Source organism: Tiliqua scincoides, chromosome 1, assembly GCF_035046505.1.
Source record: "Tiliqua scincoides isolate rTilSci1 chromosome 1, rTilSci1.hap2, whole genome shotgun sequence".
Classification (NCBI taxonomy): Eukaryota; Metazoa; Chordata; class Lepidosauria; order Squamata; family Scincidae; genus Tiliqua; species Tiliqua scincoides.
Window position 1 is genome coordinate 116,413,193 of NC_089821.1, and position 205,536 is coordinate 116,618,728.

Below are 205,536 nucleotides of genomic sequence, written 5' to 3' on the forward strand. Positions count from 1 at the left end.
ATCTGCATTTCTTTCAAAATTCCAGTAGTTCCACTCACTCTAGTGAGGTTATTTTCCACCAAGAGATTTAGCCCAGTGGAGAAAGGGAATGATGCATGCGTTTTGCTTTTATCTTCCCTGAAGGTTAGTGCATGTACAAACAGCTCAGTTAGGCTGCAATCCTATCCACACTTTCATAGGAGTAAGCGCCATTGACTATAATGGGACTTACTTCTGAGTAGACAGGGATAGGATTGGGCTCTAAGTTAACTATGTGCAGTGATGAAATGAACCTCAGGAGAATTTAAGAATTTAGAAAACTTACAGTCCAAACCTATCTAAACTCCCCCCACCAATGCAGCCTTACTACTGGAACATGTGCTGCATCCCGGGGAAGGGCAGTCCCAGAGGTTTCCTCCATGGAAAAAGTCTTTAAAGCTCTTTTTCCATTGATTTGGTATCCACTGATTTATTTTTTTTTTAATAATTCATTGGGAGTTCCGGAATGGAACCTCAGTGGATAACTACACACAAGTGGTATTCTACATTCTTATACTTAGAATGAAGCCCCAAGTAGATGCAGTTAATGTAATATACCACTGAGCACTAACAAGAAAAAGAAAACATTGAAGAACACAGAAGAGGAAGAAGACAGAAACCAGCTATGTGGTTTTTTCCACTGGAAGAAAACAGCAATAAGTTTACAGAATTATATGGGGGAAAAAGACAGTAGAACTCAGGAAACTGAAAAGAATATGCAAAAGGCAGTAGCAAAGGAATCTGAGAAAAGGAGAAACATGAGACTCTTACATAATACAAAATGTTGAATGTACGGTGGAAGAATTTCAGCCTATAATTGAAGGGTGCAAGACTCAAGTTAACTCTTTGAAAAATGACTGTGAAAATTAAAAGCTACAGGAAGTCATGCTGGTTCAGCAATAGAAGAAATGGATTTTGGACCAAGGAGACATAATCTTAAATTTATATCTTTGCCTGGAGAAATGGAAGGGCAGGAGCTAAGGAACGTTTTTGAAAAATATGTTAAATAATGTCCTTACTTTAGACCAGGAATGTCCAAATGTTTTGGCAGGAGGGCCACATTATCTCTCTGACACTGTGTCAGGAGCTGAGAAAAAAAGAATTAATTTACATTTAAAATTTGAATAAATTTACATAAAGAAATATATTGGAGATGGAACTCATATGAATGAATGAAGGTCCTGCAATAGCTCAAGGTCTTGTGCAAAGCAAGGCCGGCCTTTCCTTTGCTGCTGCTACTGCTTCACAGACTTGAAACGGCAAGGGGAGGCCTTGCCCCGCAGCTTGTGCGAGAGGTCGAACAGTCGGCCCTCGTGCTGACAGCATGGGCTCCAGCAAGTGTCTGGTGGGCTAGAGGCTTATTGGAGACTGGGAGTTCCTTGATGGCTTGATTGGGGTCCCTGAGGGCCGCCAACAGCTCCTGGGCTGGGATTTGGGCACCCTTGGTTTAGACCAAGAGGCTGATGTTGGCAACAAAGTTGCCTACAGAATCAACTTGGCATATTCTGGAAGAAAATAATGACTACCTAGACAAGTTGCAGTACAATATAATAGCATAACAGTCTAATTCTATCACTGAGATATGCCAACATCTTCCCATATATGCTGCTGAGCAACAACTCCACAAGCAGAGATGTCCGCCCACCAACAGATGTGCAACAGAAGCCAGCATAATATCAGAAAAACATCACACCATCATAACCGGGACATAGCTCTGGTTCAACTTTGCTGGCAGAGAGGCCAAAATGGGGAGGAGACTGGGGCATGATGTGGGAAATAGGAGGGACCTTTCCATCTTTTGTTCTGGCTTCCCTCACTTTGCTGATCCACTATTGGTCCTTGGCTATCTCTCCCCACTCCTTCAATTGCTCTGCCTCCATTTTCTTTTCTTCCCCTGTTGTCTTGCTCTCAAGAGGTGGTAATCTAGTTTAAGACCTTATAAATGGGGTTTTTTGGGGGGGGATCATGAATCAAATTAAATCATAATGGACTTAAATGAAGAAACTGAAGGAATCTATGGGATATAAGTTTCCATTTGACTCCTTAACACTCCTTTTTAAAACACAAGCTTCACTGTACTCCTAGATAATACAGAACTGATTATACATCTGTTAGCTGCATAATTGGAATCTTTAGAAACTGGAAATCTACAGTACAATGGGCAGCAGGTTTGGTCTAGAGGGTAGAGCCTCCATTTGCCTGAAGATAACAGCCACAAGGTCGCCAGTTCGAGGCCACCGGCACCGTGTGACCTTGAAGCAGCTGACAAGCTGAAGCCGAGCCATTCCATCTGCTCTGAGCATGGGAGGATGGAGGTCAGAATGTGAAACCAGGTCAGAAAGAAACATCTGAAATGTTGTGGTTCTTGAAAGATAGAACCTTCTTTCAGTTGTAAAAATCCCTATGGGGATTTAAATAGCCTGCCTATGTAAACCGCCTTGAATAAAGTCTTGAATAAAGACCAAGAAAGGCGGTATTTAAATACCTATATTATTATTATTATTATTATTATTATTACAATAATGAATAGAAAATTTCGGACATCGCCACATGAGTAACAATCACCAACTATGTGAGAACAAGAGAAAGAATACCAAAGATTATAATGTTGTACTTAGGTAGAGTTCATTAATGAATTTCTGAAATAATAAAGTCTAGGACAATGCAACTCTATTTGTTGTTTTGGAGCAATTTAAATCTTATCAGAAAGGAAAAAGGAAAACAGCATGGAACAGTTAAAGGTACTATGTATGATATAGAGGAAAAGAGCAGGTGGTAAAATTCGTATAAAACACCAATTAATGAAGGAGTAATAGACACTGGTGGAGGGTCTGAAAAAGGAAACACAACTTGAAAAGTATATTTTTTAGAAATCTAAGGTTTAAATAAACGCTAATCCCCCTTTTGTATCATCATGGCAGACTGTACTATCAAATGGATGAAAAACCTAATCTTCAATGAGCTATCTAAAAGAGTAGGTATACAATAATTTTGTATTAGACAAATCTTTTAACAGCCCAATCTAACTGGGCTGCTGCGCCAAAAGGAACTAATGTGCTGGTTGCCTTAAGACATCCTTAAAGTGTTTTCTGGCAGTGCATGCTACCAAAGTGCTGGTGGGAAGGCTAAAGCCTTTCCACATGTATCATTGACATGCTGGCCACTTGCCAGAGCAGCATGGGATGCAGGAGGTGGTGGGGAGGGCAGAATGGGGGTAGGGAGGTGTGAAACTGTGCAGAGAGGGGGAGGACCGGATTGGGGAGTTACAAGAGGGGGTGGATCTGGCAGTGATGGCACACTCTGGATCCTATCCTCCATCTTCAGTGCCTCCCTACCCCATTTCGCTCCTCAGACTTGCACCAGCGAATTGTTGGCACAGGTCTGAAGAGACCCATTGTGGGGTGGAAGGTTTCAGGCCTTCTGAAGCCTACTGCTCCCTCCTCCAATGGATACAGTGCATGCCTTGTTTGGCCCAGCTGTTCCAGCAGGGGGTGGGAAGGATAAGATTGTGCCGTAAGTATTAGATTTCAATAGAGGATAATTAAAGAGCAAATAATTATTGGCAGCTGACTGAAATTTAGTTTTTGAATGTTAAACCACATCTCTATAATTTAAGTCTAAATTAGCACGCTAATATGATTAATATTGGTGATTGTTTATGGCATGCGTTTAGCTTGTATTTTTTTTAATTTGCTTGTTTGTATGTATATTTTCTTAGTTCTCGTAAACTTTCATTTTAATAATTGAAATAACTTCTGGTGTGCGTGGGTGTGTTTAGTACAGGCTTAATCTAACCAGTTACTTTACAACAGCATCTCAACAAATAGTGCTAACATATGGTTCACATATATCTTTCTCTCCTGCTGTGAAGTGGGGAGAGAGAATGCATTCGGGGGAAGCAAGAAACCGTTTCACCTTGCCTTCCTCCTTTCCTAATTCTCACTCACATACAGAGTCAGCTCTGAGACATTGCGGGCTGGGAGAAATTCCCCAGGACCAGCAGTTTCCAGTTTCTCAGCTTATCAAAACATCTCCCAACAATTGTATTTCTCCGTTTAGGATACTAGAGGTTTCTAAACAGTGACCTGCCAGTTGCTTTTGTTTTCTAGGTACAGTCAGTTCTCATTATCCACTAGGACTAGGTTCCTGGAGACCCTAGCAGATAGCAAATTTGCAGATAATGAACCATTGATCCTATGGGATCAATGGAGTTAGGTGCAAGGGGTCCCCTGGGGGGAAGAGGTACTTTATCAGCCATCAGAATAATCCAGCAGACCCCCCGCCCCCCAGGAAGCCAGCAGAGTGCAGCAGGAAGTGTCAAAAAATCTCGGAATGCTGCAGAGACCGCCCAGAGTCTGCAGGGACCATCAGAATGACACCCACGACCACACAAACCCTTTTAAAATGGTTGGTGGAAGCTTCTGTCAGCCATTTTAAAGGGGCTAATGCTGTTCACAGGCACCATTCCGAAGGTCCCTACAGCATCCGGAAGGTCTCTGCATTGCAGATAATGAGAATAGAGGGCGGATAAGGAGAGGCAGGTAGCAATCCCGCCCCTCGCAGATAAGCAAATTTGCAGATAGTGAATTTGCATATAAAGAGAACTGACTGTATACTATATAAGATACTTTATTTTGTTTTTGATATGGTGTAAATGACAACATACAGTGTGCGAAATGGGAGAAACGGAAACACAATCTAATATGCAAACACTTTTGCAATTTGAAGTCAAATGACACACATTTAAGTAGCTACTTTGGGGTAATTTTGGTGGGGGTGGTGGTGGTGGAGAGAAGGAAAATGTTAACCCAGCACTATCACCGCCTGCTCCATATGCCACAATCTCATGCCTTATTGGTCTCTCTGTGGCTGTTTGGGAGCTTTCAAGCACCACCTCTAGACCATTTCCTGCTTTAATCCAGAAGGTAACAAGTTGTTTGGTCCTCAGTGGGAACTGGATCACTGAGGAAAGGCAAACTCAGGTTAGTTGTTAAATGTCGCAAGGCCTCCTGTTGCAAGTCTTAAATCAGGTGATCAACAATATCGTGGAAGTTTCATCATCCATAACCCGCCATAAAACGGGATAAATCAGTTCTCCATATTCATGAAAACAGTGCTCAGAGTCTGGTGGGATGCCAACATTTGTTTCAGGTGGATTTTTAAACATTGTAGTTTCATGGTTTCTACAGACGTAATTGAGTCTGGCTTGATTTGAAACAAAATCATCCCCCTTCCTTTGCAAGATGCTTTAAGGAGATTGTGAGATCTTATTATTAGGAGACCATCTAGAGAGGCACCTATCAGGGACCCTGTAGGAGAGAAAATCCTGCCTTAAGGGGGAGTGTTAGACTGGATTACTCTTTTACCTACCTAGTGCAATGAGTATACAATTAAATTCATGACCTATATTCATACTGCCGACGGAGCAATAAATGGCAAAGAACAAAAAATTGTGCAAGAGCCTGAGAAGGCCCTGGATTTTAATGTGCTTTTATGAGACATTCTCACTGCAAACCTCTGCTCCCACATGCCTGTTGGCACAGTTGCAAACACTCCCACACATCCACCCACCCATGCTCACAGCCATACGGCCACCCACACACGTATGTCATGTTTGTTTCATCTCCTGTGGAAAGCGACTCCGGCAATGGGAAACGGTTAATCTTAAGTACACACAGATGTATGGCATGCTGCAACTTGCAGGTCCCATGCTGACTGTTTTTATCTGTGTACTTCTTGCTATCTGGTTTTTATAGCTGGGAGTGGTCTTGAGAGCTAGCAACAATCATTTAACCACTATGTGGAACACCATCCAGAAAGAAGAAAAAGGAAGATGATGTGGTTGCTTCCCCCCCCCTCAAAGTATCTTTCATAAAAGCTTTGAAACCTGTGCAGAGCAAATACCCTCTCAAATTCCAAACTGGTTCCCAAACTGTGAGCCATGGCTCCCCAGGGAGCTTTGGAAACCAGCCAGGGAAGCCATGGAATTCTCACAAAAAACCCGCCACCTTATTCATTGTATAGGATTGTAGCCCTGATGGGGAGCCGCAGCCTGAGGCTCAGTAGGTCAAGGGAGCCACCAGTTGGGAACCACTGGACTATGCTAAATATGTAGATTGACATTGGAGAGAGAGACTGCTATTTTTTGATAGCAGATGCCCAAGATGCCCAAGAATGTGGTCTCACTTGCAACCCTCTTCAAGCAATCACCTGTTTCCAGCATCAGAGCATCATAGGTGTAAAGTCTGAAGTGTCAATTGGTTTGAACCCTAACTTGGTGCTCCATGAACAGAAATGCTTTCCATTCAGGGAATGAGAGTTATGCGCATGGAAGGGGTCATTCTCTGATGGAAGCAGTTACTGTGTGAACACAACATTCCTATGAATAGAAGAGAGTGAATTGTGTTTACAGTGTAGTCTGATATGATCCAACTCAAATGTACCCAAACATATGCAGATTGCCTGTTTGTAGTACCATTGATTCACTGGTCTGGTCTGATTCTTCTCAGGGCATATACTCACAAATAACCTTTGTAAGTGAGACGGTGCTCGTGCCAATTTCTAACCCCCAGGAACACTCACAACTAATGTGCAGGTTGATAGCTCATTCAGAACTCTGTATCCACTAATTTTTAGCACATTAGTGTGTCTGGCCAAGTGCTCACAGGGGCAAATTAGAAGTTATACCAGATTTCTATGTCTTACTGGGTGTGAGTTGCTCCGTACACAGGCTAGCCCTACCTTCATTTATTCTACTCTTTAATCCTGCTTTTCAGCCAGAAGTTCCCAATACAGCTATCAATCAAAAATATGATACAATAAGGCACAGCAGAATATTAGGGAGTTAATGCCTTTGATTTCAATGGATTTACGTATGCTTAATGCTCAGTTGGCCTAAAAACATGCTAAAGTCTAACAATATTAAAATCCTAAAAACATATATAGAGAGGCAAGAAATAAAAGGGATAACGCTTCCAGCCACACTGCTCACAATGTTACGTTCTAGATAAGGAAAGTCTTATTTAAATGGAAGGTCATGTTCAAAATTGAACTGAGCTGTCAGGATACAAGTACCTTAGAAGGATGTTCCAGAGATGGATGGATCCATTTTGTGCTCTACTTCAGGCAGTATAATGTCTCATCAGAAACAGCACACAGTGCACAGGAACCTGTTTGCATGCAAGGTTCCTCTTTCAGCTAGGCATACATGCATGAAAAGTATTTTTCTGCACAGTACACATACATCTGGATCAGGGCATGTTTATTAAAAAGGAAACTGAATTCTCAGTGCTCCAGAAGCATATGCAAGACTCAAGGAAAAATATGCAATATGTTGGAAAGTAGGTACAATCTTCCTGCAGGACTCCAGGGGATGGTGTATTGTCCAGGAGGCTGAGAATCCCAACTGTTACTTTGTCCTTGTTGACCTGTGGGGGTGTGTCCCCACCTGGCTTCTTTCCTCCCCCTTCTGATCTCTCAACAAGCAAGACCTCTTTCCATTACCTCTGACCAACCACGTGGAGTTGACCATACCACAAGGATTCCCTGTTCCAAGTCTAGGCCCTGTACAGCCAATGAAGATATATATATGCTTGTGAACTGTAAGGAAAGTATCTTTCTTTGAAATCTTTTTTACTGCCTCTGCTTCTCTTTTATTGTTGACAACAAGTTGTTGGGGGTTTATGAGAAGTATTTGGAAAAGGTTCTTCCACTTCATGACTCCTTTTTCCAATTTTCAGTCACAATTCTAAGAAGCTTCCTCCCATTTTCACAGCGTTAGCTGTCCACATGGTACTCAACTTCTACCAACCCCCCCCCCTCTCTCTTCCTGCCCTTTCCCCAGGCTAAGAGCCTGGTGCTATACTATTATAGATGCCTGCCCTTGAATTTAAAGTCTTAAGGTGATCTGCAATAGGACTGCCAAATTTCAGAAATAAACAGCCTGGCCTGCTCATGTGTCTTCAGTCACCACTTGATGTGCAGAAATAAAGGGGTGAAATGTTTCATGGCACTGAGATAAATAGTGTTAACTGCTAATATCTGCACACACTGTTCAAAGCTCGTAACGGGGCACAACTGAAAAGTTGGGAATACATTTGTATTTCATACACTTGAGTGTCTGGCACACTGTTCACCCTTCATCAACATGAAATAATAAAATACTAGCTGCTAGAGAATGCAAGATGTGGTGCTTCGATTATTTATGTGTGGCTCATCTCTCATTTACTTTGGGGGGAGGTACTCATGAGACCCACAATCTGTCAAACAAATCCATTTAAAATAAACGCGTCCGTGTATGTCTTCTCCACATTTTCTCTCGGTGTATCCAAAGAAGAATAACACAAGAGGGTCACTGCCTCTACACTTTCTCACTGTATGAATTCATCATTTTAATCAGCAGCAGTAGCCTGGCTAATTATACCTTGCCCAATTTATGTATATGATAGAAATTCAAGCTTCATTGACTACAATGAGATTTTAAAATAATAACCAGCCCACTCCACCCCGACAGAACCTTTCCTGTGACGCATCCTGCAGAATCCTGCTTAAGCAGAAACAGCTTGTGTTTGTATTGGCAAGCATCTCTGCAACAATGCTTCCTCTTTCTTCTTCTTCTTTGACTGTCAATAGCACTATTTTAAATTATTAAATAGCAATGGAAGCTGTGGACACAGCTGGATCAAGAGGTATGAGGGCTTTACCCTGGATTGTAAAGTACAGTCCCACAAACTGCGAACTTATTAACTCATGATTTCTCCTCTGGCAATGTACTCACACATAGCATGCGCCCATATGAATGCACTTTGCTTCCATCTACTACCTATCCCATCCTACACAGCTATGGGAGCTTTCTCCAGGAGAATATTCCATTCTGCATACTTGTAAAGAAAACAGTATTTTAGATTTCCCTGAGAACATACACTGGGCACATGCCTGTGACTTCTGCAGATTATGGTAAGAAAATTACGTTCCAAGTTGCAGGGAGTTTAAAGAAAACTAGTACCTGAAGAATGATGGCTATACTCTACATACTGGGAAACTTCCCACACAGGCAATGAGTCTGGACTTTATTTTGCAGCCTATTCAATCCAGTCATCTGAAACTAGTGTTAACATTGTTCAAAGATAATTTTAAAGTCTACCTGGTTTCTCTCACACAGCTCATGTGAGCTGTGGGCCTGATTAAATACATCAGCTTCTGATTATTATTATTATTATTATTAACAGTATTTATATACCGCTTTTCAACAAAAAGTTCACAAAGTGGTTTACAGAGAAAAATTAAATAACTAAATGGCTCCCTGTCCCAAAAGGGCTCACAATCTAAAAAGATGCAAATGAATACCAGCAGACAGCCACTAGAACAGACAGTGCTGGGGTGAGGTGGGCCAGTTACTCTCCCCCTGCTAAAAAAAGGAGCACCCACTTGAAAAAGTGCCTCTTACCCAATTAGCAGGGGTTTGCTACTAACTGAGTCTTCAATAGATTGTTTCAAAACGTATATGCTCATTGGCTTCCAGAGACCCATGTACTTAAGTTTAATAAACTTCTGATGTACTTAAGTTTAATAAACAACATTCCTTGCAAACAATTAAAATCACAACAATTCAACAGGCATAAAATTGTTTTGGATCACATCATGTGATACAAACAGCTGGCACATATTTATTCAGCTGGGGGGGAGGGAGCGACATGCCTTGCTGAGGAATGACCTAACCACAGCAGCTCATGCTTTCATCATATCTAAATTCAATTACTATAATGTGTCCTGCAGGGAGCTGCCTCTGAAAAGTGTCCAGAAATTGCAACTGGTTCAAAATAGGGGACAGGTCAGTGGTAGAGTACATAATGGTAAGTGCAAGGTCTCAGGTTCAATTCCTGGCATCTCCAGGTAGGGCAGAGAATAATCCCCCCCCCCAAAAAAAAACCTTAGAAAGCTGCTGGCTATCAGTGCTGACAATGCTGAACTAAATGGACCATTGATGTGAATCCGTGTAAGGCAGCTTCTTATGTAATGCAGCTGCTAGGTTGTTGATTTGAAACAATTTCATTAACGTCCAGTAGGTTTGGAAACCCAGTGTAAAGTGCAGGTTTTGATCTTTAATCTCCCAAACAGTATTAAGGAGTGCTTGCTCCCATATGAGCCTCCCTGTATTTGGAGATGTTCCTTGGAGGCCTTGCTTCTTGGGCCCTCACTTTCAGAGTACAGCAGATGATGATATGGGACAGTGTAGTGGCACAAAAACAGGGGAATTCCCTGTCTAGAGAAGTTTGCCTTGCTTCTTCCTTATTGGTTTTCAGATGCAAGGGCAGGGTAAGTAGCCCTTTTTCAGAAGGATTTTGGGTTGCCACTTCTTGTTTCTGATATTCTGAGAAATGCTGCTGCTAATTAGTCTTTACAGAGCAGTTTTATGTGCATATAAATATTATATAAATAATATGCTCTTTCTATTTGACATGTTTTTTAATATTTTGTATTGCATTAATGTCTTCTTAGCTGCCTTGAAGACATGTAGTCAAAAAAGCTGCTTAAACATCTTAAAATGACCAAACAAAATTATTAAATTAATAATTTAATAGGCAGGAGGTCTGGTCTGGGCAGGAGGTCTGGTCTAGAGGGTAGAGCCTCCGTTTGCCTGAAGATAACATCCGAAGGTCGCCAGTTCAAGGCCACCAGCACCGTGAATGGCGAGACCTTGAAGCAGCTGACAAGCCTAGCCAAGTTATTCCACTTGCTCTTTGGCTGCCCTTCAAGTGAGATATGAAGGAGCTGCTTGTCAGCCTGCGTGGGAGGAAACTGGAGGCCAGAATGTGATACCAGATCGTAAAAGATCCATCTGAAATGTTGTGGTTCTTGAAAGACAGAACCTTCTTCAATTGTAAAAATCCCTACAGGGATTTAAAACAGCCTGCCTATGTAAACCGCCTTGAATTAAAGTCTGAGGAGAAATCTGATGACCAAGAAAGGCGGTATATGAATACCTGTATTATTATTATTATTATTATTATTATTATTATTATTATTATTATTATTATTATTATTATTATTATTATTAATAATAATAATAATAATAATAATAATAATAATAATAATAATAATAATAATAAACTAAAACAAAACTATTAACTGCATGCAAGTACAAATTAATGCAAATTTATTGGATATGCAAAAACAGCTGCACATGCCATGCAGCATCTGAAAAGCACCACTAGAGGCAGCCTGGGGATATGTGATTTCTGCAGGCAATCAAGTTAAGTAGAAGAATATGCACTTCCTGCGGCTGGACTCAAGAGAGGCCACGGACTGAGGAAGCTTATAAATGTTGACTTAACTAAAACTTGACATGTGTTGGGAAGGCCAGAGTCTGTCTGACGTTGTCACAACAATTTTGGAAAACACCTCATCTCAGAATAATACGATTACAGTATACTTATTGCTTACAACTCACTGACAAAGGTTCCTAAAATTTTGGCGAGTTGAAAAATAAAGCACAACTTATCTGACGAGCATCTCTAGTTTCTAGTCCATCTTGGTGGAGGACTGGTCAGACCTCGGAGGAGATCTGCCACCCACACAGGCTTCTGATGCAAAACTGAAACTGGTTCCCCACCTCCAGTTCTCTCACGTGGCTATTTCTCAGCCAAGGCCTTCTGTGCTACCCTCCTAAAGAAGGAGTGCACAGTGATAATGACCCCATGCTGAACCAGGTTCTGTTTTATTTTTGTATTAATGCTTGCATCCCACACACCTAAAAAGCTACGTTCTCACTTTTGTGGATTCCACCTACCAGCACCTGATGCTCGGCCAATATATTTTCAAATGCCAACACTACTCTCCGTGGTTGCATTTTTATGGTGAGGGAAACGCCTCAGAGGGTGTTCAAGGTATTCAGCACAATAAGCACAATTGCCATGCCAGGGCACTCCCAGATAATAACTGCATCTGGCTGCGGGCTTCAGCATGACTGTTCTTTCTGTGTAGCATAGGGTACCTCTTCAGGGATATTGTAGTTCCCAGGTTCAGCATTTCATTGCAAAACTGGAAGGGCCAGGGAAATCCTTTGAAAAATCAAGTGCAATGCAGCATGGGAAATCCCCTCATGTTGGGCCAAACACCTTGGGCCAAATAGATTCTTCAGCCTGTGATGGTTTTATTATTGTTCTATCTGACATGCCTCAAGGGAACTAGTTAGGATGAGTTGAGGATATCAGGTGGCTTGTAAGGTCTATGCTGGAAGCACATCTTATCTGTTTGGGGAAAAATTGCTTCAGTACTAAGTGCGCAATCCTAACCCATTTTCCCAAACTGACATAAGGGCGATGCAACTTCGAAGTAAGGGAACAAACTTTGCCATACCTTGAGGAGGCCTCCATGACTGCCCCCCAACTACAGGATGCAGCACATGCCCCACTGGCACAGCTATGCCAGTGCTGGAAAGTTGGTTAGGATTGCGCCCTAAACCTAGCAGTTAATCCATCCCTGTTTAATCTCTTAAATCACGAGTGGAACTTCTAAGGAATGCATCCAACCAGAGCTGCCAAGCCTATTTTGAGACCAGTGGGAGATTTGCCATTTTTGTCTGTTGGAGCAAAAGGAGGCCTTACCCTCAAGTGTTTATTTTGGGTTGTTTTTATTGATTCTCCTCACACTTATTGTTTTGAAAATGATTCAGTGAGAGTGTTGATAACTCCAGCTGGTGCCTCTTGTTTTTTAATTCATAAGTGATGTCATAAATGACATCTATGAAATGTAATGTTAGCAACACAACAAACCTGGATGAAAAAGGTATATTTGGGCACATGCGACCCACCAAGTTGGACTCCTGGTAAAAACCTCACAAGTAGGCTTGCCAACCCTCCAAGACTGGCCTGGAGTCTCCAAGAATCCGCACTGATCTCCAGGTGATTACGGAAATCAATCCTAGAGATTTTAACAGGGCTTCTGGGAATTTGCAATGTTGCACCATGCTGGGGGGAAAAACAGGTCTCCAGGAATAGCTTCAGTTAGCGTTGGCAGCCCAAAGCTGAAGTGCCCTGCTAGATCAGCCCAAAGGACCATCTAGTTCCATGCCTATTTCCTACCAGAAGGCCTGCCAGAGGCCTCTGTGGATTAAAACACACATGCACACACGTTACAAGGCCTTGGCTCCCTTTTGTACCAGCAAGTACAGGAGACATGATGAGCATGCTTACAGTGTGTCTAACAACTCGGAGTGGGAAGCAGTGGATCAAGTACTGTCTGAACTACCCCATAAATTTGTCTAATCTATGACAACCTAAATCTTGACAATCCTGTTGGTGAAAGCAAGCTATGTGTTGCTGAATCTTTTTCTAATCGTTTTCTGCTATTCTCTACCTGGTCGAGGCGTAGAGGACTTTGAATCCAAAATGGTTTTGATGGTAACATATTACGTCTCGCCTTTGGCTGCCACCTTCACCCCTGCTTCTGCCCTCATAGTCCTCTTTTTGCAAAAGATTGCGGAACGGATAGTCACTCAGTCTGAACATCAGGGCACATTAGGATGCTCTCAGTTTCAGAGGGCTGCTGGACCCATTACATTTTAACAGGCCCTTGTGGGAGATCCTTTGCAGAGCCTACTAAACGTTCCATTGATTTCACTGGAAAAACACAATGCAAGGAACAGCAGCCAGTTGAGCTTCCCGTGGTCTAGTTTCAAAGTGAATGGATGGTGAAATAAATGCCCGTGGGGACCCACTAAACTCTCTAAACTCATTCTGGAAAGGATATAAGCGTTTGAGCTAGCATTAATTGGCAAGCATATTACACAGATTTTAGAGAAAGATGTGTGTTGAATGTGTTTAAATATTATCACTTTCAAGTTCCCTTGTACATATTTGGGTTTTTTTTTATTGTAGTTACCTGCTCCAATGCTTTTGGAAAGGGTGGGGTAATCTTCCAGATAAGGGCTCCCTCACTATCTCCCCAGCAGTCAGAAAGGGTATATTCTACCAAAGCTACTCGCAGTGCAATCCTATGCAACCCTCTTGAGTTAAAACCTACTTACTCTCAGATAAGCGAGTATAGAATTGCAGACTAAATTCTAGCGCAGGGGTGTCAAACTCGTCTCATACAGAGGGCCGAAGTTAGCATTCAGGGTGCCTGCTGAGGGCTGGAAGTGACATCATTAAGCTGACGATGGCCAGAAATAAGCACTTGGTTCTCGCATAGAAACTCATTAGCAGCAAATGAAAGAAAATATGCAAATCTTGATCATATTTCAAGAAATGAGAAAGCCCAATTTTCATGTGGGCAGCCATCAGGCTCTCAGTTGCTGAACAGTGCTGAGGTGTTACTGCTGAACACTTGTTCAGCAACGGAGAACCTGAGGGCCAGATAAAAAGCTGGGGGGGGGGGCACATCCAGCCCCTGGGCCTTATGCTTGACACTCCTGTTCTACTGCCAGTTGTTGGAAGGGAGGGGGGAAGCAGAGTAATCAGTGAAAGCACCCCCTTCCTATGGTAAGATGTCCCACCACCTGGCTACGCTGTCAATAAAGCATATACTGGAGCGGAAGCTTGGTTAAGGTTTCATAAGTACTTTTCTTATGAATCCCTGTGCAGACCAGCTCACCCGTGACCATGCAGTATCAGTCTCTTGACAACACACTGCTGTTCTCAGATCCCATTTGTTGACAGGCACAAGAGAGCATGAGGATGGTTAATGGCTGAGATTTTAAATATGATTACTCGCAATTAATCCCCAGTACTGAAGTTTACTTACAGGTAGTTCCATTCAGGACTGGAATGTTAGGACTGGAATGTTAGGCACCTTTTTGCAAGGGCCCCTCCCTTTCAGAGGCATTCCAGGGGGGGAGCAAAACAGACACATTCGTTGGTGGGTGCTGGGGCGTGCAGGGTGGGCGGGCGCCTGGCCCCTGCCTGACCGCACAATGACCCCCTCCTGCCCCCACCCCCAAGATCTAGCCTGAGCCCAGCCCACCTCCCCTCCCCCCGCGCTCTGCTTCCCCGCGCAGCTTCCAAGCCAGTGGAGGGCGCGGGGGACACATGCCGAGGAGGAGGACGGACGGACGGACGGACAGCCAGCCAGCCAGGGAGACGGGCTGCAGCACCCACGGTCCAGGTACTGGCTTGGCGGCGGCGGAGGAGGAGGGGAAGGAAGCTGGCTGGTGCAGCCCCCGTGCCAATCTGCAGCACGAGCCTAGGCGTGTCTACTCAGAAGTAAGTCTCATTGTGCTCAATGGGGCTTGCTCCTGGGAAAGGGTGCATAGCCTTGCAGCCTGAGAACCCAAGCCTATGCATGTCTACTCAGAAGTAAGTTCCATTGTGTTCAATGGGGCTTACTCCTGGGAAAGTGTCATAGCCTTGCAGCCTGAGTAGACAGGCAGAGGAAGGGCTCTGAGGCTGCAGTCCTCTCCACACTTTCCTGGGAGGAAGCCCCACTGCCTCTAATGGGACTGACGTCTTAGGAGACAGGCACAGGATTGGGCTCTGAGGCTGCAGTCCTCTCCACACTTTCCTGGGAGGAAGCCCCATTGACTCTAATGGGACTGACTTCTGAGTAGACAGGCACAGGATTGGGCCCTCAGGCTGCCATCCTATCCATACTAAGCCCCATTCACTAAAGTGGACTTTTGAGTAGACATGCATAGGATTGGGCTCTTAGGCTGCAATCCTAGGCACTTTCCTGGGAATAAGCTCCATTGACTAGAACTAGACTTACTTCAGCGTAGACATACCTAGGATTGGGCTCTTAATTCTGGCAGAGATATATATCTGCACCCGTTTTCACATGCTAAGGGCAGGTGAAAAGGGATTCTACGTGTGTACAACGTGCTGCCCAGCCTTGCCAGAGATCCTCCTCATCCTTCCCTCCCTCCGCCAGCCAGCGTTTGCAGCTCCTCTCCAGCAATGCACAGCAGCTGCTCAGGGCAGCAGAGAACATACAATTGCATGCCAAGCGCCTTCCCAAAGACACAGAGTATTCTGATACCTGAATTAAACCATATTTAATTGCTTGTTTGCAAATGTAGCTGTTTCTGTGTGCACCTAAGGACCCCTCTCGTGTAAGAATTCCTTTTTTGTTCTTACTCCCACAGTTGCTTAGAGTAATTTTACTACATGGAACTCATGTAAGCCATTTTTCGGAATCCATTCACTGCTTCCTCCTCGAAGTAGTGCCACACTACACACTACAAGTACACCTGTACAGTATTTTTCCCCATGTGTAGAAAAAGTAGCTAGGGGGAAGGGGGTGTGGCGATTGACAGCCCAATCCTATGCATATCTACTCAGAAGTAAGTTCATCTTTAGGGGGGAAGCACATAAAAAATCTTTTATTTCTCCAATAAAAAATGGTTTAAAAATAAATAAATAAATAAATAAATAAATAAATAAATAAATAAATAAAAGATTAACAAGTTGTGAGTTCCTGCACCTTTCTTTTTACAAAAAAAGTACTGGTTAGGACCAAACTACACATTATAACAGTGATGTGTAAATGTATCTCTGTCTCTTTAAGTTTTGGCAAAGAGCAGCAGTTGAGGGGAACAATCCTGATCAAGGCAGTGGGGCAGGGAGAGGAAAGGTCCTTTTCTTTCCTGCTGCTTTCCTGATAAAATTGCACTTTGAGGTATTTGCCCTGTTACTAAAATTGTATGGGCACAGCCTCATGTATGAGTCACCTCACATTTAAAACAGGAATAAGACCTGAGGTGGTAAACCAAGGTGATAGAATTGCGGGCTGTTCCACTTCAGACTGCAGATGTTTAGGGAATAGATGTCGTATTTTGGAAGGATTCCCCATGAAAAACACACTGCATGTAGTAAGTGAGCACATTGGAGGAAAGGTTGAGCGCATCCCTCTGATTTGTTGGTTTACTGCAGTGTTTCTCAAACTGTGGGTTGTTACCCACTAGGTGGGTCATGAGTCAATTTTCCACCCAATGGGTGGGTTCCCATTCTGGTGGGTCCCCATTCAATATTTTGCTTTTATATATTGGACTTGATGCTCCCATGGTATGTGACTGCAATTGGGAAATATTACAGATCTGTACTTTTAACAGGCTATTGTGTATATGCTTTTTAACAATGATAGTCAATTGGACTTACTTCTGACTATGTGTGGGTAGGATTGCAGCCTAGGATTGTTAAAAATTTCCTGCTTGATGATATCACTTCTGGTCATGACATCACTTCTGGTGGATCCTGACAGATTCTTATTATAAAAAGTAGGTCCCAGTGCTAAAGGTTTGAGAACCACTGGTTTACTGTAAGTAGAATATTTTTTGCATGGGGGAGAACACTAAAATATGTCTCTTCACCTGCAATCTGGTGTTAGAATGATCCAGAATTCTACCACCTCAGTTTACATGTCACTTGGCATAATGTGGGGTCTAGATACAAAACATTAGGAGTTCTTTGTGTGTGTGTGTGTGGCTTAATAATCCTATTTTCTTTGCGATGTATAGAATGTTGCTTCCAGTGCTTTTTTTGTAAAAAAAAAAAAAGGGTGCAGGAACTCACAACTTGTTAATCTTTTATTCATTTATTTATTTTTAAACCATTTTTTATTGGAGAAATAAAATATTTTTAATGTGCTTCCCCCCAAAGATGAACTTACTTCTGAGTAGACATGCATAGGATTGGGCTGTCAATCTCCATATCCCCTTCCCCCTAGCTACTTTTTCTACATAAGTGTCTACACAAGTGTCTACACAAGTGTACACTTTTCTGTACAAGTGTACAGGTGCACTTGTAGTGTGTATTATGCACCTGTACAGTATTTTTCCCCATGTGTAGAAAAAGTAGCTAGGGGAAAGGGGATATGGAGATTCGAGGAGAGGAAGCAGTGAATGGATTCCGAAAAATGGCTTACATGAGTTCCATGTAGTAAAATTACTCTAAGCAACTGTGGGAGTAAGAACAAAAAAGGAATTCTTACACGAGAGGGGTCCTTAGGTGCACACAGAAACAGCTACATTTGCAAACAAGCAATTAAATATGGTTTAATTCAGGTATCAGAATACTCTGTGTCTTTGGGACGTTGTACACACGTAGAATCCCTTTTCACCTGCCCTTAGCATGTGAAAACGGGTGCAGATATATATCTCTGCCAGGATTAAGGGCCCAATCCTAGGTATGTCTACTCTGAAGTAAGTCTCATTCTAGTCAGTGGAGCTTACTCCCAGGAAAGTGCCTAGGATTGCAGCCTAAGAGCCCAATCCTATGCATGTCTACTCAGAAGTCCACTTTAGTGAATGGGGCTTAGTATGGATAGGATGGCAGCCTGAGGGCCCAATCCTGTGCCTGTCTACTCAGAAGTCAGTCCCATTAGAGTCAATAGTGCTTCCTCCCAGGAAAGTGTGGAGAGGACTGCAACCTCAGAGCCAAAGCCTATGACTATCTACTCAGAAGTCAGTCCCATTAGAGGCAGTGGGGCTTCCTCCCAGGAAAGTGTGGAGAGGACTGCAGCCTCAGAGCCCTTCCTCTGCCTGTCTACTCAGGCTGCAAGGCTATGACACTTTCCCGGGAGTAAGCCCCATTGAACACAATGGAACTTACTTCTGAGTAGACATGCATAGGCTTGGGCTCTCAGGCTGCAAGGCTATGCACCCTTTCCCAGGAGCAAGCCCCATTGTGCACAATGAGACTTACTTCTGAGTAGACACGCCTAGGTTCATGCTGCAGATTGGCACGGGGGCTGCACCAGCCAGCTTCCTTCCCCTCCTCCTCCACCAAGCCAGTACCTGGGTGTTCCGTGGGTGCCGCAGCCCGTCTCCCTGGCTGGCTGGCTGACTGGCTATCTGTCTGTCTTCCTCCTCGGCGTCAGCGCATGTCCCCCGCGCTCTCCACCAGCTTGGAAGCTGCGTGGGGAAGCAGCGCACGGGGGGAGGGGAGGCGGGCTGGGCTCAGGCGAGAGCTTGGAGATGGGGGCAGGAGGGGGTTGTTGTGCGGTCAGGCAAAGGGCCAGGTGCCCGCCCATCCTGCACTCCCCAGCACCCACCCAGTGAATGCCTCTGTTTTGCTCCCCCCCTCCTGGAATGCCTCCGAAGGGGAGGGGCCCCTGCAAAAAGGTGCCGGAACTCTGTCCCCCCGCGTTCCATTAGAAAAAAAGCCCTGGTTGCTTCTAATTGGAATTAAATTGCTCTGCTTCAGATGCGGCTTACTGGAAGAATTTGACTCTTAATGCAGCCAACTCAACCACTGGCAAAGGATGCCAAATTCATGCAAAATATCATACATGTAGGTTCTAGTCTACTGGGTTTAGATCAGAGACAGATCAGATGACTCACAGAAATACATGGAAATAGATGAAAAGAAATAGCACACATTTGAAGAGAGTGTTTGCGTTAAGCAGGGAGTGGGGGATTTTTTGACAACCATTTGGCACATGAGTCAGAGAGGAGGTTTGTGTGGGTGGATATGTGGGCGGATGCATCTGTGGGTGTCAGAGTGAGACAGACGTAGATAGATGGCTGTAATTAAGTAGTTAGTGAAATGACTATAATAGTCAAATGAATTTAAAGGCATGGATTTCAAATGGAGCACTTTTAAAAAGCTCATTTTTAGAAAGAGGTGAAGTCTCCAAGCATGGATTTGAAGTACTGTTTTGAAGTCTGACAGGAGTGGCAATTCCATTTGTTCAAAAATTCTCTCTGCAGCTCCTCAGATCAGTCTGATCTCCATTTGTGTTCCAGAAGGGTCACTGTTGAACAGACAGCCATGTATTTTGGAAGCTATAGATTGGGAATGCCTTCCAGTTAGGTAAACTTATTTCGCTATGAGAGTTGAAAAATAAGAAGCATTCAAGAAAAAGGAGGTATGTATGTGTGGTGATTTTTTTGTTTTTGTTTGGGACAATGGGACAACATTAATCTCCCACTGATGTCAAGGGGAGTGTGGAGTATCCACTGCCATTTCTCCCATTGAAATCAGCAAATCTAAAAATTACTTAACTTTAGCTGAATTATGCCCTTATTTATTTGTTCATTTATATCTTACCTTCTATTATGTCCAAGGGGATAACAATTTGAAAGAAAGAAAGAAGAGAAAGAGAGAAAGAGAGAAAATATATATAACAACTCTTCAAATAATAAAGTAATAAAGATAGGATCAATAAAGTAATAAAGATAGGGTCCAATCTGAGTATGGGGGTTTTTTTTAAGCACATAAATCTTTAAATCTTACATGAATAGAACTTTTAAGAGCCGAACGATTCCCAAGAGACAAAGAGCAATGTTAGCAGCAGGCTGTTCAGAGTCAAGCTGGGAAAGAATGCATGCCTTCAGCAGTTAACTTTCCATTTGTAGTGATAGCTTAGTTAGTGCATGTAAACATTTTATTGTATCGATATCTGATCCTGCCCTGGCTACACTCTGAAGTAAAAATTCTTACTTCAGCATGATCCAAAAGCAGAGGAACAAATTTCATTTCTGCCAGAACCCAGTACTAAGATCTTCAGAGAGAGCAAGATCCAGAAAGCAGAAATTGTGGGCATGATTTTAAGTGCCCAGTTGGTATGTATATCCCTTTTGTGTTCTGTTATCGATCTCTTCTCCATTCTCCCCAGGAACATAATTCATGAGCTTCCGGAGGGGACAGCCTACAATTCTCTTGCTTGAATAGACTTCTCTGTTTAAAGGAACTGAAAAGAACACCTGAGATTAGTCACTACAAAAGGATGTGGTATCCAGCCAGTTTCCTCTGCCCTGCCCCAATGACACATAAAGGTACATATTGTATGCCTTAGGACTACTGCAGCTCACCACTAATGATGTAAGACTTGTGGAAATGTTGGAGAGTGCTTCTTTTCCAGGTGGGTTACTCTGGGGATGGAAAAGAAAAGACAATTATTTCTAGAGAAAATGCAGTATGTCCAGTTACTTGACAGTTGGCGTCAAGCATGGCTATAGCCTTTTGTTTCAGTAACATTATCATAAATCTAATATTATCATACACATAGGACAGAATGTCCCATTGAAAAGAAACAGTAGAGAAATTAACATATTCATGGACTAAAATATTTTAATTTTAAAATAAAAAAAATTTAGATACGCCCCTGAATATATTCATTTCTGCTCTGTTTCTTTTCCAATATGGCATTCTGTCATACCTGCATGGTCATCTTTATAGTTGCCTAGACCAGTGGTTCTCACACATTTAGCATCAGGACCCACTTTTTAGAATGAGAATCTGTCAGGACCCACTGGAAGTGATGTCATGACCAGAAGTGACATCATCAAGCAGGAACATTTTAAACAATCCTAGGCTGCAATCCTACCCACACTTACCCAGGAGTAAGTCCCATTGACTAATGTTGTCAAAAGAATTTACATAGTAGCTTGTTAAAATTACAGGTCTGTAACATTTCCCCAAATGCAGTCACACACCATGGTAGCATCAAGTCTAATATATTTAAAATAAAATATTGAAATAAATGGGGACCCACCTGAAATTGGTTTGCAACCCACCTATTGGGTCCTGACCCACAGTTTGAGAAACACTGGTCTAGACATTAAAAGAAACAAAGGGCCCAATCCTATCTCAACTTCCCAGTACTGATGCAGCTGTGTCAATAGGGCATGCAGTGCATCCTGCAGCAGGGGGCAGTCATGGAGGCCTCCTCAACATGACAGAACACATTGTGGCTGCATCGGAGCTGGAAAATTGGATGGGCCACACGGGCACACCGGATCATTATATGGGGATTTAGGTAGGACTGGGCTGAAGGTTAAGCATCTGTAAGGCACATTGATTCCAACAGGAGAATTACCTGTAGGCAAACTAGCCTCAAGTGATGGGAGCCGCACAGGGACTTTTTGAGTGGCTCCACAATTCAGAAAATGGTATTTCTGCTTCTATAGCAACAGGGATGATAAATAACGGTGAAGGGACTGTTCAACTATGCAGCAATGTGGTACTATTGTATCTGTACCAGCAAGAGTCAGTAAGGACAGGTACAAGATAGTGGTAAGGAGACAAGATGTTTTCTATTCTGAGGTAATGCATGCTGTTTGGTTACCCCGAGTACTATTCTCAGGTCTTCCTTCCTGGTTCTCTCTCTCTCCCCCTGAAGAGAAGACTTTTAGACAGACTAGCTGGAAGACCTACTTCCGTCCTCTCTAACAAAGACATATTTTCCTTCCATAAACTTATCTTTGACTTTTGAACACAAGCCTAATGCTTAGCTTCCTATCTGGACTTCCCTGTACAATGTGCCTTTCGGTGCTTTGTCTCTGCCAACAGGGGAGAGGCTGGGAAAGCGAGCATGTATGAATGCAGCCAGGATTTTAAAACCTTAGACATAACCTGGGGAGGCTGGCACGGTCTGAAGCAGAGGGCTGGATAAAGACCCCTTTCTGACAAAAGGATGAAGTCGGGAAAGGCCCAGGGAAGCAATTCTACACCAGGGCTTCAGCTCTCACTCATCCTGAAGTAAATTTGTATCATTCAAAATTGTGAATTGTTTTAAATTAAACAAAAATTGATGTGACTTTTGATATGCTGACATATTTTCTTCACTGATATCTAATTTGAAATTTAGTGTGAGAATGGCACAGCAGGGTAGTTTTTTGAATATGCAGGTTTTTTCCCCTTCAACTTCTGAAGCCTCTTAAAAAACCTGATGTGAGTCATGACGCAAAAACTTTGGAGACTCCTGGTTTGGACCATGAACTACAACAATGGACAGCAGCATACTGTTCCATCCTGTATTGCTTTGCCTTGCCTTGCGCCCATATAAATCCAAATGAGTTCTGCACAATTTTGAACCTTTGTTCAGAATTCAGGGCCCGAACCTATCCAGTGTTCCTGCACAGATGCTGCTGTACCAATGGAGATCTTGTGACAGGGGAGGCAGTCACAGAGACCTCTTCAAGGTAAGGGAATGTTTGTTCCCTTATCTTGGGGCTTCATTGTGTCTGCATTGGCACTGGAAAGTTGGCTAGGATTGGGCCCTTGGTTACCTTTCCTACAGTTTATAAGAAGATATGCAGTTTGTCAGTGTAATCATTTTTGTGAAAAGTGTATGTGTGTGCATGCACACATATGCTAAAAATATGAAATATGGGACTGAAATAACAGGTAAAATATTTGGCTTTCAATACAGGTTTATGGGTGTTTAAAACAGAAATGAATGCAAAATAATAGCCACAATTTTCAGCAATCAGTGCAATTTAATTTGCTTGGTAATTACTCTCTAATTTTAATTTTATTTGCTTGCTTTGATTAAATAAAAATGTAGAATATTGCACAGCTTTGGGATCAAAACTGACCATGCTGTAGCCCTGGGCGCTGAGCAGCTCCGAATTGGGTTGCCCTTTACTCACAGAGAGAGAGAGAGAGAGAGAGAGAGAGAGAGAATATGTGTAGGTCAGAGGCAAAATTTGCTGCTGCCACCCTACTCCTTGCTCCTGTGTGCATTCACTGTGTATAGGTATGCATGTGAAGACAGTTTTAGTTATTTTGATAAGGTTGCCAAACTGCCTTCTCACTTTGTAGTTTGTTGTTGGAAGTCCTGCTGTATTAACAGCAGGTCACTGCATAGGCCTCTGAGTAATACCTAGGCTCAAAGATGGATGTGGAATTACTGTACTGAAGAGAAGCAATAAACCTTCAAGACAACATATACATTTTGAAATATTTGCAGTAGTATTGTAATACAGGGTACTTATAAACATACATTGAAATCAAGGCATTTTTCCTGGAAAAAATAAAACTACCCTGGAATTAAATTTTTGAAATGCTACCGAATACTGCAGTTACCTTTATTTAATGTTATTGAAATTGATTTCCCATGAGAAGCAAAATTATTAGTAAGGAACTTAACTGTGGCTAAAGTGGTACAAGTCTTGAGAAGATGCTCAGAGGGACAAATTAATGAATCTCTAGGCTGCGATCCAATACACGCTAGTTGATAGGCCACATGCACTCACACACACACACACACACACACACACACACACACACATGTGCTCATTCACTCACTCATTCAGGGCCCAATCCTATGCAGTGCGCTCCGGCTCACCGCCAGTGCACACTGTCACAAATGTGCCGTAAGGCACGTTTATGGCCCTCAGTTGGGTTCATTCAGTGGAGCTCAATGGGAGTAGGTCCCATTGAACTCAGTGGGGCTCACTTCTGAGTAGACATGAATAGGACTGGGCTGTTTGTGATGCAAAGAAAAGGCAAAGTCTCACAAGTTGCACTGATTAACAAACTGGCACTCTTTGCTGAATACTGGAGTACACATCGTCATATGACATTATACCAAATGGGAAAGGAATTTATTTTGTAATTTTCTTTTTGTGTATGAATAAAGATGTTGCACAATTGCTCAGAGAGTGAGACAGTAAGGGCAGCATCAGAGCTCAGCCAGGTCAAGCACTAGTAAAGGGCCCACCTGGTCAAGCTAACACCTGACCCCTCAGTCCTGGCTGCAGTGGTAGTGTCCATTGCACCATTAGGGGACGGGTGGATGGGTGGGTGCCAGAAAGCAGCTAGTGCAAGACTTTGCTCTAGGGTCCCCAGAAATCTGGTACTAACCCTGGGCATGTGTGATATTACAGCCACTAGCCACCTTGTACTGTGCACAGACAGTTTAGCAGTCTAGCAGAACTGGTCACAGTTTCAGCCTGTATTGTATTGGCAACCTTCAGTCTCGAAAGACTATGGTATCGCGCTCTGAAAGGTGGTTCTGGCACAGCGTCTAGTGTGGCTGAAAAGGCCAATCCGGGAGTGACAATCCCTTCCACACCGGGAGCAAGTGCAGTCTGTCCCTGGTCTGTCTCCCTGGCTATGGGCCTTCCTTCTTTGCCTCTTAGCCTCAGACTGTTGGCAAAGTGTCTCTTCAAACTGGGAAAGGCCATGCTGCACAGCCTGCCTCCAAGCGGGCCGCTCAGAGGCCAGGGTTTCCCACTTGTTGAGGTCCATCCCTAAGGCCTTCAGATCCCTCTTGCAGATGTCCTTGTATCGCAGCTGTGGTCTACCTGTAGGGCGCTTTCCTTGCACGAGTTCTCCATAGAGGAGATCCTTTGGGATCCGGCCATCATCCATTCTCACGACATGACCAAGCCAACGCAGGCGTCTCTGTTTCAGCAGTGAATACATGCTAGGGATTCCAGCACGTTCCAGGACTGTGTTGTTTGGAACTTTGTCCTGCCAGGTGATGCCGAGGATGCGTCGGAAGCAGCGCATGTGGAAAGCGCTCAGTTTCCTCTCCTGTTGTGAGCGAAGAGTCCATGACTCGCTGCAGTACAGAAGTGTACTCAGGACGCAAGCTCTGTAGACCTGGATCTTGGTTTGTTCCGTCAGCTTCTTGTTGGACCAGACTCTCTTTGTGAGTCTGGAAAACGTGGTAGCTGCTTTACCGATGCGCTTGTTTAGCTCGGTATCGAGAGAATGAGTGTCGAAGATCGTTGAGCCAAGGTACACAAAGTCATGGACAACCTCCAGTTCATGCTCAGAAATTGTAATGCAGAGAGGTGAGTCCACATCCTGAACCATGACCTGTGTTTTCTTCAGGCTGATTGTCAGTCCAAAATCTTGGCAGGCCTTGCTAAAACGATCCATGAGCTGCTGGAGATCTTTGGCAGAGTGGGTAGTGACAGCTGCATCGTCGGCAAAGAGGAAGTCACGCAGACATTTCAGCTGGACTTTGGATTTTGCTCTCAGTCTGGAGAGGTTGAAGAGCTTTCCGTCTGATCTGGTCCGGAGATAGATGCCTTCTGTTGCAGTTCCAAAGGCCTGCTTCAGCAGGACAGCGAAGAAAATCCCAAACAAGGTTGGTGCAAGAACACAGCCCTGCTTCACTCCGCTTCGGATGTCAAAAGGGTCTGATGTGGAGCCATCAAAGACAACAGTGCCCTTCATGTCCTTGTGGAAAGATCTGATGATGCTGAGGAGCCTGGGTGGACATCCAATCTTGGGGAGAATCTTGAAGAGGCCGTCTCTGCTGACCAGGTCGAAAGCCTTTGTGAGATCTATGAAGGCTATAAAGAGTGGCTGTCGTTGTTCCCTGCATTTCTCCTGCAGTTGTCTAAGGGAGAATACCATATCAGTGGTGGACCTGTTGGCTCGGAATCCACACTGCGATTCTGGATAGACGCTCTCTGCAAGTACCTGGAGCCTCTTTAGTACAACTCGGGCAAACAGCTTTCCTACAACGCTAAGGAGAGAGATGCCGCGGTAGTTGTTGCAGTCACCCCTGTCGCCTTTGTTCTTGTACAGCGTGATGATGTTTGCATCCCTCATGTCTTGAGGTACTCCACCTTCTCTCCAGCAGAGACAGAGGATTTCATGCAGCTCAGTGACGATGATCTCTTTGCAGCATTTTAGGACTTCAGCAGGGATGCTGTCTTTTCCAGGTGCCTTGCCAAAGGCAAGGGAGTCCAGGGCCACGTGAAGTTCTTCTAGGGTTGGTTCACTGTCAAGCTCTTCCAGCACAGGCAGGCACTCAATGTTGTTCAGTGCTTCTTCGGTGACTACATTTTCTCTGGAATATAGCTCAGAGTAGTGCTGCACCCAGCGTTCCATCTGCTGCGCCCGATCCTGGATGACCTCGCCTGTGGCAGACTTCAGAGGGGCAATTTTCTTCTGTGTCGGACCTAGGGCCTGCTTGATACCATCATACATCCCCTTGATGTTGCCCGTGTCAGCTGCTATCTGTATCTCGGAACAGAGCTGGAGCCAGTAGTCGTTAGCACATCTCCTGGCAGTCTGTTGGACTTTGCTGCGAGCAGTTCGGAGGACCTGCAGGTTGCGCTCACTGGGACAGGCCTTGTATGCTGCTTGAGCTCTCCTCTTTTCCTCAATGACTGGTGTCAACTCCTCAGAGTGGGCTTCAAACCAGTCTGCCGCCTTGTTGGTCTTCTTGCCGAATATGGACAAGGCAGTGTTGTAAACGGTATTCTTGAAATGTTCCCATCTGTTGGATGCGTTTGCGTCGGCCGGGCCTGGAAGAGATTCCTCAAGCGCTTGTGCAAATTCCTCCACTTTTCTCTGATCCCGGGTCTTGCTGGTATCAATGCGAGGTCTTCCTTCCTTTTTCGTGTGATACAGTCGCTTTGTCTGCAGTTTCACTCTGCTGCACACCAGGGAGTGGTCAGTGTCGCAGGCAGCACCATGATAACTGCGTGTGATCTTGATGCTGGGAAGGCTGGAGCGTCTGGTGAGGATCAGGTCGAGCTGGTGCCAGTGCTTTGATCTTGGATGTCTCCAAGAGACTCTATGTTGGGGCTTTGTGTTGAAGAACGTGTTGCTGACACAGAGACCGTGATGACAGCAAAACTCTAGCAGGCGTTGGCCATTTTCGTTCATCCTCCCAGTGCCAAACTGGGAGTTTCAGCCTAGACAACAGTTTCAGCCTAGACAAGATGAAATATGTCTAAGTGTGCTTCCACAGCACAGCCATTGTTTTCATGTTTGTTTGAGCACACGAAAAAAAGCAGTATATATGTGTGACGCCACCTTCTATTGGACAAAATGAGATGGACCCCTGCTAATTGGGTAAGAGGCACTTTTTCAAGTGGGTGCTCCTTTTTTTTTAGCAGGGGGAGAGTAACTGGCCCACCTCACCCCAGCACTGTCTGTTCTAGTGGCTGTCTGCTGGTATTCTTTTGCATCTTTTTAGATTGTGAGCCCTTTTGGGACAGGGAGCCATTAGCTGTTTGTTTGATTTTTACTGTAAACTGCTTTGTGAACTTTTAGTTGAAAAGCGGTATATAAATACTGTTAATAATGGACAGGAATACTGAGAGGTTCAGTACTATTGAAAAAAGGATTAATTTTATATGCACTCTCCCCATTGACATGAAAAGGTTGCAGTGTATATAATATGAGCAAAAAGCTTTAGATGGCTTGCAATGGTGACATTACAATGCATACATCATCACATGCATGTTCACTTGGGAATTAATTGCCCAACAGAAATCTATTTCAAATGCCTTCCTAAGCAAAAAGCAGTTTTCATCCAGCAGTGACTCTCAAATTTCAATTAACACTGACTTCTGTGAATGGCATGTCCCCCACATCTATGACTGATCATAAGGTTAGCCTAGGAGGAAACGCTAACAAACGAGAGTTTCAGTAACAGTGAGGGTGGATTTCTATATGTAAATTGGTAAACCAATCATTGGGGTGATTTCAGATGACCATTTACCATACATCTGCAGCAGGCCGTGTTACTTGGCAGGATGATACAGCTGACCAAGGTACCTTTGGAGATGGACCATTCCCTGGGTATTGCCATCATCTCTGTGGGCTCAGAGAACTGTGCTGAGAAACAGGGAGGTGAATGTGTACAATTCCCTGCTCTTTGGGGTTTCTGGTTGGGAATAGCACCAAAGTGTCTTAAGGGTTGACTCATGACTTAATAAAGCGATTGTCCAAATCAATCCATGAGCTGATAGATGTTTCTTTTATTCCTGTTGATATTTCTTTGCTTTCTTAAACTATCTATCTTCCTAATGTAAGCATAAGCAACTTTAAGAATAAAGTTTTCATTAATGAATTCTTCTGTTGATTAGTTATTTTGCAGATTATGAAGGGGAAAGGTTCACTGGAGACCAGATGTGCAGATGTACCAGGAGCATCTCTCCCTTGCTGGGTGATGCACCTTAAACATGTCTACGAGCTTATTCTGTGTGCAAACTCAAAAATTCCATTCACTCATTTGAACTGCCAGGAAGTCAGATACCTGCTTCTCCATCACCTCTCAGATCTGGAATTCAGTAGCTTCTCTTTGGTTGCAACTTGGTTCCCTTTAATTACAATGATCACTCAATCTGAAACAAAGCTATTTAAAATGTGGCAGAGGCTGTGCGTTTCCAGCCTCCGTTCATTCCAAGTTGAGATGCGTCCTGTGAGTAAGCAGCAGGACTGTTGCCAAATGGATGCCTGATTGTCACCTCTGAGTGGTTTAGCCCTTTTCAAAAAGCAGGATCTCCCGATGGAAACCTTTACATTGTTTTGTTCACTGATGCCTCACACTACAGCATCTTCACTCCACTCTCAAAAACCTCCACAGGCCAATGCAGGTTGGGGTGTTTTCCCCCTGAATTCTTACTCACACTGCCATTTTAAATGCTGATTTTTTCAAAAAACAGCCCACAGGTTTTGTAGCATTGCGGCGAGCAAAAAAAAAAAAAATAACCACCAACACGTCGCACATGAAAATTGGGACACATTCTCATCTGCATTGTCATTATCAAGCTCTCCCCACTGCCTCTGATACACCTTGCAGAAGGCTTTACTCTTCCTGTGCTGAGCTGCTGTAGTAGCCTGTTCTTCATGGATTTAAAAGTCAAGAGGATGTATGTTCCTTGGGTTGAAGGCTTTCTGAGAAATGGTAATAGTCTTAGGACCCAATTCTATCCAACTTTCCAGTGCTGATGCAGCCACAATGCAGCCCTGAGAAGAGATCTCTGTGACTGTCCCCCCCCCCCCCCACAATGCAGGATGCAGTGCACACCCTGCCTGGGAGTAAGTATCACTGAACTCAATGGGGCTTTCTTCTGAGTAGACATGCATGGGATTGCACTATGTTGACTTAAAACTGCATATCTCAACAGCTACAGTGTGTGAAGTCATGAGCTCTGCCCTGTGTGATGCCTTAGTGTTCATATAGGGATGGTGCCAATGGTGGATTGAGGCCCTATGCACACATGCCTGGATCCAGATCCATGCTTGACCAACCCCTGAGGCAGTAAACGGTGCTGCTACTCCTCACCACTGCCAGGTAAGCTAGCCAGGTCTTGGTGGAGAGGCTCCCAGGGGTAAGTGGTGAGCAGGTCACAGGCACTGCCATCCACAACAATGGTAGCAGTGGTGAAGGATGACTCTTGTCTGTCTGCTGTCCAGTTAGCTTTCCTAACCAGGCATCACTGATGATGCCAAACCAAGAAAGCAAAATAGACAGATGAGACTCCTCCTTCACTGTCACTATTTTACCTGCAGGTGGCAGCACAAAGAAGGGCTTGCATCCACCTGCTGCCTGGTTCCTGGGCATCATGTGGGTGCAACTGGCACATGCACATAGTTGCCAAAGCACAAGCAGAGCCAGAGCCAAAACATTTGCCCCAAGCCCAAAGCTGGAACTACCACTGTGTTCATATATACGCTTATACATTTGGATGCACTTGAGACAAGACATGCCTCCCTCTGCACCTTTAAAACAGTAAGAAACTGAGGGAAGGGGGCTGAACCTTGAAGAATGTTAATGCAAACCACTCTAACAAAATTTGAATAAGGCATCTGCTCAAAAGCAAAAATAGAGACATAATAGGAATTTACCAGAAACAGGGACCAGGAAACAGGGACGGTCCCCAACAGTTACAGAGCAGTTGGAGCATATGTTAAAACAATAATCATAGCAAACTGGATGGCATTTTAACTATAAAAGTCTTCTGTGATTTCTATTGACAAATGCAAGAAACTGACTTTGCGGAGGAATCAACTGCTCCTGAATAACATTTAGTTTCTTCCCCATCTTTGAAACAGTCACTGACACATAATTCTAATTTGCTCCTCAATGGTGATACTCAGTCATAACCACCCACGGCCACTTGCGTGCAGCCAGTCCTACTCACAGCTCTCGTCCCTGCCTGGTCACGCTGAATCATCCTTCCTGAGTCCCCTTCCATGCAGCTGTTTACCACTTTACTACTACTCACTTTAAAAAAAAATGACCCTGCCCCACGGAATAGAATTAAACCAATAAACATGCCCACTCCCATCGCTACTGAGGTGAATTGCGCAGTGCAGCTAAAACTGCAATTTGCCAACTGCTATTTTAGCAGTTTTTTCCTTTTCCTATGTCTTTAATGGAGCCAGAGATGCAAAAATTGAGAAAGGGATTTTTTTTTTCCTGCCATGGAGGTAATATAACATTTCTATAGCACTTGTGAGATTCAGATGTAGGTTGAATCATGAGAGCACGTGAGATTCAATGAGAGGTAAGTTTCAAAGTAGAGAAGTCCTGAATCAGAACTCTCTCTTAGCTGCTGTGCTACGCCAACTCTGCTATATAGTCTAAATTCACTTTCTGGGCGAATATGCGTCTCCCAACTCACTGTGGCACTTGTGAGTCACAAATACTTGCTCTTGAAAGAAGTGACTGGAAGGTCCTGTGGGGCTCCATCCAATCCATCAGATCTAATACTAGAAGTTCATCAGACCCTCCCTGAGCAACTCTGGAATGCTATCTCCATCGGATTTGTGAAAGAGCAAAGCTGGACTATATCTAGACCTCTCTTCTAGATTCTATTGCTTCAGAGCAGTGTTTCCAAACTCTAAAGCTCTGTGCAGATGTTACCAAAGGACTGAAGAAGAATTTGTGGAGGTCCCCCAAGCTCAGGCCATGTTAGCATCACAGATGCACCAATAAGGAGGGGGGGAGGATGGGATTGCACTGTAAGTTACAGTACAAGGATAGGTATTGTCACTGACTATTAAGATGGACATTTTAAAGTCACCAAGTTAATTTATCCCTCTTGCAGTACAATCCTATGCATGTTGATGTCAATGAGATTTACTCCCAAGTAAGTGTGTATAAGAGAGCAGCTTACTGTTCATGCAAGGGGCCATTTTAAAGTTGAACACATTTACATGAATTCATATTTATAAATAAGCAATGAGTAAAGTTCTTTACTTCTCCTCAGAGAGAGGCAGTGCCTCTTAAAGGCATCCAAGTTTCTTTTGGGGCTTTCCCCCAGTTTTCCTAGTCATTTTTTCTCACTGCAACCTCCAGCAGAGAGTAATATGCATCCCAATGAAAAGCTAAAATTTAATAATTTATCTGGTGTTACAGCTCTCAATAAGAGAATATATTGTAAAGTGCAGTCACTGTAAAAACATGTCAAAATAAAGCGTTAATGATGGATCAGAGCAGCATCTCTTTTAAATTTAAGATTAGCTTTAGATGAGTGCCCAGTAAGATACACTTGACTAAGAACCAATGGTGAAATCTGTCTTGTATTTACCTATTTTTCAATCACTTTTAAGTGGGGTAACCCAAAGGGGCATAATTACAATATTTGAGCCAATGGGAAGACTGGAGTCTTTCTTCAGCACCAGTGTTCAGCATTGGAACCTGTGAAGTTAGCATAACTTCTGTTCCTGTTCCTGGAAAGATATATTCAGACATAATGCTTAACTATAATTTAGTATTATGAGAATGGACTTTGGGAATCCTTGGGCTTTCAGATTTTCTCTTCTCCTCCTTTGAACACAAGGGGAAAAGACTGAAATGTCCACTTTTGGAAACATCTTCTTTCAGACCATCCTGCTCATGCCACTTTCAGTTTTGAATAAACCACAGTTTCCCATTTAACTAAGGAAACTGTGGTTAGATAACAAACCAGTATATGAAATTATGACTTAATCCCAGTCTGAATGAACTAACCAAAGTTAAAATATACTAAAGTTTCCACATTCAGGCATATGAGAAACTGCAGTATTTTCAGAATGGACAGTGTGGGTGTGTGCAAGTCAGAGGATTGCCCTAGTTTGTTTTAACCATACTAAACCATGGTTTAGTTTTACACTGAACTGGGCCACTGACTTTCTCATAACTACACAGTACACTCCCACAAATTTGCAATCTAGCAGATGAGTGCCCAAGTCATGAAATTAGGCTTCTAGAAGATTAAAAAGTGAGCAAACCTCAAAGTTAAAACTGACCCCATAGTATTTTCACACAAAAATCCATTCCTGATTCCTCTCCAACACATACTTTCTCCATTTCTACATTCTATATTTTTTTTTTTTTTTGGGGGGGGGGGGGGGACCTTTTTGTTGTTGCCATGGTTCATGGTAATGGTCTTCTCTGATAAGGAAGGGTTCTCTGACTCCAGACCTGTCAGGACCTCTGGGAGCAGAGAGGTCCTGACACCGTGAGCAGAACAACTGTAGTAATCCTCCTGCTGGATGGGGGCTCCATTTTAGAAGATGGCATGGCTGTGGAGAGAGTGGCATCTCTTCCTTTTTACTCAAGGCTTATTTTTCCCTGCCTGTCTTCTCATCTGCTCTATCCTTTCATTACTTTATTTTTCCCAGCAATGTCTTAGTGGTTCTCAAATCTTTTAGCACCCACTTATAGTTTATTTATTTATTTATTTATTTATTTACAAGTAATAATATACTAAATATACAAAAGTTATAACATATACTTTATAAGGTATATAAAATATACTACAGAAAAAGACCCTCAAACATTTATCTCACAATATTGACACAAGCTTGGAAACAGCAGGAGCTCATCTCCTTGCAGAGTAAGTAGTAGTTATCTTGCAAGTTGTAGGAGCTTGAGATCTTTGCAGAGTAATTAGCAGCTATTTGATTTGCAGAGTAATTGCAGAGTAATTAGCAGCTATTTGATTTTTGAATAGCTTCAGGGCTTGAGGAAAATAGTCATCTGACCTTTCCACCATCCTTACACAACCCACCAAAAATCAGGTCACAACCCACCAGTGGGTCCTGACTCACAGTTTGGGAACCTCTGTCTTCTCAATGAATTCCTGCAGAAGGTAAGTGCTATGAAAGATATGATTTATTTGAATTGATAATTATATATCACTCATCTGATGTGCTTGCTGGTATGCCTTGACTGGCACCTTTGCACTCTGTTTCAGAAACCATTTGAAAGTTTAATGTTAAATACTGTACTGTATAGCTGGGCTTTGCAAGTAGAGAGCTGGCTAACGTCTATGAAGATTCCTCAAGACTTTAAATCTGCATGACCTCTGGTGGCAAAAAGATGATATGACTCTATTTAAGAAATGCACGATTGTTTGGGTGGTATTGGCAATGGACTGTGGAGTGATGGTGGGGGAAGCTAAGACTAAAATTATGTTTTGACAGTACTTTGTGTACGCTAAGGATTTCAAAAGATCTAATTTTGCAGACTACAATGCATGCTTGGTCGGTTGCTCTTGCTTTAGTGGGTCACAACTCCTGGGTTGTTATTTTTGTAGTAGTAGAGGAAGAAATTATTTTTATACCCCAAGTTCTCTCCAAGGAGTATCCAAACACTGTGTGCATTGTTCCCCCCTTTAATCCTCAGAACAACATTGTGAGGTAAATTAAGCTAAGAGATAGTAACTGACCCAAGGTCATCCAATGAACATCATGGTTGACAAGGGTTGGAACCTAGTCCAATGCTCTCAGGTCCTAATCTGGTTATTGAATCAGCAGGTCCTTTCTCAATCTTGGGGCCTTCAGAGTGTGGTGGTGGTGGGGACTGTGTGGTAGTTCAAAGATGTTTATGTTCTCTGATCATTAGACTACTGTACTCACAAATCTCAAGAGATGGCAATATCAGTGTGTGAGAGAAAGCAAGTCAAATGTACCTGTAGCAACTTGAGCTGGGATGGTCTTCAGCATGCAAGGAGGCGGGTCTAAAGGGCCTCTCTGGCATTTGGCTGCTCCTTCAAATACAACAGACACTTCTGAGATCAGTACCTGGCAAGTCTGAATTTGCTTCCTCACTTTCAGCTGCTGGCAAAACAGGTGCTTACAAAGGGAGATGTAAAATACTTTTCCAGATGAGCAATGACTTATTTTTCTCGTATCATCCGGAAGAAAAGAGGTTGCTGCGTAGAAAGCTAAGAGGGAAAGAGGTGTTAGTCATTTTTCAGTGAGCCATTGCTAATCATTTTTGTGCCCAGGCCAGCTCCAGTTATGCCTTCCAGCTTGCTGGGCTGCTTCTCTTCCAGCTCAGAGGTCTACAACTTTCTCCTCATTAATTTTCAGTAGCTGAAGGTGTTATATACTGTATTGGGCTAGAAGCGTAGGACTGAGGAGAGACTGCAGTGGTTTGACTGCCCTCAAGAAACTTGCAAGTACACTGAGGGGTGACTTTTCACCTGCCATCTTGATCACACCGCTAAGGCTGCAATCCTATACACTCTTCCCTGGGAGTAAGGGCCACTGAATTCAGTAGGACTTACTTCTGAGTAAACATGCATAAGCTTGCAGTACAAATGTCTGACGCTGGAAAAAAGGAACATGTCATAATTTCACATTATGAAGATTCTTTTAATAACTACCAACGTATTACATGGTCTTTAATGTTCTCTTGTCCAGGTTGCTCCCAAGGCAGGGGGGCCTTTATCATTCCACCATAAAAAAGTCTTTTAGCACATTTATATCCCGTGACAGAAGGCAGCATAAACAGAATTCAGGCAATAACCTTAGCTATATTAGGTACCTTCAGGCCATGTTCTGTCTAAAAACTATTGTTTTTAGATCAGAAATGTGTCACTGTTGCTTTGGGTAGAAATTCATAAGCTTTTCCAATGGTGGAGGTAGTTTGACTCATTTGCCTGAGTTGTTTCGGCCCCATGAGGAGGAACTGACTCCTGTGAAAATCATTGATCCCCAGTGAAGATCATTGATCCCCAGCTCATGAATGTGCAGGAGTCCTGCTGAATTGAACTGGTCTATTTTGTGCCCTTTCGTTTCAAGCTATGAATTGCGGCTGCAGCACAGCAGTTTATTTCTATTCCAATACTGTGTAGAGCAGTGGTTCTCAAATTTTTAGCACCAGGACCCACTTTTTCGAATGAGAATCTGTTAGGATCCACCGGAAGTGATGTCATGACCAGAAGAGACATCATCAAGCAGGAAAATTTTTAACAATCCTAGGCCTGGGTGACCAGATGCAATGGAGGACAGAGTGCCTATACCTTTAACCATAGTATAGAAGAGGGAATTTTGGCGGGTGCAGCTCATCGTGGAAGGGTTTTAAAAGCTGTACCAACCAAAACTCCCTCTTCTATACAGCACTTAGGCACTCTGACCTCCATTGTTTCTGGTCACCCTATCCTAGGCTGCAATCCTATCCACATTTGCCCAGGAGTAAGGCCCGTTGACTATCACTGTTAAAAGCTTATACATAGTAGCCTGTTCAAGGTACAGATCTGTAACATTTTTCCCAAATGCAGCCACATGCCATGGTAGCATCAAGTCTGATATATTAAAAATAAAATATTGAAATGAATGGGGAGCTGTCTGAAATTGGCTTGTGAACCACCTAGCCGATCCTGACCCACAGTTTGAGAAACAGTGGTGTAGAGAATGAAATGTATTGCATTTCCTTCATATGTTCTGAGAGGTTATTCTTGGAGAGATAACACCCCGTCTGAAGTGCCCAGTAGTTGTGTACAGACATGTTGGATGTTTTCATTGAAACACAGCATTACACCACCTGGTGGGAATTGGTAAAACACACACTGCTCACTTGCCATGTTTGCCTTTTAAGGATGCTCCCATGTGTTTACCTTAAAAAAAAATGCATGTATATTTAGGTATTATCACTTGTAAATTTATTAGAGGAGCCTGCCAACAATATTTTTGTTACGTCTCAGAATTAAGAGAAATTGTCAACAAAATTATATAGTTTGGAGACTGTACAATTTCTAGTCCTTTAGTAGCTAACAAATTGGCTGCTTGCAAATATAGGCTAACATCTGGTGTAGCTGAGCATTCCAAGATGTGTCTGAGCATACATGATTTATTTAAGTAACATAACATTACAAGTCTCTCAGTCCAGTCCTACCTAACTCCTGCGTGGCCATGCAGCAGAACCAGTGTGGCCTCTGCTGCATCCTGTGGGGGAGTTTTGGCTCCTCAGGGTAAGGTGACATTTGTTCCCTTACCCCAAGATTTGGCCTTGAAAGGAGCCCGGAATTTGGTGTATACTACCAATGCTGATCCCTTCCCCCTCCGGGGCCTGATCTGCTCATCCCCACCCAGTCTCCTCCCTGTTCTGCTCATCAGTAAGCATGTTAACAGTCTTTCCTCCCCTCATCTGTGTTTGTACATACCAACTGGGAAGTAATACATGTAGAAGGATTTGCAATAACACAGATCATACCCTTTGAACAAATATTATTAACTAAAATACACTCCAATCTATATTTGGGTATCCCACTGGATTGCCCTTTAACTTACAAATAACACTTGTAACAAATAACACTTGTAACACTTGTTACAAGTTATTTAACTTACAAATGACACTAGTATTGATAAAGCAAACAATACTGCAGCTTTTTCATATGAACTATTTCCACCCCTGATTAAACATTTTACACTGTTTTATTACCTTTTACTTTATATGTAAAATTGTCCTTAAAATTTCAAACAAAAAGCATCCATTGTGCATCTGTTGAAATTAGCAGAACAATTAAGGTCACAATCCTGTGTGTGTTTATCTGAGAGTAAGCCTAACTGAACACAGTGGAACTTATTTCCAAGTAAAACAGGCAGATGATAGGGGTATGCAGCTGTAGTGCTTTACGCATGTACTAGGGAGTAAATTTTATTGAAATTAGTGGAACTTGCAGCCCAGTCCTAAAGCATACAACCCAGTCCTAAAGTACTTATTTGGTAGTAAGTTTTCTTTTCCTATTTATACTATCCACGTTCTTACAGAGGAGCTAAAAAAATGGGCACAATCGAAGCAAATTTCAGCACATTTGATAATCATTGCCTTGTAGCATGGTCGTATGAATGCTTACTGAGAAATAAATCAATGGGGCTCACTCCCAGAATGTGTGCATAGAACTGCAGCCTTATTGTAGCATGCTGTTATATGGAACTCATAGCAGCTTCCATCTGGCTCCCAAGAAGCTTCCGGGTAAGACAGTAGAACTGCATCATGACATGTAACTCACCCCTCATTGTTGGACCCGTTGCTGAATCATAAACTGGAAATTAAATCAAGGCTGAGATCCTAAGCTTACTCAGAAGTTAACACCATCAAAACCAATAGGGCCTACTTCAAAGGAAATACACTGTATGGCTAGAGTGGGAGCAGTAATGTGCATCATTAGTAATGCATCATTATTTCTCCTCTAGCGATCATGGGACATCCCGGAGAAAAGATCATCCCTTCAAAATGCGTTTTGCCCCTTATGTGTCCATTTGGGGGGGTTGTTGTTGTTGTTGTTGTTGTTTGTTTGTTTTTTGGTTTGTTTTTTGTTTTTTTACTGGTGCTGCCATTGACAGCCTGATTTCACACTAGGAGTACTTTGCTTTCCTCAGCTATCAAGATCTTACAACCCACCCCCCTAAATCCTTTGGAGAGATCCAAACTAAAGGCTGCTTTCCTCCAGCATAATACCCAGAGATATGTTGCTGAATCGCAGAATCATAGAGTTGGAAGGTGTCCACAAGGCCATCTAGTCCAGCCCCCTGCCTGTAGCTTCACCAGTAGGATCCTGTCGTGCCTCTGCTTAAAGCTATTGAATTTTAAAAATGGGCACCCCCTACTTTCACGGAACTCCCCACACAACACACAGTGAGGTATCTGTAGAACAAAGAACATAAACCATGATTGCATATTCAAAATTGCTCTAAGGGCACATTTGCAATCCTGAAAAAAATCTATAGGGTTTTGAATGACAAATTTATATCTGTACTCTTGGAATCTTTCACTAATTGTTGAAGATTTTTATCTCATAAACAGTATATGAAATTCATGTGTATTAAGTCAAGTCACTCCTTTTGAATGATTTCCTTGTCAGGTACTCATTAAAGTGGGTTCTCATCAAACTGATAGTCACTAATACAGTGAAAACATCCTCAGTGGATTGCAGATCTTTAGATTTCATGACAACTGTATTGCTTTAAATCTAACAGCACAGCCCTAAGCAATTGTGGCATTGTGTGACTAGGATGCAGTTAAATAGATCTTGTTTGGCCCAAGCACAAACTTTGTAAGTCTACAGCACACTGGCAGAGCCAGTGGCGTCACTAGGGAGGTTCGGGGGGTGCGGGCCCCAGATTTTAAAGGGCCTAACCTCTGGCGGAATAAGCATTCTGCCACTAGGGATTGGCAGTAGCAAATGGAAATGTTGGCAGGGAGGCCACAGTGGCCTGCCACAAAGCAAATGTTTTGACTGCAGAAGTCCTACATTCGCTCTCTTGCATATCCAGTTAAAGGATCTCAGGTAGCAAAGTGGGTAGTACCTGTGCTTGAGGGCAACGCTTTGTGTCACATTAATTACAGGCATGTGTGTCACTCCCATTCGTGGATCTGGTATCTGTGGATTTGGTTATCCATGGGGGAGAGCAGGAATGTATCCCCCATGGATACCGAGGATGCTTGTATGTGCTTGGTCTCAGGGCACTTGATTTTTCTTCCATAAATAGCAGTCTCTGAGACCTTTTACTACAGCAGGGGCAAAAGGTTACAGCCTCCTACTGCGCATACTATCGTCTCAATCCAATCTAATCAATCAGTTTAGCCCTGAAACCAAGTCCATCGGTGCCTAGATTCATTCAAGTTTCTCAGGAGGTCATGCAGACCAGCCAGCCACACCATCTTCTGCTATAAAACCAAAACTATTTCCCCAGTTCTTTCGCATGGCCTTTGTCTTCCTGGGGCCTCCTGAGCTGACTCTTAAAGAGGCAGTGCTCAACAGTAGTATGTATTTGTGACTGGGTTGGGAAAACAGATACTTGTAAGTAAGTCCAACTCAGCTGTAATATTTTGGACCATGGTTTTATATTCATTTCCAAAATTCACTACCTTGAAAGAAAGCCCTGTGGTTTCAATACGAGTAAGAAGGAATTACAAACATTGCAGATTCCCCAATCTGAATGCCAGTGTCAGTTCCAGGTTACCAAAGGCCTTGGGGCAAAATCCTCTCTGGGTCACCTTACCTCCCCCCCTCCCAGCAGTAGTGGAGGGGAAACTTTGGTGGCAGCTGCCCCCACCTTCCCCACCAGCCAATGAAAGCATCCTTTAGAAGCCCTATGATGAGTCAGAGGCTTTTATGTGCCAGGCACAAGAGTGATGCGAGTCTCTCAGCTGGCTCATGCCACTACTAACACCAGTACTGGAGGCCCAGGGATCAGTTCAGCCAGGTGGACCCTCTAAGAAAATACGAACAGCCCCACTGGGTCAGGCCATAGGCCCATCTAGTCCAGCTTCCTGTATCTCACAGCGGCCCACCAAATGCCCCAGGGAGCACACCAGATAACAAGAGACCTGCATCCTGGTGCCCTCCCTTGCATCTGGCATTCTGATACATAGCCCATTTCTAAAATCAGGAGGTTGCACATACACATCATAGCTTATAACCCATGATGGATTTTTCCTCCAGAAACTTGTCCAATCCCTTTTAAAGGCATCAAGGCCAGATGCCATCACCATATCCTGTGGCAAGGAGTTCCACGGACCAACCACACCCTGAGTAAAGAAATATTTTCTTTTGTCTGTTCTAACTCTCCCGACACTCAATTTTAGTGGATGTCCCCTGGTTCTGTGTTATGTGAGAGTGTAAAGAGCATCTCCCTATCCGCTCTGTCCATCTCCTGTGTAATTTTGTATGTCTCAATCATGTCCCCCCTCAGGCGCCTCTTTTCTAGGCTGAAGAAGCTTTCCTCATAAGGAAGGTGCCCCAGCCCAGTAATCATCTTAGCCACTCTCTTTTGCACCTTTTCCATTTCCACTATGTCCTTTTTGAGATGCGGCGACCAGAACTGGACACAATACTCCAGGTGTGGCCTTACCATCGATTTGTACAACGGCATTATAATATTAGCAGTTTTGTTCTCAATACTCTAATGATTTGGGCCCTCTAATAGTGCCCACTGTGGCTGACCCTAGTGGCTGCCTCTGCTGGACACACATCTTTCTTTTTCCTAACTGCTCTTTTCATTTATTATCTGAGGTTCAAATCCTGCCCTTTTTTTGGCTTTCCATTTAGCACGTTGGCCCTACACCCCAGTCCAGAACCCATGCATCCCAAGCACCCCTTTACCAGTTCTTTGGCATGGGACACTGCTTCTTTCTCCTGTTCTCAATACATTTCCTTGGAAGGAAGTCCTATTCTATTCTATAGGACTTTCTTTAAGGCAAATGTGCATTATATCCTCAAACCATATAGGCATTTTAATATGTGAGGCTTTCCATGTTGCTTAACACATGCTTTTCCCTCGATCTGTTTATGACATGAGAATAAAATTTTCAGTGGTTAGAATGCATTTTCAGTTATGAGTGCCTATCTCCTGCTTGCTAGTCTGCATTAATTATGCTCATACATTCAAACAAATAACATGTGAATGTTAATTCAAGGTTTGTGTGTGTGTGTGTGTGTGTGTGTGTGTGTGGCGGGGGGAATCCTTTATCTCCAATTTTGAGGGCTCAAACAAGATCACTGCTCTGATTTATGTGTGCACATGCCCGATCTTGGAAGCTAAGCAGGGTCAGGCCTGGTTAGTACTTGGATGGGAGACCGCCTGGGAATACCGGGTGCTGTGTAGGCTTATTCCATAGTCTTGCCAACCATTATATGTGCAAATACAAAAAGCATGCTGCATTGTCACATATTGCCAGTAGGTGGCACCTGCAAACAACCTATCTAGTTCTGAAAAGAACAGTGGGAGAGCTCTGTATTTTTAACTACTGAAGGTTTTATTTACTTATTTTTTGTTCCAAAGCAGCTGCAGGCCTCCCAATTTGAATTAGGGTCACAAAATGGAGTTTAATACTTGGCCTTTACACTGGCCAATCATAATCCTGCCCCTTCCTAAATCTACTGATAGCCACCAAGAAAGAAATCTAGGGAGGAGGAAGATTGGAAATCTTTTCCAATTTAGGGAGGAGGAAGAGAAGGAGGAGGACGAGAGGAAGTGAGGGAGAGCAGTGGAGGCAAGTGGGCAGAGAAAGGTGGGTAACCCCTTCCATTCTGCTACCTGAAATGCCTCATGGATCCGCTGGCCCTGGCTTCCAAACACAATTCAAAGTGCTGGTATTGGGTCTAATGAAGGGAACATTTTCTCATATGAAGTTCCTGGAGGTCAGCTGTGGGAGCACTGCTTCCACATGTTCATATGAAACTGCCAAATACTGAGTTGATCAACATCAGTTGATGTAGCCCAGGATTATCTCTTCTGATGGGAGCAGATCTCCAGTGTCTCAAAGAGGAGTCTCCTATTGCAATTCCTTTTTCAACTGGAGATGCCCATGCTTGAAACAGAGACCTTCCACATACAAAAACAAGTACAGTCTACCTTGGAGCTCTCTCTCCTGCCACACGAGAGATGAAAAGTCTGCTCCATGGTTGTGGAATGTCCTGACAGGAGATATTTTCTTGAAGATGACCGTGGAGGAATTTATGGGGCCAACTGTTTTACAGTGTTTCATTTTTGGCAGAGTTGGCCCATCCATGAGGTCAACTGAGGAAGTTGCCTCAGGCAGCAGGGGCCAACCTCCAACTAGCCATTCACTTCTTCCTTCCGCCACTCACTGGATTGGAAAAGGAAGAAGGGGGTGGAGGAGAAGAGCCAGTGTGGAGGAGAGGAGAGTGTGGTTTAAAATGCTGTAGCCCACCACTCTCTTCTCCATACTTCCACTGCCTCTCTATTCCCCTCCTCCTTTTCCAAACTAGGGAGTGAGAGGAGTGGAGGCTGGCACATTATCAGGTAAAGAAGGCAGCATTTTGGCAAGCTGTGACGGGCGCCAGGAGGCCTTGGACCGACCCTGATTGTTGGTACAGGCTGCTGCTTCCCTTTGCAATTTTCAATTTAATGAGTTTTGTGGTTTTAATCTTAATTATAATAATGCTAGTAGCAGTCGTTTTATTTTATTTTAGCAAATGTAAGATAACTTTAATACTTGGTTAAAAATATTTTTTTTAATTCCATCTTCATAAATCAGCATGCATCTTATGAATGACACCGGAGAAGAAATCATTAAGAGTTGGCTTAATTGTGGAGAATTACTGCAGACATTGTATGCTTATTTTATCTCGAAGAGATTGGTTGAACAAATCTTTGCCAGTTTTTGGTGGTGCTCTGCTGCCCTGCAGTGGGAGAAAAATGAAATGAGTTCATCTCCTGTGTTACATGCATTCAGTAATTGGGTTGTTTCTTATTTGCAGAGAGAATGAACAAGGTGTCTTGGTTGTGTGGTGGATAACTATCATGCAACATGAGTCCTTGGGCATGGTCTGAGGGCATGTGAAACAACCACCTTGCTGAAGCTAAGCAAGTCTAGATCTGGCGAGTGCCTGGATAGCAGACTGCCTGGGAAATGTCTGCACTCCAACTTCCATGCTGGAAGAATGTCAGGAATCAATGTAAATAATAGTCACATGGAAGCGATAATGATGAATAGATATGGGGCATAAGTCACACCTCACTTGTCTGTATGTTACATTGGGTTGAATCCTATTCAACTTTCCAGCACCGATAGAGTTGCAATGTAGCCCTGAAGTCAGGGAATAAACATTCTCTAACCTTGAGGAGGCCTCTGTGAGCAGGACTGACCTTAGAGCAATTTGATCAATTTAGCCAAATTGGACCCTGTGCTTGGAGGGTCCCTGCACGGGGGTGACGTGGAGCACCTGCTGTCTCAGCTGGCACCTCACTCTATAGCTGCCACTCTGGCATGGAACCTTCCATGCTGAGGCGTTGCGAGGAGAGCGTTGCGAGCAGAGCATTGCTACTGGACATCCCTCTGTCCTGTCCACCCCTGGGTCCAATTGGCTTGAAATTCCCCCACCCCAGAAGCAGTTGGTAATGACGCTGCTGCTGGGTGCCTCACCACTACTGCTCATCCTGGTGAGTAGTGGGGGCTGTGGGGCTCATCCCGCTCCCCCTTGCAAAAAATGTTTCGCATTGGCCTCCTCAGCTCCTAAGGCTGACTCTGTCTGTGATTGCCCCTCCACTGCAGGATCATGCCAACCCCTTTGGCATGGCTGCAGCAGTGCTGGAAATTTGGATAGAATTGAACCCATTCTCTTCTCAATCTAATCCTGCCACCAGCTTGCTGGTAGGCAAAACCCTGCATTGGATCCTCCTGACACATTAGGCTTTTTTTCCCTGTTTGCCCCAGCTGTCCGGCAGAGGCAGACGAAAGGCAATGGCACTTCCTTCTACCTTCCCCACTGGGAGCATCCCTAGAACCACATAATGAAGCCATAGCCTTGTGGAGGGACCCCCATATGTAGATGAGGATGCAAAGTGCAACAGCAGTGTGAGTCTCTTGCCTCACTGGTACTAGGGAGTTCAGAGGCTGGGTAGTTGCTCTGATAGGTGTGGGCCCTCAGCCAGTGCTCAACAAGATCAATTCCTGCCTCAGCCTATGCTCCTATCTGCATGCTGCCACACTACAAAATACACCCTGTCACACTGGCCCGTTCACTGTGTTCTATATCAGCCATTTTCAACACTTTTCATCTCTCACCACACTGACAAGGTATTAAAATTGTCAAGGCACACCACCAGGTTTTTGAGAATGGATAAGGCACACCATGCTGCAAGTAGGGGGCTCACATTCCCCCCCCCCCGTGGCCCTACTAATAAATGATCCTCCCCCAAACTCCCACAGCTCGCCTGGGGACCAATTGCGGCACATCAATATGCCATGGCACGCTGGTTGATAATTACTGTTCTAACTTCTTCCCAAATGGAAAGTATGACTGTTATTCCCTTGAGATGTGGGATAATTTTTCAAGAGTGCACTGAGCTGCAGAGGAGAATTTTCCAATAACTAGATTACAAAAAGAATCCCAGTTTTGCTGGGTCATTGCTCTATAACCTGTGTTGTGTAACAGTTAATCCTGCTGAGATATTGTGTGGTGTCTAAATCCAATTATTATAGCTGCAACCTAACTGTTACTAGACTTCTACCTAATCTGGAACATGAAAACTGTTTCAAGCGACAAATACATTTTGGGACTTGGGGAGTGTGTATAGATGGTTGCAGTTGGGGTTTAATTGGCTCATGAGAGCTTAGCCCCAGTACCTCCTTTCTTTGTTAAGGCTTAGAAATGGAACATATGAGGTAAATCTTAAACAGGTACCTGTGGGATGTTTTGGTTTTTGTTTAAATTTTTCCTAGCTTTTTTGAAGGTCATTGTCATTGTAGCCTCAGAGCTGGGAAAATACTGTATCTTTCCCCCTTTTCCTCAAAAATTGAATTCTAATCCCAGATTATCTATTTACCACTGCAGAATATGAAAACATATTATGAGAAAACACTAGGCGGATTAACGAAAGGTCAAAAGAGGCCATGGACTGAAAATCTCTATGCTCTCTCTTCAGGGTAAATTCAGTGTTTCACAGCAGATACATGTAACATCTGTAACATCGCCTGATATTTTTTTAAAATGAAAAGCAGACTCTAGGTTATGTGAATGTGATCTAGAGGAACGGTAGAGGAGAAAAGGATGCTGAAGCCTTTCCACTCTAGCCAGAGGTAGGCAAGAAGTTAAGAACTGTTAGGAGCTGGAAACTAACCAGAGGAGAAAGAGTTAAGCATTTCCTGCCTGCTGTCTCTCCATTAAATTATCCACTGGGGGGGAGGGGGGAGGAGATGGAAATTCTGAAGGGTGGACAATTGAATCTGATTGGTTCTATCTTTCCTAGGACCAAAAAAAGCCCACTCCCCACAAGTTTATTGGTATGCCTATGAATGAATTTATTTTCCTTTATGCATCAGTGTCCCCCACCCAATAGCAGAAGTCTCATATCCTTCACAGAAGCAAGTGGCCCTGACAATTTCTCTGCTAACAAGTGAGAGGAGGAATGTGATGGTTTAACCATGCTTCTCAATTATTTACAAAACAAAGTTGACAGGGTGATTTGGTGGTTAATTTTAAATCTTTTGATTGCAGTCAAAACTGTTCTTGCTCTGCTTGGAAGCCTCCTGGTGTGCCAACTACCAAAGAGAGGTTACCTAAGGCCTTTGAGACAGCATGGGTGAATAAATTAATGGAGGGTATACTATAGAAAATGGGCAAATAGGACTTAATGATTATTTTCAGGAATGATTCTTGTTTGTATCTTTTTGGAGTCATAACTTCAGTGCGGAGCTATTGCGTAGTGCTGTATTCTTATGCAAACAGATATGATGGGTCTTATTAATTATTATTTTATTCTTAAAATTCAACCTATGCCAAGTTTATCCCATTATTTCAGTGATGCTATCTCATGAGTGACCTCTGAGTGCTTGGAGGACTTTCCTATTCCAGTCAGGCTGCCCAGTAAGTAATGACACACTCCAATGGGCAATTCATTGCTCAGCATGGAAATATTCTTAGTTCAAATCCCCCTTCTTTTAAATAAAATGTGATGTCAGAGCCCTCTACAGAGTCAGGGGTGCAAATGGGTGAATATGGAGTCCAGATCAGCCCAAAAACCACAGTCCAGAATAGTGAGGAAGGATCAGGGGGGCAAGCGAGGGACGTAGTCCAAGGCTGCAATCCTGTACACACTTACCTGGAAGCAGGTCCCACTGAGTCCAATGGGATGTTCTTCTGAGTAGACATCATAGGCTTGGATTGCAAATCAGACAGATGGCCAGATACCAAAAGATGGTGGTCCAGGGAGGAGGCGGTGACATGAGTTTGTACAGCTACTCTTACAGTCCAATCTTATATAGGCCTTATGCTGCCAGAACTAGTGTTCTGGTGGTGTAAGCCTTGGGTATTATAAATCTTAAAGGCAGTTTTTAAAAATACATATATTTTTTAAAAATGACATTGACCCTGTCAATAGTGTTCCTCTATAAAGGAGGTTGGCAACCCTGAAGGTCAGTGATGATAGCATCACTAAACATCTGGAGGTGGTATCATGACAAGTCGGGATGACTCACAGCTGCTGGAGGGGTTTGCGCATTGATTCAGACCCTTTACGTAGGGCTTTGCCTGTCAGTATGGTTCTTGGATTCAAACACCTGTCTGCAATGCAGCATTTCTGCCAGAGTGAAGTCTCTGGGTGTGAATCTGGCTTCTTGCAGCATGGGAAGGTCAATTAGCACACACGAGGCAGAGAAACAGATAGAATGACCTTAGTCTTTTTCTCTGAGAAACACGTGTAAGATTATTGCAGCAGCTCTAACTGGAGTTAAAGGAAGGTGGCAGAGATGGAGTTGCGGCTCAGTGGCAGAGCACATGTTTTGCCTACAGAAGGTCCCAATTTCAATTCCTGGTTCGCCAGGTAACTTAGAGAAAAGATCCTCTCTGAAACCCTCAAAAGCCACTGCTTGGGGAGCCTGCAAGTTCAGAGCACTCTGCGTGTCCTTAATAGTCCCCTCCTATCCCCCCGTTCCAGAGCCCCTTTGGATCACCCTTCCCCTCTGCAAGTTTAAAATCCATAGCAGAGGCCCTCCTCTGCTTAGCTCTATCTTGTGAGTTTTGGTGGCTGACTGCAGGACTTTTAGTGGTGAAAGCCTGTCTGTGGAATGTTCTTCCTTGAGAAGGACAGAAGACACCAACATGTTTATCATTTAGAAGGCAAGTAGGGTTGCCAACTCCAACTGAAGCTATTCCTAGAGATCTTATTTTCTGGTATGTACAGCTGGAAAATCCAGGAGACCCTTAGAAAATCACCAAGATTTCTTTCATTTGTCACCTGGAAACTGATGATGATTTCTGGAGGCTCCAGTCAATTTTGGAGGGCTGGCAACTCTAAAAACAGGTCAAGTCCTCCAAGAGTTTCAGTAGGGGTTTTTAATGGTTCTTTTGGTTTTATTGAGGGTTTTTTTCCCTCCTGCTGTATCGATTTGAAGTGGTACTGATCCCTTGCATTTTAAGTGGCAAAAATCTTATCTATTGTCTCTGCTTGCTACTTGTTCAAACTCTGTAAGTTGCTTTGGATATATAATGTTCTCAACAAGTAGTCTAGAAATGTTTTGAATAAAGAAATGACTATAAGCAAGGAAGGAACAGATCATTATGTACAATGTTAACATCTTAGCAGTGGCGTACTGTCATCATTTTGACAACAGTGAGCCACTTTTTTGTGTGATTAAAAAAAGTTGGCATCCTTCAGTCTCGGAAGACCTTTTCAAGCCTTGCTTGAAAATCACCCAAACTGCACAAGGAGCCGCTTTTCACAAAAGGCCATGTGGAGCTAGGACCGTAGGGTTGCATAATTACAGTAATAATAATTATAATTACGATGTGCCTAAAAGAAAACAAGGTGCTGTACAACAAAACAGCTTGCAACAGCAAAACTGCTCACTGGTTCTCAATCTAAGTCAAAACAGGCACATCCTTCAGTCTTGGAAGACCACGGTATCGCACTCTGAATGGTGGTTCTAGAACAGAGTGTCCTCTCCAGTGCGCGAAGCCTGGGTAAAGTAGATATGGAGGATAGGCTGTTTCCCATGCAGCAAATCCCCCCTCTCCACATCGCTGAAATGGTCCAATGGAAAGGCAGAAGCCAATACGGTTGGTTCCAGTGACTGTGTTCAGCCATGAACTGCCTCAGGGACTCCAGCTCCGGATTTTGCCTCGAGGTTGACTCCTGAAGCCTTTTCCATAACTGGATGTAGCCACAAGGCAGTGGAGATTTGGGATCAGAGTTTTCCTTCTCTCAGATGAGCTGCCTTCCCAGGCTGAGGAGTCCCATCTACCCAGTGGCTGTTTAGTTGCCTCTTACAACAAGTACAGCCAAACTGAGGGCCTATTCTTATCCCCCAGCCCCGAGGGGTTAAAAGTATGGCAGTATCTTTTAACAGGCAATGTCTATATGCATTGAGGAGTATCACCCATGTCTTCCTGTTTTCATTCTGATTTTAGGCAGTAACTCTGACTGTGAGAACTGGTAAGCCAATAGGGAGCGCTGAACGCTGCTATATATGGTAACTGCTGAAACATGCAGTTCTTCAGTGAGACTCCTTTTTTTCCAAGGGCAAGTGTGTGAAGTGAATACACAGCATACATGTCTGTGACAGCTCATGCACTCTCCCAAATCCTTCTAAGGAGCTTTCATTTTATCATCTCAGTTAACATGCCTATATCTATGATTCCTTCCATGATGTAAACAACAAAGGAATAAAACTATGAGGCTTGGAGTGCTGCAGGCTACACACACACACACACACACGCACGCACGCACGCACGGACACGCACGGACACAATCCCTTTCTCAACATCACTTAGTATCAAAGACACAGCACATCAATAAGCTTAATTGTGTATTGCCTAGGTGTAAGGCCAGCCCAAGACCTCCTAATGCCTAAGGTGGCATACAAAATGCTGCCCCTCCTTACCCAATGATGTGCCAACCCAGGGCCTCTGAGAGGAATTCAATCAGGGGGTACAAAGTTTCTTTTTAGGCCCCTTTGCAAAGGGGGAGGGGTGAAAGAGTGGGGGAGGGCGGTGATGGGCGAGCATAATGGGGCAGGGAGGGGCAAAACATGGTGGGGGAGGGTGGAGACAGCTGGAAAAGTCTTTGAGCCCACCTGCATGGCTTTGCAGCTAGATACAGTAACATGGAAAACCAAACACACTCCTAAGTCTCTCTAAAATTGTTTAAATGTAGAAAATCATGCAGATATTGTATCATTGCATCATTGTATTTAGGCTCACACTATAATGGAAAGTGTCCCATGTACACCAGAACCGACTTCTGCAGCAGCTATAGTCCTGCAGCTGTGTTCCTGAGCTCTGATACACTCCTTCATGGTAAGCAGTTCTACAAGCCAAAGAGCTACCGTAGCAGGCCAGTTTCCTCCCAGGTTTGAAACTGTATTGAGGAGTGTCGTTTATGCATTCCTCAGCCTGATACATATGGCTTGTCAGTGGCTGCAGCCACACGCTCGTGATAGTGTCCCCAGCATCCCATGTGGGCAACAAGACTGAGTAGATAGGAAAATGTAAGAGCCCCCACCTTTGGCTCCTGGGCCCCCTTTTTGACCCTGGGCCTGGGTACAAATTACCCCCTTTACACCCCTCTCCTAGACCCTGTGCCAACCTCCCACTCTCCAATGTTCTAGATCAGCATTCTCCTCTCCTCCATATTTACTGTTCCTCTCTCTCTCTCTCCCCCCCCCCTTTTCCAATCCAGGAAGTAGAAGAAGGAGAGACAGTGGAGACAAGAAGGCTGACAGGAAAGTACTCCCTCTTCAGCTCAGCCAGGACCAGCTCATCCACTAGGACTAGGTCATATGAAGTCATCCTTTCAGGCAGTGACTATGCCTGCCTGCCTTCCAACTTGCTGCCACTACTCTTCCTCCTCCTTTCACCCCCTGGATTGGGAAGGGAAGATGGGAGACAGAGAAGAAGAGAAAATATAGATGGGAGGAGAGTGGAACCATCTGGCATCAGAGGCTGGCACCATCAGTGGGTAAGATGGGGCAGCATTTGGCATGCTGCCTCAAGTGACAGGAGGACTTGGGCCAGCCCTGAGCTCTGCCAAGTAGTGACAGTAGTTTTAGCTAAAATTTAAAGACTCTTCTGTACACCTAGTGTTACTTACGTGCTTCACTTATTTGCCAACCAGCATTTTCCATTTGGCAGTTGACTTCTCTCTACAGTTTCCCCACAATGGCCTTCTCAGTCAGTGTTTTGACTGTGGCTAGATGTGGGTGTGGAGGCCAGTGTTGGCCTGGCTCTCACAGCAAACTGGATTTTGCAGGCTGTCTCTGCATAGGCAGCTGATTCATGTGCTGTGGTTTGCTTCTCAACAAAACCAGGCAGTGTTCTGCAGGCGCGCGCAGGAGACCAGGGAAAGATGTGTTGTGTGAGAGAGGAAAAGCCTTTTCTGGCTTCTGGGGAGGAGGAATCATTCTGAATTCTCTTCTCTGGCCTCTGATGACTCGTGTATTACAAAAGCTTTTTAGCAATGGGAAATGTCTTGCCCTGCTTATGTGGGAGAGAGTGCAGCAGGGACTACCCTTTATCTGTCTCTGAGGCCAGGTGAACAAATGTTCTGCAGAAGAAGGGCAAGGTCAGGTCAGAAAACAAAACATTGCCAAATATTGATAATATTGTACAAAACATTATCCAGCCAACAGCCACAACAAGTAAGGGCCAATGCTACTCTGTCTACATGCCTTCTTAGTGTCCGTCATTGGACTGGATCAGTCTCTTTCCCTGATCTGGCCCATGTGTGACGATGGAAGCAAGGCAGTGCTTGCCCTTTCCACACCAACATCCCCCAATGTCCATGCAGGGCCATAGTTTTCTAATTTCTATGTCAGGTTCTTTACTGGATCAGGCTGACTGTAGCTTACATATCATGTGGCACTAGGTGCAGAAAGCATGAAGGGAAGATGTGCATCTGCGGCCGTGCAGTAGACATGCACCAGACGTACACTGTAATAAATTGCAGCTCACTATTATGAGTTCCTTCGCTTGCATCCACCACACTGGGAATGAGAGAGAAGCACAAATAAGAAAAAGAGGGAGTGTTACATCATCAGGGAGTGAAGCCCATTGGGGGGAATTCTGTTCTTGTTCCTTTACTCATGACCCTAGGTTGGGAGTTGGACCAGGAGCAACTGGCAAACGTGGAAGACAGAATTCACTGAGGAAGCAGGTAGTTGCCAACTTCTAGAATCTACATTAAGATGATTACAGGCATGACTTTGAACTTTCTTAGTCTCCATTGCAAGGAGAGAATTTGAGAGATTTCACTTGTCTTATAGAAACTCATGTAGCTTCCCTATTATTCAGTCTTTAACCCTTTCCCATTGAACTCAGTAGAATTTAAATTATGTAGCTGTGTCTGGATTGCACACTCTGAAAGTAAGGGACCAGTTACTTATGTGCTTAATTGTGAAATATGCTGTAATTGGAGTACAGGCCTAGGGCACAAGCCTTTGCAGGCCTTCTCAGAAATAAGTCTCATTGTTTTTCAGTAGGGTTTGCTCCCTGGGAAAGTGTGCATAGGATTTCAGCCTTAATTATAAATAGCAAGTGAATGGTAACAAAACACAGTGAAATAATGGTGGGAATAGGGTAGCTTCAATACTTGGCCCTCACTATTATTTTCATTCTGATTGCCCCTTTCCTGTGTGCCATTTTTTGAATTTAAAAATCCCTGTTCAAAACCAATGGAAGGGGCTTTTCATTTAGAATTGGTATATGGGGTGGATGTGGTTGACATTAAAATTGCAGCAGGGCAAGCTACTAAAGCCACCCCATTCCCCTGCTGTGGTTTTGATTATATTTGCATCCACACCTTTGCCATTCAGAACCAAAACCCCGATTGAAGTTAGTTGTGTGATTAGTGTCTGTCTCCTTCCCTCTCGCACAGAGTCAGAGAGAGAGAATGGCTTGTCAGAGTATTAATTTTGTTATCCTTATACAACCTTTTTGGTTCTGCTATAAATAGCTGCTGACCGCACTCTTGACATGACTTCCTGTCTCTTAGCCCTATCTCCACAAAGCATATATACTTTGGGCTTTGGCCCATATTGCCTTATACAGCTATCACTATGGCACTTATCAAGTAGACTTGTTTTGACATGTGACTTTATTGATTGTTTCAAAGTGTGACCGCAAGTCTAGAAGGACACAAGGGAGAGAGCCTACTGTCCATGATTATGCCAGCCAGAGTGAGTTATGGTGAGGGCTGCCTGGGAGGCACCTCTGACTCAGTCTCGGAGCGATATGTGAGCTATATGACCTATTGAGCTGTGTCACTTGGAATCCATTTGCAGGCATCACGATGCATGACTTTGCTTGTACAAGGTAATGGGTGCCCTTTAAATATCTAACACGCTGTTCCATTTATGGGTTACACCTGATGTGATCCATGTATCATAAAGTGCCATTCACTTCATTGGCGGCAGTGTCAACTACCAAATGGATACCCGTATCAACCTTTTAAAAATACTTGAGTTCTGGGAGAAAAGAAAAATGGGGGGAGTACAAATAATGTTCAATGTAGCACACACCCCAAGCCATCCATCCAGTAGCAGTGCTTGAAATGTAAGAGATGTCATATTTCTTTCACATAGGTATACTCAGGCTTCAAATGGTCTCCTCAGGTTTAGATTCACTATTGGAGCCAAAAATTCTAGAACAGCAAAACCGGAGCAAACGCCATGTTATAGATTTGAGTGCATCTATGTATGGAGCTTGTCTGATTGTCTGGCCACCGTCCAATCAACACTCGAGACAACACACATGGGAGAAAGGGCCACATTATTAGCATTTTAATATGGAAAGGAGGCTGAGACCTGCAGTTGCAGGGGCAGCAAAACCCCTGTGTGGTGCAGAGGTGGGACCACTGGGTGGCCCCAGAACCAACTCTGACCCCCAGGCTGGATGTGCACCTGACTCCAAGCTGCGCCCCGTTCTTGGGCCACGCAGCTCATCCAGGTCTGTCCCATAAGGGGAAGGCAGGCCGGACTGCGGGATGTGCCGCCTCAAGCCGCTGAGCCTCTGAGTCAATGACCTCGTGCAGCTGAGCCCCTGAGGACTGCTATTTGGTTCTGCCCTGCCTATGCTGTCTGAAGGTGCACTCCAATGTCCCAAGCACACCTCTACCGCACCACCTGCCACAAGGAGGGGTCAGCCTAGTGCTTGACCCCCCGCTCCCAAACAGGAGGAGAAGTGCCTTAAGGCCATCCTGCGGGTCTCTCAGAAAGATGTCCGCCCCCTGCTCAGACAAATGCCCCCATCTCCTCTGTAGAGAGCAGGCATCGAGAAGGCAATGGCTGGATGCACAGTGACCTATCCACCGGTCCGTGCCACAAACTGGCCAATCTCTTTGGCAACCTTCCTCCTCATCCTCTCCACCTTAGCACAGCAGCTGGCACCACACCCACTGCTGTAGGAAGTCCAACCAGACCACCGTGCTGCCGGGCAGCCAACCCTGAAGGGTGGCGAGCTCCTTGCCTGCTCTGGGCCTGAGCGGCAGCCCAGACATCCCACAGAGATCATTTTCACGCAGGTGGATCACCAATACGTCGGGCGACAAGTTCTCCTTCAATTACTCCGCCATTGTGGGCCGCAGCTGGCCCCACCACATTCCCCGCTTGGCCAGCCAACTTGCAAGGCGGGGCTGAGCCTGAGCTGCGTTCCAAATTGCCTCGCGGCTGCCCACTTGCAAGCCCAAACTACCATGGAATGGCCGCAAACAGTTCATGAACTGGCTTCTCACTGCATCCTGCAGAAGGAGAAAGAGAAGTTATTGCCACAACCCCTGCCCTTTGCAGCGCCCCCCCCATAAAGAGGGGGTGCAATGAAGGAGCCTGACTCTAAAAGATCCGAACGTAGCACCTATAAGCTGCAGAATGCCAACATCCTAGCCGCTGAATGTCGCCCCCGGACAGGCACAACGCTGCGGCTGCAGAAGCTGCTTCGATACGCAGGGAATGAAGGCCATACTCCTTTGGCTGCATCTCCAGGGCTAAGAGGACACCTGAAAAGACCACCCTAGACTGGAATAAAGTCAACCAGGAGCCGTCCGCGTGCTGGAACAGGGCTCCTGCTCGCGCTGCTGAATGTGGCCTCAACCGGGCACAGTAGCAACCCGCCTGCCAAGCAGGTTGGAAAACATTGCCCCTCTCTTAAAGGAGTAGGGGTAGCTAAACAGGTTACCATCAGAACATCGCCCCTCCCTCACCAGAGCAGGGACCGCTCACCTGTTAAGTGAGTTGGCGCATCACCCCTCTCTACGACGGAATAAGGGCTGCGTACCTGTTAGCAGGTTGTTGACAGCATATCCCACCTCTCCTACTGGGAGAGCCCATTAAAGCGGTTGGTAACACTGCCTGTTAAGCAGGTTGGTAGCAACATTGCTGACATAATGAGCAGTGGAGGAGGGGCCGCTCATCCATTAAGCAGGTTGGTAACCTCACCTCTCTCTCAAGGAACCGGGGCAGCATACCTGCTAGTAGGTTGTTGACAGAACATCACCCCTCACCCACTGGGCAGGGGTAGCACATCCGTTAAGTGGGTTGGTAATAACATCGTCCATAAAGCAGTGGGGGCCGAGCACCCGTTAGGCGGACTGTTAACAGAAAAATCCTCCCTCTCAAGGAGAAAAGCCACAAGCCTGTCAAGCAGGCTGGTAACTGGACATCACCCCTAGGAGGAGAGACGGAGCACCCATTAAATGGTTGCTAATAGAACGCCCCCGTCTTGAAGAAGAAGGGGCCACAAATCCATAAGTGGGTTTGTAACCAAACATTGCCCCTCCCCCAAGAGCCGGGACAGTGCACCCATTAAGTGGGCTGGTAACAAAACATCTCCCCTCTCTAAGGAGAAGCGGCTATGCAGGTTGTTAACAGAAGCATAGAGACTAGAATGATCATGAATACAATTATTATTATTAATTATTATTAACAGTATTATTATTATTAAGAGCATTTATTATTATTATTATTAATTATTATTAACAGTATTATTATTATTAAGAGCATTTATTATTATTATTATTATTATTATTATTATTATTATTTATTAATTTGTACCCCTCCTTTTTGCCCAACGGGCACACAAGGCGGCTAACAAACAATTTAAAAATACATGAAAAACAGTTAAAAACAATTTACAATGATTAAAAAGCTAAAAACAAAACAAACCCCGTGGATTTTCATATAAAAAGCAAGAATGCCAGCCAGCCTGTCAACAATTAAAAGCTTTTTGAAATAAAAAGGTCTTCAGTCCACGCCGAAATGTTAGCAACGAGGGAGCAGTTCTCAGTTCTAAGGGGAGGGTATTCCACAGTTCAGGGGCCACCACCGAGAAGGCCCTCTTCCTGGCTGCCACCCCTCTCACATCTGTTAGTGGCAGCACAGTCAAAAGGGCCCCCCCCCCCAGAAGATCTAAGAGCACGGGCCAGATTGTAGGGAATGAGGCGGTACCTCAAATACCCCGGCCCCGAGCCGTAAAGGGCTTTAAAAGTCAAAACTAGCACCTTGAATTGGGCCTGGAACAGAACCAGCAACCAGTGCAGCCGCCGGAGCAACGGCTCGACAGAGTCAAACCGCCGTGCCCTGGCAACCACACGAGCAGCCGCGTTCTGTACTAGTTTTTCGGTTTTTCTGTACTAGTTTTTCGGAAATTACTAGTACTGTAATTTCCGGACCATATTCAAAGGCAGCCCCACGTAGAGCGCATTGCAATAATCTAATCTAGATGTCACTGGGGCATGGGTTACTGTGGCCAGGTCCGTGCAGCTCAGGTACGGTCACAGCTGGCGAATCAGCCGAAGCTTAGCAAAAGCTCCCCTGGCCACCGCCGCCATCTGGGACTTCAGGAGCAGCTGTGGATTCAGGAGAACCCCCAAGCTGTGGACCTGCTCCTTCAGAGGGAGTGCTACCCCATTCAGAGCAGGACGATAGTCCAGCACCCGAGCTGTGGATTTCCGAACCAAGAGCACCTCTGTCTTATCCGGATTTAATTTCAGCTTGTTCGCCCACATCCAGTCCCTAACCGCCTCCAGACAGCGATCCAGGACCCCAACCGCCTCCTCAGAATCAGGGGGGAAGGAGAGATAAAGTTGGGTGTCATCAGCGTACTGGTGGCAACCCACTCCAAACCTCCGGATAACCTCTCCCAGCGGCTTCATGTATATATACCGCTTTTCAATTGAAAGTTCACTAAGCGGTTTTCAGAGAAAATCAAACAAACAACTAATGGGTCCTTGTCCCAAAAGGGCTCACAATCTAAAAGGATGCGAAAGAAAACCGGCAGACAGCCACTAGAAAAGATAGTGCTGGGGTGAGGAGGGCTAGTTACTCTCCCCCTCTCCCGCTAAATAAAAGAGCACCCACTTAAAAAGTGCCTCCTACCCAGTTAGCAGGGGTGAGCAGTGGTTGTGTGGGATTAGAGAAATACTGTATAGGAGAGGGGTCCTATCCAGAAGGATTATTGCATGATTGTAAAGGTCTAGGGTTCAGGTATAGGAGCAGCTGTGATAATGGCAGCCACACTGGGACTTTGAAGAGGACCAAGTGCCAGTGTAAGGATACCATCCGTGCCTCAATGTAATATGGATAAGATACATCCTTATCATGTAAGGATACCAGTGCTGAGAATTACCTTTAAACCCTGTCCTACAAGCAGAGGCTCAGACAGCAGATGTCCTTGAAATCCAAATACTGTACTCTGAATTAGTATTCTGTGAATTAGGTTGACTGCATTCTGCTATCCTTTCTTTATACTGCTGCTTTAGTTTGCAGAAACAAAAACAAAAAAACCCAAAGGGCTTAACGTTCTTAGCAATGGTCATAAATTGTGTACTATAATTAACAGAAATGTTTTGATACATCCGAACATAAAAATGCTAATGAGCATGTTCCTCGAAGTGTTATTAGTAACACATAAGCCCTATGGGCACAGTCCACACTTACAGTGTCTGGGAGATTTCTGGCACATTGCACCCTTTCCCACTTTTCCCTGGGACGGCATTTGTCTGTAGAGGTGGACATACTGAAGAACCCAGCATTCTGTAGTTTCCCCTCCTGTACTGTAGAACCCAGCATTCTAAATCACAATGAGAATTTCTCCATGGGGACAGCATTTGCCTGATCAGAAAAAACCCTGTCCCTTGGGAGGAGATGACAACAGAGCAATGGAGCACAGAGGTGTCTTGATGGGGCTTGAAGGGCACACTCCCAGATGTTCTGTGAACTCTTACAGCATGTAAGAGCTGGGATGTAATCTCTACTTGAACTAGATTTAAGACAGAGAAATAATGTTGTTCGATCATCAGGTCTGCCCGAGATATAAGATTTAGGACTGAATCTTAACCCTGGCCACATTACAGCATGCAGCTGTGCCAACAGAGGCCGCACTGTATAATAGGGTGGGGAATCAGACAGCCTGCAAGAGGTAAGTAAAAATATCATCTATGTACCCACCAACAGGCTGCCCGAAAGCCTGTAAGTCTCCTTGGACCAAAGCCAACTATGGCTGGTACAAGTCTGAAAAGAGCCAGGGGGCAAGGTAGGCAGAAAAATGGGGGATAAGATCTGGCCTGTGTGACTACTGCCACATCCACCACCACCCTCCCTGACATTTCCCTGGTTTCTCCCCAACATGACCTGTTACACCCCTTTGCTGCCCACCCCACCCCCCTGTGCTGGCTTACCTGTGTCAGAGCAGGTCGTCGTGCAAGGTAGTGGGCTCCTGATGCTGCTGATTTGTGGCAGAAACTCAAAAATGGCTGCTGGTGGCATACTCTGTGCATCGTCAACAGTCAATTCATTATAGTGGGACAGTGTTCCACTACTGTGAATCCACAGATAGCCTTCGGTAGCAAGTAACGATCTCTTTGTCCAATTTATTACACTTCCTTTCAAATAAGTCTTATAGGGAGCTTGCTTTACCATTGTAATATTCCACGGTTGTAAAGTATATGAGCCATTCCACTTTAGTTGGAGAAAAGATTTGAAGGGTGAGTAGTTTCAGATACTAACTGGAATAAGCAGGCTGACCATCAGTGAAGTGTGTACACAAAGGTCATACATCTAACTGCTCAAGTAGTTACAACCTTGAAAGGTGAATAAGAGCATTAAGCAATTCAGATAGAGAGAAACTTGCTTCATCTTGTTGAATTCAAGGTTCAGGGAACCCAAACAGATTTAATTCCTACTGGGTCACCCTTTCTTTATAGACTCCAGATGATAGATTGCTATGAAAGATGAGATGTCCTTAAAATTCAGTTAATAATTGCCAAAAGAACTCTACAGTCATGTCTCCCACCAGTTTCTTTGCTTTGGTAATTTATACTTTATGCTTCTGGAATCATGTGGCAGCGGTGAAGCCTCCTGTTGAGCTGCCATTGGGTGACATGCTCTAATGTCACAAAGGAGCCGGCACAAAGGGGCCAGAGGAAGGAAGGGCAAGGATATGAGAAGCAGGTAGTCACTGAAAGATGATGGGTTAAGACAGGAGGAGGAATGTGGTAGACATAGTTACTGGATAACGGCAGAATCCCAGCGAGTGTTAAAAAACATTTATATCAGAATAATTTAGACCGGGGTGCCCAAACCCCGGCCTGGGGCCCACTTGCGGCCCTCAAGGCCTCGCTATGTGGCCCTCAGGGAGCCCCTAGCCTCCAATGAGCCTCTGGCCCTCCAGAGATTTGTTGGAGCCCACACTGGCCCGATGCAACTGCTCTCAGCGTGAGGGCAACTGTTTGGCCTCTCACGTGAGCTGTGGGATGAGGGCTTCCTCCACTGCTTGTTGTTTCACGTCTGTGATGCAGTAGCAGCAGGAAAGGCCAGCCTTGCTTTGTGCAAGGCCTTTTATAGGCCTTGAACTACTGCAAGACCTGCATTCATTCATATAAGTTCATCTTTAATATATTCATTTATGTAAATTTATTCAAATTTGAAATGTAAATTAATTCGGCCCCCGACACGGTGTCAGAGAGATGATGTGGCCCTCCTACCAAAAACTTTGGACATCCCTGATTTAGACCAAAGCACATGTTTTATTGTGGTTAATGTTAAATGGGATGAGTCACCTTTGAGTGGTGATTTTTTTTCTGTTACCCTGCACATGCCCGATCTTGGAAGCTAAGCAGGGTCAGGCCTGGTTAGTACTTGGATGGGAGACCGCCTGGGAATACTGGTTGCTGTAGGCTTATACCATAGTCTTTCGAGACTGAAGGTTGCCAACCATTTATCAGGGGGAGAACAGCTATCCCTAGTCAATTCAGCGTAACAGTCTTTCTAGTGGCATAACAGCAATTCAGTCTTTCTATTGGCTCTTTGCTATCACCTTTTTTTCATTATTGTGAGCCCCTTTGGGACAAGGACATATCATTTAATTTTTTTTTTTAATTGAAAAGCAAGATAAAAATATTTTAATAATAAAAACCCAGGCTTGGAATTTCATTACAAAATTAATGGCCCAAACCTATTGCCCTCTCCCTCCAGTGTAACTAATGTTGCACCAGTGGAGGCTACTTCATGGTCGTCAGAAAGCAGCCTCTACTGACAAGTGCATTGGGCCCACCGGCAGACACTCACTGGAGCAGATAAGCCCTCACAAAGGATTGGGTGGGAGGGGTTAAACAGTGGGGTGGGCGGAATTGGGAAAGGGGTGGGCGGAATGGGGAGAGGCTCAGCCTCTCCCTGGGCCTGATCTGCCTGCACAGAGCAATGCGGAATAGTGCCAACAATTGACCTGGCTCGGGTCTGAGTTGCCCCATAGCAGTTGCTGGAGCTTACCTCCAGCCGCTGAAAGTCCCCTGCAGGATGCCACTGCATCAGCATGCAGAGATTTAGGTAGGGATTGGACTGCCCTTCAGTTACCTTGCAGCATAATCCTATGCAGGTCTCCTCTGAAGCCAGTCCCATTGTGTTCAGTGGGGCTTACTCCTATTAAAGGTAACTGCTGATTTTGAAATGAATACATTCCTTTGTATGTAGAATCGAGGGGAGGTTATATGTAGACATTCCATTTATATGTTCTCTTTTTTAAATGGTGTGTGCTATATTATTTATTCTACTATTAAATAATATCAACATGCATTCTAGATCCCGCCATTGGCAAGTTTCGGATTTTGAAGTTCATACCATATCTCTCTTTCTGCCTGTGGTATGTTAACATTCATTTACAGTCTATGCTCTTTTACTGCACAAGCCACGTGTAGCACCTTTGCAATGAAATAATGATGTGGCATTGTCAATTATTAATCTGGACCGGCCTGCCTACTTCTCCTTCCTATAACTTGGTCAATGTCATAAACCGTCAGTCATCATAAGTTCTCATGCTTGGAAATGTTTGAAAGATCACAATCTTGTTCAAACACTAAATGACCTCAAGCTGGAAGGGAACATAGTGTGATGCTGCTGGTGGCATACCATCAAAACCCAGGAAACCTTAAGATAAAATTTCTTCTATGCAGAAGCAACAAGCATCTTTCAGTCCATTTATTAGTCATCATAATTCATTATTATTATAGCCCTCTAAACAAAAATAGATACCAAATGAAGAACCACTGAATACGCTCATGTTTCAAGAATTGTCCTGGGGAAAAGTTATATTTACTTTATAGTTGGTTTTTTTCCTTTGTAGCCAAACACAAACAATTTTGTTTGAAATCTTGAGATACTCAATACATTTCTAAAAGCTCAAGGTCCTGTTCCACAAGATCATTGTTGAATAGGTGAGGAATTCAAGAGCAGAGTCAGAATGCAATGAAAACAACAGAAGCTGCTTACAGCCCAATCCTGAGCAGCCTGGAGTGCGCGGCTGCAGTGGCACAGAGAACAGCTGCCGCCACATCCTGTGCGCCTCAGACTGTCGCAGATGGCACCTCCGGAGAAGGGAAGCAGCCCCGCAATGGGGCTACTCACTTTACTGCTGACCAAAAGGTCGGCGGTAAAGTAAAGGCGTTCGTGTAGGGCACCAAGCCCTGCACGAACGGACAGGATCTGGTGGAGCTGAGCTCCACTGGACCTGCCTCCTGCCTCCCCGCTCCCTCCTCCAGCACACCTCCTGCCTGCCCTCTCTCCACCCCCACCTCCCTGTCACGCCTCCCGCCTGCCCTCTCTCCGCCCTCAGCACACCTCCCCCCTCCCCGGAATGCCTCCTCCCTGCCCCCTCCCCTCCCCCGCTTACCGTGCCATGGCTTGGTGGTCTGTGAGACCGCCGAGCAGCAGAGGACAGGCACCTGCCTGGTGGTAAGCCTCACAGACATGACTTACAGCACATTTGCGACAGTGTGCTTTGGTGAGTGAGCCGGAGTGCCAAGCTCAGGATTTGGCTCTTAATGTCCTCTGTCTGCCAACCTTCCCATATGACTCTAATAGCTACTATATATAAGAACTTCCCTTATACTAAGATCCATTAAAATCCTTATAATCTCCTGACTGGCAGCAGTTCTCTATGATCTTAGGAATGGGTCTTTCCCAAACTTCTCTCTACCCACTAAACTAGTTGTTCCCAAACTTAATGTGCTCACTGCACTCTTCTTTCTTGGTGGCTTTCCCAGCTCTCCCAGGTGCTGCTGTCTTGGATTGCACAAGATCTCACCAACATGTATTGTACATCCCTCAGTGGAAGTGGAGCTTTGATGGCAGGACTGTAGTTGTGTTAGTGTAACTGTCATTGTGCCAGTGTCCCAGGGCTTACACCATATCCTATGCCACTCAGACTGGCATTTCAGAACCATAGGATTACACCTCTGCAAGTCACTCTGTTTATTGCCATGGTATACTACATGTCTTGAGAGCCTGTTTCATTATCATATATATGATTCTCCACTGACATTCAACATTGGGCATCTAGATGTTATGCCTGAAAAACACAGCATGAAAAATGTGAACGAGGCAATTAAACATATAGCCACAATTTTATTTTTTTCATGCCCTGATTTCTGGAGAGCTCACCTGGCATCAGGAATACTGTCTCTTATTTCAATAACGAAGAAGGCTGAACAGTTTTAAATAATCCAGCTAAGATAAAGCTGGATTATTCAGCAGTCACAACTTCCACAAGAGCAGGTGTGGACTTCTATCCCAATAATATTCATTCTGAAGATCCATAGTGAATAAGCTTTGCTCTGACTGACTGGAGTGAACGGTCAGTCTATTTCAGGCAGAGAAAGAATTCCATTTCCCTTCAAGAAAGACTGGTCAGTTGCTGGTTTTCTCTGCCTTCTGAATTACAGGTAGCTCACTTACTGATGAACTGAATCTGGAAACACTGTTGGCCCTTCATAGCACTGCATCTTGTTTCTGCTTATAGCAAACTACGTTTTGAAAATTGCATAGCTTGTCTGTGGAAAGACTGCTGGCCCAATCCCATCTGGGCCTTACACCCCTGGAACAAGTGCTCCCGCAACGTAAGGCTCTTTACGGCTGTTGCAAAATGTGACGTACCAGTCCACATGACCTAGCGGCCACCACGGCAAATGGCTGGCTCCCAACACCAGCAGCTGGAGGATGCCCACCTGCACTGGGAAGTCAGTGCAGGGAGTGTGGAGGGAGGTGGGGAGGTGGTGGAATAGGGCAAGGAGGGGGAGGAATGGAGCATTGATGGGGATGGAAAGGAGGGTGGATTGGGACTGAGGTCTTGGTACTGGTAGCAGTGGCACACAGACAGAGGATACAGACAGCATCATGTCGGCACAGCTACATCACTGCACAGGGACCTGCATAGGATTGGGCTGCCCCATATGTATAGTTCTGCGTTGGATTGAGCAGTTTAACTCAGTGGACTTTTGGCCTGTTTACAGCTCTATGGTTTTATCACATTAGTATGTTAAGGAACTTGCTTTTAGGTACTACTTTTGTCCTCTGCCTTCATCTGTGGGAGTCTTGTAGCCAATTTTTAATACAAGGGATTATTGCTTATCAGATTTGGCAGCTGCAGTGGAAGTTTGCAAATCCTGTAACTCCTTTCGTTTGGTTCTCTAGAGACAAACAACCTCAGGCTGGGAACGCTTGCAAGCTTCAACCACTGCAAACAGCTGTGAAAATGGTGGAGGACATCTGTCCCCAAATTGCCATCCACTTCCTTTGCAGAATGGAAGTACCTATAGCCCAAGTGTAGTTACATGGACTGATGCCGTAGGTGCGAAATTTCTGATAACAGAAGGCAAGAAAAGGGGCACAGTGAAAGTCTGTGCTTTTTCCCCAACCACAATGAAACAGGGCAGAAAGCTAAGCATATACATGATTTATTAAGGGAACCTTTTCAACTTTGGAGGTTGAAATTCATGAAACTTCCGTCTCACTGTCTCCTTCTCACTTGATGCCTACATTGATGTCTTGTTGCACCAGGTGAAGATATTTTATTTGCCTGTAAATTGCTTTGATGTTTTTATAACTTGAAAACTGCCATGGACTTTATTTTTAATTTCAAAAGAGATATACAAATGTTTTAAATAATTAAATTTGAAATGTGAGCATTACTCCCTCAGTAAGTTCTTGTGGGGGAGGGGCTAGGGCACGCTTGGGACCTGCAATCAAAGTGGGCACAAAGCACCTCCTGCAAAACAGAAGTGCTTTGCGCCTGCTTTGACTGCAGGTTCCAAGCATCGGGGAGTGCTGCAGAGGGCTGCGCAGGGCTCCCCACACCACCTGCAGCCTGTTGCGGCCCTACATTGTAAAAAGTAAGTGCAAAGCACCCCCTCACCCCCTCCCCTTCCCCCGCCCCTTAAAGGGACAGGTGAAGTGTTACATGAACTGGTGGGTTGTGACCCACCAGTTTGAGAACCACTGTCCTAGTGTATACACACGTAAATTAGTCTAGAGTACTGTATAAATGCAGGTCAAATGATAAGATAAATTTATCACTGTTAAACAAGAACTTCTCAGTTGAATAGACTGTGTGATGATCATGTCACAAGAGCAGTACTGTTGAAACAAAAGGTACAGGCACATCTTGACTTTGATCCACTTGACTTGCATCGCTTTGCTATTTCAACTGCTTTCAATTATAACTACATTTCAAATTTTGTCCACACACCTTCCTCTTTTGTTCAATTTCATCCAACCAGTTTCCCCTTACCCCTGGCTGAGCCACTTCGGGCCCCTATCCCGTGCTGGATACAGCACAAGCCTCTTGGCTTGCCTGTTCCAGCGCAGGATAGGATTGTGCCCTAAGTTCCATCTCTAATGTATATATTTAATTTTTTTTCCGGCCCTCAACACTGTGCCAGATATTTGATGTGGCCCTTTGGCCAAAAAGTTTAGAGACCCTGCTGTACAATATAATCTGCATTATATTTTCTTAGGGACAACTCATTAGTTGGATGTCATTGAATTATGTTTTTTACCTGCATGTTATATTTCAACACAATACCATTGAAATGAAACCCAAATCTTTCCTGCACCTTTGCAGCATAATGGTTGCTGGACTACACAACCACATGGCACTCTGTGTGATGCAATTTGACACATTCATTAGGTGATGTTCAGCATGCCAGGGAAAAGCCTTGCTTGAAAATCACCCAAACTGCACAAGGAGCCGCTTTTCACAAAAGGTCATGTGGAGCTAGGACCGTAGGGTTGCATAATTACAGTAATAATAATTATGATTACGATGTGCCTAAAAGAAAACAAGGTGCTGTACAACAAAACAGCTTGCAACAGCAAAACTCTGTTCACTGGTTCTCAATCTAAGTCGAAACAGGCACATCCTTCAGTCTTGGAAGACTATGGTATCGCGCTCTGAATGGTGGTTCTGGAACAGAGTGTCCTCTCCAGTGTGCGAAGCCTGGGTAAAGTAGATATGGAGGATAGACTGTTTCCCATGCAGCAAATCCCCCCTCTCCACGTCGCTGAAATGGTCCAATGGAAAGGCAGAGGCCAATACGGTTGGTTCCAGCAGCGTTGCAGGAGTTGCCAGAACACAACTGTGTTCAGCCATGAACTGCCTCAGGGACTCCGGCTCTGGATTTTGCCTCGAGGTTGACTCCTGAAGCCTTTTCCATAACTGGATGTAGCCACAAGGCAGTGAGGTTTGGGATCAGAGTTTTCCTTTTCTCAGATGAGCTGCCTTCCCAGGCTAACAAGTCCCATCTACCTGGTGGCTGTTTAGTCGCCTCTTAGGACAAATACAGTCAAACTGAGGGCTTATTCCCCAGTCCCCAGGGGAAACAGGCACAGGAGGAAAAGGAAAGAGGAAAGGCAAGAAAGAGTGGCAATTGAAGAAGAGACACTCAGCTGCAATGGCTCTGTTAATTAGAAGAGGTGTCTGAAAAGAGATGTGTGGGAGGGACTGAAACATGCAAATGCCTGGAGGCAATGAACACCAAAGATAAGATGCTGCCAAAGAAGGTGGGTGGAGGTGTGAGATAAAGGATATAATCTCTGACCTAAGGAAGAGATTGGTACCAGAACAACAAAGAGCTCCAGAAAGAGGATAAAGGGGGGAAAATGAAAGGAAGAAAGATAAATAGGAGCAAAAACCTGAAAGTAACATTTTAAAATTAACATCATAACAGAAAGGAAGCTAGTAGTGTAAAGAGCAAAGAAAGAGGGTGAGTGAAGATGGTGAGTGAAGAATGGATACCTATCATTTTGGATTGGTCTGGTGGAAGATGAAAGGTGCAGGGCTCAGTACCCAGCACCAGCACCACCTTGCTGCTTCTGTCTTACCAGTTAGACTGGGTTTCAATTGAGACTGTAGATGGTTAGTTAGGGGCAGCCCAATCCTGAGCTGCCTGGGGCGCATAGCTTCAGCCGCACCAAAAATGGCTGCAGCCGGCTGCATCTTGGGAGAAGGGGATTTTCGTTCCCTTCTCCTGGGTAAGGGAAGCAGCCCCGCAATGGGGCTACTCAGTTTACTGCCAGCCAAAAGGTCAGCAGTAAGGTAAAGGCATTCATGTAGGGCACTGAGCCCTACACAAACGAACAGGATCTGGTGGAGCTGAGCTCCATTGGACCTGCCTCTCTGCCTCCCAGCTCCCTCCCACTGCCCTCTCCCTGCCTCCCGCCTCTCTCCGCCCTCTGCCTGCCACCCCCTCCCTAGAATTCCTCCTCCCCACCCCCTCCCCAACCTTGCTTACCATGCCACCGAGTGGCAGAGGACAGGCGCCTGCCCGGTGCTAGCCCAGCACCAGCCAGCTCTGGACTAGCATGGGCACTGGCCCAGCGCAAAGCCTTACGGCACATTTGCGACACTGCATGCTGGCAGGAAGCCAGCATGCCGAACTCAGAATTGGGCTCTTAGTTTAGTTAGTTAGTTAGTTAGTTAGTTAGTTAGTTAGTTAGTTAGTTAGTTGAAACTTTACAGGCATAGTTTATACAATACTACATATGTTACGTACAGGCCTATGTCTTAAAGACAGTATCACTGGTGTTCACTAGGTGTTCACTAGTACCTGTGGCGTCACTAGGAGGGTGCGGGGGGGTGCGGGCCACACCGGGTGACACGCACAGGGGGGTGATGCGCACTGGGGGGTGAAACGCTAAAATCGCATTGGTTAGGAGTAATCCCATCATATTAAAAACCGTTGGATGTGGAATTTTGATCAGAATGCAATGAAAAAACCCAGAGTGAAATATCGCCTTTCTATCAAACGTTATGGCCAAAAAACTGGAGAACAAAAAATGCATGGATCCCTATGGAAAGTGAAAATGAGCCATATTGCGTGTTTACTCGCGAGTAGGCAAACTTGCCTTAGTCCCTCGGAAAGGGCAGGTTGAGAGGAATCCAATGACACCAGAATGGTCCTGATTCAATGAATGCAGCCCCCAAAAACATCTGAGATGGAAGTCCCTCCCTCCAAGCAGATGAATGTATTGAGCCTTATGGAAAGCGAAACCACGCCTCATGGTCGCATTTACTCACAAGTAAGCAAACGTGCCTTAGCTGGTGTGGAAGATCAGGTGAAGGAGAGTGCAAGGCTACCAGAATGGTCCTGATCTTATGCACCTGCAGTTAAACAAGTGCTCCAGAAGGCAGCCTCCCCCCCCCACAAAAAAAGGATCAAAACAGATTCTTCAGCTGATAAGGTGAACCTTTTTGAGACTTGCAAAACCAGTTGGATCCTGACAGTGATCTGGTTTAAACAGAAGTTCTTAAATTGAACTGGGCACTGGGTAGGGCTGGAGGGGGGGTGTTATTGCTGGCTGGCTACAGAGGAAATTCACTTGCTGGAACAGCTGGCTTGGTGGCTTCTACTTATTTAACTTACTTTAATTATTTATACTTATTTATTTTAATTTGCCTGATGATGTCACTTCCACCATGACATCACTTCTGGTGGGTCTTGGACAGATTGTCATTCTAAAAAGTGGGTCCTAGTGCTAAAAGTTTGAGAACTGCTGCAATAAGGTCTTAGTAAGTTGACACCCTGGGGGTGTGTGTGACACCACTAGTGACCAAAATCACTAAAATCACAGTTTGGAGGAATAATACCAGCATATCAATCAGTGCGTAATTTCATGCAGAATGTGTTCTATCTTTGTTCTATCAAAAGATACAGCCAAAAAACCAGTGGGGACGGAGTGATGGTACATCACCACACCCACTACCTGTGGTGGTGCCCCGCCCACTGCATGGGGGGTGACGCACTGACGAACCCTAGTGACGCCACTGACTAGTACAACTCTTAACAACAACACATAACAAAGCTGCCATTCTCTCCCCCATGTCAGCCACGTCTGTAGATAGAAGAAACCGGTCCTTGTCCTGATCTCTCCACCCTTCCAGGAGGTTGGTCAGAATCGAACCTAGGAGTTTTGATCACAGCACTTCAAGAAGTGGACAATTCAAAAGCAAATGCAAAACTGTTTCTATGTCCTGACCACACTGACAGTGCTTCTCAGTAGTTGGTGCTACCACCCAAAGCTAAAGGTTCTATAAGAAGGTTGCCTTGGGAAAATACCAAAGTTTGCAGAGAGCTCCAAAATCCAGGGGTCCTCTTAAAACTGCAGTAGCTGAAAGTGGGTCGTCTAGGACAGTGTTCTTCAACTTTGGGGTTGGGACCCCAATGGGGTTGTGAAACCTCAGTTGTGACGTCATGGCAATTTACAGGAATGAAAAAGGTTGAAGACCACTGAATTCGAGCACCATCAGATAAAAGGAGAGGCATCTGGTGTACCCCTTCAGGTACCAGGAGATTGTCTCCCAGTCCTGTTCAGATTCTTAGCAATTGTGCTAAAGTAACTTTCACTAGTACTTCATGATAATTTTTTCTGCTCTCTCTAATAAATATATCTGGTTACAGCGAACAGTACTGAGAGAGCGTAAGAGGGGTGGGATGTGGGGCAGCGATTAGGGGACAGATAAGGTCCCAGGAGGGGTGCGGAACCGATGGTGGGTCCCCAGTCTTATATTTATTTATTGGGGTCATGGCATGAAAAAGGTTGAAGACCACTTGTCTAGGAAGATAGGGAAACTAGCTCTTTCTCAAATGGACTGAGACCAGGCAGGTAAAATAGTATAATATAGGGCCTGTATTAAAAAGAGGTTGGCCATAATCAAACAATGAAAAGGGAGGACACAAGGCACTTGCAAAGCTGAGCCAAAGTACTGGGCAGCAGAGGGCTCCGAGGCAAAAAGTGGGCAGAGAGATTAAAAGGCAAGAGTTGAAACCAAATGACACTTGGGCTGCAATCCTATACACACTGACCTGGTAGCAAGGACAATTGAATTCAATGACACATGCATAGGATTGTGCTGTAATGCAATTTGCTAGGTACATTCCCTACCCCAAGCACTCCTGCTAGACCAGGATCTTGATCCACCACAACTAACTGGGCAGACAGGCAGGCATTCCTTCTTGATGCATCCAGTGCTTTGGATGAGAGACTACGGATCATATGCAAATAGGGTGCATGACTCGATATAACCTCTGGATGTGACCTTAGATTTCCCTTTTGTTTTAATAGGTTGTGAGGTAACCGGAGCCCCTTGAATTTCCTGCATTTGGGAATCACAAACCAATGAGGTTTACAAACCAATGAGCTAGCTCAAGGCCACATTCTTTTTTATTGCTCAGTTGAGGAAGAAAAAGAAAAACAAACAAAAACTAGCAAGGGCAAAATCTAGAAAAAGAAGGGTAACTTATGAACATTTTCAAAGTAGGAAAAAGTTCTTACTGCTGACTTCCTGTCTTACTGCAGTTCTTCCCTGTCAAGAGGAAGAACAAAAAGGCAATAGACTTAAAGAAAGAAGAAGGAACAGGATCTAAGGTGGAATGCCTGTATAAAAAAAACAAACTAGGATAGGATTTAAGTAAAATCAAAGAGAAGAAAAAGATGCTGGAGAAGAAAAAGATGCTGGAACAAAAGACATGAGAATTATTTTTTTTTAAAGCTGCATTTTGAGGCTGGAATACTTCCAAGTGTTTGTGCGAAGGTTGTCAGTGTGAGCTACCACCTCCTGACAAACTATAATAAACTTATGGCCCAATCCTATCCAACTTTCCAATGCTGATGCAGCCATAATGCAGCCCCAAGGTAAGGGACTGCATTGCGGCTGCAACTGGAAAGTTGGAGAACAAATATTTCCTAAACATATTTCCAGGGCATATGCCCTGTTGGCATGGCTTCGTCACTCTGGAAAGTTGGATAGGATTGGGCTCTTAATCAGCATAGGCTGCCCAACTGCTTTGTTTCGTTACAACTAGTTAATGAGCAGGCCTGTCCAAACCAAAAAAGCACTGCCTGCCCCTTTTTTATTTTGATGCATGCATCACAGTGTGTCCACTACACACCCATTTCCACTTCCTCTGCTGCCCTCTGCATCTTGAAAACTGGCTAGGTGGAGGACAGCCTGGGAACTTCATTTCTGAGTTTCTCTCTGCATGGCCAGAATTGAAGGCATAGAGGAGCAGGTAGGGAGGTGGTGACCATCTTCCCACTCACTGACCCAGGAACAGGATCACAGTGATTCTTGCCTTCTTCAGCTCTGCTGCCGTGTTCTTTGGCAGTGGCACTGGAGGAGAAAGAAGCCCGCAATACTTCTTGCTTGCTATCAAGGACAGCAAGTGAGAAGATGAGGTGAACAGAAGGGTGGTTGGGCAGGCAGCAGGCCAGGAAAGATGACAGGCTGTCATGAGGCAAAGTGTCCCCCCTGCCTCTTCCAGCTTGCTGCTTGAAGCAACCACTTGCCCTACTTCATGGAAAGGCTGGTCCTTGTAATGAGGCACCAAATTTTTATATGAAAGAATTCTGAGTCCTCTTTGTTTATTTGTGATCATGTGTACTTGATGACAAATCTATTTGAGGTTTCATTAATTTCTTTCCTTGTTTGCTCTCTCTCTCTCTCTCTGATGCATATGTACTTAACTGATGATCTCACCAAATAGCTAAACATCTTTATGTGGAATTTGAACAAACACTGAAGGCTGATTCATACATGCATATATATCCGAGTGATTTTTGTTTTCTGAAGTTCCACATGATGACTCGATGCTGAATGTGTGAGGTGGCTCCATTGCAAAGCACTGCTGTAGAGGAGATGCCAGTTATATAATTATATATTAATTATATTATAATAATAATAATAATAATAATAATAATAATAATAATAATAATAATAATAATATAGAAACTTTGTGTGTGGTGTTTGATCCATAATGGCTATTTTACATATGTAGGTGATCACCTGATACAGTGGTTATCAGGTTACTACAAAATTTACAAAGCAGATTACAAAACAAATTTGGGTACCTCAATATCAGCCTATGCAGAGCTGCATTTCCACTACAGCTTCAATCTACTTTCAGTGCACTTCTGTTACCCCAATGCATCAAGCGATGATCATACATGTATGGACTTGATCTTACCAAGTAAGGCACCTTTGTAGGAGTGGGGCTGAAGTCTGGAAAGTAATCCCTGTTGTTTGAATGTACGAGTAGTTTTGAGTTGACTGTGTCATATTGAGCATTGTATTAAAAGCCATTTCTGCCCAATGTTGCACATACGCAATAGGGATCAAATGTGTACATCTGTGGGCTGTGCAGAAATGGGTTAATCTGCCTAGTGCTGAGGAAATTATTTTGCATAAGAAAGCATAAAGCTGCAGTTTTTCTTTACTGAACATTATATTATATCTAATTTGCTTGCATTGATCACCCTGGGTCTCTTTCTCCCTACCGTCATGTATCATATTCCAGCCTGGCTATCAGATTACTCTTCTCCAAATGGTTGTCTTTTACATGTTTTCTAGGTTAAAATCACCATAGTTACTGTTTATACTTCTGTTCTTTCTCCTCTGAGGAATCTGTTTGAATGGGAACTATTCCCATAAGAGTTGGAATGAGTCTAACAATTAATTGTAATTGGTGCCAGAATAAAATGTACCATATATTTGCAGTATTCAGAACTAAAAACAACTGAGTTGAAGTTATGCCCAGTGAGTCTACCATCTAAATTCACATTGGTAAACTATATATATTATTAACGAAGTTTCTTAGATCTAAGTTGGCAGAGAAGAATATGAATTATTCCTTGAAATAAAGATTAATGTGTCAGATCCTTTGTTCCTTGTTCAGAAAGCTATTTTTCTATATCAACAGTAGCACAGCCAACCCAAATTGGTTACAACAGCCAAGTAAGAATGTCCATGTTACTTTAGAGATAAGTAGCAAAAATTCAGAATTATCTAGGCTCTGTCTTTTGGATCTGATGTGGGGATTTCTCATTTCCCTTCAACTTGCAGCATACCTGAACTAGAAAGATCTCTGCCACTTTCTTCCAGACTTATTTTTGCCAAGGAACTAACAAAGTTCCGTTTGTACTGTAGAAATGAAAATGTAACCATGAGCAAATAATAATTGGTAGGGAATCATCAAGTAGTATTTATTGTTTATAAATACAAATGTGTTTATAAATATATCACACGTAAATGTGTGATGTGATAGAAAAAATATTCTTAATGCTAATACAAAAATACAGAATCATGATATATAAAATAAAGGTGCTTGAGCCTCAGATGTCTCACAGGGAATTTCACATGTTTTTGAAATTGTAATTTGGTAGACTTGTTGTCTAAGATAGCCTGATTACTAGAAGAATCTGAAAAGGGAACATTTTTACCTCAAAAAGAAGATGTTTATTGTACCACCAATTAAGCTACTTCTGTATAAGCTATAGGTAGACAGCAGAAATATGGTATACATATCATACATGACATGATAATTACTAGAAAACTCTAAAAACAAGATGTTTTTACATCTAATGATCACATCTCAAGATATTCAACTTCTAATAGAATATGGTCCTCCAACTCAAAGCATCAGAAACCACAAATGGGGTGAGATGTTCAACAGTAGGTTTGTGTCCTTTTTATACAGCTAAATAGGTTGTTAGGACTGGGGAAAATTTTCCAGTAGCAACATGAAAATATTGTTGGCAACCTTCAGTCTCGAAAGACTATGGTATCGCGCTCTGAAAGGTGGTTCTGGAACAGTGTCTAGTGTGGCTGAAAAGGCCAATTCGGGAGTGACAATCCCTTCCACACTGGGAGCAAGTGCAGTCTGTCCCTGGTCTGTCTCCCTGGCTATGGGCCTTCCTTCTTTGCCTCTTTGCCTCAGACTGTTGGCCAAGTGTCTCTTCAAATTGGGAAAGGCCATGCTGCACAGCCTGCCTCCAAGCGGGCCGCTCAGAGGCCAGGGTTTCCCACTTGTTGAGGTCCATCCCTAAGGCCTTCAGATCCCTCTTGCAGATGTCCTTGTATCGCAGCTGTGGTCTACCTGTAGGGCACTTTCCTTGCACGAGTTCTCCATAGAGGAGATCCTTTGGGATCCGGCCATCATCCATTCTCACGACATGACCGAGCCAACGCAGGCGTCTCTGTTTCAGCAGTGCATACATGCTAGGGATTCCAGCACGTTCCAGGACTGTGTTGTTTGGAACTTTGTCCTGCCAGGTGATGCCGAGAATGCGTCGGAGGCAGCGCATGTGGAAAGCGTTCAGTTTCCTCTCCTGTTGTGAGTGAAGAGTCCATGATTCGCTGCAGTACAGAAGTGTACTCAGGACGCAAGCTCTGTAGACCTGGATCTTGGTATGTTCCGTCAGCTTCTTGTTGGACCAGACTCTCTTTGTGAGTCTGGAAAACGTGGTAGCTGCTTTACCGATGTGTTTGTTTAGTTCTGTATCGAGAGAAAGAGTGTCAGGATTGTCTCTGCTGGCACTCAGATTAGAATACTGGAAATCTCAGAGAACCCAACATTGAGGCAAGATGAGGTGGGCTGCCTTTCTTGGGAAGTAGATGGGTATAGGCAGCACTATGTGCCAACTGGCAATCTTCACATTTCCCTCACCCCAGCCTTATTTGCCCCCTTTCAACTCCCTCTTCTCTCCGCTGCTGTAGAGTGCAGTCAGAATAAGGCAGCCAGGATAAGCATCGCTTCTGTTCTGCTTTCCACCTTCCTTTTTCCAGCCCCACTTTTGTTGGCATCCTTCAGTCTCAGAAGACTATGGTGTCACGCTCTGAATGGTGGTTCTGGAACAGAGTGTCCTCTCCAGTGTGCGAAGCCTGGGTAAAGTAGGTATGGAGGATAGGCTGTTACCCATGCAGCAAATCCCCCCTCTCCACGTCGCTGAAATGGTCCAATGGAAAGGCAGAGGCCAATACAGTTGGTTCCAGCAGCGGCGCAGGAGTTACCAGAACGTGACTGTGTTCAGCCATGAACTGCCTCAGGGACTCCGGCTCTGGATTTTGCCTCGAGGTTGACTCCTGAAGCCTTTTCCATAACTGGAAAGCTTGTAGAAGGTAGCTTCACATGTCTGATCTTGTCTGATCTTGGAAGCTAAGCAGGGTCAGGCCTGGTTAGTACTTGGATGGGAGACTGCCTGAGAGTACCAGGTGCTGTAGGCTTATACCATAGTCTTTCAAGACTGAAGGTTGCCAACCAACCAGCCCCACTTTGCTGCTCTATTTTTAAACATAGGGAGGCAGAGCAAAGCAGAGGCAACATGCAAGATAGGCCAGACCACACCAGGCAGGTGTATGGGTGGGGAAAGAGAAGAAGAGAGGCAGTAGCAGTAGGGATCTTGTTCCCCAACTGGGAAGAGGCCCATCACACTGCCATTGTTGCCATTTCCTTCTCTCCTCTTCTATTGCCTCCTCTAAACTGTGACAGGGCAGGGCACATATCTGTGGGGGTGCAGAACTTCAGAGAAACTTCAAATGCCATTTCTCTTTGGGTGAGCCTGGGAACTTTTATCACATTGTAAAGGGTTTGAGCCCTGCTCCAAAATATCTGGATGTCTCCTGTAATGGCTGATGCTTTCACAGCATGCTCACTTGTGTCATAGGCTTTATTATTAACAGTATTTAGAACATATATGAGCTGGTGGGCTTTTCCAGAACCCATTCTGCTATTAAATTCTGCAGCTGGAGCATAATTTCACTCTTGGTTTAAATTTCTCATAGCAAAATCTATTGATTCTGTTCACCTTAATTAGAAAACAGCCTAAATTGGTGATGATATGAAGGCATGAGAGGATGGGAGCTTTTCGTTCAGGAAAAAAAAAAAATGACCTAGCAGGAACATGGTAGACTCTGCCAATTGACTCCCCCAAATAATATTAATTTTTATATTAATCACAATGGCTTAAAAATATTCCTAAAATTCATTATATTGCTTGAAATGAATACATACAATTAGCTGACTCACCATTTTTTTCAGGTTCCTCCAGTAGTTTTTTTCCTAAGCCTGGATGGGACAGCTTTGGGGGCAAAATTCTTTGTAGCCCTGCCTTGTTTTCTTTGTTTTGAGAAAAATCACTTGAACCTTTTTAAGCTGCACCTTCAGCTAACGATGAACATATGGCTGGGTAAATTTATTAGCAAAGAAGTTTATCATTACTTATGGTTGCATCCGTGTATCCAGATGTGTTCTACAAGCTTAGGCTCTGCTACCAACAAAAATGAGCAAGTTCAATGAGGACATAAAAGTTAATGTTAAGTTAAACATTGACTGGGCTGATAAGGTGCTTCCATCTGCATTAAATAATGTTCATAATAGGGGTTCAAAGTATACAGAAATTATGTGCATCCTACTGGGACGTGTGCCCATTTGACCATGTCTGAAAATGGTTCCGGAACACTGTGTCAATGCAGGGTGTGTATGCTAAAAGGTAGGGTGGTTACTGCAGTTGCTTCCTCTTGCATCTCAATAACATGTGACGTGAACCCAGTGGAATAAAAGTGTACACATGCTAGTTTCATCATACTTGATAACACAGAGTATAGTGTGCAATACAGCATATATAGAAATTTACTAGCATGAATATTTCTGCTAATCATAATTAATCTAGGATTGCTACCTTTTCCCCGGCAGGGCTCCTGGGCCTTTAGCAGCTTCATGGGGCAGGCAATAATTCAGCATATCAGATTACATCCTAGCATAGATCCAACTATGGCATTGCTTCACCTGGTGATTTTTTTTTTCTGTCATGCTGTTATTAAACCCAGAAAAGACTCAGAGTGGCAAAATTAAAATTGTAGTTAAAAAAAACTCAAAACCTCTAGAATGAACAAATCTAGAAAGCTACTGAAAAGAATGAAAATAAACTGGTATTTGTGTGAATCCTTCATAGCAGCAACTACAGGCATGCGTTGCTTAACAACCTTCCACTTAATGACAGGCCGCATATACAAGGGTGGTCAAAGCACAAAAAAGAGGCTCTTAATGAGGTGGTCAGGTCTCCCATAGCCTGCAGCGGAGTATCTGTTTACACAAGGGAGGCTCTTAATGCAAAGAAGAGGCAATCTATCTCCAGTAGCCTGTGCAGCCAGCTAGTTCTGGCAGGGAGTGTCTGTTTACACAACAAAGGCACTAGATTGGGCTGAATGTTTGCTTAAGCATCTAATTGAATAACAAGGATAGGAGAAGGTATCCCCTTCATTAAGTGTACTAGAGGTGTCAAGTATTTTTTAAAGACTGCAAACTGGCAGGTGTTTTTTTTTAAAAACTTCATTGCTTCATTATCCCCATCAGTCAGAAAATCCCTTCCAGCCCTTCTGGTTCCCTTGCTTATCAACCCACCCAAAGCCTCTCCTGTTAGGTAGTGTTTCCCCAAAAATAAAACCTACCCTGAAAATAAGACCTAGTTGTGATCAGGGCCAGGAGGGGGGGAGGGGTCCTCAGGCAGGGCGGGTGGACAACATGGCCAGGAACGCTGCACTCCCGTGCGCCACCTGTGCTCCACAGCCTGCTGTGCTGCCTTGGGCAGAGGATGCTGATGAGGAGCTGAGGCAGGAAGCAGCAAGTGAGGCAACCCTGCCTACCAGGCTCTGAGGCTCTCCACACTTTCCAGGGAGTAAGTCCCATTAACTATAAAGGGACTGACTTCTGAGTAGACAGGCAGGCATCCTCCTGGGTGCTGAGGGGATATTTTTATATGGTATATTTTTATACATGAATGACTGTGGATTGTTGTACATTTTAAAAAAAATAAGACCTAGTGTGTTTTTTTTGAGCCAAAAAATAAAAAATAAAAAATAAGACAGCGTCTTATTTTCGGGGAAACACAGTACTCCTCCTGGGACAACTTGGTCCTTCCAAACCTCAGAAACCGCCCTAGGGAAAGGGGTTGCAGGCCATTTCCCAGTCCTAGGCTGTCCCTGCATCTCCCACCACTCACTGGCCCGGCTGTCCTCCAACTAGAAACCGTTCTCATTGGCCAAGCATGGGTGTTTATATCCCTTGGAGGTATTAGCTAGCCCTGCATCTTCTTGCTCCACTTCCTTTCTTAACAGCCTCTGATGCTCCTGCTTCTCTACCTATGATGTGGTTGTGTGGGCTCCCACTCCTACCTGGCAAGTACCAAGTGCTGAAGTACTTTTGAATAATAAATGCTATCAATGGCTTGATGGTATGGTTTTGGCTTCATATTACAAAAGATGGCTTCTGTGATCCATCCAGTTCCTTTTTGTCTAATTAGTGAAAATATTCATCCCTTTATGCACATCTTCTGTTATAAATCTGCTGACATGTTCAAAGCCTGTGAAGTATCAGTGTCATCTGGAAGTAAATGGGTGATATGCTTGGACTTCATAGTCAGTGGAGGCTGTAGGAGAGGTCATGGACACAGCCCTCTAGCTGTCCTCAGTTGGTGTCCTGCTGTTGCAGAAAGAAGAGCTGCCTTGGGCCATGCAACTGAAAACAAAGAAGTACTTGAGAGACCTTAGTGTTTGAATTTCAAGGTCAATGAGCAACTTTTGTTAAATTAAGCCATGTTAGAACAATAGTGTCTTTACAGCATGATCTGTGGAATGATGCTGCCTTTGTACAAATCTGTTGACCAGATTCAGTGCTTTTCAACAAACTCAGACAGATGACGCCTACTGGCTGTTTATGAATGTGATCTTAATCTGGTTTTGTATAGCAGGTTTAAAAAACCCTCTATTTCAGAAGTGAATATTACTTTTCAGACAATTATAGGAACTTTAACACAAGAAAGTTACTCTTCTGGGGCACAGGATGAAAGGTTTACACACTATTATGGCCAAGTCCTATGTGTCATATATGACAGTGGATCTATCAGCTGTTGTAAATGCCCTGTGATGGTGCAAACATTGTGCTTTATTGGAAATGGCCAGCTGCTCCATTCATGTCCCCAAATCACCTGGACACTCAGTTGGCTTAGGTAAGGTGAAGGGGGGAATTCAAGGGAGGGTGGGGAGTGAGCTGGAGAGGGCTAATCTCAGTGGCAAAAGCACACATCAGATCCTATTCCCGATTTTCCAATCCATCCCACTTCCTTCCACTCCTTAAACCTATGGCAGCAAAATAGCTGGCGTGGGTTTGAAGAAGCCCATAGGTGAATAGGTGGCCTACCGAGAGGTAAGTAAAAACATTTTTACTTACCATTCACTAGCTGTCTGATATCACCCTCTCCCACCATAGCATGCAGTATGAACTCCGTTGGTGCACCTGCATGCTATGGAGTGGTGGGGATAGGATTGGTAGATGCAGCTATTGGACTATTGCAATGTGCTTTATGTGGGGCTACCCTTTGTCTGGAAACTTCAGCTTGTTCAGAATGTTGAACCAATTGATTCTAGTTGGGGTTTGGGCACAGCAGCTCATAATTCCTATCTTCTACCATCTTTATTGGTTGCCAGTGTATTCCCAGGCTCAATTTAGGTGTTGGTTAGAGCCTTTAAAGCCATTAATGACCTGGGACAAGGATATTTAAATGACTATCTCTCTTCATTTGCATCTGCCTACCCACTTCATTCAACATCTGAGATCTTATTCCATGATCCTCCTCTCTCTGAAGTTCATTGGGGGCGGGAATATGCAAGAGTGTTTTTAGCCTTAGATCCCAGGGGGCCTCCTTAGAGGCGGAAAGGTGTGGTATATACCACCAGACAAGCAAATAGCCCATCAGGTTATGATTTTGCATATTTAAAAAAAATGTGCATCATATGTCTCTAACATTTGGATTTTACCACAACTTTTTTTGTTTTGCTCTGTTAATATTTTCACCAAACTGTATTAATTGTTCATTGCTTAACTATTGTGCTATACAGTATTAATTTGTTCCTCCTTTTTCCAGAAGATGGCAACATACTCAGCATGCCCTAAAAACACTTATCACACTGTTGTTACTATGGTTACATTACAGCTGTTCCTTGCATTTATAACACATTTTAAATGAAACAGGAAGTGCTATACTGTATACGTAATACCTGCTCAGATTACCACCTACAGAAACACCATAACTGTGTCTGATATCAATTCTTGTTAAACAGTGGCACATGGTCATTTTATTGCAGCCTCATTTACTCTCTTTATTTTGTTCTGGCATTTTTTTTAAAGAGAAAGGACATCTCCATTTCCAGAACAGAAAATGAAATATACTGTACATTCTGCCTGCTAATTTTCAGCGACCACAGCACAGGGTAGAAAAAGTACAGGAATGTAAAAAGATAGTAATCAATGTTTTTAAAGCATTTTTTCTTCACTTGCCTTTCCATTTCTGCCTAACATGCCTGAACCAAATTCCCCAGGAAAAAAAGTCTTCTTTTTCATGTTCACAAATGCCCAGGCCAGAGAGGTTCAGGACTCCTTCTCTAGGCTGCAATCCTAGCCGCACTTTCCTGGGAGTAAGCCTCATGGCATACAATAGGATTTACTTCTGAGTAGATGTGCATAGGATTGTGCTGTAATCTCCTCTGCAACCTTGTGTCTCAGGTAACTCACAGCTCAACCCTATGCATGTCTATTCAGAAGTAAGTCCCATTGTGTTCAATAAGATTTACTCAAAGGAAAATGCAATTGCAGCCTCAATCAGGACCCAATAAAGCTAACTGGAACAAACTTCCAGAAACCCAGAGAAGGAGGGAAAGGAAATCTATAAATGAGAAACTGTAACCAGTGAAAACAAGAATGCAAAAATGTGTGAGCCTGTAGGTGGGAGGGAGGAGAGGGGAAAAAAGGGCAGATGACGCTAAGGGTGACGTCACTTTCCAATAAGAACATCAATCTCGTCCAGTTGTAGGGATGAATCCTACAGCTACGTGCACTCCTGCGTGTCAGCCAGCCCGCCCGCCCCATATCCTGTCCAGCTGGCCCCCTCCTGGGCAAGATGTTGGTCCTTCTCATCTCAGCTCTCTCTTCCCTGTTCAGACAGAGATGCTCATTCACATTCTGCTTGGGGTGATGATGGCTACAGTGTAGCAGCTGCTGGAAAATAAGCCAATAAAAGAGCACTTGCTATTACTCTGTCGAGTGTATGCCAAATAAGAGAATGTTACTATCCCACGCAACAAAACTTTGTGCATGGGTGTGTTTGCTGCAACACATGGCAGTGCAATCCTATACACCCATTTACACTTTAGTACCACAAGTCCCACCAAGTGTGCTTCCTTGCAACCTTAGGTTCCCTTCTGGATTGTGTCTCTTAAAGGTTTTGTGTTGTACATTGAAGAGTGATTTGCTGTTTGGGTACATTTGTAGCATGTGTGGAAATCTTTAGTGAAGTGAGTAATCCTTCGCAGCCTTTCCCAGTGAATAGCCCTGGTTAGGCTGCAATCCTATCCACACTTACCTGGAAGCCCCATTGACTATAATATGACTTACTTCTTGATTTGACTTATAATATGACTTACTTCCCAATGCATAGGATTGGGTTCTAGGGCTGCAATCCTAATTCACTTACCTGGAAATGAGCCCCATACACTATAATGGGACTTCCTTCTGAGTAGACATGCTCAGGATTGGGCTCTTAGTCTGTGGGCTTCTCTCTTTGAACTTTTTACTGTTCTTACTACCTACTGACTCATTTTCACATGAAGCGGCATTATCTCCCTCCACCATACTGCAGTAGGGAGAGCCAGAAGCTTATTTTATTGCCATTTCCCTCCCAGACTTAATACAACCATGGAGTATTGTGTCCAGTTCTGGTCACCGCATCTCAAAAAAAGACATAGTGGAAATGGAAAAGGTGCAAAAGAGAGCAACTAAGATGATTACTGGGCTGGGGCACCTTTCCTTATGAGGAAAGTCTACGGCGTTTGGGCCTCTTCAGCCTAGAAAAGAGGCGCCTGAGGGGGGACATGATTGAGACATACAAAATTACGCAGGGGAAGGATAAACTGGATAGAGAAATGCTCTTTACACTCTCACATTCCACCAGAACCAGGGGACATCCACTAAAATCGAGTGTTGAGAGGGTTAGGACAGAGAAAAGAAAATATTTCTTTACTCAGCATGTGGTTGGTCTGTGGAACTCCTTGCCACAGGATGTGGTGATGGCGTCTGGCCTGGATGCCTTTAAAAGGGGATTGGACAGGTTTCTGGAGGAAAAATCCATTAAGGGTTACAAGCCATGATGTGTAAGTACAACCTCCTGATTTTAGAAATGGGCCATGTCAGAATGCCAGATGCAATGGAGGGCACCAGGATGAGGTCTCTTGTTATCTGGTGTGCTCCCTGGGGCATTTGGTGGGCTGCTGTGAGATACAGGAAGCTGGACTAGATGGGCCTATGGCCTGATCCAGTGGGGCTGTTCTTATGTTCTTATGCATTAACTTAAGTGTTAATTCTGCATAAAGAAGAACATATGTTGGGGCTATTAAAATGCTCAGGCCTGAGAAAAAGAAAGCACCAATTGTGTGTTTCAGGGCACAGTCCTATGGATGTCTACTCAGAAGAAAGTCCCACTGCATTCAATAGGACTTACTCCCAGGTAAGCATGCATAGGATTGCAGCCTAACAGCCCAAGCCTATGCATGTCTACTCAGAAGTAAGTTCCATTATAGTCAAGGGGGCTTACTCCCAGGTAAGTGTGAACAGCAATCCTATCCATACTTACCAAGGAGTGAGCCCCCTTGACTATAATGGGACTTACCTCACAGTAGACATGCAGAGGTTTATGCCCTCAGACCACTACTCAGAAGGCCCCGCCCCCGTGAGCTCCCCAGGCCTGGCTCCAAGTGCGCCACATCTTCTCGTCTCCTGAAAGGGCGGTGGGGAAGGGAGGGCGGGGGCGGGACCTTCGGGATTGACGAGCCGGCGAGCCAATGAGCTCTGGAGGCGCTCGCCAGTTGGGGCTCCACCGCCCAATGGGGCGGGCCGGGGCGGGGCCGTCCGGGCGTGTGAGCCGAGCGCGGCCAGCGGCCGAAGCACTTTCGCTGAGTGCTTGGGCGCGGACGGGAGGCCGAGCATGATGCGGCTCCGGAGCCCCGCGCTGCTGAGGGACCTGCTGCGGCTCAGCCAGGCCGGCACCGCGGCCGGCGGGTTGCCGCCCTGCTGCCACCGCCCGGCGCCGAGGCGGCTTCAGCTCGCGCTGCCCGCCCTGGCCGGCCTCCCTCCGCCCCTGCGGCTGCTGCCCGGCGGCGCCCGCGCCCTCTGCACCCGCTCGGAGGGGGTGCTGGAGGAGCCGGGCAAGGGCCCCCCGCAGCAGCAGCAGCCGGCGGGCGGGGACACCTCGGCCGCCAGCAGCAACAGCCACAGCTCCGTCCCCGACAAGGAAGGCGGCGCCGCGGGGGAGAAGTGAGTGGCGGCGGCGGCACGAGAGGGCAGAGCAGGGGAAGGAGGCCACGCGGGAGAGGGCCGGGAAGGATGCTCTGGCCGGGGAGGCGCACGCTCGCCTCTGCCTTCCTCCCTCCCTGGGCATGTGACAGGACGCCGCCCGCCCTGTCAGGAGGGGCAGCCCGCCTCTTACTCCCCTCTTCCCCAGACGGGGTTCTCCCTTCCCTTTCCCTACTGGAGCTGTCCTGCTGTGCACACGTTCCTGGGAGCAAGTCCTGTTGAACATAATGGGTCCTACTTTGGAGTAGACCTGCTTAGGGTTGGGCAGTTCCTCCCCACTTCCCCAGGGTAGGATGTCTTCTTTCTCTCGCCCCCACTTTCCCAGGATGGGGCATTTTCCTTCTCTTCCACCCCCTTCCTACCCACTTCCCAAGGTGGGATGTCTTTTCTCTCTCTTCCCCCCCCCCACTTCCCCAGGATAGGATATCTGCCTTCTCTCCCTTCCCTACTTCCCCAGGGTGGCATATATCTTCCTTCTTCCCCCACTTCCTCCCACTTCCCCAGGTTGGGACATCTTCCTTCTCTTCCACTCCCTTCTTCCTGGCTTCCCCAGGATGGGACATCTATCTTCTCTCCCTCCCCCCACTTCAACCCCCAAACCTCACTCAGAGGTGGCACAGACTTCCTAGAATGCAAATGCTGGTGCTGAACCTGGGGTCTGTCCACCTGCTCCTCCTTCTCCCTTTCAAGTGAGGTCAGTTAAGGAGAAGGCTGTAGGCTCTCAGGGATTTTTCCCTCTCCCACGTTGACATTTTCACTTGACCTTCTTACTTGCTGTTGGAGCTACTCTGTGTGCTCTGTGGTGGTCTTAACAACCTTGGGGGTTCTTCTGGACCCGTTGTCATGCAACTTGTCAAGTAGTGGTGAATAGGAAGGCCCTCTAAACACAAGCTGGATGTGTTTTCTTATTGCTGAGTAATTGCAGTCAGCCCTGGCACATCTTAGTCTGCAAATCCTAGGCACATTTTCCTGGAAGTAGGGCTGCAATCCTATCCACACTTACTTGTGAATAAGCCCCATTGATATAATGGAACTTACTTAAACATGCATAGGATTGAGCTCTCAGTCTTATTGATTCTAATGGGGGCTTCCTAGGATTGTGCTGCATGACTTGTAAGGAGTGGGCTTTCACATCAGAGGGTGTATGTGGTTTCCTGATAGGCTTGAGCCCTAAGACCTTTCAGTTTAGAAACTAAGAGCTGCTGCCTGTATGACATGGGCTAGTTTTGACTTTAATTCCTTTCAGCTTGGCTCATACAAAGGAATAGTGAAAGAGAGACCCCCCCTTCCCCCTTTTGTGCATGTATGTGAAATAAAGAGATTTTGTATTCTGGTGGGCTGTGGGTCAGTGAACATGTATGAAGATGGTCTGTAATGTAGCATTCACAGTATACTCTTCAGATCTGGTTGGACAGGATTTGGTTATATTTTGCTACCCCCCCACTCTCTTCTTCTCCTTCTCCCCCCTCCCCACATTTTGCAAGACTTACCACTGTACAGAGAGAATGAATTCAGTTAAATTTCCCTCCTCGACATACCACCCTGGCAGCTATGTTATCCTTTACCCTCTTTGGGTGAATTTGCCTGTTCTCAGCATCAGTTATTCAGCATAAATTGAAACTTCTTTGCTTAATGAAGTGTATTGCATTCTGCATTCAATGCTGGGATGCAAAGAATCTTCTAGTTGAATTAGTCATTCTTGAACTGTTTGTCTGCACTGATGAAAGAGACATGTGGTAAGGCACCTTTAAAATTAGCTGGTTTGTTAGTCTCAGATGCTACAAACTGCTTAGTTTCTCTTCCTACAAAATACAATAACTATTGTGCTGTGTAATCAGGATATACTGGACATACATTTGAACTATTGACCCTTTTCATATTAATTGATGCCTTTTTTCTGAGAGGTGACTGAGAAATATTTGCATTAAACCTGTGACAGTTGATGGTGGATAACATTTGTGTGCTGGATGCTTTTGTTTCAAGGTTGTAGACCTTTCTTTGAAAAAACTAAAGCAACTTTCAGTACTAGTGTAGATGTTTTCTGGAAGGTAATATTTCTCATGAAAAGTGTCTGTAAATGTTTTAGATTAGAAGATGGTGACCTCAAATGTCTAATTGTGTTTACACCTATATGTTGCAGTAGTGTTAGAAGTTGACTAGCTTGTAGATTAATCTGCTTTTTAGACTTTAATAGGGTGAAGTTAATGGAAAGGTGATGTAAAGTGTTGTGGTCTTTATCTGTGTGTCCAGAGAATCTCCTGTATTGGTTTCTGGGACATGTTAGGGTTAAGTAATGACTTTCAGAGATGATATTCAAAACCCAGATAACTTGATATTTTGCTCTTAATTTCACACTACAGTTTGTGCATCTTGGGCAGCAGCGCATAGCAAGTACTGTACTTAAGTTGAACTGTTGAAAGCGGCTTACTGTTTGTATCTGACAGGCATTAAGGCTAAATGGCATTTCATACTGGCCAAAATGTTGCTTTAAAATTATGCAACTAAGAACACAATTCTTTTTTACAACCCTTCCTACTTCTAAGAAGCATGATGAATTTTTGTTAATGTGAAGGAGAGACTAGTAAAAATCTATAACTTTAAAAGATACTGCTGTTGCATTTTTGAAATGCTTCAGTTTAAACATTTTGGGATCAAATGAAAATGTTAAATCAGAATCTGGAATGAAGGCCCAAACTAGACATGATACACAATTGTTTCTCATAGTGTTCTTTTAAATAACCAAAAGCAGGTGGGAGGCAGCTAAAAATATGGTTCTGAGCCCTCTTGGGACAGACCTATTTAGTTATGTTTAGAAGTTTAGCAGCTTTGAATTTTCTTTGTTGGAAAGTGATGTATAAATATACATAATAATATGAGTGGAGGGAAGGGCTGCCTAACCCCTTTCCCTTCCAGCAGTTTTTCTGCTCAGAATTAATCCTTTCACAGAGGGGAATATACAGATGGTATTTCTTTTTCCTGTACTTCTGGCAAAGGAGCTGTGGGGCAGTTTTGGAGCAAAAAATGATTGGATGAGAAAGGTTCCCCTCTTCCCGTTTGCTCATTTGGCCTTACAAAATGGCTTTTTAAAAACAAATCTCTACTTCTGAAAAAAATGCATGTGTCTATGAGTTATGTCAAGTCTGGGTCTGTAGTGTACAGAAAGAAATTAGATGGTGATTAGTGTTCAGTGGCAAATGTAAGCAATCTTATATGTGTATTGAAATGGGTTTGCAGAACTTTTAGCCTCATGCTAGAGACTATGAAGTTCTGTAGTTGGCTAATGCTGTTGAGCTTTTTATGAACTAGGGATGAGAGACAGATATAGGTGCAAACACGTTATTTCTTGGGGGACTAAATATACAATAAGAGGGGAAAATGAAATAAATATGCAATAAATCAGACTGAAATTGATTCCACTATTTGAAATTTATATAGTGTTGATCTAGTAAGTACTGGTTTGTGGATGTGGAAGGCAGATGGAGAAAGATGGTTACAGAGCATTGTGAGAGGAGGGGAACAAGGAAAGGATTAAAGATGCAAAGTGGAAAGATGTGGAATTTGAGATCCCTGGAAAAGAACAGGAAGTGAGGGGAAAACTGAAGCTGCTCTGTGGAGAGATGTTGGTGTTCTATGGAGGTTAGAATTTGACCAAAAAGTAAATATGTTTTGAAGAGCTTAGAACAGTGGTTCGCACACATTTAGCACTGGGACCCACTTTTTAGAATGAGAATCTTTCAGGACCCACTAGAAGTGATATTATGACCAGAAGTGACATCATCAAGCAGCAAAATTTTTAACAGGCCTATGCTGCAATCCTACCCCTACTAACCCAGAAGTAAGTCCCATTTACTATCATTGTTAAAAGAACATACATAGTAACTTGTTGAAAGTATAGGTCTGTAACATTTCCCCAAATGCAGTCACATACCATGGTAACATCAAGTCCAATATATAGAAAAAAAATATTGAAATTAATGGGGACCCACCTGAAATTGGCTCGTGACTTACCTAGTGGGTCCCGACCCACAGTTTGAGAAACACTGACTTAGAACCTTTGGGTTGAGTGAGTGTGAGAGATATAGATGGAAGGACTTGGGTGCAAAGGAAATAAAACCTCTGTCTAATGTATGAGAACACATCTGGAGCTGGAGCTTGCAAAATAAGGTGGAAACATGGAATAGTTTCTCTAATGAGCATATCTCTGCAACTTGCTCAGTAGGCAACCATATGCCCTGGTGTGTAGTCCCATGTGTTCCAAAAGAGTGTTTCCTTACCATATCTGTAGCATCATTGGAAGGAGTCTTTATCTGAATGTTTACTAGCTCTATATTAAAGGAGGCCTGGAGAAAAGACTCTGGGTTCCTGCTGTAGCCAGTTGGAAAATAGATTTAAACTGAAAGTAAGGACTTTAGACAGAGTTTTACCCTTAAATTTGTGAAGAGGTTAATTGTATAGATGATGGTAGAAGATGACAGGGGATACTGCCAGTTGGCTGCTTGTAGTATATAGGAAGAGTCATTACTAAGACACTTTTCTGTATTTGCTGAGCTGCTAACTTGGCAAGAGGCACTTTTTCAATTGATGCTCCTCTTATATTTAGTAGGGGGAGAGTAACTGTCCCTTTTCATCCCAGCACAGTGTCTTTTCTAGTAGCTGTTTGCTGGTGGTGTTCTGCATTTTTTCAGATTGTGAGCCCTTTTGGGACAGGGAGCCCTTTAATTGATTTTGTCTGTAAACAGCTTTGAACTTTTTTGGTTGAAAAGTGGTATATAAATACTGTATTAATAATAGACTTCTTGAGTTACGGTGGGTTGTAGCCAAGCCTATCTCTTGCTCATGCCAGTAAGTGCTAAAACCCAAGAGGATTTTGAGACTTTTTTGTTGGTTCCCCTTCTGTCTCCAGACTTGTTCTTCTGCTCTGCTTCTGAAGAGTGGGGTGCCTTCTGGAGCAGGTTTCAGGGAGTGCAGCGGAAATCATACCCTGCCTCTCCTGAATGCTCAACAGCATAAGCAGGAAGCAGGTTTGGATGCAATCCATTGAGCAAATCCTTGTAAAGGCCACACTGTTAATATGATTATATTTAGCATTTTTTATTCTCCGTTGCCTGTATACTGAACAGGTTTCAAAATAAGATATAAATATAATTTACAGAATAATATTTAGATCAGGGTTATAAAACTGTAACAGAGTTTTGTCAGTTGCTTTTTTATAACTGTTAAGTACAGGTCTGTCCCATTATCCATGGGGATTTCATTCCAGACATGCCCTGCGCAGATGCCTCAAATCTGTGGATACTAAAATGCCCTTTAAAAAGGTTTAGAAAATGAAGGTCAAAAATAGCTGTTCCTAGCGCAGCATAGTGAAACAGCTCCGTTTTCAGGGCTGCAGGCAGTCTTCTGAGCCGACTGCAGCCATCGCCACCAGGAAGAGCATGCTGGCAGCTCGAAAGACTGCCTGCAACAGCGGTTTTGGTGTTCTGCGAGCTATTTTAAGGCTTCTCAACTTTCTAAACTTTTTAAAATGGCGTCCCCAGTAACCGTGGATAACTAAAATGTTGGATACCAGGGTACATCTGTATCTTCCCTTTGTGTATTTAATGTATGCATGCTATCACACTTCTCTCCGAACGTGCAAGGATGTAAAATGCTTCTGTAGGATTGTACATTGTCCAGGAGTTTCTCAAACAAAAGAGTTTGCTTCGTTAATTACAAATTGATCCCCATTACCATGGGGAAATGTTTTGACTAAGTCATCTGAACTTACTCAGTGGCTAGGCTATATTTGGTCATCCCCCCCCATATGTGTGTTTTCCCAATCCCTCATAGATTGAACCTCTAGAAAGGCTCTTCCATTCAGAGAAGAGCATAGCAGCAAGTTGAGATTCATCCTTACATTATTGCTGCACAATAATTAATTTAGTTCTTTTTAAAAAAGGTATTATTGGGTTCCAGCTATGTGCTTGGTAACTAATGAGAAGAGAGCTCTCACTTAGAAATCTAAGTTTTTGTTATCAAATATGCTAAAAGGTGGCTAAACTACCTGATGCTGTCTTTACCCTGGAAAGCTTTATGATGTCCTAAAACCAGTTCCATTTGTTTTTATGGAGGCTTTCTAGTTTGAATAGATTTTTTCACATAGTGCAGTGGTTCTCAAATATATCAGAGCCTCGACCCACTTCGGCCTCCAGCACTGCTGTTGTGACCTGAAATGGGCCTCTGGATGCAACTGAAAGTTTGCAAAACCAGAAGTGACACAGAAGTCACTTCCAGAGCTGTTCCAAGGCCTGTGGAGGCCCTCTTGGGCCTGGTTCAACATGGGAGCAGCTTCCAGAGTTGGTTCGCAAACAGAAAGTGGCCTCTAGTTGTGTCCGTTTGGCTCCAGTTTGGAGTCTGATGGAGGTGATACGGTAGGTGGGTGAGCCCAACTTGCAACCCACCTGGCCTCCAGCCATGACTCAGTTTGAGAACCACTGTAAGGGGATAGCAGGTTTCTCATAACAGCATTCCAGCAATTCCGTAGCTACTGACCTCTGTATAGTACAAGCGCTTCCCAAAGTGTGGATTGGTCATGAGCCCAAGCACAATCCATCCTTTTGCTGGTTTGGCTCCAAATAGGAGCCATTCCAGAAGCCCCATTATTTACTGTAGCCTCTCCTGGCCCAGTAACCCACTCTACCGGCATCAGAATTGCCCTCGCAAGCCTTTAAGCCATTTCTAGTTTTCAGAAGTTAATGCCTGTTTGCTTATAAAACCAGAAGTGGTTTACAGAGGCATCTGAAGGCCATTCTAATGCCTGTAGAGCGAGTCATTGGGCAGGGAAAGGCCTCTAGCACCACCAGAAGTGTTGCAACCCACTGCAGAGGACAAGGTGGGTTGTGATGCTGCAAAGTTTGGGAGCCCCTGGTATAGTACAAAAAGAAATTGAAAGTTGATGGATGATCTTGTAGGGCACTTGAACTGAAGGTTGTGCTTCTGACTTCAGGAAGTGAATGATAACTTGCATGAGTTTGATGCCTCTTCTGTTCCATATTACGGAGGTGATTATTTTTAAAGCATTTCTAGTACTGAAAAAGTACATTATAATCCTCATCATCCCTGTAATACCCTTACCATGTTTATTGCAAATTGAAGCTGAGAAGTAGCAGTTGTTGTTTTATGTTCAGTTTCTAACTTTGTACCAGGTATTCCAAATAAATAACTTGTTCATTGTTGCACAATGAACGTCATGTATCATGCCTTCAAATTAGCTTGTGTGTGTGTATATATATATATATATATTCTGATTTAAGCTTTGCAGAAAATGAGCACTCATTTCCACATATTTAAGATAACTATGACAATACCATGTCCACTTGTGTATTAGCTCTTTTGGCATATGCTGAATATGTGTTTTTCTAAGTGTTTAATGGTACTAAAACACTGCTCTTAAGCTGAACAAACACTTCCTAAGATTATTGACCTGAGAAATAGGGAGAGAAAAAGCTTATGCTGCAATTCAAACTGATAAGCTTTATCTAAGAATAGTCCATTTTGAGGTATTTTGCGTATGTAAATTGAATGCTTGCTATGTTTGCTTTGTCAGCTGGTTCAATTTCATAGCTCAGTATTGGGCTAGTCTATTTGATTTAACTGAAACAAATGTGAAAGACTATGGAAATGGTATAGATCAGGCGTGTCAAACTCAATTCATACAGAGGGACACACAGCATTCATGATGCCTGCTGGGGGCCAGAAGTGATGTCATTAGGCAAGAAATGATGTCATTAAACGGGTAATAGCCAAAAATGAACACTTTTTCTCAGAAACTCATTAGCTGCAAATAAAAGAGAAAATATACGAATCATATTTCAAGGTATCGGAGAGCCCAATTTTCAAGTGGGTTGCCCTTGCAGCAGTAACACCTCAGCACTACTCAGCAGCTGAGAGCCTAAGGGCTGGATGAAAAGCTTCCGCGGGCCACATCCGGCCCCCGGGCCTTATGTTTGACACCCCTGGTATAGATTGTTCAGTCATTTCACAAAAAATGAGATAAAGCTTAATTTTTAGATTATTGAACACTGGTGTCTATAATCTGTGTGTATTGCTTTGTCTTAGCAAGGGTGTTTTTTGAACCTTGCACCCTACAGAGCATGTGCAAGATTTAAAGCTTGCAGTAAATGGAGATTAATGGAGTCCATTGATAATTCTTTTTCAACCTATCAACCCTATCAATAAAATGCAACTACTATTTTTTTAACTTCTCAGAAGGTTTAGGGCCCAGTCCTATCCAATTTTCCAGCGCTGATTCAGCCATGCCAATTGGGCATGCACTGCATCCTGGGGGGAGTCAGTGACGGAGACCCCCTGAAGGTAAGGGGATGTTTGTTCTCTTGCCTTGCATTGTGGCTCCATTAATTTTGGAAAGTTGGATAAGATTGGGCCTTAAATATTGATCAGTGTGTGTCAGTTTAAGGGGAAACCATTAAAACCCATTTCTTAAAATGGGAAAGAGTAACCTTTGACATTTATTGTAAACCTTTACATTTAGCCTTTACAGAAATTTTAAGGGTTCAAGTTATCAAAGTTCTGTATTTAGCTAAAATCTCACACTTTACTAGCATTCAAGCCATTTTTATCTTGAGTCTTTCTGTTCCTGGAAATATCTGAGAAATGAAGACAGTTTCACCTAAAAGTGTACACTTTCATAGTGAAATATTCAGTCCATTATTAGTAGTATGAGGAAAATTTCTGGATAACTGAGCTCTTGTTTTTTTACATGTGTGGTGGTTTTTGGCCCACTCCCATCTTGTTGTGTTCTTGCTGACTTACCGCATCACCACTAAAGCTTCCAGGTTGCCAAACTCCACGCTTAAAATGGGTTGTGGGGCAGAAAGTTTGAAAACTGCTGTTTTAGCAGAAGAGAACGCAAATGCAAGCCTTTAAAATAGCATCTCGGCCTTGTTGCAGCATCCTGGCTGTGTTTGTATTGAAGGAAGGTTTTAGCTGGTGAATGCAAACCCAAGCTCTTGAAGTAAAGACTCCACCAGTAGGAGTGTTTTCAGCATAACAGTGTCCCATAAGAAGCACAATAAACACCTTTTAAAATAACCTTTCAGGGACAAAGAATAGCTTACCAATCATTCTGTAACAGAAGTTGAGGTCTTGGGCAAATTACCAAACAACTGTGGTATTGGATTCACATGGCAGTATTTTCATAATGGATTATCATGGTAAAGCTGGGGTCTACTGTATTCAGCTTTTATTTTGTTGTCACCTGGTAACTTGCCAGTGGCAAGGTGCTTCTGCCTTATTTTGTTGGCTCTTAGGTTGAAATTATGTCGCAAAATGGAAGGGGCTAATGTTGCAGAAGTAACTTGCATTGAAATTAAATGATAAACAGGTCCGACCTTGTTATACACAGATTTTTTTATACATGGGTTTGGCTCAACCCAAATGGCCACTGCAAATGAGAAGGAATGTGCTGATCCCTGGAGAAGGGAAAAATGCATCCCTCTCTAATCAAAGTTTAGAAAACTACTTTTCTTACTGTTGTAGAGAGATAATCATGCAAGTGATCATGCCATTCTTCAGCTGAGCCAGTCAAAAGCAAAGGTTCTAATTGCTGACTGTCTCTACAACAGTAAGAAAAGCTGTTTTAAACCACAGTTGAAAAGGGATGCACTTTTTAATTTTTTTAAACTGCTTTTATTTGACACATTTTTGGTATCAGCAGGGAGTCCCAGAATCAAACCCCTGTGGATGTCAGGGCACAACCTTATTCCATTAGGAGCAATGGGTCTTTAAATCTATTTTTCCACTGTTTTTTATCCATGGATTTTTTTAATCCACTAGGGGTTCCAGAACGGAACCCCAGTGAATAACGAGGGATGACCTGTAGTCGCAAACATTGTCATTGTGTTTGGGGAAAAATTAATTTACATTTCAAATTTGAATAAATTTACATAAATGAATATATTAGAAGTGGGACTTATATGAATGAATGAAGGTCTTGCAATAGCTCAAGGTCTATAAAAGGCCTTGCACAAAGCAAGGCTGGCCTTTCCTTTGCTTCCGCTGCTGCATCACAGACATGAAACAGCAAGCAGTGGAGGGAGCTCTCATCCCACAGTTCACGCGAGAGGTCAAACAGTCTGAGAGCAGTTGTATCAGGCCAGTGTGGGCTCCAGCAAGTCTCTGCAGGGCCAGAGGCTCATTAGAGTCTGGGCCGGTTTGGGAGACCTCAAGGGCTGCAAGTGGCCCCAGGGCTGGTGTTTAGGCACCCCTGCACTAAACTATTGTTTAGCATTGCATCTGAACCAAGCCTCTCACTAGTAGACTATTAAGATCATTAGTGACCTAGAATTTGGTTGTTGCTTTCTCATATTTTTCTTTATCTTGTTTTCCTTTTAGTAAGATAAAACAAGGGCTGTTGCCTAGCTTGGAGGATTTGCTGTTCTATACCATTGCAGAAGGGCAAGAAAAAATACCAGTTCACAAATTCATTACGGTAAGCTTTTCCAGAAAGATACAAAAAAGATTTTACTGTGTACGTTTTGAAAAGTTGTGTATGTCACAAATTTGCTAATGATTCCTAAATATAAGGATTAGGCATTCCAGTTGTGCAATGTCTTATGAAGATACTTGTACTCGATCTAAACTTTGTGTAGATATTGGAAAACTGAGGGTATATTGGTATTTTTTCTAACCATGGTTATAGGAAGGCATTGAGAAGCAGAACTGCTCTGTAAATGTATCTGACAGTTGATTACTGCAGTGTGTTAGAAAATGAGATTGGGTGGTGCTAACAAATAAGAGTTGATTTATATCTGGATTACGAACATCTCCTGTTCTGAACTGTGATTTTGTTTAATTCTACAGGCTCTGAAATCTACAGGTTTACGAACATCTGATCCAAGATTGAAAGAGTGCATGGATATGCTAAGACTGACTCTTCAGACAACTTCAGATGGTGTCATGCTAGACAAAGATCTCTTTAAAAAGTAAATACCTTTGCTGATCTGAAACTGTGACCTAAAGTTTCCCTCATCCAGTTAATTGACAAACAAGCTCTTCTAATAGCATCTCATTCTTAAGATTAGCATATGCACTCTAAAAGAGCAGACATGTTTACTGTAATTAATGAAAGCTGGATGAAGAAAAGGAAATGAAATAAACTAACAGTTCCTTCAGAAATTCTCTTAAGTCTGCTTTGTGGTAGCATAGTGGATAAGAGCATTACTGTGGTAATTAAATCTGTCGTATGAATGATGTGTTTAACATTTTTGCATGGTACTCTTTTTGTATGTGTACATTTGCGCACACAGATGATTTTAATGTAAGTGTGCATAATACTTCAAATACTTACAAAATGCTTTCAAACTAATGTCAAAGTTCCTTATTGAATATTAGGTTTCTGAGTTGTGCAAGGGATTAAAAATTATGCAGTCTTACATTTTAAGATTTACTTTCATAACCACACTGTTTGTTTCCTTATATTTTTAATTTTTTTTGCCAAAGTAGGATGAGGCTGCTGACAGCTGCATTGATAAAAATGGATGACTTTAAAAAAGTGCAACATCGTGCAAACTTACATTTGATGTTTTTATTTCATTTATGTATATTGTTCCATCTTAAACTAGTTTAAACCTGTGTCTGAATGTGATGCCAACATTTTAATGTTTACACTCGGGGCCCAATCCTATCCAACTTTCCAGCACCGGTGCAACTGAAAGGCAGCCCCAAGGTAAGGGAACAAATGTTCCTATACCTTGAGGAGGCCCCTGTGACTGCCTCCCCACCACAGGATGCAGCACATGCCCCATTGGCTTGGCTACACTGGTCCTGGAAAAGTGGAGAGGATTGGGCCCTCAATCTCTTAAAAATGGATTCATTATTTTCTGTTCTGTACATTGAATTAAAATATACTTTGCAAAAGTCTGAGGTGAGGGGAAAAATGTGATGAGACATATACTTAAAAATTCAGGCTCGTAGATATTTACATCCTGGGATTTCCTGCCCAGAGGTTTAGATTTCACTGCTGCGTGGCATTGAAAGCGATTCAGTTGCAAACAGGCAGTTGTCTATATAGTAATCAAACAGGCCTGCTTTATCAAGAATTAAAAAATAGAGGTGGGTTTAAATTAGTTCTTTTTCCTTGGAAACCTACATCATGTAAAACATTGGTTCCCAACATGTGGTCCATGAGACCCTGAGAAGTCGTCCGTGAGGTTTCAGAAAAAAGATTGCCTTCTATCACTTTCAGCTTGTCACTGAGCGCACACTCTCCCAAAGTCCACCAGAGAGGGTGGAGAACTGACTGCTTGCAGCTGACACTGAAGTGTCTGCTGTGGTTGTTGGCGGTTCATTTTCTGCCCACTCTAGTAGTCCATGGGAGAGCACTTAGTTAGATGCTTCCCCATGGATCACTAGAGAGGGCGGAGAATGGATCACTCACAGTCACCGTTGGCAATAAAAACAACCCACAAATCTTTTCTATACATAATAAATTTTCTTTAATTACTACAAATTTAAGCCATTTCTGCCCAGTATTGCATATGGACAACAGGAATCAAATGTGTACATCTGTGGGCCAGGCAAAGATTATTATTATCATTTTATTAATTTATACCCCGCCTTTTTGCCCACGGGCACACAAGGCGACTTACAAACAATTTAAAATAAAACTTTAAAAACAATCATTAAAACAATTTACAATAACTTTAGAGTATGGCCCATGGCCTCTACCGACTTCAGAATGGCCCTTATGGGCAGAAAAGCTACTTCCCATTTCACTTGGGGAAACCAGAAGTGATCTTTTTATGCCTTTTGAGGCCTGGGGAAGTTTCCTAGCCATGGGCAGATGTGCGCAACCTCTACTTGCTTTAGAAGGGTTCAGGTTCCAGGGAACTTGCATTGAGCCAGATCTGCAGATAAATAGGCTCCACCTGTATAAAACTTTTTGGTATATACATTTTAAATTTAACTGTCTAGACTCTAACATCTTCTAACTACGTGTTCTTGTCATAGTTGTAAGGGAAGCCTTTTATAGTTGATCCTACTGAGATAGATTTATATTGTAGTTTAATGAGATTGTGACTGCTAATTGTCAGTTTGTTGCTTTTGTTTATTTTCATTCCTGCTAATCTCGGTATTCATATTGGATCTCATCCCAGGGTTTGTGGTTACTTTCCCTGAAAGTTGAATATTGATGTTCTTCCGGGCACTTGAAGTGATAGGGCAAAATTAAGTGGGGTGTATGTAGCAATAGAACAAACTGGTTTAAAATCAAATCAATTTTTAGCACGTATGTATTTATAAAAAACTTTAGTGTAGGGTATGCATTCAGTGTTATACATGACATTTTAACTAATGTAGTAATTTTTCATATTTCACAGGTGTGTTCAAAGCAATATTGTCTTGCTTACTCAGGCTTTTAGGCGAAAGTTTGTTATTCCAGATTTCATGTCATTCACCTCTCATATTGATGAGCTGTTCGAAAATGCTAAAAAACAATCTGGAGGAAAGGTAATGGTTTGGAAAGAATTACCGTATTCTGTTTATTTACGTAGTAAAAGGCTATAATCCAATACACGTTTACCCAGAAGTTTGTTTCAATGAACTTCATAGGATTTGCCGATAATTATTCATGATAGCAAAGAATGACAATTTTTAATTTCTAGTTTTTATATTCAGCTCAATATAAAGTTGAAGCATAAGTCTGTGTGTTACACTTTGTGCCGCTTGTGTAATGCAGTTCCAGGTCCTGCCCAGTGGACAAGCTAGAGAACACGGAAATACCATGCAGTTTCTTGTGGCATTTTACTTTACCTCAGGGGTATCCAAACATTTTGGCAGGAGAGCCACATCTCTCTGACACTCTGTCAGGGGCTGGGGAAAAAAGGAATTAATTTACATTTCAAATTTGAATTAATTTACATAAATTAATAGAGATGGAACTTGCGTATATGAATGAATGAAGGTCTTGCAGTAGCTCAAGGCCTATAAGAGGCCTTGTACAAAGCAAGGCTGTCCTTTCTTTCGCTGCCGCTGCTGCATCACAGACATGAAACAACAAGTAGTGGAGGGAGCTCTCATCCCACAGCTCATGTGAGAGGTCGAACAGTTGTCCTCACACCGAGAGCAGTTGCGTCGGGACAGCACAGACTCCAGCAAGTCCCCGGAGGGCCAGAGGCTCATTGGAGACTGGGGACTGGATTGGGAGCCCCCAAGGGCTGTAAATGGCCCCTGGACCATGGTTTGGGCACCCCTGCTTTACCTGCTAGCCAGTGGAGAAAGATAATTGGCCAGTGGGTAGGGAGGAGGTTGATAAAGCCTTAGTAGCAGTAGCGCTTCTTTCTGCCTTTGAAGATGAGATTAGAAGGAACTATGCCTCCAAGTTTGAACCAGCAAACTTTCATTAAGACAAATTTCTCTTTAATTAGATGCAAAGTTTTATATCCTTGTGGAGGCCTTAGGTGCTGAAATCTGTTTGGACAGAAAGTGCATCTCCTCTCTGTTTGCTTCCCAGGGCCTTCATAGGGTGCTCTCTAGCATGCAGAATGAGCTAGCTCTATCATTAGTCCTTGATCAAATACTTAAAACGCTAACTTCTTTTGTGCAAGCTTTTCTAAACAAACATTGAATTGCATTGGAGAACTGCTTTCACAGAAATATATTTAACTTTTTAACCAACTGCTGCACATTCTAGTTCTAAACTAAGACTAGATGTTTAAAAATTCCTCCCTTTGCAGGTGAACGAAAGAGGGGAATTAATGAGCTTGAGTCTTGTAAACATCACATGGAACCACATTCAATTAGGGTTCCACATGTCTTGTAAATTGGACCAGTTTGTGCATATAAACAGCACTTTTTTCTGTCTGTACACAATAAAGATAGATATGCTGTTTGGGGCCCATGGTAATCTGTTTCGTGCAGCTAGTAAGCTATTTGGGACCCATGATTTGATTTTTTCCCCCCCTAATCTGTTTAGGCTTGAAAGGGGGGGGGGTACTGTACACTTGTGGTTTGGAAGAATTTGTTCTTTCTCCATTATTTTTCTGCCTTTTCCAGCTGTACTACTTCTGCAAGTCATTTGTAGTCATACAGTACAACAGTCCTAAACTGACATTGTTCTTGTTTTGGGTAGGTTGCTGACTATATTCCACAGCTGGCAAAATTCAGTCCTGATCTGTGGGCAGTATCTGTTTGTACAGTTGATGGACAAAGGTATGTCAATCTAAATAGCTAAACATTCTGTAAATTTCCAGTATAGAAGGAAATTCTGCAGAATCTGTCATATGTTCCAATTTTAGGACCCCTTGTGCAAACAGATTGTCTTTCATTTGTAGGAAAATCACCTTGGGCTACAAAACATTTTTTTCCAACTTTCCTTGCCTCAAAAACTTGGGTTATGATTGGTATTATATATGTGCAAATATGTTGTTCTATCCTGGTGAGTCATAGAAGCTGAAGTTTAGAATCCCCTTCTGGAAACATAAAGGGCATGCCTATCTGTTTCTTAAGATGAATGTGACAGTGTTGTCATGAGGAAAGGGAATGTGCAGTGACTAACATTGTATTTGTCTCATAGGCATTCTATTGGAGATACCAAAGTCCCATTTTGTCTTCAATCTTGTGTAAAGCCTTTGAAGTATGCTATTGCTGTAAATGACCTTGGCACCGAATATGTACACAGATATGTTGGCAAAGAACCGAGTGGACTAAGGTTCAATAAATTGTTCCTCAATGAAGATGGTAAGTCACTTAAGTATGTAACACATACCAATATTTTAGGGGTGTGGTGAGATGGAAGAGTAAGGAAAGAAGAAAGCACTGCATTATTTATTCCTTCAACCAGTTGTCCCAGCAACCTCCAGATCTGTATTTCGTATAGAATGTGCTGCTGGTGTTTGATATGGAAAATGGTCTTTCATGGTTCAACAGGAGTGGGTGAGAAGGCTGTGTATGTGTTCATATGTGTTTGTCAGATAGTTCAGGTGCTGTGTTAAGAAACAAAAGGCACACTTTGCAATAACCGTTTTCTTTGTCCAGATCTTGGGAAACGCTGAAATGGATTGTATTATTCCAAGTAGAGTCTTTGGGTAGTGCTCTTTGTCTGGGTGTAAGTGTAGAAATATTCCTCTTTGAAGCATATCTACTTCTCTATGCTGTTTGAAGAGGCATAGTGGAAACATCAGAACTAGTAGTATTCGGTGATCCACTAATGAGAAAGCAGCTCTGTTAGAAACAACTCTAGTTGGTTGAATGGATCCACTAATTCTGCTTCTTGCACTTGCACTGCAGCAGTCTGTTCCAGGAGAAGTGAAGAATAATATATGTTGGGGTCAGGAACCAGACTTATAGTGAAACTACTTGTAAAAGAATTTTCTGACCTCCCCATTGAGCCACATTCAGCCCAACCTGAAGCCTCCAGAGGCTCTGCGCGCAGCCTCCACAAGCCTCAGAATGGCCTCTGGAGGTCCTAGAACAGGGGTGTCAAACTTGTTTCATACCGAGGGCCAAATGGCATTCATGATGCCTGCTGAGGGCCGGAAGTGATGTTGTTAGGCAGGAAGTGATGTCATTAAACAACTCATAACCAAAAATTAGCACTTTTTTCACTTAGGAATTCATTAACTTCAAATGACAGAAGAGAGCACACAAATCTTTATCATATTTCAAGATATGGGAGAGCCCAATTTTCGTGAGGGCTGCCCTTTTAGCAGTAACACCTCAGCACTGCTCAGCAGCTGAGAGCCTGAGGGCAGGATAAAAAGCTTCTGCGGGCTACATCCATCCCCCGGGCCTTATGTTTGACACCTGTCCTAGGACACTTCCAATTTTTAGCTGAAAACTGAAAGTGCCATTCTAGGACTTTGGAGGCTGCTTGCATAGAGAAGTAGATATTATGCAGAGAACAGTATGGAGAAGTAGATATTATGCTTCAAAGAAGAACTGCATGCAGCCTCCAGAGGCAACTGGAGCAAGTCTTCAGTCGCATTCAGAGCTTAGTGGACCCCATGTGATTTGGTTTCATGCTGAATTCAGTATCCATGAGGGTTCCAGGAACGGAACCCCCACAGATAACGAGGATCCACCTGTATTATGCTCCCCAGAGGGACAGTCTGTTCATGACTATGAAGAATCCTGTCAAGTTGAGATCTTCATATCGGTTAGTGAACTGGAAAGACTGGTGAGGAATACCCCACCCCCATCTGCCACTTTCATTTCCACTACTATACCAGCTCCATGTTTTTCTCATACTGTAGTGTCTAGGAGATGGATGGGGAGGGCTTGCTTTTCTCCTTTGACATTCAGTGCAGCTGCTCCAATGGCCACAGAAGGACAGCAGTGGTGGCTCTGGATGGTGAGGGAGAAGTCCCTCAACCCCTTCCTATTTGCCCCCCCGCATCCATTGCCACTACAGCATGAATGCCTGGCTCCCAACATTCCATCCCTGTCCACTGGAGGCTGATAAGCCCTTCCTATTGTCCTGCCAGTGTCCAGCACCACCACTGCTGCTGCCTCCTCTAATGGAGGTGTTTGGTGCTCGGCATTCTCTCTGCAGCCATTATGGGTAGTGGTAGTGGCGCACAATATTGAGAGAGAATTGAAGAGGGCAGAAGCTAGGGCTGGATTACCTCTCCCTGTTTTCCAGCTAATGGTAATGATGAGAGTTGCACCAAAATTGATGGTACTGTAATAAATGGTGTCCCGTTAAGAGCTTGGAGAAAGAAGATCTGCTGAGGTGGGCTTGCAGCAGAAAAGAATGCAAGTGTGGGAGATATTCATGTCCAGTTCCTCAAAGTTGAGGACTTGTGCAGGGAGATGTATAATAGGGACCCTGATGGTTGTTTACTTAAGCCATTTCTGTCCAGTGTTGCATATACACAACAGGGATAAAATGCCTACACCTGTGGGCCAGGAAAAATGGGTTAAACATCTCTGTAGTGTAAATGTAACATAAGACTTGCCTGGGTGCCAGTGGTTTTCTTTTAATTTATCTTCTCAATTACATATTATTAACAGTATATATTTAGCCCCTCCATTGCATTTGATCATGCTCTCCCATGTGTTGTAGAAGTTACCATGGCCAATAGTTATGATGCTGCTTGGTAATTTATCCCAGGTTTGAATTTGGAAGCTCAGGTGGGTGCTGAGGTCAGATGTGCTTTTACCCACTTAGAGTAGTGTGCTAGCGAAAACCCTTCCTGTGGAAAGCAGATCTGGCTAAGGTGATCCACACCTTGGCTGCATCTCATTTGGAGTATTTTAATGCCCTCTACTTGGGATTGCCATTGAAAACTGTGTAGAAACTTTATCTAGTACAAAATGCATAGGCAAGGATGCTTTAGTTCTTGTTGGTTTAAGAACTATGCCTGTTCTCTGTGATCTGAATTGGTTTCCAGTTTGTTTCAGGGAAAAATTTGAAGTACTGGTTATGATCTATAAAGTCATATGTGACTTGGAACAGTGGTATCCACAGGTTAGCCTGCTTTCTCATGAACATTCTTGTGGGGCTCTACTCCATGTTTCACTGACTAAGAAAGTGTAGTTATAGGAAATGCTTAGCAGGGCCTTTTGGGTGTCCCTTCCCCCAATTGTGGAATTCTTTCTTGAAGCCTGACTTCACTGCCTGCAGTGATTTTCTCTCCTTCCCCCCCCTCCCAGTCTGACTTTTCCTTGATTTGTGTTCTGTTACTCTGGCTGTTTTGTTTGTTCTTGGTGATTTTGAACATCATTTTATTGTTTGTGCAAATTGTGAGCTGCCTTGATGACTCCTTAAATGGAGTGGAATTGTGGCCTTTAAATGTTTAAGTTACCAATCCATGTATGCCATTCTGCTGTATCACCAGTGTACTTGTAACTACTGTCAAAATGTGTGTGTTTGAGAGGATTAAATGATGCTGGTCTGTCTTCCCTCTTTTTTGTGTACATGCAATATAATTTCTCTATACGGACAGTGCAGACATTTGTCAGGATCACATTTACCTGACCAGATGTAATTGGTACCAAATTCTCAAAAAGCAGCTAGAAAACCATGTATCATAATAAACCTGTTAACTATTTATGCAAGTGTGTTATTGAAGAAAGTGGAATGTGGGTGGTGCTTGGAGTGGGGGGAGAGAAATCTGCTGTGTGAACTGGCCCTTGCTACCATTCCCCTCCCCCCTCTGTCTCCTTTGTGTCTGTTTTCAGATTGAACCCTTGGAGGCATGAACTGTCTTTTTAGTGTAAAGTACCATATACATTACTGGTGCTATATAAATAATGAAAAGGAATTTGCTTCTCAAGTGTTGCAAGCAGACAGCAGTGGCAAATTTTAAAGTAGAAGTGAAGTTCCTATAATAAAACTGTGAATTATTTTTCTTCATCATTTGACACAGTTCATTACTGGTTTCAAAATTTAAAGTTTTTTCTTTAAGTTGATTTACTTGTTTAGTATGATTTCTTCCCAACCCTAAGTATTCTTAAGGATGCAAATGAATTATGTTCTGGTGACTTGTTTAATTTTGCACAAAGTACTGAGTTTTGTTACTGATGCTAGATGCTTTCATAGATGCTTTCAGTAGCTCCTGCTTTGTAAGAAAAGACAGCCTCCTAGTTGCTATGATACTGAATTAATTTTTAATAGACTGAGAATTAAGAGATGGCATTTGAAGATCATGTGATTTTTTTCCACTGAGGAATATATTTGTGTGTATATATGAGAGGAAATGATGCTAGCACTTAACTTTGGAGCTACTGTTCAAAGTCTGATATTTGTGCAATAAAGTAACTTGTCTAGCAGCTACTCTTTTAGTGCCACAGATGCTGGGCAGACAGGGATCTGTATTTAAAATGTGTGTATGTCGCACTCCTTTAGCTATATTTACAGAAGGAGTGTATATAAAATACTTCATCAATATATATGGATTTGAAGTGTGTGAATTTAGTGAGCATAGTAAACACTAAATTTTTTCAAAAATATTGGACTTCCCCATAATCAACTTGAGCATCAAAAAAATACTTTTTGCTGTGTAAAAATAACCTTTTGAAGTAGAGATGGTTCCTTAGGAACTGTCTTTGTTCTTTTAAGTTCAATCAATGGGCTTGATTAGTTTTAAACTTTGTGCCACATGTAGATGCATTTAGGTTTGAATTTCAGGCCATTAATTTGATGTGATTGCTAAACTGTTAATACAGAACTAGGATAATACAGCATTTTTGGTGGTGTTCCAAGTGTGCAAGTATTGGTTGCATGTGCCAAGAGCAAGATCTAAAAATTAGACTTGCCAGCTCCATATTTCATTAAGAATAGAGTACATGTACTTTCATTGACTCTTCCTAAATATAGGAACCATGGGGCAGGTACCTAATAGTAGATGGTGGGAGTAATGTTTTTTTATCATACAATTGTGAAAAGCAACCCAATTTGAAGATGTAGGGAAGAAAAGATATGGATGTTAATATTTTGGAATCATCAACATTATCTGTTAATCAGCTGATCACTAGAGGAAGGATGCAGTTATGTGAAAAAAATGAGGTCATGTTTGTTCTAGTTCTGTAAACTTAATTCCTTAGGACCTGCAAGTATGTGATTAAATACCTTCTTATTTTGCAGACAAACCTCACAATCCTATGGTGAATGCTGGAGCAATCGTGATAACATCCTTGATCAAGGTAAAATCTTTACACTTAGTTTTACTGAGAATTGTGTTGTAAACATTTTTTGCAGAAAGCTTTGTGATACTGCATTAATTTCAGTGAGCTATTACAACTTCATGAACCAAACTGCAACTTGCTAATCCACAGAAGCCCATGGTCAAACTTTACACCTGCAGAATGGTTTGAATCCCCAGGGGCACATGTGTATCTAAAGCTCTTTTTAGTGATGTTGTTTCAGAACCTGCCCTCCCCCAAGTTCAGAGGTAGTTCTGGGTTTTAGTGAAAGACTTTCAAAGGAAAATGCTGTCACTGTGTCCCCCCCTTTACCCTTCAAAAAGCACTTGCATAAATATTCCAAATTGGTTTTTGAAGGGTCAGGTAAAGGGGTTTTGTGGGTAGTACTATCTGCAGAACTTATACAGGAAAAAATGGATATTTGCTTGCTCCTCTGCTTTGCATACTAACCAAAATTAGAGGACAATTAGATAAATTGAATGTCTTCTGCTTAGTATTTTGTGTTCTGTGAAGCATGCAATATATTTTAAAGATTTTTATATAAGAACCTTATAAAATCTTATAAGAATATAAGATTTTTATATACATCAGTTTGAACGTGCCCTTTAAAATAAAATATTTGTGAAATCTTGTGAGAATTTGACCTAAAAAATGTTTTCCTGTGGACTATTATCAAGTGATTATAACTGAATCTACAGCTGAATTTTTATGAAGGGCATGACTAAATCTCCTGGTACTGCAGTACTAAAGTTCCCACATCTAATGGTAGATTTTAAGTTCAGAGTTAAATGTGTGGTGGCTATTAGTTGGCTCACAGCACAGACCTATGAATGTCTACTCAGAAGTCTCATTTAATTCAGTGGGACTTTCTCCCAGGAAAGTGAGTATAGGATTACAGCTCTAGTAATGCATCTCATGTAGGGCCTTTTGATAATGTTTCTGAATAAATTTGTACATTTTTGAACAGCAGGATTGTTTTGAATATTTCCAAGTGTTAACATACTCTTGGATGTCTGCATTCATGTCTGAATTACTCAGTGCCATCTCTTGTGAGATCTAAAATCTGATCTTACATCTTTGGATCTCTAAAAATAAGTGATTTTGTATTTAATTCCTCATCTTCAAGTAGAATATATATCTTTGAGTGGACAGCTTATGCTGTTATAATTGCATCTTAACATTCATTCATTTGTTCCTATTCTTTTAGTTATGAAAAGGCTATTTCTTAGTCTTGGCTTATGTTTTTTTTCTTTGTACTGAAGAAAGTATAAAACATCCTGCTTAAAACATTTATCTTTAATAGCTATAGGTGAAGGAAAAAGGCCTTATGTGTGACAGGTAAACTTATTCATGTTTTAATTTTTTTCTGTAGGTTTAATGAACGTTGAAATTAACTCTGACAATGAGATTTTAAATAAGTGATTGGCAATCCATTCAATAATTTGAATATAACTCTTGCCACAGTGTAGGCTGTTAGAGAGTAGTCAAAATTATGAGCCGAAATGCACACTTATTTGGAAGTTAAATTCCATTCGAATTAAATTTACTTCTAAGTCAATGTTTATTGGGAAGAAAAATCTAAAATGTGTGGTAGAAGAGCACCAGTGTAGGTTTCTGGCTCTTAATGTTCTGAAACTTAGTCTTACTGCATGCAGTTGTGACATTATGGTTTTCTTGATGATCGCCTCTAAGTCAGTACTGGATTGCTTTGAAAATTTGCATGTAGTATTTGCATGTCCAGAAGATACAAATCACCATTTTATTTGTATATAGTTATTGTAAGACATTTCATATACTACAGTTAGGAAATTTGTTGAAAATTATGTGTAATTCTGAGAATTCTTTTGGGAGTTGGTATATTGAAAGATCTCTGGTTTGTTTGTGTTGGTACGGTTTTGCTAAGTTAAATTAACTTGGGGAATTAAGTCCACAGCTAATGCCATCTATTAGTGCCCCCTGATTCTCAGTTTACTTAGAAGTAACTTTTGCTGAATGCATTGTGGTTTACTCCTAAGTGTGTGTAGAATGTCAGCAGCTTTGCAAACTAGTTCACAGATGTTACTAGCCCACATTAGCACTTGGTATTGGGTATTTGATCTGAATAGGAGATGGGAAAGTTACTAGTTGAGTATTCCTTTCTTATAACCTGTAGAGCATGGTGTCCAAAGTTTTTGGCAGGAGGGCCACATCATCTCTGACATTGTTGGGGGGGAAAAAAGAATTTACATTTCAAATTTGAATACATTTACATAAATGAATTTATTAGAGGTAGAACTTATATGAATGAATGAAGGTCTTACAGTAGCTCAAGGCCTATAAAAGGCCTTTCCTTAGCTGCTGCTGCTACTGCATCACAGATGTGAAACAGCAAGTAGTGGAGGGAGCCCTTGTCACACAGCTCAGGTGAGAGGTTGAACAGTCATCCTCATGCTGAGAGCAGTTGCATCAGGCCAGCATGGGCTCCAGCAAGTCTCTGGAGGTCCAGAGGCTCATTGGAGACTGGGGGCTCCTCAGAGGCCTGATTGGGAGCCCCCGAGGGCTGCAAGGGTTTGGGCACCCCTGCTGTAGAGTTTAGACAGAGTATTCCTCTCTTTCTTATAACCTGTAGAGTGTAGACAGTTCATTCTTATCCATAATGACTAGGCAAGTGACAGTTTACAGGTCTTACTTGCAGACTTAATCAGATTTAAGCCATTTCTGCCCAACATTGCATATATGCAACAGGAATCAAATGTGTACACCTGTGGGCTGGGCAGAAATGGGTTAAGAGAGGTTGTGCAAGATCCTTGGAATTCAGTAGTTATCCTTAATTTCACGTTTTGTGACAAACCGATATGTATGTAGACCACCAAACAGCTCTAATTGTGCTACCGTATGTTCTTGTTATCATAAAATGAAATTGTGTAGGTTACTAAGTGACATTTGAAACCAGTGAAATTGTATCACATTTGTCCATTTCATACTGCTGTCTGACAAATATTTATTGGATTATGAACTCACTGTTCTGCATATACATCTAGCTAAATCAATTGCTTCCTGATTTCTCAAGCCAAGTTGTCCTATGACATCTGAACTGGTGAACTGTGTTTTGATAAGTGTTTCAGCAAACCAGATTTAAACTATTGCTTGAAATCCTGGTGGTTTGGAATAACTTCAGTGGTTATTGTTTGAGCATCATGCAACTTTGGTTTAAGAAACTAGGAAGTTATTGCTTCAGCTGGATCTGGGAGGGTGAGGGAGCATGTGTTGGCTTGTTCACTGTCTTAACGAACAGTAATAGACATCTTATTTAAAGCTTAACTTGTCCTGCACTGGCTGGAGCTGAGTGTATAGGGCAGGGGTGCCCAAACTCCGGCCCTGGGGCCACTTGTGGCCCTCGAGGTCTCTCAATGCAGCCTGCAGGGAACCCCCAGTCTCCAATGAGCCTCTGGCCCTCTGGAGATGTGTTGGAGACCACACTGGCCCAACGCAATTGCTCTCAGTGTGAGGGAGACTGTTTGACCTCTCTTGTGAGCTGTGGAATGAGGGCTCCCTCCACTGCGTGTTTCACGTCTGTGATGCAGTAGCGGCAGCATAGGAAAGGCCAGCCTTGCTTTGTGCAAGGCCTTTTATAGGCCTTGAGCTACTGCAAGACCTTCATTCATTCATATAAGTTCATCTTTAATATATTCATTTATGTAAACTTATGTAAACTTGTTCAAATTTCAAATGTAAATTAATTCTTCCCCCCCCCCAGCCCCTGGCACAGTGTCAGAGAGGCTATGTGGCCCTCCTGCCAAAAACTTTGGACACCCCTGGTATAGGGTAAAGACAAAGAGGGAGTATTGACTGACATCTGTTTGGCCATGGATGGAGAGAGTGCTGGACTAGATGGACATTGCTTTTACTTAAGATGGTGGTTCTCAATTTCCTAATGGACAGAGATTTGAGTTGTCCATGCTCTGTGGTAATTGCTTTTCAATTGTGGAGCTGCTTCTAGGATTGGATCTTGTGTTGTAGCATCCACATAGGAGTTGCTTGAAAGGGTTTCCATATGGTGACTGCTACACATGGTAGCCTTAATGAATGGGAGCTGATCACTGTGGGCGAAATCCTAACCCCTTATGTCAGTGCTTTCCAGCTGGTGCCAATGGGACATGTGCTGCATCCTGCAGTTGACTATCACTCACGGAGGCCTCCTCAAAGTAAGGGAATGTTTCTTCCCTTACCTCAGAGCTGCATTGCCCTTATGTCAGTGCTGGAAAGCACTGACATAAGGGGTTAGGATTGTGCCCTGTGTAGATTTTCTGAGTAAGTTTGTTGACTGACACAAGTCTTGGTGACACAAGTGCAGGTTTATTGGCATGACGAAGTTGGACTTAACCCATGAGCATTTTCCCATGTGGCAGTTAACAAAAAAGGAGGGGTTACACAGAGGGCAAACATTTTAAGAGCATTGACCCCTCAGTACAACAAATCTTAAGAACTGTTGCTCTGTGGGATTACAAGGTGTTGCTTCTGCTTTGTGCATAAACTTTTTCATTATTGGCAATAATTATGCACACTGTGTAGAGACTGCAATCTGAAGGTGTATTTTTGCTTGCATTCATCTTTTAATGTGCTCCATCATATAGTTGTATGCCATAAGCTAATCTCTTGGCTACACTCTGCACTTCTGACTACTACTGATTTTTGCACATGTAAATTCTGGTACAGAAAATAGACTAGGCATTTTTGTTTGGTGGTTATCCTTTTGTCTGATTAAAGAACATTCACGTAGCACCACCAAAGTACAGTGGTGCATTTACACAGAATGAGAGAATAGATCTCTACTCTTAGGGTCTTGCAGTCTTGATAGGCACAAGAAAAGCAGAGGGAAGGGAGGAAAATGGAGACAGTGAAGAATATGTGGTTATTTTCAGTGGTTGGTTGTAGATGTATGTAGATTAAAATGATGTCCAAAGACTTGGGGGGGGGATGAGTTTTAGGAAGCATTCTGAAGAAAGACGTGAATATGGGGACTAAAGGAGGGAAAGGGGTAAAAAGTGAGGTCTTTGAGCATTGTCAGTAGAATGGTTACACTGTCAATGGTTAAGGAGAGTGAAAAAATAAGAGGGCTTCAGAAGAATGAGTCGAAGTTCTCTGTCTTGGATATATTGAGTTTGAAGCATTCAAACAAAACTGTCAACTGGGCAATTGGAGATGCAGATTTGAATGGTACAGGGATCGCTCTGAGGAGACTGTGGAGGAATGATTGGCCAGTTAGGAAAAGAATCATATTGCAAAACTGCACAGTCCTATGCATGTCTATTTGGAATGGAGTCTCATTCAATTCAGTGGGACTTGCTCCAAGGAAAATGTATATATGATTGATGGCAGTGTAAGCCCCGTAAGGAGTCGAGCAACAGAGTGATTGAAGGCGGCAGAGGTCAAGAATGACAATAGAGACTTCTTGATCTGGCAATGAGAACTTTATAACTAATAGATTTATCTTAATGAAGCTTGTATTCCTGGTACTTTCATCGCAATCTCTGTTTAGAGCAGTGTTTCTCAAACTGTGGGTCGTGAGCCAATTTCAGGTGGGTCCCCATTCATTTCAATATTTTATTTCAATATATTAAACTTAATGCTACCATGGTATGTGACTGCATCTGGGGAAATGTTACAGCTCTGTACTTTTAACATGCTACTATGTATATCTTTTTAACAATGATAATAAATGGGACTTACTCCTGGGTGAGTGTGGGCAGGATTGCAGCCTAGGATTGTTAAAAATTTTCCTGCTTGATGATGTCACTTCTGGTCATAAGATCACTTCCGGTGGGTCCTGACAGATTCTCATTCTAAAAAAGTGGGTTCCAGTACTAAACATCTGAGAACCGCTGGTTTAGAGGTTAAAATAGCATTAGAAATTTTTAGCTTACTAGGTATCGTTAAAACAAGTTGCCAAGTATGCATCCTGTCGGCCATTTTTCCATTAAGTTCTGGGAAAATAGTGTCTTGCTGTTTAAGTATTTGCCTTGTGTTATACTGATTAATCTTTCAGTTAGGTTTTGCATTGCCCAGTACAGTCAAAGTAAGTTTCCAAAGTAGACTGGCCAGTTTTAAAGTTCGTCTTAAAGCATACTGCAGAATCCTCATTTTTCATTGAGGCCTTGCTAACTAAGTGGAATGCTGAAGTGTGTGGAGACAGAGAAAGGATTTTGTCTTGAAGTATGATGATTTCTAATCTGTTTAGATAGAAGGTCTAGCGTTCTAATAATGTACACGACTTGGTCAACATTAGTTTCAGATAATATATTAAGATGCATTTAAATATAGAGAAAGTTTCCATAATGTTCAGGGAGGATGAAAGGATAATTTTTATGTATTTTCAGCTTCTAAAATCTTCTAATGAAAGCTGTGAATAAATACCAACTAACCCTGAGTGATACAAAATATTCTATCTTGGTTTTGAATGCTATTATGTTAAGACATTTCCCAGACAGATTCAGCATCCATTTTTCTTTATTACTAATTAGTGAAATTTTAGACAGTGGGGAAAAAATAAAAGATGTTTGCATGGATATGTGCCCCTAGGGTAAGATAAGGCACAGGTCTGACTTTTCCCTGTCTTAATGTTTCTGGCTGCAGACCATTTACTTGTTTTGATGGGGAGGTAGTGGTGGGGAAGCTACTGAGAATGTAGTTAGCTTCTGAATAGAATTGTTTGGGTATAGTAGTTCCTTTTTTGCCTCTGTGCAATCACACCTGTGATATCTGTACCTGTACAGAACCTTGTTTGGAACAGAACTTAGTGATAAAACACTTTTGATGCAGGCCCTTCCCATCATAGCCATAGCTCTTGCCAATGTGAGGGTAGCCTACCACCTCTTGCTCAGCTCTTGAATTGCTGTAGCAGTAGTATCATGATGATCTTCCTCTTGGTTTGTGCCAAGAAAGTCTGAATGTCTAGTGCAGCCATTTTCAACCACTGTGCCATGGCATACTAGTGTGCCGTGAGTGGTCCACAGGTGTACCTCAGGAATTTGGGGGAAGATCATTTATTAGTAGGGCCAATGGGGATGTGAGCCCCCACTGGCAGCATGGTGTCAATTGTCAAAAACCTGCTGGTGTGCCGTGACAATTTTAGTGCCTTGTCAGTGTGCCAAGGTGAAAAAGGTTGAAAATTGCTGGTCTAGTGTGTTTTGTATCAGTATAGTTCTGGATGAGCAAACCACTTTGTTTCATACCCAACAGACAGACTTTTAATTTTATTTGAGCTATTTAGTCAGGTATTCTTTTCAATACAGGTGTGTGCCACTTAATGACTGGGGTACATTCTCCAGTCCCCATTGTTATGCAATTAGATTGTTAAGTGAACATTCTGTCCAATCTAGTGCCTTTGTTCTAGAATCTAGACACTCCCTGCCAGAAATTAGCTGGCTGCACAGGCTACTGGAGACGGAATGCTTCTTCTTTGCATTAAAAGCCACTTTGTTGAGTGAATAGATACTCTGCTGTAGGCTGAGGGAGTCCTGACTGCCTCATTAAGAGCCTCTTTGTTGTGCATTGATCACCTTGTATATGCCATCTGTTAAGCAGAAGGTTGTTAATCCTGCACGCCTGTATGTAGATTTCTTTTAGTACAAGTAGTTTGCATCTATGCTCCTTACCCAAACTTGGCAATTATCTTTTTTCTTTGGTTCTTTACATTAAGTTGTCTTGAAAACTTTCTGTTAATACAGTATTAATACAGACTTCAAAAAATCCATTTATACAACACTTTAGTAGAAAAAAGGTTGTTGATGTGGTGAGAGATCATCTTTACTCTTATACAGTTAAGATACTGAGTAATTTGACCAAGGCTTCCTTGTGTGTCTGTGGTAGGATGTAAACCAGGTCTACAATCAAACCATACATTTCAAAGTGTGTAAATACAGAAAGCATAGGAGCCATTAATGAATGTTACATTTATAGACACAACCATGCCAAAAAATTGGACAGCATAATCTATTAGTATTCAAAGGTTTTAATGTAATTTTTAAAAATTTGATCTTGGCAGTGAATGTTACAATTTTTAACAAGATAATAAATGATAGTACTGTTTTGACCTGATTCTGTAGCTTGTACAGTGGTTCCTCCTTATCCATGGGCTCAACACCCAAGGATTTCAGTATTTGTAGATGCCAAGCCCATTGGAGAGCCTTGGAGGATCTTCTCAATGTGACTAGAAGTGCCTTCTGGTTGCATCCGGGAGTTGTTCTGAGGCTCTCCAGCTGCTGACTTAATTATCCTAGAATGTCCTAGAATGGATCCCTCATGGACGCTGAGGGGCCCACTGTGGGGCTCTGAACCATTTCAACAACCAAACCTTTCTTTGGGTCCTAGTGTGCACACTAAATATTTTCTTCTATGTCTCTTTTTGTAAAATCTCCATTGTATTGTATTGGCAACCTTCAGTCTCGAAAGACTATACAGTGATGGTTTTGTGGATGAAACTTTTCCTGATGTTGAAAAGATGGGGATCTGCTCATATATAGCTCCATTGGGCTCCAGTATACACATAGAAGTTTGAGTCAGGAAATGAATTTAAAATACAGTCTCTTAGTGAATTAGTATTTGGTTATACATAATGGGATTATATAATGGGATTGTCTAGTGATAAATAGCCCTTGGCTAACTCTAGAAAAACGCAATGCTTGTAAACTAAATAACAGCACACAAGAAATATGTAAAAATTGTATTAGGTCATTAAGGGCGCAACCAAATTTCCAGCATTGAGGTAAGGGCAGTGCAACTCCAAGGTCAGGGAACAAACATTCTCTTACCTTGAGGAGGCTTCTGTGACCACCACCCAACTGCAAAATGCATCACATGCCCCATTGGTACAGCTATGTCAGTGCAGGGGAAATTGGTTAGGATTTGGGTCGAAGTACATTTTAAAAAAACTGAAACCTATAGAAATTTAAGAGTTGCTGAGATCTTGCTGCACCCTGAAGTTTTTAGGCTCATTCTATTTGTTCCAGTGTGTAACTGAGAGTTTATCTGTATATTAGAAGTTGTGCATGAATGATTGTCTTAGTTCTAAACTATTCAGTTCCTTTGTGTTCATAAATGTGCATCTGTATATACACAGTAGTGTGCATATACACATAAATATACATGCTAGCATGCACACATACGTGTTTATATGTATATATTATGTTTGTGAAATGACATTGCATGGTACATTTGTAGACAGACTAAAATTTCAAAGTTAACTTGGAAGATTCTTCAAACTGGAAAAAATTAGATGTGAAGCAAAATAAAACTGAAGAAATCAAGAACTGCTCTGTTCCACCTAAAAATTGCTAAGGAAAATATTTTCAGTATTGCCATAGGGAAAGAATAGCTCCTTAAAGATTTGGTGCCTTGTTTTGCTTGTTACTTTGCCTTTCAATTAGTTAACTTGTAGTCTGTAAAAAAAAGGGGGAATAAACTGACCATGACTGTCTGACAAAGGTGAGGGGTCAAGTTAAGAATATGTATTAAAAGTACCACTGGAAAGATATTTAATGCACTAAAAGCTAAACACAGGTTTAAGTTTTTGCTTTGGGAGGATGTTAATCAACACCATGGATTAACTTAAATTGGAATGTGAAAGGGACTTTGAAGAGGTTGTTCCTTTTTCAGAATTTTGCTGGAGATTATAAAGTCCGAAAAGTCAAACACCTCTGACTTTAATAAATGCTGAAATAAGTTTGCTTTGATATGCCCATCTTGTTTGCTATGGTTATTTTGCTAATAGTATCAAACTTGTGAAGGCTTTTTCAGTTAAGGGGGGTGGGTGGGTGGAAAGATAACTAAACTACCCTTGCATTAAGCATCTTTCTTGTTCTCCCTTAAACATAGGGGAGAAATGCAAAACTTGTTTCAGTTTAATTGTTTTAACCATACAACAATGATCAGTACAGCATCCCATGACTAATGCTGACCCACTTTCCCAAAGAGACATTCACTGTGCATTTAAAAGGTTTTTGTGGTTTAAATGTTGTTACATATTTTACAGCATTAGGATCTATGGAATATTTTGACAACTGCAACAGTTCAATGAAGTTGGTAATTTCTTCTTTTAATTATTTTTCATTGAACAAATTTGGAGTTACACTTTTTAAAAGCTTGTTTTTCTAATGCCTTTCAAAACAATGCTTAACCTTTTTAGCATACTTATAATGTAGTTATTGACTCTGTGGGTAGCAGCATTTTTACTTTATTGGTGCATAACTTTGACACAACAGTGTGGTATTCTTTCAGCTGGTGATCATACGTGTGTGTCTGCACATCACTAGATGAGCTGGTGCGTGTGGCTTCACAGGTTATCTGCAACACCCTAATCCACTTGTAGAATGGGAAATGAGGCTGGCTTGATGCATTTCATTGGGTACAATGCTGGTATATACAAGGTTCAGTCCTCCCCACCCCAGCACAGAGAAATGCTTCTTGGATTGTTTAGAAGCACTCTTTAGATAACAGAACTAAATTAAAACATTAAGCAAATGTTTCAATGGCATTAACTAAAGCCTATTCATTTGAGACAGTCTGTTTGAAAATGCAACAAAAACTTCTTTGAAAATGTCTTTGTAGGCTAGTGTTCAGATATGGAAGAAGTTACCAGTTGGTCCTTGTATTATTCCATTACAGCCCCATAAACACAGTGAAACTATTATATTTCAAAGCACCCAAACTTTATACGCTACAGCAATGATTCCCAAATGTTTTAGCATCAGGACTCACCTAAAAAAAGAGTATCACTTAACCAGCCACTCAAGCCTCTGTGGCTATAATGGTGATTGGGCAGCAGAGTTCCCCCTAGTAGCAGGTTACTCAACCCTTGATGTACGTAGCCTAATCAATTTTAGCTGTGTCAATTTTGCAGGCCATCAGAAATTGGGTCATACCCCCAGTTTGGGAACTGCTGACCTATAAAGTGCAGTTTTCATGTTGTTTGTTTCACAAATTTTGATCTGGCAATCCTAGATATTCCTGGAAAATAAGTGATTACATTGAATTAAAGAATATCTATTATCTGTTTATTAAAACCATGTCTGAAATAAATATGCAGCTCTGTAAGTATCTGTAACAAGACCCTGCTATTGTGGCTACAACCTATAAACAATGTGAGGGGGAATCTGCCCAGGCAACAGAGCTCCTCCCACCTTTTGGATAGCAACTTCTGTATGCCCCTATATAGTTAATGCAGACTAATTGTTTGGGCCAGGTTTCCTTGAGAGGCATGTGTGATCAGATTTTATATACATGCTGCAAGAAATGCTAATGTAACATGCAGCAGTTGTAATCGTATAATTGCCCTTATATATTTGCTTGAGTTTCAAAGGCTAGTTATGATACACAACAGAGCATGGGAAGAATGATGTTGCACTACATGCACTTAGAAATGCATAAAGATTGTGCCTAAGCTCCACTGGTGTCAGACTGGATGTTCCAGATGTTTCAAACATTTTGAAATTTTTCTGATCTTATTCTGGTGGTGATTTAAAATCCAGCGTTTTCAAGCCTCTATTGAACTAGCTTTGAACAATATTTTTCTTCAATTCCTGTTGAGACTGGGGAATATTTATCTTTACTGTTTTTAAATTGTGGCTGAGATGTACCTATAACTTCTGGCCAAGTACAAGATTTTGAATATGTGCAGCAGGGCTTTCCCAGTATTTTTCGGAGCTGCTGTTCATCATGCTACATTGGAGCAGTGGTGATGGTGGGGTATATAAATGGAAGCTCCCAGCAGGGCTCATTGATCCCAGCCAGATTTTTTTTTAATGCAGTTGTCTTTATAGCAGTGGTAATACAGTATTCTAAAGTATTTTCCCCAATTGTTTAAACAGTAGCCACACAAAATAATCAGCTGTATGTCACTGAATTTTCTAGAACACAGCATAGTGAAAAATATTGTCTGAAACTAAAAGGATTGAAAGTTAAAATGTATCCATTGTTTTGCATAAATGGCAAATTAATTTCCAGGCACTAATTTGTAATTAAGTAAAGAGCACTTAAAGTTGGCTTTATTCAGTGTTCAATTTTGTTACCCACATACTGGTAACTTTTTTGAAACTTTCTGTAGTATTCTTTTACCTAAACTTTGAACAATTTAGTAATCTAGGTATTAGATTAAAAATAGTTTAATATTAGTTATACTTAAGTAGTTAGACTATCACATGAGTATTTTGTTCTATAAACTAAGTTAAATTAGAACCAAAGCTGCTCTTGTATTAACAAACTTTGTAAATATGTTTTCTTTCCTTTCAGCAAGGAGCAAATAATGCAGAGAAATTTGACTATGTAAGTAAACCTTATGATCTTCAAAATTGTACCCATACTTAAGTTTTAAAATGCAGGGTAAGAGTATTGCTGTGTTCCATTTTTTCTCTTCCTATCTGATGGTGGATATGTTGATTGCCATTCAAGATCTTTTGACCTTGGCATAAAGTACCCAAGCAAGTACTTAATGCTTATGCCGCTTAAATTAGTCATGTTGAATACTGGGCTTAAGTGATGCCATATTGTGTGATGGAAAACATTGTGATGCTTCTCCAATAGGTGATGCAGTTCATGAACAAGATGGCTGGAAACGAGTATGTTGGGTTTAGTAATGCCACGTAAGTATGTTTCAAACATTTTGAAAATTTTCCTGTTTTATTCTGGTACTAGGTAGGTTAAAGCATGTGTAAGAGATTCCTTAAAAACAGAACATGTTAGCAGTGGCTCTGAGGCACTCCACTGCTTTATTACTGCAGGCCAATCTTATACTGATGCCATGCCAGCAATGCAGCAGTGAAGGTGCAACGAAGGGATGACCACCATAGCAAAATCTGTCCAACATGAGTGGAGGAAGGAGAAACACAAGAGTCCAGGCAATACCTTGCTGGCACAGCCCTCCTGGTAATGTGCCAGCATCCATGGAAATACTTATGCAGACTTGCATCCATTGAGTGATTCTATGTGATACACCAACTGCTGTGTCTTCCCAGCCCCAGTGACTGGCTGAAGAAATGCTGCCAGAGTAACCCAATTAGGGAGTGGGGGCAGTACCAGTGAGCAATTAGAATGATGCCCCCCAGCAGTCACTAGGAGTGAGTACCACAGCAAAAGATCACCACTATGGGGAAATGACCACACCCCACCACAATACCCCCGCCCCCTACAGGAGCTACTGTGGTGTAAGCAGTAATGGGACAATAGCAGAGAACTACTACAGATTCCAGGTTTCAAGTTCCCTTATGGCACTTGCACAGACTTCCAAGAACTCTTATTGATTGGAAGAGAGCAAAGGTTGAAAGAGCTGCTGTGGAAGACAACAGCTGAATAAAGTATATATGCAAGTCACTCTATGACATTGGTTCTCAAACTCTCTGGGAGTTAGAGAACCAAGGTAAGTCTTTGCAGGGGTGATGTGGAAAGTGGTGATGGGCCCCCCAGGATCATGCTGCTGTGGGGGAAGGGAGGCTGTTTTTACTTTCTTGCTATCAGGATCTGGGGAGCCCTGCTGAGCCCTCTGCAGGGCTCTCTGTGGCTTGTAGAACATTAAAAAAAGATTGTGACCCACTTCCAGGTTGCGATCACAGGCACCTACAGGCATGGCTGTGAGTATGCTGCCCTCCCTGTCAGAGCATCTTCCCACGGTTGGCACCCACTAAATCATGGAGTGGAGATGTTGCAGAGACTTTCCTCCTTCCCTACAGAGACCCCAAGGCCAAATGAGAAATTAGCCTATATCTTGGAGAACATGTAACTTTTTAACAGTCCCCTTTCATTAATGTAGCATAGGTTGAGGGTGCAGTCTTAACCTCTTATGTCAGTACTTTCCAGCACTGACAAAAGGGCAATGTAGCTCTGAGGTAAATGAACAAACATTCCCTTACTTTGAGGAGGCCACCGTGAGTGACACCCAACTGCAGGATGCAGCACATGTCCCATTGGTGCCACTATGCCAGTGCTGGAAAGGGGTTAGGATTGAGTCCTAAAGCATATAGCTATATGATATCTATTGTTCCTGTCTTGGTACTGCTATTGATCTTGTTTTCAAAAAACTTAATTTAAAACCACAAAGGTAGTGATGGGTGGCCTTGGTGAATGCTGCAAATTGAGCTTCCAACCATTTATAGTTTTGCTGAATGGGTTGGCGGCGGCGGCGGCGAGGGTGTGTGTGCGGTTAATCCAGTCTAAAGGCTTCAGGCATTGTTGTAAGCTTTCAGTCCTATTCATATGTGTCAGATTCATTGTGTGCATTTTTAGGTTCCAGTCTGAAAGAGAGAGTGGAGACAGAAACTTTGCAATAGGCTATTATCTGAAAGAGAAGAAGGTATGTATTTTTTTAATTAGCAACATCATACTGTCTCCATTAGATTTTTAAAACTTACCTCTACTAAAAAAAATTTTCATTTCTGCATTCATACCGTAAACAAGGGTGCTGTGCTTCAGTGAATGACGGTGCCTACAAACAGTAAAACAGCAATCGCTGCACTCCAGAAACATAGTTGCTGGGCTCTTGTCAGATGTAACTATTCCTCTCTACGGACAAGTTCAGGGAAACCTGTTCTGTATAGTAGCAAAAGCTGTTTCTGCACAAATCTTGTTGGCTAGTGATGCCAACATATTTACCCAATCTTCAACATAGCGCTACAGTTTAAATTGTCCTTATTTAAAATATTTAAAATAAATTGAAGTACATGTGGACTTAGAAAAGTGAGAAAAAATGGGAGAAGGCAGATAGCCCAGGTGAATCATGATGGAAGAACAAGGATGTCAACTGAATCAGTGTTGGAATTCCTGGTAGGCCTATGCTCTTTCTCTTCTACAAAGCAGGAACTGGAACTAGGCTTACCTTGCAAAAGGCTTAAAAACTGTAGCAAGAGCTAGTGTGTTACAGATTAGTATGCACTCGAGTCTACTTGCATTGGCTTCAGTGAGGTGACAATTTTTCTCTTTGTCTTGGACTCCTGTTAAAAATTATGCCACAGGTATTTCCATCAGGTTTTGGGGACCAAGGGTGACAGAAACAGTTGGCTTCTGATTGGGATTGAGGAAAGTAACCTTCCCTTCCCCAACTTGTTTGGGTGGTGGAAGGGAAGGCATGCAGCAACCCAAAATGGTTCAAGAGGCTTTGGCCTTCTCTTCACACTAATCCCCAAACCTTCATTTTACAGTCCTTTCCTAGGGTTCAGTAAAAAAAACGCTGTTCTGATTTATGTGGTTCAGTGTAAGCAGCTGCAGATGCTTTGCTTCATGCTTTCATATAGTGAAGCACTGAATGCCTGATATATGGAAGACTTGGAATCGCCTTCTAAAAAGCCAGTGTTTTTTAAATGTTGCAGTACTTCATTTGTATGCTGGCAAAAGTTCAGTGATTTGCCTTTTTTAATATTCTGTGTTTTCAAATTTTTTTGTTTCCTTTGTTTCAGTGTTTTCCAGAAGGTACAGATATGGTTGGCATACTAGACTTCTACTTCCAGGTAACTACTTAGTTTTCACTGTTTCTGTAAGTGCAAAGTCTAAACTGGGGAAAAATATATTTTCAGTTGAGCTTCAACGGTTTGAGAATATTTGAGAATATTTTTGCTCAGTTGAGAATATTGAGCTCAGTCTGAGAATATTTTTCTCTGATTTGTTGACTTGATAACTGTAAGACTATTCACAAATTGTATAGCTGATAGAAGTTAAATGATTCATACTGGAAACCTTTGAAACCTATTGGCTTTGTTATATACACGCTATAGACAAAAAATGTTCGGCTAGAAAACAAAATGTCTTTGCTTTGATAATGCTGCAGAAGTGATTAGGAGACCTTGATCACATGAGAGTTGGTGTGCTCCACAAGTAGGCATGGAAACTTAATATTGTAAATTTATTGTCCCTCACCATGAGTGTTCAAGCATTGATTTTTGACTTTATTTTTGGCAAGTGTGGTGTTAATCAAAAGTAGAATTCCCTGCTGAACACAGCAGTTTTCACTGACCTTCATGTGGTTGTCTGACATTCTAGTCATGCCAGGCAGCATTCTAGTTGATACCCTAGTCATGTCAGTCAAAACAGTGCTGTAGCTTATTGACATGCTTGCATCTGCATGCAATACTGTTAATATAATGTTTCTGTGAAACTGTGTGGATCTGTAAAATGAAATAGTTCACCATTTAGAGCAGAAATGGTTCACCGTATGCCAGCACAGATGCACTTAGGATAACACAAATTTGGGTTTGAGACATTATGCCACCCACATACTTTCAAATCACCTATCTAATTGTAAGTTAGAAATTAGAAACATTGTCCAAATATTATGTTCAGAATAAATTTGCCTTATTACCATTGCTAATACGAATTGCCATGATTCTGCTTCAGGTTGATTGACTAATTCTGTGATTGTGAATGGGCAATTTATTTTTGTTATAAAGAACACTAATGGAAGGCTGATCATTAAATTCAAACTTGTTCTGAAATTTTTGTTCTAAGTATTTTTGTTCTTGTAAGACTAGAAAATTGGTTTGATAGGAAAAATCTTATTCTTCACTTACTTAGCAAATGGAGGTTCATGTTGAATAGTGACCTATTTTTTTCATTAAAATATTTACCCTGCCATCAGTGTAGAACAGTGTTTCTGAACATTTATCCTTTTTTGTTCCACTTCATATGGTTAACCTATTTGAAGTACCATGTGAAATAATTGGTGATGACACCATTGCCAGTAACTTTGGGTTGGGAGGTCGGATACAACATAACCAACATCTGTAAGAGCCTCAGGGTGGATGGGGTGGTGCTTTTCAAGCACTGAAAACCATGCTTTGGAGCTCTGCTGAGCCTCCTACTGCTGTCTGTTGCATCATGTTCCTGGTCTAGCTGCTGGGTAGCAGGTGTCCAGGGGTACTGCACCAGACACCACCACAAATACCACTTGTGGTACCCATACCACTGGTTGAGAAATACTGGTTTAGAACCCTTCCCCCTCCCCTGTTTTCCGCTGTAATGGACTCACAACTTGTTTCAAACAAGCTGGTAGCAATTATTGTACTACCCTTATAGCAGTGTAAGCAAAGCATGTTTGAATAGTAATAGTACTGTAACTGCATCTAATTTTTGCAAGGCAGTCCTTTCATTCATTTCTTTATACATTGTGCTTGTAGAGTGTAATGGGAAAAGTGAGATTGCTTACAAACTTTCTCTTTCCTAAGCTATGCTCCATAGAAGTGACCTGTGAATCAGCAAGTGTAATGGCAGCAACACTGGCTAATGGGGGATTTTGTCCAATCACTGGTGAGAGGGTACTGAGCCCTGAAGCAGTTCGGAATACCCTAAGTTTAATGCATTCCTGTGGCATGTATGACTTCTCAGGACAGTTTGCCTTCCATGTAAGTCTGTTTTGCAATCTAGCATTTGATTGTGTGCTGTATTATGAAGTGCTTGGAACTGAATGCTGACATTCACTCTGTATAGCAGTTGATTCTAGCTTTTTATGAAGTTGAGTGGGGACAGCAATTAAACAATGTTTAGTTCATGAGGTTGAGACCAGTAAGGTCCTGGAAAGAGCTTTTGTGCTGTGTAACTTTTATGCGTATGCCTGGAAGACCTCCCAAATCTTCCTGTATCCTCAGATAGTAGAGAATGTGATAGACAGTTTCCTGCATATTAGGGGCTCACATATTTTTTGGGTGCCCCCGTTGGCCTGGTTCATGGCAGAATCAAGTAGCCCCATATTGGTATAGAATATTTTTAAAAGCAAAGGGGGACCTTGTACTTTTTGTCTTGGCACAAAGTGGAAAGGCACTTGCGCTGTGGGCAATGCAATTTCTTTGACTTGCCCTCCATCTCCAGCCCCTCTTTGCACTACATCCCATATTCCCATTGGTTCCCTGATTCTTAGAATTGATTTTTGAAAAGGTGCTAGGGGCTGGTAAACTCTGGTGTGCAAGTTGGGTATAGTGTGTGGTTCTTGTGGTCCTAATTGTTTGATCTTTGATCCTTATTGATGCTATTGCTCTGTGCATGGACTTTCTCTGCTCGTCTACTTCCAACGGGGTAACTTGCTCTGTTGCTGTAGAAAACTGAATTTATTTTTTACCCATCCTTTTCAGTTAGTCATATTTATGCAAAGATGCAGCAGCAACACACTTTCAGCATGTGTAAACAGATCCTTGTTTTGCAACTCAGTTATTGACATTTCTTGACATCGGTAAAATTACACATCAGATGTAATTAAAGATGTACTCCCTTGTGTTATTTGGGATCACAAGAGTGCGCTCACTTCAGCAATAGGACTGCTGCCTTTATAAGTCTCAGTGAATACATAATCAGAACTACAGATGAATATATTTTGGACATTTAAATTAAAACATTCTTGTACTCTCATTTTACATAGGTTGGTCTTCCTGCAAAATCTGGAGTTGCTGGTGGCATTCTTTTGGTGGTTCCTAATGTTATGGGCATGATGTGCTGGTCACCACCTTTGGATAAGATGGGCAACAGTGTAAAAGGGATACATTTTTGTCATGTAAGCAAGGTTTCTCGCTTGACTTTTGTTTTCTAACTATCACTTACTAGCCTGTATTTAGCACCTTTCTGAATTCCAGTAGTCCTTGCTTGTACACCTTTTCAAGGCCCTCCAGATTTTTTCAAAAACTTGCCTGCCTTGTGTTGGTTCACTGTTTATTGCCCTATTTGGCTGCAACGTCTTATGCTGGTGTCCAGGTCTGCAGCAGTGGTACCTATCCAACCTGACTTGGGGTGACTTTCTTTCAGCACGGCCAACAGTAAAGCAAGACTGCCAAGCAAGCAGCAGGAAGGAGAATTGGCAAGGCAGGGAATGTGGGAAGCTATGTATAACTGGGAGTTATAAGACAAACCATTAATGTGCTGAAGGAGAGAGAGGAGAGAGTCTATCAGAGAGGTCCATGGTATATTTGGCAGATGGAGGCTCAGAGAACTACGTGGCAGAGAGGATGACAAGGGTGACTCAGTCCATTCCTCTCCTGGGAAGTCTGAGGCACCACTGGGAAAGAGACTTCTCCAGAGACTGTGATTGTGGGACATAGAAAGCCCCACTTCGCTATTCTGGCTTCTGATTAAAGGGGATACCCCCTCAGCCTGGTGGAAGCCAGTTGAGGGAGTAGAGGCAGATGAAGCAGGAACTCCCATATCACTGCTATTAAATATGTTGCTTTCATAGTAACTCTGCTGCTAGGAAGCACATTGACAATGCTATGTCAAGACTATTAGGAAGAATACTGTTGCAAAGAGCTTGCTTTAGATCCATTTCCACTGCTTAATTGCTAGGTGACAGGTATGACTCATTCTCTGTGTGTGGTCATCTTGCCATATAAACTCTTGCCTCTTTCTCTTCCATTGGTCTCTGCTGCACAGCAAAGGAGGATAGAGATGCATTTAACTAAGAGAGAAAATGTTCATTCCCACTTTTGACTTGGCCTGTATTTATTGCAGCATGGTCTGTTGAGAGAAAAAGTAAATTCCTTTGCATTTGTTTACCCGATGACTGAGTGCTCCTCAACTATATTTTTCAAGCCTGTGTTATGTTCTAGCAGAGTTCAGATTAACAACTTCTTTCTTATGGTTTGTGAGGTTAGCTTTGCAACTTTTCACTATAGATTATGCCAGACTACAGATGGTAGAAGCAAAGAAAGTTATGAAATTATGTTGGTTGACATGTGCGTATATGGAACAATGTGATGTTCTGACCATTGCAGGAACTGGTTGCTTTGTGCAATTTCCATAATTATGATAACTTGAGGCATTTTGCAAAGAAGCTTGATCCTCGCAGAGAAGGTGGTGATCAGCGGGTAAGTTAAAACTCTGTGTTATCTGTGTTTTAAAAAGTTGAGTTTTTCATTTTCTGTCTGAAGATTGCTCAATGACATGTATTGCATCAATTCCTCAGTGCTGAATTCTCAAGTACAGTTTATACCAAATCTGTTGTGTATAGAACTGTGCCAGATGCTAACTATGGTGTTTCTTTTAAATCTTAGCCCAGAGGCTCTGAGTTGGTAACAATTAAAAACACAATAAAATAGAAATTAACAAACACACAAAATAAAAGCAGAGTTTTCAATGATATGCCAGTGTTACAATAGATCTACATGCACAATCTAAAAAAGAAAAACCTTTGGACAGCCTGGGACAAATAAAGGCTTCACTTAGAGCTGAAAATCAGTGGGCTCTTTAGCTTAGAATTCCTGGCCTGCTGTATTTAGGCTAACCTCAAAGAAGTCTATGAAGAGTCTGCTAATCACTTATAGGTGGGCCTAAAGTCCTACTAGGTCGGTTTCTATGAAGCAGAATCAACAGACCAGAAAAGTGTTTTCCATATTCTACAAACATTCCAATAATATGTTTGTAATTGTGTGTCATGTAAATATATAAATATAATTTAAGAAGTCCTTTAGCTGGTTTATTATAGGAAACTCTGAATAATTTAAAAATCCCTACCAAAAAATCTTAATGACATTTCTATAACAGCGGTTACCTCGAAGGATAGAAAAGGACCCAGTGGTGGTTAATGTTTTAGTGTAGTAGTGATAAACAATATGTGCAGTCTTGCTTCAAACTGCAGTCAGTTTGGTAAGTTGTAGTAAAACATCTTCCAGTTACTATCTCCCTTAATTATAGTGGCTGGGATTTAAGAAGTGTTCATATGCACACTTCAGTGAACCGCCTTCTTGTGACTGCAGCTTTGCTTTTAAGGCTTTGGAGTCTTCTATTTGGAAGTATTTGTGTGGGTTAGAGGAGAGCAGGGGTGCTCAATAGGTGGATCGCGATCTACCCTAAGGCAAAATGAGTAGATCAGGGAGTGCCGACCCCCCCCTTCAGGTGCCTCTGGGAGGAAATGCCGGGAGTAAGGCCCATTGTACTCAATGGGGCTTACTCCCAGGTAAGTGTGGCTAGGATTGCAGCCTCACAGCCTAATCCTAGGCATGTCTACGCAGGAGTAAGTCCTGTTATACTCAGTGGGGCTCAAGGTACACCAACATACATTGTACACATAAATGTTATATGTTATGATGGCGCGAACATTGTAAAAAAAACTCTGGTAGATCTCCGGGCCTTGCTGGGTTTCAAAGTAGCTCTCGAGCCAAAAAAGTGTGAGCACCCCTGGAGGAGAGTATCAGTATATCTATGTATATGGTGTGGAAACTCCTATGAGCGACTAAGATGATTACGGGGCTGGGGCACCTTCCTTATGAGGAAAGGCTACGGCGTTTGGGCCTCTTCAGCCTAGAAAAGAGACGCTTGAGGGGGGACATGATTGAGACATACAAAATTATGCAGGGGATGGACAGAGTGGATAGGGAGATGCTCTTTACACTCTCACATAATACCAGAACCAGGGGACATCCACTAAAATTGATTGTTGGGCGGGTTAGGACAGACAAAAGAAAATATTTCTTTACTCAGCGCGTGGTCGGTCTGTGGAACTCCTTGCCACAGGATGTGGTGCTGGCGTCTAGCCTAGACGCCTTTAAAAGGGGATTGGACGAGTTTCTGGAGGAAAAATCCATTATGGGGTACAAGCCATGATGTGTATGCGCAACCTCCTGATTTTAGGAATGGGTTAAGTCAGAATGCCAGATGTAGGGGAGAGCACCAGGATGAGGTCTCTTGTTATCTGGTGTGCTCCCTGGGGCATTTGGTGGGCCGCTGTGAGATACAGGAAGCTGGACTAGATGGGCCTATGGCCTGATCCAGTGGGGCTGTTCTTATGTTCTTATGTTCTTATGTGATCCACTGAATTTCATTGTAAATGTTTTGGAAATGCACCTTTCTCCTTCCAAATTGCACAAATCCCAGAACCGTCTGGAACAAAAACTATCTGCATAACAATGTAAGAAGTCTTGGAGGATGAAGGATGAGACCGTGCTAATTGCTAAATATCAGTAATGCTAGAATGTTTCTTTTCAGCAGTAAACTAATACTTATGTTGCTTGAATAACTAGCATTCCTTTGGACCATTGGATTATGAGAGTCTTCAGCATGAACTTGCATTAAAAGAGACTTTGTGGAAAAAAGTGTCACCTGAGTCAAATGAGGACATCTCCACCACTGTAGTATATAGAATGGAAGGTTGGGGAGAGCAAAGCTAAAGGAGTGGGTCCTGGTTTCTGGGTTTGTTTTCCTCCAACACACTCCAGTTTCTTTAGAGTTCACATACACGTATTTTAGTTTCTCTTCTTTGTTTTCACTGTTTGTAAATACTACTTGTGATACCAAAAATTAGTATCTAATTTTATGCAGATTGCTGTAATTGCTTTTTTCAGAAAGCAAATGGAAACCAAAATGGGGATGTATGTCTTCAGTTACGTCTAAACAATTTCAGTTACATTATGCTTAAGGAATGATTTTAAAAGGGAGATTTTAGGAATGTTGGAAAAAATACAGACACTTGAAACAAGTACAGTATGTAAGCTATCATTATAAAGAGAGAAATGGCAACAATCGGCGTAGGAAAATTAGTTTGCAAATCAAGTGGGCAAACTTGTCAGTACTTTCTGTTAAGTTTTAGCAGAAAATGGGTGGATATTAATCTTCATGGGAAGCCTCTTAGCTATAGTGGTACTCAACCATGTTGCTGAACCACTTATGGAACTGTTGAGCTTATCCAAAGGATAGTGTAGTATCTTCTATAAGCACAGGAACTTTTCAGGAATGGAGGTAACTTTCTCCACATAATAACCTTCCAGTGTTCTTTCATGCATACAGAAGCATTTCTGCTCGCAGAAGACACCTCTGGATACCACACACTGAGCCTTTTAATTTGAGAGTCTGTTTTGATAAACAGTAGCTTGATCTTAAAAACACTTAAAGGAGAGAGAGAGACATTCTCTCTCTCTCTCTCTCTCTCTCTCTCTCTCTGTCTCATTGCTTGTGGTAGCCTCTCTCTCTCATTGCTTGTGGTAGCTCTGTGGGCTTTCAGATGGGGGGGGTCTTTCAACTCTGCCTGGAGATAGAATAAAGTTCAGTTTTCAATACAACTTGCTTACAAGCAAATACAGTGAACTCTCAATTTAATGGACTTTGATTTAACAAACTTTGAAAATTGTCTGCATCTTTAAAAACTAGTCATATACATGGTTTGTAGATGAATATGCATTGTCATAAATGCGTAAGAACTTAATGGTCTTTCAGTATTATTAGACACCAATTTGCTTCATTAGTCAATTTAATCAAGTGTTTACTTGTATACATAAAGTCACTTTAATTACTGCAAAGTAGACAAGGTTAAAAATTAGTTGAGCTGTGAAGGCTGTTATACAAACATCATACACCAGTGTGTAGATGCTTAGCTTGTTTATATATCATGCTTTTAAATATTAAAACTTACCACAGTATATGCCATTGGTAAGCCCAAGTAAATTTAATAGAATGCTGTTATATAAATGTGTATTGTATTGAGCTTTTTGCTGTGAAACATAAGATTGTGACTTTAGGCATGGATCAGATTAATAGGTGCTATAAATTATACCAGAAACATACCTTAATTGTGATGAATGCACCTGGGAATGTTGTGGAAAAATGACAGAAATGACAGTGAGCATTATATCCTTTGTCTTAAATCGGAGATGAGCAGAAAGTAAAGTGTGGCCCATGACCGGTTTCTTATGCACTGTTTACTGGCTACTGGGATTCTTGCAAAGATGCTGGATTTTGTGGACATCAATTTGGTTTCGCAAGGCATTTCTTAAGCAAGAGTAGGTAGTTAGGATCACTAACACAAATAGGTTATGTCTCAATGATTGGGAGATTGCAAGTATGCAGTCTTGCTCTGTAAATTTAACTAACCACCTTGGTAGATCATGGAAAACTGAAATAAGCTCTTTCCTTCCTTAGATCAAGTCCCTGTGTGGGGAGGCAGGAAGAAAGCAGGCATGTGAACAGGCCTTTAGTTTTATGCTTTCACAGGTGTATCAGTATGCATGTGTCTGCTTGCCTACCTGCCATCTTCCTTAGTGAGAAATCTGGAGTGTGCTTTGACTTTGTCAGCTTGCACACATGGGGAGAAGTGACTTAGGGGCAGGAGTGGGCAGGCCAAAAGCCTGGTCTCCAAGAAGAATCCTAGAAAGGAAAATATTGTCTGAACAGACTCTCGGATTAACCCAGATACCTTCATTGTTGGAGCCAATTATGGATCTAAGCCAAAGGAAATATCTGAAGGCTGGTATGGTCCTACTATGCTTTTAAAACCTTGGGGGATGGGAGCAATGGAAGGGAAAACCCTATACAATACAAATGTTTGAGAAACTCATGAATCAGCACACTGGGAGGGAGAAGTATTGCCACTATATTTTAGTGATTGGGAACAGCATGTAGCTGCACTGGAAGGTGTCAGGATGCAAGCTGGCCCCTTCAGATTGATAATTCTGCCTTTAAAAAAAAATGTTTGGTGAAGTTTATTCTTCCATGGCCAAAATACGGAGTGGACATTGATCGCATCTCCACTTATACACTCACTTTTCCACTCTCCTACAATAAACATTTCTGTTCCTATGTTTCAGTAGGAATGCTTGCTTCACACCTTGAAACAGGTGAACCTATGCAAACAGGGGAGGTGGATTACTGGAAACAATGAAACTGTTCATCACTGATGCTAAGACGATGGGTTTCAGCTAGCCTGAAATATACATTGGGAAAGAGATAATGATCACCTGACTTAGCAGCACCAAATGTTTGTTTCCTGGGCACTTGGTTTCTGCAAAATGTCTTGCATCTCAGAAACGTTTAGCAGATGCTGACCCAGGTGTCCTTGGTATGGTTGCATTTAGCAGGCCTCCTATGACTCCCTTAAATATGTTTTTTTTAATTTATAACAAAACAGTTAGTAAAGTATTATGTTAGTAAAGTAATGCTTGAGCCCCAGCAATCCTAGTTGATCCAGGACAAAGAATTTTCATACCTGAGGCTTGAGAGTCTTTGAACCTACTTTGTACTATTTAAATGTTTTTCATCCATGAGGCATTTGTAATGTAAATGAGCATTTTGACCAATATGGGTTTTATATTGACCTCAAAAAACTTGCTAAACCTCATGTGTGAAAATGCCCTGTGTAACAACTTAGGAAAGGGAATGTAATCATATTTGGCCTGATACTACAGAGCAGTGGCAGCATTCCAGTGAGAACTTGTTATATGAGGATGACCACAAATACAGTGTGTTTAAATTGACAGGATATTAAATGTGTTTTGTCTCAGTATTCTTTATAAAATGTAGTGTATGTTTGTGTTGATGGCAGTACTGTTTCTTGATATTCAAGCATTTTTACTTGTTTTTGTTCCCATTTTTTTTTTCTGTTGGCACCATTAATGCTTCATTTCAAATATAAAAGCTTTTAAAACTTCGTTTTAGCCTGTTGTATGTATGTTTTTGCCTCGGTTTGTGTTCCATTTTCCACTTGTGATGTATGTTATTTATGTATCTTCAGCACACATGCTTTTGTATTACAATAAATTTTATTTTAAGCTGATCATTTTGTGTTTTTTTCCTTTTCATTTGCATCTTGAACCACAAATTGAAATTTGGAATAAAACACACATTTCACAGTGTCATATTTTTTATAACAAAATATTCTGCATATTTGAAAGATCAGATCTCATCATAAAAACAACTCTTTAAATGACTACTAAAATCTAACTCGGAAACAAATTTTTCTATTTGCTGGTTTGTTTTCTAGATATCTGTTGGTGTTTTGGAATACTTTGACTTGGATCCAGAGAATTGCACACTATATTCTTACATTAGTCAGCCCTTCCTGCTGCAGCCCTTAAGCCTCCTGAAAAAAAGTACTCTTGAAAACTTGGAGGAATCTCTGATATAGTGTGCAGTATCTCTGGTATAGTGAAATGGGAAGGAGCTACTGATGGAGTAACCAGTGAAAATTGGAAACCTGCCCCATATACATGGGTGGAAGTGCCTTCTGTTTGCACAGTGGGCATGCTGAATCTTGGCCTATATGTTGATTCCCGTACACCTTTTAAGCCTGAACAGAACACTAAGTAGGCAGGCCATGATGCTATGCACATATAGGTAAGAATTGATGACACAGGTGAGGTTTCCTTTTGCTGCTGTTTTTGTTAATTACAGCATTTGTATACTGCCTTTCTCATTGACTCACACCAAGGCAGTTCACATAGGCAGGCTATACTAAACTCATTTTTACAAATGAGTTTTTACAATAATTTTTCTACAAGCAGCTTGTAGAACCCTTCACTTCCAGATTGAATCCTTCATGACGTGGTCATCGTATCTGGGTATGCCTTCTGAGTTTCCAGCAGGAGCAGCCTCAGGTTGACCACGGTGTTATCAAAGCAGCTTCCTGAAAAAAAATACTACGACACTGTCACTGAATAGTAGCTTGTGTTTTCTGGCAATTAGAACTTATGTGCAAACATCCATTTTAAAAAGTTGTCACCCTGTGTGTTCCTCATCTGTGTGCATATACTTTGGATGGTAACTGTAGACTGCTAACCAGATAGGATTGGTTGTGCCAAGTAAGGCTTACTGAAACTGGTGGGTCAAATTGAACTCCACTGATTTCACTGCGATAGTGACTAACTCCCTGTAAAATGTATCTTGCACACCTTTGATGTTTTTAGAAGTAACAAATTATTGGCTATTTAACCTTTTCTGTTGTAGTGGGAGAAGCATGTTACAGAATGGAATCTGAGAAACAGGAAATGGTGGGAGAAAATATATAGGACAATACAGGTTGAACCTCATTACTCCGTTCCAAGCACTCATGTGGATGGCAAAAAAACAGCACTATAGCAAATCAATTTAAAAAAGTTTCTTTGCTCCAGTGATTGAAAAACAGCCTTGCTGACCATTGTGATGTAAGATAAGAGTCATTAAGAAGACAATCCATCAATCAGTCATCCTCCAAGCACTTACAAAGGTGCTTCACTCAGTCCCTCCTTTCACCAGTGCAAAACAATCACCTTTCTTTCCTGCTCAGGGGGAAGGGAGGGGGTCAGCTAGAGAGAGGACTGATGGATTGTCAGCCAGTTGCCCTCTCTCTCTCTCATTAAGGAGGCTATTGGTAAAGGACTGCTCACTTTTTAAAACTGATTTTAAAGGGATGCATTTTTCCCCTACCCCAGGGATCAGCACATTCCTTCTCATTTGCAGGGGCCATTCATGTTGAGTCAAATCAGTGTATAAAAAATCCGTGTATAAATAGGCTGAACATTTAACATGCACACTTCTGTAAATATCATTGCTTAACTTTGCCAGGTCTTGATACATACATGTCATTGAGTAACATGTGACACTGTACATGTGCTTGGTCATTGTATTTTGAAATGCTTTAACATGAACCAATACTAGGAAATTAAATGTTTACTTGGTTTTAAATGAGCAGATACTTTACAAAATTTTGACAAAATGCTTAGTTTTAGAACTGTCTTATCCCTACAGACCTCTTATATGTAAATGATTAGTCATCGAATGTGTTATGTCCAGTTTAGGATGACTAGCTTCATCCTTCTTCTGTTAGGGGTCCCAAGTTGATAGAAGAGGAATGTGTTTCCATAGTTTACTAGTCAACTTTCAACTATTTTCTCTCTGAGGAATTTGATGTATTTATAGAATTATCAACAGCAGGATCATAGTGTTCAAGTCTGTACTTCGTTTTTCATTACATGCTAGTAAGATGTGTAAAGAAGCAGTCTAGTATGATTAATTGCCCTGGAACTTAGTGTTACCAATCTGGCCTTTCACAAATGTGATGACTATAGGTCCCAGATGCTCCCAGTTGCATGGTCATGTTTTTCACATAAGTGACGGGAGTAGCTCTGGTACGTTAAAGACCTTCCTGAACCTGACTCACGAGGTGTATTTCAGACTGTGAAGATGTTTCCCCGCTCTCTTCCGCTGTGGGCTTCTTTACTTGGAGGCCTTTTAATACAAAAACTTGCTTTCTGTGCTTAAGGTTAAGTGTTGCATCTGAGTATCATCCAAGACAAACGTTAAAGGCCAAGGCAGCCTTAAATGAGCCTCAAACAAAGCACCCTGCTTTAGCTGAATGTAGATTACAACACATTAAGCTAGGTAATCCTCAGCTTGGCTATATAGCATCTCTTTTTATTTTTGGTTCAAACACCTATAGCTAGAGACAAGAGGTTGCATTCTTGCTCAGGAGCAAGACTTCCCCTAGGACAGTGGTATTCAAACTGGGGCATCACGATGCCCCACCTGAGGGTCCTGTTCCCTTTCCCCTTAAGAGGCAGAGGCAGCCAGGAGGCAGGGAGGAGGCTGGGGGGGGGGCTGCAGGGGCTTGGCTCTCTTCTCTCACTTTCCCTGACCTGAGGAGCCCTGCAGGCGCTTGTGCCTGGCTCCCCGCAGCCAGGGACGGCTGCTGCAGGGACTGGGGGGAGCCCCTGCAGCCCGGTCAAAAGGGGAAGTGGGGCGATGGCCCACTGCTTCTGGTTTAGCGAAGTGGGGCACGATTGCTCCGCTGTCACCTTCCCTGACTGGGTAGCCCTGCTGAAGGTCGCGCAGGGCTCCCTGCACTCCGGGGGGGGGCTGCAGGGGGTTTGGGCAAGTGCACCAAGCCCCTGCAGCCCCCCTGAGCGGTGTGATCCTGGTGATCGTGCTGCTGCCTCCACAAAGACTTACTGCAGGTTTCAAACTCCCTGTGAGTTTGAAAACTGCAGCCCTAGGATATAACTTATAGTCTGTGGGACACAACATTGTTTCCTAGTGTTCTTAAAAGTAGTTGGTTTCAGGGAATCAAACCATTTAAAACAAACTTTAGTTCCAGTTCAGGTTCAACTGTATTTTTTTAACTCTCTAGTTCAGGTATCTTTTTAAATAGCAGTTGGATAATTGGTTCAGACAACTGATTTAGATATACTTCATTCAGAAGAAAAAATCTTCTGCTAGCAAAATAACTTTATAAAAGAATTCAATTATAACTAATTTACATGATAAATTTTGTATTTAAAAACTATTTTTTGATGTTTAAAGCTCTTTTACAGCCAGGATGGGAAAAATAGGAAAAGTATAAGGCTGCAATCCTAACCACACTTTCCTGACAGTAAGCCCCATTGAACAAAATAGGGCTTACTTCTGAGTAGACCTGGTTAGGATTGTGCCCTGAATCACACAATTGCACACAAAGTACCATTTGTTACAACTTTTTGTGTTCAGTTCTGGTTCAAGACAACCCAAGGGACTTTAAATTCAGGTTGAATTCTTTGGGGGGGGGGAAACAAACTTCTAGCTTCAGGTTTAGTTCACATCCCTGAGTGGTCCCTCAAAGTTACTGCCCTGGTTGTGCTCGTCTGAGACTTGTTTGGCGACTAGTACAAGCAGCTCTCGATTTCCAAGAGAGATCTTGGGGTGGCGGTGGACAGGTCAATGAAAGTGTCGACCTAATGTGCGGCGGCAGTGAAGAAGGCCAATTCTATGCTTGGGATCATTAGAAAAGGTATTGAGAACAAAACGGCTAATATTATAATGCCGTTGTACAAATTGATAGTAAGGCCACACCTGGAGTATTGTGTCCAGTTCTGGTCGCTGCAGCTCAAAAAAGACATGGAAATGGAAAAGGTGCAAAAGAGAGCGACTAAAATGATTACTGGGCTGGGGCACATTCCTTATGAGGAAAGGCTACGGCGTTTGGGCCTCTTCAGCCTAGAAAAGAGGCGCCTGAGGGGGGACATGATTGAGACATACAAAATTATGCACGGAAAGGAAAGAGTGGATAGAGAGATGCTCTTTACACTCTCACATCACACGAGAACCAGGGGACATCCACTAAAATTGAGTGTTGGGAGAGTTAGAACAGACAAAAGAAAATATTTCTTTACTCAGCGTGTGGTTGGTCTGTGGAACTCCTTGCCACAGGATGTGGTGATGGCGTCTGGCCTGGATGCCTTTAAAAGGAATTGGACAATTTTCTGGAGGAAAAATCCATCATGGGTTACAAGCCATGATGTGTAAGTACAACCTCCTGATTTTAGAAATGGGCTATGTCAGAATGCCAGATGCAAGGGAGGGCACCAGAATGAGGTCTCTTGTTATCTGGTGTGCTCCCTGGGGCATTTGGTGGGCTGCTGTGAGATACAGGAAGCTGGACTAGATGGGCCTATGGCCTAATCCAGTGGGGCTGTTCTTATGTACACAGGGGTTAGGTTTCTGTAAAATCCCACATACCAAAAACATGAAAAGTGGATTTCCCATAGGGAATAATGGGATCAGCATAGGTTAAGGCAGGGGTGTCAAACTTGTTTCATACCAAGGGCCAAACAGCATTCATGGTGCCTGCTGAGGGCTGGAATTGATGTCATTAGGCAGGAAATGATGTCATTAATCAGGTCATAACCAAAAATAAGCACTTTTTCACTTAGGAACTCATCAGCTGCAAAAGACAGAAGAGAAAATGCACATCTTGATCATATTTCAAGTTATGGGAGAGCCCAATTTTCATGTGGACTGTCCTTACAGCAGTAACATCTCAGCACTGCTCAGCAGCTGAGAGCCTGAGGGCCGGATAAAAAGCTTCCGGGGGCCGCATCTGGCCCCCAGACCTTATGTTTGACACCCCTGGGTTAAGGGATCAGTCTGTGAACATTCACTTCAATGAATGGCAATCACAAAGAAAGGCTGTTAAGAGTGAAACTCAGTTGCTTACTAGCATGGGCAATCAGGTTTGGAACTGGGGGATACTTTTCATCCACATTGTACTTAAAGCCCAAGAATGTGTCCCTGGCTCAGAGTTCCTCCTCAAAGCTGTGAAACCTCCCATGATCCTGCTTGAATCCGGGGCGGGGGGGGGGGGCTTGACTCAGTTCTTAGGAATTTTGGCTGCTGGGGCTACCCTAGCTGCTGCACCAAGTTCATTCTGTGAGTTTTTTCCCCTCCAGCCTTGTCTAGCTTGGCTGGCAGGCAGGCAGGAATGAAACTTTCCTGCCTGCCTCTGATTAAAGAGAGTCTGTTTCAGGCAGGCATAATCCATGCTTGTCTGCCAGCCTAAGGAACCTGGAGGAAAATCCTTGTAGGAGGCAGAGAGATGCAGCAATGCAGCCAGAGCTTGAAGGTCTGAGTTACGTCCTCCCAGGATTCAAGTAGGACCATGGGAAGGTTCATAGCTTTGAGGAGGAGGGAGTTTCATTCTTCTTTTCTGAGCAATGTACATAGTCCCCCTCCCAAAGTATCAAACTGTGTTTTAAAAATGAGGCTGTGCAAACTGCACTTCAGGAATTTTTCAGCCATTCTATCAGAAACTGGTAAAATAAGACTGTTCAAATAGAAAGTTAACTTTGTGTCACAGTTTTAATAAAGAAAAACATTTTCAATGTAGTATTTCACAGCATCATTTTTTCACCAAATTTTCACCAGTGCCCTTGAGTATACTTTCAAGTCTCCATTTACCTGACTTTTTGATCAACCATTGACCACCAACCATTACTACTTAACCATGTTGGTTAATTTCACCACTTATTTGCTGCATTTTTAAAATAGTCATCTGTTGAAGGACATTCCTTATTCTTCCATCTTGCTGCAAGTCTATCATGAATTAAATATTGTATCATTCAGTTAGACTGTCAGACAATGCAAAAAATATACTGTGGGATCTACTAGAAGATCATGTGCTGATAGAGTTTTTTGTAAGTGAGGAAGCAATTCATGTTATCCTATTGGATTATTTAATCCTCTGACATTTCCTAGAAACATTTCAAATGTCAATGTCTCAATCCCAGTATTATGAAGCTTTTATTCTTCATTGTCAGTACCTTGAGAAGAAGGCAGGGTGGAAGAGACCAAAGGATAATACCAAAAAAGAAAACTTGTTTTTTCTTTCTTTTGGTACTTTAGGCACTACATTAAATCGTGTCCCCCTGTATAACAACTGGGCATCCTGGGTTGCTTGGACTACCACCTTATCTTTCACCATGTTTGGATGCAGAAGCATTCATGGCTTGGATGTTGAGCCAAGCCTCAGCCTTCTTGTGTGCTTTCCTCTTCTCTGTTCCGATTCTCTCCCTTATTGTTTGGACAAAGCGTAATTTGGTGTTATGCCTAAACTGAGCAAATTACAATTTTTTGTTAATAACAATCTGTTTTAGGACAAAATGGAGCCTGCAGCTTATCTAAACTAGGAAGAGGGGAGGGAATTAATATGCACAGAGGGAAAGAGAGCATGCAAGTGAGTCCCAGGCACAGCCTGACAGGCTGAGCTATGGTTTTGCTGTTCTATCCAAACAGATCCAATGCAGAGGCATTCAATTTCTTTTAAAGCAAATTCCTCACTGATTCATCTGTGTTACGTTCCCTCAAGCATCATGAAAATTGTGAAATACCTCCAAATATATGGAGAGGTTCTGAAATCTCACATTCTTCCTCAAACACCAGCTTTCTTTTCCATACTTGCCAGCTTTTTTCACCCTGAAATCTTAAACTCTTACAAAAAAATCTCTATTTTGTAATAGCTTCAAAATAGTACAAGCTAATTTAATTCTGTATTGCTCTATGTCTATTTAAGGCATTCAATATATTTTTCAAAGCTTCAGCGAAATGATTTTTACTTCTATTTTCTTGGTTCTTTAGTGAAATTGACTATTGTTCATAAATTAACGCAAGTGTCCAGAATTGGTTTTTGGGGTTTCTCCTAACTTTTCAGTTGCAGCATGAGGTTTGCTTGCCTTCTCCTGCAAATGAGTTCAGTAACCTTTGCAAACCTCCATTTGACTTCTTTGCCCGCACTTGCCTTTCCAGTGGGAAATACATGTTTTAACTTGCAGACCTTGATTGGTTTAGTTGGGAACTCTTCACCCCAGACATTGTGAGTATCTTTCTGTGAAGTGCAGCTGTGTTGTATTGACACTAATGCAAAATGCTAGTCACCGTGTGAGATTGTGAGAAGGAAAGTCAGCTCAAGACTCCATAACAGCCTCTGTTGTTGTGGGGAAAAAATGGCCCAAGCAAAGTTGTCTTGCAAAGAGGAATGGAGTACAAATATTTCCTTTTGAACTGAAGTATGTCAACAAGAGATGCCTGTTACTTGAGGTGGCAGATTCTTGTGCAAGAATTGCTGCAGTTGGACTTCCCCCTCCACATTTCCTATAGCATGTTCCTTATCTGCGGAAGTGTGTGGAATAACAAGATTGACTTGGGACTCTGTGTCCTATGTGCATAGTGGAGCAGTGCACGTGATATGACCAGGGCAGAAGGCTATCATGCTTGATATTTTCCTGTATTTTGTGGGTCTTTTCAGGTAATGCAGCAGGAAATATGTTTTTGGTGTAGTTTTTTATACTGCTTTTTCAGTTTGCTTCTCTTTAAGCTAGCTTTCTCCATATTATGGTCAGTTCAGTAGCTATATGACCTATTTGAATGATTGTACAAATTAGAATAGGAAACTAGAGTCACTTCCTTAACAGGTTTCAAATAAATTTGTTTAGACCAGCATTCTGCTGTAGTGCTGGTCAGAATTAGCCTTACAAATTCATTAGTTGCCTACGTTATATGAAACTTGCTGCTTCTAGTGTTTTCAGGATGATAAATTAGAGAACTTCTCAGGAAGTATGCATCACCAGATCGACTGTCCTTCATTAATATGAGTGTCCTAAGGACAGCTCATACAGTGAAATTAATGTATAGGTTTTACATTTAAATGCAGTTTTTATCATACCCTTTCTTGTCTCTTTCCCTACACAAAAATTCCAAACACTTCAGCCCTTCTGTATAGGAGAACTCTGATTATTTTGGTTGCCCTTCTCCAACCTAAAACCAGGACAAGTCTAGTAAAGTGCTTGAGTACCAGGTGTGGGTACAGTGGTGAACTGAAAAGCACTGCACCTTGTGTTTGCCTGATGTCACCCCTCTGGCCCTTGCCATCCAAGCTGCTTCACTGTTGCTCACAACAGGTGGGAAGAGGATTTGGATGGCAGTAACTCACCCCTGCTATTGCTGCTATCATCAGCTCTTCCACTGTTCACCTGCCTGCTTAGGAAAACAGCTGGAAGGGGAAAGAGGTGGAATGCAACCAACTGGAGCCTTCCTAGCTGCTCACCTTCAGTTCCTCCCTCCCTGTGGTCCTTTTCTGAGAGTACTGTATGTTCTATTCATCCCGAGTCCAGCTACTCCACTCATCCCATTTATTTCAAGCAGAACTCTGAAGAGAGAGGAAGTACATGGTGGCATACTCTAGATTACTGTACTCTTCCTCCCACCCCTTGAATGTGGAGGGTAAGAGCAAGGAAGTGGTGACAGCAGCAGCACTGGTGGTGGTAGAACACACAAGTGAGTTCTGTTTTTATTGAGAGGGAGGGTGCATACTAGCAGAGGTGGTGGTTCTGCCTCAATTCAGGTGGCAAATCTGTTCAGGCTCCTCCTTTGTAAAACTGTGTGATTTACAAACGCATGCTTTAATGTAGGAAATCCTGTTGGGATTCCTGCCTACCTAAATGTGGGGGTTCCTATTGGTAATGGTATTCTGTGCTATGGTGGTTCTAAGTTGTGTAGCGACCTAAATCTCAGAACTGCTACTATGAATGGGGCCTGAAGCAAACTGTGACTCAACTGCCCTGACAGTCTTACCTATCAAACACGTGGCAGCAGTTACAAGGGCTGGCAGAAAAAGGATTGCTGCATTTTTGACTCCCTGAAGGGTATCCAGCTTAAGCACCATAAAAGGTGCTTTTTGCAACATCTGTTCAACCTCTTTGCAATCAGCAAAGCTAGGATCAACATCATCTCCCACCTTGTTGACAAAGGCAAGCTTTCCCTCTGACATAGAAATGACAGCAATAGGGCTCTATTCTCAGAATTCACTGTGAACGTTTTCAGCCTTGTCTACTTAATTAAGCTATTTCTGCCCAACGTTGCATATACGCAGCAGGGACCAAATGTGTACATCTGTGGGCTGGGCAAAAATGGGTTAACCACAACACCCAGATGCTGCTTTAGGACAGCAACAGTCATTCCCTGCTGCTTAATATGCTGGAAGTTGTTAGCATACTGATAGTACCCCGAAGCGACGTATAATCTCACCTAGTGGTTTCATAGATATGAAACAGATAATACCTCTTGTTCCATGGAACCCTAGACGTTGGCCTTCAAGAGGCCCAGTAACTGCCTTGTGACATACCTGTCAGGTCTGGAGAGAAAAAGGAATAAAACAATTTCAACCCCTATTGCACCTTTCCAGTTTGTATAGGAAATCTTTGTGTAGGATATCATGGCCCATAGTATCAAAATACAGGGGGAAGAATGGAACTGTTTGCTGAAGAGGAATTGTCTGAGAGCTAGCATAGCGCAGTGTCTAAAAGACTGACCTGTGGCTGGAGACTTCACCTATTTGAATCTCACCCCTGCTATGAACTCACCAAGTCCTATAAGTCAAAATGAGTCATATGTCAAGTCACAAGAAGAGAGGTGCACTAGCTATCACAGCACAACATGTATTTGGATTCTTTCCACTAGGGATTGCTAGCAAAGACTGGCATGGATCCAAGCTATACATTGTGGGAGACTGCATGTAGTTTCCCGATTTGTTCTTGGGATACATGGGAGGGACCTTAGGTAGCCATAAAGACAGCTACTGTGTCGTGGCAACAATTTTCACAACTCTAGTGACGTGTCTTATTAGCCACAGTTGCAGGAATTGGTTGCTGTATTGGTGACTTCATACAACTTGCTGTAATGAATCTGGCCTTGGGGAGTACACCTTTTGAGTTAGCCCACAGTTTAACTCCTTGCTGGGTCAGGTAGGGAAGGACTTCTCAGGTAGCTTTTTCATAACACTCTTGTGCTTTCCTCCCCATCGTTAAGTCATTTTAGAATTTAATCAAAACTGCAGTTAGATCCAACTGCAACACTGCTCTTAGGTCCAAGAGGATTTTCTCAGGAAAAGTGCAAGCCTGGACTGTTCTAGAAGCAGTGAGAAGGCTGGTACGGATTACATACTTTGGTTTTCTTTAGACGAACTTAGGACTGGCTCACACAATTGGTTTCCTCTGTATATTAGCAACTGTGGCTCCTTGTTGGGCAGATGTCTCACAACGTAGGAAATTGTTTCCATATGGATATGGCTGTGGCTATTCCTATGATGGTGGCTCAAAATAGTGCAGTGGGTATAGCAGGAGCTTCTGCTAGCTCTCAAAATTAGCTCACTTCCTGTGTTTGCCCCTGTGATGCCAATGCTCAAGTGTAGGGGGATCTGACTCTGTGTGTGCATCTAGAGCAGTGATTTTCAACCTTTTTTGTCTCATGGCAAACTGACAAGGTACTAAAATTGTCAAGGCGCACCATCAGTTTTTGGACAATTGACAAGGCACACCTTGCTGTTTGTGGGGGGCTCATATCCCCAATGGTCCTATTAATAAATGACCCTCCACCAAACTCCCACGGCGCACCTGGGGACCATTCACAGCACACCAGTGTGCCATGGCACAGTGGTTGAAAATGGCTGATCTAGAGGCTGAAAGTTTTCTGCAGAGATAAGAAGGCCACATTTGGCAATGCCCCATAGGTCATAGTCTCTTACGTGGAGAAGAAGGGCTATAGTACATGTTGAGCATGTAGTATAGTATAGTTGAGCACATGTGCAAGGAGAGGAACAATCTTCCTGAGGTAAGCCACTGCTTTGGCTTGATCTAAGTTGGTTCGGCTCAGTCTTGAGGATGAAAATGATTAAAGCTACAAAACCTCCGTGCTATTTATTCCTGATGGCTTATGATTTCTCAGCTGGATGCAGTTCATAGTATTGGATAAAGAGCAGCAGCACTTTGTGCTCCATATGGGGGTAGTGATGTCTCTGGTGGTGAATCACACTCTGGAAAGGCGACTTTGCTTGTAGATTTTTGTTATTACATGCTCTAAGGCACACTGTAGCTATATGTTTTTACCTATGTTGAATAGCTTGTTTGGATGAGCAAACCAAATTACAGGTATATCTCCCGTATTACCTTAACACCTGCAACTGTAATGTAGTAAATAAACCCTTTCTAGAAACCTTAACCATCATCTTGATTTTTAAGAAATTGCATCTCTCCCTAGGCAGCTTACTCCAATTTATATTAAACTATTTGGGTGAAGGCTAGAAACAGCTGCCTATTCATTCAAGTGTGGTTCCCCCCTCAGAATTTCTTGTACTCTGTTTTCCAAACAATTGAGAGCAAATACAGTATTGCTTTTTTGTTTAGCTCTAATTTCATGTTAGCTGTGCAAATAAATGCTAGACAAGCATCATTTCAAGTTAATTCCACAACAGTACTTCCTAAATAAACTCCATGGAAGCTGCTTTACAAGTTAATGCTGGAGCCAGCCTCCAGAAATGAAAGCTATGCTAACAGCATTGTAAAGTTAATGCTGATGCATTTGGAGGGAAGCAGAGGATTGGGGGAAAAAAATCTCTCATGGGCTGCAAGCCAAGACAAGAAGTTTTGAATGGGCACCACCTAGAGGACAAAACATATACTGTGTATTTAGTGAATCCTGAAAATGTAATCCAAGTAGAACTCTTTAAAAGGTACTGATGAAATCCCTTATGCTTATAATGTACTTTGCAATATATTCCCCTCCCCCTCCAAGTGAGGCATTCCATATTTTGATTGGGTATTGGATTATCATGGTGGAAGCTATAGCTTCAGTCCATGATAGTCTGTCAAGTACAAAGAAGTGAAATTTGGTAAAACCATACATACTAAACTAAAATCAACTTGAGTGTTACTATCTGAGTTGAAAGAGGAATGCAATGGTCATATTGATGTCTGTCTTTCTCCATCTTGTGTAATCTTTTCTTTGTACATTTGTATCATTTCTAGATTTGAGGTGCTTCCAAGTTTCAAGTTCCTACATTAGTTATGTGCTGTTTCTGGAACTTCCTGTTTGATGAGGATTTTGGTTACAAGTTATTTTCTGCAAAAGAGAAAAAAAAGGAAAGCTAACAATATAAATGCATTGGAACTGTGCTCTTTTAGTTGAGATGGTGGATGTAGAATGGTCGATAATCTGATCAGAAGGATGCTATATGACCATTTTTGCCCTGCCCACAAGTGTACACATTTGGTCCCTGTTGCATATATGCAATATTAGGCGGAAATGGCTTAAAGTGGCTGTTGAATGCCTCACCTTTCCTTCAGGCATACTGCAGTTGCTGTAGATGACAGATTCCTATGCTGAATGACTTTCTTGTGAAGCATAATCCTTAAGCTAAAGCTAAATCCTTCCTGTCACCTATGCTGTCTGCTTCTGATCCAGTTCCTGGAGGATGAATTGACAATTGTTTTCCCAGTTCTCAACATGTTTCTAAGTGTTGCTAGTTGGCATGTTCCCTTTTCTTTTACATCATTTATTCTTGAGCTACTAAACTGTTTATGTGCTCTTATAGATCTTTATGCATGATACCGTTAAATTTTGTGATTCTTAAATTTTTTTTATTCTTTTGTGATCTGCATAGCTTTCCTCTGGATTTTTCTAGTAGTTTTCTTAACATGCAGTCCCCAAAACTGAACAGACTTTTGAACATGCGCACGCTTAAGGCTGTGATTGTGACAAGAGGTGTTGATATGGACATGGGTGTTGGTTTTAAAAAGCTTTCATGGTTGTTTTACACAGTCATTTTCCTTTGGCGCTGGGTTACGTATGGAGTCTAATCAACTTATTTCAGATAACTTAAAGGCTTGGTTTTAGAATGTGGAGATGCTGTGGTGGCAAAGATGAATTTAGCTCAGTTATTATAAAGTTGGGCTCTGAATATCCATCCAAAGCTCAATATAATTATCGTTGCATATTTGTTGCTGCTTTGGGGGCTGCCTCTTAGGAGGCAAATGTTATGATTGGAAATGTGAAACACTCACATTGCAGTAGTGATCCAGGTTTGCTAGAAAAGCATTTCCCTTGCACAGTACAGAGTCTATTTTTTGGTTACCAGAATTAATCCCACTCTGAGCTGGATTAACAAGGGCATATCCTGTTAACAATGGGTGCAAAGGCTCTGCGAGGACAACAGCTGTTGTCGCTTTCTGCTTTTGGATGCATGCACTTAATACAGCTCACACATGAGATCATATGGCAGCCTGTTTACTATAGCACAGCTCAGATCAAAGATGTCGTCTTGAAAGTCATCAGATGGGCCAAAGTAAATACAAGAGGCTGCTAAGAAGTTTTAGAGTGGCAGTACACCATGACCATGCAAATTCCTTCTAGATGACAGTCAACTAACTGCTTTTCTTAACAAATCAATCAAGCACTGTTCAAGATGAATGGCATGCATTTAATAACTTCAGAAAGTCACATTTGTGTTGAGAATCTGCTGGCAATTGTGATTAGAAATCCTCTGCTTTAGGAGGATGTCTTGTGAGTACATTTCACTTGAGTTGTACTTCTCTTCGCCCCTCAGAGTGGTCATGAGATTAAAAGCCACTGCTGTAGTGGAATATTGATACTTTGTCCAAAAATCTGGACCTTTTTTGCAAGAGAATGGGAGGAGTTACAAGGAAAGCAGGACATGTCGATATCCTGTGATCAAACTACAGTGAGCTCAGCATGAAATTCTCAGGGAATTAATCCAGCTGTGAGCAAAATTAATTGATTTCAAGGGATTTTTTTGTCTGTGCATGCATAATAGCTCAGTCCGAGAAGGGAACTGCCCCCCCTCCTTTGAACTGAACAGGAAAGAAGTATGCACTCTAAACAGAAAGCTAACTTCCTCTGCCATTAGCAGTAATTCATTTTAGGGACTCTCCAGCAACCTGAAGGATGAACTTTAGATAATAAATCCACAGCCCTTTTCAGATATCTTTCCCCTTCCCTCCATATTGCCAATGACCTCTCTTTCAAAATGTGCACCATCTCTTCTGCTGCCATCTTGGTTCCTTAACAGACCCTGAAAAGCTGTTTATAAATAATGTTTAATAATAATTCCAGAAGGTTAACTGAGCCTCTACCCTGGAGGGGGTGAGGCAAGCTCCTTCTCATCAAGTTCATGCTGACTAAAGGCCATAAATTGGGGTGGAAAGCTGTAGCACTATGGAATTCCTGTGTGTCACCTTCGCCTAAGGCAGTGGTTCCCAAGCTGTCTGTAGTGATGCCTGACAGCACTGCAGCAAACTTGCAGGGGCACCGGGGAATGTCTCTCGCATTCTCTTCTTCCCAGCTCTTCTGGGCGCCAGCATCTTGGATCTTGTGTAATTCTCACTAGATCTTATGCAATCCAAGATGATGGCAACCATCCTTCTGGCTCTCCCAAGTGCCACCATTTTGGATCAAGATGGGGGTGCCCAGGGGAGGGAGGAAGCCACCACGAAAGGACACCTCTTAGAACACAGAATTTTGAGGAAAAGCATAATACATGGGTCTCTGGAAGCCAATGAGCATATACATTTTGGAACAAGTTTTGAAACAATCTATTGAAGACTCAGTTAGTAGCTATATATCATTGTCCACCTAGGGAGGACATTAATTATTACTCTGTATTCATAGAGTTTTGGAATGCAGTATGCATACTAAAGAGTTTGGCAATTAATCAGTTTGACACTGAGGACCAAAGTAAACATGGCCTGTAATTGGATCTTGTGACATTCTTGTTTGTTTCCGAACTTTAAAGCAGCTATGGAAGACCTTTAGTTTTGATTGGAGCTGTTCTGCTCAGGAAGGGGGTGTTTAACCCTTATGCTGTTTTCCTGACCGAAATTGTCCTCTGAAACTGATGTTGGCCTGTTTTGTGCCTTTATCTCTTCCCCAGTAGAACCAATAAATAGCAGTTTTGTGGGGGTGTAGTGAGTTACTTTATTAAAAAGCAAAATTATTGCAAACCATATTTTAGTTTTCCCACATCACACCTTTTTAGCCCTGACTGTCTGTTTTGTTACCAATAATAATAATAATAATAATAATAATAATAATAATAATAATAATAATAATAATAATACAGGTATTTATATACTGCCTTTCTTGGTCGTCAGATTTCTCCTCAGACTTTAATTCAAGGCGGTTTACATAGGCAGGCAATACTAAATCCCAATAGGGATTTTTACAATTGAAGAAGGTTCTGTCTTTCAAGAACCACAACATTTCAGATGGATCTTTTATGATCTGGTATCACATTCTGGCCTCCATTTTCCTCCCACACAGGCTGACAGCAGCCAAAGAGCAGGTGGAATAACTCGGCATAACTCGGCTAGGCTTGTCAGCTGCTTCAAGGTCTTGCCGTTCACGGTGCCAGTGGCCTCGAACTGGCGACCTTCAGATGCTATCTTCAGGCAAATGGAGGCTCTACCCTCTAGACCAGACCTCCTGCCCAATATCTGGTGTAATTGAATTTTATGTTCAGTCTGTTATTTGGAGCCAATTAACCTCTGCCAATTGAGCAAAGAGGCACCTCTTAAGGTGGTGTCCTTGTACATTCAGCAGGGGGAGAGCAACTATCCCTCATCACCTTAACATGGCGTCTTTTGCTGCTGTCCCCTCTGCATCTATTTTTAAATGGTGAGCACTTTGGGGACAGGGAACCATTTATTGAGGTTTCCTATATAAACTGTCTTGTGAACTACTTTCCTGTTGAAAAGCAGCTTATAGATATTATTTGTTACCATCATCATTATCAATAATAATCATTGGCTTTTTTGTTTTTGCTGTGCTTCTGTTTCCATTCTCTTATGCCAGAGAGGAACTGAATCTGTTCTGATCCCGAGAGAGAATATTTAGGATATTCATAACACCTCTTTATAGAAAATAGCTTGTTGGATTCTAGACCATTTCTTTCTGTTTTTTTCCTCTCTAAAATGTTTGGATGAGTGAGAAAATTTAAATGCATCATAGTTGAGTAACTGTCTAAGTTATTCATGGATCATTCTACTCATTTCCATTTCTCCCTTACTTCCATGACTTGGCAGTTTTTCCTTCCACACCTTACCATACCTCTTGATTCTGTTCTTCTCCTGAAAGTCAACAAGCTGTCTCTTCAGAGTCATGGGCATTTTACTTTTAGTGAAATGTAAGCACAGAACCCTTGGCAGCCATTCGTTTAGTTCTTCTGTCCTTATGTAAGTTTCCCCACATCCTGAGGCCAACATAAATGAGTTTCATTGTGCCTTTTCTAGATGAGTTAATGGATAGAAATTTGACAAATTTTTTCTAGGCATTTCAAATAGGCTTCCTTGCATCTGTTCTGTGTTTAAGGTTAGAGCCCCATTTTAAGTGTGTGTTAGTCTATTTTATTTCTTCATTTTGGCCTTTTTTCAGTCATAGCAGAATCTGTTTCTCTTCTTGGTTTACTGTCTTATCAAAGTAAATGGGTGGCTACAAGAAGCTAAGCCACAACAGGTCAAATCTCCTGTCCCTTCAGGACCAATACTCTGGGTTTTTAGAAAAGCAGTAGAAAAATCCTTTAAATGAATAAATACTAACTGAAATCTTGGATCTACATTGGAAAAGGCAGGATGTCTTGATCATCCCAGAAGCTTAGGAAAAATTTGGATTCTTTGGCTGAAGATTATTTCAGTAAACAGGGTGACTGGGAACATCTAACCTTTGTGAATGGACTGTTACCTTGGTTCTCATGTCACTCTACTAATTTCTCATAGGCTGTGTATCCAACTGAAATTGTCAAGGACTGTTTATCCCAACCTACCTGTGCAAGGAAATAAGTCACATTTTGAATCAGTCTTGCAAACATCATTATCATGTTCACTTGGCTCTCATTCCTAGCTTGCGTTCTTCTGTTTGTTGCAGATAGGAGTGGGAAGTTATTTGCTTGTTAGGAATCCTGGTTCTTGTGAGCGGCCAGTTGAGAGATGCCTATGATAAATTCACTGCTGTACAGTAGTCCAAACAAATAGCTTATTGTTGCAGTGGAGGTGGATAGGCAGCCCTATCTGAACTCTGCATGTGGAGGCAAAGTTCGCTTGGACAAGCCTGTTGGAATGTTAACACTCCATACTCTGTATGAATGTACCTCCCAAAACCCAGCTGATAACAGGTTAATCAAATTTAATTTAGTACAGCAATTAAGTCTACACCAAAACAATAGGCAAATTCAGCATTAGAGGACACTTACATGACACATGCAGTTGAAAAATAACCAGGACTAGATATCCTATATTAACTTTAACTGTCATCCCACCTCAACTTCAAATCTTAAGAGCAATTTCCTCAGCTTATCAAACCCCTTAGCTGAGGCAAATACTCTAGCTAAAAGAAGGAAGGAGTCTCCCCACAACCACCCACACACACTTTTATACTTCTGAACTCTAATCAAACAGTTCCTTCCCCACTGGCCTTAATTACTAACATCTCACAGCTGCTTTAATGAGCAAACTGCTCAAAGTAGAATCCAGCCTGAGCTAAAGCAGCAGCAAGACAAACTTATTTAAAGGGGAATTAGGTCAAGGCCCAATGCACTTACCTATTCACAAAGCCAGTCATCTATTCCCTTTTGCCTTCTACTTGTGGGAACTTGTCTTGGTGGTGTATGAATGACATTCTGGAAGATCTTTGTTTGCATGTAAGCCGCCCAATTTCTTCAACAAATGGCTCAGTCTGGACCACCAAAGAGTGAAGGAGGAGCAGTATCTCATTTCCGCTAATAATCAATCTCTGACCCTGTGTGAATAGGAATTGCTGGGCCATTTGAAGCTAGATATCTCCAAGCACGCTCAAAGAATTTTGAAGGCAAGGGCAAAAAACATGGCAACTCTGCATACATCCAAAGCTGATGTAGAGCTGTGTTGTCTCTGATAGACTTCTGCATGTATGTTGGCAAATTCTGGACCTTGGCAGTGAATTTTCAAAACTTTCCCTTCTTTCTAGTTGGTGGTTGGGATGTGAGAGGGAACTCTCTAAATTCCACAAGAAGCCTGTTTTGGTTAAGAATGGTCATTGTGGTTTGCTGTGCCATGCCAGCCAGCCACACTTTCCCAGATGTTTGTCCAGGTGTTGGGATCTGACAGAATCAATAGGACCCCAGAACAACAAGCCACATGTTAAGTTAATGTCTGGAAATCTAGTAAATCCAAACCTTTGCAAACTGTAACAGATGCAGGTCCCTTTACCTTCAGGTGTTCAGCACAAGTTACAGCATATATTGGTGAGGGCTGCACTGTATCTAGTAATATATTCAGAGCTCCTTGAGGAAAGCTCTGACTTCATCATGTTTTAATTTTTCAATGGAAAAATGTCACAATACAAGGAAAACCTGTTCTTATACCCAAATTGATCAAAACTGTTGATATACTTTAGCACATTTTCTTGCATCAGATCAGAACTTTCCAACCCTCGGGGCTTGTCTACCCCACAGCTAAAATAAAAAAAGCATTGTTCATAATACCGTTTCTTCGACCTTGCATTTTACATAGCTACAACCTAAAAGTGGACAGAAGGATAACAGCCCCTCAAGACTACTCCTTGCATTCTCTAGTGACAAATGGGTGTTGTCTGCTTTTTATGTATATACTGTGGAGCTGTGGCTGATCCTGATGCATGTATTAGGGGTACACAAAACATTTTCTAGGTACAAAGTACATATACTGTGCGAAGCGGCTATTTATCCTGAGATAATGTACCAGATATATTAGTGCAATGCTAATGAGAAGAAACTGAATGATCCAAATATTGGTAGCCTATTACTCTGAAGACTAAAATGTGAAATTGCAAGAGTGTGAACCCCTGTGTAAGGCATTTTCTCACTATAGGTATCTTTCTTATAAGCATATTGAGTTGGATCCAATGGTGTTCTTGAATGTGTGAAATCTTTAACGTCTTCTAGTTTGTGATGCGGCATTAGGATCTGTCACTCAAATGGAGGAAATCGGAGATTTCATTGAGTATGCCTGTGCACTGTGTGTGTGTGTGGGGGGGGGGGGTTCCTGTATTTTATTCTCTTCATTCATCCAGTCTTTGGTATTGTAAAATTAAAAGTAATTAATTGACCACAGAAGGTAAAACACATTTAGGTTTTTGAATAAAAAAGATGACCTGCCTCTAAAAATTTACTGAGATGCTGAATATTGTTTTTTTATAGTGTACCCTCCGGATCAGAGTTTCCGTTTAGTTACTCATTGAAATAGCTGTTTCAAGTTGTCCTGATTATGCACAGCACTGCAAATGAACATAATTGCAAGGGTCTAGAAATGTGTCTTGTGTGTTTTAGCATAGCATATTTAAAACCACCCAAGAAAAAAACAGGAGGTAAAAAAATGTGTGTTTTCTTTCTGCTTGCAGGTGAAATCCGTAATAAACCTCTTGTTTGCTGCATATACGGGTGATGTATCTGCACTCAGAAGGTACAGTCAGTGTGATTTGCGAGGCTTGTTCACAAACATGGGTGTTCTGTTTTACCTGTGCGCAGAGCCATCCCTAGAAGGGTGTGAGCAGAGTGCAGGGCTGGGACAACTCAATGTTTAAATGGGAGGCCCCTCTATTATGGTGTTATATTGGTCATAAAAATGCAGTGTCCAGGGCATCTGCCCCAGTTGCCCTACTCAAAGTACAGCTCTGGCTCAGAGCCTCACACCTAGTGTGACAAACTCTCATGTATATCCAATGCTTCTTAAATTGTGGGTTGGGACCCACTAGGTTTCAATTTCAAATGAGTCCCCATTAATTTCAATATTTTATTTTTAGTATATTACACTTGATGCTACCATGGTGTGTGACTGCATCTGGGAAATGTAACAGGCCTGTACTTTTAACAAGCTACTATGAATATTCTTTTAACAATGATAGTAATTGGAACTCAATCCTGGAAGGGCTGTAGCAGGCTAAAGATCCCAGGTTCAGTTCCTGGTACCTCCATGCAAGGTTGGGAAAGATCCCTGTTTGAAACCCTGGGGAGTGGATGCCTGTCAAGTAGACTGAGCTAGATATGTTCATGGGAGAAGAAAGATGTTTGAATTAAATGTAGTCGAGGTGCTTCTAGAGTGGCTTTGCTGCTCTTAACAATGCTGTATCTGTCTTCACCCTTACTTCTGTCTACTCTTACTGTGGCTTAATTCCCACATTCTTCCTTATTTATGGCTAGAGGTGCTTAAAAATAGGATTATTTATTTTACTCAGAAGTAAGTTTAGTAAGACTTAGGATGTATTCCTGTCTTACTCAACAGAAACAAGCACCCTTACTTATGACCAGCCCTTTTCCTAGCAGATTCTCAGTTTCTCCAACATTCAGTCCAAATGCCTTCTGTTCTGTAGTTCCTCCCTTCCTCCACTTACTATGCCCTGGTTTGTCACTGCCCCTGCCCAACAAATCTGAAATTCACTTAACCACTAACTTACTGAAGTGCCAGGAATAGAAAGGTTTGGTTTTAGTGAGAAGGATTGCCATCTCCCATTTAGGCCCTGTTCTTGAACTCCATTGACTTCCAAAACTAGGAGGAATCAGTCACTTCTCCTTATTTCAAGGTTAGCTGGTCTGAGTGACCTTTCCTTTTCACCCTCGCCCCTAACTTTATCTAGTTCCTATGATTGGATCCACACCACTGCAGACAGAAGTTGAATGAGCCACTCTAACCAACAGTGGGGAAAAAGGTAGTTTCGGGTTCCTTTGAAATCTTAGGGTCATCTGCCTGTTCCGGCCCCTGCAGTAAGACAGACAATGCCATGCTACTGCAGAGAAATGGAGCATGGGAGTCCTCTGCTCTCAGATGATCAGTTGCTGCAAAGGTAACAGTTGATCACCATGTAGAATACTTCTTCATATGGTTATATGAAGTTAACTTCATATGGTTATATGTAGAATACTTCTTCATATGGTTATATGGCTTTGCTTCTGTCTCAGGACAGCCTGAGAAATATACAATCCTGTGGCTAATTGAGAGATCTGTTTGCTAATGAAACTTTATTTTAATGTTATCCTTTCTACAAGGAAGGAGGAAGCAGTCTTCAAGAGATTATTTTATCCTTGTTACATCCCTGTTAGGTGATGAGGCTGAGTTAGGGCAAAAGAAAGTAATAAGCCCAAGGTCTTCTAGCACACCTCATGGCTGAATTGGGACTTGAACCCTAGTTTCCAATATCTAAGCCTAAATCATTAATCATTTAATCACACTGGCTTTATGCTTAGTTAACTCTGTGCTTGTAACCAGTTAGAATTGGCACATTTCTGTATATGGCAGCAACCTGAAGGTGCTTTTCTGTGAATACTGAATGAAGGTTCCAAATGTACTCTGAAGTACAAGAATTTTAAATTTCAAAAAATCAAAAGCCACTGCTACGTGTTTGCAGAAAATTCTTAAAACATTGCATCAACAGGCAATACTTTCCTCTTAAGTTTGTGAGTTTAACGGGAGATTCATGAGGTCACACATCCATACTACGATTTTTATCCCCTACCTCACCTTCTGTTCTTCATCCATATTAAAAAGCAATCTGGCTTGTTATCCTTGGCAGAGCTTGCTCACAGTACAAACCATTCTGAACTCCTTTTTATAATGTAGTAGTAGAGATTCATACCTCTCCCGTTTTGGGCTCCATATTTAATCATGTTAATCAAGAGAGCACAAGTAATGTGTTCGTCAGTACTAGTGAGGTTTTTGGTTCAATTGCAGTTTTTGACAAGACACACAATAATTGATTAAACCTTACAGAATTATAGCAACAATATTGCAGCATTAGGATTAAGTGCTCTTTGCTGAAGAGTTTGTCGCCATTGTGCTTTTCAACGACTTTGAAGATTTCTTTTAGGCATTGCCAAATATGGTGGATGATTAGTAAAAATTCTTGATTTGGGAACAGTTACAGAGCTCAATGAAAAGGTAGTTCAAGGCTTTTGAAAGTAACAAAAGAAGGGGAAAAACCAGGGGCAAGGAATGTTCTAGCCATCACAAAATGGTTGAGATAACTGATGTGCCTTGTCCAGTCAAGATATGCTTAACTTTCTAGTTTTTGAAAGTTGCTTCTCTTATCACTAGCAGCTTATCAGCATGTTATAGGCTTGATATACACCCTGTCCTTGATTATGTGCATCTGTTTTGAGGTTTGGGAATGTGACAAAATGCACTTTGGACAGAATATAGGGTGAAATTCCTTTTGTTTTGTTTCCAAGATATCTTTGCCCCTGTTCTTTACCAGAAGTTGTTCATAATTAAAGATAAGTAGATTTGCCTCCCGATTTTTAGTGAACTTTAATATCCGTACGTGGGATAGCCCCAAAATAGAATTGTCAGTGCATCTGTAATATCCAAGGCACTTTATGTGCTTATCCTGTTGCTCAAATGTTATGATATACTCATTTTCTGCTTTTATGACTTGTCCCAGAAAGTGGCTTATTTATTTCGGTAAATTACATCAGTGCTTTCCAAAGTGGAAGGTGTAGAAACTGAGTCATGGTGTTAGATGTATCGCTCTGTGCTCCTTTGGGTGAAAAAGCGATCAAATTTTCATTCACCTCCTTCCTACCGATATAGGGATGTTGGTATTGTCCTAAATGAAGAAGTAAGAGTACCCAACTGGTATAAGAAAGGAATCCCTGAGACATTCAGTTGGCCAGAAAGCAAAATCTCATCCCTGACCCTCTAACTGGGTGAAGGGGACAGCAGGATGTTTGGGGGCATTATTACCTGGGCTGCAGATATCAACCCTGTGGAAGACCTTGCACTTAACTCTGCCTCATTTGTGATCAGATACTTCTCTTATATTTCCTTTTTTTTCAGGTTTGCTTTGTCAGGCATGGATATGGAGCAGAGAGACTATGATTCTCGGACAGCATTGCATGTTGCAGCTGCAGAAGGTTGTGGCTATGAATAATTACTGAAGTAACTGTTCTGTTTTCACCTGGTTAATATGATGAGTACATTAAATTATCCTCCTTGTCTTGTAGGTCACGTAGAGGTAGTTAAATTTTTGCTGGAAGCCTGCAAAGTGAATCCTTTCCCCAAAGACAGGTGAGCATCTGCATTAAAGATATAACAGTTCATTAAACTGTGCCAGCATGAACTTTGAAAGCAATGTCCTGCAAAGGAATTATCATACTGAAAAACAGATAGTTCAGCGTGAAACTTAATTAGAATTGTGTCTCTGTGGAATTCTCTCAATTCTTGTCCCTTCTGTCCCCACTGAGGCCACAGGAGTGGCTCACAACAGACATAAAACAATTTATAAACTAGGTAAGCAAGTCATTAAAAGCATCCTATCAAAATACAAATAAAATCAATACCAGAATATCACAGTTGGCAAAGGAAAATATTACAGACCCAAAACCAGCAAGAAAAATGGGTTTTTACCTGGTATTTTTAAGAGTTCAGCATCTGAACCATTCAGACTACTGAGGGAGCTCCACAGACTGGGCACTGCTACTGAGAAAGCCCTGCCTCTTGTTTCCACCAATCTGATCTCACCCAGAGGCAAGACACAGAGCAAGTTCTCTGATGGGAAGTGAAGCATGCAAGCAGATACATGAGGGAGAATGCGGCCTTTCTGGTATCGAGATCTTGAGCCATGTGGGCCTGTGAAGATAACAACCAGGATCTTGAACTGGGCTTGCAAGCAAAATACAAGGCCTATTATAGATGGTACAACATGGGAGTAATGCGCAAAGCAGGATTCACCATCACTTCCTCTGTTGCACTTTGAGCACATTATGTAAATTATGTTTTTAATAACCAAATGTGAGCCATCTTTTGAGTCCCTCTGGAGGTGGAAAGGCAGCATGCAAGTGACCACATGGAAAAAAAATCCAGGAAAACCTGGTTTTTAGGATGCTACTATCCACTCTGTCACATTGTAAATGATAAATTTCTGTAGGGTGGTGAGATCCAAAGAAGTGTTTGACAGTGTCTGTTTTTAAAGATAATGGAACTCACCCAAGCCTCAGGGTGCCATTGATACTCTCTGCCACCCAACCAACCTGTCTGTATCTGGCTGCTTTTCTCTGCCAGCATGGCCAGGGTCGAGTGGGCAAGCAGTGTTGTAGAGTTCCAAGCAACCTATCCGCATCCTTGAGTTGAAAAGAGTCTAGGGCGAGCCAATTCTGTAGTCATGCTCGCTTCTGTCTTCAAAGAGAAGTCCGGCTAGGAACAGATTTGAGTAACTTCAGCATCTAAGTGATCACAAGGGGCAACTAAAGTCCCCTCCTGCTGTCACAAGAGCTAGGATGTAACAGGCTGCTCATCACACAGAGCCCTGCTGGATCACTCTGTGCTGATGCAATAGTGATGGTAAAGTCAACTTTCTTCAGTTCTACAGAGTTGACTCTAAAATGAATCTCAGCCTGTTCAGAGCAGAGTGCTGCCCATTTAAGCTAAATAGCTCAAAAGGTAATTCTTCTACTGGGATGAGGGGAAAAAAAATTTCATCTAAAATTAGAGGCCAAAATGTCTAGATACCCATCTAGAAAAACATCAAGACCCCCCCGCCCCAAATTAAGTGGTGATAGTGGGTTCTACATTGGTAAAGTACTTTTGAATACAAAGTTTTGTGGAGCTTTATTCATATCCATAAGTAACAAACTTGCAGCTGGTCTTCTGCAGAATGAGGTGTAGTCAAGTCCATTGATTTAAGTGAGGTTAGACATACCTAACTATTTAGGCTGTTTGTAAAGCCCTGTGAACCCAGCAGCTGAAACGTCCTACTGTTAAAATTTTTGAGATGTGTATCCACTCATCCTGTTCATGGTTTACTATAAATAATCATTAACCTTCTGGATTTTGCCTTCAGTTTTATTTCTTTTAACACGTACAGAACATTCTCTACTAGAATGAAATGTTTTTGAAGTTCCCCCATTTACAGGTAACAAACTTGAGAAGCTTAGGGGTGCTTCAGATAGCTTTCCAAATGGGCAAGAACATTTATATCCTGTGTGTGGATTGTCAAGTTTGTGTGTGGAAAAAGTTATCAGATTGCACTTATGATCAGCAAATATGCACTCAGAAATGTGCAAACACACAGATGGGGAAAGTATTAATTCCACTCACTTTACTCCTGCAGTGAATCAGACTACCTCAGGTGTAAAGAGACAGCTTCCGGTGTATTTTCGACTAGGCCCAAGTGTTCAGATTTAAGACTTGCCATGCCACCTCACTGACTGAGCATGTGCTAGTCATTGGTCAGCCTAAACTACCTCCCAGAATTCTTGTGATGCTTAAGTTTATGAGATACTACCAACATGTTGCTGAACTTGAATACTATTCATCTCACAGGTGGAACAACACTCCTATGGATGAAGCTTTGCACTTTGGACACCATGATGTATTTAAAATTCTTCAAGAATATCAGGTTCAATACACACCTCCAGATGATTCCAGTAATGGAAAGGAAAGTCAAACTGTACAGAAAAACTTGGATGGCTTACTATAATCCTCTTCTGCTAGATCCCAAGAATCAAGATGACTTATCTGTGTAATTGTGGAAAAATGATTATGAAGAGCGTGTGTGTTTCTATTGGATAGTGATGTATATTTTAAAGAAGTATCTCTTTGTTTCAGTGTTAACAGGAGCTTTCTTCATTATACGCACAGGGGAAAAAAAATCTAGTTCCTTGTTCAGAAAAATAAAACAAAAAGCTCCCTGAGAATCTCCCCTCATAATGTGAGCAATATTACCTCGTGCTACATATAATGAATAGAAAAGAAATATTAGCTATTGTTGGCTTTGTGCACTACTTAATTTATATTTTTTGTTCTATGTGAAGCTTTACTCTGTGGTCAATAATTTTTTTTTCCTGCTCAGTTTGCTTTTTTATAAATGAAGCCCTGTCTGGAAAGTGGCTGCGCATGGAACCAGGCTGCTACCGAGCACAAGTGTAAATGTGGTCCTGCTAGATTTCAAGAGTCATAGCTGATGTGGATTTAGTCTGAGTGTGTTGAGCATCTCTCTGCACTTAAATGTTGATTGAGTTTTGTTTGTTTTTTCAGTTTCCTAGGATACCTGTTTACATCATGCAATTCTCAAAAAGCATAAACTGGTGACACAGTCTAGGCTTAACTTTTATTCAGAGTTTTATCAGGGAATCTGTTCTAAGGTTTGTTTGACCAAAATGTGTAGAGCAGGGGTGGGCAAACCCCGGCCTGGGAGCCATTTGCGACCCTCAGGGTCCACCAATCCAGCCCATAGGGAGCCCCCAGTCTCCAATTAGTCTCTGACCTGTGAAAGACTGTTGGAGTCCATGCAGGCCCATGACTGCCAGGCCTTTTATAGTCTCCATGTTTTCTGCTTTTTCCTGGGCATTATTTTAACACACACACACACACACACACACTCCTCCCCAGTGTCTCTGAACAACTTATGTCTCCATGAGTTTCTGGCTTGGTCTCTGTTTTCACTGTGCAAGAAGTGTATGGCAAACATTTCATAGTTCTCATGTGGTTCTGTATGCCTGTCTTATAGTTCTCCTGTGTGTTATAAATAAGCCCAGTTACATTCATTCATTCATTGATTCATTCATTCATATAAGTTCTGTCTCTAATGTCTTCATTAAGTTCTGTCTCTAATATATTCAATTATGTAAATTTATGTAAATTTATTCAAATTTGAAATGTAAATTACTTCTTCCCTGGCCAAGGACACAGTATCAGAGAGGTGATATGGCCTTCATGCCAAAATGTTTGCCCACCCCTTGTACAGAGGAATGTAGTTGGCTAATCTCAATGTTAGAATTCAGATGTTTCTTTATTCCTCATCCAGTTTTGTTTTTTCCCTGTATTCAGGGCTAAAATACTTTTCAGTTGCTAGAACCTGTTGCTCCCACTATGCCACCAGCCAGTCAGACATAAGCCCTGATGAAAACCAAGCCCATCCAAAGTTGCACATTTCTCTTGTAGTAGTGGAAAAAGAAGTTAAAGGCTGACTTTCTACCATCAAGCTTCCAGAGTAGTTGCACTGAAGTCAAGAACCAGGTACTCCCATGTAAACAGTGAATGATCCAGACAAGCTACATTCACAATTTGGAAATCACCATGCTATGCATGTAATTTGTGCATTAGGCTGGAGTACTACAAGATCAAAGTCATAATGGTGATGCATCCTCATGATAATGTCATGGTTGGCATTTAACATGCCATAGCAAATCTAGATTCCAGTGTGTGGTCTGATGTGGCTTTGTGGTAGTAGAAACCTGAAAATAAAATACGCCACAGCTTTACTATGGAAAATCAGCTGATGTGTACCAGTACTTGTGTTGCCTAAGCTTTGTTCAAGAATGAGATAGGAGAGAGTTATGCCCCTGGCGATTCTTGAAGTAAGTACTTAAAGGCAGAAAGAAGTGTTTTGAGATTCATCACAAATTGGGCACACTTGGTGCTATGAATATCTCCTTAGTGAAAACCAGTACAGCTAGTATGAGTGGATCTGGATGCAAAACTGGGCTGTGAACCAGCCTAATGAAGGAAAACAACTACTACTTGTCTTTTTAATAATTTTTTAAATGAGAAAACAAAGATGTGGAGATGAGGAAGTAAAAAGGAAAAAACAAAAGTGGGTCTCATGCATCAGCTTGGGATAAAAGGTAGGTTCCTGTCTAAAATGGTTAGAGTGCTGCACTAGCACATTTGAATGGGATCCAGTATGTTTGAGTGATAAATGGGGTCTGACAAGTTACCAGGATTGGGGGTTCTGCAAGCTTTATTTTTGCTTTGCGTCACCTGTTGGATCCCCAGGAGCCCTTTTCACACTGTACCACATTCCTCCATTATTTTTAACCAAATTGGAAATACCAGTTACTGCAGCACCTCATGAGTGTTTAGTGATGTTGCTCAGATTGTGCAGGATGACAATGTTGAAAGTCCACCTGTAGAGGCAGAGTGAATTGTGGCCTAGATGTTTCTTAGAAACCAGTGGACATCTATGGGTATCTCCCCCTCCATTAAAAAAGATTAGATTTTATTTTGACATTTTGCTAGTCTGTACCTAAATCATTTAAAGCACTAATATTGCAAATGAAATAGTAGATTTATGGCTATGAGCAAATCAAGGCATTTTACCAAAAGCTTAGACTAGGTCTGCTTTTGTTTCCCTGCCATTAACGTAGAAGCTATTCTAGCCAGCCTCTTTTGCAAAAGTAGTTTGTTTTCTCATAAGAGAAAGTCATGTTTTGTAAAGCATTTGTGTCCTTTGGAGACAGTTCATTTATATGTATGTTTATTTATAAATATGCTATTCTTCTGTTATTGGCACTGACACTTAAGGTATGTTTATTTTTTGGGTTACCAAATGCTGACATTGTTTTGCTCCAAAGAAACCCTCTGCTTCCCCACCCCTCCCCTCTTGAAGCTTATGCATTCTTATTTATCACAGCAGCTAGAAGTGACTTAAGTCAGCTCATGCTTTGTACACAAATACTGCAGTGGTTGTAGAGTCACCTGTCCCCAGCTTTTTATGGACAAATGTGTGCTAATGAACTGATGTTCTTTCAAGCCTCAGAGCTGGACTATCAATGAGTTTATATTGATCCTGTGAGTAACGTTGACTGATTTGGCTTGATATTTGACAGATTCTTCATTGTCGGGAATAAACCGTGATGAATGTATTGCTTCTGGCAGTTTCCCACAACTGAATCTTAAACTTAATACTTGAGCTGTACCAGTTCTGAAAATAAGATGTATTTTCAGGATGACAAATCAGATGGTGTTGCTTTTTACAACATAATAAACAGGAATACCACAAAACAAAATCTTTGTGTTTTCGGCTGCAGTTTTTTCTCTCTTGCTGTCTAACCTAACCTAAAGTATGGGTGGAGCCTTTTGCATTTTGTTTCACTAGAAGAAGCACCCAACTTGGCTAGCTGAATGTTGCTGTTTGCTTAACACATGTTTTATTACACTTGTTCCTGCCTTTCTTCTATCATGGAACTGAAGACAGTTGGGTGGGCTGGTAGGCACCCACCCAAGCTGCCCAGCCATGTGACTGTATCATGGGCCCTTAGATAATATTCTGGAGGTAATTCCTTTTTATGTCCCCACCCAACAGAGAATGTTAAACTAGGGTTGAATTAAAATTCTGTCATTGAGTGCAGGGCCCTTTACTTCTATGTGGATAACCATGCTGTTAGGGTGGGTGCCACTCTGCCACTACACTACTTGAAAGTTATTGGGGGGGGGAAGGGCATGAAGCTATTTTCCTCAGCCAATAAAGCTGTTGCAGTTCTGAGAAGCGCAAATCAGGATTGCATGCCCCAATGGCAGCTGCTATTAAGTCCCACATGTCTTCCCTTGTCTCACCACTAGTACAAAGTACTGTCCTTTTTATAACCGCAGCTGCCCTTTGGGAAGGAACAATTTGAAGCACATGTAGAAGAGAAGTTAATCCTTGCCTTTCTCCACACTATGTACTGCCCCCTCAATTTTTCTTTTATATGGTTCTTCCAGGTCCCCAGTGTGTGTTGCTATGCCCCTATAGGAAAGCTAACCCTATCCATTTCAGGAAACCAAATGAGTGCTCTTGATGCTGGAGCAGAACTGGCAGAAATTGCAATGTTGGAGGCTATACCAGTTGCACTAAAGAAGCAAGCCCAGCATTGGATCTGTCTTTAAGTCCTAGTCACCTAATATTTTAATTCATAAAGTTGCCCTTGAAACAAAGCAGCACAACAGTTTTTTAGAACATACAACTCAATGGGCATAATACTAGTCAAACAGATGCCCATTTATGCTTTTGTGACTTTACTTGAATACCTTACACAGGAGCAAATCACTTACAAAGGATATGATGATCATATAATAGAATAGGATAGCAGCAAATAGTATGTACAGAACCATTAGCAGAAGGTATATTTAGTAAAAAAAAGCTTTTGGGTGCCTGCCTCCACAATGCAATTTTGGAAAAGAAAAGAGTACAGCATGACAGCCTGTGCCATCATGTACTACAGACTAGAACTCAAAACACCAGATGACTCTTGACTAACTGCAGCCCCAACAAGTAGACCAGCTGGCAGTGATGTCTTGCTATCCAAGCACTTAGGATGCATATTCTGAACACATCTAGAGGGGAAGAAAAAAAGTACAAGTCACAAAAAAAAACACACAAAATTGTTCAAGTTCCAATGAACAATCATGCATACTAGAGGTTGTTCCTTGATAGACCCTAAAACAGCCTTTACATGCCAGGCTTTGGGGGGGGGGGGAGAACAACAGTAGTAGGTTGAAAGAGGCCATTCAGTCCCAGGTGTCTCCAGGTAAGGCTAGAAAGATCCTTGCCTGTAATTCCACAAGGACACCACCAGCCCCTATAGACAATTCTACCTCGCCAGCCATTGAGCTAGATGGCTGTAGCTTAGTGGTAGAGTACCTGCAGAGTTCCCAGATTTGATCCCCAGTATCTCCAGATAGTTCTGGGAAAGAACCCTGCTTGAAACACTGGAGTGCCACTGGCCAATGAGCATAGGTAATTCTGAGCCGAATTAGCCCTTACAGGGTATTTTTCACATTTTTATACCACCCTTCCTCCAAGGAGCTTGACTTTATGTATATAGTTCCTCCCCTCCTTTTGTCCTCACAATACTGTGAGGGAGGCATGAGGCTGAGAGATGGTGACTGGCCCAAGGTCACCCAAGAAGCTTCATGGGTGAGCAGGACCTGGATAGTTCAGGTCCAAGTTCAACAGAAGCACTGCACGATCCTGGTTGGAGGCAATCTCTTTACACCCAGTAGCAGGGGCATGTTCTGTGCATTATCTATTGAACTAGTGCTGACCCAGGTATTCAGAGCTCCACAGGGGTTGTTCAGGTATACAGAGACATAAAAAGGTCTAGTAGGAGGAACTGAAGGAAAGAGCAAGAAGGTGACAGAATTGGCCTGGATCCTTTACCCCACTTTGTTTACATACCCTCAAGTAACCTCTAATAGATAGCAGACCACATGTCAGACAAGGGAGACCCAGTTTCAAGTTCTTGCTCTGCAATCATGCGCACTGGGTTATTCTAGGGCAAGTTTCAGTACCTAATTTTTAGGGTTGCAAGGATAAAATGGGTAATTCCAGCTATGTTGCTACAACCTTGTCATGCCTGACAAGGGGACTTTTAGCAACCACCTGTTGATCCAGGGCAGTGATACCTAGTGCCAAGTATTCACTCTCTTCCCCTTCTCCCTTCTTTGAATTAGTTTAACTTGCAGCTTAGTGGGACCAGACCTGGTAGATCTAGTCTGCTGCCACCAGCCCAAGAGATCTGGTTCCCAGAGGGGTTCCCTGGGCAAAGCCTCTCCCCAGGAATGCTATTTAGGGTTGTCAAAATGCCCTCACTCTGACTGTAATACCTTGCAGAGCTGGGAGGCTGACATTCACTGATCCCAGAACATGGCAGAGGGTTTTAAGCTAAAAGGTTTTATTAAGAGGAAAAACAATGGAAACAAGCTTGGTTCCTCATTAGTAAACATCCTGAATGGTGCTGGCTCTGCAGGGAGGCCTCACACATGCAGGCCTTGCTGGTCTAGGCAGAGAGCCTAGATCCCAACTCAGCTTGGCCTGAGCCAAGGGAACCAACAGCTCCCAACAGCTGGAGGGGAAGGGCAGACCAACAAAACCTAATGCTCTGTCCTGCTCAATACTTGGTCCTATCTATGCCCTGGGGCTCTCCTTATCAGCCTTCCACACTGCTGACTTGGGCTCTTCCTGTCTTGCCCAGTCAGAGGAACACAGGAGAGACTCCTCAGGTCTGGTGATCTTTTTCCCTGGCCCCAGTTTTCCAATTGGCTGGCTCCCCCTGGAACCTAGAGCACCTCGGAACTGGAGGGACACCTTCTATAATGAAATACAGTTGTTTACCAATTCATCACAGACCTCATTAAAAGAAAAATGGAATGCACATAGGGATGCGATTTTAGTTTCAAGGTGTAAATCTAACTCAAAGTGCATACAGTTCTTATTTGGGGGGGGGGGAAATGACCTTTAGAAAGACAACAATATGGGGGTGCATGCTCTCATAGTTACCACAACTATGCTAGGTTGGTAGACCTCAAAAGCATTGTTTGTATTTTTACTCACCAAAATTTCTGCAGAGGTTATTGCCTGAGCTACCACATCATAATCTTCTGGTGACATGGGCAAGAGGTTTTCTGTGGACTGCAATCTGGAAGGGTGCCTGAAAAACACCAAGGGAAAACCAAATGACTGTTCATATGAATTGGCAATAGCAAGGCATGATCATTCCTGGGACAGAACACCCCTCTCTAACCAAGGCTGTCTAGCAGATTTGTAGCACAGGAAGCCATACATGCTGTGCAGAATGCAGGCAAGCAGGGCAGCAGGCACAAGCACATTTTTGCCATAATGGAATGAGCTGGCTTCAGGCTGGGAAGGCCAAAAGAATAGCAATGCCTGCCATTAATATGGTACAACACTTTCTTCATAATTATGAGCCAGTTCCAATTAGACTCTTTGGTTCCCAGCAACCTACCACCAGCACGGATGAATCTCAAAGCCAAGAGCATCACAGTACACTATCCTCGCCCCTCCTCAGTCACCTTTGTTTACTCTCTAACTGCCACTGCATTATGCATATTATACCACCATCAGATCCATTCACCTGACCATCAAAAGTTATAGGGGAAGAGGTAGAGTGAAGCATTAAGTCCTTGCCTCTGCCCATATATGGTCAGTGATGCAAAGTGCACCTTGCCCCTCAGTCTTATGCTTTCAGAGACAAGGTGCACAGAGAAAAGGGGATGGGGAAAAGTTGAGGTGAAATACCATTTTAAAAATGTGACAGTCAAAAGGAGAGATTCTCAGACATTTAAAAATGCAAGGACGGAAGGAGCCAGCTGGATGCTGGGCGGTAAAAGTATTCCAGCAGCAACAGTAAGAACATGCAGCCAGGGAACAGAGAACATTATTTTGGGCTTAGGGAGGCAAAGGAGTGCAGAGAACAGAAAAAGAACATGGATGGTTATAATAAGAATGGAATAGACAAACTGAACTGGATAGAGAAAAGAAGATTGCTCAGATAGCCCTGCCCCAAGTAAAGAGAAGGCTAGGACACCCTATAGTAATTGATGCCAGGCTCTGCTCCCTACAGGGAGAGGTAGGAGGCCAGCCAAAAGCAAGGCCACTTGAACTCAGATTTCCCTCTCATCCTGAGCCCCAACTGCAATCACATCATCTTTTTCCAGTTTACTTCCCTGCCCTCCAAGGTGCCCCTGCTCCAGCTTTGGGAGCTGCCCCAGACTCGCCTGAAGAAGTTATTCCCTTCCCAGCGGCAGCCTCCCTTTCTTTCTCCCCTGACCCGAGTCCCTCAGCCACACATCCCCCAGTTTGAGGCAGTCTGCTTGTCTTTTCCAGTCAGTACCATATTAAAGAAGCACATTATACTGGTATTCAAATACGAACAGTTTATTGTGACATCAATATGTGCATGCTTTTTCCAAGTTTTAAAGAGGAAATGGCGCAAGTGTGAGGAGTTAGCGCGTGCTGTCAGGATGCCATCAGTGGGAATGTGAGGGAAAGAGGTGGGTTGTCGCTTCCAGAATCAGCACAGGCATGGACCAACAACGACACTGGGCTGTGCTGATCCCTGGAGGCTACACGAAGGCATATATCCACACTGCATGAGCAGTAAGGAAGGCGGAGAGGAGACTTTCTGCTCTGTCCTTACCCTTCATTAACAATTTAACAAGATTAAAAGTAAAAACAGTGTTTGAAAGTGAATTCAGCTGTCTTCTTAGCAAACTCACACTTCAGATACAGAGATTAATTCAGTTTTGATGTATCCCTTCCCTCCACCGTCCACATCCATGGGTTCAGTTGCTAAAATGAAAACAAAAATCTCTTTAGTATCCCAGAGTTGTCCACACTGGCCACCTAAGGCAAACACTTTCCCTCAGGTAAGTCATCCTATATTCAACCACTTCCAACCCTTGTTCATCAATTAAAATTGCAATGAAGGAACACATAAAAAACCCTCTCTCCACAGAAGAGTCACTGAGAACACTGGATGAGGTAGGTATTGTGAAACTTGTGAAGTTGGAGCTACATGTTCCACCTACATGTCGTTCATCCTGTTTAAACTGGGATGGCCACTTCTCTGCAAGGCACTGTGGGAGGTGGGGGGAATGTCAGAGGTGCAGTGCCTAGCCCTTCCTGCATATGATGCTCTCCACCCCCCCCCAAACTCACCCCATGCCCTAGTTACTACTCTCTTCCCCTGGGACCTGATCCCATGTTCTGGGTCAGAAAAAAGAGAATCCTATCCTCTAGTTCAGCCATTTTCAACCACTGTGCCATGGCACATTGATGTGCCATGAATGGTCCCCAGGTGTGCCGCAGAAATCTGGGAAAAGGTCATTTTATTAGTAGGACCATTGGATATGTGAGCCCCCACTGGCAGCACAGTGTGCCTTGCCAATTGTCAAACAATTGATGGTGTGCCTTGAGCATTTTAGTGCCTTGTCAAAGTGTCATGAGATGAAAAAGGTTAAAAATAACTGCTCCATTGAATCTCCAATTATTAACAACATGCACATTTACAGATCCTGAGGAGTTCTTAAAAAGTTTACCCCCAATTTTATGTTTTGTACACAAACAATACTGTTGATGGTCTGTGTGAGAGAGACAGAGAATAATAAATACTTACACTCTTTGGGCCTGGAGTAGTATTTTCCAAAGGCATTGTCTTTGGGAATATCTGGATAGAGGAATTTCAGTGGATTTTCAGGAATATTTTCAGCTGCCATCACCTTATAACTACGGATGATATCAGGAAGACTAACAGCAGTGAGTTCCTTCTTGGTATAAGGCTCTACTGAGTGGAAGTCAACATCTAGAAGGTGAGAGAAAAAAAGAACAAGTTAAGAGTTGGCTTCCAATGCACAATTAGAAGCCTGACTTTCAACGGTATGCTCAACATCAGCCCTTTTGTTGTTGGCAACCTTCAGTCTCGAAAGACTATGGTATCGCGCTCTGAAAGGTGGTCCTGGAACAGCGTCTAGTGTGGCTGAAAAGGCCGATTCGGGAGTGAAAATCCCTTCCACACCGGGAGCAAGTGCAGTCTGTCCCTGGTCTGTCTCCCTGGCTATGGGCCTTCCTTCTTTGCCTCTTAGCCTCAGACTGTTGACAAAGTGTCTCTTCAAACTGGGAAAGGCCATGCTGCACAGCCTGCCTCCAAGCGGGACGCTCAGAGGCCAGGGTTTCCCACTTGTTGAGGTCCACTCCTAAGGCCTTCAGATCCCTCTTGCAGATGTCCTTGTATCGCAGCTGTGGTCTACCTGTAGGGCGCTTTCCTTGCACGAGTTCTCCATAGAGGAGATCCTTTGGGATCCGGCCATCATCCATTCTCACGACATGACCGAGCCAACGCAGGCGTCTGTTTCAGTAGTGCATACATGCTAGGGATTCCAGCTCGTTCCAGGATTGTGTTGTTTGGAACTTTGTCCTGCCAGGTGATGCCGAGAATGCGTCGGAGGCAGCGCATGTGGAAAGCGTTCAGTTTCCTCTCCTGTTTTGAGTGAGGAGTCCATGACTCGCTGCAGTACAGACGTGTACTCAGGACGCAAGCTCTGTAGACCTGGATCTTGGTATGTTCCGTCAGCTTCTTGTTGGACCAGACTCTCTTTGTGAGTCTGGAAAACGTGGTAGCTGCTTTACCAATGCGTTTGTTTAGCTCGGTATCGAGAGAAAGAGTGTCGGAGATCGTTGAGCCAAGGTACACAAAGTCATGGACAACCTCCAGTTCATGTGCAGAGATTGTAATGCAGGGAGGCGAGTCCACATCCTGAACCATGACCTGTGTTTTCTTCAGGCTGATTGTCAGTCCAAAATCTTGGCAGGCCTTGTTAAAACGATCCATGAGCTGCTGGAGATCTTTGGCAGAGTGGGTAGTGATAGCTGCATCATCGGCAAAGAGGAAGTCACACAGACATTTCAGCTGGACTTTGGACTTTGCTCTCAGTCTAGAGAGGTTGAAGAGCTTTCCATCTGATCTGGTCCGGAGATAGATGCCTTCTGTTGCAGTTCCAAAGGCATGCTTCAGCAGGACAGCGAAGAAAATCCCAAACAAGGTTGGTGCAAGAACACAGCCCTGCTTCACACCGCTTCGGATGTCAAAGGGATGTGATGTGGAGCCATCAAAGACAACAGTGCCCTTCATGTCCTTGTGGAAGGATCTGATGATGCTGAGGAGCCTGGGTGGACATCCAATCTTGGGGAGAATCTTGAAGAGGCCATCCCTGCTTACCAGGTCGAAGGCCTTTGTGAGATCTATGAAGGCTATAAAGAGTGGCTGTCGTTGTTCCCTGCATTTCTCCTGCAGTTGTCTAAGGGAGAATACCATATCAGTGGTGGACCTGTTGGCTCAGAATCCGCACTGTGATTCTGGATAAACACTCTCTGCAAGTACCTGGAGCCTCTTTAGTGCAACTCGGGCAAACAACTTTCCTACAACGCTAAGGAGAGAGATGCCACGGTAGTTGTTGCAGTCACTCCTGTCGCCTTTGTTCTTGTACAGCGTGATGATGTTTGCATCCCTCATGTCTTGAGGTACTCCACCTTCTCTCCAGCAGAGACAGAGGATTTCATGCAGCTCAGTGACGATGATCTCTTTGCAGCACTTTAGGACTTCAGCAGGGATGCTGTCTTTTCCAGGTGCCTTGCCAAAGGCAAGGGAGTCCAGGGCCACGTGAAGTTCTTCTAGGGTTGGTTCACTGTCAAGCTCCTCCAGCACAGGCAGGCACTCAATGTTGTTCAGTGCTTCTTCGGTGACTACATTTTCTCTGGAGTATAGCTCAGAATAGTGCTGCACCCAGCGTTCCATCTGCTGTGTCCGATCCTGGATGACCTCGCCTGTGGCAGACTTCAGAGGGGCAATTTTCTTCTGCGTTGGACCTAGGGCCTGCTTGATACCGTCATACATCCCCTTGATGTTGCCCGTGTCAGCTGCTATCTGTATCTCGGAACAGAGCTGGAGCCAGTAGTCGTTAGCACATCTCCTGGCAATCTGCTGGACTTTGCTGCGAGCAGCTCGGAGGACCTGCAGGTTGCGCTCACTGGGACAGGCCTTGTATGCTGCTTGAGCGCTCCTCTTTTCCTCAATGACTGGTGTCAACTCCTCAGAGTGGGCTTCAAACCAGTCTGCCGTCTTGTTGGTCTTCTTGCCAAATATGGACAAGGCGTTGTTGTAAACGGCATTCTTGAAATGTTCCCATCTGTTGGATGCGTTTGCATCGACCGGGCCTGGAAGAGATTCCTCAAGCACTTGTGCAAATTCCTCCACTTTTCTCTGATCCCGGGTCTTGCTGGTATCAATGTGAGGTCTTCCTTCCTTTTTTGTGTGGTATAGTCACTTTGTTTGCAGTTTCACTCTGCTGCACACCAGGGAGTGGTCGGTGTCACAGGCAGCACCCTGATAGCTGCGTGTGATCTTGATGCTGGGAAGGCTGGAGCGTCTGGTGAGAATCAGGTCGAGCTGGTGCCAGTGCTTTGATCTTGGGTTTCTCCAAGAGACTCTATGTTGGGGCTTCGTGTTGAAGAACGTGTTGCTGACACAGAGACCGTGATGACAGCAAAACTCTAGCAGGCGTTGGCCATTTACGTTCATCTTCCCAGTGCCAAACTGACCTAAGCAAGTGGGCCACGAACTGTTATCAGCACCAACTCTAGCATTGAAGTCGCCGAGGATGAACAATGGCTCTTTTACGGGGATCTTCTTGATAGTGGTGGCCAGGTCATCATAAAATTTGTCTTTGGCTTCTGTTGGAGACGACAGAGTCGGTGCATAAGCACTGATGAGAGTGACGGGTCCTGCTGATGACTGGAGCTGCAGGGACAAAATTCTTTCACTTCCCACAGTAGGTGGGATGATGGATTTCAGCAGGGTATTTCTGACCGCAAAGCCAACATCATGTTCCCTGGTTTCGTTTGGTGGTTTTCCTTGCCAGAAAAATGAGAAATTTCTCTCCTTGACAGATCCAGAATCTGGCAGCCTAGTCTCTTGAAGGGCGACGATGTCCATCTGCAGTCTGCTCAGTTCCATGTCGATGACAGCTGTTTTGCGTGCGTCGTCTATTGCTTGCAGGTCATCAGAGAAGTCAGGTGTCATTGTCCTTACGTTCCAGGTGCCCAGCTTTAGGACAGGAGTTTTCTGTTTTCTATTGCATGGTGCAGAGTTGTCGATCCGCTTGTCGGTTTTCACCCTAAACCCCACGCACCCCATGAGGTTAACAGACCGTGGCGAGGCAACACATTACTGGCTGGGGACTGCCCAGCTTAAGGCGGGCAGTAGCTGCCCAATGAGATGCAATGATCTCTCCCACCGTCAGAAGCAGCCCCTGGCGTCATGCTCTACGCCAATCGAGCAAAGACTTATAACTGGTAACTGCTGCTTCCCGTGTTGTGCCGACGCCGTATGGCGAAGTTGGAGTGTCCTCTCCAGTGCGCGAAGCCTGGGTAAAGAAGGTATGGAGGATAGGCTGTTACCCATGCAGCAAATCCCCCCTCTCCACATCGCTGAAATGGTCCAATAGAAAGGCAGAGGCCAATACAGTTGGTTCCAGCGACGTCGCAGGAGTTGCCAGAGCGTGACTGTGTTCAGCCATGAACTGCCTCAGGGACTCCGGCTCCGGATTTTGCCTCGAGGTTGACTCCTGAAGCCTTTTCCACAACTGGATGTAGCCACAAGGCAGTGGAGGTTTGGAATCAGTTTTCCTTCTCTTAGATGTCTCCCTATTCAACTTCCTGATACCTACAAACCCCTCTCCTGCCCCTCCCCCCTGTATCCCATTTGCCTCACCACCGCTCCCTTTTCAACTTCCTGATACACACAAACCCCTCTCCTGCCCCTCCCCCCTGCATCCCGTTTCAGCCCTTTTAAACTAGAGGAAACCAAGTGCCAATATCTAACATTTTCTCCTTAAGAGCAACCCTTTCATTGGCCCTGATTCTCATCCTTTAATAGAACCCTGAACTACATTTAGCAGAACTACACTGGCCCTCAAATATGAAGGCCAAACTGTTTGCAGATTTCTTTTGGAAAAAAAAAAAAAAGCATTTTGATATCAGACAAGATCTCATTTCTATCTTTTGCTTACCATTTGCTGGCCCTTCCACCCAGGTGAAAGTGATCGCTCCTTCTCGGCTACTTTCACTGAATCTCAGGAGAAATGTGCCATTTTCCTTATCTTTGAGCAAGGCACGTTCACGCTCCTTGCTGATAAAGCCCATGATGCTCCTGTAAGGGCCAAAAAAAAAAACCAACCCAAATTATCTTTCTTATACACACACACACACACAGCCAAGCCGTGAACACAATCCTCATTTCCCCTCACTTGGGTGTATGATCCTCAAGGTGCACGCCTGCTCACTTTCGTGAGTCAGCTCAACTAGGTAGGAAGTGAGGGAAATAGAAACCAGTGTGCACAGGCAAGTAGAGCCACCCCATGTCTCACTAACACACCTTGGCTATTGCCTGTCTGTGCAGGCCCCCCCCCCCCATGTTTAGGGAACAGAATTTAAAAAAAAATAAATCAAGTGATGGGCACTTCTCTTGTTTTCACAATAAAGCAAACATAGTGGATGAAAAGGTGCACATAGTGGATGAAAAGCTTGCACAATCTACAGCGGAACCCCACTTCAGGATGGGTTCAGCCTACAATGCTTTATAATGGACTCTCCACATAAAACAAGGTTACCCTATGATAAAGTATTCACTTTACAATGGGCTTACGATTGCTGCAATATCACGGGTGATAATCAGCAATTTGAATGCAAGCATTTGATAGTGTCCCAGCCAATAGAGTTTATCATCATCACTGTGCATATGGAGGGAAGGATATAGCCAATGCAAATGCAAGCATCTCCTTTAGATAACATCTCAGCAGGTAGCAGTGTTTTTAACCACATGGCTGTGTGTATGAAGGGAAGGATACAGCTTTGAAATGAATATTTTATTATTATAATACTGTGGAAACTGATAACCACGGTGCCAAAGAGTTCCATAGGCATCATTTAAATCATCTTTTAGAAAGGAAAATAGCTTAGTTCTGTGGTAGAACATTCAACTTTTGAGGTCCTAGAATGAATTGCCAAACATCCCTTCCTTACCAAGTTCACATTCCAATTTTTTCACCCTATGATGGGTTCTCTGGAGCAAACCACCATTGTAAAAGGGGGGTCCACTCTAGTCATCTTGATATTCACATCAGAGCTACCCTTAGAGCACGAGTCTCCAAACCCCGGCCCAGGGGCCAGATGCAACCCGCAGCCAGCCTCAACCCGGCCCGTGGCCAGCCTCTTGTCCCCTGAAAGTCTCTGGCCCACTTGGCCGAACATGACTGGAACTGTGCTCTGGTTGCGTCTGGAAGGTGTTCTAAAGGCCAGACAGTTTGAATGAATGAGCAAATTCATTCATTTATTCACTCATCTAAGTTCCATCTGATTTATTTAAATTTTTTTTCTGGCCCTCAACACCATGCCAGGTATCTGATGCGGCCCTCTGGCCATAATGTTTGGAGACCCCTGCCTTAGAGCTTTAGGAATTCTACCCAGTTAACAGGGTTTAGCAGAGTCACAATATCTGAATAGCTTTCTCTGGCCATTTTTTCCCCCGTGTCCACAATAACTACCTTACATTTTGCCATGCACTTACATTAGAAAGCACTGCATAATTTGCTATAACACACATTTACTTTTCACATTGAAAACAAGCTTAAAAAGGTGCAAGAAGTTTAAATTCTTGATAAAACGTTTGATGTGCTGCAGATAACAAGCTACAATCAGAGGCCTAATTTTCCTTGGCCTATGTAGATTTAATAGTGCTCCATAAAAAGGTAATTTTAGAGCAATCAGAGGTCTGTTTTGAGAAACACATAACACATTTGAGAAAGTGTGGTTTGCTGTTTTTCAGCCTCCGTGTCAGCCCATTCCAAGTGATTACTGTTTACCCAATTAGTTCAGACAGCCATGCTTAACTTGTAGGTCTATAATAATCCTTTTAAACTACATTGACATTAATGGGCTTTTGAGTTCCTTTTATGAGAAAAACAGCCGTAAACCTTCCCAAATTAAAAACATTCCCTCTGCTTTTACTTCTCACGTCTAGGACAACTCCTTAAGTAGTACTGGCTGCATTTCCATTATGTTGTGGCATGAACAGAGGTAGCAATCCTATATATGCCCATACATGGGGGTAAGTCCCATGGAACTCACTGTAGCTTATTTCTGAGCAGGGTTGCACTGCAAGCAAAGCAGTGAAGCCCCACCGACTTCAAGTGAGGTTCTGCACACACTTCATCCTTTGAAATCAATGGGACTTCCAATGCTTGCCTGAAACCTAGTGACTGCCACATTACAAGCTAATGGAAGACTAGAAAGCAGAACAAAAACATTTTAAGCCCAACACTCATTTTAGTTTAGCTCAGGGGTTCTCAAACTGGTGGCTACCTCCTTTCCCCCCCTTCAGCCAATCCTAAGGCAAGAACCCCCTTGGGCTCCTCCTTCTGCCCTCCCTCATCCAGAGAAAAAAAGACCACCCATCATTGGTCCAATCATTGGTTCCTTAAGAGATGGACAAGAGAACCCACTCCTGCATTCCCTCCCCCCTGCCTTCTGCTTGATGCAACACATTAACCCTTCTCTGCCTCTCTGCTGGAACTTCCTGCTGCTCACCTGGTCTATATTATGGCCCCACAAGGTGTTTCATGCACCAGAAAAAAGTAAACAAGCACACTCAGACACAGACAGACTCAAATCTGTACCCATGGGGACTCATTTCCAAGTCAGTGGATTGTACTCAAGTTAGAGCCTGAGTCAGTGACATGCCTGACTTGAGTGTACACAAGTCAGCAAAAAACACATTTTGCAACTCAGATTCAAGTCGTGTGACTCGATTTCCCATCCCCGTCCTACGATAATATGGCCAGTTTAAGCTTCAGAATCAGGCTTGAAAAATGGTAGAAAGTTTGACAGCGGCAACCCTATTAAGCCTGTAATCCAATGAAGTTTACTTCCAGGTCACAGTACACAGCAGTGCTTATCTTTGAGTACAAAAATGCATTACACAGTCTAGAAATTATCTAGGCATTGCATGGCTTGTATATGCAGTCCAGGAAAGACACTGGTCAAGCAATATATAAAAGCTGGTTAGTGAAAGAGAAAAGCCACTTCAAAAAACATAATTTGACTTCCTACTGACCTTTGCTACTGTTCCTGTTTGCAAAGGGACTAATGGCATTCTCTCCCAAGTCAGTTTCATTTGATCCAATATGGACTGCCAATACCACGAGTACTAACACATTAAAGTGAAAGACAGAAGGTCTCCCCTTCAAGGACAGTGCTAGAAACCAGCAAATCCTCCCCAACTAGAAACATGCTTATGATTCTTACCCATCATTCCAGAGACAGAGGAGATGCTTCTTGATTAGTTCAAGGATTCCTTCCACCCATAGCCAAAAGGGAAAGGCTTTATCATTTATATTTTCCTGAAATTGAAGGGCACAGAATTAGTCAAGGTTGCCAACAGATCCTGACACAATGAAATTCACACATCAGAACATCAGCTATGCCAACAGTATTACTTTAATTTCCTTTGTTGCATAGCAGCTTTTGGTTGTCTGGATTCTTTTAGCTCCTTATTGTTCACGTCCTCTTCATATTCAGCTTCACGATAAAACCTAAGCCTTCAAGAGACTTACAGTAAAACCAGGAGAGTTGACCTTTTACAGTGTTTACTGCCATTTCAAGAATACCCCCTTCCCTTCTGCAGCTATTTGGCGAGTTACTTACCTCGCCTTCAGCCATCCTCTCCAATTCAGCAGCATATTTCCTGAAACCCACCATCTGTCTTTGATAAGGGGTTTCAGAAAATGCAAAACAAAAATACTTTGTTACTGCTGACTGACAGAACCCCACTTCCCCCTATTTATCAGGTGATCATTTTTGGGAAATCCATTCCTATCTGGTCTGTTTAGCCATATAAGAAAATAGAAGAACCCCACCGGATTTATTTATTTATTTCAGTATTTATATACTGCCTCTTCGTTTAGATAGCATTCAAGGCTATTTACATGGATCAAGCCAAACACCCATTTAGCCCAGCTTCCTATATCTAATAGTAGTCCACCTCAGGGAGGAAGTGTGGGCTCAGTGTCTCAGGGACACCACATCCTGTTGCCACTCCCTTGCATCCGGTATTCAGAGCTAGTCCAAAACCAGAAGGTTGCATATACCCATCATGGATTGTAACCTGTGATGGACTTTTCCTCTATAAGTCTGTCCAATCCACTTTTGAAGGCATCTAGACCAGGTGCCATCACATCCTGTGCCAAGGAGTTCCACAAATTACACCAAGTGTAATTATAATCCGCAAAGTGTACCCAAACTCACTGTATTGCTTCTATTTTTTATGTATCACCTTGTCAGTGGTAAATGAACCTTAGATAAAAGCAGTAGCACTAATTTCAGAGCAGCAGAATAACTCCAGGGATGGCTGAGCACAGACATGAGATGGTTCACCTCTCTGAAATTACAAAACTTTTCTCCTAGGTATGCTTCCCCTGACTAGCTTGTTACTCCCTGTTGAGGAAACAAGGCAGCTAAGCTACCATCTTAAGAGGCTGTTTCTCAGTACTTTCAACACCTCTCATTAGGAGGCAACTTCAGAATTCTGGTTACCAGTTATTGCCCTCTGCTGGCAATTTAGGAAGAATGCAAAGATGGTGGAAACAGGAGTTCGCATTGTTTCTTTCCATCAACTAAAAGGAAGCAGATTTTTCCCCAGAAAGTTGAAGGAGACATACTCCTCCCAGTATTCTCTCGGTTTGTAGATTTTAAAAGTTCCTATAGCAGCTCAAAAGCCTGCAACACTTGTTTGACCACAGATAATAGTGGGGTGCAGGGAACACATTATCTTTGACTTTCTTAAAAACAGTCTGCCCCCAGGAATGCATTCGGTTTCACTTGGGCCACAACAAAAGAGAGCTGCTTCAGTGTCAACATCAGGAATGACCTGTACTGTCCCACATGTGCAACTCTGGATTCTCTCACATGGTAGGGGTGAGCACCACCCCCACTATTACAAGCCCAGTCCACTACAACATGCTCAGTCATTATAGTGAATACCAGGCACCTATGTGCAGGCTCCTCTTACACAAAGCAGCTCAAATCCATGTTCCTGGAAATACATGAGCAACAGTGAGGGACAGTGAGCAACAGTAGAAGAGAGCTTGGTTTTCACCCAGGGGAACTTCTCCCTGATCCATTTTTTGGAATGAGCAGCAAAGAAATCAGTGCTTGGTAAAGCTGCTCCTATAGAGTCAGGTGAAAAAAGTGAAGGTATTAAAAAAGCTATAGGCACAATACAGCCAAAAGTTAAGCGCTATTCAGGCCCACTGGCTTAAATGTGAGGCAGTTAAAGGGGTCTGGGCAGGAGGGCAGGAGGTCTGGTCTAGAGGGTAGAGCCTCCGTTTGCCTGAAGATAACACCCGCAGGTTGCCAGTTCGAGGCCACCGGCACCGTGCGACCTTGAAGCAGCCGACAAGCTGAGCCGAGTTATTCCATCTGCTCTGAGCGTGGGAGGATGGAGGCCAGAATGTGAAACCAGATCAGAAAGAAACATCTGAAATGTTGTGGTTCTTGAAAGATAGAACCTTCTTTCAATTGTAAAAATTCCTACGGGGATTTAAATAGCCTGCTTATGTAAACCGCCTTGAATAAAGTCTGAGGAGAAATCTGAGGACCAAGAAAGGCGGTATATAAATACCTGTATTATTATTATTAAATAAATGCTTCATTCTCCCGGGGGGGGGGGGGAATGGCTATGAAGAATCTTTTCACTGTATATGGGGAAGAAGCCAGCCAATTTGTGGAAAAATAGTAGCTCTTACCTTACAGAACCGTTGCCAACTAATGAGGCCATCTGGAGTGCATCCCCCACTACCTGAAGGAAGACATCAGATGGAAAGCATAGCAATTACTGAGGTGCACAGACTTGTATTGAATGCAACACTGCGACTAAATCTTATGGTCCATGAATAAGAACTACAGTTTAAATCTCCATTTTCATTGCTCTATGCAGAGGAAGCAGCACCAGGAAAAACCCTCTGCCTAAGCAGGGTAGCTGGCAGCATGCAGGACAGATGACCTGTGAGCCTGTCCATGGGGGAGGGAGCGGGAAAGATAAGTCTTTCCTGCTCCCTACTCCAAGGACAGGCTCATAGGTCATTTTGAAAAGTCACTCCTGAGATCAGTGGGCTCTCATGAATGGTGCCTGTGGGGCTGTGCAAAGCAAGGGGGGGAGATTCCTAAAAACTGTGACTTCCAGTGCCTGCCATACGCTGACCGAATTCTGTGGCAGAGATCCAATTTCATATTCTGCTGAAGTGAACTATGTTAATAGTTTCAAGAGAAACGATACATCAGAATTCTTTGCATTTCTGTTAGAAAGAATGAAAGGCAAAGGTTGCAGTCCCCAAGGGAGAAACAGAGTGTTCCACATATCCACGGTCATTCTATTTTTGTACCCCTACTGGCACAAATTCATCCCATTTCAATCCTTCCCTTAAAGAACTGAGGGAGAACATATATGGACTTCTCCCATTTTCAAATGTGGAGTGTCAAAACACTTCCTGTAGTGTTCAATCCTAACTAAACCTGCTCCACTCTGACTGGTGTAGCTGCACCAATGAAACACTTTGCATGGGGGGGGGGGAGGAAGAGGGCAGTTCAGAGGTCTTTTCAAGGTATGGGAACTTTCATTCCCCGTTTTCATGAAAACTGCAAGTGCTTGTCAGAAGCCTCCAGCAGGTGTTCTGAGACACAGGGAGACTGCATGTGGCCTCTGTGACCACAACACCTCTAGGACCTGACCTACAGTTGTGACCTAGGAGGTCTCTGAGTATCATTGACCCATGGGAAAATTTGCTGGGTAACCCAATTGAAAAATATGCACACGTCACACCAAAATCTGAATGCAGATACAACAGAAGGATTACGAGTGCAAGGGCTCTTGACTGTTGCATACCAAGCAGCTTCTCTCCCAGCATGTTGAGCTGATCTGTGTTGAGCCCCCGTTTTGTGACAGAAGAAAACTGCCAACTCAGCACTTCAGAAAGTTGAGACCATCTTGCACATGGTGGATTGAGAAAGAAGGACAAATTCTAAGAAAAAAACCACATGGATTTTGAATTTACACTTGAAAAGGTTGTTCCATCAAGGTCTATGCAGAAAGCTTCCAGATATGCAGCAGAACTCAAAATCTCCCCTCTTTGGAAAACAGCTCCCCATCCAACCCAACAAGCCATTCTTGCAATTTGCAAGAAGATACCCCCTTTTGAGGGGGGAGAGAGAAGCAATGGCAGTCCAGGCTATGCACAGAAAAGCTTTGCAGGAACCTAAAAAAACTTTGTATTCTATGTCAACATAAGCACAAATATGATGCGATGCTTATTTCTTTGATGCCAGATCCTAAAAGCCAGGAATTTAATTTTATTTTTAACTAAAATTTTTCAGTACTATTACCCAATTTTAATTTCAACTGTTCTCCAAAATAATTTATCTGGAGAAAATAACTTTGGAATCAGTAGGGAAATCAAATACAATATTCCTCAATTCTCTCTACCTTTGTATACAGCTACTTACAAAGCTTTTAAAAATTTAGAAATCGTATGTTTTCTATACCATTATTACTCAGCCTCTTTATGGATGGTGGTACTGGGACTGAATTTATAAAGCTTTGACATCAACCATTCATTTGTATGCTTTCAGATAAGCATGTATAGTTTCAATGTAATTTAGTTTTAACAGAGTTGTGTCTAAATTTAACCTTCTTTTCCTTACACTTAGAAAGTTGCCTGGCTTGTTACCTTGGGTTCATTTGTCAGCATGTTGTACCATAAAATGGAAGCCCATCCACTTGGCAGCTGGCTAACATTTGAAATCACAACAATGGGAAGGGACGTGGTCTAGAAAGGAAAAGATGATAAAAAAATGTTGAGGAAATGCTTATGAATGCGACATGATACCATATTCTCTCATACAATGGCATCCCTTCATCACGGTTGTAACATTTGCAAAGTGCACTCTGATGCATGTGGATTCAAATCTCTGCTCAGTCATGAAGCTTCCGGGTGATCTTACACCTGCCACTATCAGGAGGAACAATGTACACCGCTCTGAGCTCCTTGGAGGAAGCGTGGCATAAAAATGAGAAATAAATGAATACACCTGCAAGCCTCCTATGGAACACCTAAATGTCACTAAATAAAAGGCCTTTGTAGCAGCTGTGGCAGAACGTTTACTCAGAGGTAAAAATCTCCCTAAATTCAATTATTTGAAGCAAACATGTGCACAACTGTCCTTAGCCCCAATTCAATACAATATGGAAATGGAGCATTAGATTGGTTTAGAGCAGGGGTGCTCAATATGTTGATCGTGATCGACTGGTCGATCGTGAGGCAAAATGAGTCGATCGCAGGCTTCTCTCCTGTCCACACATCCCTGGGAGTGAGCCCCTCCCTGGCAGGCTTGTGAGCCCAGGGAGGGAGCCCCTGGCAGGCTCCTCCCTGGGAGAGGAGCCACTGGCAGGCTTCTCTCATGTCCATACATCCCTGGGAGTGAGCCCCATTGACTCTACTGGGTCTGACTCATGAGTAGACCTGGAGAGAAGCCGCTGGCAGGCTTCTCTCCCATCCACAGATCCCTGGGAGTGAGCCCTGTTGACTCTACTGGAGCTGACTCGTGAGTAGACCTGGAGAGGAGCCGCTGGCAGGCTTTTCTCCCATCCACACATCCCTGGGAGTGAGCCCTGTTGACTCTACTGGGGCTGACTCGTGAGTAGACCTGGAGAGGAGCCGCTGGCAGGCTTCTCTCCCATCCACGCATCCCTGGGAGTGAGCTCCATTGACTCTACTGGGGCTGACTTACCTTTCCTCTGTTTTTGCACTGGTATGTATGGAGATCTGCCCCCCCCCCAACTTCCACCTGTTGGTTCTGTGTGCAAGGGGTTTTGCACTGGTCTTGCTGTGATGTCTATATAGAGATCTTCCCTCCCCCACACCTTTCCCGTTTTTGCACTGGTCTGTATAGGGATCTGCCCCCCCTGCACTTGTATTGGAATCGAGGAAGATCTGGTGAGGAGGTAGATGTGGTGTCAGCAGTGGCCCCTTTAAGGGTAAGGCCTGGGCATCCAGCAGAGTGTGCTGTACAGCTGCAGCCACTTGAAGGCAATAGGGCCCTCAAGGATACAAGAGCACCTGAGGCAGGAAGGGCTCCACTTATTTATGTGAGTCAGCCTTTTCCTACATGAAGATCATTAAGTCCAAGTACCTTTCCACCATGACTGATGAACATTTGGAAGTGTGCTTGAGGCTGGTTGTCAGCAGCTACTGTCCGGACTATGCATCCTTGGCTGATTCACTTCAGTGCAAGTCAAAGTAAACTCAAGTAATTACAAGAAATGTTTATAGTTAATTATGTTGTGTTGTGCAATATTGGCTCATGCGGTTATGCAAGGTACACCAACATACATTGTACACATAAATGTTATATGTTATGATGGCGCGAACATTGTAAAAAAAACTCTGGTAGATCTCCGGGCCTTGCTGGGTTTCAAAGTAGCTCTCGAGCCAAAAAAGTGTGAGCACCCCTGGTTTAGAAAGAGACCTGGTGGGAAAGAGTACTTAGTCCTTTCCCTACTCCAAATTCTTCCCAAGTACTGTCTCCACTTCCCAGGCAGGATTTCAAACACCAGCCTGAATGGACTTTTCCCACTGTAACAGGGCCCCTACCTAGCGTAACCTCACAGGAGCAACATGCAGTTTAGCTCTTAGCACCAGCGACATTCTCTATCACCCAGTATGTGTACAAAATGTAGAGAAGAAAATAATGCTTGAGGAAAAGCCCTCCAGGGTTCTCTAGCTGCTGAAGCAGCCAGTCCTTCTTGCCATAGCTTTACCTCTAGGTCAATTATCAGCCCACTCTGTTCAGACAGCGTAGTCTCAAAACACAGGGAATGGAGTTCTTCTGTGACTATTAGGGGTCCCTTGAAAACCAAACAAAGCAAGTATCATTTTAGAACATTTATTCAAGCTCAGTTCAAAACTTTTAGGTAGCTTAGAACCATCCTTGTTCTCCATATTACCAGAAAAAACCCAGGTTCTTTAACAGCCAACAACCTCTGCATCTTCTACAGTACACAATTCATTGTCCGATTAAGTTTATGCAATATCAATTTCAGCGTTTGCAAGAGGTGGTAAAAGTAGGAAGACTGCTCTGAGCTCTTTGGTGGAAGGGCGGTATAAAAATGTGATAAATAAGACAGCTGTGCATAAGAAGCCATAGGATGAGATGGCTCCAAGGCCATTGGCAGAGTTTTATTTTTTTTAAGGAATCATGTTATCTAATTAAAAGGAAACAAAAGAGAAGAGGGGTTCATATCAGTTCCTCTTACCTCATTAGTCCTGGAGACATTTTTTTGCTCCTTTAATTGCTGCAAAATGAGAAAATATCACAATGACATTTCTATTCACATTTTACAGTGTGCTACATACCAAACGCACATGTCCAGCCTGTCACAAGACTGCAAAGGCTCTTGTTCTAACAAGGAGGCAAAAAAAACAAGAGATGCTCTTTCACATCACAACATCTACCCACTTACAGAGAAATGAGGAGCCGCCCTTTTTAACCTATTGTTAAGGTTGTAAGTTTCCATTAGTCAGCGATGGGCAACATACAGGGTGACCCCAAAAAAACAGAACCTACAAATCTTTGAATAAAACTGTTAATTTTAATTTTTCTTCTTTTTTCTTTCAGGGTATACAAGTCGACTTTGTGCATGAAATATTGGAACAATAATCTTCCCCAATATGTCTTGGTCAACCAAGGAAAAGACATTTTGAAATTTACTGGACCTTTGTAGGATTTATTAAAATTTTTATGGCTTCTGTTTTTTTTGGGTCACCCTGTATGTATGAACCAACATTTTTATCTAAGTGGTTAGGAGTCTGATAACTTCCTGTTTTTTCAACTTTGAAGGAAATGGAGAGATGTACTATTTAAAAGAAACAGAATACTGAAAGTGCCACTGAGTTTTTCTTCATTTTGACAGTAAGGAGGACAGAGAACACAGCTCCTGCCAGTGGGTTCCAGCTTATCAAATGAGTTTGGGTCCCTTCAAGTTCGAGATGTGCTGTAACTGGAACATCAAGTTGCAGAAAAATTTTTTAAACAATGGGATGTTAATGATACAAAAAGTAAAGGGCAGCCATAACCTAACAAAAAAAATTGATGAACATTGTGATAGGCATTAATAAAAGAAAAACAAGGACATAAGGTAGTACAACGCATCTTCCCCAATTCAAGTTACACCAGATGCAAGTCCAGAAGTAAAAAAAACAAAACCAACCATAAAGGGAGGTTTACTGGCATACTTCCTATGAGACACTATCCTCTATAGTTGTCCTTATTAAAAATATGTATATAGTGCTTTTCAGCAAAACAACTGTCACATTAATTTATAGAGCAATGGCATAAAAGAGGGTTGTGTGTCCTAAAGGGGCCCACAACCTTAAAGAAAAAAAGACAGGAGATGGACACCAGCAAACATCCACTGGCAAAAAATGCTATGCTAGGATGAAGAGGGACAGTTGCGTGCGATGAGAGTCACCACTGTAAAAAAAGGTGCTTCTTGACTAGCAGGGTACAGTTCTCAGGAAGAGTAAAAATGCAGTGCAATGAAACTTTTGCTCTTTGTTACAGGGAACCAAGTTGTGTGTACAGCAATATATGGAAGTTCCCCTACTGTAGCTTTGTTGGGAAATATTCCTAGCAGCTCCATCTCTTGTCACCTTTGCTAGTAGGGTGAAAGCCATCTTAAGCTAAATTCTAATTCCTTCAGCTGATAGATCCCTTTCTCCTACAGGGGGAAGTGGGTTGTGGTTCAGGCACATGAATTCCTTTAGCTTCATGTGGATGCCTTGCTTTTCCTGGAAGCATCAACCCATTTGGGTTCGATGGCCATGTCCAGCTATCACCCCAGTGTCTCCATCTCCTTGAAAGGGCATAGGATTGCTGCAGCAGTTGACCTGAGAACCCGTTCTAGACTTGCATTCATGCAACAAGAGGTTTAGAAGAAAAAGGTTTGCACTGAAGGGAGAGTGTTCTGTCATGGTCTTGAATAGCATCTGCAACCTGTGCACACTTGCTTGTGAGCTGGAGTGGGATGGAAATTGGAAGCATCGGCAGCGAGACCGATTCTGATCAGAGACCAGCTGGGTCATGCAGGATGGTGAACACAAATAAGAGAATTTGGGAAGGGACACTTCCTATCCTCCTCTGTTTATCTCCTACCCTTGGATCAGAAGCCTCCCTGGCAACCTTCCCAACCACCTTGGGGACCACCTAAAAAAAATTCAGTGCAAGGATTAACAATAGGTGAAAGAAAGGGAATGAAATGCTACCTCCCCCAGGTAGGGAGGCTTATCCTTCTATAGAGAAGCATGTGAATCTTGCTCCCTTGCTAGAGAGCAGTTCTTTGCTAGTTGGCTACCCTCCTAGGCTTTTGACCCTGTCAACCTGGCCAACACAGCGGTCCTTGCAGTTGGAGGTCCTACAAAAACTCTCCTTTCATGCAAGGAGGCAGAAATTATCTTGATAGGGAGACTGTTCCTTTCCTCTTCATCAATTTTGGCCTTTAGAATCAGAGGAGTTACATCATTCCTGGATGCTCCTGCTCTCTGGATGAGAAGGACTTTTCAGAGACATCAAGCTTAGCTAGCTCTACAATCATGACCAAGGCAGGATGAGACATGAAAGGAGATCTCCCATATTAGAAGGGAAAGGAAGTTATTGGAGAGATGCATGGCCTGTCAACTATCTTCTCATTTAAAAGAAAAGTGAATATTATCACATTCAAGGCATAGTTTGCAATTAAGTATGAAAAACTGCCACAGTGAATGCAATATTAGAAAGGAATTTCAGAAGTTAGAATAAAATATAAACCTCACCAGGTGTCTAAATTCTGCTGACAAGCTTCCATTAGACTCTTCCATGTTCATCACTTTGGTGTTCGTCCCCAAGATGTTAAATTTTCTAAAACTGTAGTTAGATGACATAAAAACAAATCAAAACTAGAAGACAACTATGTTTTGTTAACAAAAATGCAACACCATGTATGAGCAGGGAATCAACATACCCTCTAACTGTGTTTCTCTCATTCACATCTCTGCAAGGAAACAGAAAGAAAAAATAAAATCTTGGTATCTGTGCAAACCACAGATATTAGGAATGCATCCCTTCACTGGGTCTAGCAATACAGAGGAAAAAGCAAACAAAAATTCTGCATGCTACATCCTAGGCGCATTTTTAATTTTTTTTTTTTGAACGCAGTTCTTGCCTGCTTTTTCAAGCTCAACAGCACAGTTCAAAGCAGCTTACAAATAAGTAAAATAGCTATAGGTGAGGCGAGCATTAGAATACATCTTTTAGTCTGGACGACTGTATGTGTGAGATGCTACTTACTTATCAAACAGAACCTGCACTTTCAGTTTGTAATTCAGCTCCTGCAATTTCACCAACAATCTGGAATGACAAGCAGCACAGTTTATACAACATACACTATTCCGCATTATAGAATAATCCTTTTCACCTTCTTCCATTTCTCAAGGCTCAGCAGAAGCTTCCTTCCAAATCAGCTTTATACCGGAGGAGAGTTGCATATATGTAATGGTGTCCACAACTGCATTTGAAATGGCTCTGTGCACTTTATTCCATCAGAGAAACCAGGGAAACACATGCTAAGAACCAATAATTTAAAGTACTCCCTCAATCTTTAAGACATGAAACAGCCCTAGGAGCAGGTTCTCTATTGTGGAGAAACCACAGGGTTGAATGTACATTATGCTGAGGACCGGCATAAGCTCACAGATGTAAATATGCTATGTCCACTTATTTTTAGTTAATCTTTCTTTGGGCACAGTTCTCCTCAGAAGATGCATTACAATGTTCTCCTCTGTTTGGAACTACAATCTTAATGTTTCTTTAAAGGAGAAGCATGGCCACAAACGGGAAGGAGAAAGCTAAATGGGTGGGGTTAAAGAAAAAGGGAATGGGGCTTTAAAAAAAAAAAAAAGTCCCTTGCAGGGCCTTCTGATCTTAAACTTAAAGAAGCACAAATCACCTTGACAAAGCAATACCATTCTGGAAGGAAAAGAAAAAAATTACCTCAGCTTTACTGTAAATTGTACTCCAGTCTTCAAAACCAGTGGTCTCTGAGGATGTGTAGGCATACAAGGCTGCCTTTCTACCACAAAGGAACTAGACAAGGAGTAAAGAATGATCACTTTATTTTGCCTCAGTCATGTCACGTTAAATTCATGGCAAAAAAAGATCTAGAAGTTTAATCTGTTTTCAAGCTTCTTTTAAACAACTGTTTTGATAAACTGATACTATAGGGCAGGAAGGTCTCCCTTTCAAGCTACCTCTGCTGACCCGATAACTGCTCTTCCACAGGCTTTTACAGCATGTGCAAAGAGAAATTGCATCCTGTCAACCCAAATCCTCAAGCGTTTCATTTATCATCACCTCTTTTTCTTTTTAAGCTGGGTGGCATGCCAGTAAAGAGACTTCAGGCATACGATTTCAAAAACATTACTGAAGTCTGAAAGAGAATCAGCTAACTCCTAAACAGTTGAAAACATCTTCCAACAGACCTGACTCAGTTGCTCTGGTTAGGGCAACTATGGGCCCAATTCGAAGCGTTGTGCGCTGGCTCAGTGCCAGCACGCACTGCCGCAAATTTGCCATAAGGCATGTTTGCAGCCCCTAGTGCTGATGCTCTGCCGATGCTAGCCTAGCAGTGGGCTAGCGCCAGAACTCTGCTGCTCAGTAGTCACACAGACCACTAAGCAGCGGTGGAGGTGGAGGTGGGACCGGTGGAGCTTTGCTGACCGCCCGACACAGTGGCTCTTGGTTCTACCCCAACCTTTAGATTGCCATAGAATCAAGTAGCCCCATTGTGGGGCTACTTGCTTTACCCAGGGGAAGGGACGAAAGTCCCTTCTCCCAAGGAGGAGATGCCGCTGGTGGCTGCCTGGAGTGTGCAGAATGCAGCGGCAGCCATTTTTGGTGCGTTGCGGTCCAGCATCCTGGGCAGCTCAGGATTAGGCTGTATTACGCCTGTGATATTTATTATAAGTAGAATACCAGCTCTGACCACCAATACAAACACGATCAACTTGGTTTACCACTGAATGAGTTGCTTGAAGAGGCCCAGTGTCCGATCAAGCAATCCTTTTTTGTGTTGCGTGATGGGGTCTGACTTGTACGTGAACTTCTGCTCCAGCTCCTCCAGCTTTTTCAGCTGCTGACGAACCTGCTGAAGACTCTCAGCCACTGTTGTAAACCTGCCATTACAAGTCCAACATATCAGGAGTAGCTTCGGTTACTGGGATACCTGCCCCATTGTAGCAAATGACACTTTTAAGGGTTCAATCACCAATTCAGGGGTGGATTTTCAGCAAGAAAACAGCACAGCAATGAAAGGCTAAAGCCCTCTAACTCTGTGCAAGCACCCTGATCTGAGTCATGGTCTCATGTGGGTCATGTGCTACATGACAGAAGATGCAAGAAACAAGCAGCACTCTTACGTGGGAAACGCATGTGGTTTGACTCTAAATCTCGTCACCAGAAAGGGTCAGGTGTGCCTTCATCCTCTGATTAAACCAATTCCTAGGCAAGAGTGCATGCTTTCTTTTTCTTCCTAAATGGTAGGAATAGGCACCTTCCCCCCCCTCATTTGCTGAAGACCACTTCTCTGTGCAGAAAGATATCCAAGCCACAGCAAAAAGCTAGATCCACTGGTATTTTTCTAATGTTGGCCATAGTCTGTATACAAGAGACAGGTCACCAGAATATTGTGCCACCTCCCTCATGATTGAGTAGCTAATTGAGTATCCAGTTAGAAAAATTGTCTGTATGCAAAAAAAAAATTCCCAAGTCCGAGCTCTCTTTTGAGGCTACTCTCCAATTCCCTGGGAATGTAAGTCATAGTCAGTGACCTACCAGTTTTGAAGCTGGTCTAAGCATGCATTCGGTGGACCACCAATGCAAGCAATTTGTTGCCGAAGCTTCCATTCAACCAGCTCTTCTCTAATCAAATCGTTCTGAGTGTGTTCAGTTACGTTCAGTAATGTTGTTATTTTGCACACCACTTCCTAAAGTGGAAGAGAAACAATACCATTTAAAACATACTTTACAAATCAATTGTTTCTTAAATGCTCTGAAAGTTCAACCACAGAATATAATCCTGCCGTTAAAAAGAAAAACTGAACGCGCAGGTGTTCGTGGTTCCAAAGGGAGTTTTTTAGATTCAAGGAGACAGTAACAGCACAATCTTATGCAGGTTTCTTGAAAAATAATTCCCTCTATGGCACTTACTCTCAGATAAATATATATAGGAGCTGCAGTCAACCATTTTCAAATGTTCCAACTTCACTGAACCTTTCCATAGCAACCTTTCTAGCAGGAAACAGGTTTGTGTTGCAAAGGCTTCTGGGGTGCGCATGCATACACACTCATGAAGGGTGTTGGCCAGTCCTATTAGGCTCGACCATGGCCCTGCCTGTGTAAAATGTTGTACTGGGCTGGGCTTAACCAGGGCCTCCAAAATACACACAAAGCTGCCTTGAGCACCACACTCAAAGCTGCTATACTGTAGGGCAGATAAACAGTGGCAGACAAGCAAACTTGCAGGAGAACTTGACCACCATTACCCTATTTTATTTATTTTTCACATTTTTATACCACTCTTCCTCCAAAGAGCTCAGGATGATGTGCATGGTTCTTCCCCTCCTTTTGTCCTCACAACAACCCTGTGAGGTAGGTGAGGCTGAGAGATAGTGACTGGCCCTAGGGCTAAGTCTAGCTCTCAAACTACTACAATATCCTGGCTGTAGAAGAACTATAGACTTTTCATATATGAACAATGTACAAGAACTAGGCTTCTCCAAAATGCAAAGTCTGAAAATCACTGTGCTAAACCAATTTAAAAGAAAAGGAATGAACACCCATAGCTGAGACTACTGCATGATGGTTCACCACAAATTACACCAAAGTATCACCTGTCTCATGTGGCCAAGTTGCAAGTACATCGTATGGAGCTTTACTCTTTCCTTTCTATACTCGTCCTGCGTCATGCCATTGGGCTCACAATCTGCAAGACAGAAACCATGCGTAAGCTGCATCCCAAACATTTTCACATTTAAAAGCTATTCTAGAAGAAATCTGCAGAACTTCATTCACCAAGGGGGAAAAAAGTTCACTTCTCCAATAACTGGGAATGCAGGAAAACAGGAAGTTCTGTTCTTACCCAATCAATTTATGTTGCCTTTTAAGGCACAAAATAATGTCAAAACCAGGAAAGTCCCCTTTTTGAATTAAGGAACAAGTTAGACTCCCTGGGTAACGGCATGTCTCAAATACGCCCCCAGATTTATATCAAAGCCCACAGCGCACACTGGAATGTTGAAGAGAACAAAGACCCCAGATGCAACTAGACATAGGATGGCCTTGCTCACCAAGGTTCAGTGGGGGGCAATGACAGGGAGAGATCAGCATGGGGGGTGCTTAACACCTTTGGTTCCTACCACTTCTGCCTGACAAGTTCTCCCCAGAGCCCAATTCAACCCCCACCAGTTTACTTCTGAGCAAAAATGCTTTAAAATGGCAGCAGAGGGGGTAGTCAGTGAGTATCAGTGGATCGTGAAAGGCAACACATCCCCCTCTACTGTACAAGAGTCTCTCCCTTCACATTTGCCTTAAATGAAGTGTGGAATTGGGAAACCAGTGTCCCTTATGCTGCACTGATCCACCCTAAAGCACAATTTGAGAAGGCAACTTCTTAGAGTGCGACTGGAACAGTGGATGGAATTCACTAGCTCAAATCCATGCATGGGGTTGCTATACTATAGCAATTTTCACCTAGAATGCATGGCACATTGGTGTGTCGTGAACGGTCTGCAAGTGTGCCACAGAAGTTTGGGGAAAGGTAATTTATTAGTAACACCATTGGGGGGATGTGAGCCCCACACCAGCAGGATGCTGTGCCTTGACAATTTTAGCAACTTGTCAGCGTACTCTGAGATGAAAAAGGTTGGAAAATCATTGCTGTACTATATAGGGTGGGTCAGATTCTGCTTTAAAGGAGAGCAGAAGTTCAAGAGCCAATTGAATCTGTGCTTACTTCACTTTGATATGCAGAATTTTGTTGTGAATAAATGAGTACTTAGGATGGCAGTATCTTTGTCTTGGATGGGCAGGAAAGCAAATGCACTACAACGGCTGCCTTTCCAATGTCACTTCACAAAAGTGTACATTGGGTGTAAAACTAATATAAGAAGCAGCTCTCCAGTGGCATTCGGGGGGGGGGCAAAATGCTAAGTTTTGTCAGGCACCCCTCTTCCTTTGACTTCAGAGCAAGGGACAGTTGCAAAAGCAAGAGCTTTTGTTTCTGGTTCAGAACAATCTCCACTGTAAGGCACAAAGTGTTGGTCCTGTCAACATACCTATTAAGTTTTGTTTTTAAAAGTAATTTATACATTGCACCTCACTGACTGCATAGAGGGGATGGGCTGTGGAAAGTGCCTTTGACTGCAAAGGGCAAAACTGCTCTGTTCCTAGTCTTGACAGCCAAATTCTAAGCTGTACTGGTGCAGGAGGACTGCATGGGCTCCATTATATCCAACACAGCAGGCTGGAGGTCTCCTCAGGGTGAGTGGATTTTTTGACCTTACTCCAAGTAAAGAGACCTCCACCAATCCTGCCCCTTCCTGGGCCTGATCCACCCCCCCATTCCTCCCTACCCCAAAACACCCCCTCCCTGCTGAGCACAACTTTACCTGCACTGTCTGGTGGAATGCTTGGATGCAGTGTCGGTGGGGTAGTGCAAGCCTCTATGCCAGCACCGCTTACTCCCTGGGTGTTGTGGCATGCCTCATGGCATGTCTGTGACACCTTCCACTGGCGCAGGGACTGCTGCGCTGGTGGATCATCCAGTTAGGATTGCACTCTGAGATGGGGCAGGCATGAAAGGATGGAAAGTCATCCATCCATGGAAAGTCAAGCTTCAGGGACCACAACAAGATCTGAGCATTCCCAACATGCTTAAAATCTTGCATGGCCTCAACTTTACATGAATCTTGGACCTCACAATTTCTGACAAGTATTAAACTAGAATCACCAAAAAACTAAACCACTTACCTCGAACCTGTAAGGTTTTATTTTTGAAGTCATATTCATCTTGTATATCCTCCAGATTTTTGACATTTTGTTCTATTTCCTACAAAAGGAACAACCTCATTGGGACACAAAAGTTTGCTTTCTGGGTTAAAAAAAAAAACCAATCTCTATAGATATATAGATAGTTCCTTTTTAAAGAACAATTAGAGTTTCTGAATATATCAACAGTCACATGCTCGTGGAGGAACCAATTTATATTATATATAGTATCTGAACTTTCAAAAGGCATTTGACACAGTCCTTCACCAAAGGCTCCTGAGAAAACTTCACAGTTAGGGAATAAGAAGGTAGGTTCTCTTATGAATTAGGAACTGGTGAGTGGGTGTAAATGGGAAATTTTAAAAACGGAGAGGAATGAAAAGTGGTGTGCCCCAGGGATCAGTCTTGAGACTGGCACTTTTCAACTTGTTCATAAATTACTTGGAGGTGGGGATAAGCAGCAAGTGGCCAAGTTTGCAGATGACACCTTTCTGGGTGGCGAAATCTAGAATGAATTGCAAAGAGCTCCAGAAGAATCTCTCCAAACTACATCAAGAGGGGTGGCCATGTCAATCCTGTTGCAGCAAAGACACTTATAGCATATTAAAGATTAACCAGTTTATTTCAGCATACTTTTGTAAACTGCACTCCAGGAAAGTTTCTGCCAAAATAAATTGGTTAGGTGTGGTTTTTCTTTAAGAAATTAGAAATTTTGGGATACTCCATATTCTAAGACACTAATTCTATGTAAGTTTAGCATTAACCATGTTTATTTTAAACCTTGGTTAAACAGCCCAGAGGCACAGTGAAACTATGTTTTAGGTTGCAGATCCAAGATGGGACATGAAACAGGGCAAACTGTTATAAGGTAATGGTTTCTACATACTTGGGGAAACTACAAAAATAGTTCTGTTTTCTAAATTTACAATTGTGAATCGAAAAACCAAAACCTGGCTCTTTGAACTTTCAGGACCTGTATGATTTTTAGGCTCATACTTAACCATGACAATGCAAAGAAGAGTTTCCAAACAACTATTTCACATCCTGAAGACACACTGTGGTAAAACACTACCTCAGCAAAGGGTCAGTGTTTAAATATCAGACCCCACGTGCTGGTGTTTGCTCCTGCCAGGTGGCCAGATCACAAGCAGGACTACATGCAATTTTGACAAGAGAATTGGTGGGCCACCACGATTCATTGATGGTCTAGCCTTGTGCAAGTATAGCAGAAAGGTGGTGGTGTTTTGCTCTTTTATCTCAGTTTACTCTCCAGAAGGAAATAAAGTACAGGTTGGGCATGCCTTATCTGGAATTCCGAGATACGGAGTATTCTGAAATAGGGAACTTTGAGCAACAACATGACTTTTTACTTTTTTGCCTAAAGAAATAAAATCAAACTGAATTTCATGCACAAACCTTGTTTCATACACAAAATTATTTAAAATAGTGTATAAAATTACTTTTAGGCTATGTGCATAAGGGGTATATGAAACAAATGAGTTTTGTGTTTAGACTTGGGCTCTATCCCCAAGGTCTTTCATTATAGATGTGCAAGTATTCCCAAATACGGAAAAATCTGACATCCAAAATGCTTTTAGGCCCAAGCACTTTGAATAAGAGATGCCCAACCTGTACCTTTTTGAAATAAAATGTGAACAAAAAACTCAAACTAGGGGGACTTTTACTTACTAGGACACTGTCCTTCACATTTTTGACTTTCTCATCCAACTTCTTTTGCCTACCCAGTAGTACAGCATTCTGCATATTCCCCACCTCCATCTGAAATTCAAAAGGAGAGGAAAAAAATAATGCACATCAGGCTACAACAGCCTAATGGGAAGAAACTCAACACCAGCTTCTCCACCTATATAGGAAGACATAATTGAGCAATTCACCAAAGAAATCTGACCATTTAAAAAAATATATAGGCAAAGAAGATGCAGGGCCCAGCACACAAGAAAAAAGCTAGCTCTATCACATCTTCTTCAAGGTTTGCACATTTCACCACTCCAGCAAACATGTTCCATCTGCAACTTGAATATGCACTCTCATTTTAATTATTGTGCCTCTAACTAGTTACCTAGAAATTAGGTGCCACTGAGTGCAAACTGACTTACTTTTGAGTCAGTGACATATTGTAGAGAACCAGATTCCTTCATGAACTGCTTACTCTCATATGAATCCACCTAAAGAGTTAAGACCAATGCCACAGGCCCTGCTATCAATTCCTTCATTATGTAAGATCCGCTGGGCATAAGAAATCAGCCTCAGTGGTAGCCCCAAAAGTTGGTAATGCCCTCCTGATGACAATCTACTGGGCTATGGTGGCGGACTCAGGGGAGGCAGGGGTTGCAGATGCCCCAGACAACAGGAATTTAGGCACCTGGGGCAGCACCACAAACTGCCTCCCACCCCCCGCCAGCCACCAGCTTTTTAAGTGGTAAGGAACAGCTCCAACGGTGGCTCCAGGAGCACAGCCACGGAATGTTTCCATGCCAATCGGAGGGCCACCTTCCTCTCCTCCCCTTTCTTTAAAGGGGAGGAGCCTGCCTGGAAGTGGTGCACATCTCCTATTTCAGAGGAGGGATGTGCCACTTCAGTCACTGAAGGAGCTGTCTGCACCACTACTAGCAGCAAAGAGGGCTCCGTCAGAGCTATTTTGTGCCACTGGAAGGTGGCACCACTTGGGTGCCTTCCAATGGTGCAAAAAAGCTCTGAAGGAGTCTTCCAAGCCTGGACTGCCTCCTCCCTTTTTTTGCAAAGGGTGAACAAAGGAGGCAGTGCGCCAGAGCTCACCACAATTACTTCCAGGTCAAGGGTGGCAGATGGGATAGTGGCCCCTGGTGCAATAACTACCAGGACCACCACTGCTGGGCTCCCTCTCTACCTGTTTGTGGACATCTACTGAAGACATTCTTACAACAGAGGCTCTTGGCCTTCTATCAGCTGATTTTAGGGTTTAATGACTGTTACCTTTAAATATCACAGGCTTCATCAGTGCTGGAAAGTTGGATAGGACTGGGCCCTTACATACCTCCCTCTGCTCCATTTTATTCTTGAAACAGCCCTGTGAGGTAGGTTAACGGCCATGCAGCAAAGTGAGGTGAAAGAATCCCAAGGTCAAACAGTAAGCTAGCACAGCAGGGTGACAGGGTAGAACTCTAGCGTTGCTTTCTACCTGCAGAGAGACTCATTCATAGGGTACGAAGTGATACTATCCATTCTATCACTTCAGGATTCTGCTGCCTCTTTCTATTGCATCTACAGACCAGACCTGGGCCTGTTGTGAATGGCTGCTCTTGCAGGAGAAAAAGCCATGTCTTTTATGTGAACATTTCAGGCTTAGTTAAACTCCTTCCCTTACCACTTTCCTCATTTCAAGAACAGAGTCACCTGAGCCTTCGCTTCTATCTGACAGGTTTGGGGCAGCGAAGGATCTTGTGGAATGGCACAAGGCACCTCACTCCACCATGTCTCTGCCCACCCCAAGGCAATGAAGAAAGTTACCTGATCTACTGACTCTGCAGATTCAAGGATTTTCCTTTCTTCAAGCAGACACTTGGAGATCATCACGGCCATGTACATGGGATCTTCCTCAAAAGTATTCTGGATTACAGCACAAAGAACCATTAATGGGAAGAGATTCTCAGCTCCCATCATAGAGGACAAATCAATAGTTACTAGTCAAGTTGGCAGGATTTTGGCAGACTAAGCTGCCTCCGAATTCTAATCCTTGGGAAGAAACAGTGATTGCCTCCATGCCCTGCACCTAGATTTCCAGATGCTTTTGGCTGGCCATTAGATGCTGGGCTAGGTTTGAGCCAGTAGGACTCTTAGGTTCTTAACTAAGTCAAAGAGAGAGACACATTCACGGCTCAACTACTTTATCTTAAAATTGGTAAATGGCCACACACACTTGCATTTATAGTTTTTAACATTTCTGCACCACATGCTTGACTTACTTTTGGTTCTAGGTAGCCTTACCTCTTACCACAGCAGTAGCAAGGTAACCGACCAATCCTAACTAAAAAAAAAACCTCCTACGATGTAGCTGTGCCAAAGGGGAGTGCACTGCATCCTGTGGGGAAGCAGTCATGGAGGGCTTTTCCAGTTAAGGGAACATTCATTCCCTTACCTGGGGTAAGTCTGTTACCCCAATGGGTCACCTTGGATCTGTGATCGCTACTTTGCTAGTGCAGGTCTGAGGTAAGGGAGAAATGGGATGAGGATACCAACACAAGTAGCTGGTGCTGGTATCCATCCATTTCTGTCCCCTCCCCTCTTGGACACCCCAATGTTGCCATCCCCCACCCATTCTGCTCACTCTCTGCCCCCCCCCTGCCAGCTTACCTGCCCTGCTGAAGGTAGCCTGCTGTGGAAGCAGACCTCTGGTGCTGCCACTGTTTGCAGAAGCTTGCCCAAAATGGCACCCAGCAATGCACTCTGTGTGTCCCCAGGAGCCATTTTACAACATTAGAACAGTGTTCCATTGTCATAAAGGGTTGCATCGCCCTAGTTAAGATCAGGCAGTAAAAATCAGATGATACATGATGCTGCAGGGTGGGAACCAGCACACTTTTTTTGCAGTTCTCAAGGCTGAGAAATCAGGAATGTTGTTATGTCTATACTTGAGAAATGTTATGTCTACTCTATCCGCAGCTCATATCAGCTCGTGGCACCCCAAGTTGCATGAACAGTTCAACCCAGATTGTTAAGTCAGTAACAGCCAAGCAAGCAAAACATAAACCTGTCAACAGTAGCCATTGGTCGGATACGTGTCAAGCTATTCACAAGACCATAATACACACAGATGTGTATCATGAAGTGACTGCAAACATTCATTTTGAAATGTGTGTGTGGGGGGACGACGACGACGACAGGGTGGTAGACTACCTAAGCAAAGTGTAAATGCAAAACTGAACTGGGCCACGCACATTTTTACATTAGGGAGTGCACAGCAGTTGCAGCCTTTTAATAATTTGACGTACCATCCAATGTTCATGTGCCAATCAGATTTCAACAAGGTAGGCAAAAGAACTTCTAGTATCATTAATGATCAATTAACACAGCAACAAACCACAGATGTACCTGTAAGTTACGTTTACTCTTCCGAATGTTGTGCTGCAGTAAAAAGTTGTTTTCTTGAGTAAAGCGGCTGTACTGATCATCTAGCTGAGACAGAAGGTTCTGGAAGAGCAAGGTGGCTAACGATACATCACCGGCAGCATGATCCCTAAAACACAAAGCACGTGAAGCTTTATTTTCTCTTTCGGTAATTTACTTTCATTATTATCCTTGCTTCATAGAGCAATCTTGCAAAGGCTGTAGATGTTCCTCTTGCCTGCGGCAAACAACTTCTGCTTAAAATAGCAGCTATAATCCCAAGGAATCCATTAACCTAATGGTTCCCAAACATTTTCAGCCAGTCCCCTGACCTACTGGACCACTGGCCACAGCTCCCTATTGGGGTTACAATCTTATAGATTGTAAAGAGGTATGGGTTTTTGGTTAGGATTGCACGGCTCCCCTGGCTGGTTTCTGCAGTTTGGGAACTACTGCATTAACCCCTCACCTGCTGCACTATGCTTGTGAGTAGGCCACAGCTGGTAGGCCCATTTGCTGCATCCTTTCTGTGTCCTGATTTGGAAGGTGACAATGGCTGATGTTCAAGTTGAACATGTATTTCTTTGCTGATACAGTGAGACCTACAATGGTTTAAATCAAGTATTTTGTCGTCACTGGATTGCAACTCAGGGACTCGCAACACAATGTGTAAAGTTTTACTTAGCTCCAAATCCTAACCAATTTTCCAGCACTGACATAGCTGTGCCAATGGGGCATGTGCTGCATCCTGCAGTTGGGTGGCCATTGTGGAGGCTTCCTCAAGGTAAGGGAATGCTTGTTTCCTTACTTCAGAGCTACATTGCCCTTACCTTGGTGCTGAAAAGCTGGTTAGGATTGTGCCCTTAATCTCCCAAGAATGGACAAGCTAGTGTCTCACCAGTCTTGGCTTTCCAGCCAATGTGCCAGGTACTGTCGGATTTCCATGGGAAAGTTGTCATCGTACAGCTGATGCACTTGTTCCAAGAACTTGGCATCTAGTTGCTGCAGTTTATACCACTGGGTCTGACTCATCCTGTGAAACCAGAACACAAATAGTTGTTAATCATCAAAGTGCAAACCCTCCAGTGTCTAATCATTGGGACAGGCAGAGGTCTCTCCTGATGTCCCAGTAGCTCCAGCAACCTTAAAATCACTTCTTAGCAGTCTGCCCACCTCTGTCTCAACCATTTTTCACACCCAAGGCCACATTCACCAAATCTAACTTTTCCTGACATTTCGCCCTTAGTTATGTAGGACATTGTCAAAGGACTAAAAATAACACCTAAAAATGCTGAAAACCACTAGGAGTTAAGATGTTGAGGCTCGACTAGGTGCAGACAGAAAGACCAAAACATATTTTAGAGATTTATATCCCACCTTTCTATTCAATTAAGAACACTCAAAGCAACTCACAATTAAGAACCAATTAAAAACAAAATATACATATATAAAAGACATTAAAAACACCACAATAAAAACTTGGATCCCAAATTAAAATCCATTTAAAAAGTGCCATGCCCCCTGGTGTCAGCATAAAAGGTTTCCCTAAATAAAAAGGTCTTAAGCCCATGCTGAAAGGACTCTAAAGAGGGAGCTGTTCTCAATTCCAGGGGGAGGGAGTTCCACAAATGGGGAGCCACCACCGAGAAGGCCCTCTTTTTTGTTGCCATCCCCCTCACCTCCGCTAGTGGCGGCACAGTCGGAAAGGCCCCCTCTGATGACTTGAGAGGACAGATTGGATTGTATGGAAAGAGGCGATCCCTCAAATAACCTGGACCCAAGCCATATAGGGCTTTAAAAGTCAAAACTAGCACTTTGAATTCAGCCCGGAAACAAACTGGCAGCCAGTGTAGCCGCTGAAGCAGTAGCCCAACTGAGTCGAACCAACGAGCCCCAGCACCCACATGGGCTGCCGCATTCTGCACTAGTTGCAGTTGCCGGACTGTCTTCAGAGGCAGCCCCACGTAGAGCGCATTGCAGTAATCTAATCTGGATTTCACTAGGGCATGGGTCACCGTGGCCAGGTCTTTCCAGTCAGGAGTCCACTAGGATCTCAGACCTGGACAATTCAGCTGCAATCTAGCTTCTGCAACAACCCACTCCCATCTGTTGCGCAGAGACAGAAGAAAGGTACTTAGAGGCTTTCCTGGCCCAAGGAGTCCCTGCAAATCAGCTCCCTGATTGCTGTTGTCCTGCCCAAGCACAAATCAACCACCTGTTATATCTACTTGTTGTTCAATAACTTCCATCTGAAAGGCATCTACTTTTCTTCCTTGTTCTCTACTGAACTTTAAAATTCTAGTGTTCCTACGTATAGGGTTTCAAGCATGGCTGAGGCTCAGGATCTCATCTTTCCTATTCAAGTTATGTCCATATTCATGTTCTTTTGAATCTCTATGGCCTGTGTTTGGAAATGATGTTCTCTAACCAATATCCATGTCTGGGCAAAAGTAATCTGATGTCCAGTACTTAGGGCATGCTCAGCAACAGCTGACTTGCCAGACTGCCCCAACCGACAGTATCTCCGATGTTCCTTGAGTCTGGTGTTAATGGACCTTTTGGTGGTACTGATATATACTTTGTGACATTTGCATGGAATTCTGATGCCTGGTGTATGCCAGGGGTGTTTTGGATCCTTCCCAGATCACTAAAAACCGATGGACCTTCAGTTGGCTTGAAGACCAGTCCGATATCTGCCCACCCTAGAATTTTACTAATACGTTGGTTACTCCTTGGGTATAGGAAAAAGACCCTCATCCTCTGACCAGTCTGTTCTTCTCCCTGGGGTACTGTTCTTCTTTTGGGAACCAAGGCCCTATTGATTACCCTCTGAGGGTACCCATTTTGTTGTAAAGCCATCATAACATATTCCTGTTCTTTTTGGAGATACTGAGGTTCAGAGATCCTCTCAGCCCTTTTCAACAATGTATTCACCAGACCCTTTTGCTTGGGGTGATGATCTGAGGTGAACTGCAGATAACAGTCTAAAGACCTTCCATTTCCATAGTAAACTGGATAGACTGATGAATACAATTGAGATGATCCATAAAGGAATATAACTCTACCTCCCCTCATTCCATAGAACAAAAATCTCAACATAATGAACCCAAACCAGCGGTTCATGGACGACTGCACTCAGTACCTTATTTTCAAAGTCCTCTATATACAAATTGGCAACCACAGGGCTCAGAGGACTGCCCATTGCTACCCCACTGGTCTGCACAGAAATCTCCTGTTTCCACAGAAAATATGTGAAGGTCAGGCAATGCTAGAACATATCTGGTGAAAATAGGTTGGCAATTATCTCAATGCCATCAACCGGCATCTCAGTGAACAATGACTGAACGTCAAAGCTGACCAACCTAGACCAGGTTCCCATTTGTATTGTCTTAGTTTTTCCCACCTTGCGGATCTTGCAATCCTTATATTCTAGGAGGAAGTGCTTCAGAACAGCATGGTTTTTATTTATAGAGGGTTCTAGGCACGATTTCTTAATCAGGTCATTGGTTCTACGAACCACTTTCAATGTGGGATCTCTAGGAATGATATTGTAGGTGTCTGGATCCAAGAGATAATCTTTTGCTGGTAATCAACCATATTCAAAATCATGGTTGCATTACCGTTGTCTGCTGGCAAAATTATAGATTCGACTTGATTTTTTCAATGCTATCCTCTCAACCCTTGTGATGTTACTCTTGGGGGCATGGGCTTTCCTCAGTACCCTGGCTACGTCACCCCTGATTACCTCCACCTCATCAACTGGTAAATTCTGAATTACTCCTTCCACACTGGCCACAATTTCCTCAAAAGGTACAGAACCTAGGGGTAATAGCAAAATTACCCTCTATACATCACTGGTTCTCAGTTAATTGGTGTTCTGATAGATTGATAACTACCTGCTTTTGATTTTCCTTGAGTCTTTACATTCCCTCCTTCTACATTCCCATATATTCTCAAGTGCCTTCATCAAATTTCTGAGGTTACTCTTTCCTACTCTATCTACTCAGACTATTCCTGGTCCTGGCACTTGCTCTTTAGCAAGATAAGCGGGTGAGTCCTCACAGAGCACCAAATGTTCCCAACACTGAACCTAGCAAAACACACAAAGGCACAAAGGCACTTTGTATGAACACGGTATGCATTTTATAGCATGCCATTCCTGCTTTGTATGGTGACAATGGCTGATGCGCGCAAGTGAAACATCTGATTCATGGATTCGTTTATTCGCTGATACAATGGAGACCTAAATTGTTAAGTAGGTTTCATTTGGGGGATAGGATGTGGGGGCAGGTCACCTGAGACCGTAAATTTTCTGTTCCTGGAAATTACAAGAGCATTGCGATCCACTGAGCAGCTCAAAGTTGGGTCCTTTGTTTACTGGTCACTTGCAAAAGAAGATGCTCAAACAGTAACCCAATACAGTAAACTTGGCCACTGCCTTCAAATGACTCAACAATTCCTTCAGGATGCTGAAGCATCAAGAGAAGGCTCTTGGAATGGGAAAACAGCTAGAGAAAAAAAACAGGGCTTCTCACCACAGAACATATTTTGTAAGATGATGTGTATTACATGCCTGTCCTGAAACTTTTCATCTGAGTATTTATTTTAAAACATATCCCACCTTTTGAAACTCTGACAAGAAAGCACAAGGTAGCCTACTTGAGTAAAACTAAATATCAGAACAAACAAACAAAAACAAAGGTATCTCCTCAACCATTCAGAACCAAATGAAGCCAATTAAGCAAGAAAACAGCCAATGAACATTTCTATAGAACACAAAAATTTTAACACCTCTGAAAAGCCAGCAGAGAAGATATTCTGATTTCAGTTGGGGCAAGTTCCATATGCCAGGGGACACAGCAGAAAAGGCCCTGTCAAAAGTCACCACCAACCACTTATTTAATTTTGATAACCATGCTGCATGTGCTATCTGTGATGACCTCATGGGACAGGTAGACTCATCTGGGGAGATATGCTTAAGGAAAATCTACAAGTGTTTCTTCTCAGCAGTATTGTATTAATTCAAAGGTAAGGGACACAAACCAGTTGAAGTTAAAGATTTTCACATGCCACTAATTTTAATAAACATGTAAGTGCCAGAGGCAGCCAGGGGGACAAATGACCTAGGTGCTACGTGGGGGGAGGGAACACACATGCATGATTCCACTCAGTCACCTTCTGGTGACTCAGTCACCTTCTGGTTCTCTCAGAAGGGTAGGGGTTTTGCTGGCTTTGCACACCCCATGCACCCATGCTCCTAAGCCTTCACAGAAACCAGAATGGGACATGTGAAGCTAGCAGCACCTTGCCCTCAGGGAAGAACCAGAGGTGATCTCCCTAAGGGCAGGGCACTGCTGGCTTTGCATGCCCCAGTCTGGCTTCTATGAAGGCTCCCAGCCTCCACAGAAGCTGGAACAGAATGCACTGCTAGCTTTACATGCCCCATTCTTTGGGGAGAACCCTGGCATCATAATGTCACTAGCCCAGGTGCCAAGGCAAAACTTTATGCTTCTGATAAGCACATAACTGTAGCTCATTGAAATCAGCAGGGCTTCCCTTAGACCAAATTGTGCTCAACAAGTTTCTGAACTGGTCCAGGGCAAACTGGTCTGGACCAGAAGGAGTTTTCAAAGCCATTTCCTTCTGCTTCTGAGCTACAGCTAAAAGTCTGCACCTAATAAAAGTGGTATTCAAAAGCTTGCAACTCGCTCACTAGATTCTAATGCAACCAAATAAATAGCTGTGCAGCCCAATGTCCTTTTTTTTTTTACTTAGAAAATCAGCCCCATTCAACTTACTTCCAGGAGACCAAAGCCCTGTTTACTGTATCTATCTTTGTATTACCAGAGATGATGCACACAAAGACAGAAAGTCCAAACAAAAATAACAGGCAGCAGAGACTGCAATCCTATCCACACTAACCTGGGAACAAGCCCCATTGACTATAATGGGCCCTACTTCTGAGTTGACACTCCTAGGATCAAGCTCTTACTCTGCCCTAGCCAAGAAACCCAGAGTCCAATCCGATCCAATTTTCCAGCAGCAGTGCAGACACAATGCAACCCCAAGGCAAGGGAACAAATGTTACCATACCTTAAGGAGGCTTCTGGAACTGCCTCCCCACCACAGGATGCAGCGCACACCCCATTGGCACAGCTGCACCAGTACTGGAAAACTAGATAGGATTGAGCCCCCATTAGCTGACCAGATCAGGACTAGAGGACCCTAAACCTCAGCCCCTCATGTTCTCTCCCCTACTCATTCATTTTCAGATGCAATTCCTATGCTTATTATAATGATTAATGCAGTGGTTCTCACACATTTAGCATCAGGACCTGCTTTTTAGAATGAGAATCTTTCAGGACCCACCAGAAGTGATGTCATGACCAGAAGTGACACTATCAAGCAGGAAAATTTCTACCCACACTTACCCAGGAGTAAGTCCCATTTACTGTCATTAAAAGCATATGCATAGTAGCTTGTTAAAAGTTCAGTTCCCCAAATGCAGTCACATAACCTGGTACCATCAAGGCTAATATATTAAAAATAAAATATTGAAGCAAATGGGGACCCACCTGAAATTGGCTCATGACCCAGCTAGTGGGTCCCCAACCCACCATTTGAGAAACACTGGATTAATGTATATATTATATGCATTACTATATTGGTGCATATTATGTTGATGTGCTTTCTGGTTACTCCCTTTCTTGCCCATTTTGACCCTAAACCCAGCAAAGGTAGACAAATGCAATACCAGGCAATGGAGGCGTTCAAGTGCCCTTTGCTCAGCTTTGCCCAAATGGTCCAGGAGGAAACCCAGAGTATCTTGGTAGAGACATGGAACTCGCCCCTTGAACACTGCATCGAGAGTACATGATACCTACCTCTGCGTTCTGATGCCCGGTCCAGCCCGCGTCACTCACCCCTTGCCTGTTTCAACGTTCCACGACTCTGCAAAAGCGAAAGTTATTCTGACAAGGAAATAGGAATAGAGTCAGGCAGGCATCCAATCAGCGAGACGCATTGAAAAACGTCACAATAGAGCAACCAATGGACCGAATGCATGCCCTGTGCGAAACAAGGCTGTTACCAGCAGCCGCCTATCCTCCCTCCTCCTGGTGTTTCTTCACCCGCTTCCTCTCTTTGCGGGCTTCTGGCCAAGTTGCGAAAGCTGCCTGAGTCCCTTATTGGAGCCCGTGCCTTGCAAGCTTCTTTCTCTGACTGGTGCTGATGTTCCACAGGGATCTATGCTGTCCCTTTGCTAGCATGGGCATGAAACTGAGGGAGGGGGTTTGGCATCACTTAGGCATCCTCAGCATAAAGGTGCTTTGCATGGCTTGGCCTCCCCCTGCTGGAAATGGTGGGGATACCTTGCACTGGCATTGAAGCTGAAACGAAACCAGGACCAGCTTCTCCTGCTGATTTGGTGACAATAGGGCCCATGAGAGGGGGGTGCAGGCAGGGCCACCAGGAGGAATTTTATCAGGGATGCAAATTTTCTTTGGAGCCCCTTCCCAACGGGGTTGGGAAAGGGGTGAAACAGGGCAGGGGGGAAGGGTGGCGACAGCCAGAAAAGTCTTTGGAGCCCAGATCTAGCAGGTATATCAGTAAGGAGCCCAAGTGATCCGGCCCTTGTAGCATCAGCAGCTAGGTACAGTAATACGGAAAACCCAACACACTCCTAAGTCTCTCTAAAATCTTTTAAATAGAGAAAATCATTGCAGAAAATTAGCATCCTGTATTTAGGTTCACACTAGAATAGAAAGTGTCCTGTTTGTACCAAAACTTGCTTCTGCTGCAGCTGTAGCCTCACAACTGTGTCCCAGAGCTCCTTCATGGTAAGCAGATCCATGGTTAGCAGATCCACAAGCCTTAAGGAGTGTCATGTATGCATTCCTTGGCACCGTAGATATGGCTTGCGACAGCAGCTGCCACTGCACACCCAGCATCCCACGTAGTCAGTGAATTCAGGTGAGATCCGAAAATGTCAGATCCCAGGAATTTTCTGGGCCTCCTCCTTTGGCTCCTGGGCCCCCTTTTTGAACCTGGGCCCAGGTACAAATTACCCCTTTTGCCTCCCTCTCATGGGCCCTGGGTGCAGGGCACCTGCACCTGGGGTCCAGAAGGGGGCCTGGGAGCCAACGGAGGGGAGCCAGAAATTTACTGAGATCTGAGAAAATGTTTGCATTTATTGAGTGAAGACTAGCACTCACATTTTGTGTTAGCCTACATAGTTTTATATATCATAATTCATAGAAATCATGATCCAATGTTCGTTTGATATTATGATCCAATGGAGAAGAGAAGGGCCCAAAAGAAACTTTGTACCTCCTGATAAAATTCCTCTCAGAGGTGCTGGTGGGCCTACCTGTTCTGGGTGGGGTTGCATGGCATTCCCCCTGAAAGAGCAAAGGTGCAGCTTGAGAGTACTTCTGAACTCAGCTGTGGTGACTGAGGCCACCTGTGTTTTTGCCCAACTTTGATTGGCTTGCCTGCTGCATGCCTACTGTATGCAGATGTGGCTGTGGTTATCCCTGCCTTGGCCACCTCTTGGTTAGATTACTAGAATGAACTCAACATGGGGCTGTCCTTGAAGCTTCAACTCCTGCAGAATGCAGTGATGAAGGAATTAAGAGGGGTGACATGTTATGATCATGCCTCACCTCTGTGTTGTTCCAACTGCATTGCTGGCTGATTTGTTTCTGGGAGCAGTTCAAGGTGTTGATTATGACCTTTCAAATCCTGAATAACTTGGGACCGGTGTATCTGGCTGCACTGGCTATGTGTGCATGTGAATCTATGCTCAGAGATCCATTGGGGAAAGCTTTTCACATCTTCTACCACTGCCTGAAGTGCTGCTTGTGGGGACGTTATAATGCTGTTGTACAAATCTATGGTAAGGCCACACCTGGAGTATTGTGTCCAGTCCTGGTCGCCGCATCTCAAAAAAGACATAGTGGAAATGGAAAAGGTGCAAAAGAGAGCGACTAAGATGATTACGGGGCTGGGGCACCTTCCTTATGAGGAAAGGCTACGGCGTTTGGGCCTCTTCAGCCTAGAAAAGAGACGCTTGAGGGGGGACATGATTGAGACATACAAAATTATGCAGGGAATGGACAGAGTGGATAGGGAAATGCTCTTTAAACTCTCACATAATACCAGAACCAGGGGACATCCACTAAAATTGAGTGTTGGGCGGGTTAGGACAGACAAAAGAAAATATTTCTTTACTCAGCGTGTGGTCGGTCTGTGGAACTCCTTGCCACAGGATGTGGTGCTGGCGTCTAGCCTAGACGCCTTTAAAAGGGGATTGGACAAGTTTCTGGAGGAAAAATCCATTACGGGGTACAAGCCATGATGTGTATGCGCAACCTCCTGATTTTAGAAATGGGTTATGTCAGAATGCCAGATGCAAGGGAGAGCACCAGGATGAGGTCTCTTGTTATCTGGTGTGCTCCCTGGGGCATTTGGTGGGCCGCTGTGAGATACAGGAAGCTGGACTAGATGGGCCTATGGCCTGATCCAGTGGGGCTGTTCTTATGTTCTTATGACACATGGCAGTGGCTTCTTGGTGGTGGCCTCCTCCCTTTGGAACTCTCTCCTGCAGGAGTATTGTCCTGCTTCATCCTTTCTAGTGTTTTGAGAGAGAATAAAGATATATTTGATTCCATCGGCCACCCTCAATTTCTCTTGACCTTTCGTTCCTCTCTTCTTGTTTGATGTGATGATGCTGCATTTTAAATGTTTTTTATTGCATTTTTAACATACTTCTATTGTAAAACACACCTATGCCCCTTACTTTCTCTCCTCCTTTCCTCCAAAAGAAACAACAGTGTTTCTCAAACTGTGGGTTGGGGCCCACTAGGTGGGTCACGAGCCAATTTCAGGTGGGTCTCCAAAATATTTTATTTTTAATATATTACACTTGGATGCTGCCATGGTATGTGACTGCACTGGGGGAAATGTTACAGATCTGTACTTTTAACAGGCTACTATGCATATGCTTTTAACAATGATAGTCAGTGGGACTTACTTCTGGGTAAGTGTGGGTAGGATTGCAGCTTAGGATTGTTAAAAATTTTCCTGCTTGATGATGTCACTTCTGGTTATGACATCGCTTCCAGTGGGTCCTGACAGATTCTCATTCTAAAAAGTGGGTCCCAGTGCTAAAAGTTTGAGAACTACTGATACACAGTATATGGAGAGAGAAATTATTTCCTAGGAAATGGTTTGTTACTCATTGTTGGGCAATAATTCTGACTCAGTATTAATAAACTTTTTATAAGGCGATGCTCCCTGTGTTACTCACTGAGTAAATCCCACTGAGTTGCCCGGGGCTTACTCCTAGGTAAGTGTGTCTAAGATTGCAGTCTAAGGGTGCAATCCTAACCCCTTATGTCAGTGCTTTCCAACACTGACATAAGGGCAATGCAGCTCTGAGGGAAGGGAACAAACATTCCCTGACTTTGAGGAGGCCTCCATGAGTGCCCCCCAACTGCAGGATGCAGCTCTGCATGGAAAGCTCTGACATAAGGGGTTAGGATTGCACCCTAAATAGCACAAAACATAAGGTCATACGTGTTTTAATCACAGATGGTCAGTTTCCTGCGCTTGTCCCAGTAAGAGCACAGAAGGGATGGAGTTAATACCGTGCCCGCAGGGTGTGGGAGGGGAGAAGTATTCCTAGAACAGCCTAGCCACGTGTTTTATGAGAAACAGGGACTAATACAAGAACTGCTTTGAGTGAGACAAAAACGAAAGTTAGAAGTGCTGGAAGGGGGGAGGCGAGGAGAGGTGCATCGGGTCAGGGGATGCAAGGCTTGATTTCACTCTCTCTTTCACTACTCTGGTATTGTCAAAGTGAAGTAAAGGAAGAGTAGGAGAAAGACCTTATTTGTCAGTCTTTCTGAGAGCTGCAAACTGAAATGTGTAGCAAAGGAAGGACATACCTAATTCCAAACCAGGGAGCTAACACTGACCCACCTGCTCAGTTATTCTCCAGGCAGGGTGACCAGATGTCATAACCGCCAAAGAGGACAAGGCACCCCAAAATGTAGGACGTCCAAGGAAAATGTAGGGCACGATGAAATAAGAGCTAAAAACACTCGTATGGTGATTTTGTGTGGTTCATTTAAACACTATATTACTTACTACTACATTTAAAACTATATTGTATGTAATTTTGTAATAACAAGAAGACTATGCGCTGCCTGCAGGGGCCCACAAACAGAAAACAGGAGGACATTTAAGTTCTTTTTTTTCTAAGAAAGTGGACATGTCCTGAAAGAAGAGGACATCTGGTCACCCTCTCTCCAGGTGATAAAAGCCAGTTAGTGAGGCTGTATCAGATGAAATTTGTCAGTACTAGGAAATTGCATTGTTTTAATTTGTTTATGTCTGCTTGCCAGCAGCAGACCGCTTTGATTTGTGCGTGGGCTCATCTGTTTTCACAGCCTACGTAGTTTCAGAGCCAGAACCACATCCTGGAATATGTAAGATAAAAAAGATCAGTGGCTGAGGCTCTGAGCATGTGCAGAATGCCCTCGTTTTTACCAGCATGAGTACAGCTAAGTTCAGAAAAATGTGACCTCCCTGGTGTGTTGTTATTAATAAAGAAACTAACCACCATCTTTTCTCAAAAAAAAGGAGGCACTGAAAGGAGAAATTAGCCCTTACCCCAGCAACCGGCTGGGGTAAAACTTCTGAAATATTTACTTAAAAAAAAAAATGCATTGGTAATGTTACCTCTTTTAAGTATGGCCAGAACATTGTAGCATGCTGCAGTTATGTGTGAGAAACAGTCCTGTTGCCAGACTTAGCAACATGACAGCAGGAGAAGAGGGACAAGACTTTTGAGATTTTGGAAAGCACTCTAAGTCCCTATAAGTATGAATATGCTTGGCAAATTAGAGCAGCCATTAGGACTGGTGTTCCAGATGCATCTTAAATATATTAATTTTTATCAAAGGAATATGCAGTTCCTTTATAAGTAACTGTTTGTCTAAAGCTGGTTGCTAAAGAAACTGAATATCCCTTAATTCATACTGAAACACATTGGGAAAACCAACCCTTTTAGCTGCTCTGTCTATGCATTTGCGGTTGTTCTTAATACTCGTCTTGATTCATTAAAAATTATAGGCTTTTCTGAACACATCACACTTTGTTGACCTCATGTTCCAGTGGTTGGGGGTGTATTGCTCAAGAAAAAGAAGACTTCCTTTCTACATGCAGGGATCCCACAGGGATAGAGGTGTTTGAAAATGGTGTTATTTACTCCAAAATAAGCTCATTGTGTTTAGTAAAACTTAGGCTGTAAACTTATTTTGCTCACCAGAAACGAACACCGCTATACATGAATTACATGCATAGTTAATTCTGCTTACCTCTGTCTGTTCCACACCAGCAGCCCTGAAGGATGGGCAGTGCTATATGGAGCACTATTGCATGTTCAAGGATAATACCTAGAATTTCTGTCATGCTGAAAATTTTTCATGTATATGATGTCAGTAACCCTTACAAGAGCCCTGTCAGTAATTACACTCATAATTACAGGCATAATTACTGACAGTAATTACATCTGTCAGTAATTACAGTAGACACTCGCCTATAGTACTTAAATTTTTTGCCAAGTAATCAAGCTCCAGTTATCACTTTGCCTTATCTCTGGGTCAGAGGGCAGAGCCTTTCATGTCTGAAAAGTTTTGTTTCTTTCTCAAGCAGCAGGCAGGCACAGCTCATTAGAAGCAATTTGTTTCTACAGCAACTTCACCGGGAAATTCCAGCCAAAGTCAATATTTTATTCTCCTTCCTTCTGCTGCAGCCTGGTTCTGCTTTGCAAATGTTTGCAAAGCAAGTCTGTTTTTTGAAACACCAGGATAGGATCCTCCTTTCCATTTGAAGCAAAGTCCCAGGCTACAGTTCAATGCACCACTACTTAAGAATAACACCCATAGAAAGCAGAGGGTCTACTTCTGAGTAAAAAGGGTCGCAAATATATGCAGTTTCATCTCTCTGCTGTGAATTGAATTGCACACTCTCAGTTATGTGTTATGGGTTGTATGTTGTATGTAGAGCTTCTGGCTTAACACACCAGACACCTTAAAGGTGGATTTGATTCCTGGTTCTCCTGCAGTGGTTCCAACCTTTTTCACTTGCATATCCCTTGGCAGCCCATTTCCATAAATTGTACCCTTCATATTAGCAAAATGTTGCTAATTAATAATACAAGCCCTCATCTCCTCTATATGAAAGCCCAGACTTCATGTATTTATCACAGTTTTGCACCAGAAGTGTGATGAGAAATTCTGGGTGATTGATCACTTTCCATATTATGTTTCAGCTTTTTTACTGTGCTGGTTTTCAATCACTGCTTCATACACGAATTGATGACCAATAACTAGCTAGGTGGGGCTTTCACAGCCAACTAGCTACCTCCCTTCCTGCCTTGCTGGTCCTTGCAAGGCATTCTGGAGTACTACCTGCCTTTTTCTGCCATTTTGCCATTCTTTTTCAAGTACCCCTAAAGGTCCTGTTCCTGGGAGTACATGAATACCGGGTTGGTAACCACCGTTCTACTGGTATGTTGTTTACAGTGCACTTACTCTGATAGTGATTACAAAAAGGT

At 42.9% G+C, this 205,536-nt stretch overlaps 2 protein-coding genes across 3 annotated transcripts; one reads left to right on the forward strand and one right to left on the reverse strand.

Moving 5' to 3' along the window:
* Positions 1 to 81,684: 81,684 nt before the first annotated feature.
* GLS (glutaminase) lies at positions 81,685 to 157,293 on the forward strand. 2 transcript variants are annotated; one of them, XM_066613517.1, is made up of 18 exons: positions 81,685 to 82,073; positions 92,502 to 92,598; positions 92,970 to 93,091; positions 95,486 to 95,615; positions 97,237 to 97,316; positions 97,681 to 97,844; positions 102,694 to 102,752; positions 115,017 to 115,049; positions 115,308 to 115,366; positions 117,003 to 117,069; positions 118,169 to 118,219; positions 119,930 to 120,106; positions 121,114 to 121,245; positions 122,456 to 122,548; positions 147,921 to 147,982; positions 151,349 to 151,425; positions 151,516 to 151,579; positions 153,833 to 157,293. In XM_066613517.1, exons 1-18 carry the CDS (start codon positions 81,745 to 81,747, stop codon positions 153,987 to 153,989), a joined length of 1,953 nt encoding a protein of 650 aa, XP_066469614.1. In that variant the 5' UTR covers positions 81,685 to 81,744; the 3' UTR covers positions 153,990 to 157,293. The 2 variants fall into 2 exon arrangements, with proteins under 2 accessions (XP_066469614.1, XP_066469698.1); XM_066613601.1 differs by lacking the exons at positions 81,685 to 82,073; positions 92,502 to 92,598; positions 92,970 to 93,091; positions 95,486 to 95,615; positions 97,237 to 97,316 and adding an exon at positions 112,762 to 112,811 and having other exon boundaries at positions 97,833 to 97,844.
* On the reverse strand, positions 156,243 to 198,869 carry STAT1 (signal transducer and activator of transcription 1). Its single transcript, XM_066613386.1, has 24 exons — positions 198,797 to 198,869; positions 192,811 to 192,945; positions 191,898 to 192,042; positions 190,317 to 190,415; positions 188,499 to 188,588; positions 186,792 to 186,870; positions 184,655 to 184,746; positions 183,597 to 183,748; positions 182,780 to 182,938; positions 181,758 to 181,850; positions 181,056 to 181,115; positions 180,730 to 180,759; positions 180,542 to 180,632; positions 177,988 to 178,026; positions 177,493 to 177,579; positions 175,403 to 175,501; positions 174,562 to 174,697; positions 173,426 to 173,478; positions 170,928 to 171,022; positions 167,636 to 167,775; positions 163,189 to 163,374; positions 162,290 to 162,362; positions 160,605 to 160,701; positions 156,243 to 158,605 (listed from the first exon to the last, which is right to left on the reverse strand). Exons 2-24 carry the CDS (start codon positions 192,942 to 192,944, stop codon positions 158,582 to 158,584), a joined length of 2,253 nt encoding a protein of 750 aa, XP_066469483.1. The 5' UTR covers position 192,945; positions 198,797 to 198,869; the 3' UTR covers positions 156,243 to 158,581.
* Positions 198,870 to 205,536: the final 6,667 nt, after the last annotated feature.

What these genes read in the sequence shown, in the direction of transcription:
- GLS (XM_066613517.1), top strand. Translation starts at nt 81,745, where the DNA reads ATGATGCGGCTCCGGAGCCCCGCGCTGCTGAGGGACCTGCTGCGGCTC. An exon ending in ATTGTTCCTCAATGAAGATG is followed by an intron (nt 97,845 to 102,693) that starts GTAAGTCACTTA and finishes CTTATTTTGCAG; the next exon opens with ACAAACCTCACAATCCTATG. An exon ending in ATTATCTGAAAGAGAAGAAG is followed by an intron (nt 117,070 to 118,168) that starts GTATGTATTTTT and finishes CCTTTGTTTCAG; the next exon opens with TGTTTTCCAGAAGGTACAGA.
- STAT1 (XM_066613386.1), bottom strand. Translation starts at nt 192,944, where the DNA reads ATGAGTCAGACCCAGTGGTATAAACTGCAGCAACTAGATGCCAAGTTC. An exon ending in CAATTTACAGTAAAGCTGAG is followed by an intron (nt 181,116 to 181,757) that starts GTAATTTTTTTC and finishes TTGTCATTCCAG; the next exon opens with ATTGTTGGTGAAATTGCAGG. An exon ending in GGTGGAAGGGCCAGCAAATG is followed by an intron (nt 163,375 to 167,635) that starts GTAAGCAAAAGA and finishes CTCACCTTCTAG; the next exon opens with ATGTTGACTTCCACTCAGTA.